A 288,358-nucleotide genomic window follows, 5' to 3' on the forward strand; every position below is an offset into this window, starting at 1 on the left:
TAACCACATGACTTCAGCATTCCAAATCATGCTGAGGTGTGGAACAGCCAATCTTTGCAGAGCTGCTGAAGAAAGGAGTGGGGGAGGGAATTTAAAAATACTGCCTGTCTCTTAGGCTAATACACGAGATATGTAAATCACCTGTCACTCACAGCAAGGGGGAGTATTTGACAAAGTTTTTCTCAGTTTGTCAAGAATCATCTCACTGGATTAACTCTGTGTGGCAAGACTGGGCTCAAATGATAGGACATCTTATACTCTACAGTATGATAAAAAAAAAAAAAAAAGTTTCGGGTTTACATGCACTTTAAGTACCCTCTCAACAGGTTTGGCCGGGTGGAGTTGATCTCTGGAACCTGCTAGCTGCTGGGAGACACCTGGTGGTGGACACTAAAACTGCAGCTTTCTGCCCAGAGCCCCACAGTGCCACCAGCAGGCGAACTCGGTCTTAACCACTTCAAGACCGCCGCACGACGATGTAGGTCCAAACTTTGAACGGGGATATCGTTGTTATGGCAGCAGCTAGCTGCCATTAACCCCGGTATCCCCGTTTTCGTGCGGCGGTCGGCTTTCAGATAAAAGTGGTCCCTGCGGCGGATTCGCCGCGAGATCACTTTTATCGGTTGCGGGAGAGGGCCCCCCCCTCCCGCGGCGATCCGGTGCCCTCCGCCGCTTACCGGAGCCGTCGGTAGCGGCGGAGGCGATCGCGTCCTGTGTGGTGTGTCTGGAGACGAGTGAGGCTAAGATGGCGCTCACTCGTCTCCAATACACTGCTGGGCGGAAGCGACGTCAATACGTCACTTCCGTCCATGCCTCTTAAAGGCACATTTTTTCAAATGTCATTTTTCTAAATGACTTATTTTTTTTATTGCATTTTAGTGTAAATATGAGATCTGAGGTCTTTTTGACCCCAGATCTCATATTTAAGAGGTCCTGCCATGCTTTTTCTATTACAAGGGATGTTTACATTCCTTGTAATAGGAATAAAAGTGACATCATTTTTTTTTTAAAAAACAGTGTAAAAATAAATAAAATATTGTAAAATAAATAATACAAATAAAAAAAAAATGTTTAAAACCCCCCTGTCCCGACGAGCTCGCACGCAGAAGCGAACGCATACACGAGTAGCACCCGCATATGAAAACGGTGGTCAAACCACACATGTGAGGTATCACCACGACCGGTAGAGCGAGAGCAATAATTCTAGCCCTAGACCTCCTCTGTACCGCAAAATATGCAACCTGTAGAATTTTTTAAACGTCGCCTATGGAGATTTTTGAGGGTAAAAGTTTGACGCCATTCCACGAGCGGGCGCAATTTTTAAGTGTGACATGTTGGGTATCAATTTACTTGGCGTAACATTATATTTCACAATATAAAAAAAAATTGGGCTAACTTTACTGTTGTCTTATTTTTTTATTCAAAAAAGTGAATTTTTTCCAAAAAAAGTGCGCTTTTAAGACCGCTGCGCAAATACGGTGCAAAAAAAAGTATTGCAATGACCGCCATTTTATTCTCTAGGGTGTTAGAAGAAAAACCATATATAATGTTTGGGGGTTCTAAGTAATTTTCTAGCAGAAAAACCTGTTTTAAACATGTAAACACCTACAATCCAAAACGAGGCTGGTCCTTAAGTGGTTAATAACATAGAAGACAAAATTAGTAGAGAGTGTTTGATACCTTTATAATAGCTTGGTGGTGGTGGGAATAGAGTGTGTTGCCTAATTTAACTAACAGTGGGAGTGGCTTCAAGGGGTATGGTGAAGTAAAACCTGAGCCTATTCACTGTAAATGCAACACATATACCACAGTCCTTCAGTACCCACAAAATATACCATTCATGTGTTGCCCTGTACACACAGCCTATAGTGGAGTAAATATTCACATTCCTGTGTCAGCAGTTGTAATTTGTGTAGAAACATGAGACATGTAGCATGGCATTGCACAGGTTAATGCATCACTTCTATCAGTAGTGTGAGAACTGAAACTTCCTGTGAAGAAACTACATATCTCACCATTCCTGAGGCTCCTAGTCTAGTGTTCTGCAGGTGAGAGCTACATTGCAATTAGATCTGACATAGACACAAGCAGACAGAGTGTTCACAGACAGTGTTCATGTAGCTAGGAGACAATATATTTCATTACATTAGCACTTCCAACACTTGTGTGCAACACAGAGAAAATGGCTAAGCATGCACTGGAAGCTGTGTGGCCCAGAACAGAAAACTGTCCTGTGCCCCTGGCAAATACAGACAGGCCAGCTGCAGCAACACATGGACATAGGGCAGTGGTTCTCAACTCCTGTCCTCTGGACCCACTAAAAAGGCCAGATTTTAAGTATAACCTTGGGGAGATGCACACTAGAATACTGCAATCACTGAGCAGCAAATGATATCACCTGTGATGTATTTGAGTTATCTTGCAAACCTGGCCTGTTTAGTGGGTCCTGAGGACAGCAGTTGAGAACCACTGACATAGGGGAATCAATCAGCCATGACAGTACAAACTGTAGCCAGAAAATGTGAGCCCATCGTTACAAGGTCAGACAAACAAAGCAACACAGGGAATATAACTACACTAATTCCTAGTTAAAACAACCAAAACATTTGAAAGTGCACAATGCTTTTAACTCAGTGGCTTTAATTGGGTTTTAGGGACTGGCTCTAGTGAAAAACATAGCTTATTCTGATTGCAAATTTACAAATGTCTATATTTAATATTATAAAAACATATAAAAGCACGTGTATAAAAATGTGAAGGTCACAGCAAAAATAAACATTGCAATAATAGCTCAAACCATACACTAGCTAAAAATACACTGTATAATAGTTCAAACCATGTCCTAGCTAAAAATACAGTGTACTTTCTCTTTAAATAAAGAAGAATTAGGTGTCATTCTGTTCTTTGAACAATAAGTTGAATGCTACAAGGAATAAGGAAGGTTTAGGTCCATCTTTCAACAAATTCAGGTGAATAAAGGATAAAGGCCATGAGACTGTAGGCCACACCCACCACAAAATACCTTACTAAATAAACCATAATTAACACACAAAACATCAGTTTTGGCAAAAAAATTGGCCATGGCACCTTTATTGGTTTAAACAAAGTATTATCCATAACTCTTTTATTATTATCACAATAACATCATAAATTCAACCAAACCGTTTTCTTTCTGCTCAGTTATCAGAACTCGACCAGTAATCCACATATTTAAATATAAATAACAGTCCCCACAAGCCGGGCTTGAGGACATCAAGACCGGCCCACCCCGACTGCCGTGGCCAACTCGATACTGTACTGCAGCCCCAGATTGAAAATATCAAGACCCACATCTAAGAGGTGAACTCCGTCAGGTATGTAAAACCCTGGAATGCCACCTTCGAGATCCATGTGCCGATATGACAAACCACCAATCCCAGGCATGAATTTTTCAATAGCCCTATTAATTCTCTTCCCTATCTTTTCCATAACTCTCCTCTGGACAAAGGAGAGCCAGGAAAGACAGTGGACAACTTCGGAAAAGACTATCGTTGTACCTGGGAAAGTAATACCAAAACGGTGGAGGTCCCACTTTATCATGAAGAGCAAGTCTAATGTTCTCAAGTTCCCTACATGATTACCCCCAAAGTGAATAACTAAAATAGTAGGTGCTGGCCAACTATGGCATAACCTGGATAAATTAAAAGAAAGCTGATACCACTGAAGGTCTCTTATCCCCTTCCAATATAACTGAAAGTATTCCGGCTGTGAGGACAAATTCAATGAATATTTTGCCGCTCTTTTTCAAGCCCAGTACACAAACGAATTTCCCAGAATCCACACTGTATGTTGCATAACTAGAAGATTCAAAACAAACAAATTAGGTCGAACATATAGCCGAAAACATTTTGACTTCCACCTCCCCAATTTCCTAATGTTTGATTCCGGTAATCCCCTACAGGCTGCCTCTGAAGCTGCGCCTATTCTAAAAGAGTGAGTGGAGAACTTAAATTTGCTTAATCCCATATGCGCTAAGCATTTGTGGAAGACTGCATCGAACTGGTACTTGGTAAGGGGGGACAAATCAGAATGGACAAGGAAGTGCCCCACCCTGGCAGGCCTAGCTCCCATAAATTGTCGAACCAAAGCTACCGGGCACAGAGAGGCGTCGCTGTTCGACTGGATGTTGACCCACCTACCCTTACCATATTGATCTGTTTTGGAACATTGTAGCCAAATATGCACTCCTGAGTGGTCAACCAACACTTGGTCATATTTAATTCCAGAACTACCCTGCTTATTTACCAGCACCAATTCTGAGATGCGGAATGCACCAAAAAAGGCTAGTACAAAGGCAGTTTGGAAAAGTAAAGCTTCATAGGCTGAGAAGCAAACAACCCGTGTAACCCTGCAAAGGCCAACAAGTATCTCAAGAGAGATCGGTCTTCTGCTATCCAAAACAAAAGTCATCCTCTTGTAACTGTTCAGTGCCTGTTTCACAGAGAAATAGGACGTACAAGGCTGCAAACCCAACAGCCTGCAGAAAAAGGAAATGCCAGCCAGTGTTTTCGTCACCTGACTGTAAGAAAGATGCTGCCGTATTAAAAGGGACAAGAAGGCCAAAACCAATTCCTCAGATGGTTTAATAGCACTGAAACCTTCAGAGGTGGTGAATTCCAACCACTTACTCCAAGCAGTCGAGTAACAGGACCAGGTCTTGGGGGCTAGCGAACCCCTAATTGCCGCTGACACCTCTGTCATATCACTTCCCACAGATGCTCCGGGCAAGGGATGCCCTCCTCGTCTGCCTCCGGAAGCAAAAACTGGAAACAGCCCATCTGAAACCGAGACAGAGAATCGGCAATATTATTCAAGACACCTGGAGTATACCTAGCTTTGAGCCAAATATTGAATTTTAAGCATCGAAAGACCACCTGCCTAAGCACTTTGATCACCAACCAGGAACTTGACGAGAGGCAGTTTACTGCATACAACATGCCTTTATTATCCATTTCCACCAGAATGCTTCTATTCGCAAAATCAGGGCCCCATAACTCCAATGTCACTAGAATTGGGAACAACTCCAACAGGACCACGTTATTGGTGGCACGTATCCTCACCCACGACTCTGGCCATGCCGCGCAGCACCAATGCGATTTCCAGATAGCACCGAAGCCTTTGGAGTCTGCAGCATCCGTAAACAAAAGGAAATCCTGGGGAAGGATAAAATCGGCCTGGAAAAAGGACTGTCCATTATAACAATCCAGAAAATTGGACCAAACCATTAAATCCTCTTTGAGAGGATGGTCAACCTAATGTGAGCCAGGGGCGATTAAAGGCATCGGGAAAAGATCCTGCCATCCAGCATAATCCTGCACGCGAATGCCAGGATGCCTAGGAGAGATTGCATCTCTCTTCAATGCTCCCGCTAGCAAAAAATTTGATTTCTTTAGTTTTGTCACAGGCAAATGAAATTCCATCCTACAGGTATCTATTTCGATGCCCAAGAATTCTAAAGACATGTTGGGCAAACACGATAGATAAAAAATCGACCAGATAATGTATTACACTATCCGAACCGGATTGCTCGCAAAGAACCCAATGAAGAAATGTGGAAAAGGTTTCAAAATACGAGCATGACAGCGAGCATCCCATCGGGAGACATTTATCAAAAAAAACAGTGACCTTCAAAATAAAAGCCTAAGGAATTGAAAGCCGCCGGGGAAATTGGCAATAAGTGAAAAGCTGCTTTAACATCGGCTTTTGCCAAAAGCGCCCCAGGGCCGAACGACCTGATTTTGCTAATTGCATTCTCAAATGTTGCATACGAAATGGAGCATGCAGCACCATCAATTTCATCATTTAACGAATCGCCTTTCGGGAAAGACAAATGGTGAATAATGCGGAAAGCGTGGGGCCTCGCTTAGGGACCACACCTAAAGGGGACATACGAAAATTATTGAAGGGCGGTTGCTGAAAAGGCCCTTCAATTCTCCCTTCCACAAGTTCTTTACGCAACTTATCCCGAACCACCTTAGGAAACCGATTCACAGATTTTAAATTACCGACCACTTTACACCCCTCTCCCAAAAAGGAAGGCAATGGAAAGCCATTAGCAAATCCCTCAATTAGAAAACATGCCTTCTCCTTGTTTGGATATCTGTCCAACCATGGGTGCATTTTTTCCAGCCTCACTGGAGTGCAGGCTTTTGGGAAAAATATCCCTTTGCGCTTGACTCAACAAACATTCACATTCCTCTTAAAGCATTTCGCCGCCGCATGCACTCCAGCACAGAATGAGCATTCGTGCTTGTATTTGCAAGAAGCATTCCAACGGCATTGGCTGTCATGGAATGCGAAGCAACAGCCTTTTTTAAAAGCCGTATTTGAAGGGTTAACCGTGGCCTGCTTGGGTGCAAATTGTCGTTGTGGCAGTATCAAATTGAGCCACAGACCCACGTCCTTCATTCCCCATCTAAGCGGGGAATGGACAATTTTTGTCTGAATGACTCATCATATTAGAACAACCCCAGTCCCCCAAAATTCTTGTAGGCTTCCAGGATGTGGTCCAAATGCTGGAAAAGGCCCCGCATAATTTGGGGTGCTCTTCCGCCGTAACGCTCGAATAAATGCAATAAGCCTGTAGCCAATTATTAAAGGACCTGGGGATTGGCCTGTGCCTATCCCCCTCACTCCATTCTTACCCTTTTTTGTCAGTTCTAGCCATGAAATCCTTATGAAAAGGCAGGAGAGAAAGGATATCTACAAATTCACCTTTCCAAATTTTTTCTTTAACCGCTAAACTTAAGTGGTAACCCAGGGGTGACATCTCGCAGGGCATAGCATCCTTCATGCATGCTTCAGGGACATTAACCCTCGCAGGAGCAGATGGGTGTAATGGCTCAGGGACTAAAAACGTGTCTGTGTGAATGCCCATATTAAAACAGCACTGTGTTGCAAAGGTAAACTGACAGGAGGATTAGTAATGACAGCAGCAGGAGGGTTAACTGAAGAAGAAACCAGAGCTGGAGAAACAGCAGGAACTGACACATGAGAGAGAGTTTGAACAAGAGAGGACAAAGAGCCTACTAAGCCAGACAATATACTTAATATATGTGATTAATCACCAGCTGCTGGAGGCTGTACCATATCCTGCTGAACCTCCTCCTCCAGCAGCAACCTGAGTTCTGGGACTTGTAGTGCCTGCCCAACCTGTACTTGCTGTGGCATCTCTGCATATTGAGAGCTGTGCTGTGGTACTGAATGCTGCAGGGCGAGCTGCTGCCCCCTTGCTAAATTAGCGGGCTGTTGAGGCTGGCCCTGTCATCCACCCCTGCCTGCAGACGACGAGAAGTCCGCCGTTTCTTGCTGACTCGGCCGCCACCATCTTCTTTGGCTCTTTCCAACGGCACCCGAACGTCTTCAGCTTCCTCTGAAGCCTGGCTGCTCCGCTCTGGAGGCACACTCCTCCTCTGTCTTCCAAGCTTGGCAGGCTCCTGTTCTCTCCGGCCCGAACTTAACAGCTGTGCCGGCTCCCCGTCCGCAGCCATGACACTTCTCCTGCTTCTTTCAGACTGCACTTCCTCTTCACACTCTGCTAGAGCCAAGCAGCGCTGCAGCAATGCTTCTCCTCCCTCCTTGCCTGCCTTCTCAAGGAGCTGACTGACTATGGACTGCTTTGGATCAGATGAATCATCTGGTGAATATTTGCCCCCATCCTGATTAAACCTATGCATGCACAGAGAAGAAACCACACTGGAGCCGTGCTCAAGGTGTGTGTTACTCCTTTATTTGCTTCCAGATGCATGGGGTTTTATAGGCGAGCTACTAAGGCGGTGAGCATATGTATCATTAGCATAATGTTTTCTAGGTATTAGTAGTTTCTGATTGGTTATGTCCATGTAAGGTGAACTTCCTCCGAGGTCTGTGCGTCATCAGATAGGGTGTCGTCCTGGGATGAGGCGCCATGTTTGTTTCACATCCTTCATGCGATGGGAGGGCTGGTGCTGGAGAGGCTATGACGCTGAAATCACCTGTTGCTGAAAGTTGGCTGATATGCAAGCTGAGCCAGGGATGTAAAAGCTAATGATAAGAGTCCGCTGCTATAATGAAACATGATACCTCACACGGGAAGTCAGAAAAGCTGCTAGCGTTCAGTTCTTAGAAGGGAATAAGAAAACACTTATATATATAGGCTATGTGGTATAAAAAGAATGCATAGAAAATGGGCATTTTACCTGATCCATCACAATCCCCCCTTAAAATGACTATTTTCAACTGTCCCTAACCCTCCTAGCTCATCTGTCCATATGTGCCTTGGAACTCTATTGTGCTGCACATTAGACGGGTGATGGCTTTTCCATCACCCCCCCTTGCCACAGACTTTGCACATAAGGAAGTCAGATGCTATCCCTAATGATATTGTACTTCACAGGAAGGGACTGCAATGGAGTGTAAGGTTTTTCATCTGCTTCGTAAAGCATCTCTTGTGTAATTCACAAACCGCTGTTAATTGTAATATATGTAATTTATCCAGTCTACATTTTTGTTGACAGTGATTATGGAAATCAGAGACTCAAAACCTGCCTTTACTTGGTCTCTGGTTTTAAACTCATCCGGGACCCCCCTTAGGACCCCTATGGCATCTAAATACACGTGGGTCAAAACTTCCCTCAGGAGCACTCCTCTTTTTTTTACGGTTGGGTGATGGTTCAAGGTGTGGGGGAGATGGGTCACATGGGAGGATGTGCAGGGGCATAAGGACCTTTGCCAGGGCACACTCTATTCCAGTTCCCTTCTAGCCTTGTCCTAATTTTCAAATCCCCACAGATTCAATACAAATCACCAAGGGACTGGACCTGGTTCTGTACCTGCCTCCTGCAAAGTCATCCTGCTTATCAGGGACTTTCCATTTTCATCTTTTTTGTCTAATGCACTCTGTGGCCGGTACCTCCAGTCTGGCCCTGTGTTCCAATCCCACTGCCCCCCGCCCCCCCCCCCCCCCAGGAACCACAACTCTGTCCCCAGTAAGTGCTGAGCTCCTGTCTTCTTTCAGTGCTACAGGAAAGAGGGAGAACCCCTCTCTTGGAACCTTTATATAACCTTTCCCAGGTGTTCCAGAACCTTCCCAGAGTTCTAAATGGGTCATCCCGAATTACCTATTTCCCTATTTACACTTCTTAAAGGGGCAGCCTCCTTGAATACAAAACCCTCCTATAGTTATACTGTGTAACACTAGCTGATTTAATTAACCCTGGGTGGGGAGGCCACAGCCTCAGGAAAGTGGGCCCATATTGTGCCCCCTTTATTCATTCTCTGCTTTAACATGTGAAATGATAGTTCCATGTTAATGTAACGCTACACATAGAGGAACATACAGTTGCATCACATCACAGGTTTTCTAAATAAATACATACATAAATAAAAGTAAACGAGTCATTGAATTCTGCTAGTCATGTAAATGTTGTGGGCTTTAATAAAAGCAAGCATTGGGAAGACACACTTTTTACCTCCAGGCGTGAAAGCATGCTTGTGCCAGAACTGCCGCTTGTTGTGAGTTTCACTATCAATGGGGTGTTGAGTCTTTTGGCTTCCTGTGTGTGTTTCAGAGGATGTTTTAAGCTAGATAAGCTTGCTTCACAGAATGCCTTTGAGAGTTTCTTTGGCAAGCTCAGCTGGCTATTGGACTTCCATATAACACTGCCAGCGAGAGTTTCTCTTTTTTTGCTTTCTTAAATTGGTGTGTGTATGTAATCAAGGTATACTTCACAAAACTCATATAAAGCAAGTTTTTCACATGTCTGTTATGTCTGCCAGGGCTGCTGCTAAAAAATCACGAGGCCCCATACAGCCTACCTGACCCACTGTCCATCCTGAAGCAATCCCCCATACCCTGCAGCAGCCAGGTAAAGAGGAGGGGCTGGAGGGGCACACAGGGGGGTGGAGGGGTGTGTGTGTGTGGGGGGGGCTGACAGAAGGTAGAAGGAGATCATCTACAGGAGGGGTGATCGGTGTGGCGGGGGACATTTACTAGAACAGATCCCCTGTAGTTCCCCCCTGCAGCAGCTGAAAGCCAATGGGAGGGAGAGGAGATAAAGCCCCCTTTCATCTGCTGCAGGGAGAGCCAAACAGGTGATCTGTTTCTGTAACCCAACCCCCCACCACCACACTGCTCAGCCCCTCCTGTCCATGATCCTATTCCTGATGTCTGCAGTGAAAAAAATAAAATAAATTTGGGTTCCATGTATTTTTTTTTTTTTTTTTTGCTTAGTTACATTTGACCATATCTGGCTGATCCTTTGGAAGCAGAGAATCACTGTAGTAGACTATTACAGTAATCTTCATTGTCTTCCAGGTCCCGTGCCTTGGCACAGGTGCCATTCAGAAAACACATTGTATTTTTCTCCATGAATGCAAAGTGTTCCCTGACTGGATTGTGACATAACCACCCCATGTCTCCATCTTGCCCAATCTGAAAACGCTTTGTATTCATTACTGAAGAACCTCAGTCCCCTTAATGCTGCCCTCCACCTTACCGGCATCATTACATTATCTTTGAAGGTCTGGCATATGCGAAGATGTGCCGAAGGACTCTATGGGACCTGGCACAGCCCTGTGGCAAATGCAGCTTCACATACACGTACAGACAGAGGTCCGGGACCTCCTCCTTAACTGTTCCATCTTCACTCCAGCTCTGCTAAATAAGGACTACAGAACCACAAAGTGATATTCAGTACCCACACTGTTTGTAATTAAAAAGTAGATTTATTGATTTATTTATGATTACAGAAATTAATCAGTTGGTGTCTTTTATATCTGCCTAAAGTTAGGCCTCATGCACACTGGGCTTAAAAAGTGCCTCTTTTACAGGCGCTTGGCTTTTTTTTTTGAGACTGTAAAAGCACCTCTATGTTAGCCTATGTGTCTACGGAGGCATATTAGAAAAGGAGTGTTTCCAGGCTGAAAAAATCCATAAGCAGTGCATTCAGGAGAGGAGCTTTTGAGCAGAAAAAATGTTTGACGCACCTAAACGTATCTAAAACATACCGTAGCACCCTCCTAGCTAGGTTGCTATAGTTGAGGCAAGGTTAGGTTTTGGCTCCCCTGTAAAAGAGGATCAGTGTTTAATTGCTTTTGGATGCTCTGGGTTCTGCTGGTGCAGGCTCAACTATTCCCCCCTGCATTCCAGTAAGTTCTGGAATATGGTGGGCAGGAGAGGCGGACCCTGAGCTGAATATTCATGCAGCCTCAGCCAACCCCTGGTAGCTAGCAAGGGGTTGAGGTGTGCATAAATAGTCTGGAGCCTAGAACAGCAGGGCATTATTCCTATGGGAGAAGACCAAGCATGAGGGCTGAGGGCCTCTGGGCTGTTACAATACAATACAAGAAAAAAATAATCTGGGTCCCAGCTCCAGCTAGAGTTTGAGGACCCACATCCAGAGTCCCTGAAGCAGTGCAGGAAGGCCACAAAGGATCTGGCTTGAAGGCATCCAGTACAGAGGCTGGCTGACACTACAAGAAAGCATTGCAATATCCGGGGCACAATGAGCACTAGCCTTAAAGATCCTAGAGACTGGCTTGTCACCCTTGTGAGAGCTTACTACAGTCTGCTGACTCAGGTTATATCTTCGCAAAGGGGTCCCCTGAGTTGTAGTTCATGAAATTCCTAATACAAGAGGGTGGCTGCACACTGAAAAGGCAATACAGTTGGAGGACATAATCTTTCCGCTAGTTTGGAGTATCCCAAGGCTCAAGTGCACCCTACCCAAGGTAAAGGATAATTTCACCTTTGTAAAAAATAAATGTCACATCTTTTTGCAGGTAAAAAAATGTGCATTTTTTTTTTTTTACTATGAGCCTGCAAAGCATTGCACCTACGATCAACAGATCGCAGGTGCAATGCAGGATTCTGGCAGACTGTCTGTGTAAGCTGTCAGCTCACACCTCGTACAAGCAGGCAGTTACATACTGACAGGCAGGGGCGTTGCTAGTTGGCAAAAGACCAAGGCCGGCACGGGGGGGGGGGGGGGTAGGCGGGCTCTAGTGGCGCTGGGTTTTTTTGGTTGGGCAGAGGGGTTGTGTGGCAGGGGGTAGGCTGACTTGCTGGTTGCTGCCTGGCTTACCAATGCGCATCAATGCTGACCACTAAACTGACCTACCTACCTGACATACACTGACCTACCTGACACACACACTGACCTACCTGATATACACACACTGACCTACCTACCTGACATACACTGACCTACCTACCTGACCCACACTGACCTACCTGACATGCACTGACCTACTTGACAAGCACTGACCTACTTGACATGCACTGACCTACTTGACATGCACTGACTTACATACACTGACCTACCTGACATACACTGACCTACATATACTGACCTACATACACTGACCTACCTGACATGCACTGACCTACCTGACATGCACTGACCTACATACACTGACCTACCTGACCCACACTGACCTACCTGACATACACTGACCTATCTGATACACACTGACCTACACACACTGACCTACGCACACTGACCCACACACACTGACCTACCTGACCCACACTGACCTACCTGACATACACTGACCTACCTGACCCACACTGACCTACATACACTGACCTACCTGACCCACCTGACCCACCTGACCCACACTGACCTACATACACTGACCTACCTGACCCACACTGACCTACCCACACTGGCCTACCTGACATACACTGACCTACATACAATAACCTACACTACCTACCTGACCCACACTGACCTACATACACTGACCTGCCTGACCCACACTGACCTACCTGACCCACACTGACCTACACTGACCTACATACACTGACCCACCCACACTGACCTACCTGACCTACACTGACCCACCTGACCCACACTGACCTACATACACTTACCTACCTGACCCACACTGACCTACCCACACTGACCTACCTGACATACACTGACCTACCTGACCCACACTGAGCTACCTGACCCACACTGACCCACACTGACCTACACTGACCTACATACACTGACCCACCCACACTGACTTACCTGACCCACACTGACCTACACACACTGACCTACCTGACATACACTGACCTACCTGACCTACATACACTGACCTACCTGACCCACACTGACCTACATACACTGACCCACCCACACTGACCTACCTGACCCACACTGACCTACATACACTGACCCACCCACACTGACCTACCTGACCCACACTGTCCTACCTGACCCACACTGACCTACCTGACATAAACTGACCTACATACACTGACCTACACTGACCTACTGACCCACACTGACCTACCTGAAATACATTGACCTACCTGACCCACACTGACCTACATACACTGACCCACACACACTGACCTACCTGACCCACACTGTCCTACCTGACATACACTGAACTACCTGACCCACACTGACCTACCTGACATACACTGACCTACCTGACCCACACTGACCTACCTGACCCACACTGACTGACCAACGCACACTGACCTACGCACACTGACCCACACACACTGACCTACCTGACCCACACTGACCTACCTGACATACACTGACCTACCTGACATACACTGACCCACACTGACCTACATACACTGACCTACCTGACCCACACTGACCTACCCACACTGACCTACCTGACATACACTGACCTACATACACTAACCTACACTACCTACCTGACCCACACTGACCTACATACACTGACCTGCCTGACCCACACTGACCTACCTGACGCACACTGACCTACACTGACCTACATACACTGACCCACCCACAATGACCTACCTGACCTACACTGACCCACCTGACCCACACTGACCTACATACACTGACCTACCTGACCCACACTGACCTACCCACACTGACCTACCTGACATACACTGACCTACATACACTGACCAACACTGACCTACATACACTGACCTACCTGACCCACACTGAGCTACCTGACCCACACTGACCTACACTGACCTACATACACTGACCCACCCACACTGACTTACCTGACCCACATTGACCTACACACACTGACCTACCTGACCTACATACACTGACCTACCTGACCCACACTTACCTACCTGACCCACCCACACTGACCTACCTGACCCACACTGACCTACCTAACATAAACTGACCTACATACACTGACCTACCTGACATACACTGACCTACCTGACATACACTGACCTACCTGACCCACACTGACCTACATACACTGACCCACACACACTGACCTACCTGACATACACTGACCTACCTGACCCACACTGACCTACCTGACATACACTGACCTACCTGACCCACACTGACCTACCTGACCCACACTGACCTACATACACTGACCCACACACACTGACCTACCTGACCCACACTGACCTACATACACTGGCCTACCTGATATACATACACTGACCTGGTACCTGCCATACACACACTGACTGACCTACCTGACCAGAAGGAGACAGACTTCATGTGTCCAGGTCCTGCAGCAGCAGCTCAGCCGTGGTACTGGTGTGTGAGGCAGCCAGAGGAGAGCCGCCCGCCTGAGCGCCGATCGATGTCGCACGGTGGCCGAATTGTAATTCCCGCCTTCCTCCTCTTCCAGTCACAGCGCGCTGGGAGAGGACTGATAGGTGGAGTGCAGGCTCTGAGAGGCGCTGGGGATGCTGCTCAGGATGGAGGTGTCTTCTCTCTCTCCCTCCTGGGCTCTTCCCTGCTGCCCAGGTATCCCCATCCCTTCTGCTCTGCACTCCACCGGAGGGACGTTCCAGTCCAGAAATGGCAGGCCCCATGAGCACTAGCGCGGAGGAGGAGGAAGTGCAATCCTCCTCCGCTTTGAATGCTAGGCGGCTATAGCAACCAGTGACCAAGAGTAGAGTCAGGCGGGGGGTGGATCTGGAGCTGGAGCCGGAGCCAGCGCTACCACGGCTCAGTCCGCCCCTGTCCCCTGCATTCTAGGACCAGGACAAGAGACTCGGGGCTATTAGCCCCAGGCTTGGGGCTGTAGCCTCAATAGCCACCTCCTGACGATGCCTCTGCTGACAGGAAGACTCAATCAATTACCTCAATCAATAGCGCCCTAGCACCAACAATAGCTGCAAAGGCTCTCAGGTACTTGTAGTTTTTACATTCACAGAAATCTGTGAATGAATTGTGACAGCGAACAGGGGGAGAAGATCTCCCACTCACTGTCAAAATAGGGGATTGGGTGGGTGTGGGGGCTGCTGCATCTGTAACATGTTACATGTTACACCCTGAATATGGTTGTAACATGCAACATGTTTTGAAAGGTGAACTTGTCCTTTAAGCCAGTGGTCTCCAAACTGTGGTCTGGGGGCTGGATGTGGCTCTTTGTTTGCTTTTCTCTGGCCCTTTGGGCATTATTTCCACACTGTCAGCCACTGTGGGACATACTTTCTGCCTCTGACACCAATAATGGGGCACTAGTCCTATCACTGACACTAATGATGGGGCACTATTCCTTCCACTGATACCAATGATGGGGCACTATTCCTCCCATTGATATCAATGTTGGGGCACTATTCCTCCTGTTGATACCAACATTGGGGCAAGTTTCCTCCCACTGACACCAATGATGGGGCACTATTCCTTCCACTGACACCAATGATGGGGTACTATTCCTTCCATTGATATCAATAAGGGGCACTATTCCTCCAATTGATACCAACATTGGGGCACTGTTCCTTCCACTGACACCAATGATGTGGCACTATTTCTCCCACTGACATCAATGAAAGGGCACTATTCCTTTTGTAACACCCTCGAGTGTGCTAGAAGTGTAGTGGTTAGCTTTTTGTTAGAGTAGGTAAATGTCCAGGCTTGGCTGGTGTGTTTTGATCTGGGTTGGGAGTGACAAGTAGAGCTGGGTGACTCACAGGCAGCATCAGCAAGACCCCCCACTTCTTTCCAGAATGTTCTGGTGTCTTCTGGAAAGGAAGGAGGAGAGGAGAGGTGGAGCTGCTTGGAGTATTCTGGGGAGCCCTGACCAATCCCCAACTTGGATTGGCAGGGAGCAGGCCTACTTAAATACCCAGCGTCAGCCCAGCTGGGGAGGAGTTGTTTGGCGAGGAAGCTGGAGTGCTAGGCTGTGGTGGCCTTTGAGGGAGCTCCTCAGTCTGGGGGGAGGTGACCTTGGAAAAACACACAATAAGTGTAGCGCTAGTAAAAGATGAGTAAACGTCCAATATGGAAAACGTCAGAATCACAGTTCCAAGTATAAATACTGCAGAGGGACCATCAATATATGTATAAAGGAAAAAAAAGTCTCCAGAAAAACGTTCCAACCAAAGCTGTATGTAATCTTGAAATAAAACAGACACACCACCACCAATTGTAAGAAGGCTTACTGGATGGAGTGGACCCAATGGGGCATACGCCGGACTGGGTCGGATGCACTTAGGTGATGGGTGGCTTGGAATGGCACCTGAAGGCGATGTTGGTAGAAGGACCCACGCGTTACTCTGTCACTCTAGGCGATGCAGGAATCCAGAGAGATGTGTGGACCAGAACGCACATTGTAGTTATGCTCAAATTAATGTTGAAGAAGGCAGGTGGAGGATGGAAGGAAAGAAAAGGCCATATAGTGTAAATCCGTTTAAGAAAAAATTTATTGAATAAAAAGGATATACACTCACTTGTAAAATGAAAAAACAGCGCTGAAGATAAAATGTGGCGACAGTGGGGTCCTACCCGACGCGTTTCTTCTTCACAGCCCCATCTGTACAGACCACCCAGGACAACTCAACCCCCTCCATCTTTACAGACCCCCTCCAGGAGTACAGACCCCCCAGGACAATTCACCCCCCAGGATTACAGACCCCCAGGACAATTCACCCCCAAGGAGTACAGACCCCCCAGGACAATTGACCCCCCCCAGGAGTACAGACCCCCCAGGACAATTGACCCCCCAGGAGTACAGACCCCTTAGGACAATTCACCCCCCAGGAGTACAGACCCCCCCAGGACAATTCACCCCCCCAGGAGTACAGACCCCCCAGGACAATTCACCCCCCAGGAGTACAGACCCCCCCAGGACAATTCACCTCCCAGGAGTACAGACCCCCAGGACAATTCACCCCCCAGGAGTACAGACCTCCCCAGGAGAGTTCACCCCCCAGGAGTACAGACCCCCCCAGGAGAATTCACCCCCCCAGGAGAATTCACCCCCCCAGGAAAATTCACCCCCCAGGTGTACAGACCCCCTCAGAACAATTCACCCCCGCAGGAGTACAGACCCCCTCCAGGAGAATTCACCCCCCCAGGAGTACAGACCCCCAGGACAATTTACCCCCCCCAGGAGTACAGACCACCCCAGGACAATTCACCCCCCCAGGAGTACAGACCCCCTCAGGACAATTCACCCCCCCAGGAGTACAGACCCCCCAGGACAATTCACCCCCCCCAGGAGTACCGCCCCCCATTCATGCATCTGGGCGTGCAGCCGCCCAGAGAGTTACTTGCTCAGACTGTCACTGACTCTCCGGGTGGCACAATGTGATAGGAGGCAGCCAGTGAGAGAGACAGCTGAGTCTCAGTCAGACAGGAATAGCGCGGCACCGGGACCCAGGACTCTCCAATGGGCCTCGGCACCGCTCAGGACTCACTGTGCTCGTCTCCACGCCTTTAACAGAACCAAGAGGCAGAGCCTGGGTGGCAAGAAAGCAGCCAACAAAAATGGAGCTCCATTTCTATTGCAGCCACTTTCATTGCCACCCGGGCTCCGCCTCTTGGTTCTTCCTTAACTGGTCTTCTGTAAAATGGCGACGGAGACAAAAATGACCAGTGCTGTGGATCTCTAGCGGAGACAAGGAAAAAAAAGTTGGCAAGTACAGTATGCATTCCTCATCCTCCCAGGGCCCCACTCGGCTGCGGGCCCCATAGTGCCCATGTGGGTCGCTATGGTAGTAGTTCCGCCACTGGGTCTTGAATAGTGCTGGTTCTGGACAGAGGAGGCATTTACAGCAGACATAGACCTGTTGAGGACACGGGTTCATCAAAAATCTATTAACCTTCTATGAGAAGGTGAGTTGCAATCTAGATAAAGGAAGGCCCATAGGCATGTTGTATCTGGATTTTTCAAAAGCATTTGACACAGTTCCCCATATACCTTTACTGTACAAAATAAGGTCAGTTGGCATGGACCATAGGTTGAGTACATGGATTGAAAACTGGCTAAAAGGGCAAGTTCAGAGGGTGGTGATAAAAAGGGAGTACTCGGAATGGTCAGAGGTGGGTAGTGGGGTCCCCCAGGGTTCTGTGCTGAGACCAATCCTATTTATTTTGTTCATAGACGACCTGGAGGATGTGGTAAACAGTTCAATCTCTGTATTTGCGAACGATACTAAGCTAAGCAGGGCAATAACTTCTTCACAGGATGTGGAAACCTTGCAAAAAGATCTGAACAAATTAATGGGGTGGGTAACTTCATGGCAAATGAGGTTTAATGTAGAAAAATGTAAAATAATGCATTTGGATGGCAAAAATATGAATGCAATCTATACACTGGGTAGAGAACCTCTGGGGGAATCTAGAATGGAAAAGGACCTGGGGGTCCTAGTAGATGATCAGGCTCAGCATGATTAGGCTCAGCAATGGCATGCAATGTCAAGCTGCTGCTAACAAAGCAAACAGAATATTGGCATGCATTAAAAAGGGGGTCAACTACAGAGATAAAAATAATTCTCCCGCTCTACAAGACTCTGGTCCGGCAGCACCTAGAGTATGCTGTCCAGTTCTGGGCACCAGTCCTGAGGAAGGATGTACTGGAAATGGAGCGAGTACAAAGAAGGGCAACAAAGCTAATAAAGGGTCTGGAGGATATTAGTTATGAGGAAAGGTTGCGAGCACAAACTTATTCTCTCTGGAGAAGAGACGCTTGAGAGGGGATATTTTTAGTTTGTTAGTTTATTTCGTTTATTTCATTTCATTTTAATTTATAAATACCGTACTGGCGACCCCACAATAGGGATAAAACTTTTTCGCGGAAGGGAGTTTAACAAAGAAAGATTTGGGGGGCACACCCTAAAAAATGCATAAAAGAGGGTGCAGCCATAAGACCATACAGACAGAAAAAAAGATTACAGCGCACACATAAAAAATTACATTTAACTCCTGCAAGGCTATTTAAAAACCCACTACTACGTCAAAGTACCCCAATATCAGTGGGTCCTACGCTATCCTTGCAGGAGTTAAATGTCATATTTGTATGTGTGCGCTGTAATCTTTTTTTCAGGGAGTTTAACAAGACAGGTGGCCACTCATTAAAATTAGAAGAAAAAAGAAGAATTTCTACACCTTTCATCTGGTGGACATCTGGAGGGTATTAAACCCGACACAGAGGGACTACACGTTCTACTCGCATCCTCATGCCTCTTACACCAGAATTGATCGCTTTATGTTGCCTCAATCTCTCCTTACAAGGGTGCGGTCTGCTTCTATGGGTTCTATTACCATCTCGGACCACGCCGCGGTCTTTGTGGATATAGGTCTATTACCTCCTGCGCCCAAACAATAGCAATGGAAGCTTAATGACTCCTTGCTCCAAACTCCCGAGGTCATGGAGGAAGTGTCCAGGGTATTGAGAAGCTTTTTCTCTTCCAACGCGGACTCAGACAGTGCTCCCCTGATAGTCTGGGAGGCCCAAAAGTGCACCATCAGAGGTCTCCTGATAAAAATTGGCACCCGTCTCAAGAAGGCAAGAGCCCAGCAAACTCTCGACCTTTTAGACAAGATCAGTGCCCTGGAAGCCACCCACAAACAATCGCTAGCCACCCGGGCGCTGGTGGACCTCACCATCCTGAGAAACCAACTGAGATCCCTGGCCTTAGTCAAGGCCAATACTGTTATCGCAAAATGTAAACATACCTTTTACGAACACAGCAACAAATGTGGTAAACTACTAGCTAGGGCTCTGAGAGCACAACGTGCGCAGGCCCTTATCCATGAACTAATGGGGGATGGTAACTCCAAGATTCATATCACCGATGAGATCGCAGACCGGTTCCGCAAATATTACACCTCACTGTACAACTTGCCGTGTCAAGAAGTCCCTAGAATGAGAGAAGAAGTCCCTAGAGCGGGAGAAGTCCCTAGAATGAGAGGCCATGTGGGACTATATTCAAAAGTCAGGCCTACCTAGGTTGTCTGACGAGGCACTGACGGCATTGGAGGCGCCTCTTTCTGGGGACGAGGTGACTCTAGCCATAGCCCGAATGCAAAATGGCAAGGCCCTGGGCCCTGACGGATACTCGCTACCATATTACAAGACCTTCGGTGATCTTCTCATACCACATTTTCTAGCAGCATATAACAAAGCCGGGGAGAGTGTGCTCCTCCCCCCGAGGATACCCTACGGGCCTTCATTACAGTGATCCCCAAGGAGGGCAAAGACCCTCTTCACTGCCAAAACTATAGACCAATCTCCCTCCTCAACGTGGACCTAAAGATCTTCACTAAGGTCCTCTCAATGCGTCTGGCGGAGTTGATCCCAACACATTCGGACCAGGTGGGTTTTGTACCTTCGAGGGAGACGAGGGGCAACACCACCAAGGTGATTAACCTTATCCATACAGCTAAAACACGGGGGACCCCGATGCTACTCCTCTCGACTGACGCCGAAAAGGCGTTTGATAGGGTGCACTGGCCTTTTCTGTATTGAGACCCTTCGTCATGTAGGACTAGGCCAGCAGATGATGAACTGGATACAAGCTATCTACTCCCTACCCACAGCTCAAGTAAAGGTGAATGGCCACCTCTCCTCCCCCCCTTGGGATAGCTTTAAACGTCTCCATATCGGCCTCTCTAGACACGCAGATTTCCCTTTCAAATGAGCAGGATCCTACATTAAATACTTGGGCATCCTTCTGCCCTGTAGAATGGAGGATATCTTCCCTCTCAACTTTCCCCCCCCGTTGACATCAAAAAAGACCTACTGACTTGGCAGAAGGGCATGTTCTCCTGGTTTGGTCGATGCAGCATAATAAAAATGAACATTATGCCCATGCTACTATATCACTTGCAAGCCCTCCCAGTTAGGATTCCGAGTGCCTTTCTTAGAGCAGCGAATCGAACGCTCATCACATTCATCTGGGCCCAGGAACCCCCACGGCTGGCCCAGTCGATTTTACGACTCCCAAAGCTGATGGGCGGAATGGCTCTTCCAGATGTGAATCTTTACCATGTGGCCTGTCATATGACGCGAATCATAGACTGGTGTTGCCACGGTGTGCTAAAACAATGGGTCCAAGTGGAACAGCTCTTGACGAGAGCAGAGTTGGAGGGGTTGCCTTGGTGTCAAAAGAATCTACTAAGCCGGGTCATAAACTATTCTACGGTGGGTGAGACATGGCGGATCGCCCAAAAAGCTTTTCACAATCACTCAGTCGCATCCATCCCCTCACCGCTTACCCCCGTAATCGGACACCGGCCTTCAGCCCGGGACTTAGCGATCCCAGACTCCAAGACCTGAAAGAGATCAGAAGATCTCAGCTCCGCCACTTCATTAACAACGGAAAGTGGATGTCCAGGGAACATATCATGGAAGACCCTCTTTTAGGGAACCTTTCCTTCTGGCAAAAGCTCCAGCTAGCCCACTTCATAGGATCACAGCCCGTCCCCCCCCCCGTCGCCACTTGGGAGGACCTTGATGCCCTTTGAGCTATTATGCTCGGAACAAGAACCAGTGCGTCATACGGTGTCGTTAGCTTACCAACTACTTATCGCACCCCCCAAGGGGTCCAAACCTCCCTATATCGCCAAGTGGGAGCAAGATCTGGGACTCCAGCTAACTGAGAGGCAAGTGGAAAGACTATTTCTCTTCACATGTAAGACCTCCATGTGTGCTAGCCATCAGGAGGCAGGGTTCAAGGTGACTCAGTGGTACTACTGGCACGAGTTCTTCTACTCGGAGGAGTATGCAAGGTTGCTGATTTAATTCACCGCGAAGGAAAAATCCGGGATGAGTACCAGAATATTGATGGAGAGACTGGAGGAAGGTTCCTTTCTCCTATCCCCTCTTACTCCCCCTTTTTTTTCTTTTTTTTTTCTCCTTCTCCCCCCTTTTTTCCTACTTTGCTTCCTTTCGTAGTTCTTCCTAGGAGTTGTTTGACCCTAGGAAGAACTTATCTCCTTTGATATCAAGAATTAATTGGTGTTAAGCATCTAAAATTATATGGGATACAGTTAGCCTCTCGACCCGAGGTCCGCTACCCAGTTTACGATTATGTGTTTATGTTACCAGTTGTACCATAATGTCTGTTTTACGTGATCGGACCCGTCGAAGTGAACTTCAAAACAAACAATGTTGTTGTGATCTCTGTACGTAGTATGCTTTTGTTTTTCAAAAGAATTTATTTTAAAAAATTAGAAGAAAAGAGGTTTAACCTTAAACTACTAAGAGCGGCAAGAATGTGTAATTCCCTTCCACAGGCGGTGGTCTCAGGGGGGGAGCATCGATAGTTTCAAAAAACTATTAGATAAGCACCTGAACAACCGCAACATACAGGGATATACAATGTAATACTATAATCACACACATAGGTTGGACTTGATGGACTTGAGTCTTTTTTCAACCTCACCTACTATGTAACTATTTAACTATGTGGCTTTTATTTATTTTTTTCCACCCAGGCTGGAACTCCACTTTAAGTTTTTTGTATATTTGTGTTTGCATGGATTTCCTCTTGATACTTTGTGTTCCCTAGCAATCCATAATGGACTAGCTTCCATCTAATACTGGCCTTACAGATTGCACATAATGCTGGCCACACACGCATTAATTTTATGTTTTATAGATTCATTCCAGATTTTCAATTGTATCTTTGCTCATTTTCCCAAATACCTCCTTTGCATTCATGTTTATGAACCTCCAGCACCTGACCATTCTAATATAAAGAAATAGCTCCCAGTTAATACAAATTAAATTCCAACCCTGAACCAGTCTTCCCAAAATGACCAGTGGAGGCATGTGTGATTTACAGTCATAACAAATGTCTAGTTTTGGTCAAATCAAGCAATGATTATCTCGCATGTATCTGTTGCCATAATGTCTTTGCAACTTGATGTCAATTAGCATGTTCGGCTGCACCAATCTCAATTTAAAATGCTAAAAAACACTCATAAAGTACAGACACAATGAAGAATGATTGAACAATAAACAGATTCAATTCTGTACCTTGGTAAGTAATCTTGCACTGTAGGAGCCTCTTCATTTTTCTAGAAAAATGGTATCCACCTGTTTTATACAATAGTATAAAAAAAATGGTTAGGTTTTGTGGCTCAGAAAAGAAAAATTGTTCTTGTTCTTGCTGTAAAGTGTTGTGTACTATACTTTGCTTTAAAGTGGTATAAACCCAAAATCAAACATTTATTATATTGCAGAGTAAAATTTTTTTTAGATGTGATGCCTGCTTTCATTTTCAGTTTTTAGGCTTTTTTTCTATTTTCTGGTGATCTGGCCAGTAAGTCTGTTGTTTTTCAAATGAACAAGCTCTCCAGCAGAATGAGACAAGCTATTTACCACTACCAGGGGTGCATACATTGATCAGCTTTTGATTATTTATGTAAAAAATTTATCCCAAAAGGAAAAAAAAGGGGTTTGCTGTAACTGCTTATAAACTGTGAGCTGAAGTTTGCCTTCAAATTTTTAAATCTAAATCTGCTAGTACATCTAACACTCCCCTCATGCTATGCTCATTCATCCAGAGTGGGGGCACTGTAATTCAGGAGGGTCGTTACTGGGCAGATCACCAGGTGAAAACAGAAGGAAAAAGGTCTAAAAAAAATAAAAAGACTGCAGCTACCACATCTAATGATTGGTAAGCTGCAAAATATTCCTTTTTTGGTTTTTAGTATAAAACTGCTTTAAATCTGTAATTTTTGTAAATCTATAAAAATATTATTTTTAAAATGTATTGCTTTTATTTTTTTGCAAATTATATTTTACATAATTAAAATAGATGCAAACCCTAACTTAACCATATTTGGTTTGCTAAGGCTCTGTTCACCAATGTATGCGAATTGGATGTATTTTGACCATGACATGTGAATCAAGCAGGCCGGTTCACATACTGTATGTGCGATACAGCGGCAGTGCAAATTCGCTGGGAATTTTAAAAGAGCCCCTTTTCATTTTTTGAGCACTGCGGTGCGGTTCAGATGCGAATTCCAGGCTCATTGTCTTCTATAGGAACACATCTGAATTGCACATTGGATCAGTTTTAAATACTAATTCGATCCAAAACAAGATTATGTCACCTGCTGGCCCCGCCCCTTAGCTATTTAAGAACTGTCACACGATGGAACAGGCAGACAGCGGGAGCCTTCGGCACAAGCAGAGATTTTTTTTTTTACATTTTCCCGGTCGGAGGTGGCGGAAGGTGTCATGATTGACAATGGATCTACACCGGGGGACATTGTTTTTTTATTTTCAGTAAAGGAATTGTCAAAAACCGTGTCTGTGTTTTTATTTCTTTTTTTTTTTTACACTTTTTTGGTCAATGAATAGGCCGTACTCATTCACATAGGGGGGCGGCATCTGACAGTCCCCTTCCTAAAGGGGGCTGCCAAATTACGATAAGCCCCCTTGCCCACAGACCCCTACAACCACTGGCCAGGGTTGTGGGGAAGAGGCCCTTATCCCCAAAGCACCCCTCCCATGTTGAGGGTATGTGGCCTGGTATGGTTGGGGGGGGGGCTCGCTCGCCTCCCCCCTTTCCTGGCTTGCCAGGCTGCATGCTCAGATAAGGGTCTGGTATGGATTTTAGGGGGGCCCCACGCCATTTCTTTATATTTTGGCGTGGGGGTTCCCCTCAAAATCCATACCAGACCTAAGGGCCATCCCAGCCTGCTCCTTAACAACCAGCTAATCTTAAAGACGCTGGCTCCAAAATCTTTCATCTGAATTGCATCTAAAATTGCAGCTGAACCGCTAAATAGCGGCTTAGGAAATTGGCAGTGAAAACGAAGGGGAAATTCACACCAGGCATATGCGGACCTGGCCTAAAGCACTGTGTTTTATAAACAGTTCCTGTTTTTAATAATAAAATACTATTTTTTTACCCTCTTTTTATCCTTTGCTGCATTTGCAGTTGTCATACAGCCCCTTTGCAGACATTTCTGTCTTCATTCATTAATTTAACCAACAGCAGCATGGCATTTCTAAGTGTAGGTCAGATGATGGTGACAACAGCTGGCAATGCCTGTATTAAAATGGTCACTTGAGAGCATGTGACAGCATGGCGATGCAGAGGAACAGCTGGAAGCCAAGAACAGAGTATTGTCCACCTATAACAGGAAGTGTCTAAACAAGGACTTTCTTGGCAAAATCACCAGGTAATGTTTCAATAAGAGCTGCAGCACGAAAAAAATATATACAAATTACATTGAAAATTACAATAATCAAAGGGTACATGCACATGGATGTATTTACAGGCATTTTGCTGTACAGCATAAAATATACCTCATTTATAGTACCCAGAAGCCTCAGACGTGGTGCATTTCTGACCATATATTTCTGTATTGCAAAATATGCTGTATGCCTGTCATCTCTTGTAAACACCGGTGCTCATGATTATGCACTCACTGACATACTTCGCCAAATGAAAATCATGCATGCTGTATGTAATTACAGCTGTATTTGGTCTCATTCATATGTGCGGCAGCCCTTGCCACCCTCTGAAAAGCAATCCTGAGTGCATCATTTTTAAGAGGCCCCATACATTTAAATTGGTTGCTTTTGGCACCTGTACCGTCTAGTGAATGCGACAAGCTGTTTATTTTTTTGCTGCAAAATAGAGCATCGTAGACAACCTTGAGCTGCTGCATACCCTTTTTTAGGTGGGCAGTCAGGAGGCAGTAAAACCACAACTCTACTGGCAATTGTTACCAGGGGCATTGCTAGGTGGCAAAAAGACCAGGGGTGGCGCGGCTTTTTTTGGGGGCTGGGTGGTGGGGTTGTGTGACTTACCAGTGCCCATCAAGAGGGCTGCTGATAGAAATGGCGGGGCCCCGTACAGACTACCTGACAGGCCCTCCCCCCAAGAAATATTAAAGCCATATTTCGCTAAAAATACAATAAAACTATTAGCAGACACAAATACAACATAACTCATAGAATTTCTGCCAAATTTAAAAGATAAAACTGAGTTAATAAATAAAAATGAAGGCGAGATGAAAAAAATATACAGGCTGCGGGATCAGAGGGAGAGAAACAAAGTTAGGCTCTATACACACTGGGTTTAAAAAAAAAACTCCAATTCACCTAGCAGAAAAAAATACTCATATAGAACATTTTTTGTACAAAGTTTAGACAAGTTTAGGAGAGTTTTACAGTTTTTTCTGCCAGTAATCTCCAATCAGAGACGCAAACCAGAAGGTTTTTTTTTTCCTGCCTCTAAACGCTGAGCTCAAAATACGCCTGTAAACATCCTAATGTGCATGGAAACATAGGATAACATTGAGCTGCTTCTACAGACAGAACACAAATCTCCTGTAGAAGCAGTGAATTTTAAATCAGTGTGAATGGAGCCTAAGTTAGAGAGATAAACTCAGGAGCTGAAATAACCTTAAAAACCAGTGCTGAGAGGAGAGGAGAGGGCCCACACAGGGAGGGGGATTAGTGAAGGACCACTGTCTCTTTCTTAGCAGATAAAAGCTGCCAGCAGGGAAAGGGGAGGAGAGCAGCTTTCATCTACTGGAGGAAAAGAAACACAATTGTCGTCTGTCACTAATCCCTCTCCCTGTGTGGGCCCCCATATGTTATCGGGGCCCCCTACACCAGGGCTGGGGGTCCCCCCTATCAGCGGCCCTGCCCATCAATGCTGACCAGTAAACACACCTGCCTGATACTGACCATTATACTGACCTGCCTGACCTACATACACTGACCTGCCTGACCTACATACACTGACCTGCCTGACCTACATACACTGACCTGCCTGACCTACATACACTGACCACTGACCTACATACACTGACCTACATACACTGACCACTGACCTGCCTGACCTACATACACTGACCTGCCTGACCTACATACACTGACCTGCCTGACCTACATACACTGACCACTGACCTACATACACTGACCTACATACACTGACCACTGACCTGCCTGACCTACATACACTGACCTGCCTGACCTACATACACTGACCACTGACCTACATACACTGACCACTGACCTACATACACTGACCTGCCTGACCTACATACACTGACCTGCCTGACCTACATGCACTGACCTGCCTGACCCACATACACTGACCTGCCTGACCTACATACTCTGACCACTGACCTACATACACTGACCTACATACACTGACCACTGACCTGCCTGACCTACATACACTGACCTGCCTGACCTACATACACTGACCACTGACCTGCCTGACCTACATACACTGACCTGCCTGACCTACATACACTGACCACTGACCTACATACACTGACCTGCCTGACCTACATACACTGACCTGCCTGACCTACATACACTGACCACTGACCTACATACACTGACCTACATACACTGACCACTGACCTGCCTGACCTACATACACTGACCTGCCTTACCTACATACACTGACCACTGACCTACATACACTGACCACTGACCTACATACACTGACCTGCCTGACCTACATACACTGACCTACATACACTGACCACTGACCTGCCTGACCTACATACACTGACCTGCCTGACCTACATACACTGACCACTGACCTACATACACTGACCACTGACCTACATACACTGACCTACATACACTGACCACTGACCTGCCTGATCTACATACACTGACCACTGATCTGCCTGACCTACATACACTGACCACTGACCTACATACACTGACCTACCTACACTGACCTACCTACATTGACCACTGACCTGCCTGACCTACATACACTGACCACTGACCTACTGACAATGACATACATACACACACTGTGTGTCTGACCTACCTCAGCTCAGCCGTGGTGTGCGGTCACAGCAGGCAGTCAGTCACTTGTCACCATTAGAGAGAAGCCAAACTGAGGAAGAGAGCTGCCCGCCCAAGCGGGGATGTAGCGTTCCCGCCTTCTGGAGCCTGCAGGCTAAGATGGACGTCACGTCACACGTCCCGCGGTCCTGGCATTGGCGCTGCAGGTTCCAGAAGGCGGGACCTGTGGCACACAGCCACTTTCGGCTGCTACGGCACTCGGCTACTTTCGGCCGCACTCGACCACTTTCGGCCACACTCGCAATCAGATGGGTCCCGGCGGCCGGTGCTGGGGGCTAACAATGGAATGCAGCATTCCATAGACTCTGGGCTTTTCGGGGTCACATTTAGGGCTTCAGCCCCCCCAGCCACCCCCTCCCTACGCCCCCGATTGTTACCATCCCTAAACATTCACGTGAGTGAGCCCTTTATTGCCATGCGCATGTAACTAAATAATGGTTTTCAATGGCATATTTTAGTACAGATAAAATTTACACACTTCAGCAGGACTGCTGGGGGCCTTTAAATCAGCATTATAGAAGGACCCACCCAACAAAGGTGTCTCATCAGGTATTGACTTTTAGTGTAATAATTACCAGATGAGCAATTACCGTTGAAATTCAATAGGCTATTGTGACCTAATGCTAACTTAGTATGACAAAGGGTGTGGAAAACTGTGGGTGATGAGGAAAACATATATTGTTCACATCAAGTATGCCAAGCTGGTTATTTTAGTTGCATTACTGTGGGAAGTGTGGCTCTGTTTGCCCAGAAATATGAAAAACACCAATTAACACAGCTGTGTATTCATTAAGAAATAAATAAATGCAGTGTAAGGATAGGCCTAGTTCCTGGAAATTAACCCATTAAATCCTGAAGGTAAAATACAGAAAAAAAAAAAAAAAAAGTTTAAAGTTTAGTTAATTTAATCAGCACAAGAGACGATACTAACATTGAATGAGTAGTGTCTGGTGTGCTGGATGCTGCTGTGAAATATTTCTTCCTATGCTCCCACACCCCTGCAGCTGTAATCTATTTGTGCTCTGGGGGTTAATAGGAGCCGCTGGACCTGTCATCAAACTCATCAAGCATGCCGACTACCTGCCCTTTCCAAGTCCCCTCCTCCATTCATCAAAGCTGTACTATCGCTTCCTGCAATGAAAAGGGCTCTATGAATTTAGGAGGTGGTCCTTTCATTCTTCCGCCTGTCCTCTCCAGCTGTAGAGCGATTTTCATTGCTGGAAGCAATAGTACAGCTTCTAGGAATGAAGGAGGGGGCAGAAAAATGGGCATAGTCAGCACTCTTGATGAGTGCCAATGACAGTGATGGCGAACCTTGGCACCTCAGATGTTTTGGAACTACATTTCCCATGATGCTCATGCACTCTGCAATGCAGTTGAGCATCATGGGAAATGTAGTTCCAAAACACTTGGGGTGCCAAGGTTCGCCATCACTGGCCTATGACTAGTCCAGGGGCTCGTATTAACCCCCACTGCACCAGAAGATTACTGCTGCAAGAGTGGTGGTGGTGGTGGTGGGGGGGGGGGGCAGGGCAGAGGACAGAAGATTTTGCCTATGAGAGCAGCCATTAGCACAAGTGACACTTCTCATTCAAAGTAAGTACCATACTTTGTGCTGATTAATAAGAATGTTAACTAAACTTATCTTTAATTGAATACATGTGTGTAAGCGCTACCACCTTCTCACATCCCAGCTCCGCCTGGTGCTCAGACTTACACGCTGCCGAAGCATCAGGTAACACAAATCACAAGAGAAGTCAGCACTCAGAATGACATCCAACAATGGTTCTGCTTTATTGCAAAAACATGTTTAACAGCTGTAAAACAGCCAATGTGTTTTGACCATCAGATCCTAGGCATGGCAGCATGGTTTCAGCTGTGACTTAGGCCTGACAGCCGAAACGCGTTTCCTGTTATACATTTTTTGCAATAAAGGACAAACATTATTGGATGCCATTCTGAGTGCTGACTTCTCCTCTTGTGAAACTTATCTTTAATGCCTTAACACAGTTTTAAAACGTTAGCATGTGTTAGTAAAACTGTCATCTATCATCCCATCTACTTAGGTAGTGTAGAAGTGGGCCACTATAAATGCTTATAAGAATATTGGCCTGGATGTAATCCATGAAGGAGTTAGGTGGAAAATAAAGCAGACAGCAAGTGCACTCAGTGGGACTTGCAACTGGAGAAATTTCCAACACCTGTAGGTAAATTATACCTTGTTTTTTTCCAACATAAATTGGGCCATAATTTGGTGGTAAATAGTAATAGATATCTCCTGATTTTTTTTTTTTTTTTTTATCAAATGAAAAACTGTTCAAAAATAGTAAAAAATGTTTTAAAGTGATACTAAAGTCTATTTTTTTTTCATTTAAAAATAACAAACATATTATACTTACCTGCTCTGTGTAGTGGTTTTGCACAGAGCAGCTCAGATCCTCCTCTCTTCACGTCCCATGCTGGTGCTCCTGGCCCCTCCCTCCTGCCGAGTGCCCCCACAGCAAACAGCTTGCTATGGGAGCACCCGAATCAAGCTGCTGCTCTGTGTGTCCATTCAGACATGAAGCCACAGCTTGGCCCCACCCCCTCTCTCTTCTCATTGGCTCGTTGTCTTTGAGGATGAGTTTTGGCTGTCTGGGACTCTCCCTCCTTATTGGCTGAGAGAGTAGTGGGGCGCCATTGGCTCCCGCTGATGTCTCAGCCAATTAGGAAGGAGAGTCCCGGACAGCCAAAACTATCGTGTAACATCGTTGGAACGAGATGGGTCTCAGGTAAGTATTAGGTTAGAATGCATTAAGATAAAAAAAAACAAACGTTTAACTTCAGAACCACTTTAAGCTTTAGCTGTATATTTTTTGCCATTGCCATGACTCACTACCTCCCCTCCAAAAAAACAAAAAAAACAAACAAACAAAAAAACCCTAAATAAATTCTCCTGATACATGTATGTGTAGCACTAACTCTCGGTGGAGCTGCTGGTTTATTGCGGGCTGTTACCGTCACCTTCGCTACCTCTATTTCACCAGAACCGGGTCTAGGGTCCCGTTGAGTTTATCACCACACGATGTAGGCACTGGACACTTGAGTATCTTTTCCAATGAAAATAATAATAAACATAAGTTGAAGGAAGTAGCAGGAAAGAGGTAGAAGGAGAGTTGCAGAGAAGTTCAAATACCCTTTCTTGGTGTAGTATTTGGAATTTAGACTTGTAGATGAATGTACTATCTCCTTAGAGTTGAATCTTTGCTCGCCTGGATAGGTTTCTCTCACTAACCTAGCAGCCAGTACGCAGCACGAACAAAAGTCTCTGCCACAGACTTGATGGAACAAAACCCGTACGATCCTCTGCCACAGGATGTAATGGTTTATGATGAATAGCAAACACAGCACTAGAACCTTTAAGCCGACCTGGCAGTACTATGCGGTAGCGTTACTTTAGGATACATCCTCCAACTGAGTCACCAGGCCCCTCTCCAGACCAGCACTCTGCATGATCCTTCCATGACGGGTCCTCCCCTGGGATCTTCTCAGTTGTCCACCTTCTTCCCTCTAGGACAGACAGCCCAGGACCATTCCTCTGCCGCTGTGGTAGGCCCCAGACAGGCTTCTGGACCCACCCACATGCTGCAGCTACGTGGGCCTCCCGGACGGAGGACCACGAGGTAGTACTCCTAGCACATACCTGTCGGCCAGGAGGGCCAGCAGGTGGAACAAAACGAACCCCAAAACATGGCGTCTGTCCCATAAATACCCTCTCCCAGAATGCAACTCGGAGGACCTCCTCCACCGAGTTATTTCCGGGACAGAGGAGCACTCATACACTTTAGCGTGTTGCCTTTCCAACACCGACCCATGGTGACAACGACACCCACAGGCACAGTGTGAAATTACATGCAACTCAGCCAAGCTGGAACAGAGGCAAATCTGACTATGTATGAACAGATAACCCACTAAATTTACCTATAAGCGGTAGATTGAAAATCTACCAGCGCTATATATGTGTACATTTTGTTTTTTTGTACCCATAGTAGGGCCCACAAACAGCTGCAGTCAGCTGCATCCACATTTGTCCCTAACTGTAGGTAACCACTTCGTGTGCAGCTCCATGCGAACATCAGCAACCACTGCCAGTCTGACAATAGTTTATACAGGCTGAGTGGCCGCCGGTATTCACATGCACCTGCCATTCCAGCAGCAAGAATTCGCTGATTCTTGTCGATTGAATCTGGTGCATGCGGCTAAATGGCCATGTGAAGGAGGCTTAATTATTTTATCTCTTGTAAATTCTTTTTCTTGTATTATGTTTCCCTATGATTTTTTTAAAAACACTGTAAAAAGTATTTAGGTCTACATGTTGTATCACTGTAAACAGGTTTGCTTTTAATTTATACATGATTGTACTGATTTAACCAAGGTACAACATACATACAATTTCAGCGATTATACAGTTTAACTTGTTACATTTTTTTCAGAGTTTAACTTGTTACACATTTAATGTGACTTTCACATTTTACATGTTTGTTTTTATATGCCTGTTGTTCTATTCTGCTTAACAACTTAGGAACAATCCATTACTGAACAAGCCTTAAAAAAGTGTTGTGTTCAATATGTTTGGACAGCCTCACATACTTATAGGATTACAAAATATACACACATAAAATGTTTTTAAAACATTAACAAGCATATAATTATTTTCAATTATCTGGTCACATTTCTTGTGTATCTTTAATTTAAAAAAATATACTTTTAAATGTATTTTGAAGGTAAGAACCACCTAAACTTGTTACTTATTTTCAAGGACATGCTTTCTTAAAATCTTTGAGCAATCCAGGGTAGACCCCTACTCCCTCAAAAACCTTGACTCTGCCCATTCACTGCAGTCATAAAATGATAGAACTCAGAATAAAAGAAGAACAATGAACTGGCAATTATGACCACGCTGTGGTCACATCAAGAAAAGGCAGGGGATGGTTCTCTCATCTTAGTCCAAGGGAGATCTGCCAGAGATTGGTGGTGTGTACATATTGGTTTTGGTTCACTCTATTTCATTTCCATGTTATATTTGTTGTTATTACCAAGCTCAGTGGGTGATTTCAGGATCTTCCTCTTAACCATAAAGCAGGGGTCCCCAAAGTTTTGAAACAAAAGAGCCAGTTTACTGTCCCTCAGACTCTCTAGGGACCTGAATGTGGCCAGTTTAAGTAGAAAATGCTTTGGCGTCAAAGTATACAGTGCTTCATCACTGGTATTAGTGGGAGGAATAGTGCCAAATGTTGGTATCAGAGGAAGGAATGGTGCCCTATCGATGGTGTCAATGGGAGGAATGGTACTCCATTGTTGGTGTCAGTCTGAGGAATAGTCCCTTGTATTAGAAGGAGGAAAGCGTCAATCCTTGATATCAGGGGAAGGAACAGTGTCTCATCTTTGGTGTCAGTAGAAAGAATGGTGTCCCATTGTTGGTGTCAAAGGACCCGATAAATGCATGCAAAGGGTCACATCTAGCCCCCAGTCCGCAGTTTGGAGACCACTGCCATAAAGACTTCCACTTACCTGTTTGCCATTCCAACCAAGTGTGGAGCTTAACAGAAATCCAGCCTGGGTAGAAGGTCAGATGCATGAAAAGTGAGCTAGCAAAAAAGCCCCTCTTTTTGCCAGCAGCAGCCTTTCAACTACTAATTGTTGTTTCTGCAGTGTGGAGCTAAAAGGGTCAGTATCAATGGTTTTGGACTGGTGTCAACAGCATGAGCTTGAAATCAGTTTGAGAGGCTTCTCAGAGAACTCACAATGTATTCGCATGTGCATTTAACCTGCAGTTGACTTCTTTTAACCACTTCAGCCCCGGAAGATTTGGCTGCTCGATGACCAGGACATTTTTTGTGATAAGGCACTGTGTCTCTTTAACTGACAATTGCGCGGTCGTGTGACGTTGTACCCAAACAAAGTTGACGTCCTTTTTTTTCCACAAATAGAGCTTTCTTTTGACAATTTTGAAAAAAAACAATATTTTGTACTTTTTGTTATAATAAATATCCCCATTTTTTAAAACAAAAGAAGCTAATTTTTTCCTCAGTTTAGGATTCTTCTACATATTTTTGGTAATAAAAATTGCAATAAGCGTATATTGATTGTTTTGCGCAAAAGTTATAGCATCTACAAAACAGGGGAAAGATTTATGGCATTTTTATTAGTATTTTTTTACTAGTAATGGCGGTGATCAGCGATTTTTATCAGGACTGCGACATTATGGCAGACAGATTGGACACTTTTGACACATTTTTGGGACCATTGGCATTTATACAGCAATTGGTGATACACCTAGGTATTTGGTGCAGCAGGTGTGTTACCGCCAGGTGTGCTACAGTTCCAAGGCAGTGGTCCACCAATGAGCAAGCCCAGTCCTTCCAGATCCCCGCCTCCCCACCCCATAAGGGTATAATGGGCCCAAGTGGGCAAAGAAACTCTTTAGGGTCTGTGGAACATCATCCCAGGGTGTTGTAGGCAGCTTGCTTAACACAGATCTGACCATTGCTGTACAGGTGCCACTCTACTATATTGCGGCTCCCAGTGTAAGAAGGCACATGCGTGGGCACTATCTTGTTAATCCTCAAGGGCATGCCAGTGCATATACAGGCGCCATTTTGCTCTCATCTCTGCAGACACAGACAATATTTTGGAAGCAATGACGCATGTGCAGGTTGCATTTTCACTCTAGGCACATTGCAGACATAAGCATCTGGCTGCACTCCTGTGCAGGATCTCCAAGCTGGACATTTTTGGAGAAATGCCAAGGAGCAGTATCCTAAAGGGGCACTGGGTTTGCCAGCAGGGGAACCTGGCACTGTGCAAACCCAATAACCAATACCAAAGGGCATGAGTACCCCATAGGGGAAAACTTGGAGGATGCTAAACACAGGGCGGAGATGAAGGGAAACTTGAATAGCATCCGGTCTCTTCCTACAATCCCAGGCATAATTCTGTTTCCTGCATGGGACCAGGGAACAGGGGCTTCCCCTCTAATCAGACACTCAGGACTCCTCCTATCTTCTGACTCAGGAACAGAGACATTGAAGGCACAACATTCTTCTTGTATGAACAAAAAAAAAATTATCTTCCAAACGTCTTCTCTGAGAAGGGAAATGGCAACATTTTTTATAAAATCAGCTATAAAGATTAGGGCCTGCAGCCCCTTGGTTGTTTCTTAATCTTCTGGCTCAGAGTCTTTTGACTGGTATGATGGGATGTAGAGGAGAATAATGTAACAAAGGGAGTCTCTTCTTCTGATTCATATGATTCTTCTGTGGAAGAAAGTGCTTCTGTCACAGTTATCTCATATTGTACTTCTGTCTATATAGATGCAAAGAATTCTTTGCTGAAATGTTGTCTGCTGAATCAGCCTGTAAGAAAAGATTGGAAAAGATGCCATTTGAAGGTGAATGCTTCTTTGGGGAGTCCTTAAATGCTTATATCAAGAATGTGATGGGTGGAAAGACTACCCTTTTGTACAGTAAGAAGAAGATGAGGTTCTCTTGGGGTAGGTCAGGCCCCTCAGCACAGAAGAAGTCGTCCTTTTGTTCCTCCCAGGTCCAAGGCCAAACCAGGAAGTTTCTTTCATCACAGGTCTTGATCTTCTGGACCCTCTAAGCCGAGCCCCAAGTTCCTTATACAATGAAGTGGTTCCCCTATTGGTATCAGTGGGGGGATGTTTGCTTGCCTTTGCAAACATCTGGTGCAAGGAGATCTCAGACTCCTGGGTACAGGAGCTAGTATCCTCTGGTTACAAACTGAAATTTCAGAACTGTTCTCAACCTGGTTTTTGTCCATCAAATGTGCCTTTGTTCACTCAGCACAGGGTGGTTTTGCAAAAAGCTGTATCCCAACTTCAGGCTCAGGGAATTGTGATACAGGTCCCTGATGAAGAGAGGTATCAGAGGTTCTACTTAAACATGTTTAAGTTTCCCAATAAGAACATGTTTAAGTTTCCCAATAAGAACAGGGAGTCCAACACATTCTGGACCACAAATAGTTTAATCCTTTTCTGAAAGCCAGAAAATTTTATTGGAAACTACGAAAACAGTTACAGTGGGCCTTCAGCCAGGGGAATTCCTAGAATCAATATCAAAGATACGTATTTACATTTTTTTCTCCACACCAAAGCCACCCCCTGTTTGCAGTGGAGGACAATCACATGCATAAAATAAAAATAAACAAATATTAAAATCATGTCCATTTAGGGAAAAAATATATATCCTCAAAACCAGCATGCAACACAACTTGACTATATAAAAATAACAATAAAAGGAAGCCACATTTCACACTATAAACCACAAATTAAACTGTATGTATGTATGTATGTATGTACAGATGATGGTTTTTCAAAGATGCTGTTGCCTTCCTTGAGAAACACAAAATAAGAGACAGTATCAAGGAACAAACACAAATATCACAATGTAACAAAATGTAACCAAAGATGACTCAGCTGGTGTGTGGCTGGATGCAGTCTGGCCAAAAGGATACAAATGTTTCCACTGCTAGAAATGCAGTTGGCTGCAGAGAGGCAAACAGACACATAAAAAATTGCTATTACTAAAAAATGGGGTTGACATAAAAAAAAAAATCCTGTTCAATTAAGTACTTATACTTCTATAGAAAGCATGAAGGGGAGTGGGGATATGTATAAAAACTTGGTAGATGAAGCAGGCGTACCTGAATGAAATGTCAGATTGTTAAAGCCATTAATCAGTCTGAAAAAGAAAAAAATTACAAATACTGTAGCTGCCGACTTTTAATAAAAGGACACTTAAATGTTTAGAGCAGGGGTTTCCAAACTATGGCCCTCCATTTGTTCAGGAACTACGATTTCCATCATGCCTAGTCATGTCTGTGAATGTCAGAGTTTTACAATGCCTCATGGGACGTGTAGTTCCGCAACAGCTGGAGGGCCATAGTTTGGAGATCTCTGGTCTAGAGGTCCAGCGCTGTCCACACCCGAACTGATTCTTCGCTGGTCTTCAGTTCCCCATCGCCAACATGTTTACTGTGGGCAGCTGGCTGTGATTCCTTGCGGCTTCACAACTGAGTGCCCACTGCGCAAATGTGAGCCGAACTGTGCTTTGTGAATGGTCCCCGAAGCCCTCTGGCACCTATATCGTGTCCCAGAAATTTGCGGGTCGGGGAAATGAGGGGGGGCGGAACGTACAATGAGTTCTCCATGGCAATCCAACCAGAAGTGGGAGCAGATACGTGAATGAGAATATGCTCAAAGGTTATATCAATGTTAACATTCAAGAAACAAATTATAAACTCCAAAGTCGGTGGTACGGTAGCGGCGGGCCTTCATACCATCTCAACTTCCTTATCAGACAGATGCTGGAGATGCCAACAAGAGAGAGGCAACACTTTTACACAAATGGTTGCCTTGCCCTAAATTCCTCCCTTACTGGACTCAAGTCCACCCCCGTTTGAAAAAAATTCAGGCCATGACATTTCTTTTTCCATCCGACCTCCCTCTTACTTCACCACATACGTGTCTCCTACCACATACAAAAGCTCTCTCCCCATGCACTTAGTGAATGCAGCCAAAATGATTATTCTAAAATTTTGGAACTCCACCACAGTTCCTGAGATCTCTGACTGGTTTAGAAGAATTGATCAGGCAGGTGAGTTGAATAAACAGGTGTACATCAGTAAGGAAACTATGTTATCCTATGTGAAAACTTGGACTGGATGGTTCCCTGAATTTTTACAAAGGTCTTGATACCTTTGCTCGCTCTGTTCTAATCACATCCTAGGACGCCTTAATGCTCTGCTTTTGTGGGTAAGGTCAGCTCTTGTTTCGAGGGAGAGCCTTCAATGGGCGATTCAGGTCTTGTAGAACTTCATTTGGATTCTCGTCCTATGGAAATTGGTTATGGAATACGCTGGATATGATCCAAAACAGGGTTTTCTAATAGCAGGAGAAACTGGCTTCACTTCAGACTGTTCAGTCCACTGCAAACCCTTGGTGAGAGCATACATGAGGGTCCTGGGCTTTGTGGTCTCCTCATTTAATTAAGTCCCATATGCTCAGTGTCATTCCAGCCCACTGCAGTACAACATTCTGTTGGCCTGGAAGAAGTCAACCCTGTTCCTGGACCATCCTATTAGATGCATCAGTCTTCCAGAGGCAAACATTCTCTGTTGTGGTGGATGTTGAGTCTATCGCTGGAACTGGGACAATCCTTTCTTCTACTAAACTTGGGAGTTCTCACCATGGATGCCAGCCTTTTGGGCTTGGGTGGAGTGCTAGGGACAGCCATGGTGCAAGCAACTTGGACCGTGAGGGAGACTTGACTTCCTATCCAAATACTGGAGCTGAGAGTGATTTATCTTTCTCTTCTGCAGTTGACAGACTTTTTCGGGGGTCTTCCAGTCAGAATAGAGTTTGCAATGCCATGCTTGTGGCTTATGTCAACTACCAAGGAGGCACAAGAAGACACGCAACTCAGCAGGAGACAGATCTCATCCTACATTGGGGGGAGATAAATGTTCCACCCATCATGCACATTCTGGGAGTGGCAGGTGGACTTTATAAGTCAATAGGAACTGATACTGGGGGAATGGTCACTACATCCAGATGTGTTCAGGGCAATCTGTCATTGATGGGTGTTTGTGTCCAGAACAAGGGATCCTCTAGAGGTGGTAACAGTTGGATTGGATATGTTTTAAAGCAGACAGTAAAAAAAAATATATATTTTTTTCAAAATAGTTTTTTTTTGTTTGTTTATAGTGCAAACAATAAAAAACTCAGTGGTGATCAAATACCACCAAAAAAAGCTCTATTTGTGGGGAAAAAAATTACATAAATTTAAATTGTGTACAGGGTTGCATGACCACGCAATTGTCAATTAAAGTAACGTAGCGCCGTATCACAAAAAATGGCCTGATCATGATGGGGGGTAAATCTTAAAGTGGTCAAGTGGTTATAGCCCATCTTTCTTGCCAGCACATATACAGTATGCATTATTCAGTTGGAAGAAAATAAAGTGGTTCTAAGGTCTATATTTTTCTACCATAATGCATTCTGTGCACTAAGGTAGAAAGACTTACCTGTCTCCTCTCACTGCTCCAACACTGTCCTGGCTAAAGCCCTGCTCTCATTTCCTTCTGGTCTCACAGGAGATGTTGAAATCAGCGGGAGCCATACGCTCTTGCTTCTGTCAGTGAAACTCCTGTGAGGAGGGAACAGGGGTATGGCTTACTGGCACTGTGTGTGTCTATGGACACACACAGCCTGGCTCAGGAAAGTGTTCATTTTGACGTCAAATTTCCTTTTAGTTTTAGTCATAGTCTTTTGACTAAAATGCCATTTTAGCTTTAGTCATATTTTAGTCATCTGAATTGTTTTAGTTTTAGTCTTAGTTTAGTTGACTAAAATCTCCAGTACATTTTAGTTTACTAAATTCTAATGGGTTTAGTTAAATTGTAATGCATTATTAAATTGTTTAGAATTTCCAAACTCACAATATACACCTGGAGTAAAAATATAATAACATTTTATTATTTATGGTATTAAAGTGATATTAAAGTCTTGGGGTTTTTTTATGTTTAAAAATAACAAATATGTTATATTTACTAGCTCTGTGTAGATGTTTTGCATGGAGTAGCCCAGATCCTCCTCTTCTCAGGTCTCTTGTCAGCACTCCTGGCCCCTCCCTCCTATCCCGTGGAAAGCAGCTTGCTACGGGGGCACCCGACCTGAGCCGCTGCTCTGTGTGTCCATTCAGACATGGAGCCATGGCTCGGCCCTGCTCCCTCTCTCTCCTTATTGGCTCATTGACTGACGGGTGCCAATGGTGCCGCTACTGTGCCTCAGCCATTGAGGAAAGAGAGTCCTGGACAGCTGAAGCTCTTGTGCAACATCGCTGGATGGAGGTGGTGCTCAGGTAAGTATTAGGGGGCTGTTGTACACAGAAGTTTTTTTAACTTAATGCCTTAAGATAAAAAAAAAAAACCTTCTGCCTTTAGAACCACTTTAAGGTTTGAACATTCACGACAAACACAGATTTAGCTGTTGTGATATATAACCAGTGTTAATTTTGACATCAAGTTTGGATTTAGTTTAAGTTGTAGTCTCTTGACTAAAATGCCATTTTAGTTTTAGTCGTATTTTAGTCATCTGAATTATTTTAGTTTTAGTCGTAATTTGGTCAACTAAAATAGTGTGAATTTCGTTGATGAAAATATTTTCATCAACTAAATTAACACTGTTTAGGAGCATACCCACATGGGTGCCCCCATAGCACCCAGCTTGCTAAAGAGGCACCTGTAGAAAGGGGAAGCAGACAGCACTAGCGGGGGGACTCCAGAAGAGGAGGTAGGAGACTGCTCTGTGTAATATCATTGCACAGAGCGGGTAAGTATAACATCTTTTTTCATTTTAATACAAAAATAAATTTTAAAAAAGCTGCATTTAATAGCACTTTAACCTATCAGCTTGTCTTTGGAGTGTGGGGGGGGGGGAAACCCACGCAAATGCAGGGAGAACTTGCAAATTTCATGCAGGTAGTGTCGTGACTGGAATTCAGACCAAAGACCCCAGTGCTACATGACTACAGTGTATGTAATGAAATTATTTAGTAAATGCACCAATATTTACAATATGTATCTTCCTTTGTTACCTTATGCTGTTACAATAAAACCACTTGCCGGTTTTCTTGGGATGATATCTTCAGCTGCAGGCATCACCCCGATACCGTTTTTTAGAGCCGACGGCAGATCTCTTGTAATAGCAATCAGAGTGGCTAACTAGCCACTTGATTGCTAACACAAGCAGCGGGAGAGGAAATCCCCCCCCTCCGGCCGCCTTCCGTGGCTCTCTTGGGCTCTCCTGTCCCACGGGGAGACTCGAGCTACCAGTCGGCATCTTCGCAGGCTGGCCGGAGACCCATACAAAGCCCGAATCAGCTTTGATCAGGTCTCCGCTATTGTAACCTGGAAGTGATGACATGACATCACTTCTGGTTTACCTGGCTGTCAGCAGCGCCATTTTTTGAAAATCGAAAGTATTAAAAAATGCCGATCTTGGCATTTGAATGATTTTAAGTGTACAGGAAGGATTTGGGTGTCTTATTGACCTCAAATTTACATTCCTTGTGACAGCAATAAAAGTGATCAATTTTTTTTTTTTTAAAGCAACAGTGTAAAAATAAATAAAATAAATAATAATAAAAAAAAATAACATTTAAAGTATCCATGTGTTAGCATGCAAAGGCAAACGCGCGCGTTGGTCCTGCACACACGCAAACAGCGGTTGTCCCACACATGTGAGGTATCGCCACAAACATCAGATTATGGGCAGTAATTCTAGCACAAGACCTCCCCTGTAGATACAAAGTGGCAACCTGTAGGCTTTTAAAGCGTCGCCTATGGATAGTAAAATTTACGTCGTTTGTCGCCGCTGTACAGGCGTGCGCAATTTTAAAGCGTGACATGTTTGTTATCTACTTACTCGGCGTGACATCATCTTGTATATTTTACAAAAAAATTGGGTTATGTATTTTTTTTTGCATTCAAATTTTAAAAAGTGTATTTATTACCAAACAAACGCTGCGCAAATACCGTGTGACAGAAAAAAAATAGTAAAACCCACCAATTTATTCTCTAGGGCAGTGGTTCTCAGCCCTGTCCTCAAGTACCCCCAACAGGCCATGTTTGCAGGTTTTATTTATCTTGCACAGGTGCTTTAAATCAGAGTCAGAGTCAATGACTTGGTATTTTGGACAGCTATTTTATCTAAGAGAAATTCCCAAAACATGGCCTGTTGGGGGTACTTGAGGGCAGGGTTGAGAACCACTGCTCAAGGCATAGCTCCCAACTGTCCCTGATTTGGAGGGAATGTCCCTGATTTGGAGCAATGTCCCTCTGTCCCTCATTCCTCCTCATTTGTCCCTCATTCTGGTCTGATCTATATAGATGTATATAAAATGCACTTTTTATCTATCAAAAAGGGTTTTCCAGCACTAAACGTTTCATCTGATTTCTAAATTGCTGCATCTGTAAATTCCAAAAGCCAATATAAATGAATAGTAGTGGTAAAAAAAGAGCACTTGTGGGTTTAACCAATCTAGTTTTTTTGTACAATTCCCTTTTAAGGGGTGTGGCAAGGGGCGTGTCCAATGCCTGCATACTTTTGCTGATAGGTGTCCCTTATTCCCATCTCAGAAAGTTGGGAGGTATGCTCTAGTCTAGGGCCTCTGCTTTTAAAAATATATATAATGTTTGGAAGAAGAAATGTTCTAGCAAAAAATACTGATTGTTACATGTAAACAAAAAGTGTCAGAAAAGGCCTGGGCTGAACAAGGTTTTTAATAAAAAAAAAAAGCTGCCTTTAATATAACTTTAACCTATTAGCTTGTCTTTGGAGTTTGGGAATAAACCCATGAAAGCACAGGAAGAACCAGGGGTGTATCTACAGCAAGGCAAACATGGCGTTTGCTGGGCAGCATTTTTGGGCGGCATTTTTGAGGGGGCAGCACCTATACTAGGATGATGCAGCTGCAGGCATCACCCCGGCATCATTTTTGGCTGTCTTGTAATAGCAATGGGAGCTGCCTACTAGCCGCCCTTTTGCTATTACAAGCAGGGACACCCCCCCCTCCCTCCTGCTGTCCTCCGTGGCATTCTCGGGGCTGTCCCGTTGTCCCACCTGGAGAAACGAGCGATCAGCTGGCGTGTCCAACGGCTGGCTGGACAGCCAAGCAAAGCCAGGATCAGCTTTGATTGGCTGTTCGTAACAGTAAACCGGAAGCGATGACATGACATCACTTCTGGTTTACTCGGAAATCATCAGCGCCATTTTTAAAAATCGAAAACATTCAAAAGCACAGATCTTTGGATCTTTTAAGGAGCCAAGGAGCTGTCACTGTGTATTGCTTGATAGCAATAAAAGTGAAAAAAAAAAATCAAAGCAAAAAAAAAAAAAAAAAGAAGAATTAAAAAAAACAATAAAATGTAAAGTGCCCTCATCCTCCCGTGCTTGTATACAAAGGTGAACGTGCGTGTCAGTCCTGCACACACGCAAACAGCGATCGTCCCAGACATGTGAGGTGTCACTGCAAACGTCAGATCATGGGCAGTCATTCTAGAACCAGACCTCCTGTGTAAATCTACAGTAAAGCGGTAACCTGTAAAGGCTTTTAAAGCGTCACCTGAGGATAGTAAAATTTAAGTCGTTTGTCACCGCTGTGCGGCCTTGCGCAATTTTAAAGCATGACATGTTTGGCATCTACTTACACTTGTACTTGTACTCGGCGTGACATCATCTTTTATATTTCACAAAAAAAAAATTGGGTTATGTATTGTGTTTTTTTAGCATTACACTTGAAAAAAAAAGTTCAAAACTGACAGTAAAACGCTGAGCGCTTTTGCGGCACTTTTGAGATGTTTGCAGTGCGGTTTTTAAAAAGACACATGACTCAAAAACTGTACCAAAAATGCTGTGGGGTGTTTTTGAGGCGCTTCCTATTCATTTCAAGGGGGAGGAGCATTTTTTCATGTGTTTTTTTTTAGCTCCCCAAACATGCTCCAAAGCTGCTGCAAGCAGGATTTTGTTCACAAGCACACTACCCCAGTGGTTGTATACCGCTGGACGTTTTTTTTTTTTCCTGCAAGGAAAATCATAATGTGCTAGTATGCATCACATACTAGCACATTATGGGAAACTTACCTAAGACGAAGCTGTTCCAGTACCGTGATGCCAGTGCTGCAGCCGCTTCCATCTTCATCTGTCTTGCTTTCGAGTTTGCAGGCTCCAGCTCTGTGACTGGCCGGAGCCATGATGACGGGAGCCGCCGGTCATGGCACAGGGCTCGGAAGAAGCCACGATGACGGGAGCCGCCGGTCATGGCACAGGGCTCTGAAGGAGCCACAATGACGGGAGCCGCCGGTCATAGCACAGGGCTCGGAAGGAGCCACGATGAAGGGAGCCGCTGGTCATGGCACAGGGCTCGGAAGGAGCCACGATGACGGGAGCCGCCGGTCATGGCACAGGGCTCGGAAGGAGCCACGATGAAGGGAGCCGCCGGTCATGGCACAGGGCTCGGAAGGAGCCACGATGAAGGGAGCCGCTGGTCATGGCACAGGGCTCGGAAGGAGCCACGATGAAGGGAGCCGCTGGTCATGGCACAGGGCTCGGAAGGAGCCACGATGACGGGAGCCGCCGGTCATGGCACAGGGCTCGGAAGGAGCCACGATGAAGGGAGCCGCCGGTCATGGCACAGGGCTCGGAAGGAGCCACGATGAAGGGAGCCGCCGGTCATGGCACAGGGCTCGGAAGGAGCCACGATGAAGGGAGCCGCCGGTCATGGCACAGGGCTCGGAAGGAGCCACGATGAAGGGAGCCGCTGGTGATGGCACAGGGCTCGGAAGGAGCCACGATGAAGGGAGCCGCCGGTCATGGCACAGGGCTCGGAAGGAGCCACGATGAAGGGAGCCGCCGGTGATGGCACAGGGCTCGGAAGGAGCCACGATGAAGGGAGCCGCCGTTCATGGCACAGGGCTCGAAAGGAGCCACGATGAAGGGAGCCGCCGGTCATGGCACAGGGCTCTGAAGGAGTCACGATGAAGGGAGCCGCCGGTCATGGCACAGGGCTCGGAAGGAGCCACGATGAAGGGAGCCGCCGGTCATGGTACAGGGCTCGGAAGGAACGACACGGGTGGCCTTTCCTTCAGAGCGCATGATGTCACTGGCTGTCACTGGCATGATGTCATTGGCTAAACGGTGTACGTTTAGGAGATATTTACACTACCTATAGGTAAGCCTTATTATTGGCTTACCTATAGGTAAAAGGCAGTAAAGAAAGTTTACTTCCTCTTTAAACCTGGGTTCACACATATGTGATTCGGAAACCAGAGCGATTACAGCGCCGGCTCCCACATCGCATCTCTCCCGCAGCCAGTTCACATTGCCCTCTGTGAACCGCTGCGGGTGTCAATACAATATTAATGACACCCCCAGATAGTTCACAGATCGCAGTGCGAACTGTGGATTCAGACAGGAATCAGATCGCATGGGTAAGAACACCCACGCGATCCGATTCCAGAGCAGGGAAAAAAAAGTCCCTGCACCTTTTTTTTCTGCGAATCCAATGCGAGTTCAGCCATACAACTGACTGCAATTGATTTTTGTTTTTTTTTTTGCTATTGGAATTCAAGCCAAGGACCCCAGTGCTACAAGGCAGAAGGGCTAACCACTAAGCCGCTGTGTACGTAATGATATGATGATTTGGTAAATGCACCAATAAAAAAGGATGTATCTTCCTTGGTTTCCTCAGACTGATACAAACATTGACTCCTAGTTAGTATTGGTCAGCTCATTGGCATCTTTGGTACATGTGCTGCTTATTCCCCATTCGGAGCAGGCTGTGTAAAATCACGAGGGAAGTGAACTTTTATTGAACGGACTGGCATTTGTTAGGAGGCCGGCCTCCCTCAGTCAGTGCCATGGCAGGCAGTATCCGTGTGTGTGTGAGAGGAATGTACTTCTCTATAAACTCCCCCTTGTTAGGAGCTGGGAATGTGTGTGCTCCAGCCCTGGTCCCTCCCAGAGCAAAGCATGATTCATTTCCCTGGATCCCCCGGCCCCGGCCCGGGTGTCATCTTACACTCCTTATATAGACTGGGAGCCGGGGAGAGCTGGCAGGACTCAGAGCTTGTCCTTCTTCCGCCTGTAGCCTTTGGGTGAGACTCCAGTGTGAGGTGTATGGAGCTGTCCTAGGCGCTGCTAGTGGGTCACCTTGTACCTTTCTATGGGAGAGGGAGTGAGGGGGGCTTTATCCTAAACTTTAGCATGGCTGCAAATCTTTAGTGCTCAGGTCACCCCCATGGAAGTGTCTGACTGTCTTTTCTTTCTTGTATGCAGATTGGTGACATGGAGGAATACAAAGTGACTCTGGATGGTCCGGCCCCATGGGGCTTCAGACTTCAGGGGGGAAAGGACTTTAACATGCCGCTCTCCATCTCCCGGGTGAGTGCCTCTTATCCTACTCTTGGCAACCGCTCAGTTATTCCATTTCTGTTGCTGTGCGACTCTCTTCCCAACTGAAAAAGCTCAAAGTCGATCGATTCCTCCATCCACTGCGTGGTTGGACGAATCACCCCGTCGCTAGCTGTCAGAATACACCGACGGTGACTGCATTTGATTGGCTGCGCTGGCTGGGGTTCATTTACTCAAAGTGGAGAGTGCAAAATCTGGTGCAGCTGTGCCTGGTAGCCAGTCGGCTTCTAAAATATTAACCACTTCAGCTCCTGAAAGTTTACCACCCCCCCACCCCCCCCCCCCCATTTTTTTTTGCGATCCGGCACGGTGTTAATTTAACTGACAATTGCACGGTCCCCAAACCTTTTCCCCCCACAAATAGAGCTTTCTTTTGGTGGTATTTGATTACCTCTGCGGTTTTTAGTTTGTTTTTTTTTTTTTTTTTTTTTTGCAACAAAAGAATGCTGACAATTTTCATAAAACATACCCAATAAAACAAAAATAATAAAAAAAAAAATATTCCTCAGTTTAGGCCAATATGTATTCTTCTGGTAAAAAAAAAATTCCAACAAATGTATATTGATTGGTTTGCACAAAAGTTTTATAGCGCCTACAAACTATGGAATAGATTTATGGATTTTAATTTTTTTTTTTTTTTTTTTTTTCTTTTTATTAGTAATGGTAGCGATCAGCGATTTTTAGCAGGACCGTGACATTGCAGCGGACAAATCTGACACTCAGACCCCATTCACACAGGGGCAACACGACTTGCAGGTCGCTTCAGCGAGGCGACCTGCAAACGACTGTCCGGGCGACTTGCAAAACGACTTCTGTATAGAAGTCTATGCAAGTCGCCCCAAGTCGCCCCCGAAGTCGTACAGGAACCTTTTTCTAAGTCGGAGCGACTTGCGTCGCTCCCCTTGGAACGGTTCCATAGCACAGAACGGGAGGCGACTAGGTCGCCTGACAAGTCGTCCCTGTGTGAATGGGCTCTAAGGGGTTGATTTATTAAAACTAGAGCGTGCAAAATCTGGTGCAGCTGTGCATGGTAGCCAATCAGCTTCTAACTTGTTTAAGCTGTGACAGAAAAACCTGGAAGCTGATTGGTTTCTTTGCAGAGCTGCACCAGATTTTTCACTCTCCAGTTTTAGTAAATCAACCCCTAAGTAAGGATGAGCTCAGGCGTGTTCGCAGCCGCACGTGCAGAGCCCGCCAGGAAGTCGGCACTGCGCTAATCACAGGCACATGCAGCCGTGGATCGGGAAAATGTCTTACTGCCTGTGATTAGCGCAGTGCCGACTTCCTGGTGGGCTCTGCACGTGCGGCTGCGAACACGCCTGAGCTCATCCTTACCCCTAAGTGACACTTCTTGGGGACTAGTGACGCTAATACAGTGATCAGTGCTTAAAAAGAAAAAATGCACTGTCACTGTACTAATGACACTGGCAGGGAAGGGGTTAACAGGGGTGATCAAAGGGTTAACTGTGTGTGTGTCATTTACTGTGGAAAGACAGAGATCGGTGTTCCTGCTTATGGCCCGTATACACGATCCAAAAATCGTCTGAAAAATAACACTATCGGATCGTTAGTACAGAGCTTTCGAGAACCAATCATGACAGTTTATCCGATCGGACAAGCACAAAAAATTTTCTCCCATGATATCAGATCGTACGATTTTCGTTTAATCAGTAAAGTTATTATCCGAAAATATAATACAAATACACCACAACACATTACGTCACTTCCGATTTTTTTTTTTTTTTTTTTTTTCTTTTCTTATTCTATTAGAAATTCTTACTCTCGTAAGCTCTTCATGTTCGATATACAACTAGCATGAAAAAAACGGACGATCGATCATCCAATTTTTGTATTGTGTGTACAGGCCATTACCAGAAATACAAGGTCTCTGTCTCCCCTTCTCAAAGAATGGCAATCTGCCATTCTGCTGATTTCCGGAAACGATCGACGAGTCCCTGTGGACTGAGTCCGCCAAACCCGCTAATTGGCTCCTGCTGTGTCCAGTCACAGTAGGAGCGGGTTGCCGGGTTGCGCGGTTAAGGCTGGCCATACATTATACAATTTTCCTTTTTGATTTACCAAAACCATATAATATGAGGTCAAACCAAAACACTTTCAATTTGTATGCAATCTGACAGGCCCATGTACTACATAGTTGAAGGTAAATCTAAAGGAAATTGAACAAGAAAATTGTATAATGTATGGCCAGAGTAATGCCCTGTACACACAGTTGGACATTCAGACAACAAAATCCATGGATTTTTTCCGACGGATGTTGGCTCAAACTTGTCTTGCATACACACGGTCACACAAATCTTGTCGGAAATTCCGATCGCCAAGAACGCGGGGACGTACAACACGTACGACAAGCCGAGAAAAATGAAGTTCAATAGCCAGTGTGGCTCTTCTGCTTGATTCCGAGCATGCGTGGAACTTTGTGCGTCGGAATTGTGTACACACGATCGATCGGAATTTATGACAACGGAAAATTTGGAGATCCAAATCTCAAATTTTGTGTGATAAAAATTCCGATGGAAAATTTCCGATGGAGCCTACACACGGTCGGAATTTCCGACAACAAGCCCCCATCAAACATTTTCCGTGGGAAAATCCGACCGTGTGTACGGGGCGTAAGTGTTGTCAATAAAACCTGGAAGCTGATTGGTTTCTATGCACAGCTGCACCAGATTTTTTTTACGCTCCAGTTTTAGTAAATTAACTCTATAATGCGCATGCTTTGATTTTTAATTCAAAGCGGGTGATTTCGCCTAAAATTCAAGCTGCGGATGGCCTGCTAAAGTCGCACCTGAGAATGACCTTGAAGGTCTCCTGGGGACAGACAACTTTAAGCCCTGGTTCACACTGACTGCGGGAATGAAATCAGCTCAACTCGCACGATTTCATCCCGCATGTCAGTCCCGACTTCGGGGGCGATTTCAGAGACATCTGTGCGGGTTTTTGCACAGATGTCAATGGAAATCACACCCTGAAATCGCCAAAAGTAGCTGCAAATGCGGCGTTGCACCGATTCAGATGCTTCAATTGCCGCTGATTTTTGGCATGCGATTTGAAATGTCAAATCGCATCGTTGTGAACCAGGACTTACAAATAGAGACACCCTCTGGCTGTAAAGTTTTCTGTCGTTAATCACGTCTGATCGATCGGTGCTCTGCATCCTGGGACACTTCAGCAAGCACTGGGTTAAACGTTGTAAAAGTTCCACTAATAGGAATGCTGCAAGAAAAATAGAATGTGTGTATCCTGTTTCATGACAGGAATTCCTTGAAGCAGAGATTCCTATTTCCATGACACACAAGGGGGGGGGGTCTGTCTGTTTTACAGGAAAGAAAAACTGTAGGCAACTTACTTTTTGATATGGAACAGCTGATGCTGCGAGTAATGTAGATTTGTGCTTCAGCAATACACTGTAGGGTCAAAGATCGGCACGCTGGGACTTGTAGTTCCACACGTGATAATGTATAGGGCTAGTCTCAGGTCTCGCAATGATGGTACAAAAGTTTTCTGTTTTCTTGTATGTAACTAAATGAACAGTAGATGAAGACAATGTGGTTGATTTAGGCTCGGTTTGCAGTCCAGTGTCCTGTGCATTTGTGTTCATCGGTTCTGGTGCGATTTGGGTGCAACTGTTCCCGCTGAACTCATACCTGAACTGGACCCAAAAAACGCACAGGACCCTTTTCAAATTGGCACCCCAGACATGTGTAAACCGGCTCTATTGAAAGCCGATCACACTCCTATGTTATGAATTTGATGCAGTGTAAAACACAGCTAACTCTCATATATGTGAACCCAGCCTGAGGCTTCATTCACACTTTTGTGATTTGTTATGCGACTTTGGACAGTAACGTCACATGACAAATCGCACCCCATTCTTTTCAATGGCACCCATTCGAATCGGTGCGTCTTAAAGTTGCAGTGACTTAGAAAAGGTGCCTGCAATACTTTGGTGCGACTTTTGATGCAACTTTGACCCATGGAATGTAAAGTTTGATCAAAATTGCAACAAAAAGTCACCCTGGAAATCGCATGACTTAGGGGACATGCTAATGTGAATGTAGCGTTACTAAAGGCAAATGGGCTATTCACATTGCAAGGGAATTTTTGCCAGAGCTTAAGCTGGTCATAGATGGTTCGAATCTCGGCCTGACTCAGCAGGGACCAGCTGAGATTCGACCCATGTATGGGCAGGCTGATTGATCGACCAACTTGGGTACAACCAGCATGTTGGATTTTGCATGTGATTATTGCCAGCGCCCCTGGCTAGGAGAACACAATAGCTTAGTGTGAGGGGTTCCCCCATTGCCACAGTAGATGAAGACCAGGTGGTTGATTTAGGCTCCATTCACACTTGTGCGATTTTTTTTTTTTTTTTTTTTTTTTTTTTTATGCGCCAGCGACGGGAGAACACCATAGCTCCGCAGTAAGGATTTTTCCACCAACACTGACTTGATGGGGGAATCAAGCAATTTTCTTTCTGCAACCCATTGCAGGAAAGAAAATCTCTCCATCTATGGCCAGCTTTAGTCATGAGTGATGGAACTTCCATCATTCAATCATATGCAAGAAAAAATCATATATATTTTTTTTGTATTCTCCTTGTGTGTGATTTGGGTATTTTCTAAAAAGTGAAACTTCACCGCCTTTACTAAGCTCTGGGGAAAATTCTCTTGCAAAGTGCAACTTCCCTTGCAAAACGAACAGCCTGTTTGCCTTTAGTAAATCATTCCCAATGTGAATGTTTGATTTAGGTCCCACTACAACGTTTGAATTCCTATTGTCAGGGCCTGCTGAGACTTGTAGTGGGGTGATGGCTGGAGAGCACAGGGTTGGCTAAGGCTGCTCTGGTGATATTCTAGCGGCTCGCTGCCTTTTTGGGAACAGGTTCCATCTTGGTATTAAAAGTGTGAACAGCCTGAAGCTCGGAGACGGACGTGTGAGGCAGTATGTGTGACTCCAGGCAGCTGGATGGGCGTCAGTGATAACTATAGAATGATGGGTGGAGGTCTGATGTTATGTTCACAGGTCACTCTAGTTTTTTTTTAGTTTGGAGTAACTTGGTGGGGGGCTGAAAAGCCTGAGTCTCTGACATTCACTTCACACCCTCCTCCCTGGGTGGGGCGGCTTTTGTTCCTAACTGTGTTGATTTTGCTTCTGTGCCATGTTCAGACAATCATTTCCCTTCACGCTAAGCATCTTGCTCTGCCCTTGTGTTTGTTTCGGGGGAGGTCCTGCCCAGACAAGAGCAGTGTGCTTGGGTTATGTATGGGGGGGGGGGGGGGGGGGCAGGAGTGAGAAATAGGGGTGCAATCATATTTAGGACTGCTGCAATTTGGTTCCATCATGCGTTTTTCCTGTTGTATTAGGATTAGTGACAGTCTGTAGTCGCATTACAGTGCTTACATGGCTAGATATGGTTTAAAGACTTAGCCCAGTCGCTGTCTACTTGCCAGGTTAGGGGGGGTCTCAAATATGGCCCCTAACGTCTGCAAAGGGCCACATGTAATACATTTTATATGTAATGCTATTGATAACTGTTAAAAACTGAAGACTTAGGCCGGTTTCACATATGTGCGGTCGTGGTCTCCAGCCTGAGGTCCGGTGCGTTCCTGTTCACTGGTTCAGTTGTGATTCAGGTCAGAATTTTTGCCTGAATTTGCACCTGAACTGGACCCAAAAACACACAGGACCCTTTTGTAATTCACACTGCGGCCTCCCTGGACAGGTGTGAACCGGCTCCATTGAGATCCACACAGTCACAGTCGCATGTCATCGCACATATGTAAACCCGGCCTTACTAGAAGAAATGGTCAGAGCTTGTTCTACTGGAGTGGTTGGAGACTGAAGTCATGCTATAGGAGATCATCAGAGACTAGGGACATGTCGCATTAAACAACTGGACTTTACTACCCTTCCATATACCCAGTGTAGTGACGGGCCTCAGGTGAGACACACAGATGGAATGATTCCTCCTACGTAAGTTCTACCTGTTTATCTGCAGTCTTCTCTTCTCTATTCAGCTATTCAAAGTCCTGAATTTATAAAGCTTGTCTGAGAGTATAGAAAAAGGGGCAGAGAGCTGAAGTTACACTGTGCAGAGCTCAGTGAGGAGAGCTCTGAGAGCTGATTGGAGGAAAAGGACACCCCCCCCCCCCCCCCACACACACACACACTTCACACAGCACACAGGCACAGAGGTGAGGCTGTCAATCACAGGCTGTGTGCTGGAGCTCCCTCCCCTGTCACCTTTTTTCTCTTGGTGTCAGTGGGACAGGTTAGAGAACCTTATCTAATGCTGTTGTATTGACTGTCAGAGTGGTCACATGATCTGGAGTTCATCCTGCTACCTCCCGATTATAAATAGAGACCAGGAACTCACTGACAGTTTGACCACTGTGCAGGGAGCATGTAGTGAGTGCGCTTTTAGCCCAGAAACTCAGCCACTATGGATGCATTTGGGTGGTGTGTGGACATTGTAGCACATCCTCCTCGCCAACGCACATGTGAATAATGTGGTTGGCAAGAGGTTAAAACATATTCAAATACAAAACATTTAATGTTGCATCTTATCAGTTCTTGGATTTATTTTTTTTTGTTTATAGCACAAAAAAATAAAATGCAGTGGTGATCTAATACCACCAAAAGAAAGCTCTGTTTGTGGGGAAACTATTTAAATTTAATTTCTGTACATTGTTGCATGACTGCACAATTGTCAATTAAAGTAACCCCGTGCCATATAGTAAAAAATGGCCTGGTCATGAAGAGGGGTAAATCTTCCAGAGGTCAAGTGGTTACACAAGAAAGATACGGATGGTTGTGTGCTCATTTTAGCTTACAAGAAATTACATGTACACTGCAATTATGACAAGCTCAACAGGTATTTCTGTACTTGCTGAAAATGTTCTTATCCTGGAAAATTAAACCTAATGCAGGAACCACATCTATGGACTGGTAAGCTGCAATATCTTACATTTTTATTTCTGGGGTTAGATAAGTTTTAACTAGGTTGTAAAACGTGAAGGTTTTCTACCTTCAATCTAGGGCATGAAGGTAAAAAACCTTCAATATGCAGCCCCCCCCCCCCCAATACTCACCTGAGCCCGATCCTGATCTAACATGAGAGTGGCAGCTCTTCTGAGTCTCTGCCTCCTCATTGGAGACACAGCAGTGGGAGCAATTGGCTCCCTCTGCTGTCAATCACAGCCAGTGAGAAGGAAGCAGGGGTGGGTCAAACCCTGTTCTGTGTGTTTTTATGGACACACAGAGCGAGGCTAGGGAGAGAGAATGCACGAGTGCCCCCATAGCAAGCGGCTTGCTATGGGGGCACTCGGTAAGGAGGAGGAGCGCCGGCGGGGCACCCGAGAAAAGGAGGATCGGGGCTGCTCTGTGCAAAACCATTACACAGAACAGGTAAGTATAACATAACATGTTTATTTTTTTTTCTAAAAAAGCTAAGCCTTTAATAGCACTTTAAGCCCTAAGACTCTGTCATTTAGGGCAATAGTCTCTAACTAGCTCTGCCATAAATACTCACCATCAATACACTATCCTGCCATGTCAGATAGTGTTTGAGCTTAATGCTTGACTCTGGTAACCAAAAAATTCATTTAAATATATTCTTTAGTAGTCACAAAGGAAATGCATTTACAAACACAGGTATTACCATGTTAAAGTCGCAGTGACATCATCACTGTGTTGCACAGAGCCTGAGCAGAGCTGTGAGAGGGGCCCAAGAGGATGACCCCCTACAGACTGCCTGTAGAAAACTACAGGAGGGGGCGGAGACAGGACTAGTCATCCCGCACAAGGAGAGAGAGCAGCAATGACCGGTCTTAATTTTGGGAAGCTCCTGCATAGAGGAAAGGTTTTACACTGGATTACTGCACAGATATGGAGAAAGTACACAAAACACTCCAAGATTCAGGTACAAATACCTTAGACCCCTTTCACACTGAGGCAGTTTTCAGGTGTTTTGGCACTAGAAATGGCGCCTGAAAACCGCTTCTCATTCATTTCAGTGTGACTTTTCACATGGGGGCGGTGCGCTTGCGGCACTTTAGGAAAAGTCCTGCAAGCAGTATCTTTGGGGTGCTTTGGAAGCGCTGGCCATTCATTTTAAAATGCCCTGCCCATTGAAATGAATGGCCAGCGCTTCCAAAGTGCCTGGAAAAAATGTTTTGGAAGCGCTACAACACAGACGCTTCTACGGCCGCTAGGGGGGTTAAAAGCACCCCCCTAGCGGCCGAAAAGTGCCACTTAAACAGCGATAAAGCGCTGCTAAAACGAGCGGCGCTTTACTGCTAATGCTCGGGGGCCCCAGTGTGAAAGGAGTCTTAGATTTAGACAATATTTGCTTATCCCAGGGTTGATGACGCTGTTTCTTCATGAGGCCCAAACACTGCATCCTATGAGGAGGTCACATTCTATTTTATTCCTGCAATCCTGGGTATTTGTGGCAATTTTGACAGAGCAACCAAGCGTCAGGGGCGCATGGGCAAAGCAAGTATAAGTGGGTAAAGGGATGAGCTAAGAAGAGATTCATTCTGCCCTGAATGAGTTTACCTTTAAAATGAATAGTTGCCCAATGCAGTGGTTAGTGTTTAGATAAAATGCTGACTGGCATGCCTGAGATGGTCAGGATCACACCTGAACATCCAACTGCCCTGTTTTCCTCCAAACATATCAGTCTACAAAGTTTTATTTAGTGCTGTACATCTTGTATATCAATTAACAAGTTGTGTATGTACTGTGGAAAATACGATCATCATTAAAAAAATGAACGCCCCTTGTTTAGTTTTTTAAATTATTTCCTGATAATATTCAATGGAAACAGCAGAGCAGTAAAATGAAGTTTGTTACAAAATCAACAGTTTGGTACAAAGAATGTAGAGAATCTATACTTCGTCACAAAACGCCACAAGCATAGTTGCATAGTCTCCTGTAGCATAAATAAATAGTTAAAGGGTAAAGGAGTAGTGACAGGTGTGTCTATAGGCACTGGCAGACACATGTACAGACTGATGATATGCATGAGTCACTACATTTACAGCCTTCCTGGGAGTAGACAGGATAACTTGTCACCTTTTTACTAGAAAGTCATTCTTTTATCTGCATCGTATGACGCCTAGAAGGCCTCTTGCACATTGGGCATCAAACACGCCCCGTTTAAGGGCGTTTGACTAGCCTAGCATTGGACTAATGCCCCGTACACACGGTCGGATTTTCCGATGGAAAATGTCCGATCGGAGCGTGTTGTCGGAAATTCCGACCGTGTGTGGGCTCCATCGGACTTTCCGACACACAAAGTTGGACAGCAGGAGATAAAATTTTCCGACAACAAAATCCGTTGTCGGAAATTCCGATCGTGTGTAGACAAATCCGACGGACAAAGTGCCACGCATGCTCAGAATAAATAAAGAGATGAAAGCTATTGGCCACTGCCCCGTTTATAGTCCCGACGTAGATGTTTTACGTCACCGCGTTTAAAACGATCGGATTTACCGACAACTTTTTGTGACTGTGTGTATGCAAGACAAGTTTGAGCCAACATCCGTTGGAAAAAATCCTAGGATTTTGTTGTCGGAATGTCCGAACAAAGTCCGACCGTGTGTACGCCCTATTAGTGTTAGCCTAGGTGTCCTAGCACATGTAGGCATTGACAGATGTTTAAAGGCAAAAAAAAAATACCCAGAGCCAGCATTCATACGTGTAGATGCGCGTTAATGCTAGGCGCTTTTAGCATTTGGGCGTCCATTAATTTCATTGGCCAAATGAAATGAACGCCCAAACTCCTGATGCGCTAAACGCTTTTAACAAAAAAAAGAGAATGGCTTTAGGTGCGTTTTTAATGCTGTTTTTCTAATGCCAGGAGAAAAGGTGTTCAGAAGAGCTGGACAGTGCTCATGGAGCCTTGAAGTGATTGTAAAGCTTTAATTTTGTTTTCATTAAAATAACAAACATATCATACTTACCTGCTCTGTGCAGTGGTTTTGCACAGAGTGGCCCGGATCCTCCTCTTCTTGGGTCCCACGCCAGCACTCTATCTGGCTCCAATTTCCTGTCGGGTGCCCCAACAGCAAGCAGCTTTCTATGGGGGCACCTGAGCCGAGCCGCGGCTCTATGTGTGCGTTCACACATAGAGCCGCGGTCCGGCTCGCCCCCTCCATCTCCATATTGGCTCACTGGCTGTGATTGACAGCAGCGGGAGCCAATGGCCAATAAGGAGTGTGAGTCCTTGGAAAGGCAAGGCTCTTGTGGACATCGCTGGATCTAGAGGGAGCTCAGGTAAGTGGGCTGCTGCACACAGAAGGTTTTTTTACCTTCATGCATGGAAAAAAACTTGTGCCTTTACAACCACTTTAAAGGGACCGGAGAGGGAGGAGCCTCAGATAGCAGTAGGGGGACCAAGAATTGACACTCCCAGGAGTTTCGGTTTCTGATGACCGCTAAAGTGGCTGTTTCTATTAGTGTTTGGACACAAACAGTATGTGGATGGTATTACCAGGACCCATCACCAAAGAACAATCCAATATAAAATCTTCTACTCCTGATGAGGATACAACATATGTGTGTGTGTGTTATTTGTACCTATATTAGGGCCCATAAACAGCAGTGCACATCTTTGCATGTGTGTGGTGTGTTTTTTTTTTTTTTTTTTTATTTACTTTTTTATCCTACCTAAAACACATTGGGGGTTATTTGCTAAAGGAAAATCCACTTTGCACTGCAAGTGCACTTGGAAGTAAAGTCGCTGTAGATCCGAGGGGGACATGCAAGGAAAATTAAAAAAAATAGCATTTTAAGCTTGCACATGATTGGATGATAAAATCAGCAGAGCTTCCACTCATTTCAGATCTACCCCTCAGATTTAGAGCGACTGCACTTCCAAGTGCACTTTCAGTGCAAAGTGGATTTGCTTTTCATATATAACCCCTACTGACTCGACGAAGGAATCTTCATTGTTGGCTATTGTATTCAGACACCCGCAAGCACCTGCTGCTGCCTAACTGGGAGTTTATATTTATTTATTATTATTTATGTTTACTGTACAGTAAAAAAAAAAAAATCCAGATTAAAACAGTTTAAAAAAGTATAAAACTAAAATTAAGAACTGAGCCACAGTCATCATAGTTCATCTTCAGTAGAGCTATAGCAATTTATGGAAAGTGAAGATAAGCAAAGCTACATACAGTATGGAAAATGAATTCATACTTCAGGTTCATCGGCTAGTTCAGTGTTTCTCAACCCTTTTTCAGTCAAGACATCCTTTAAAATTCTCGAGGCATCCCATTCTAAAATGTAAAAAACGAAAATAGCTTTACATAAAGCAGCAATTTCAACACATGTAGGACACAGAATGTTAGAGGTGATTTATTCTTTCAAAGCAAATACACCTTTGCACACTGCTACTGACTAGTATTGAAGTGTGTCTCTTCTCCCTCAGTTTCTCTCCCTCACTGTGCTTACAGAGAAGGGAAGGCGAGGGACAAACAAGAACACCGTTCATGATGTCATTGGTTGTTAGGACGCTGACAACTGGAAGGTTGTAATGGTGCTCAATGAAAAACCCGTGGCTTGCATACAGGCCTGATCCACCCGCTGGCTTGCATACAATTTTGAGGCATTTTGCCAAGGCATCCTAGAAGAAACCTTAAGACCCCTTTCACATTGGCAGCGCCGGCCGTTAGCGCTAAAGTGCCACTCTGTTTAGCAGCACTTTAACGCTGTTTTAGCTGTGCTTTCCGCCCACTAGCGTGGCGGTTTTTACCCAAAAAAAGGGGTTAAAAACTCCTGTTAGGCGGTGCTTTCAAAGCGGTGCCCATTCATTGCAATGGGCAGGGCGTTTCGGGAGCACTAAATATAGCGCTCCCAACCCGCCCCAAAGATGCTGCTTGCAGGACTTTTCGTAACGTCCCGCAAACACACCGCCCCAGTGTGAAAAGACACACTGCAATGAATAGGAGGCAGTTTTCTGGCGCTTAGGAGAGGCTATTTCTAGCACTAAAGTGACTGAAATCTGCCCCAGTGTGAAAGGGGTCGAAGGCACACCAGGGAGCCTGGCACTCCGATTGAAAAAAGGCTTGTTTAGTTATTTGATTTTCTCACAGCTTTTGGTCAGCAAGATTGCTGCTTGCCCCATCTGAAATATGGTACTTATTAGGGGTGAACCTGCAAATTTCTTTATAAAAAATATGTTAGAGAATGCGTGCTGCCATTTTTAGCATTCAATTATTGCATATTTTGGCATTTTGCAAATTGTTACAAATTATTAGATACACCTGATTAAATTGTCTGCACACGGATTTCATACAGCACTCTGTTTCAACTATTTTATATCAGACAAAAGCAGTTGTATTTTGGCCTAGGGTAACAAAGGCTGGGATGTCTGTGTTAACCCTCTGGAATGATGTGTGTTTTGGCTGAGATTACATTGCTATGCAATTAGACAACAGAAAATTTGGGGATTGAATTATAAGAAGTGAAAGAAAGCAAGATTATTTTTGTTAATGTTGTTCTAGACATGTCGGTGCCCCTTACCTCCCTGCAGACACTGAAATGAATGTTTCAGATTGATGTTTGAAAGTCGTTTTTGCATCATTTTCACTGCCTGTAAAGAATGTTTTACACTCTTCACCATATTTGTCTAGGCGGAAATGGCCTAGCAACATCTTTGTTAGATAGACTTGTTTATGAATTACCACCATTTTTTCTCCTCAAAATATTGCCTGTAATTTATGTCATCTAAAGCCAGGCCCAGTCCATTCGTTTCAATGGATGGGAGCTGGAGACTTTGTCCTTAAAAGGCATTGTTCCATCACCCAATGATTTTGGCCATTTTTTTTTTTCTATGCCATTTTGCATTTAGAACTTGCACAAATTGAACCATTAATGGTGAACATGACCACAAAAGGAGGAACTAGCATTTTCCTAACCATTATAAACTGTTCTCTTCCTCTACGATCTATGTGATTTTCATAGGATTGAGTAAAGATTGGACTTTTAGGGGTGGCAGAGATGACAGCACATGTGATTGTCCACCTTTGTTGGGGGAAAACCCTTTTGTCTGCCACGTATTTCTTAGTCAATAATATGTTGTTCCCCAGGAGACAGAAATAGTGCTGGGGTGTCTTAAGGCGCCTAGACATGCATGCTTCTATATTAGCTTGTTGTTTGTATATCTTAGACCTGAGGGCTTGTTATGGAAGGGTACTACAGTGATCACTGCAGTCTCATGGGTCTTGTGCCAATCAGCTATCGTTCTACATACTACTGACCACAGGAAGTCAATTGCTCGTCACTTCTGCCATTCCCAGAACATTTGTTAAATGAATGCAAGACGTCCGCTCACTGGACAAGGTGGAGATTGTGGCATTACCGTCCCACCTCTCCACTTCTGCCATCATTGTGCATCCACTGTTCAAGTATAGGGGTCAGCTGTCAGAATATACTAGTTAACAGTGGAAGGTTCATCCCTCCACCCTATTTAGAGTGGATGGGTGAATTGATGAGTTTACTGTATATGTTCAATGGATCGAACAAGAAATTTTTTTTTTTTTTTACATGTGGACAGTTTTTTTTTTTTTTTTGCATAGATGATTTACCAACAAATTGTAAATGTTAAATGTAGCAATGTATGTGAATATTTAATGTTAAACTGCTGTATTCTCAAAATAAACCTGTTACAAACCTGTGTAAGCCCAGGTTCACACTGTCACATGTCAAGTCGTGCCCCGTTAACGGCAACGGAACCGTTCTAATCGGTGCGACTCAAGTCACTCTGACTTAGAAAAAGGTTCCTGCACTAATTTGCTATGACTTCATCATGACTCGCATTGACTTTTGTTAAAGTTGCGCAGGGATGTCGGCTTCAAAGTCGCGCTGGTGTGAACCGGCACTTAGTCAGACGAAGCATAACACGAGAAACTCCTTACTAAAGGAATGGAGAATCTTCATTCAAGAAGTTCAGTGAAGATTCACTTTAATTATGCAATCAGCCAAACAAAATATTTTATCTGCATATGACTGGGTATTCGAAGTGAACACAGCTTCCATTTATTGAGAGAAGATTCTCAACTACTTAACACATACACAGGGATTACCTTCATTCAGAACTTCATGTCTAAAGATCTTGATTTAAGCTGGCCATAGATGGATAGAATTTTAAATGAAAATTCTTAGGAACAGTCTTAAGCCGGCCATAGACTGTTCGAATCCCGGTGAACACAATAGCTCTACGGGAGAGCTTCAACTGTCAACACTGTCTGTGTTAATGGGGGAATCGAGTGAATTTCTCATGGCCTTAGGAAATTTCATACAAAAATTCTCAAAACATTCAAAGTTTTTGTTTGCTTTTTGTTTTGGATAGAGTGGACTTTACCGAACGTAAAAAAAAACATACACTGTTAGAAATTAGTTTGTTTGAGAAAAATTAACCATCTTGCTCCTTTGAATTTTCTCATCACTGCGATCGAAAACAAACATTGATTTGACCCACTAATGATTCAAATTTTCGTTCCAAAGAATATTCATTTGAAATTCTACCTATCTATGACCAGGTTTACCTGTGTAAGGTGAACTTTGCTCCACCCCATCCCAGCTGCCAAGCCTAGCTTTTGGTAAGTGAAGCAGCCATTTATATAAAAAAGACTAACCTAACAGGGAGGTGACCATAGGGAGTAAGTCCAACTTTTACATGAAAAGCTGACATATGCATATAACTCCAATGGACTATAGCTTCGAACCTACAGATGGCGTGTGTTTTCACTAAATGTCATTTCTGCTTGAATTGCTCAGGAATCCACATGTGGTATGTTCTCAGTGCAGTGAAAATATTCTTTACCAAATTCAATGGCAGGAAAGTGTAAATGACTTCACAAACGATTAGACAACTGTGATAACTTAGCAAGGGCTGGAAGTTACACGGCTGCATTTGGCCATTGGGCACACCCAAATTTCCAGACACAACAATCTCTTTAATTGGCTTGCACAGCTGTGTGACACATGTATTTCTCATGGAGAAAGGTTATTCTAATTCCCTAAAAGGGTTAAAGACAGGAGATATCCCATTTTGATTACTCAGCTTTACTTCTTTGTTTTGTTTTTTTTTTTTGCACAAAGAATGATGAGGTTCGCAACTATTTTTTCCCAACATTTCCTAGGTGAATTTAGGGTGGCTGAACAAACTATTTGTTTATGGATGAGTAAACCTAAAATACAACCCGACTTATATAATATGGACATAGGGACATTTACAGATGAGAATGCTAAGGATTTCATTGAAAGCTCTAACCAGAAATGAGTATGGAGGGAGGTATTTCCTTGCATACTGCAGACACCCAGCAAGATATTCCAATAAAAGCCTTGAATGGAAAGTATATTTTGTTTTGGTATTTTTATTTATTATGGTCAGAAATTTAAAAAAAAAAAAAAAAAAATACATTTTTATTTTCGTTTAGAATATTTTGTACTTCCATATTAACGCAGCAGGCAGAAATCTCAGCTCCTCTTTTTTTTTTTTACTTGGTTTTTCAGGCTAATGCCGTGTACACACGGCCGGTCTTTACAACCAAACTTGTCTGACGGAACAAATCTGTCGGAGAATTTGACCGTGTGTGGGCTTCTGCAACAGACCTTTTCTGTCGAAAATGTGACGGACTTTAGATTTAGAACATGTTTCAAATCTTTCTGACGGACTCGAGTCCGGTCGAAAAATCCGTTCGTCTGTATCCTAGTCTGATGGACAAAAACCGACGCTAGGGCAGCCATTGGCTACTGGCTATGGACTTCCTTATTCTAGTCCGGTCGTACGTCATCACGGTCGAATCCGTCGGACTTTGGTGTGATTGTGTGTAAAGTCTGATTCGACGGTCCGATAAAGTCCGACGTGATTCAGTCCGTCAAAAGTATGGTTGTGTGTACACAGCATAAGGCTGAAAAAGACGATTCCCTACTGCGCATGCACGCTGCACATTGGGACTGGCCCGGAGGCGGAGGAGGGGGGCTGAATTTCTGGATGCGTTCACCCCGGCAAAGTAACCCGGAAGTGGGAACGGGTACCTGTCAAAACCAGTGTCAAATGTGGCAGCAGAGGGGGGGCTGGCGGCTGGAGGCAAGTAAGCGAAGCTTCGCCTTTTGGGTGGAACTCCGCTTTAAGTAGTTGTGTGGGCTGGCATTGAAGTGAACCTTTTGTTTTGTGGACAAAGCATATGTGAATTTCAATGTGTCATCCTTCTTCCCTCCCATCCACTGTTTTCACTTTTAGGTGATATAACACTAAAGGTTCAGTCAGAGAGCAAGAGAAAGTCTCAAGGTAAAGCGTTTCTTCAGTGCTGTCTCTTTAGAAAGCACATATTGCTCTGTGAATTCTGTGTCATGGATGTACCGCATTTTTAATGATTATTTCTAAAACAAAAAGTATAATCCCCCCCCCCCCCCCCACCACCACCACCAAAAAAAAAATAAAAAAATCAGTGTGAGGCTTATTAATCCAAAACAGTAATCAGAGAATGTTGAGACACAAAACATTTAACTTTTCCTCTAACGTATACGGTATATGTCTGTCTACCGCAGCTGGATGGGTTGGTCCCTTCTATAGCATTTGCTCTGTAATGCCGCGTACACACGATCGTTTTTCTTGTCGGAAAAAGATATTACGGCTTTTCGGATTCTGCTCAAGTTTGCCTTGCATACACACGGTCACGCAAAAGTTTGCTGAAATTACGGCCGTCAAGAAGACTGTGACGTACAACACTACGACGAGCCGAGAAAATGAAGTTCAATGCTTCTGAGCATGCGTCAAATTGTTTCCGAGCATGCGTCGGAATTGCCACAGACGATCGCATTTTCAGATAGGAACTTTTCCCGACCGAAAAATTGAAAGCATGCTCTCAATCTTTTGCTGGCTGGAATTCCGCCAGCAAAAGACCAATGGAGCATACACACAGTCGCGTTTTCTGATGAAAAGCTCTCATTGGTCTTTTTGCGGGCCGAAATTCCGACGCATTTCTCGCTCCTATTATTGTCATTGTAAATATCAGCTCAACAAAGCCATTTGTATTTCTTACAAGGGGGGTGCATGAGTGATAGTTGTTCGGAAGGTTCTGAATTTGGATGGTGCTAAAACAGAGGACCTGTGTCAATTTTAAAAAGAAAAATATCTTTAGTTCTAATTTAAACATGAAATCCTAAATTCTTTGAAGGTACTGAAACTCGTTCATTTATATCCAGAAAGGTTATTAATATCTCATTTATTTGAGGCATCGTGCATTTAAGTTTGGAGGCCCCTTAGCATCTGTTACTTACAGTACATTCCAAGTTAAGTAAGAATGTTGAAGAAGAAATAGGAGCTGGGTAATGTTGGGAGCTAGAATATCAAAAGTGAAGTCAGAATTTTTTTTTAAAGTGAACCTTTCGCCTTGTGCTACATATATTTCAGCAAGCTTTATTAAAGTAGTACTAAAGGCTTCAAGTGTGTGTATGTATGTATGTATGTATGTATGTATGTATGTATGTATTTTTTTTTTTTTTTTTACCTTAATGCAATAACAGCATTAAAGTAAAACACACCCCAGTACATGTGCCAAGTCTCACATGCTGTCCATTTTACTGCTAATGGCTCAGTGATTGATCAGCGCTATTTCCCAAACGTTCTAAATTTACAGGAGACACTGGGGGCATCAAAGGTATAGGCCATCAATCATATTGCTAGGAATAGGGGGGACAGGAGCATGACATGCCACGCGTTGTGTGTGTTGATAGACATTAGCTAAAGGAGACACCCACAAACAAGGAGGAGGGGGCAGCGGCATTGGGATCCTCAAGGACAAAGAGGAAAGGGACATTTAAAAAAAAATAAGCACTATACTTAAAGCAGAACTATAGGCAAAACCTTTTTTTTTTTTTTTTTTTTTCTTTTTTTCCATTTTGGATACAGCACGGGAGGGTTATATAACCCCTGCCAGATTTTTGCCATCTGTGTCCTATTTTGGAGATCCCCCTTCACTTCCTGTCCCATAGCCAAACGGGAAGTGAGAGGAATTCCCTGAAAAATAAGGGAATCCATTGGGGCCCTCCAGATCACTTGAATTAGTGTCCCCATTGGAAGATTTTCCCTCTATTACTTTCACTTTATATCGCCCTAATTGGGGCACAGACAGCAATAATAACCTAATAGGTGTGCTAATCCAGCTCCACTCTATCCAAAACTAAAAAAATTAAATAAAAAGTTTTGCCTTTAGTTGTACTTTACCCACTTCAATACAGGACACTTTCACTCCTTTCCTGCGCAAACCAATTTCCGGCTTTCAGGGAGGAAACGTGGAATGACAATTGTGTGGTCATGCAATGCTGTACCCAAATGAAAACTTTATAATTTTTTTTCACACAAATAGAGCTCTCATTTGGTGGTATTTAATTAATTAATCACCACTGGATTTTTTATTTTTTACAAATGAAAAAAAGACCGAAAAATTATTTTTTTACCTTTTTAGTTTCTGACAAATTTTGTAAAGTAATTTTTCTCCTTCACTGATGAGGCGGCACTGATGAGGAGGCACTAATATGCCGCACTGTTGACCACTGATAGGTGGCACTGATAGACTGCACTTATGGGCAATGATAATCAACACTGATGAGCAGGCACTGAAAGGCAGCACTGATTGGTGTCACTGATGGGCATTGATGGGCACTGCTGGGGCTGCACTGATAATCGGGGCACTGATGATCATTACCCTGATCATCTGTACAGGTCTCCCCTGCAAGGAGATGCTGCCGATCGTCTCTCCTTGCCTCACACTCTGTCAATGTGAGGCGAGGAAAGCCGATAAACAGCATTTCATTTACATGTGATTGGCTGTGATTGGACACAGGCGATCACATGGGTAAAGAGTCACATCATCTGCTCTTTATCAAGATCAGGGTCGTGCTGTGTCCTAGGGACATGGTGCGATCGATGCGCTGCATGCACCTGTGGTCACGCAAGAGCAGTGACGCTGGGGCGCCGTCATATGAACGAGAGGGGATCCTGCCCGCTGTCATTTTACTATACGGTGGGCGGAAGATAGTTAATAGGTGAGTCTGGACCTCCTCTTCTAAAATAAAAAAGTGGCTTTAGTATCGCTTTAAAGGCTAAGCACTTTTTTGATTAAAACATCAGTACTATAATTCTTTGGGGGGGATTTACCAAAACTGGTGCAATTCTGCATAGTAACAAATCCGCTTCCAGGTTTTAGCCTGGGTTCACATTGCTGTGGGCTAGAAATCGTGCGGGTTCAGCTGAACTCACACGATTTTAACCTGGAAATGCAGCCCAACTTCAAGGCGGTTTGACAGACATCTATTTGAGTTCCTGCACAGATGTCTATACAAATTTCCCCCCGAAGTCACCAAAAATAGTACAGGAACTACTTTTGGGAATCGGTGCAGCGTTGCAAAGTTGGCGCTGCACCGATTCGGACAGTGCCATTGCCGGCAACGGCCGTCGATTTGACATGTCAAATCACATCCCAAATCGTACCAAAGGCTTAGAGCCGGTTCACACTAGGACGACTTGTCAGGCGACTTAGCCGCCTGACAAGTAGCGTCCCGTTCTGTACAATGGAACCGTTCTAATCGGAGCGACGCAAGTCGCTCCGACTTAGAAAAAGGTTCCTGTACTACTTTGGGGGCGACTTGAGGTGACTTGCATAGACTTCTATATAGAAGTCGTTTTGCAAGTCGCCGCTGCAGTCGTGTTCAAGTCGTCTGAGGCAGTCGCGCTGGAAGTCGTACTGCCTCAGTGTGAACCGACTCTTATTGTCATAACTTAATTGGACAAGCTGAAGTTAGAAGCTGACTGGTTACTATCCACAGCTGCACCAGATTCTGTGTGCACCAGTTTTAGTAAAGCTCCCTCTTAGACTTTTAGCCCTCGTTCACATGGGGCCGATTTGACATATCAAATCGGAGCCTATTGCTGGCAATGAAACTGTCCAAATCGGTGTGACTCTGACTTTGCAGCGATTCCCAAAAGTAGTTTCTGCACTACTTTTGGTAACTTTGGGGGCGATTTCAATAGACATCTGTACATGAACCTGCACAGATGTCTTTCAAATCGCCCCCGAACGCGCACTAAAATGCGGTTTTGAAATCATGCAAGTTCAGCTTTTTTTTTTTTTACTGCTGCTGGCCTGCACAGGTTGGAATGATGTTTGCAAACTCTCTCAATAGAGGCAGGTATGAAGGAAGGATCTGTAGCACACTGCACTTTGTTCGCTATGAGCCAATCTGCCAACGACCCCATTCAGTTTTCTTAGAAAAGTGTATTAAGCTGAGACATTTTTCAAAATGAAACAATCTGCAGGGAGAATGAGATCATTTCTGAGCTTGTCAATCAAAGTAGCAAATCCGTCCGTTTCCCTGTCTGCTGACTCATCTGCTTAGCACAGGTGTTGGGAGGAGACCTCTCTACTGAGACTACAGAAAGCTTTGTTTTGCAGCTGAATAAATACAGGCAGTCCCAGAGTTATGAATGGGTTAGGGACTGCCGGTTTGTTCTTAAGTTGGAAATGTTCGGAAGTCAGAAGCGCATGCGCAGAACGGCAAAGACGTCGTTTTCCGATGTTCTGTCAAGTAGCCGCACATGCGCAGACATCGTTCTGCGATGTTTTTCGAGCTGCCCGCCATCAAAAAGTGGCCGCATACGCAGAACGTCACGCCGCGTCCCGTTCGTAAGTAGGAGTCGTTCGCAAGGCGGAGGTTTGTAACTCAGGGACTGCCTGTATGTAGAACTATTCATTTCTTTTACTGCTGGAAATCGCATACAAAACATTCATACCAATATACACTGGGGTTGATTTACTAAAGGCAAATAGTCTGTGCACTTTGCAAGTGCAGTTGCTCCAGAGCTTACTAAAGGAGGTGAAGCTTCACTTTGCAAAGAATGCCCAATCACATGACAGGAAAATGGAAAAAGACAGCATTTTTGCTTGCCGTGATTGGATAATGGAAGTCAGCAGAGCTTCCAATCATTTACTAAGCCCTGGAACACATTCCCTTGCAAAGTGCAACTGCTTGGGCAAAGTGCACAGTCTATTTTCCTTTAGTAAATTAGCCCCACTGTTACACATCAGAAAAGGGACTAAAAGGCTGCATTAAATGCGTAAAATGTTTTTTGGTGCAGAAATGTAAGTGAGCCCTTAGAGCTCATTCACATGGGGTTAAAAAAGTGCTGCGCTTGGATGCGTACATCAGATAGTTTTGTGTGCATCTAAATGCACCACTATAGTAATCAATGCGTCCACACACACAACTGTGCTTTCATACCAAAATGTGAGCTGTGTTTAGTCATGCATAAAAAAGTGGGACACAGCTGCAGCTTTTACCTGAGTTGAGATGCAGATTTTACCTATGTATATGCATAAACGCATATAAATGCATGTACTTTAGATGTGTATTTTACACAAAATCTTTTTTCATGCAGAAAATACATAGCTAAATGCAGTGTATTTTTTCTGCCCGTGTACATGAGTCCATAAGCACTTGGGCTTTCACATTGGGATTGCAGATAAGGCTTCTTTCAGGCACTTTTTTTAGCACTAAAGCGCCTGAAAAACACCCCATTGTGAAAGGGGTCTTACTGTGGTTCTGTCAGGTTCTGCTTTTTACTCATATTATATTATATTTCTCGTTATATACTTAAAACATTGGGGTTCAGTAAAAGGAATCCTGGACATTACCACGGCAACTCGTTTCAGACAATCTACATCCAGGGGCGATCATTTACAGGTGAATGCTGCATGAGGGTCTGTAATTAGCTGTGGGAGCCAGCAGTCTCCTATTGCTTTCAATGAGGCTGCCTCACGCAGTTAATCGCTAGGATTCTTGTCTTGTCTGAACCAGTTGAAGATGGAAGCTGATTGGTTGCCATGTACAGCTGCTTGAGATTCTCTCTGTTCCACCGTTTGATAAATTCCTACCTTTGCATTGAATGACATTGAAATAGCTTTGAAAATGCAGCATGAAGAAGTTATTTCACTTCTCATCGTAGTCAATAGTAACGCCCACAAATTACAAAATGTTTGCTAAAGGCAATTTCATGGGAAATTACATGCAAAATGCCTGTGAAAAGGTTCACACAATGAAACGCAGTGCTTTTTAACACTCATGTAACAATGACAGACATTTTCAAGTGTTAGTGTGCATGAGCCAGGAGGCACCCTGAGCAAGGCAGTGGCGTCTCCAGCTTTCATATTTAGGGGGGCAAATATAAAATGCAATCATATCCTGGGGCCCTTTACTACGACCCCACAACGGCCCTTTCACATGTTCTGCAGTGAGCTCCCTTCCTACTGTACTGGTGCCCCCCCAGGGTGGTAGAAAACAAGAGATATATGTCACCAGCATACCAAGAAAATATAAGGGTCCAAAGCAGTGGGAGAACTATCAGGGTTGCAAAGGTTGTCTTGCCTCCGGGCCCTGGTGTTCTGCCCCTGTGGTGTTTCCCAGACTCCTCTTGCTGTCCTGCCTCTGCTATTGACAGTGCTGGTCTGGCATCTCTTGGAATTTACAGGCTGGTTCTCCTGTCCTAAGGATGGGAGAAATCAGTCTGTTTTTTCAGTAACTGAGAGTCCTTGTGGAGTCCTTCCTGCAACTCGCTCTTCTCCCTGCCAATGAGGATGCAGGGGAAGGAGCGGATCGGGCGGCCGTGGTTGTGTGAGCGCTTGCATTATGTAGTGTCAGCGAGCAAAGGGAGGGGGGAGGAATCACCCGCAGGAGCTGACTGGGGACGTTCTCCCTCTCAGCGGCGGCCTGAGTAAGATGTGGCGCATCTGCTACGAATGCAAACAAAAAGACATTGCCTTTTTGTATAAAAAAATAAATAAATATTTTTTTAATAGGGGGGGGGGGGGATTCACATGGTGGGGCACAGCATAATGTTGGGGGGGGTCAGGCCCCCCCGGGATGCCATTGGAGCCAGATACTTTTGTATGCTTCTTGTGCAGTCTCCTTTGCAGCAGGGGTGCTGGTAGTATCCCCTATTCAAGTGACAGAATTTTTTTTTTTTTCCCACATTCTTTTGCACAGCCATATTAAGCAAAAAGCAGAACTACTTTGTGTAGAACGTTACTGCAGTAGTCTCTGATTTCTTTGTAGCTAGAATGCTGAAAAATGTCAACTTTGAGCATCTTCTAATTGTGGATTGTTTAGCTGCTTCAGTCCCAGTTTCTTCTGAGAGTTTGCTGTGATATGGTGGGTAGGAGTGCAGAGGATCTGGGAATGGACTGCATCTTATTGAGGCCCCTACACACAAGTGAAAGGCGAACTACATTTGTAGCCATGCAGCGTTTTTTCTTTATGAACCTGTTGACAGTGTAAAGATCCGAAATGTAGTGATGGGTAAAAAAAACCCCAGAAAATTATACAGTAATTTTATATGCATGAATACATGCAGATAAGAGTGTATAGATGGGGTCCCTATGGAACTTCGCATGTGTTTTTTTTTTTTTTTTTTTTTTTTTTTTTTTTTTTTTTTTTTCCAATTCAGGATCTTTCTGCCAGCAAGATCCAGTGTATAAACATCAGTACGTTTTTCAGTCACGTGCAAGAGGCCTAAGCCCTCATTTACTTTGAAATGACTTGTCATTTGATTTGACAGGTCAAATCGCATGACAAGTTGCACCCTATTGCTGGAAATCGCACTATTCAGATCAGTGCAACACCAACTTTGCTGAGTCGCATTGACTTGAAAAAGTAGTTCCTGCACTACTTTTGGCAATTTCGGGTGCGACTTGCATAGACATCTGTGCATGAAGCCGCACAGATGTCTTCCAAACCACACCCAAAGTCGCACTGACATGCGGCTTTGAAATCAAGCGATTTCAGGTGAAGTTACGTGACTTCAAAGCTACAGTCAATGTGAATGAGGGCTTCAAGAGGAACTTCAGTTTTTCTTTTTAAACTATTCTGATTTTTAAAAATCAGGTACTTACCAGTGCCTGGACTCTAGAGTCGTCTTCTCACAGACAGTTCTTCTTAACATTGCTGTTCCCCGGCATTGTCATCTTGGATATGGGAGCTGGTTGTGGCTTCTAGAGCAGTGGTCTCCAAACTGCGGCCTGGGGGCCAAATGCGGCCCTTTGCTTGCCCTTATCTGACCCTTGGGGTGCTATTCATCTCACTGATATGAGACACTATTGCTCCCCCTTTCACAAAAATGGGGCACTGTTCCTACCACTATGACCAGAAATGGGGCACTATTCCTCCCCCTGGTATCAAAGATGGTGCATTGTTTTTCTTACCACTGACGCAGGACAATTTCTAGCCCCACTGGCCAGAGTCTGGCGCCCCTAAAGTCTGAGGGACAGTAAACTGGCCTTTTGTTTAGAAAATTTGGAGACCCCAGTTCTGGAGGAACCACAGCATAGGTATGAGCTCGCGCAATGCCCTGTGAATAATATTCCAGCCTCCTAGGACATGTGATGTGTCCCAGGAGGCTGTGGGAGAGGGCAGGGCCTAGGTGAGAATTGCAGAAGTGGGAGCTGATGCCGATAAATATGGATACTCCCTCTCCTCCTTAAGAGGCAGAGGGTGGGGTAAGAACCTGTCTCAACACTGCTCTGGCACCAGTAGTAATGTTTTTTTATGCCTTCTGATCTCCAGTCTGTTGCTTTTGGTGCTCCCCTTTTTTTTTTTTTTCATGTATATTATTTATTAATAGCTTTTCATTTTCATGTAAAGGTTCTTTTTTTTTTCTTTTTTTTTTTTTTTTAAATGTCATAATTTTGCACAGAGCAGCCCAGATCCTCCTCTTGGGTTCCCCTCCGGCGCTCTACAAGTCCCCCCCCCCCGCTGAGTGCCCCCAGAGGGGGGAGCTGCACATTGAAGGTTTTGTACCTTCATGCAATTCTTTAGTCTTTAGAACCACTTTAGTTGTAATTTTATCATGAATCTTTCAGCTATGATCTTTCCACTATATTTAGAAGTATGATGCATAGGAAGTATTACCGGTACTTAAATATAAACTAGCATAGATGCTTGACATACAGCTGTGTTTGTCTTTCCTTTCTAGATCTATACAGTCTGCTTAAAGTCTCATTTCTGTCTCTCTCATCATAAAATCCAGTCTTCCTCACGTTCAAAGAAGAAATAATTTAGATTTTATTAAGTAGATCTTTAAAAAAATGTATTGATTTACAAATGCCACTCATATATGTGATTTTCAGAAATCGGACATTAGCATGTGCAATTCTATTTTTAGTTTCATAATCTTCATCAGCTCCTTTAAATGTTTTGCTTATTTCGAAGCAAACAGACAAAACTGTGCTGTTCTTGATATGCAGATTTTGACTTTGTCAAAAGTCAAGAGCTATGCCTTCATCTCTATCTTGAACAACATATGCGCTCTTCTGAGCATAAACAGCGATGTGTGTCATAGGAAGGGCAGAGGTCTTTGACATGCGGGCTTCGATTGACAGCCTGTATAAGAGGCCAAATTGAAGGATCCAAGCAAGGGAAGAACTGGACCTCAGTTAGCAGGATGGAGCAGAGCTATTCTTTACTGATTATGTATTGTTGAATAATGTAAGGGAATGGTTCATATTTGAACACATTTCTGTACACATTTGCATAGGAAATGGTTTCTTTAATGCTGAAGTTTTAATGTGATTCTAAATGTAATTTGTTTTCTTTATATTAACAAGCAGGCCATACTCACCTGCTCTATGCAATGGTTATGCACAGAGCAGCCCTGGTCCACCTCTTCTGGAGTTCCCTACCGGTGCTCCTGGCTCCTCCCCCTCCCCACCAAGTGCCTCCATAGCATTGAATTATATAAGAGCTATAAGAGCACTCGTGCATGCTCACTCCCGAGCCTCGCTGTCTTCATCTATTGACGCAGACATTGGACTCAATCCTGCCCCCGATACTTCCTCACTGGCTGTGATTGCCAGCCGATGGCTCCCACTGCTGTGTCTGAGCTAATGAGCAGAGCGAGAGCAGGCAGAGCCTCTACTCTTGTGCACAGGGCCAGGAAGGCCGAGGAAGAAAGAGCTAGATGATTCTGGATGTCCTTCAGCCAGGAAATGAGGCAGGCTTTATCTGACTCTTGCTGCAGCTTCTAATGCACAGTGTGAAAAGCTCACAGGGTGCAGTAAAATCAGAGTAAGCAGATTCAGTACAGGAGAGTAGCATGATGGTAAGGCTGGGCTTCATATTTAATAATACTGATCCATAAGAATGAAAAAAAAAATTTAATAATGACTAAAAAAAAAAAACAGATCTAAAAGAGACAGCCACAAGGTATTGTGGTCAAAGTTTACCTAATATAATATCTAGTTCATCTAACAGTCACCTAAGAATGCCATTATTATTTTTCACACTTTTTCAGCGCAACTTGTTGCAATGCAGCCAACTGCATCACACAGTGCTGTGGCTGATAGAACTTTGTGGCATTTAAATACAGTTCATACAAAAAAAGTAAACGTGTGATGCGACAGGATCAGGGCATTGGGACTCTCAGCTAACCCAAGCGGCCGTGTTTTCAGGATGTAAATTGTCATAACCTGAGCCTAAGAAAAATAGCAGGATCAGTCAGACTGGCATGTTTCTTGACTCCACTAACCCTCAAAGGGCACTATACACAGAAATTTCTCTAGAGGGTAAATGCTGTCGACGATGATAACGTTTTTTGGCTTGCAGACACGTTCTTTCCCGCAAGAAAAGAGCAGCACTTCAGGGTGTAAACATAATGCCCCGTACACACGATCAGAAAATCTTACGTATAATACCACTCTCGAAGCGAATGTATGATAATCGGAACGTTGGTACAGAGCTTTCGAGAGCCGATCAGGACAGTTCATCCGATATTATTAGATCAGACATGTACGAAAAATAATTTTCGTACGATGCCAGATCGGATGATTTTCGTTTAGGCCGGGTTCACACTGGTACGACAAATGCTCCGACATTGGGAGCTCATGTCGCATGACGTGTGAAAAGCAATGTTTCCCTATGAGAGCCGTCTTAACTGGTCCAACTTTGAAAATGCTCCCTGCGCTACTTTATGCAAACTTAGATCCTACATCGGCCCATTGAATATCACTAAAGTCGGATCGTGATCTTAACTGATCTGACGTTGGCAGGCGACTTGTGCTCTGATGACCTTAAGGGGAAACTCCACAGCAAATAAAAAAAAACCAAAAAAAAAACTGCATGGGTTCCCTCCAAGAGCATACCAGGCCCTTTGGTCTGGTATGGGTTTTAAGGGGAACCCCTATCCCGAAAAAATGGTGTGGGGTCCCTCCAAAATCCATACCAGACCCTTATCCGATCACGCAGCCTGGCAGGTCAGGAAAGGAGGTGGGGACAAGCGAGCCAGGCTGCAGGCCCTCAACATAGAGGGGTGGGTGCTTTGGGGCAGGGGGGGCCCTGCGCCCCCCCCCACCCCAAAGCACCTTGCGCCCATGTTGATGGGGACAAGGGCCTCTTCCCGACAACCCTGGCCGTTGGTTGTCAAGGTTACACATGTTTTTAAAGTAATTTATTAAGGCAGCTCCGGCGTCTCTTCCGATCTTTTCTCCCCTTTCTGGCTTTTCTGCCTCCTCCGCTGATGTCTTCTTTCGGTTCTTCTCCTCTCTCCGGTTCTTCTCCCTCTGTCCGCTGTCTTCTGCCTCTGCTGGGTCTTTCCTACCCCCTTTCCTGACCTACCGGGCTGCGTGCTCAGATAAGGGTCTGGTATGGATTTTTCCAATTGGATCCACAGTCCTATGACTGTCGTGTCGTACCAGTGTGAACCCGGCCTGATTCAGTACAGCTGTCATTCGAAAATGCAATACAAATGCATTACAACACATCACCTCACTTACAAATTTTTATTCTCTCGTATGAGAATTTTCGTGTCATTAGTAGACTCTTCAGATTTGATCTGAGATTAGCATTAGAAAAAATAACGGACGAACGTTCGTCTGATAAGCTCATCGTGTGTACCGGGCATTAGTATGCAAGCTTGTATCGTATATTCCAGCATTAGTGCAAGGTTCTTCAAGAGGAAAAGATCTTACAGTGGTCATATGATTTGTAAACATCCGGCCATCGTCTAGTCTCTAACTTAAGTATAAGTATAGGGAAAAACCAGTGCTGCTTGCGTGTAAAACAGTTCTGAATGTTTACTTAGCTCTGTAGCAAAATATCATTTTGTTCATGGCTTTAACTTCAGTGCGAAAGTGACAAACTGACGGCTGGTTTGCAGTACAGACGTTTCTTCCTTCAGACATTTTAAATCATGGGACTCGGCAGCTGTTTTGTATAAACGTTCTGGGTTTTGGGACTCAGGCTTTCACACAGCCCTTTCTGACATACATACATGAAAGGTCACACACAGCTGGTCTGCACAAAAAGATCCTTTTATATAAGAAAAGTCTTCCATGTTGGGGTGATAAAGCCTGATTTGGGGGCTACTAGAGTGTTTGATCAGCCGTAGGTAGGGATAAAAGAGCACTACAAGAAAAAAGAACAAAAGTACCTTTCTTTAATGGTGGCCATAAACTCTTTGATAAATTATTGATTTTTTTACCGATCAATCTCTCCCAAAGAAAGTTAAAAATGGTAAAAAAAAATCTGATTGTGTCCCATTGAAGACTGGTGCTGTGGGCCCCCAAAAAGCCCTGTTTCCCGGTCTGAACAATGACATATATTAGCCCCAGGGCCTGGGGTTGGTTGGAAGCTTGGGGCTGTTGGCCACCTGCTGCCGGTCTGCCTCTGAAGAGGGGGGGGGGGAGCGCTGCCGGTTTACAGAGCAGGGATCTCCATCTCCTGCTTACCCGGCATGTCCAGTGTCATACTAAGTCCCGCCTCCTGGACCAGCTGAGCTCCTATGATGGACGTCACTGGTCCAATGTCAGAACGTGTAACGTCCATCATAGGGGCTGCACCGGTCCAGGAGGCGGGACTTAGTGTGACACTGGATGCACTAGATAAGTGGAAGATCCCCAGGGCACTGCTGTCTGATCAGGCTGCCATGATGGGCACAGCCAGGTAAGGCTGAGCTGATGGGATGGGGCCGGGAACTGATGGACACTGATCAGGCTGCATTGATGGGCACTGGTGACTTGACCCTGCATTGATGGGCACTGGTGAGGCTGAGCTGATAGGCACCAATGAGGCTGAGCTGATGGGCACTGGTGAGGCTGCATTGATGGGCACTGGTAGGCCAGGCAGCAACCAGCAAGTGAGCCTAAACCACCCCATGATGCTGGACTTACTTTAAAATATGGGAGGGGTTATCAAATTTTCATTTTGGCTGAAGCCCCTGGTCTTTTTCCCACCTAGTAACACCCCTGGAACAGGGGCTACTACAGGTGAAGCTACTAACTAGCCAGCTATATTCTCTGACCTCTTGTACAAGAGCGAGCATTACACTTTGTCAGATTACATGTGATGAAACCAGGATATGTGTGTAGCTATCACATTTAGCTTTGTAAAAAGGGTCTGCTATGTCAATTAGTAAATAAATTTATTGGCTTATTTGATATTACATTACAGAAAGCAAATTACGACGTGCAAAGTACAGTAACAGTTTCCTTCTATAATAAGCTGGCTGTCTTGTTTTCCTTAGAAATACGATTATCTGGTGCATAGCTTTAGTAGCACAGAACACGTCTCAGCAAATTTATGAAGGCTTGATAAATAAACCAAAGAAAATCAATTAACATGTAATCAAAAAGCTTAAAAATACATAGACCTGGAAAATATGTGGAACATTTAGGGCATTTGAGTCATTCCTCTCCCAGCTTGCTGTTAAGTGAGCAATGTGAAAAGCTGAAAACTGGATTCCACAGGGATTATGCTGAGCCACCTTCAGGATAAATGCAGGGCTGGGACCAGTTTATTTTCACCATTTTCTCACTCCGGCACAATTCACACTTTCTTCTGCTGCTGCTCTCATTGTTGTTTATTGCTAAACGGTGTTTTGAAAATGTTTGGTATGTCAGCAGAAAACACAAGTTTTAACACAACCTTGGGATGACATAATTGGAATGCTGTGAATATGCCCACAGACACGGGATCTGAGCCTGCACCCTCTGTTGTTACTTAAAGGGACACAGTGGGAGTTATTTACTAAAGGCAAATCCACTTTGCACTACAAGTGCAAACTACAAGTGCAAAGTGCACTTGGAAGTGCAGTCGCTGTAGATCCGAGGGGGACATGCAAGGAAAATAAAAAAAACAGCATTTTTAGCTTGAACATGATTGGATAATAAAATCAGCAGAGCTTCCCCTCATTTCAGATCTACCCCTCAGACTTACAGCGACTGCACTTTCAGTGCAATTTCAGTGCACTTTGCACTTGTAGTTTGCACTTGTAGTGCAAAGTGGATTTGCCGTTCGTAAATAACCCCCAATAGTATAATTCCAGTCAATCAAAATTTGGAATTATTGTTATAATGTCAACATGAGTTCTAGGGTTTTACTTGTTTGATGGTGCTGGTTTTTATTGTATTTTTTTTATTTTGAGACCTATAAATGCTCCCTCCAGTGGCCATCTGTATATCTGGGAATGCAATTACTATCTGTGTAAAGGATGCAAGATTTTTTTTTTTCTGAATGTAGGTGCTGCAGAGTGAGCGACTCACTATGATCTGTGCACTCCAGCCCTAACCCTACATTCACACTTATCATTTTTTTGTGCGTTGTTTTTCTGTTTTTTTTTTTTTATAAACGCACTACAGTCCATTTAACATGTTTCCTATGGTACACTGTAAAATCTATGCGTTTTGCAGCCGGTGCGTTTTTCGGAAAGGATTGGGGACATTTTTTTTTTTTTCCACAGCAGATTGCATTTTGCGTGTAATAGACTTCAATAGAGTCGCACCAGAAATGCAAGTGTTGTGTTTTTGGTGCATTTTTTTAAATGCCTTTTATTTTTTCCCCTTTAAAACACTATATAGCTGGTTGCTAAGGAGCTAGTCGGGAAGCCGGCTGCTGAGTGCTTAACAACCAATGAGTCATCAGCTGTCAGCGGGAAGCTGACAGCTGAATGTAAAAAAAAAGAATTGCTGGCTGAAAATTGGTGGGAAAAAAAAACGGGTGTGGTATGAATTTGGAGGGGAACCCCACACCAAAATTAAAAAAAAAAAATATATATGCCCCCCCCCCCCCCCAAAAAAAAAATCTATACCGGATCCTTATCCGAGCATGAAGGTCAGGAAAGGGAGAGGACGAGCAAGCCCCCCCTGCTCCCTCCCTCCCCTCCTGAGCCATACCAGGCCACATGCCCTCAACATATGGGGGGAGGTTCTTTGGGGCAGGGGGCCTCTGAGTTTTATCAAAATGTGCATTGTATTAAGGCATAACATTCAAAAATGCACGGGCTTTCAATGGGCCAAAATGTTTAAAAAATCAGACATGCCACAGAATTTTGCTGCAATGCTCTGTAATGTACAATGATGCATTGTCATGGGCTGCAGCTCGTTGCAACACATGTGCATCGCCTTAATGCATTGGCGTGCTATTCAAAATTAATGGAACCACAGTGCATCAGTGCATGCAATATGCGTTGCAGTAACATGCATATTGCAGCAGCGTGTAGATCATCTGCTCATAGATGCTTATCTCCTGGTTTGGCTGATTTTCTCTGGATCAGATAAAAAATGTGTGTTTGAGGGTAGCAGGAAAAAGTCCTGTCTGATTACGGTTTTCCAGGAGAAAAGCCTGCTTCATAGGTGTCTGCCTCTGCTACCTCATCTCTGCTCAATAGTCATAAACCTACACAGACAGTAATTTGAATATGTGTGTTCATGACTGAAGTTGACAAAGAAGACATTCAGATTGTGTCTGCATGTCTATCCATCAGTGGAGGTCTTTGAGTAGTCCTATTGGGCCAATGTCTCATTGGAAATGGTGAGTGGTGGAATGTACTTGACTTCAAACCCACGGGAAGGAACCTCTTTCCGTTTGGACGATTGGAAATTCCTGCAAAGAGAACGGTTCTAATGTACAGACTTCTATCTTCCATGTGTGGCCACCTTTTACAGCTTCCTTTTTGTTTCTTTATAGCAGTTTTGTCATTTTCACTTATGTAGCGACTGGTGCACATGATATTTAATCATTGTAGGTATATCAAAGGGATCCTAAAAAAGTCCTTTTCAGGGTTTACGCATCTCCCAGGCTCCTCTTGTATACTTTTAGAGACCTCTGTTTCTAAATACAGTTAAGGTTTTGCACCTCTTTTTTGGAGCTCAGAGCTCTTGAGCCTGGGGGAACAGACAAGTCGTGTCTGTGAGCGCTGTAAAGCTGCATATGTGGAGACTGACAAGTATTCGCTTTGCTTAGCCTGTTAGCATGGACATGGATTTTTATAGTTAGTTCTGGGACATGACTAGGATTTTGTTTTAGAGTTTTTGCCCTGTTTATTTTTGTGGACACTTTATGGCATCTGTAAGAAGACTTGTAAATCGCAGCATTAAATAGCACCTGTGCCTGAAAGCTCCAGGGAGCTTTGTACCTGCTACCTATCCCCAGCTCACACCATCCTGTCAGATTTGTCCTATATGTATTATTTTTTTATGCAAACAAAAAAGTGACATTTCTTTAGGTTCTATTGGCTGCAGCATGGTGTGATAAACTGGGTTGCACCGTGCTGTTCCAAAACAAGTACACATAACATGGTGGTGTTAGCTGGTCTGATGGGTAACAAGGTCTTTGCCTTGTACCCAGCACAGTCCCAGTACATCTGATGTGATCAGAATCTAAAAATGTATTTAAAGCTAAAACCGCTGTCAGTTTTTTTTTTTTCTGTCCCACTGGGGAGAATTCCCTTCTTTTCTTGTCCCGCAGACAGGTGAGGGGTAATCTCTCCAAAATAAGGGAAAAGCCACCTTAGCTGTCACCAAAAAAAAAATCCCTTTTTTATTATTATACAGGATTTATATAGTGCTAGTATACTAGTACACTAGTAACCGTTTATGCAGTGCTTTAATTCCCTTGAAATAATTTTCTGTTCCTGTTCTGGTGACAAGAAATATAAGATGCAAGTACCCAACTTGCTTTTTGTTTATAGTCAGCTTACATTTTAAATGCTTATTTTGTTTTACTTACATGCAGCCATTTTCAGCCTATGTGTTCTGAGCTTCACTGAGGGTTAATTTATGGTGATTGGAGCTTTTTTTTTTTTGGATGTGAGTACAGAAGAGAGAGGAGACAGCGACATCTTGTGACCTCTCGATCTCCCCTCTTGTACTCGGGGAGAACGTTTCTAGGAATTGTCTAAAAGGCTATGTCTTTCTCTTAGAAATTGGGAGGCAAGTACAGTCTCTAAAAATAAATATAGGGGTCCTAGAGATTCATACGTATGGTTGCCAACTGCCCCTTTAGAAGACAGGTCTCCTATGTTTGTTAAAGGATTTCCCATATAACAAAACCGTGTGAAATCTGTGCACAAATCATATACAAAGCTTGCTGGTATTTAAAGGTTATTTCCCTTATTTTAAAGCTAACCTTTCCATTCCCCAAAATTATTTGGTGTCATTAAATAATGCTTGGCTTCCTTCCTAACTTGCTTTCAATGCCCTCCTGTCCTGTATGTTCTATCACCCACAGAGCTCCCTATACTGTATAACAGGGATAGGCAATTAGCGGACCTCCAGCTGTTGCAAAACTACAAGTTCCATCATGCCTCTGCCTCTGAGTGTCATGTTTGTGGCTGCCAGAGTCTTACTATGCCTCATGAAACTTGTAGTTCTACAACAGCTGGAGGTCTGCCAGTTGCATATCCCTGCTGTATAACATACAGCAAACTTGTGGTTTGGGGCTTTTGGATAGGATTAACAGCTTGGTTCTACCCTTTGAAAGCCTTGCTTAGGGTAATAGCATAATTATTGAACAATTGTAATAGATAGGTGTTGGAAACATTCCTCAGATTTTGCTCCATATTGACATGATAACATCACCCAATTGCTGAAGATTTGTCAGCAGCACATCCATGATGAAAATCTCCCGTTCCACCACATCCCAAAGGTGCTCTATTGGATTGAGATCTGGTGACTGTGGAGGACATTGGAGTACAGTGAACTCATCATTATGTTCAAGAAACCAGTGGTGAGATGATTTGAGTTTTGTGACATGGTGCATTCTCCTGCTGGAAGGAGCCATCAGAAGATGGGTACACTGTAGTCATAAAGGGATGGATATGGTCAGCAACAATACTCAGGTAGGATGTGGTGTTTAAACGATGCTCAATTGGTACTAAGGGGCCCAAAGTGTGCCAAGAAAATATCCCCCACATCATTACACCACCACCACCAGCCTGAACCATTGATACAAGACAGGACTGATCCATGCTTTCATGTTGTTTATACCAAATTCTGACCCTACCATCTGAATGTCACGGCTGAAATCGAGACTCATCAGATCAGGCAGTGTTTTTCGAATATTCTATTGTCCAATTTTGGTGAGCCTGTGTGACTTGTAGCCTCAGTTTTCTGTTCTTAGCTGACAGGATTGGCACCTGGTGTGGTCTTCTGCTGCTGTAGAGGTTTGATGTGTTGTGTGTTCAGAGATGGTATTCTGCATACCTTGGTTGTAAGGAGTGATTATTTGAGTTACTGTTGCCTTTCTATCATCTAAAACCAGTATGCCCATTCTCCTCTGACATCAGCAAGGCATTTTCCTCCACACAACTGTTTACTGGATATTTCCTCTTTTTCAGACCATTCTCTGTAAACCCTAGAGATGTGTGTGTGTGTGTGTGTGTGTGTGTGTGTGAAAATCCCAGTAGATCAGCCATTTTGTAAAATACTCAGACCGTCTGGCACCAACAACCATGCCACGTTCAAAGTCACTTAGATACCATTTTCTTACCCATTCTGATGCTTGGTTTGAACTTCAGCAAGTCATCTTCACAACGTCTAGATGCCTAAATGCATTGAGTTGCTTCCATGTGATTGGCTGATTAGCAATTTGTGTTATCAAGCAATTGAACAGGTTTTCCCTAAAGTGGACAGTGAATGGTGTGTGTCTATCTCCATCTCTCCATCTCCTCTATATCTATCTCTATATCTATCTTTATATCTCTATATCTCTATATCTATCTCTATATCTCTATCATCAGTTTTGTAAATATTTTAATATATCTTTAATGGCTGTGTGTCGAGTTATTTTGAGGGGACAGCAAATGTACACTGTTATACAAGCTGTACACTCACTACTTTACATTGTAGCAAAGTGTCATTTCTTCAGTGTTGTCACCTGAAAAGATAGAATAAAATATTTACAAAAATGTGAGGGGTGTACTCACTTCTGTGAGATACTGTACATTATAATTTTGTTCTTATTTAATTAAAACCCAATTTCAGGATTTGGGGAAAAAAAACGGGAGTGTGGCATAAGGTAAGTATTTTGCCTTATTCTAGAAATAACTACCTTTTTAACCCTTGCAGTGTAGGGGAAGAGGGGGCGCTGGGGTCAGCCTTTTAATATTTACTAGATTAAAGTGTTTTATTTTTAACACTGATTTAATTAACAATAGAAAAGTTGCCAAACTGACTCTTTGGCAGCGTATGTGTTGTTAACATTGAAGTTGTAAGAAGATAAAACATAACTGACACACTAGAGATCTGTTTGTTATTATCTTCACGTTCTCCAGGCTATAACAGTCATGGGTGACATGGGAGAATGTTTGGTTCAGAATTTAGAATACAGGCCACACATGATTTCAGATCTAAAAATGCAGACATTAATGTGCTTCTCTTACATTTATGAACCATTGGTGACTAATCTCTGCGTTTTGCCTGCTCCTTGTTCTTCAGCATTGTTTGCAGTATGTAATATTCACATACATTGAGCGTTTGTCACTATGTGTCAGTATTGCCATCTGTCATACAAGTTTAGCTGAAATGAGTCAGTTCAGTGATGCATTTCCTGTTTTTCCAGTATCTTTCCTATGTACCTATAATTACACCATGGTATAGCTTGTTTTAAAGGCTGCTTTATTTATTCAATGCTCTGCCTAATTATTCATTACACATCCATTAGTTGCCAGATTTAAATAGTGCTGAAAACACAAAAGGCTAATTCATGATGAATGCCAACAATAATACAGCAAAATGCATTCGTAGACGGTTTAAAGGGCAGCTCTTCCCAGAGCCAGTGGGTTGAGGAAGAGTAGGTCTATCATCTTTTCCCCCAATAGTAACCTTAAAGCCCAAGTCTGCGTTAGAGTTTTATTTATTTTCTATTATTGGCAGGCAGGGGGGGATGAGTTGGGCTTTAAAGTGGTTCTAAAGACAACGTTTTTTACCTTGAGGCCCCTTTCACACGATCGGACCGTTCAGGTCCGCCTGTCAGTTTTGACGGCGGGCCTGAACGGGCGCTCCATGTTAGCCTATGGAGCGACGGATGTCAGCGGAGACCTGTCCGCTGACATCCAATCTGCAAAAAGCAGACAGATGGCCCTACGTCCAGATCCGTCGCTATCGGATCGGGTGAGATCTGCTGAAAACAGACATGCTGGTCGTTTTCATCCGATCCCTCCATAGGCAGCAGCGGCGCCTGACAAGCCCCTTCCCGCTCAGTGAGCAGAGAGGGACCTGTCATCCGCCGGCTCAGCGGAGATCAACGGAGAGATCTCCTGCTGAGCCGGCGGACCGAGGCGGGCTCCGTGAAAACGGAGTCCGCCTCGTGCGAATGAGGCCTAATACATTCCCTGCAGTAAAGTAAAAAAAAATGTCTCAGTAATGCCATGTACACATGGCCGAACTTTTCGACCAAACTTGTTCGACGGAACAAATTCGTCGGACAATTCGACCATGTGTGGGCTTCATCGGACCTGCAGTGGACCTTTTCTGTCACAAATGTGATGGACTTTTAGATTTAGAACATGTTTCAAATCTTTCCGACGGACTCGAGTCCGGACAAAAAAATCAGTTCGTCTGTATGCTAGTCCCACGGACGAAAACTGACGCTAGGGCAGCTATTGGCTACTAGCTATGAACTTCCTTATCCTAGTCCGGTCGTACTTCATCACAGTCAAATCCGTCGGACTTTGGTGTGATTGTGTGCAGACAAGTCCGATTCAACGGAAGTCCGTTAAAGTCCGACGTGATTCAGTCTGTCAAAAGTCCGGTCGTGTGTACACAGCATAAGTGTGTTGCCCCCTTCCCACCCTATTACTTGGGTCCTATATCGATCCAGCACTGTGCCCGTCTGCAGCCAGTGCTGTTTTCTCTCCCTTTTCACACAGGCAGAGGCAGCAGCAGGAGCCACTGCTGCTGTCAATCAAATCCTGTAAGAGGTATCTGGGTCAAGTCAGGCTGTGTATGTCTATAGATACACACAGCCCGGCTTAGGCACTAGCCCAAAGGTGTGCCCCCATTGGAAGTGTCTTCCTGTGGTGGCGCAAGAAGAAGAAGAGGGGGAGGATTTGGGCCACTTTGTGCAATACCATTGCACAAAGCAGGTACGTATAACATGTTTTAAAAAAAGTAAGTATAACATTTCAGGTTCACTTTGATTCCCTCTTCCCCCAGAAGAATATACTCTCGCTGCTTTACTGCTCTGTTTAGCTACTATGAGTAAAAGAGAAGTCATTATAAGTTAATGAGTAATTGGAGCTTGCACATGGCTATGGACTCCCCTGATTGGCCTTTAAAGGAGTTGTAAAAACAGGAGGTTTTTTATCTTCATGCACTCTATGCATTAAGATAAAAAGCCTTTTGTATGTAGCAGCTCCCCAATTACCTGAGCCCCATCTCTCTCCAGCAATGTCCACGAATGTCTAAGCCGTCTGGGACACTCCTTCTGATTGGCCTGGACACAGCAGCAGTGCCATTGGCCCCTGCGGCTTTCAATAAAAGTCAGTCAGCCAATCTGGGGAGAGAGGGGGGTGGGGCCGGGTCGGGACCCCGTGTCTGAATGGACACACACACAGAGCTGTGACTTGGCTCCAGTGCCCCCATAGGAAGCTTCTGACTGTGGGGGGACTCGAAAGGAGGGAGGGATCAGGAGCAGCGAAGAGGGACCTGAGAAGAGGAGAATCCGGGCTGCTCTGTGCAAAACCAACTGTACAAAGAAGTTAATTATAACATGTTTGTAAAGTCTTGTTTTAAAAAAACAAAAAACAATCACTTTAATATCACTTTAACTATTAATCCAGATAAAAATCTGGAGCTGAAATCTGGACAAACAGATAAATACAAAGCTGGAAAACATATAGGGGAGCTGTTTTACCTGCAGAACCAGGTTGGTGACCTAAATTTTCTCTATTGCAGTTGTACAGTAGGACTTGGTCACCTCCTATGTCCCCTCTTTCCTACACTGGTTGCATTTCAAAATACATTTAAATAAAACTTTTATATTGCAGGGGCTGAACCATTAAGTCAGTAAACACAGCTTCTTTTTGTCTCTGATTGGACTGTATTAAATATTACCTGTTGATCCTGCCCATTCTTACAGCCAGCATGCCACTTCCTTTTTAATGGTGACAACTGCAATAGCTCTAATCAAGTAGAGTGTTTTTAACTGTCCTCAGCACTCCCACAGATTTAATACATATGTACAAGCTTAGGCACCCAGCCATCAGCACGTCCTGCTATTATCATTGCTGCACTCTTTTTCCTTCCCCTTGACTGACATCGGTTCCAGCTAAGTAAAATGATCCTTTTACATCAGCAGAAATGACGCACCACTGAAGTTTAGATCCTAACACGGCTCCAGTTCATCAGAAGAAGGAAGAGGGGGAGACTGGCTAATAAATTTAAATGACATTTTGCCCTGTACTGAATTTGACTGTTCATGAATGTGCATACAGGTTATATCTGCTTGGTGTTCAGCTATAATTTTGTGTGATATTTTTATTATTTTTTATTTTTTTTGTGATGACTGCAGCATACTGTAAATATGATGCATTTTTCACCAATTAAAGGGCTTTTATTATGTTTTCACCTTTTCTACAGTCTTGTAGATTTTTCAGTCATTCAGATTTAAGATTGTATGTCTTTTAAATATATGCAAGTTTGTGACTTGCAGTGAGGTATGTACACTATTGCTATGATCCAAATCTGTCAATATTTTGGCTCGGAAAGGAAAGGAGCATGGTGACATGAGTCCAAAAACATGGTGATTATAGGGCCAAAGAAATTCCACTTTTGTGCAGCCCTTTGCGTCAGTTGCATCTCCTCTGAGTGGAATTGCCCTTTTAACCCATAACATGCCTGTCTTGGTAAGATATGCTCTGCTCTCCTTTTTTTTCTCCAAGCAAAAATGGACAGCATACTTCCCAATGCATATTAATGACTTTTGGCATTTAATGTTTTTTTGCTTTCTGCATGGGATCAAAAAAGAAACATTTGTGTTATCGAACATTTGTATTTGTCTTGTTTTTACAGAATGCGATTATATGCAGGTGTGTGTGTGTGTGTGTGTGTGTGTGTGTGTGTGTGTGTGTGTGTGTGTGTGTGTGTGTGTGTGTGTGTATATGTGTGAGTCTGTGACATTTTGCTACAGCAAAGTTGAAGCAAAGCACCGTGCTTTTTTGTAATTACAGATTCCCTCTCCTTGCTTTGCTTCCCTGCTGGCTGTTCTTTAAAATAGATTTGGTTGCACAGAGCACAACAGGTTGCTGTTTTGAGCAGAGCTATTTCAAGACAAGCAATGCTAGAACCCAGAAGACAAGGGCACAGCTCAAGTGAAATAGGGAATTGTTGCCAGGAGACCTGTTAATAGGTCTAGTTTCCTCCACCCCCACACCCATTTGGAAGAGTTGGCCCGTGAAGTAGGAGGTCCTTATTGCAAATCAGCGTCTGCTTATGGGACTTGCGTCACCAATACCACAAATTAGATGGTAGGCACTTGTGCTCTGTAGTTGATTATAAGTATGAAGTAGAACATATTGTGGGGGTCAGTGACATAGCTACAGGGTGACTAAGCGTATAAAACAAAACCGAAAAAAGGTTGGACTGGAAGGTCATGCCAAGCTGTAAACTGGTGTGTGTGTGTGTGTGTGTACTGTACTCCTATAAAATCCTTATTCCTTTCTGTTAGGCTGTCAATTAAACTCATGCAGTACCCAGCCAGTGCCATATAAATACGCAATCGAAATGCTATATTTACATGAACTTGTCCTTGGGTGGATAATTGCAGACTGTAGTACACAAATTGCCTCTTGCATGAAGAATTGCTTGAGAACCGTAATGGTGAATTTATACAAATGCCTTCACTTATACCTGGTACACACAATGAGATTATCGGACCAATGATTCTGTTTTTTTTGTTTTTTGTTTTTTGTTTTTGTTTTTTGTTAGAGAGGTTACTAAAGTTATGAGAATTCTCTTACAACAGAATACAAAATTTGGAAGTGATGTATTGTTTTGTATTTTTGGACGAAAACTGTACTAATTAAATGGCCCTCTCCTTAAAGAAAATGGAGGAATTCTTCAAAATATCCCGAAAACAATACCTCTTCTTGCCTAACTCTGACATCACAGAGGAAATGCATTGTCATCAGATCTGTCAAAACAAACAAAAGATCAGGCACAGATAGCTACACTTCCTTTTTTTACAAATCATTCTCTGACATTCTTGTACCCAAATTAACTGCAACCTTTAATTTTCTCAAACGAGCAACCCCATTTCAGCTGTTCATCTGTCAGTTAACATTGTCATGATACCTAAACCCACAGGCAGTCCCCGGGTTACAAACATCTGTCTTACAAACGGAGGGAGACAACAGGAAGTGAGAGGAAATCTACCCCTAGGAAGGGAAATTCACTCCTGTAATGCCCTGTACACACGACCGGTTTTGCTGTCAGAATAAACTCCGAAGGTTTCTCCGGCGGAACTCCAACAGAATTCCATTCAAGCGGTCTTGCCTACACACGGTCAAACCAAAGTCCGAACGTCAAGAACGCAATGACGTACAACACGTATGATGGGACTAGAAAAAGGAAGTCCAATAGCCAGTAGCCAATAGCTTCCGTCTCGTACTTTTGCATACGTCGTCTTTGGTCCATCAGAACACCATACAGACGAGCGGTTTTCCCGATAGGAATTGGTTCCGTCGGAAATATTTAGAACATTTTCTAGGTCTGTCAGAATTTTCTAAAAAAAAGTCAGATGAGGCATACACACAATCGGAATATACGATGAAAAGCTTCCGTCTGACTTTTTTTCTGTCGGACATTCTGCTTGTGTGTACAAGGCATAAGAGTTATTATGGGAAAAGGTGTCTCCACTGAAGCTTTATCACCAATCCTTGTTTCCACAACAACCCAAAATTTTTCAAAATCCAATTAGTAACAGGGACAGAAAATGAGGTACAATCTTCTGACCAGGGACATGAACAGCAAAACAAATGTTACAGGGGTGTTAACCCTTCCTATGCTATTCAAAAAGCTTAAAGATTTTTTTTTTGGCTGGAGCAACACTTAAAAAATATACCTATTCTGACTTGCATACAAATGCAACTTATGAACAAATCTACAGACCCCATCTTGTTTGTAACCCGGGGGCTGCCTGTAGTTGGTAAGGTTGAATAAAGACACCAGTCATCCAGTTCAATCTGTGTGGGTATGCGTGTTTATATTTGTAGTCTAACTACAGACCCAATTTGCTTCTGAACAGACTTGAAAATTCTGGTAAAAGTTTTGACCACAAGAATCAGCCCTTTCCTACGCCAACTTATACACAAAGGCCAAGTACACTTTGTACTATCCATACAATCGGGAGACACACTTTGGCTACACCAGATTTCTGGAAACCATGCTGCTTTCCTTCAATGTTAGCAAAGCCCTTGACAAGACCTTCTAACCGTATATGCGCTTTGCCTCGGTAAAAGGGAACATGGAGATTACTTTATGGTGTGGAGCGAGCTCTATAGGCTCAGCCATCCACTTTGATAAAATGCACAAGATTTGTTTTCCGTGCCTTTTTCAATGCAATGGGGCACTAGACAGGGCTGCTACCTATCTCTAATATCATTTATGCTGGCTCTGGAGCGCCTTGCTGTTGTGATTTTAGCAAACCCTGCAATCCATGACCTAGAAACTCATGCTATTTGCTGGCAATTTTATATTAAATATCTTCCCCATACATCTCCTCCACCCAACTTTTTCAATGCCCTCTCAGCCTTTGCTTGAAATATCAGGACTTCACATCAAGAAAGCAAAATCGGAGGTTATCAACATTAAACCTGCAAATCCTCCTTCAACTTCAGATAAACTATAACTTTACTTGGTCCAACAATATACCATACCTTTTTTTGCTTCTGATCCCACTGCCTAATCACATTTGACCCATTAAACAAAGGAAAGTTTTGAACTTCATGTGGAACTCTAACGAAATTAAAATTAACCAGCCAAATTTTATACTGCCATGAAATAGCAGCTGAACTTACTAAGCTTACAAATATTACAAAGCTCCCTTAGTCTCTTTCCATGCCAATCACAAACCACTCTTGTGGATCTACTTAGATATGGTATATGGCTCACCAGCCCTATCTATAATTTCATCTGGTTACCCCAAAATTGTAGAACGATATTCCTTGACACCACTTTACAACAATCCCTTAACCCCAAATCCCTCAAAACGACTTAATCTCCCCCCCATCTGCCCCATAGAAAATTATCAACAACCCCTCTTTCCTCCTTGCATGTGAAAACCCTTTTGGCTTTTTGCTGGTGATCCATGAAAGGTGTAAAAATATGTGTACAGTTTCTTAATGATAGTTATTCTTGGAACTTTCCAATATCTCAGGGACTATTGGGGAAATTGCCCATACAAATACCTTTTTGATATCTGCAGATAAAACATTGCATTAGCAGTCTTCTCAATACCTGCTCTGGTAGCCCCCATGTCTATATCCATTTAAAGGTCATTGCTTACATATGATCCAAATTCCACAGCCTAATAATTACCCTTTTACATAGCACCAGAAAGTCCATATACAGTAATTCCCTTCATACGACTTGCACATTTTCAAAGATGCGAACATGTGTTTGCATGTCCAATCCTGTAAAGCGGAGTACACACACTTGTGTGTTTTTTTTTTTTTTTTTTTTTTTCATTCAACCCAGTCAGCTGAGCAAAAAAAACCTGACAAATTGCCGTACCAACACAAGTAGTGTTGGTGCAGCAATCTCCCATGCTGTTCCTTTGTGTTCTGACAGGACTGCTGGAATTACGAACAAGTCGGATTAATGAACAAGCTCCCAGAATGGAACTCGTTCGTAAGTAGGGGACTTGCTGCATCTTGAAGTGAGGAAGTTCCTTCCTGAAAGGTCCTACTTTTTCTACTACATTTTGTCTTCTCTTTCTTCTACAACCCTATAGATGTAGAAACCTCAATGTCCCCTCTACTCATACTCCTACCAAATCCCTCCAGGAACGACTTTTTTTTAAATTGGTGTGGCACCGCAAAGTTGGCGTCGCACCGATTTGAACAGTGCCATTGCTGACAATAGGGTGCGACTTGTCATGCGATTTGACCTGTCAAATTGCATAACTAGTCACTCTAATGTGTATCGGGAATTTAACTGTCACATTGGCTTGTTCTCTCAACCAAACTGTCAAACCATAAAATGGCTGCTGTCATAACTGATGACGAGCAGCATTTTGGGGCTAAGATGCCAGCTTCCTTGGCTGAAAACGATAGGAGGGTTTAGTTCTGCTTTAAAGGGTAAGTTCACCTTTACAGAAAACTCTAAGGTGAACTTACACAGGTCCCCCTCCCAGTCCCGCTGACCTGGACCGCGGTGATCTCCGCTTCTAAGCCCCGGTATATCCAAGCCAGGTGTGGGCTTAAAAATCTTCTCAGCTGAATGACCGGGGGACGTTTTGGAGCATTCTAATTGGTCAGCGCCATCACATGGGCGGTGCTGACCAATCAACAGCCGCATAGTCTGTCCCGTCGGCTATGAAGACGCCGCGTGGATGCAGAGAGGCTTTCTATGTCCTGAGCTTCTGCCGTGGATATACCATATACCAGGGCTTAGAACCGGAGATTGTGGCGGTCCAGGTTAGCCGGACCGGCGGGGGGCGAGGAGGGGGACCTGAGTAAGTTCACCTACAGATTTTACTGTAATGGTGAACTTACACTTTAAAGAAAACCTGCCTGAAAATTATTTTTGCCAGATTAATGTGCTGATCCACTGGTTTATTTACATTCTGAGTTACTGACCCAGAAAAACAGAGCAGTATAGGAGTTATTACTTCAGTTTAAATTAACTTATTAGAGAAATTCTTTTTAAGGTTCTATGTAACCAGATCTCAATGCTAATAGTGGGGTCCTAGTAACAATACCCTAAAATGAGAGGTGTAATCATCGTATGATGGGATCTTCTTGCCGGAGTACTGGCTGGGAAGATGTCATCTGCAGGAGATGTTTTTCCTCCCTGCACAGGTCAGCAGTCTAAATGGCCTGCAAATGTACTCATACACTATGGGCAGCACTACTATAGACTGTCTGTGTTGTCACAGTTGGATTAATAGTGCGCACATTCTGATTCTGTTTGTGCCAGTAATTAATACTTGTGTCGTTCTGGCCACGATGACAACATACAGAAATCTTGGTGTTCTGTTCAGTGAACAAGATTTCCAGATCTAGCACAGCAATATGATTTCTAATAATATATCTTTCTTTTGGAAGCAGCGGTGTGTACAGTTTGTTCCTATTCCCGCCACCCACTCATTGCATGCTTTAAGAATCACACGTTAAAGTCACAGTACATCTGTCCTTTCAATGTCTTGTGTTGCTGGAGCTGGTCGCCAGGCTCACTTGTTGAAAGCTTTTCAGTCATCGGGCGCCTCCCACCATCGCAGCATTTGGCTGCCATGATCAGCTTCACTGCTGTTCACATAGGGCTCTTGAGGATAATGTCTTAAAAAGAATGTATCATTTTAAATGTTTTTTTTTTTTTTTAGATACAACACATGGAAAATAGATCAGTATGATATTTACAATCTTAATACTGTGTGTTTAATGTTTTAAAAGATGGCGTTTGGATTGAATTTCTAAGTTACAAGTCTGTGAGTCAGCTTATTCATGAAAAATATGAATGTATTAGATATAGGGCTGATGTCTTAGCTCATCAGTTTTTATCCAGAGGAGGGTGAATTAGGGTGAGGAAAAGACAAAGCTCTGCCTAGCTTTTAATCTACAAATCTCTAGACTTAAAGGAGGAGGACAGCCAAAGCACGTTTGTTTGTACTGAACTCCTGTGACCCATTTTCAGCAGACAGCGGGCTGAGGTCCACTGTCTGCTGACATCAAAATCTGTCTTAAGATATTTCTTGGCCCAGTCATGACGTTTCAACTTATGTGTCTTGTTCAGTGGTGGTCGGGTTTCAGCCTCCCTTACCTTGACCATGTCTCTGAGCACTGAACATCTTGTACTTCTGGGCACTGCAGGTAGGTTGCAGTTTTGGAATATGACAGCACTGGAGGATAATGGGTTCCTGGCAGCTTCACGTTTGATTCTTCTCAAATCTTTGGCGGTTAATTTGGGTCTTTTTTTCTCAACAAGTTTCTTGCGACCTTGTTGACTATTTGCAACAAAACATTTGATGGTTCTGTGATCACACCCCCAATATCTTAAAGGGGTTGTAAAGTTGTTTTTTTTTTTTTTTTTAAAATAACAAACATGTTATACTTACCTTCACTGTGCAGCTCGTTCTGCACAGAGTGGCCCCGAACCTGGTCTTCTGGGGTCCCTCGGCGGCTGTTTCAGCTCCTCCCCGCAAGCATTTACCACCTTCATGCGAGCTCCCTCGCACGGTGGTGAGTGCTTGCGGGCGCGCTCCCGTGATACAGCCGGCGGCTATAGCCGCTCGCTGTATCACTCGGCCCCGCCCCCCGGCGCGCCGCGTCATCGGATGTGATTGACAGCAGCGCGAGCCAATGGCTGCGCTGCTTTCAATCCATCCACTGCAGCCAATCAGCGACCAGGCTGAGCTGCAATGAAGCTGACGAGGACGAGGAGCGAAGATTCGAGGCGTCAGGTAAGTAAAACGGGGGGGCTGGGGGCGGCGGTACTGTCAAAAGTTTTTTCACCTTAATGCATAGAATGCATTAAGGTGAAAAAATTTTTACCTTTACAACCCCTTTAACAATTTCAAGAGTGCTACATCCCTCTAAAAAAAACTTTTTAAAATGTTTCACTTTTCAGAGTCCGTTAAATCTCTTCTGTGACCCATTTTGCCTGGGGAAAAGAAGCTGCCTAATGATTATGCACACCTTGATATAGGGTGTTTTGATCTCCTTAAGCCACACCCTCCCTCATTACACAAATACACATCATATGATATGCTTAAATCCAATAAGCATTTGCATTTATACAGGTTGGAGTTGGACAATATGCATAAAAATTTTGGATTTGGTCAAAATACTCACTTGCCTAATAATTGTGCACACCGTGTAGTACCTTTCAAATCAATAAGTCCATAGCTGAAATGTAAAGATTGCTTTGGTTCATAAGGTGTATACAAGTATGAGAGCACATGTAGTTGAGCATTTTTGTTAAATAGGAATTATCAGGTGGGAGGGGGAGCACTACCAGCTTGTCCAGGCCAGAGGCCATGATATCTAATATGCTTAGGTTCAGTACTGGGACAGGTTTGTCATGTGCCCAGGACAAGAATGGGGAACTGCACCTCCTCCCCCACTTTTAATACATACTGTAGAATGGGTTTTTCTGACGTGTCAGTGCTCTGCCCCCTTCCTCCGCTGTGCCCAGGGCAGCTGCCCCTCCTACCCACCCTTTGTCCCGGCCCTGCTTAGTCTTTAGGATGAGGGAGCTTAGGGGCAGCAGTTCTTTGTTAAGCCCGGGTTCACATTATACCGGGCTGCGGATCACACATGTGCGCTGTGCGTCCCTGTTCCCCGTTTCAGGGACGAAACAGGGCCGATTCTATGCCTGAATTCGGCCTTGAAACGGAGCCAAATACGCACAGCGTTTTTGTGCAGTGCGCTCCGCAGCCGCCCCAGAGATATGTGAACCGGCTCCATAGGGAGCCAGTCACATTCTCCTGCTATGTGAATTAGATGTGGGGAAATGCACATCTAATTCGCATAGGTGTGAACCCGGGCTAAAGGAAATAAAGAAGTTGCTTTGTATGCACAGTAATACTGTAGTTGTTAATGCTTACTTGTACCCTAATGATTTATGGGAAGTGTGGATTGTAATGGAAGGTCCCTGTAAGGGACTTCTGTAGATACTGATGCCTTAAAGCAGTTGTCATCAACCCTGCCCTCAGGGCCCACTAACTGGCCAGGTTTGCAAGATAACTGAAATACATCACAGGTGATATAATTTGCTGCTCAGTGATTGCAGTATTCTAGTCTGTATCTCCCCAAGGTAATACATAAAACCTGGCCTGTTAGTGGGCCCTGAGGATAGGGTTGATGACCACTGCCTTAAAGGATGATATGGTATTGTGCAGTCTGTTCTTTCATGTTCTGGTGGCCTCTGGGTGGTTATAGCACTGGCTGGTATAATTCCAGGTAGACAGACCTGATGGGGAATGACAACACCAATTTATTGTGGCTCTTGGGAATTGTAGTACCCATTTGGGTTTGTCTTACATTTTCTTTGGGTTTCTCCCATGGAGTTTTGTCTTGACTGAATGCTGCAAATTGATTGTGACAGTAATTTACAAATTGTCTAGCTGACGTTACTATTTGAGTAGGATTTAGATTTTATGTGGTTGTACTCCATGCTTGAATAAGAGCCTGCTTGATGGTTTGAAACTGCGCTCTTTGATATGGAGCATTTACTTGCTGCTGCCTGTTTGCATTTTAATAAAAGAGCCACGGCACTGATCTTTGTCATACTATTTTTATTCCATCTATTTACAAATTTGTATGTTGCTGCAATTTTATTTTCTCACTAGCTATGGAGTCCTCTATATTTTCTACTGTTGCATTTTGAAATGTTTGCATTGGGTAAAAAAAAGCCTTGAATTCCCCCCCCCCTTTTCCCTGCTGGCTGGTCTGGCTGTTTATAATGAGTGACAGAGGAAAAGGATCATTGTGAATAAATGAGACAGGTGGGGAGGGTGTCCCAGTGCTGTCATGTGGCTCCTCCAGAAATGCTGAGCTTGTATAATTCTGAGTTATAAATACTATGCCCTCTTCCCAGCTCATGCACAGGTTGCTGGAACTGCTGCTTCTTTATCTTTTTCAGTCTCCCTCCAGGGGGCTTGTAGATGTACACTGTAGGTGTAGGCTTATAGATAAAAAATTTTGATTTGATTACTTGTTTTTAGAGAACACTTTTATAAAGCTGGTACTGTGAATATGCTTAAAGTGATTGTAAACCCTTACCTTGCAAAACAATCCATTCAGTTTAAAATAGAAATTGAAGGCAAAACATATGTGTATAGATATAAAAAAATATATAAATACCCCTTTTCCCTTTTTTATAAGTGATCACACTCCCTCTGTTCTCAGATGCATAAGAGATAGGGGAGGAGAAACAGCAGCACACTGAGCTTCCCAATGAATGGCTGTGCAGGGAGGTGTGTCAGCAGAAGTCTGATCATTGAAGGAGAGCACACTGAGTTCCCAGCATAGCTAAAGAACTGAGCACGCTGTGTTCTCCTGCTTAGTGTGGTCAGTTTTTAATAGAATAGCAGTGGGACTGGCAGGAACACCAGGGATTTCACACAAAGGAAGCAATACAAAGAGAACAGGACTTTTTCATACAAGTACATGGTAAAGCAGGCATATATCATATGTATGAAATGCTGGGTTTACATATTTCTTGCGTGTTGTTTGTTTGTTTTGTTTTTTTGACTAGAATTGAATTAATTTGTTTTAAGGAATCAAAAACTGTTCCAAAAATCTATTGTTGGAGGTTGACTGTTCATATTTTTACTCAACACAATATGCAATCAGCAATGAATAGTATTCCATCCGCAGGGGGCACTGTACCATTACGTTGTATGGATGGATTTCCACCAGTGCATTGTAACTGAGTGTGCTCATGTTACTACCATATGGACCTGTCATTTCGTTTTTGTATAGAATGACTGGTCAATGTCAGAGTGTGTGTGTGTGTGTTGTGTTTTTTTTTTTTTTTTTTTTGATCCTTTAAAAAAAAAAATATTGAATCTATTCTTCTCTGAGGTGTGTTTACTCTACACTTAGCTTAACCATTGATGCATATCATTGTTGGTTTTTTAGGCTTTTCATTTTCTTATGTTGGTCAGATATTGGCTGATAAGATAAGAGGGCCAAAGAGAGCTGCAGAGCTGGAGGCGTGCCTATGTGTGTCTGAGAATCCAGGAAGTGAATGGGCAGCAGCTTCAGCTGCCCACAGTTAAAATGATTGCAGCCAGACTCAGTGGAGGGAGATTTCTGCAGCATATTTGGCAAGTACAGAATCACAGTATATATAAAATAATATGCAAAGTGGTTGGAGGGACGCTTCAGAATGGCAAAGATGTGAGGAGACTGCAGTTCCTCTTTGGACTGGAAGGTTTTACCCCCTTAATGACCAGGGCGTATTTTTGCGATACGGCCCTGCGTTGTTTTAACTGACAATTGCGCGGTCGTGCGACACTGTACCCAAATAAAATTGATGTCCTTTTTCCCCCACAAATAGAGCTTTCTTTTGCTGGTATTTGATCACCTCTGCGGTTTTTATTTTTTGTGCTAGAAACAAAAAAAGACAGACAATTTTGCAAAAAATTCAATATTTTTTACTTTCTGCTATAAAACACATCCAATAAAAAAATATAAGAAATTCAATTTCTTCGTCAATTTAGGCCAATATATAGTGTGCCACATATTTTTGGTAAAAAAAATCCCAATAAGCGTATATTAATTGGTTTGCGCAAAAGTTATCTCGTTTACAAACTAGGGGATAGATTTATGGCATTTCTATTAATTAATTTTTTTTTTACTAGTAATGGCGGCGATCAGCGTTTTTTTTTTTTTTTTTTTTTTTTTTTTTTTAGCAGGACTGTCACATGGCGGCAGACAGATTGGACACCTAACTTACACTTTTTGGGATCCAGTGACATTATTACAGTGATCAGTGCTAAAAAATATGCATTGTTACTGTACTAATGACACTGGCAGGGAAGGAGTTAACACCAGGGGCGATCAAAGGGTTAAGTGTGTCCCTAGGGTGTGTTTACCAACTGTGTGGGGGACGGACTGACTGGGAGAACAGAGATCCGTGTTCCTACTTAGCAGGAACACAAGATCTCCATGTTCTTCCCTGTCAGAACAGAGATCTGCCTTGTTTACATAGATCTCTGTTCTGCCTCTCTGGGGAACGATCGGCTCCCCCTGTGGCCAATCAGCACGCATGCCCCCAGTGGCTATTGCACGAAACAACGTACAGGTACATTGTTTCGTGCAATAGAGCCGGCCTGCCACAGTATATGTACTGTGGCTGGTTGGCAAGTGGTTAAAGAGGACAATAAACAGCCACTCACCTGATCCAAGATCCAATACTGTGCTCACTTGAGCCGTTTGTTCCACCAGTCTTCGGTCCCCTGTGGCGGCATCTTAACTGTGGGCAACCTGGCTGTGACAGCTTGCTGCTTCAAAGCCCGCTACCAACTGCGCATGCGTGAGCCGAGCTACGGATTGTGAATGATTCCGCAGTCTTCTGGGTCCTCTGACGTGTCTTAGAAGACTGTGGGAAATAAGGGGGAGAAGAACTTCTGGAAGTGGAAGTGGGAGTGGGAACCTGTCAAAACTAGGTACCTGCAATCCCAGGAGGAGCGGGGAAGGAGGCCTTAAAATGGATGTAAACTCAATGTCATCTTTTCTAAACTACTGCCATAGGGGTTATCTATAAGGATATACATACCTCCTGCATGTATCTTTACCTGTCAAATGTCTCCCCTCTGTCTGTTATTAGAGCTGAAAAACTGCATATTCTGTGGGTGGGTCTGTTGTCTGGAGCTCGGTGGGTGGAGTTGTGATGTTAGTAGACTCCCCGCCCACCTCTACACTCCCCTTGTCAATATGCATTTTCTCCTGTGTATATTTCTTACACTGAACTTCTGCTATGATCTCTAACATCCAGTGAAAAGACAGGAAAGTAACCACATGACTTCAGCATGCCAAATCATGCTGAAGTGTGGAACAGCCAATCCTCGCAGAGCTGCTGAAGAAAGGAGTGGATGTCTTAGGCATGTCTTAGGCTAGTGCACGAGATAGTAAATCACCTGTCACTCACCGCAAGGGGGAGGATTTGACAAAGTTTTTCTCAGTTTGTCAAGATTTATCTCACTGAACAATAAAAGAGGATTGCTCAGAGATGGATTAACTCTGTGTGGCAAGACTGGGCTCAAATGATAGGAAATCTTATACTCTACAGTATGATATATATAAAAAAAAAATTCGGGTTTACATCCATTTTAAACCAGAATTACCCCTTTTTGGGTGAATGGAGGTCATTCTGGTGCAGGGCTTCCAACTCCAGTTCTTCAAAGCTAGGATCATCACATTTTTAAGGATTTCACTATGTAACAGCGAATGATTGCTCTTTCTCCAAAATCCTGTCCTCTATTCACCCCTTGCTGATTTGATAGCCCTGCTCTAGAATGCCTATTAATACAGTTTTTGGGAGGGTCAAAAATAGGGTTGCCACCTTATTAATTACATTCTTTGGTTCTGTGGCTGATTAAAGTGGTTGTAAACCCTAGAAAAAAAAAAACTGCAAGAAAAGGGCATAATGAGCTAGTATGCATAGCATACTGGCTCATTATGAATTACTTACTTGGGATCGAAGCCCCTGCAGCCGTCCTCGCACCCCGCTCCGGCGGCCGACATCACTCACAGAGTTACTTCCAGGTATTGCGGGCTCCGGCGCTGTGATTGGCCAGAGCCGCGATGACGTCACTCCTGCGCATGCGCAGGAGCCGCCGGTAATGGCACAGTCTAACTGAAGCAACGGCACGTACGTGTCGTTGCTTCAGTGCGCATGTGCACATGCAAATACAGGGATATCTCCTACACCGTGCAGGTTTAGGAGATATCCAGTGTAGCTACAGGTAAGACTAATTATAGGCTTACCTGTAGCAAAAAGTGGTTGTAAAGGATTTACGAACGCTTTAAGGTGGTAATTGAACTCACTTGGTGCCTTATCTGCATTATATTACCTTCAGAACCTGTGTAATTCATATGTGTTCGGGTTTAAAGGGATGAGGTGGCAACCCTAGTCAACAAAGACCAATAATTGTCTTCTGAGGGTATGATATTTGCTTTGGCACTGATATTTCTGTTTGTAAAGTGTTTGAAAACATTTAGGGCCGGTTCACACCACAAAAACGCAGTCTGGATGCGTTTTTGCATGTGCATTTATAATACGTTTCTGCTGCGTTCTGGTGCGTTTTTTATGCATTTTCAATGCATTTTTTTCCCTCAGTTTCCTGGGTTTTTTTTTTTTTTTTGCTGTAATGTGTTTTTGATTGCCACGTTCCAGTACAGTTCTGTGCAGAAAAAAAGCAGCATGTTCTACATTTTTTTTTTTTTTTTTTTTTTTTTTTTTTCCTGCACAGGAACTGACCGCACTGTTGTGAACTAGGCCATTGTCCATGCGTTTTTTATGCAGGAAAAAAAAGATGCACTGGCTGCATCTGGTGTGAACCGGCCCTAAATCTGCTCCTAGCCCCTCCTTTTGCTGAATGCCCCCATACCTAGCAGCTTGCTATGGGGGCACCTGTGCAGACTCGCTCCTGAGCCACTGCTCTGTCTGTTCATTTAGACGCAGAGCGTGGCTCGGCCCCCCCCCCCCCCCCCCCCATAGCTCTCTCCTCATTGGCTCACTGGCTGTGATTAACAGTAGCGGGAGACAATGACTGCTGTCTCAGCCAATGAGGAGGCAGAGACCCTGCTCTCGTGCACATCGCTGGATCGAGATCGGGCACAGGTAAGTATTAGGGGGGCGGGGGGGGGGGGGGGGGAGACTGTGGACACAGAAGGTTTTTTACTTTCATGCATAGAATGCATGAAGATGAAAAGCCTTGAGCCTTTACAACCACTTTAACTCTTGTCTTTGCTGCTACACTTTTAAAATATTTACATGCAAGGGATAACCAGCAAGGAAGGAGTTAATTGGCACAATATGATATTGTTTTTGTTTATATTGTCTTGTACCCTTAGGGTGGTCATACATACCTCACATTTTGGCCAGTTCCTCCTGAATCAGCTAAAATTTGAGCCATTGGTAGCACTGTTGGCCGAACAATGACTGATTCATACTGTTTACTGTGGATGGGGGAATACATCTGTTTCTCTTTATTTTTTTTTGTTTTTTTTTCATTTGTTTTGTGGCAGTTTAAAAGAAATTGTGTACAGCTTGACAATAGTCTTTAGTATACTTTGCTTTGAACATGATATGTTAACCTTTGCGTTCATGGTGCCTTATCTTCTGTGTTCTAGCTGACACCTGGGGGAAAAGCTGAAGTGACTGGAGTTAATGTGGGGGACTGGTTATTACAGATTGATGGAGAGAACACTACAAATATGACTCATATCGAGGCCCAGAATAAGATCCGAGCCTGCAGCAACAAGCTGGCTTTAGTTCTGAGCAGGTAATGAACATCTGATTGGTAATAACCATTCACAGACGGCAGCAGTCCTTTTTCATTGAAAAAGCGTTTGGATGTTAGAACTGAATAAAATGACATTTGTTTTCTCTCTGCAGGTTCTCACTGGGATTGAGTAATCAGCCAAAGGTAAGTTTCTTTCATGGTTTATACAAGTAGATGAATGGTGCGTGGGTGTTGTATGCATTACTCAAGGAGAGGGAGATAAAAGAGGAGGAATTGAGTCTGTGGTTGTCTTGGATGTGGTTATTTTTATCCATTTGTATCTGTGTATTTTTATCTGTCCTTCCTTTCTATTAGTAGAACTTCAATCTGTCTGCTTTTTCTCTATTGCTGATCTTACATGTATACACAATGACCCTTTCTCTTGTCCCCTTTACGTTATACTGTGGCCCTTTGCCTCTGGCTGTGGCTAGCCTGGCACCAAACTCCTTGCTGCCTGCTGTCAGCATGATTTGCCTTCTTTCCCTCCTCTACTGCATTCCTGGAGCTGCATGTGCCCTTCAGGGTAAACACAGGCTGGTTTAGTCTAAGCTGCTAGAATGCCTCCGGTGATCTCATGGGAACACAGCACTTGAGGAAGATGAATTCTCACTAACATATTACGTGTACTTGGTGCTAACCCAATTTCTGAAAGATATTGAACATGCAATCAGATAGTTGCTATGATACTTTAAAGCTAAGGGACTTTAGTATGGAAACTTTGACCTCCTTCATAGATTATTAAAGTAGAACTGTGGCAATGCTATAAAATCACATATTTGCTGTAGGCTGCCCATACCGGTAACATTCATACCGTACACACTCAGAACAGCCTAGTTCTGCAGTGGGTATCGCCAAGTGTGAACAGGAAGCCTGTAGAAATCATATCAAAGAATAATTACATGTGGCTAGAGACCAATGAGCTGTTATTTACGCAAGCCTGTTTGTGTCCAGGGCAGCTCATCTGTCCCTATCTGCAACAACATGTCGACAGCTGCAGAGCCTCTCAGCCTGTCATTGATTTGTATAGGCTGAGCGTCTGCAGCTGAATGTAAACCCCTGGCTGTACACGCTACAGTAATATGCTGATTGGGGTGGTATAAAGCTTTAAATGGCAATTTGAATGAGCCCCAACACTCTTTTTTTTTTTTTTTTTTTTTTTTTTTAAGTACCCATTAAACATTTTGTAAATAACGGTTCCAGCCAGTAGAACTATCACAAAGGCACTTCCTTTTAAAGGGTGACATCACTCTTCTATCTGCAATAAAATCACTAAATTGTTGTTCCCCTTGCTGCTGCTGAAGCTGCTTAAGCTTAGTGCTCACTATCAGGTTTTACTGGGTTGAACAAAACAAAAACCTGACAGCTCAGGTCGGAGCCGCTGTACTAACGATCCAACGTTCATACAGCGATCCCCCCTACTGAGCTATTTTGTACTGACAGGGGACGCACTCCACCCCCAGAACACTCCGATCAGCGCTCTCACTCTCAGCCATTGGTTGAGATTGCTGATCAGGAGCTGGTTGACTACTGGGTTTCCAGCATGTTCCTCTGACAGAAGCCAGCCAAACATCCGGCTTCTGTCAGACTGGCTGTCATACCGACGGGCCAAATGTCGGATGTTTTTTATTAAACCGGCCGGTGTTGCTCAGCAATCGGTCTGTGTGTAGTAGGCTTTAGAGGTTGGCACCATTGATAATCTTATCAATGAATAGCCATGCCTGGCTTCACCTACATCCAATTAAATTGACAGAACATTGCTCTATCTGCAGGAGCTTAGGGAAATGGTGTATAATCTCTGTGCAGTTCCTCCTATCCCCTCCCGCATGGTCTAGTAGGGTACATGAGAAATTCAGCGTCTCAGCTGATTCAACCATTATCAGTTTACATTTCTTTTATGTCGTTTACCAAAATAACTTGCATTAAAAATGCCTGTTTATCACTTGAAGAAAAAATGTGGAGGTTCAAAGTTTAATCCATAAAATAGTAGAGCAATCAATGAATATGTACAAGGTGACACATATCGTGTTGCCCATTGCACTCGCTAGATTTGGCCTTCTCTTTCACTAAGCTTTATTGGTGTAAGTAAAGATGTGAGTTTCTGACTGGAATCAGTCTTGAGACTAGTTGGTGAAAACAATCATTTCACTGTATGGATGACTGAGAGCAACACGGAGCTGAGACCTGAAATTGTGTCCAGAAAACCATTTAAGTGGATTGCTCAGTTGCCAGGAATACATCACTATGTTGATTACCCTCAGAAATCACTTGAAACATGGACACATATCAAGTCTTTCATAAAATTTAACACATTTTCAACATATGTATGACCTGCATCCACTACTCCTAATATAATGTATGTGTGTATAGACTTTTTAACCATCTCAGTACAGGGCATTTTAACCCCCTTCCTGCCCAAGCCATTTTTCAGCTTTCAGCGCTGTCACATTTTGAATGGCAATTGCGCGGTCATGCAACACTGTACCCAAATGAAATTCTTGTTACCTTTTCCCCACAAATAGAGCATTATTTTGGTGGTATTTGATCACATCTGCGGTTTTTATTTTTGCGCTATAAACAAAAGAAGAGGGACAAGTTTGAAAAAAACTATTTTTTTTTTACTTTTTGTTATAATATCCATTTTTTTTTTTTTTTTTTTTATAAACAAATTTTTTCCTCAGTTTAGGCCGATACTTATTCTTCTACATATTTTTGGTAAAAAAAAATTGCAATAAGCGTATATTGATTGGTTTGCGCAAAATTTATAGTGTCTACAAAATAGAGGATAGATTTATAGCATATATATATATATATATATATATATATATATATATATATATATATATATATATATATATATATATATATATATATATATATATATATATATATTTTTTTTTTTTTTTATTGTGGCAGACACTTTTGACACATTTTTGGGACCATTCACATTTATACAGCGATCCGTGCTATAAAAATGCACTGATTACTGTATAAATGTGACTGTCAGGGAACGGGTTAACACTAGGGGGTGATTTGAGGGGTTAACTGTGTTCCTAGGGAATGTTTCTAACTGAAGGGGGAGGGGACTCATAAGGGGAGGAGACCAATCTGTATTGCTCTGTACTGAGAACACAGATCGGTCTCCTCTCCTCTCTGACAGGACGTGGATCTGTGTGTTTACACACACAGATCCACGTCCTGCCGTGTTACTGGGCAATCGCGTGTGCCGGTGGACATCGCGGCCGCCGGGCACGTGTATCGGGTGCCCAGTGACTCGCGCTCCCTGGTGGGTAGGGAAGACGAAGGCGTCATATGACGCCCTCCCAGAAAGAGAGAGCCGCGCCACCTGGCCATCATATGACAGCCAGCGGGCAGCAAGCGGTTAAAGACCTGTCTGAAGCCAGACTGATATTAACCACTTCAGCCCCTGAAGGATTTACCCCCTTCCTGACCAGAGCACTTTTTGCAATACGGCACTGCGTCGCTTTAACTGACAATTGCGCGGTCGTGCAACGTTGCACCCAAACAAAATTGATGTCCTTTTTTTTTCCCATAAATGGAGCTTTTTTTTGGTGGTATTTGATCACCTCTGCAGTTTTTATTTTTTGTGCTATAAACAAAAAAAGAGTGACAATTTAAAAAAAAAAAAGCAATTTTTTTTTTACTTTTTGCTATAATAAATATCCCCAAAAAATATATAAAAAAAACTAATTTCTTCCTCATTTTAGGCCGATATGTATTCTTCTACATTTTTTTTGATAAAAATTGCAATAAGCGTATATTGATTGGTTTGCGCAAAATGTATATACATCCACAAAATAGAGGATAGCTTTATGGCATTTTTTATTATTAATTTTTTTTTTTTTTATTAGTAATGGTGGCGATTTTTAAAAATGTATTTTTTTTTTTTTTTTATCGTGACTGCGACATTGCGGCGGACACATCAGACACTTTTGACACTATTTTGGGACCATTGACATTTATACAGTGATCAGTGCTAAAAAAAAATGCACTGATTACTGGGTAAATGACACAGGGAAGGGGTTAAACACTAGGAGACGATCAAGGAGTTACCTGTGTTCCCTCACTGTGTTCTAACTGTAGGGGGGATGGGCTCACTATAACATGACAGAGATCACTGCTCCCGATCACTGGGAGCAGTAGATCCCTGTCATGTTGCTAGGCAGAACAGGAAAATGCCTTGTTTACATAGGCATCAGTGGCGGAATTATAGGGTCGCTGAAATCACCATGGCGACCGGGCCCCTTGCTGCAGGGGGCCCTGTACTCTTCGATAGGAGGAACGGCAGGGGCGGCTGAGACTGAGCTCCTTGATCGTCAGCCGAACTGTAATCGGCACTGACTGTGCAGGGAGCTTGTCAAAGTGAAAGCACAGTTTGTCCTGTGCTCTTTGTCTCCCCCTACAATGCAGTACCCGGCAGGAAGAGCTAAGGTAAAGAAGGTCTGCCATTTTTTTAATAAGACTATCTATCTACTGTGTGTGTGTATGCATATGTGTGTGAGTGTGCATGAGTTTATTAGTGGCAGTGTGTCCATAAGGGCGCACAGGCGCCACCCCCTCTCTCCAGCCACCCCTTCCCTCTATGACCAATGGATAGATTCATGCATAGCATGAATCTATCCATGGCCACCGCTACCACCCCCATATTTAGGTGTCCGGGCTCATTTCGGGCGCCGGGCGCCTGAATTACAGCGGCGAGGGGTGTTTTTGAAGCACCTGATTAGAGCCATAGGCTCTAATAGGCTTCAAAATAGGTGAACTGCGAGTACCATGCTTGGCGCTCACAGTCCACCCAGGTGTGTTAGAAAAGCAAATTAATATTCACTTTCCTAACACTGAACCGCCTTTCCACCAATCAGGTGTGCGGGTCTGTTACCCGTCACCTGATTGGCTGAAACAATAGGCACGGCTATTGGACGCCTATCAGGAGGAGAGGACGGGAGATGAGGACGACAGGACACGCCTGGAGGACCCCGCTCATGGTTGTCACCTGCTGCCCCACTGAGACAGGGTAAGTGCTGGGCAGACGGCGGGCGGGATTCACAGTGGCAGCATTCGATGGCACAGTTGCAGCATTTAATGGGCACAGTGGCAGCATTTGATGGCGCAGTGGCGGCGTTGGTGTATATGTGCGTGCGTGTGTATGTATGTATATGTGTGTGTGTGTGTGTGTGTGTATATATATATATATATATATATATATATATATATATATATATATATATATATATATATATATATATATATATATTATATTCAGAACCAATTTTTTTTATATTTATTTATTGCTTGTTCATAGTACCAGAAAAAAAATAATTCTGTTCCCCCGAAAAGCGATCCATGCTCATTTCGCTTTTCAGAGGCATTTGACAGCCGGTAAAGAGGCATTATGTTGCCTACTGACCGCCTGTTTTAACCCCTTAAATGCATCATCACTATCCCGCAACTGCATGCAGTGCACACAGTTGCGAGGTGGTTGCAGTGCAGCCTCATTCACCTAGGGGTATACCTCAAGGGTGCCCTGACTGGAAAAAGATTAAGAAACACCGACATAGAGGAACTGATTCCTTTATATGCAGCCACCCACTTGTGACCAACCCTGTTGTTCCGCCATCGGGCTCGGAGGAAAGGGCCCTGTCCGGGGGTCAGGGGGGCCCTTCATGGTTTCTTGCATCAGGACCCTGAAGGTTCCAGTTACGCCACTGATAGGCATCTCCCCGTTCTGCCTCTTCATGTCAGGATCGCGGTCCACCGGCAGACATCGAGTCCACGGAACCCGCGGGCACGTTCACACAGCGTACGGCGGGTGTGTGCCCACTAGCCGGGGATTTAAAGGGGACGTACAGGTATGCCCATTTGCGCAGCCTTACCATTGTGCCGGCGTACATCGTCGTGCGCTGGTCAGCAAGCGGTTAAAGAATGTTGCATGCAGTTACTTTAACATTTAGACTAGAGCACTTACCTCCATTCTCTTCATCCTTTTTAAATGGATGCTATCAAAATTAAACAAGCTTATAAAGTACAATATAAACATAGCTCAATTGTTGGTCTACTGGTTGACAGTTGCTAAAGCACTGTTTAATTATAAATTGGCATTTGTTTTTCATAAAATACTTGTTTTCTCCATTTTTTTTTGCATCTCAGTACTACTGATCTCCTCCATTACTTCTTAGGGCTGCAATAAAACTATTTATTAATTATTAATTTAAAAAAGATATAATTTTTGCAGTATCTAAAATCCTAGACCTCTCCCCACTTAATACATTGTCCTGAAGTTTGACTTTAAGCTTTTTAAAGTGAATACTGGCTATTATGAGACATAAAATTAGTAGTGTTTACAAAATAAAGAAGCAGACTCACACCATGTTTGATGCATCTGCTGAAATTTTAATGGTGGATCAAATGTATCTTTAGTTGACTGCTAAATGACAGTTGCTGTGATGAGCCCTTTGTATAGTTGTGAATTTTATATGACAATGAGAACAAAATAGAGATAACATGACAACCTGATTGCTAAATTGGCAACAATTAACAATATCAGGGAAAGTTTTGAATAGACTATCTCACTTTAGAAAGCAGTGTGAACATTTTAGGTCAGTGTATGAAAGCATCAGGAACAGGAAGGATTTTTTCTCCCTCACTGCAGTGTAACAAATATTGGGCTTCTAGTTCAAATTGTGGTTACTCAGGGCAATCAGATTTTATTTTATTTTTTTACCTCCAAAGCTATATCCAAAATCTGATTGGTCTGGATAACTACACCTTGTACTAATTTATTAAAGGGTTTCTAAAGCAAAGATTAAAAAAAAGTTATAGTTACCTGCTCTGTGCAAGGTAAGTATAACATTTTTTGCACAGAACAGCCCCAATTCTCTTCTTTTTGGGTCTCCTGCCGGTGGTCCTGGCTCCTCCCCCTGCCAAGTGCCTTCATAGCAAGCCTCCTGCAATTGCGGCACTTGAGCAGGCTTGTACCAGAGCGGCACTCTGCATGTCCATTTACACATGGAGCTTTGCTCGGCCCTGCCTCCCACTCTTTCCTCATTGGCTCAATGGCTGTGATTGACAGCAACAGGAACCAATGGCTCCTGCTGCTGTGTGAGCCAATGATGAGAGTAAGACCCAGGGGAGCCTGGATTGCTGGATCAAGATGGGGCTCAGATAAGTATAAGGAGGGGCTGGGGGGTGTAGAGCTGCATCCAGAAGTTTTTTTTTTTTTTTTTTTTTTTTAACCTTCATGCAGATGGAATAAAGAAATCTGAAGGTGGTATTAGACTGCAATAGTCACAGATATGTACCACATTGGCTAGAGCAGGATTAGGCAACCTTAAAGAGGTAGAGATCTACCTGAACAACATGTGAGGAGTCAAAGATCACCGGGCACAGTATCGCCTCCTCACACCTGATTTAAAACTCTAATTACTGTACTACCATGTCGCATAGCACGGCAATCTTGTGTTTAAATCAGGTGATAAGGAGGCAACATATCGCCTCCTCGCCACCTGCCAACACACTTGGATCACTTTTCAAAGGAGCAGCAGTGCCTGCTGCACTTGTGAATGGGGGGTGGGGTGTTAAAACCCTGCAGTTGGTTTGCGGTTTTACCTCCCCCAATCCCTACCACCTTTACCTGCTGAGGCTGCCTGCTTTAACCCCTTGTTTGCTGTACTGCACAAGGTTGCAGGGCACTTACAGAATGGCCTCATTCGCTTGAATGGATCATACTTGGCAGGCGCTACACCCACCAACCATGATGGGGGTGTATAACTCCTGGTGCGGCTGCAACATATGTACACCCCTGGCCACTGCAGCTAAAGGCAGTGTGGTTGGGGCAAGGATGATAAAAATATGTTTTTACTTTTGGGTTTTACCACCCACCAAACTGCAAATATAATCGGAAAATTACTGAGCCCCCTAATAAGGCTACATTCACACTGAGGTCCTGCAGTTTACCTGCACCGCAGTACATCTGCAACTTTCCTGGGTTAGCTGCGCTTTGCCACAGACCTCTTTTTTTATTTTCTGCAGGTGTGGTTTACTTCCTGAAAGCGCACCAAAAAAGTACACTGCACTCACGATGTGGGTAAACCTCAGCACATCAGTGTGAATGCAGCCCTATACAATTATGCCCAGTGTATTGCTTCACACTGACCTGAAGATCTCTTCTTTCCTGCTGCTGGCACCACTTTGGAGAACGCTAGCCAAGATAAGAGGTGGAGTGCAGTTAGTATCACTCTGCATGGGACGGGAACCAGCACTACAGAGGAGGCATAGGCCTATGCGGCTCTTGCTCCCTACAACAGCTCCAACTTTACAAGTAGTCTCTCTTGCACTTTTTTGTTTTGATGCTCTGGGATGGTGGGTCAGCAGGCCCAGACAGCGATTTACCGGTCACCTGTCTGCGATCTACAGGTTGCTGACCCCCCAGGCTAGAATCTGTTCTATACATACGATATATGGCAATTGTTACAGTGGATTCAAGGATATTCTTTAGATGTCTTTTGACCTATTCAATTTTTAGAGGTCTTTAACTCATTCCCATTTGTCACTCAGGGACTAAGATCCTGTGAGAATGGACGTCTCAAGTTCTGATATATAATAGAGTTAAACAGCATAAAGTCCATCCTGACATCGCCATAAACTGGTTTTCATTTTAAACTATTTTTTGGCTTTTCTCTTTATAAAAGCTAAAATGATTGAAGTATGTTGTTATGTACTTTGCATGATGGGTTTAAGGTGACTTTCCAGGATGTCACCGTGATTTTAATAGAAAAGAATATTGCAAATAGGATTTCAGTCTGTAGATATGGTATAACAGATGTGAGAGTTTGGGGAACATTCTGCATAGACATTTCAATGCAGGTTATTTGGGCTTCATGAACTGGGTCCTTAAAGTGGAGGTCCAACCTGACAAAAAAATGTAAAAGTCAGCAGCTACAAATACTGTAGATGCTAACTTTTAATATAAGGACTGTCCAGGGATCCTGCGATGTCGGCACCCCAAGCCAATTCGTCCATCGGCTTCTGGTGCAGGTCTCAGCATTGCAAGGTTTCCTACTGTGCAAGCGCAAGTTGTGTTGTGCTTTCTGAATGGTCCCGTTTTCTTCTTGGACACGCACAGGTCCCAAAAGGCAGCAGGGGGAAGGAGGAGGGGCTGGACATGACATAGATCGCTATGCGGCGATCTTACCAGGACGTGGCAGCGGGTACCTGTCAAAATTGGGTACCCCCCCCAAAAAAAAGTGTCAAATGTGGCAGTGGAGGGTGCGAACAAGCGGAGCTTCCCCTTTTGGGTGGGGCTCCGCTTTAAATTTTCATATTTATTTTATGTCCGCTCCCCCATATTTTTACCTATAAAATGTGTTGGATTTGTTGAATTTTCTGCTTTATGGTATTATCAGAAGTATGTCATTTTGTTAGGTTTAGGAGAAAGTTGGGGTTAGGTTAACACTTGTTTTCCATTATTAAAGTGATTGAAAAGGATCGTTTTTTTTGTTTTGTTTTTTTTGTTTTTTTTTTTATAAATAATAAACATGTTCCACTGTGCAGCTCGTTTTGCACAGAGTGGCCCCGAACATCCTCTTCTGAGGTCCCTGGTGGCTCTCGCTGCTCCTCCCTGCATCAGAAAACCCCCTAGGAGAAGCGCTCTCCCGAGGGGGTTACCTTGCGGGCGCGCTTCCGAGTCCAGCATTTGTGTCCACAGACACGAATGCCGGACTCAGCCCCACCCCCTGGCGCCAGCGTCATTGGATTTGATTGATGGGGAGCCAATGGCTGCACTGCTATCAATTTAGCCAGTCAGGACTTGAGACACCAGCTAGAGCTGGTGTGCTCACCCCCGGCGCGAGAAAAGGAGGGTTCAGGTAATAAAAACGGGGCCACTGGGGGGCTGCTGCACTGCTAGAGGTTTTTCACCTCAATGCATACAATGCATTGAGGTGAAAAACCACAAAGGTTTACAACCCCTTTAAGTTGCCTTAGGCTAAATGGTACATTTTATGAGTTGATGTGAGTTTTTGGGCTAGGTTTGTGTTTAGGCCCAATTTTAGGTCTAAGGGCTTAAAGGTTAACGTAACGACTTCCAGACCGCCCACCGCACATAAACTGTGGAAGGGCGGCCCGGCTGCGCAAAAATTCCTTACCTGTACGTCATTTTGTGCATGGGATACTGTTGGCGCACGAGTGGAACTCCGTTTTGAAAGGTTTAACAGTCAGTTAATTAAGTTAGTTTTTTGGGTGTGAAATGTGTCCATAATTATGAGTGTGTGCCAAAATATTACCAACAATTTTAGCCTCCAGTGTGAAATCTATGTAGTCAGTCATTAGTGCTGAAATTACTTTTTCCTAAAATTTCGGTGCCACAAGCAGCCAGACATGCCTAAAATGCGCCAAACGGCTACATAATTGATTTTAGCTTTTAAAAATAGACTTTAAAGCAAAAAATAAACCAAATATTTAAAGTTATTATATTGTAAATAAGATAATAAAAAACTGAAACTGTCTTCACACATGCTCGTCCAATTAAATGGGATGGTCAGTTATCCTTTATATTACATACAAAGGTTGTCTGTTTAAAGGTGACTCCTCTATTTACAGCTCAATCTGTGGGGTCATATTATTTCAATTGAGCCTTCTCAGGAAAAAAAAGTCAAGAGCAGTTATATTACAGGCATATTTACTCAATATAGTTATATTGTCCCACTTTTGTTCATCTTAACTAGAAAAAAAAGTTAAAGATAAAACATTGTATATTGTAGTTTAAAAGTGTTTATTTCTACTCTAATATTGCTACTGGATGTAATATAAATTGTATTTGACGTTTTGTTATGCCAAGGACTTCATTCAGTACGTAGTGTGAAAAATGGGTCTCAAGCATCAGATTAGCTGGCTGCAACAAACAAGAACAACTCTTCTTGCCAACCAATTCCTTTTCTTACTTTTCAAAAAAGTAAAAAAATTACAATTGGAATAATTTGTAGTTTATTCCTGTTTTAAGTTTATGTGCAATTTCCCTTGTTTTTTTTTTGTATTGGTTGTGTGTTCCTTTGTGTTTAACTTGCATCACTGCATGCACTAAAACCTTGTCTGTCCTCCTCTCTTTCTGATAACATTTTCACCATTCTTAAAGAATTAGTGTGAGTGATGGTGGGAGGGGTGGGGCACAGAATGCACAGTATGGCTGCATGATGCTTGGTTTGTCCCCTTGTCTTCTTCCAAAGGGTGTGCTTACTCCTGATACCCAAGCCGTGAAGTATAATTTTGCACCAAGCACAGCTCTGAACAAAACCGCCCGGCCGTTTGGTGCCGGGACACCACCCCCAGACAACTCTCGGGCAGCTCAGGTCACCAAGGCAGTGACTTACAACCCCCCTCCACCATCCTATACCAACAACCAAACATCCCGAGCCCAGCATCAGAACGGGTATGTGAATGCCTTTGGCAGTGAGTCTTTAGAACTGTATACAGCACACACTATTGTTTTTTTTGTCTGTTTTAAGATCTGTTACGAGAAACAAATTATATTGTTATTAAATAAAAAAACAAGACTAAATTGTTGTGAGCCTTAAATTTAATGGGCTAAATTATAGCTACAATGCTGTGAAAAAGTTCTTGCCCCCTTTCTGATTATTATTATTTTTTTTTTTGCATAATTGTCACACTTAAATGACTGAGATCATCAAACAAATTTTATTATTACACAAAGATAACCCAAGTAAATACAAAATGCAGTTTTTAAATGATGTTTTCATTTATTAAGGCAAAAAAGCTGTCCAAACCTGCCAGGCTTTATGTGAAAAAGTAATTGCCCCGTAAACTTAATAACTGGTTGTGCCACCCTTGGCGGCAACAACTGCAATCAAACATTTGCGATAACTGGCATTGAGTCTTTCACATTGCTGTGGAGCAATTTTGTCCCACTCTTCTTTGCAGAATTGTTTTCATTCAGCCACATTGGAGGGTTTTCCTGCATGAACGGCCTGTGTAAGGTCATAATTCAGCATCTCTATTGGATTTAAGTCCAGGCTTCGACTAGGCCACTCCAAAACCAAAATTTTGCTTTGTTTGAACCATTTGGAGGTGGACTTGCTGTTGTGTTTTGGATCATTGTCCTGCTGGATAACCCAAGTGCACTTGAGCTTGAGGTCACGAACTGATGGCCGGACATTCTTCTTTAGGATTTTCTGGTAGAGAATTCATGGTTCCATCAATTATGGTAAGTTGTCCAGGTCCTGAAGCTGAAAAGCAGCCCCAGACCATCACGCTACCACCACCTTGTCTGACTGTTGGTATGATGTTCTTGTTATGAAATGCTGTATTAGTTTTATGCCAGATGTAACGGGACGCACACCTTCCAAAAAGTTTAATTTTTGTCTCATCAGTCCACAGAATATTTGCCTAAAAGTCTTGGGGATAGTCAAGATGTTTTTTGGTAAATGTGAGATGAGCCTTTTGTGTTCTTTCTGGTCAGCAGTGGCTTTGGCCTTGGAACTCTACCATGGATGCCATTTTTGCCCAGTCTTTCTTATTGTTGAATCATGAACACTTATCTTACCCAAGGCAAGTGAGGCCTGCAGTTCTTTAGATGATGATCTGGGTTCTATTCTGACGTCCTGGATGAGTCGCCATCATGCTCTTGGAGTAATTTTTGTAGGCCGGCCACTCCTGGGAAGGTTCATTACTGTTCCAAGTTATCTCCATTTATGGATAATGGCTCTCCCCATGGTTCACTGGAGTTCCAAAGCCTTAGAAATGGCTTTGAAACCCTTCCTAGACCGATACATGTACATTACTTTGTTTCTAATCTGTTCTTGAATTTTTTTAGATTGTGGCATGATGTGTGGCTCTTTGATCTGTTAGCGTGCTTCACATTGTCAGACAGCTTCTATTTATGTGGTTTCTTGATTCAACAGGTCTGGCAGTAATCAGGCCTGGGTGTGGCAAGTGAAATTTAACTCAGCGTTCCAAAAAATTGTGGTTAATCAGTTCATTCACCATTCAGCATGGGAGGGGGCAATTACACAGGGCCAGACAGGTTTGAACAGCTTTTTTCCCTTAATAAATGAAATAATAATTTAAAAACTGCATCTTGGATTTACTCGGGTTATCTATGTGTAATATTAAAATTTGTTTGATAATCTGAATCATTTAATTGTGAGAAATATGCAAAAAGATGAAAAATCAGGAACGGGGCAAATACTTTTTCACAGCACTGTATATGTTAGTTGTATTCCATTTTGGAGTATAGGATTAAATATTGTATATAATATTGTTTTGTTTTCATCCTGTTTGAGAAAAGCTAGAATGGCCTTATTATTTATGTTGTCTGATATATTTTACCTGAAGTGTAAGTCTAGTAAAAACTTTTTTTTAGTTATGGATTAGTGGGGAGGGATTATTTTTTCTGGTCTTTGTGGCATGATGGGGAATGTAAATTTCCCCAAAGTTAGGGTAATCCCACCTCACAGCTTTCTTTGGCAATTTTGCTTCCATTGGATTTTTCCCCTCGTCTGTTCTGTTGAGGGCAGTAAAAAATTAGATTTCCCCTCACTTTTTCACCAGGAGAGGAAATATGGACACATCCCCCTACTAAGAACCCAACAACAAAAACAGAGGTTCTAACCTTTTTTCCCTCTCCATCCAAAACTAAAACAACTTCCATTTTCCTTTTTTAAATATCTCTTTTTAAAGCACGACATTGTAAAGATATTCTTTGATGTTTGATTGCTATAAGGACATATCCATAGATTGCATGTATGGTTATCATCATATTACATGGGTATGCAGACCACACCACTGTGACCGAAGTAACTTGAGCAACCTGCATGACATTCATATTTGGATTACTGCCTGTGACACCATGGTAATTGATAGTTGGATAGTAAACAACTGGCTATGCTTTGGTATTTATTATTCAGCTGAATGCATTAGCTTTTAAAATTTGATAAACATTTAAAAAATGTATGGTCCATTCCAGTTAAAGATAGGTTCCATGTGGAGGCACTGTAGGAACCCTCATATATTTTACCTTGTTTGATAGTTCTCTTGATTATAGTTATTTCTTTAACACTCTTGAAAATAGGAACACATATTTGGGTTTTTCTCAAGCAGAATTTCTCAAATTTGCCCTCATGCTTCAGCAGCAGTGTTTTGTGTTTTTCCTGATAAGAATACAAGGAAGTATGATTACTTAGTTCAAGCTGTGATAGATACATGACTTCCAAAGAGGAAATCCACAAAATATGCTAGGATACTCCATCTGATCATACCTGAGGGGGATTTCATACAGTTAGACTGATTTCTTAACGGTAATAACAGTTGCAGTAGATGACCTTGGGAACTACACTTTTGAAAAATGTACTTGGTTTGAAAGTCCACAGATCTGACAATGAACACTAACTAGCGTGGGGTATTGTATCTTTAATTTGTGGTGCCTTACTATGGGAGACATTTTTGAAAAAAATATAAAGACTGTGTAGGGGGGACACATGTCATTTTGACGAGCCATTGCTTATATCCTCCCAATGCTGCTCTGAAACTTTACTTCCAACATGACTTGCAATCTAAAGCCCGGTAAAATTTTGTACGACAAACGATCTGCTGATTTTCTTATTGTTGATCATGGACACTGATCTTACCTGAGGCAAGTGAGGCCTGCAGTTCTTTAGATGTTGTTCTGGGTCCCTTTATGACCTCCTGGATGAGTCGCCGTCATGCTCTTGGAGTAATTTTTGTGGGCCACTGTAGGCCACTTTTGTAGCCACTCCTAGGAAGGTTCACTACTGTTCCAAGTTTTCTCCATTTATGGATAATGGCTCTCCCTCCCAGACTATAACATTTTTGTCGGATGTGAACACAATGTCCTGTTTTTGTCTGAAAAAAATTGTAAGAGCAAGACTACACATGCTCAGAAATGAAACAATACATACAAAACTGTTCATCACATTACGTCACTTCTGAAGTTGAATTCTGTCGTACGAGAATTTTTGTATGGTGAGTAATCTCTTCACTTTCAACATGAGACTAGCATGCAACAAAAAACAGAGGAACGTTGGTCCGAAAATTTAATCGTGTATACGGGGCTTAAGACTTGTCTGGATTCATGTCAGTTTGCTTTCTGCTCTGACTCAGGGTAAAAGAATTTGATCAAATGTGTATGGGGTTTACTAAATCGTGTGGAATAAAGAGGAACCAGGCATTAGTGCCAGGCAGAAGTCAGTAGGACCACTTCTACTGATTTTGTATGTGCTTCCGAAGTCCAGAATAACATTTTTTTTTTTTGCCATAATGGGGCCAAAAGCTAAGAGACTTGAATTTATGAAATAACATCCCTTAGGCTATGAGATGTGAAAGCACACTTATTCAGTCCCATGTCAGTTTTCTTTCCAGCATATGTTTGTTATAGCCATTGAGTCAAAATAACAGAGACTGAAAATAGGCCATTTCTGCTTCATCTTTTGTAACATGCTACATGGTACACCCATATGCAGGGTGTAACATGTAACATATAACAAATGCTGCAGCTTTGGCTCTCCCCTGACCCCCTGTTGTGACAGTGAGCGAGAGATCTTCTCCCCGTACTTGCTGTCACAGTGCTGTTGAAAGCTCTAGGTAGTTAATTGATGCTTCCTCTCATTGTGTACTGGTACTGTGATCTGCTGATTGCGGGTGCAATGTTTTCAAGCTGCTAGTAAAAATAATGATAAATGCAAATTTTTTTACCCGCAAAAAGATATGTATTTATTATTTCTTTTACAAAGGTGAACTTATCCTTTTAATTTTATAATTCACGAAATACTAAAATGGGTGCAATAATATAATTATTGGTAAAACACAGAAAATTATTTTCAGCCTTTATAAAGTTTCTCGTATTTCTAAATTTTCCTTGATTTCACCTTTTTGAGGAAGATGAAGTACATATGTTTTACTTGCCAAAGGATTTGTATTTCTGACGTTCCAGTCCTGAGGTTCACACAGAACACTCATGTCTGGCAGGGCAACATACCTGATTTGTCTCTGTTGCACTTATGCAAAAGTTATAGAGGTTAATTTACAAAGGCAAACAGACTGTACACTTTGCAAAGGTCAGTTGCGCCAGAGCTTAGTAAATGAGGTAAAGATTCCCTTTGCAAAAGATACCCAATCACGTGCAAGGAAAAAAAAAACAGCGTATGATTGGGTTATGGAAGTCAGCAGAGCTTCTGCTCATTTACTAAGCGCTGGAGCAACTGCAGTCTATTTGCCTTTAGTGAATCAACCCCATAGTCTTGTCCCTCCTCAGTCCTGTGACTGGACAGTGGAAGGAGAATAGGCAGACTGATAAGCTCAGATTTCTATCATTCTGTTCTCCCATTCTATCAGCATGTACTGTACATTGTTAGCATGTGAGCATTGCAGCATAACCAACTGGCTCATTGTACTGGTTCTTCCTCTCCCAATCTGAGCTGTGCTGTACATGGTATAGTGTGCGACTGATACCAGGTTTAATTCAGGTACTTAAAGCGGATCTTCAGTAATTTTTTTCAACTTTCCATCTATTAAATCCTCTGCCCTTTGTTTTAACTTTGGATAGTAAAATATTTTTTTTTCTGCCAGTAAATACCTTATACAGCCCACTTCCTGTGCCCTGTCTGGTCATTTAGCCTAGGTTTATGACATCATGCACAGCTCTCTCTTACTCTTTTGAGAGTTTGCCAGGAAGGGGGGGGGGATGAGTTTAGAGGGCCAATGAAAGCTGCAGGGCTGGAGGTGTGTGTCTGTGTAAATCCAGGAAGTGAACAGCTGCCCACAGTTAAAATGGATGCAGCCAGACTTAGTGGAGGGAGATTTCTGCAGCATATTTGGCAAGTACAGAATCACAGTATATATAAAATAATATGCAAAGTGGTTGGAGGGAAGCTTCAGACTGGCAAAGATGTTTTTATTACAAATTTAGTGAGCAGATTGCGGTTCCTCTTTAAATGGCTTGCATTAAAAAAATGTAATGTAATACTGAGTACAGAGCTGCATTAATTTGTGTCTTTCAGGCTTCACGCACACTAACCTCTTCTGATCACTTTTCTCCTGACAAGATAAAAGCAGCGTTTTTCAAACACATTTAGGTGCATTCAGGAGTATCAAGCGTTTGGGTGTTTATTCACTTTATTGGACAGAATACAATTTTTTTTTTTTTTTCTGGCCATTGAAATGAATAAATGACCAAGTACTAAACGCGCCTAGGCATTTTTTCTGCCCAAATGTTCACTCCTCTAAAAACCTATGTGTGCATGGACACATAGCCTAACATAGAGGGGGCTTTAGGGGCAAAAAAAAAAAGTCAAATGTTTGTAAAATAGGCGTTTGACAGGCGCAGTGTGCACGAGGCCCTTGGCTTTAAGTAGTTACTTTCCAATAAACACATACAGATTATTTCAGCTGCGAACCTGTGACTGAAGCTAAGCTAATGGCTCTGTACAATTGTCCATTTTAACCAAAATAAAATCTCCTGAAGTCTGCTTTCTTTTAGTCAGCTTTTAATTGATTAATGATGACACATAGGATACAGCACAAATGTAATACACATGGTAGCCTGCGGGACATGCTGGCTGCAACAACTCATAAGCTACCATAATCATCTCTACAGCATGTCAATTTAAACAAAACCAGATCTACTCTAACATAAGGGAAACACAAGAGGAAATGGAATACATATCAGCATTGCAGTATTACTAAGTTCAACCAGAGTATTTATCCATTTGTGTCATATCTGGCTTGCCACACTTGTGGTGCAGCTCTTCAATCCATCTATTTCTGCTGTCCCCTGTTTACTTTATAAGGATCAGTGTGTTATAACTGAAAAGATAATCAGAACTGGGAGATCCTGTGGAATTAGGAAATCACTTCTACTTAGAGTGACCCTGTCACCACAGTGCACAGTGGGAGCTGCAGAATACCTGAGTTTTAAGACATGAATGTCAAGCGTCTTAAGGCCTCATTCACATATCTATTGGTACAGCTATGCGAAGGGCTGTCTTTGCCTACATGGGATGCACGTGTTCCATGCAGGTAGTCCCATTCATGTCTGTTGGGATGCAGTATCTGCACGGACACAGCTACAGGTCCCATTTTGATGGAGATTTGTGTGGGTGAGTGTAGCGCTGTTCTTTTACAGGGCTGGTGTGTTTTTTTTTTTTTGTTTGTTTTTTTGTTATTTTTTTGTGGCTGCTCTTGTGGTAATGCGGTCCATTAAATTGCCCTTCACTCTTGTTGCTTTCTATGTTTGATCATCTCTTAAGAACCGGTCACAGTTTTTTTCCTTTCCAGCTTTAAGGTGGCCATAAACTTACAGATTTCTTAAAGGGGTTGTAAAGGTATAAATTTTTTCACCTTAATGCATTCTATGCATTAAGGTGAAAAAACTTTTGATAATACCGCCGCCCCCAGCCCCCCCGTTTTACTTACCTGACACCTCAAAAACTCGCCTGCTCGTTCCCGACCTCCATTCAGCCGATCAGCCTGGTCGCTGATTGGCTATAGTGGGTGGATTGAAAGCAGCGCAGCCATTGGCTCGCGCTGCTGTCAATCACATCCAATGATGCGGCGTGCCGGGGGGCGGGGCCGAGTGATACAGCGAGCGGCTATAGCCGCAGGCTGTATCACGGGAGCGCGCCCGCAATAACTAACCACCATGCGAGGGAGCTCGCATTAAGGTGGTTAGTTATTGCGGGGAGGAGCTGAGACAGCCGCTGAGGGACCCCAGAAAAGCAGGTTCAGGGCCACTCTGTGCAGAACGAGCTGCACAGTGAAGGTAAGTATAACATGTTTGTTATTTTTAAAGTAAAAAAAAATTACCTTTACAACTCCTTTAACCTGCCCCTTGCAGTCTGATTGTACAGTCTCTGTACTACAATCTTTAACCACGTGTTGGTTAAAGATTGTAAACGCGTTGGAAAATCGCTACTTGATGCCATCGCATCATCATAGGTGGTGTTTGTATCTTGTAGCAAGATGCATCACGATGCAGGAGCTTTGACTCCTTGGTCACTTTACTCCATTTTCTGATGGTTTTCTAACTGTGCTATCATGGATTATGTCCTTTTTGTATTTTTTGTATTTTTGTATGTTGCTTAAATATCAATTTTTGTGTATCAATAAACTATTTTATATTTTAATACAATCCTCTGTCTACTGCATTGCCCCTAAAATCCCATATTGAGGTATACATTTGTTTACAATCTTTAACCACTTCCCCCAAATGGATGTACCCATAAGTCCTTGGGTTTCAGTGGTTCTACTAGAGTCATGGATGCAGCTGCAGTCATGACTCTGGTATCTTTTTTTTATTTTTTTGAATTGGTGATGCTTTATATTGTAAAAGTGATCTGAGCGGCTATACAGCTGCTGGATCACTTTTACATGTGGAGGAATGTGCTCCCCCCCCCTTCTGCCACCTTTCCAGGCTCTCCCATTTTATTAGGGAGGCCAGGACTGAAACTGGTGGTTGGGAAAGCATTTGATCAAGTCAATCTTGGTTTGATCAGATGCTTTTGAGGGCAGAGGAGAGACATGGGATCTAAAGCTGGCCATAGACGGATCGAAATTCAATGGGCAATTCAATATGGGTAGGATAGTTGTAATGTAGCCGATCCATTATTTGACTTCATTACAACCAGCCTGTTGGGTTCTTTTTTGCCTAATCACTCTCGATGGCTGTAGTTGCTGGCAGTGATCATTACATTTTTCCAGTGGGGAAGGCTCCCCACATTCCCTACCAGCAAAACACAATAGTGCTGCCCATCAACACAGTCAGTAAATCAAGCAATGTTCTTTCCTTCAACCTGTGGTTGATTGAAAGAAAATTGCATAATATATGGCTTGCCTAATAGAGCCCATATCTCTCAGTAAAGAGTACTCATCGCTGCCCCATGTATCACATGGGGTGTTGTTCATCCCTTGTGCCAGCAATAAAGTTGATTTAAAAAAAAAGACATTTGTAAAAAAAAAAAAAAAAAAGAATTTAAATAAAATAATAAAAATAAAAGTAACGTCATTTTGTCTCCATTCAACTGGAAAGCGCTATTTTAAAGTATGACATGTTAGGTATCTATTTACTCAGCGTAGCATAATCTTTTATATTGCAACAAACAACTGGGTATTATATTGTCTTTGTGTGCACTAAAATTCATTAAAGTGTATTTTTTCCAAAAAAATTGCATTTCAGAAACTGCTGCCCAAATATCATGTGACATGAAAAATTACAACAGCCAACTGCAGGGCCTTTGATTTAAAAAAACATATAGGGGTTGATTTACTAAAACTGGAGAGTGCAAAATCTGGTGCAGCTCTGCATAAATACAAATCGCCTTCCAGGTTTTATGTAAAAGCTTAAAGTGGTTGTTAAGCCACTCTGACCTCCCTTTTTTTTCACAAGAAAAATGTTTTATCAAATCTTTGCAATACAAGCAATGCATATACACAATCAGTCATAGTTGCATTATTGTATGGACTACCATAGAAAAACAGTTTTGTTGATCTCCACAGGAGAGAGGAGAGCAAAACCCTTACATTACAGTGAGATAGTGGTTCAGTAGTAATACATTCCAACATGGTTATCGAAGGAGGTCCGGGGGGGGGGCACTCTGACCTCCATAATAGAATCTGCGCTGTCTCCTAATGAAAGTGCCCCTGTGTGTGATTTATACAAAAAAAAAAGCCGTATACACCAGATTTCTGAGCAATTCTTGGGATCATGCGACCAGCCGGCTCTCTCCTCTCCCCATCTGACAGATGCAGCGGGCAGGGCTGAGATTCCCCCGCTGACATCAGTCGGGAGGGGAGGAGAGAGCCAGCCTGTCACAAGATCGCTGATCGTGCTCAGAAATCTCGTATATACTGCTTTATTTTTTTAAATCACACCCACAGGGGCACTTGTCATTAGGAGTCAGCAGCCATGATATACCATGTTCAGCTTACAAGGGGGAGGGCATAGCCAGGCAGGATCAGCCAGGTATTTCAGGTGATACGTGGGGCCAAATTACACAGCACAAGCACTGTGCTGTATAACATGCTTTAAAGGGCCAGGATCCATTTATGTATTTATTTATTTTTTAGGTTAACAAACTCTTTAATTGAACAAGCTGAAGTTAGAAGCTGATTGGCTACCATGCACAGCTGCACCACATTCGGAGTGCCCCAGTTTTAGTAAATCTCCCCCATAATGTTTGGGGTTTCTAAGTAATTATCTAGTAAAAATAATGCTGACTTTTACATGTATGTGAGAAGTGTCAGAATTGGCCTGGGGCTCAAGTGGTTAAATTTGCCAACATTGTGTAATATTAGAAAGTACCTGGAAATGTAATTTAGATTGTATACAATCAGACAGACACTTGCTTACATAGTGGTTAGTAGATCTAATGGCTAGCCTTACTAAGAGCAATGAACCATGGGAGATCTCATTATACTCAAACCTTCAGCAGGGGAACGTTTTCTGGTTAACCTAGGTATCTTTTGTTTAGTTTTCAGGAAGGTAAGATTTCTTCAGAATTTATATGGAGACATTATGAAGACTAATGCTGACTCAGTGGGTGCATTTAGTCAAGCAATGAGATCACTGTCTGGCTGTCAGGTTATCTGTACACTGGAATCCTGATTGCCTCACATCACATCTCATGTTTGTACTCCAGTGCTGAGGGACAGTAGGGAATGATTAGCAAACTGAAAACGGCATGTTAGCCCAGAATAAGTTATGGACACATCTGGATATGATTTTTTTTTTTTTTTTTTTTTTTTTTTTTTTTTTAAATCCCATAAGACTTATCTTTTATCTAAACCAGTTCTTTTTGGGGTGTCATTTTAAATTTTGGTAGTGGCAACGCTGTTTCCTGAGTATCACTTTAACCACCTCAATATCGGACACTTTCACCCCAGGCCAACTTTTAGTTTCCAGCTCTGTCACACTTTGAATGATAATTACTCAGGCATGCAACACTGTACCTAAAGGAAACTTATTATTTTTTTTAGACAAATTGAGCTTTCTTTTTGGAGGTATTTTAATAACTTCTGGGTTTTTTATTCTTTGCTATATAGATACAAAAATACTGAAAATTTGGGGGAAAAAAAACCCACATTTTTCTTCATTTCTGTTATAACATTTTGCAAAATAATCTTTAGCAGATAATCTTTTCTTCAAAAAAATGAAGGACAACGTGTATTCTGCTATATTTCTATGGTAAAAATAACCCAAATTAGTTTGTATTATTTAGTCTGTGTGAAAGTTGACTGCCACCAAAGCAGTGACCAGGGACACTGACTGGTGACCGTATGTAAAAAAAAAAATATAATTTTGTTTTTTATTTTTTTTTCTCCTTCTTTTTTTTTTTTTTTTTTTTTTTTTTTTTTCTTTTAATTTTATGGCTGCCTAATCTCAGTTGATTTCCAGGCAACAGTTGATACTGTTCATAGTTTTTATGGAGTGGTCTGAACTTTTTCCTGAAAAATATCTTCATAAAATCTGTGGACATCAAGGAATTATTTTTAAAGGTAAATTGTATTGTTTTAACATATATAGAAAAAAATGTGTAGTGTGAGTTCAGACCTACACAGAGCACAGAACAATTGAACATATGTCCATACAATATAGCGCCTCAGTACAATGAAAAAAAATTTACATATCTAGAGAAATCTCAATCTTTCTATCACTTTAGGCTAGGTTCACAAATGTCTGGTGCGAATTTTCCCTCAGTTTTCCCTCAGTTTTCACTGCAAATTTCCAAAGTAGCTGTTCAACGATTCAGCTGCGATTCCCTGCTGACAGCTGAATGTAAAAAAAAACATTGCCAGCAATAAAAATTGTAAAAAAAAACTTCGTGGGGGTCCCCCCAATCCATATCAGGCTCTTTCAGGTCTGGTACAGATTTTAAGGGGAACCCCACACTAAATTTTTTTTTTTAAAAATGGCGTAGGGTCTCCCCAAAATCCATTCAAGACCCTTATCCAAGCATGCACCTGGCAGGCCAGGAAAGGGGGGGGAGCGAGTGAGTGCTCCCCCCTTTAAACCATGCCAGGCCATATGCCCTCAACATGGATGGGTGCTTTGGGGCGGGGGAGCTCTGCCCCCCATGCCAAAGCACCTTGTCCCCATGTTGATGGAGACAAGGGCCTCTTCCCCACAACTCTGGCCGGTGGTTGTGGGGGTTTGCGGGCAGGGGGCTTATCGGAATCTGGAAGCCCCCTTTAACAAGGGGGCCCACAAATCCCGGCCCCTCCCTATGTGACTGAGTAGGGGGTACATTATACCCCTTCTCATTCACCAAAAAAAGTATCAAAAATAAATGAAAACTCAGAGGCAGTTTTTTAGTTTTTGAAAATTCCTTTATTTTAAAAAACAATGTCCCCCGGTGTAGATCCATCGTCAATCACAATCCCACCACCGCCCCGAAAAAAGTTTGCTTGTGTAATCTATCCGCTCCACTGTCTAACAGTTCTTAAATAGTTAAGGGGTGGGGCCACCTAGCGATATCACCTGGTGACACCGCCCCCTTGTGATATCGACCGGTGCATGCTAGGGTCCTCATGCCCCTTCTGTGGGACGGCTTCTGTTGGACGGACTACAGTACAGATGGGCCGAAGCTTGGCCTGTGTGTACTAGGCTTTAGTTTAGTTTATACATAGGAATTGCTTAAGGGATTAATGTATGACCTGGGGCCTTGTGCAAAACCTGGATTAAGAGTCCTTTCACACTTTCATGAAACAGATTTGCCATTGTGTTTAATGGTGCTAAATAACATTTAGTGCAGTGTTGTGTGCCTTTCATTTATATTTTAAACTGAATGAGTTGTTTTAGAAGGTGATCATGTACAATCACTTTAAGCTTTCGTAATAAAACCTGGAAGCTAAATGGTTTCTATGCAGAGCTGCACCAGATTTTAGTAAATGCCCCCAGTGTATGTAAAGCAAAAGCTTTTTTTTTTTTTTTTTTTTTTTTTTTTTTAATTTATTTATTTAGTTTTGGATAGGGTGGACAAGAGTTATGCCCTGTACACACGATCGGATTTTCTGACAAAATCCATGGATTTTTTTCCGAAGGATGTTGGCTCAAACTTGTCTTGCATACACACGGTCACACAAATCTTGTCGGAAATTCCGAACGTCAAGAACACGGTGACGTACAACATGTACGACGAGCCGAGAAAAATGAAGTTCAATAGCCAGTGTGGCTCTTCTGCTTGATTGCGAGCAGGGGTGGAATTTGGTGCGTCGGACTTGTGTACACACGCTCGGAATTTCCAACAACGTTTTTTTGTCAGAAAATTTGAGAACCTGCTCTCAAACATTTGGTGTCGGAAATTCCAACTGCAAATGTCCGATGGAGCCTACACATGGTCGGAATTTCTGACAACAAGCTCACATCGAACATTTCCCATCGGAAAATCCGACCATGTGTATGAGGCTTTAGAACCTCTGTTAGTATTTTTTTAAATTGTTGTCTGTGTCCCCACTAAGTAGATTCATCATCTCTAAATTTTGTTGTCACCAGAACACCAACAGAAAGGAAAACTATTCCAGTGACAACTACCTAAGAGGGGATCTCCCTAACCTTGGAGAGCTTATTCTTCTTCTCACATCCTGATATGGACAGGAAATTAAGGGAATATCCCCAGTTGGGTTGGGGGAGGAGAATTTAACAATTTTTTTACTGAAACAAAACAATTTTGGCTTTGGACATATATAAAAGCTGAACTCCTGGAATGATCTGTATTGCATATGTACATTGGGTCAGCATTGCCCTCTTCTCCATCTCATGTTTTAAAAACCACTTTGCGTTCACTGAAAAAAATACAATGTGCTAAGTGAACAACACCCTTTGTTCTGTGTGCAGAGGGGAAGCCACTTACAAAGAACTGAAGCAGGTCCTGGAAAATTGCAGCTATCCCTGTAGTAGCACCAACCACTATAAGACCCCTTTCACACTGTGCCACCGCCAGCGTCAGCGGTAAAGCGGCACTATTTTTATCGCCACTTTACAGTCGTTTTAGCGGTGCTATTCGGCCGCTAGCGGGGCGGTTCTAACCCCCTGCTAGCGGCCGAAAAGGGGTTAAATCTGCCCGCAAAATGCCGCCGGAGCGGTGTTTTGTTGGCGGTATCGCAGCGCTGCCCCATTGATTTCAATGGGGAGCAGCGCTGGAGGAGCCATGAGTTCAACGCTCCTTCACCACTCCAAAGAAGCTGCTGGCAGGACTTTTTCTGACGCCCTGCCAGTGCACCGCTCCGGTGTGAAAGCCCTCGGACTTTCACACTGGAGTGAATGGAGCAGCTGTTTCAGCTATTTTTAACGCTATAGTGCCTGCAAAACGCTCTAGTGTGAAAGGGGTCTTTTGTGGGTGGATTTAACCCCTTTTCGGCTGCTAGCGGTGGGTTAAAACTGCCCCGCTAGCGCCACTTTACAGCTGACGCCGGTGGTGGCACAGTGTGAAAGGGGTCTAATGATTCTCAGTTTCCCCAGCAGCCCATCAGGTATGAGATATGCCTACTTCCACTGTACCACTGTGGACCAATGGAAGTATGCAATACAGATAATTCCTAGAGTTCAGCTTTAATGCTTCTGTGAGCAGAGACATAGTTCCCATGGGAGCTTTGTATGAATTATGAAATGTTAGCACCAGATAATATACATGCCAGAGAGCAAAGCAGGCACTTTGCTTAACAGATGAGTTCTAATATAAAATTGGAATAGTAGCAGCAGCAGTTAGCTGAACAGCAATTTATAGAATTCCACTTATGGCCACCAGGTGGCACTGTTCACTCACTGGACTAGAACAGAGTAGTATTTGCATCTTCTGCTGATGATTAGTCCTCTCAGCTGCAGTTACAACTTTGTTGCATTGAGCATTAGACCAAAAGGCTGGAGTCATGATTTTCATTGTTTTGTTAGCGCAGATGGAAAATATTTTGTCTAACCATACATTTTAATGTTCCTTTTTAAAAACCAAGGACATGCAAATGAAAAATAAATTACAATTTCAAAGGCTCCTGATAGCTGTAGATGTATTAATATTAGCAGAAGGATATGTGTAATAAAATGGTGGATATTAACATATCTCTGTAGTTTATCTGACTGGCAATTTTTCATGTTTTTATTAACATTTTAAGATCTGTTAAAATTATCCCTTGAAATGTTGACCTTTCAGTTAGTAATAGTTTTTATGGTTTTGTTACAATTTACTTTTTGTTTGCCGTTTTGATGGTGTTCTTATCTGTTTGGTTACTATAAAAATTGTCCAAATCCATCTAGTGTACATCCTATGACTGTTTTCCTAGAATGGCATCATTTGGGAGAGAAGCTGGGGGTTTGGATGTACATCGCAGTGTAGTGTGCTGTCAGGAGGGTTGCGGACTGAATAGAAGCTGATGTTTTTAGGTAATAAGCATCCTGTATCCTAGTAACCAGGCAGAGCAGTGCTGAGTGTGACCATTGTGGGGCTGTCACAGACCAGCAGCAAGCGACTTAGAAGTACATGCTGTACAGATCCCTGCATGATACAGAGTGACTGTGTGCGTGTCAAACAGTCCTGATATTTTCACATCACGATTGCCTGTCATTTTAGAATCTGGCTGTTTTTAACTCTTTCTTTTAGTGCTCTTCTATTGGATTATTCATCTACGTCTCTTGAACCTCCTGCATTATGTGTTTTTTTTTTTTTTTTTTGTGAAAAGTATTTTGATTGACTAGTTTAAATTCAATTTAGAGCTTATTGCACCCATCAGCTTAATGTTCTGCATGCAGATTATCTATTTTCTCAGAATTTATATGTGAAAGCAAGTTCATAGAAAAAGATCCACAGGGGTGTTCCTATAAATGTTGCTAGCTTCCAGTTGATATTAATTGTAAGTTTATTGAAGAGAACAGAAGAAAGGGGCGATAATGATTTCTACAGCATATAACAATAGATCAGAAGTAAATGCTCGCTGTGGTTAAATTACTGTATAGTGTGAGAAAATGATTAGACACCTATGCAATATTTTTATACAGTATGTGAATTAAATGCCTCAATGTGGTGCCAGTGGCTGTAAAGCCTAGTACACACTGCTAGGTTTTTTTTTTTTTTTTTCGTTCAGTCCAGCGGGCTAAATGAAAAAAACTGACAGCTCAGGTATGTTAGTACAGCGATCTCCCCTGCTGTTCTATTGTGTTCGGACAGGGGTACAGCGCCCGCGTCAGAACTGTCCGGACAGATTGCTGAACAGGAGCTAGTTGGCTTTTTCAGTCATGCCCCTACGAACCAGCTGCATTATACATGGGCCGAATGTTGTCTGGTTTCTGTTGAACCGGCCGATGCCGCCCGACATTTGGCCCATGTGTACAGGGCTTAAGACTTCTGTTTTCATGTTATCACTCATCTTTACTGAGCTCTACTTCCTAGCTCAGAAAGTGTTTGATGCTGGTGGACAGGCAGCACAAGCCAAAAAGATAATGGTCTTGATTTACTAAAAGCAAAAAGGCTGTTTACTTTTTAAGGGAAGTTGCACTTTGCAAGGGAATTTTTCCCAGAGTTTAGTGAATGTGGTGAAATTTCACTTTGCAAAGAATTTCCAATCTCGAGGAAGGAGAATAAAAAAAATGGCATTTTTGCTTGCACATGATTAGATGATGGATTTAGCAGAGCTTCAACTCTCACTAAGCTTTGGGCATCCCTGAAAAGTAAATAGCCTATTTTCCTTCTGTAAATCAAACCCAATATAATAAAACACTTTATAGAATCTTGCCTTACTTTCAAAATCTTAGGATGGATGCAGCCTTGTAGACTGACAGCATATTTCCATAGCTGGCTAGCTGGGAGCAACATTTAACGATTTAGATCTCGTGTTGCTAGATGAAAGTGATCAGATGGGACCAAGCTAACGGGTTTCAGTATTAAAGAGGAACTGCAGTCTGCTCACATAATTTGTAATAAAAACATCTTTACCATTCTGAAGCTTCCCTCCAACCACTTTGCATATTATTTTATATATACTGTGATTCTGTACTTGGCAGATATGCTGCAGAAATCTCCCTCTACTAAATCTGGCTACATCCATTTGAATTGTGAGCAGCTGATGCTGCTGCCTGTTCACTTCCTGGATTTACATGGACATACAGAGGCACACCTCCTGCTCTGCAGCCCTGCAGCTCTCATTGGCTCTCCTATGACTCATCCCCCCCCTCCCTTTTTTGGCAAACTCTCACAAGAGTGAGAGAGAGAGCTGTGCATAATACCATAAGCCTAGGCTTTTTACCAGGCAAGAAACAGGAAGTGTATAAGGTATTTTCTGGCAGAAAAAAAATTGTTTTACTATCCAAAGTTAAAATAACAAGGGCAGAGGATTTAATAGATGGAAAGTTGAAAAATGACTGCAGGTCCGCTTTAAGGTAGAATAATTGCTAAAGTTACATATAGACTTTAACATTACACTCCCTTGACCTCCGTGATTCTGTTCTATCCTGGTTCTCCTACATATCTCAGTGCACTTTCAGTGTCACAACTCCATCTCCGCTCCTTTTCCTCTTTCTGTTGGGGTACCCCAAGGCTCCGGCCTTGGGCCCCCCCTATTCTTGCTCTATACCTCTTCCCTGTGCCAGTTGATAACCTCCCATGGCTTCCAATACCACCTCTACGCCAACGACACCCAGATCTATCTCTCCACTCCCCAGCTCACCCCCTCGATCTTGGATCTCAAACTTACTGAATGACATATCTGTATGGATGTCACACCACTTTCTCAAACTCAATCTTTCTAAAACGAGCTTGTTATATTTCCTCCTTCCTGACCCCCTCGCCCCCCCCCCCCCCATGACTTTACCATTAAGATCAACAGCACAACCATTGGTCCCTCCAAACACATCAGGGTGCTGGGTGTAATCCTTAGCTCTAACCTCTCCTTCAGCCCCCACATCCAATCGCTGGCTAAATAATGCCACCTTAATCTCCGCAACATCTCCAGAATTCGACCCTTCCTGACTAATGACACCACAAAGCAACTTATTCACTCCTTGATTATTTCCTGTCTTAACTACTGCAACTCTCTCCTTAATGGCCTACCCTTACGCAGGTTATCCCCCCTTCAGTCTATTATGAATGCTGCTGCTGCTAGACTAATATACCTCACTAACCGATCCGTGACTGCTGCTCCTCTCTGCCAAACCCTTCACTGGCTTCCCCTACCCCACCGTATAAAATTTAAAATGCTAACAACAACATACAAGGCCATCCACAACATCTCCCCCAGCTACATCACCAACCTCATCTGCAGATATCGTCCAAATCATCCCCTCCGTTCCTCCCAGGACCTCCTGCTCTCTAGATCCCTTGTTACCTCCTCCCATGCTCACCTTCCGTACTTTTCCAGAGCCTCTTGCTTCCTCTGGAACTTCCTACCCTGGTATGTCCAATCGGCCCCTAACCTGTCCACCTTTAGGAGATCCCTGAAAACTCACTTATTCAGGGGAAGCCTATCCCACACCCACCTAACTGTCCCCGAGCCACCCCCATAAAATCATTCCCCGCATCTATTACCTTTTGTACCACCACACCCTCCCTTTAGAATGTAAGCTCTACGAGCAGGGCCCTCCTGTCCCTTCTGTATTGAACTGTACTGTAATTGTTATGTCCCCCCTCTACATTGTAAAGTGCTGCGTAAACTGCTGGCGCTATATAAATCGTGTACAATAATAATAATTTTTATGTATTTTCAAAGGCGATTTTTAATGTTTTTTTTTCAAATCTGCAGCTTTCGTTAAAAATAATATCTGGTGATCCTGCCAGTGAGCTTCTTGTTAGTTGTTCCTGGGAAGGGTACCAACCAGGAACTGTGGCTAATTGAGGCCGCACTGAGGCTGGAATTGCTATAGTTGCACTCTGTCCTCCGTGCATGTTCAACCCTGTGTATGCTGAGCCCCTGGGTGACACAACATCATTGGTTATGGTGCAGGCAGCCGCTTGCACCATAACAACCAGTGATGCTGTGTGGCCAAGGTGCCTGCATCCTAGCAACCAGTGACATTGTGTGGCCCTGCCACCAGCATCCTAGCAACTAATGGTGGTGCTCATGGGTGTTGCAAAAATGGCCACCTCAGCTGGCATCTGCCTCTATGGATAATGCTTTCTGTTGTTTAATTGTTCTGCTGCATTTGTCAGCCTGTCATAGTGGAGACTACAAGTGGCCACACAGGTGAGCTTTGCACAAGCATGGTCCATTGTTGTCATGGGGAAATCCATTCAGCAGTTGCTAGAGTGCATGCATGTAGCAGCACTGGTGATATGCAACAAAGGAGGAAAATATAAATTCTGTACCTAGTTTTCTGAACATATATGCAAAATGTTAAACATGGTTGCGCTTTTCAATTCTGGGGTTTTTCAAAAGCAAATATAATGTTTAATGATTTTCTAATGATTTTATTCAAGGTGATGGAGAGTTCTCTTTTGCTTTACCAGAAATCATGCTGTATTAATATATGCAGCTAGGTGGCACTAATAATTGGTCCTTCTTGTTGCTGACCTCTTAGTCCAAGTCCCCCACATATCTTCATACCAGTCTGTTTACTTGTTGATGTGTTCCTTGCATTTTCATCATACTTTATTTTGTATGACATCATGTGTTCTTGAGTATGCACAGCCCAATGTGCGCCATAGAGAATGTAAGGTGAGTTGACTCCCAGAATGCCCAGAGTGTTGACGACAGGTGTCTGTTAACACATTGGAAGCTGTCTTGTTTACTGTGGGAGTTGCACTGAAATTTGAAGCAGAGGCTCCTGTACCCCCTCCTCTGTATGTTCTTAGCAGAGTATTAGGGGTGGGGTACTGCAATGCATCCTCCTGCCAGAGCCTTACTAGGGCTGGAGTAATCTGACCTGTAGCTATATTGAGGCTGACAGCATAAAGGATCAGTGACAGAAGCTCTGCACGTATTGGAGTTCTTCACATCCTTCTTCAGTTCGGACAGGTATTTCAGGACTTTTCTAATACTTTCTTGGTTTCTGTGTGTGATTATCATTGGTTAGATTCCATAGGTCCAGTGTAGCAATTATGCTATGTGAAAGACGGGGTGAGGGTAGGTTAATCTTATTGTAAAATGGATCAATGAATCACAGATTCTTCTAGTCTGAGTGGTCTGTACATGTTCTTCTGTGACCGTTGCACACATCTAATATCTGATTTAAAATTCAGTCCACTCCAAGGAGGGGTATACTACACAGCGCAATCTCCAAACAGATCTTCAGGTCTTGTAAGGAATATATGTTAGGGTGGTGTGTGCTGGTGAGGGGTGGAGATCAGCGTTTGCTTTACCAGACTGTGACCAATAGCCCTGAATTCACAGGGCTCACAAAAATGACACTTCATCTATGTACATGCGTACAACCAGGAGTAAGCACATATATTTGTGAGTGTTGCACTGAATGAAGCCACTTTGTGCACTGCAATGGTTTGCCTTTCTCCAATCAATAATTGTAAATCATCAGGTGTAGAAATTGACTGAGATTGCACTGTCTGGGGGTTATATATATTGCATTGTAAGCATTGTATGTTGTATGCTGATGTATTTCTAGTTGTGGATGCTCAAGAAGACTACTGGACAATGAGAAAGAACTGTTTTCTGCAGCAACCAGGGAGACACATAAGCACCACTTAAAAACAACGCATAAATGCTAGCACTGGTTTGGCTATATGACAAATTGCACTGATGTGGTCATTTAAAGAAAGGTTCTAGTGTATGGAAAACCTAGATCCTATCTATCTATCTATCTATCTATCTATCTATCTATCTATCTATCTATCTATCTATCTATCTATCGTCTGTCTGTCCATCTATCTTTTATCATCTATCAGCCTGGGGAAAAAGATCTAGATTGGAAAAGATGTGTATACTAGATTTTCCTCCTTTTTAACCTAATTTATTTGTCTTTTTCCTCCCTTCCTTTTCCTCTCCCTCTTTTTTTTTTTTTTTCTTGCAGGTGGAGAACATAGAAAAGTCAGTAAGCATTGCTTATTGTTGTGTTTTTACTAATATAAATGTGTGTGTTCACTTTTATGAGCCTTTTGCACCTAATACATTTGTCTGCATGTTGACAAAGAAAATTGCTGCTGGGATCAGGGATGTCATTGAAAGTAGTGGCAGTTATGTGTTTTGGTACATATGTTGTCATATCACCCAAGGGTTTCTGTGTATGTAACATTCTTCGCTCTCATAGCGTTGACGTAAACCCCAAAGAGCAGAACGTTTCCAAGGTCTTGAACGGAGTGAACCATCCCTCTTTTGACGCATTTCTTTTAGACGACAAGTAAGTGCCCCCCAAAAAGACTGGTGAAGCCTGTAGTGTTGCATAGGCTGTGTTGCCTTGTGAGTAACACTAAAATCATTTTAACGGCTACCTGTATTCTCCACCTCCTCCCACCCCTCTTCCTCCATATTCCTCCATTTGTTCCAATGACAGGCACTCTCTTAGGATGGATTACCAACCAGCCTTCCTCCCTAATGATTCAAGTAAAAAAAGGCTGATGGAGGACACCGAGGATTGGAAGCCTCGTACAGGGACTACTCAGTCCCGCTCTTTCCGAATCCTGGCACAGCTCACAGGCACAGATTTCAGTAAGTGTATCTGCATGGATGTGCCACATAAGCTTTTCAGCTATACTATATGAGCAGTGAGCCAACATAATGGCTGTTGTCCCATATATACCACTGAATTGCAGGGGAGTTTTTCCCTCTTCTACATGGCCTGATATTGCCCATGCACCAAAATATCTTTAGTGCTGTCAGAAGTATCCTGGTGGCTAATAACTGTAAATTCATATTCTTTACGAAGTGTGTTCTGTTAATGAAATGTTAAGGGGTTCACAAAATCCACTGAATTCCTGAAACCATTCCTTCACTGCTTTAGGGTGTTCAACTTTAACACAATAGATATGATTTGACATCTGACAGTACAGAAAACCATTTAATATAAAAACTAGAGCTAGAAGAAATACTTCCTACGCCTTAGCAAGTTATTGAAAAATGGTTTGTTGAACTGGCAGCTATCAAATATTATTTTTTTTTTTTCGTGGCTGTAGGCTAAATATTTAACTTTTTTTTTTTTTTTTTTTTTTTTTTTTTGTTAACAGAGTAGGACACTAAATATATTTTGTATTAGCAAAAATGTGCCTGTTCAAAAATGTCCCTACTGACATGCCTTACTGCACAAAATATTGTACATGTCTAGTAGAACCACATATTTGGAGAGGATATTTCTCCTCCAAAATAGTTTATGGGATTGGTGTGTGCAGTGACAAGTGGCTGTCATTACAGTGGAAAATTTGCACTACCCATCCCCATGGGTTTTTAAGCCCATAACCAAAGTGGCAGCCTATGGTGTGGCATTCAATAGAGATATCAGTATCCACTATCAGAGAGTGGGATGTTTGAGGAGGAGCAGAGGTTTGCTAAAGTTTGGCAGTGCATAAGTCGAGGGTTAGAGATGGGGATTCCAGTGTATGAGTCGAGGGGTAGAGATGGGGATTCCAGTGATATGCGTGAGTTGAGGGGTAGACGTGGAGATTTTGTAAAGTACTTTTTCACAGAGGGAGTGAATCTCAGGGGGTGGATTCAGCATATGGATTTCAGCGGAAGGGTGAGCAGCTAACTTCTAATGATTTTTTTTATCAATCAGTTGTACTATATAGTAACTATGGAATGTTGGCACTCTTAAACAGGACAAAACCACACAGAGCATACTAGTCTTGTGAAAGGGTGAAATGGTTACCAGGTTTTATTTGATTTGAAACAACAGTGTGCATGGAGCAAACAATATTTTGCAAAGTAAACATTTGTAATTATAGACAGTATTTTTAGTAAGTTTTTTTTTGTATTTGGAAAGTTAATGTTAGGCTCCAGCTCCAGTCCCAAATGGGTACAAGCTTCACGATCTTTTAAACTCCAAACAATTCCCTATGCTTTGTCTTTAGCTAACCCAAAATACTCAGAGGATCCTTTGTCACATCATAAATATTTATTTGTGAATGTACCCTTTAGCAGTCTTACTATGCATTAATTACCTTGACAATAATCGGACTAGTTTGACTACCTTAGTAAATTCTGTGCACAAGTTTTTATCATAATCTGACAATGGACAAAAAAAAGTTAAAAAATAATTTCTGGTTACTTTGCACTTAACCTTTTTTCTTTTACACTTAACATTTCTTAATCAAATTTAAAACGTTTGTACTTTTGTCACGCTGTGTGCACACGGGTTAAGAAAAGGCAGCTTTGTTTGTAAATAAACTTCATGTGATCATCATGATTGGAAATTATGAGATTTTGATGATCACATGGTTGAGAACTACGCTGATTGATTCCAGTTGTTAGTGTGAGAACTGCAGCTCAGCGAGAGCGCAGTCTCTGAACCACACAAAACTACAGAAGACTTTTAAAACCTTCATTATTGAAACATTCAAAAGTAATATCTACTGTATGTCCCCTAACCTACTCCATCTCAGTATTAACTTTGCCATCAATGTACTTATTGGTGTCATATGAACAAAAGACATGAGGGGTTACCCTTCTCCCAACAATTTTACCTACTGTCTCTTCCTTTATCTTCTCTGACTTTATCTCATGCTCTTCTTTTTTATGTCTATTCTTTTCCTGTCATTTCTCACTAATTGCAGTGCAAGACCCCGATGATGAGCAAATGAAAAGAATGAGGTAAGTATCAGCTGAAAGTACAGCTGATGGCAGAGGATTTTTTCCTCAGTTAATATTAAAAGACCAGTAAATCTAAAATAGTATATTAACTTCACTATATTTATTATGTTAAGTTTGTATAATACTAGGTTTTTGTATTCACATAGAAGCACAGAAACTCCAAGGAAAAAAATGGGGTGCTACCAGTGGCAACCTGGTTAGGTTCCAGTCGTCATTTTGCTTTTTCATGATAGACTATGGCAGCCGCCTGTGGGACATACATTTTTCTTTTCACTTCTAAAGCCGCTGGCCCTATTGTATTTGTTGCTCAGGGACACCTACAAGGATTTTAGGTACAAAGTCTTGCAAAAAATAAAATTACCTCCCCACCATTTCAATTTTCGAACCGAAAATGGGTACAAAAAGCTTTGTTATTTTTAATAATATCATCAGATACTTCATAAAATGTAGTGGTAGTTTACTAGCCATATTATTACACTGTTCCATATGCAAATTAATTTTCAATCCAAATTAGGTTTTCAAATCCATATTAGAGTTTTATTTTATATTATCTTCATTAAGAAAAATCAACTGTACTGTTATTTACCTATAAACACCCAAATTCTAGGTTGACCAGAAATCGCCTATGTAGCTTTGCCCTGTATTACAAAAATGAAGGTGGGGGGTTATGATTGGGGATGAGCAAGCCAACAGGTTTTCCACTTTCCAAATGAAAGGTAACCTGCCCTGGCCTAAAACTTTGCAGTGCATTCAAGTATCTGTTTTTCAGACTTCCGGTCAATCCCTTTGTCTTTGTGGAGCCTCCTTGGAACATAGGTCACAACTGATATTAAACCACACTGTTGTCATTCAACTGCTAAATGCCCATTAAGGTTCCGTAATTTGACAGTTGCATGGTAAGAACTGGGCTTAACACCTAATTTTGACTAGACGTCGAGGCCCCAAGTATAGCTTGCGCCTAATGCCACGTACACATGAGCGGACTTTTCAACCGGACTGGTCCAACGGTCTATCTGACGGACTTTCGATGGACTTTCCGAACAAACGGACTTGCCTACACACAATCACACCAAAGTCCGACGGATTCGTACGTGATGACGTACGACCGGACTAAAATAAGGAAGTTGATAGCCAGTAGCCAATAGCTGCCCTAGCTTCGGTTTTCGTCCGTCAGACTAGCATACAGACGAGCAGACTTTTCGACCGGACTCAAGTCCGTCGGAAAGATTTAAAACATATTCCAAATCTAAAGTCCGGCAGATTTTCGACCGAAAAAGTCAGCTGCGGGTCCGATGAAGCCCACACACGGTCGAATTGTCCGCCGGACTCAGTCCTTCGGACCAGTCCTGCCGAAAAGTCTGCTCGTGTGTACGCGGCATTAGAGCCAAAGCTCTTCGAAATAGACATTGATTTGATGACTGTCACAAGTGCTGATAACTTTAAGGACATTTTAGGCCAAGTCAGGTTCACTTTAAATAGATTCATGGGTGAACATGCCTTTTTCAAAAATGAATTCTGTTTTCTGATTCCCAAGTCGTATACTAGTTTTAGGACAGTGAAGTAGGATCAGCTTTACTAATCAAGAAGTAGTATGTAACCCGAAAGTTGGAGAATGGCTAACTCCATCCAATATGGATATATACTTTTGATGTCTTCTTATTTATAACAGATTCCCAATGGTCCGGATTTATTAAAACTGAGTGGGGAACACAGAAACACAAATTCTTCCATGCATATCAACAATAACTTTTTTTTAGAATACATTTTAACAATGTGGAATGCTAACTGAACATTTTGTAATAAAGCAAACTTATAAAGTCTCCAAAGACATATGTTTCTTGTTGCTAGTTTATTTTTAAAATATAAAATATAGTTTAACTTAAGTGTATTAATTACAAACTAGTTTCCTTTTTAAGTGGTTCAGCCCCTGTATTCTATAAATATATTTTGCAGAGCAGACACTTAAAGCTGCAGATGCAGTTTAACGCAGTTACAGTGCTAGCCTATCTACTCTTAAAAGCCAAAAGCTTTATACTAAAAATGTCTTAACAGCTGGATCCTAAGCAGAATGTAAAAGGACAGAAAAATCTAATGTTTGTATTGGCACATAAACTAATACTGCTCTCCATCAGCAGTCCTGTAAATATTGGCTAAATCGAAGTAAACTAGTCAAATACTTTATTTTAAATCCTATGCTCAAATAGATCTCAATTTGGATTGATTTGGTTTTCAAACTGTATTAATGTAATTTGTCATTATACTTGACCAAACATAATAAGTTAGAGATTATGTCTTACAAATTCAGCTGCATAAATAAATAAGTGGATAAAAAATGTAAATTAACAGGCTTATTATGAAGGATTAAAGTAGGCCTAAATAATTTATTGTAAAGATTTAGAACACTTCACCTTCATTAAACCTACTGGCCTATTCACACTTATGTATTTTATTTGCCTATTCACACTTATGTTTTTATTTGCCCTCCTAAAACTGCACCTATCACATAATGAGAGTTCTGTTACTATTTGTATTACACTACAATATATTAGGGTAAATTAACACCTTCCCCCACCCCCCCATTCATGCTGCACTTGCCTCCATGGGTGATTTAACTCACGGTAAATCCAGGGATTTGAAACCCCCTACTCTCCTCCCCCTTTTTTTCCTTAGGGCTTCTGGGGGGTCCCGAGCAATTCTGATTGGTCAAAGTCCAACAAAACAGAATAGCTAATCTGTCCCAGAAGCCCTTGGAAAAGAAGGGAAAGAAGATCAGGGCTTTCAAATCCCTGGACCACTGCACTGGGTGCATAGGCAGCGACCGCTAATCACCCACAGAGATAAGTGCCATGGGAAACAAGGTTGGAAAGGGTGTAGGTTGTTATTTCAACTTTTCATTTGTTTTTGAAAAGGTGAACTTGCACTTGAAATCATATCTAAACGCAAGGAAAGAAAGTGTGATACTGGCCGGATCATCTGGTATAAGTAAAGAAAAATGCCTAACAAAAGAAAACGAATGCAGCCACCACATATAGGCATTCGGACTAATAAACTGAAATATATTACATTTCAATTTTTATATTTATACACTTTAAGGCCAGTGCAATTGTGCATGTTTACACCTTGATTGCTCTGTACAAATATCATGTAGTGGTCAGATTTCCCAAATGATGTCTGATATACATATGGTTACCTTTTAGTTGTTCATCTTAGTCAGCTAGACAAAATTAAAATCTATGATGAAAACATTTGTTGGCAAGAGACTTTTCAAGAGATACTTCTGCCAGAGAAAGCTGCAGTTTAGTTGATTTCAAAATACATCCATAGGTGATCATTTCCCATCGTGATAAAGGGTTCTGAAATTACTTCTACAGTAAAACCTTGGATTGCGAGAATAATTCATTCCAGAAACATACTTGTAATCCAAAGCACTTGTATATCAAAGTGAATTTCCCCATAAGAAATAATGGAAACTCAAATGATTTGTTCCACAACCATTTATTTATAGGTCCTTCAGTTTATAGTCCATATAAGAAGATTATAGCAATGTGACCAGGTTGTGTAACCATGAAATGTCCATCCACAAATGGCAGCCTCCACAAGGGGATTAGAAGCAAAAATTCAGCAGGAGCTACAGAGTATAAAAGAGAAGAGAGGCGCCTCTATGTGTAGCAATATGTTTCTAAATGTTGTACCTTCATTAAATGTCACCATATTGCTACACTTGGAGGCACCTCTCTTCTCTTTTATACCCAGTTGTGACATGACGCTAATTGTATATCAAGACATCGCATGTATATCAAGTCAAAATGTATTTAAAAATTTTGCTTGTCTTGCAAAACGCTCTTAAACCAAGTTACAAGGTTTTACTGTATTATCTATTCTCCTTTTAGTTATTTCTTCTGTTCTTATTCTGTTCTTTTTCTTGTTCTGTCTTATCTCCCTTATATTTTCACTTTCCAATCCCATCCCTCCCCGTGACACAGGGAAAAGTTCATCACAGAGCTTCAGAGCCCCCGGTATACTCGCTTGCGTGACTGGCACCATGACAGATCAGCCACCTCCCTAAATGTGAAGCCTTGAGCAGAGAAACGAGGGGCGGGACCAGGTGGGGAAGAATATTTCCGAACAGGACAAGGAAGCTGACATGCTTCTATTATCTCATGAATGTTCTTTGTCACATTAACTACTCCTGATGTGCCAAATCCAAGGGCCATTTCTTTACCAGTGGTGTGATGTCCACAACTTTCAGTGTTACTAGCAGTTGTAAATATATCATGTATTTCCCTATCTGCTTATTGTTCTCTCTACAGGCGTATTCTGGTAATATGAATAATGTGATAAATGTGTCATAACTTTCCAGGAATCTTTACCCTCACCATTCGCTACAAATTTGTTGGAGAATAGAACAAGAACTTTCATCATTGTTTATTGTGTTTAGCAGCAAAAAAGAGATAATACATCTTAATACAAGTGTGTACATTACTGTAACTTTTGAAGGACATGTAGTTCTAATGACGTTTCTTGTCATTACAACCAATTCTATACTTGTCTGCTATTTATATTTTCTTAAGTGTTATATTTACACGTAAAGACAAAGTCCTGCATGGATTAAATAATATAGTTTGCCATACTGCACTGCCCCATCTCACATATAGGTCAACTTTGTGCATTCTCTCTTTTGTGTGCAGTTGTGGTGAACACAGCATCTGTGTTTAGCAATAAAAAAGACAAAAAAACTTACTTATTAGATTCTTTAATATAAGGAATTCTGGATGATGTATCTATCAGTACTGTGCTAATACTTTGACAAAAGATGGGAAAGCATGGATACAATAAAACCATATTGAATGTATCTTTTTTGTTTTAAAGTGCTTTCTTGTTTCTGCTCCTAGGCAAACCGTAATACATACCCTTTAACCCAGTTATTGATTAATAATGAACCCTTTATATATTAACTGCTTTTAATTGTGATCAGGCTGTCTTGTGATTTTAGGTATGCTTACCACACAGCACAGCAGGTCCTGAACCTCCCTGTAGATTACACTCCCAAACTCTAATGCCGCGTACACACGGGCGAACTTTTCGACTGACTTTCCGAATGAACGGACTTGCTACACATGATCAACCAAAGTCCGACGGATTCGTACGTGATGACGTACGACCGGACTAAAACAAGGAAGTTCATAGCCAGTAGCCAATAGCTGCCCTAGCGTTGGTTTTTGTCCATCGGACTAGCATACAGACGAGCGGACTTTTCGACCGGACTCGAGTCCGTCGGAAAGATTTGAAACATGTTTCATTTCTAGGTCCGTTGAACTTTTGGGGAAAAAAAAGTCAGCTGGAGCCCACACACGATCAAATTATCTGACGGACTCTGGTCCGCCGGACCAAGTCTGCCGTAAAGTCCGCTCGTGTGTACGCGGCATAACAATTAGCTTCTCTAATTTGTTCCCTTTTTGTTTATTAAATCTACCATCAATAGCATTTTCTTTTATTTGTTTGATAAGTGCAGAAACTAAACTACCTTTTGATCCTGCCAGAAATCTAGTAAACTTATAGATTCCTGTGTTCTCTGCCTCTGCTGCACTATAATTGGTTAGCGTCATTATTCCCAATTCTTTCTGTGTGCTACCAAACCCCTTCCGTCTATGTTATTGCAATGAGGAGAGGAGGAGGTACTCTGTCATCCTAAGACTCTCCTAATCCCAGGTTGACAACACATTTTAATCCTAGGACAGAAAAGGGTAAATTTACAAAGTTTTGCACTCAGAATCTGGTGCAGCTGTGCATGGAAACTGATTTCTAACCTCAGCTTGTTCAATTAAAGTGGATGTAAACCCTCTCCTATACCCAGTGAAGTGAACAGCCTCAAATGATACACAGATGGAGCAATTCCTCCTACAAGTTTTATTTGTCTATCAGCTGTCTTCAGCTTTATATATTCTTAAGAAAGTGAACATTGAGTTCGAATTTTTACTTTCTCTTTCAGCTGTGGGAGGGGAATCTTGGCATACACTGTGTGACAGCTGATTGGAGGAAAAGCACACACCTCCACTCCAGATAGACAGAGGAAGAAAGAAACATGCAGAGCTGTGCTGTGGATAGACCAGCTCACTGCTAATCTATTTATAGCAACCTCCCCGACACAAATTTTCAGCTGCTTTTATCTCCTGTGTCCGAGAACTTGTCAGAAGTTATCATGCTGATAACAGAGGAACAAAGCAGCAGAAAGACTTGAGACTCGGGGCTTTGGAGAAAGATGTGTAAACACTACAGAGACGTGCTCAGGTCAAATTTTATGAATCCGGTTTACATCCACTTTAAGCTTTGGCAATAAAACCTGAAAGCTGATTGGTTTCTATGCAGAAATGAGCCTGATTTTGCACTCTCCAGCTTTAGTAAATAAACCCCTAAGTGTTTTACTGCATGGATCACCAGGTCAAAATAAAGGAAACCATATTGAAGGACTGATGAACTTCAATATTAAACATTTTTGTTTTTCATGATTTAGATACACTCTACCATGTTAATGTCATTCAAAAAGCAGTTTTTAATATGTTTCAATATGTACAGGTAGCTCTTATTGAAATATTATGCGATTGAAATACCATGAATATTCAGGCACTTTAAGTTATGAGATGACAACTGTCTCCCAATTGTGCGTCTGCATTGTTACCCTGCTACCTGCATTTCTGCTGGAGGCTCCAAATCATTAAAGCTGTTTCAAAATTGTGATGTACAGCAAACACATGAGCAAAATGTAAACAGGAAAATGGCTGAAAGAAGCTGCTTTTACACAGTGTCGTACAAAAACTATGGAGTTGATTTACTAAAATTGGAGCGTGCAAAATCAGGTGCAACTCTGCATAGAAGCCAATCAATTTCTATTTCTTTTTGTCAAAGCCTAATGGAAAAAGCTGAAGTTAGTAGCTGGCTACCATGCACAGCTGCACCAGATTTTGCACTCTCCACTTCTAGTAATTCAACCCCTATATCTTCCAGTTAGGAGTTAAATCTACTTAAAACATTTTAGTCCAATCAGCACCTACGCTAGCTAGCCTGTAACTGGAAAAGGAAGGACCAGCAGCACACTGCTGAGGTCAACTCCGTGCTTTATCCTCCTGTAAGGTATGTTCATAGATTTATACTGACAGGTCTATGCAAAGCATATCAGATCACTGATTGGTTTACTGTACTAATATTTCCTTTGACTGTAAGAGAGTTGCTCAACACTATGGTCAAAAGGAAAAGCAGCCCAAGGCTCACCATACCCTGGGGGGGGCACCATAGGACAGGAACATGGATACCAAACCGGTGAAGCTTGTTTCTGATTATATAAAAAAAGAGAACCTTTTCTCAGTTTGAGAGCCCACCGGGGAGTGAACAAATGAAAACCATCCCCTTTTCCCTTGTGTTCCAGTCATGAAATTGTCCTGCTAGAAGTCAGGAGAATCTCCACAACAGGGACGCAGGCCTCAATGAAGGGCTGACAGAAGCTCCAACCTTTGGCTGTAGTACAACTTCTTTTTTGCATAGCACTGAACACTTCTCAAAGTGCTGGACCCAACATGCCACTTAAACCATCTACTTACTGCATCTTTGAAACAGACTCCTCACAGGCTGGATTCATTGTTGGAAGTCTATGAAGAGCGTTCCCTGGTGTTTCTTGGTCCAGCTCCCTTTGTGGACCACATTGCAATGAAGTAACATAAGTTTTTCTTATTTAAAAGTTCTGAGCAAGAGCTTCTAAAACGAGATTCTTTCTCTTACTTTTATTATTGGCCAAAAAAAGCTTCAGGTGTCCCTTTCTGATTTAGTTTTACTTTGTTGAAGGACCAGACATCTTTCTAGAGTTGCAAGATGACACAAAAAGGGCTTCTAAAAAAAACTTTTATGGAGGGAGGAACTAGCAAATTCAGAATGATAAGATGAATACAATCAATAAAAGACTGTAAGTGCCAGTTCTATGGTGCAGTCAAGATATTCTTGGTGTAACAAGCCTTAAAGAGTGTAGCATCAAAGAAAGAACATAGTTACCTATGCTATTGTTATTGGAGATAAAGATTAGTATTATTCTGTAATGAGTTCTGTTTTCACAGCATACAATTTCATTTTATAACATCAGCATTGTACGAGGGAGTGCTGATAAGTATTGAGCCTTACCCAGAAAAAATTGAGCGAGGAAGCTGTAAATTGCAGGGTAACATTTCCTCATGGATCTGCTTCGTACCTTTCCCTTGGAGAAACAGGAACTTGATTATGGGCCTATGCTCTTCCACATTGAATTTTTCGGGAGGTGCTGCCATGTTCACTTTGGACCTGAAAAAGAAAGATACATTAAAATCATAGGTAGCTGATTATTGCACCATTGAATATAGACAAATTGGCCAGTGCCCCCTGCAATTTACAGCTTCCTCCCTCCATTTTTTTTTCTGGGTAAGACTCAGTACTTATCAGCACCCCTTGTAATAAAAATACAAATGGTTATTGACAATTTTTGACAATCCAATATAAGCTTACTTGAAAATCTCCTTTCGTGTTGTGAGTGCTGCCTGTGTGCTGGTCATCTCTTTCCACAACCTTCTGAATTCCCTGCATGCTTTGCAGCTTCTCTTCTACTTACGTTAAGTTTCTAAGACTACATATCCTATGGTACCTTGCTGCCTGTACTGACTCCACCTCCTGAAACTGATCCTCTCCTCAGCAGTGCCTACTCACAGGGCATTGTGAATAAGTGTCACAGGATGCAAGAAAGTAAATGTGTGGGGATCTTCGCAAAGTAAATTTACAAACTTCAAGATAGCTCTGAGTAATAGCAATAGGCAAGAAATAATTGAAATACAATGTGTAAATTGATCTATCATTTTACATTTTGACCATAGATGCACTTTAACAATAAAATGGCATTAGTGGATAGTACTGCTGCTTGGGTTTTATGTGGGGTTTACAGATTACAAGCTCTTGAATCTGAATACTCCGAGTTTCGTGAATGCAATTTCACTTTGCAAAAAATATCCAATCACATGGAAGAAGAAAAAAAACATTTTTGCTTGTACATGACTGGATGATAGTAGTCAGAAAAGCTTCACCTCATTCACTCAGCTCTACAAATTGCAACTTCCTTTTTAAAGTGAACAGTCTATTTGCCTTCAGTAAATTGACCCCACTGCTTATCATATACAAAGCCTGTAGTTCACTTGAGTTTTTCAATATAAAACCATATTACAAATTGTGGGAACTTGTGCTTTTCAGAGCTTGCCAATATTTGGTCACTATTGAGGTCAGCGGAAGGTAAGGTAAGGGCAACTCTTAGTATACAATATATAAAGAATGGTGTAGAGCCTAATGAAAGATTCTTTTGATACAGTAACAGAGGGGGAATGGAGCGCTGACAGGTGCTGCTAGTGGGTAGATAAGGGGCAGTAGCGTGGGGGATAGGATATTTCCAGGGGTAATAAACAGTTCAAAACAGTTAAAGATGGTTAAGGCTTCTATGATGAGCGGCAGCCGGCGTGTCAGAGTAGAAGGGACTCTGTGGTATGAAAAAAGCAAAAAAAAAAGCAGCGCTGCTCTAAGGGTAGTAAGTACTTAAAAACACTATTTTATTACAAATTGTACACTCACATTTGTGTGATAAGAAATAGGCATAGGTAGGTTCTCCTGGGCAACGCAGAGTTACATCCTGAAACGGCGGGGCCCGGCCTTGGCCGCTTGTTGTGGAGTCCGTAGCTTCCGATGGCTTGGGGTTCCCTCAGACAGCGCGTCAGCAGGTTCCTAGGAAGATGATGTCAGGTGGAGGTGAGCGGAGGGCGTGGCCGTAGCTCGCTTGCGTTCAGAGCATGTGTGCTCCTTCCTCAGGCTGCATGCTCCGATCGCGCTACGGCCACGCCCCCCGCTCTCCTCCACATGACGTCATCTTCCTAGGAACCTGCTGACACGCTGTCTGAGGGAACCCCAAGCCATCGGAAGCTACGAGTAGCTCGCATTCTGAGCATGCGTTCTCCTTCCTCAGGCATGCTCTGAACGCGAGCGTGCTACGGCCACGCCCCCTGCTCTCCACCTGATGTCATCTTCCTAGGAACCTGCTGACACGCTGTCTGAGGGAACCCCAAGCCATCGGAAGCTACGGACTCCACCGCAAGCGGCCCAGCTGTTTCGTGATGTGACTCTGCGTTGCCCGGGAGAACCTACCTATGCTTATTTCTTATCACACAAATGTGAGTGTACAATTTGTAATAAAATAGTGTTTTTAAGTACTTACTACACTAAGAGCAGCGCTGCTTTTCTTTTTGCTGAAAGATTCTTTTAAAGGCCAAAGCTTTAAGAGCTTAAACAGTTTTACATGCTGGAAAGAAAGGTAACATGACATCTTTCCCCTTGAAACTGAAAAAGGAGAATCAATTTGATTTGGTGCCTGGGGGTCTGTCAATGTATAAACCAAAGTGTAAGTAATGCCGATAGGGAAGGTATATGTCTCTGTCTGCCTCCCTGTGCTCTTTTCAGGCACATTGTTTCCCAATAAAAAAGGAATATGACGTGTACCTAATTTGCAGCTTTTGTGACTAAGCCTTCCTGTCTCCTGGAGCACAAAACTCTGAGTCAGTACATTGGAGACGCAAGTAGGGGGTTACTTTACATCTCACTGCATCACATCGGCATTGTTAGCTTATATACAGCACTGTTGCTGGGTAATCATACGCAAATGTACTTGTAGAATAAATAAGTCCTTTCTTTCCTATAAATGTATAGTCATCCATAGCTTCGTTAGTTCATATGTGACAGGTACTGCGGAAACATTGGTTCCACTTTTGTTATCTTTCCAGTTCAATGTCTGTGAATCATAGCAGCCTATACTGTGGGATTTGTGGGCAAGGTGTCCCTACCCTTTGCTTAATCAGTGCCCTTCAATTTCTTCTTGCTAGATGTGCTCTGTGTAGCTAGAGATTTCAGAGATCAAAGAGCATGAAAGAAAGGTGCATATCTTTAGTTGTAGAGTAGCTGTATGTAGAGGAGTAATTGGATGACATAGGTCCCTAGTGCTAAATCTGAACAGCAGTCCTCTGATGTGCAGTATAAAGAGTTTGTTAATTTTGTTAAAGTGTATTTAAACCCAAGAATAACATTTTTAAGTGGTATAAAAGTGTATCTGTGGTAAAAACTAGTCCTATATTGATTTCCAAATTGAATTTCAATTTTTTTGTAGCCTACTCCTATTCATCTGAACGATCTTAAAGTTTGAAAGTTTTCTTTTTGAAAAATACCACATATTTACTTCCTTGATACATATTTACTGTGCCCTGTGAATATGTACTGCTGAGTCACAAATTTCATAAAGCCTGCCTTCTGAACTACAGAAGGCACAATCTGTACAGATAACACTTCATACCATATCTGCTTTCAGGTAGCAAGTTACCATGGAATATATAGCCCTTTAGACATCAAAAGTAAACCAACGGACTGATCAGAAAAGAAGCTGCAAAGCATGCCGGGAATACATTAATGTGTTAAATCGGTAGTAAACCACAGCTGTTTAAAAGAAAAGAAAAAAACACCTGTAAGGCAATTGCATAATGTGCCAGTATTAGGGGTGCAACGGATCAAAAAACTCACGGTTCGGATCGTACCTCAGATCAGGAGTCACGGTTCGGTCATTTGATGGAGCGATCACGTGGTAAATGGTCGCCGGGTGTACCAAGGTGGCCGCCGCTCCGGAGCTAGGCCGAAGCCGCGGCCTTTCCTATGGCTGAGGCCACAGAGCGCTCCGCGGATCGCGGGTGTCCCGATCCGCGGAGGTTGATCCGTACGGATCACGGATCAATGACGATCCGTTGCACCCCTAGCTAGTATGCATGAAATACTTACCTTGGAATGAAGCATTCCAGTAGCGTGCTGTCACCGCTGATAGGGCTGACATCTTCCCCGCGGTCTTTCTTCTGGGTTTGCACGCTTCGGCTATGTGGAGCTCTCAGTTCTGATACAAAGCTCTGAAGGTCCAGCAAGGTATGCCGGACCTTCAGAGTGCAATCACCAGTGACCCAACTGGCTGCATCCAGCGTGTATATCTCCTAAATAATGCACATTTAGGAGATATGCATTGTATCTACATGTACAGTGCCTTGAAAAAGTATTCATACCCCTTAAAATTTTCCACATTTTGTCATGTTACAACCAAAAACGTAAATGTGTTTTATTGGGATTTTGTGATAGACCAACACAAAGTGGCACATAATTGTGAAGTGGAAGGAAAATGATAAATGGTTTACAACATTTTTTACAAATATGTGAAAAATGTGGCGTGCTTTTGTATTCAACCCCCTGAGTAAATACTTTGTAGAACCACCTGTCGCTGCAATTACAGCTGCGAGTCTTCTTGGGGATGTCTCTATCAACTTTGCACATCTAGAGTGACATTTTAGCCCATTCTTCTTTGAAAAATAGCTCAAGCTCTGTCAAATTGGATGGAGAGCATCTGAGAACAGCAATTTTCAAGTCTTACTACAGATTCTTAATTGGTTTTAGGTCTGGGCCATTCTAACACATGAATATGCTTTGAGCTAAACCATTCCATTGTAGCTCTGGCTGTATGTTTAGAGTCGTTGACCTACTGGAAGGTGAACCTCCGCCCCAGTCTCAAGTCTTTTGCAGACTCTAACAGGTTTTCTTCTAAGATTGCCCTGTGTTTGACTCCATCCATCTTCCCATCAACTCTGACCAGCTTTCCTGTCCCTGCTGAAGAAAAGCATCCCCATAACATGATGCTGCCACCACCATGTTTCATGGGGGGGATGATGTGTTTAGGGTGATGTGCAGTGTTGGTTTTCTGCCACACATAATGTTTTTTCTTTTAGGCCAAAAATTGAAATTTTGGTCTCATCTGACCATCTTCCACATGTTTGCTGTGGCTTCTCGCAAACTGAAAATGTATATATGTGCTGTCTTCAACTTTCTAGACTCTTTAGAATTCTAACCTAGTGTTAGAATTTTTACTTCCTAATTCAGGAGGAGTGTAGTCTTGGCATACACTGTGTGACAGCTGATTGGAGGAAAGGCACACATCCCCTCTCCACATAGGCAGAGGAAGGAAGGAATGTGCAGAGCTGTGCTGTGAATAGACCAGCACAGTGCTAATCTGTTTATAGCACCCGCCCCGACACAAATTTCAGGCTGGTTTTTATCTCTGTTGTCGGAGAACTTGTTAGAAGTTATCATACTGATAACAGGAATGAAACGGCAGAAAGACTTTGGAGAGAGATAAGCAAACACTATTGATATATGTGCCCAGGTCAAATGTCATGAACTGGGTTTACATCCACTTTAAGGTTCTCTAACAAACCTCTGAGGGCTTTACAGAACAGCTGTATTTATACTGAGATTAAATTACACACAGGTGGAGCCTATTTACTAATTATGTGACTTCTGAAGGCAATTGATTGTACTAGATTTTAGTTAGGGGTATCAGAGTAAAGGGGGCTGAGTACAAATGCACGCCACACTTTTCGCATATTTATTTGTAAAATATGATTTAAACCATTTATCATTTTCCTTCCACTTCAAAATTATGTGCCACTTTGTGTTGGTCTATCACATAAAATCCCAATAAAATACATTTACGTTTTTGGTTGTAACATGACAAAATGTGGAAAATTTCAAGGGGTGTGAATACTTTTTCAAGGCACTGTAAGCCTTATTATAGGCTTACTAGTAGGTAAAAATCACCAAGCGGGCTTTACTACCGCTGTAAAGAGATGGTTAACAGACAGGAAGCACTCACAACATAAATGATTTCAAGTAAGCTTATATTGGATTGTTAAAAAATGATCATTTGTACTGCGATTACAAACAAACAAAAGATTTTCCAGCACACTAAAGCTGCATACACACTATACAATTTTCTGTAGTATTTTTCTTTCAGATTTACCAAAACCATGTACAGGCATACCCCACTTTTAAGTACACAATAAGGTTTATTTACTAAAGCTGGAAAGTGCAAAATCAGGCTCACTTCTGCATAGAAACCAATGAGCTTGCAGGTCTTATTACCAAAGCTTAATTGAACAATCTGGGGCTCATTGGTGTCTCTGCAGAAGGGAGCCTGATTTTGCACTTTCCAGCTTTAGTAAATAAATCCCATTGTGTACTTAAAAGTGGGGTATGCCTGTAATATGAGGTCAAACTTTAAGAGTTTCAAATTGTATGCAATTAGGCAGGCCCTTGCACTACATGGTTTTGGTAAATCTAAAGGAAATCTGACAACAAAAGTTGTATAGTGTGTATGGGGTCTTGGAGACCAGCCTGCAAAACAACCAAATTGGCCCTGTCTTTACAGTTTACATTAAAAACGGAGGGCTTTGTTTGCACACATTTGCAAATCTATGCATAAGCCAAAATGCCTATGCCAAGGGACCTCTCTATATACAGCCGTGGCCAAAAGTTTTGAGACTGACAAAAATATTAATTTTCACAAAGACTGTTGCTTCGGTATTTTTAGATCTTTTTTGTTAGATGTTACTATGGTATACTGAAGTATAATTACAAGCATGTCATAAGTGTCAAAGGCTTTTATTGACAATTACATTACGTTTATGCAAAGAGTCAATATTTGCAGTGTTGACCCTTCTTTTTCAAACCCTCTGCAATTCACCCTGGCATGCTGTCAATCAACTTCTGGGCCACATCCTGACTGATGGCAGCCCATTCTTGCATAATCAATGCTTGTGGTTTGTCAGAATTTGTGGGGTTTTTTTTTATTCACCCGCGTCTTTAGAGGATTGACCACAAGTTTTCAATGGGATTAGGGTCTGGGGAGATTCCTGGCCATGGACCCAAAATTTCCATGTTTTGTTCCCTAAGCCACTTAGTTATCACTTTTTGCCTTATGGCAAGGAGCTCCATCATGCTGGAAAAGGCATTGTTCCTCACCAAACTGTTCTTGGATGGTTGGGAGAAGTTGCTCTCAGAGGATGTTTGTGTACCATGTTTTATTCATGGCTGTGTTCTTATGCCAAATTGTGAGTGAGCTCACTCCCTTAGCTGAGCAGTAACCCCACACATGAATGGTCTCAGGATGCTTTACTGTTGGTATGACACAAGGCTGATGGTAGTGCTCACCTTTCCATCTCTGGACAAGGTTTTTTCCAGATGCCCCAAACAATCCGAAAGGGGATTCAAAAGAGAAAATTACTTTACCCCAGTCCTCAGCAGTCCAATCCCTGTACCTTTTGCAGAATATTAGTCTGTCTCTGATGTTTTTCCTGGAGAGAAGCGGCTTCTTTGCTGCCCTGCTTGACACCAGGCCATCCTCAAAGTCTTCGCCTCACTGTGCATGTAGATGTGCTCACACCTGCCTGCTGCCATTCCTGAGCAAGCTCTGCACTGGTGGTGCCCCGATCCTGCAGCTGAATCAACTGTAGGAGAATAGTCCTGGCGCTTGCTGAACTTTCTTGGGCGCCCTGAAGCCTTCTTCAAAAATGCAGTGGAAATGTTTTTTATGGGATTAAGTTCATTTTCATGGCAAAGAGGTACTTTGCAATTATTTGCATTTCATCTGATCACTCTTCATAACATTCCGGAGTATATGCAAATTGTCATCATAAAAACTAAGCCAGCAGACTTTGTGAAAATTATTATTTGTGTCATTCTCAAAACTTTTGGCCATGGCTGTAAATTGTGGTCCTAACTCTAAATTTCCAGAGCCTCCATAGTAGGAGCACATATAAGAATGGATAGATTAACCACTTAAAGACCGAGCCTCTTTTTGAGATTTGTTATTTACAAGTTAAAAATGTAGTTTTTTTTTTTGCTAGCAAATTACTTAGAACCCCCAAACATTATACTTTTTTTTTTTTTTTCTAACACCCTAGAGAATAAAATGGCGGTCATTGCAATACTTTCTGTCACACCGTATTCGTGCAGCGGTCTTACAAGCACACTTTTTTTGGAAAAAAATACACTTTTTTGAATTAAAAAATAAGACAACAGTAAAGTTGGCCCAATTTTTTTTATATTGTGAAAGATAATGTTATGCCGAGTAAATTGATACCCAACATGTCACACTTCAAAATTCACCCGCTTGTGGAATGGCAACAAACTTTTACCCTTAAAAATCTCCATAGGCGACGTTTAAAAAATTCTACAGGTTGCATTTTTTGAGTTACAGAGGAGGTCTATAGCTAGAATTATTGCTCTCGCTCTACTGACCACAGCGATCCCTCACATGTGTGGTTTGGACACTGTTTTCATATGCGAGCGCTACTCACGTATGCGTTCGCTTCTGTATGCGGCGGGACGGGGCGTGTTTAAAAAAAAGTATTTATTTTTTCTTATTTATTTGACCTTTTTATTTTTACACTGTTCTTTAAAAAAAAAAAAAAAATGGTGTCACTTTTATTCTTATTACAAGGAATGTAAACCTTGTAATAGAAAAAAAGCATGACAGGACCTCTTAAATATGAGATCTGGGGTCAAAAAGACCTCAGATCTCATATTTACACTACAATGCAATAAAAAAAATGTAAAAATTGTCATTAAAAAAAAAAAAAAAAAAAAAAAGGCCCTTTAAGAGCTATGGGAGGAAGTGATGTTTTGATGCTGCTTCCGCCCTGCAATGGTATGGAGACGGGTGGGGGCCATCTTCCCCTCACTTGTCTCCATGCCAAAGAAGGAGCAACATCCGATCGCCTCCGCCCCTCCCGATGGCTCTGGTAAGCAGCGGAGGGCACCGGAGCGCGGCAGGAGGGGGGCCTTCTCCCGCCGCTGATAAAAGTGATCTCGCAGCAGACTCGCAGAGTCCACTTTTATCTGAAAGCGGACCGCTTGCCGAAGAAGAGGATACCGGGGTTATGACAGCTAGCTGCTGCCATAACAACGATATTCCCCTTCATAATTAGGATGTACATCGGCGTGCGGTGGTCCATAAGTGCTTAAGGACACGTATGCCTGCAGGGAGCCCATCCCTCCTTAAAGGCACAGGGACGCACGTGATGCCCAGCAAGAGCATAGTGACAGCAAAGGCACCCCATGCCTATTACAGTGCTGTTGTTATAAAATGAAAGTGTATACCCTGTACCTTTTGCAGAATATTAGTCTGTCTCTGATGTTTTTCCTGGGGAGAAGCGGCTTCTTTGCTGCCCTGCTTGACACCAGGCCATCCTCAAAGTCTTCGCCTCACTGTGCATGTAGATGTACTCACACCTGCCTGCTGCCATTCCTGAGCAAGCTCTGCACTGGTGGTGCCCCGATCCTGCAGCTGAATCAACTGTAGGAGAATAGTCCTGGTGCTTGCTGAACTTACTTGGGCGCCCTGAAGCCTTCTTTTTTTGTTTTTTGTTTTTAGGATTATTACCACATTAATATATTGCAGCTTACCAGTCCTTACATGTGGTGGCTGCATTCATTTTCTTTTTCAGGCTTTTTTCCCCTCTGTGTTCACCTGGTGATCCTGTCCTAGTGGGGGAAATTGACTAAAACTGGAGCACACAGAATATGGTGCAGCTATGCATAGTAACCAATAAGCTTCTAGGTATCATTTTCAAAGCTTAATAGAACAAGCGGAAGTTTGAAGCTGATTGGTTACTATGCACAGCTGCATCAGATTCTGTGTGCATCAGTTTTAGTAAATCTCCCCCCAGTGTGACAATTCTCACTCATTGTACTGTATCTATAAGGCTACTTTCACACTGAGGCGCTTTACAGGCGTTTTAGCGCTAAAAATAGCACCTGTAACGTGACTCTCCTGTCACTCCATTGTGAAAGCCCAAGTGCTTTCACAATGGAGCGGTAAGCAGCATCTTTGGGGCGCTTTAGGAGCGGTGTATACACCGCTCCTAAAGCGCCCCTGCCCATTGAAATCAGTGGGCAGCTCCTGCAAAGCGCTTCGGGAGCGGCGCTTTGTGGGCGCTATTAACCACTTCATTAGCTGAAAAGCGCCACTAAAAATAGCAGCGCTTTACCACCGACTCTCCCCTGCCCCAGTGTGAAAGTGCCCTAAAGGCACAGTGTTAGTACCCTGGGTCAGGGAAAGTGTTAGGACTACTGAACATATCCTCTTCTCCTCTTCTTCCTAACACAGGGTGGAGGTGTTTTGTAGTGCTGTCATCCAACAAAAAGAATAAGAAACTCACTAGATTTGGGGCGGGGTCAACAGTTATTTTTCTGCATTTATCAAACAGATTTAACAAATCCACTAAATATTTAACAGACTAAAAGAGAGCGAATAAGAGTGTCACTGATAAGATCTACATACACTTTAAAATACATTATATTATCTTATTTTTACATAGAGGTGTTGGTGAAAGCAAAATAAAATGTCATGTATCTCTGAAATACATGCATATTTCCCCATATATTATCCCTTTTATCCCTTTTAAATATGTAAGTACGGAAAAATGACTGTTTATGTGCCAGAAATATAGTGTGCTCTTACCTTCTGGTTTGAGCTGATAACAGCATTTTAAAATCCTATGCATGTGGTGTCAGCCCTGCCTACTTAATTTTTGATGAATTACAAAGAACACAGACCTTAACTACTCCTCCCTCCTCATCTCCATAACCTTGTGTGAAAGCATAAGGCACATGAAGTTCACATGATTTCTGACAAAATGAAAAGTAATTTTTTTACTTATCGAGTAGATGTATTAAAAAACTTTAATACAAATATATACATTTAGTATATCAAATACAAGCAAATAGGATACATTCATTGTTATGCCCCGTACACACGATCGGACTTTCCAACAACAAAACCGTGGATTTTTGTTCGAAGGTTGCTGGCTCCAACTTGTCTTGCATACACACGGTCACACAAATGTTGGCCAACATTTACAAACGTAGTGACGTACAAGATGGTATCTCCATTATGAACGCTAGTTTTACAAGACCGAGCGCTTCCGGGTCGTACTTGATTTCAAGCATGCTTTGACTTTTGTGCGACGGTCTTGTGTACACACGATTGGAAAGTCCGACAACAAAGTTTTGTTGGTGGAAAATTTGAGAACCTGCTAGCCAACATTTGTTGGCGGAAAGTCCGACAACAAATTTTCGATGGAGCGTACTCCCGGTCGGACTTTCCGCCAACAAGCTCACATCCAACATTTGTTGTCGGAAAATCCGATCATGTGTACAGGGCATAAGGGGTTACATATGCTTTACAGCAGATAATAGAGCAAAAAGCAAACAAAGGTTTGGTTTTATCCTACAGAGATTATAATTTGATCATGCAGCTGGTAATTACGAGGGATAAGCTGTGCTTGGATCTGTTGACTGGGGGGGGAGCATGTGTCTATTCTCCCTGTACGCCGGGTACACACAGGCCAAAAGCCGGCTGAAAACAGTTGGTTCCGGCTGACTTTCGGCCTTGTGTACATCTCCCTGTCCGACAGAAGCCAATCTCACAACCGATTTCTGTTAAATGTGCATGCTGGAAAACCAGCATCAGATCCGCCTCCAATCAGCGCTGGCAGCCAATGGAGATTGCGGTACTAACATTGCTTGTGTTAGTAAAGTGATCTGTCCTTTTTTTTTTTTTTTTTTTTTTTTTTTTTACCTTCAGGCTGCAAGTTTGAGCAAAAAATAGACTTATAGGGGGTTATTTACTAAAGGCAACTCCACTTTGCACTACAAGTGCACTTGGAAGTGCAGTCGCTCTAGATCCGAGGGGGACTTGCAAGGAAAATAAAATACATTTTAGCTTGCACATGATTGGATAATAAAATCAGCAGAGCTTCCCCTCATTTCAGATCTTCCCCTCAGATCTACAGCGACTGCACTTCCAAGCGCACTTGCAGTGCAAAGTGGATTTGCCTTTCGTAAATAACCCCCATTGTGTCAGGCTTAAGCTCCATGGCATTCTTCTGTGTGTGAACTGCTCTGTCTAAAGTGTTGGCCTAATGCAAATTTAAAACAGACATTAATGTTTCTGTAGACTGGAGATAATTGCCACCATTCTGGCTGGTCCCTCTTGGCAGAACTAGCTGCAGTGAATTGTTTAGCTGATTGCTGTTGTTTCCCCAGGGATTAGGCGAGCAACCGCAAGTGTCTGGCTGTTCTCTGTCTTCCATAGATATTAACATTCAGGCTAGCTAATTGAACATGCAAGTATATTCATAAAAAAGACAATTCGTTCATGCCTTCATTTCCAGCCGCCATCTTATGTTTACATCCAGCTTTTAGATGTGTACATTTTCCCGCTTACGAATGCGGTTACCTGGGAATTCAAGCTTAAAGAGAATTTGTGATTAAAAGCAAAAAAGAGTTTGTGATCAAAAAAAAAAAAAGAACTGCTGTGAGTATAAGGTGCAGCATCCTCCTAAGCTCTCCTGCCATGATCGAATCCTGGGCGGTTCAGAAAGGAAAAGTTTGGGCATGTTTTGACTTTACCATTTACTACTTCCTGCCTCCTGCAAATTTCAATTTATCAATCCAGCTGGGGTGGAGCTTAGTGGCACACTACCTGGAAGTATTGGAGCATTGCCTGTCAGAATTGGCCAGGATTCAGCTATAATAGAGGGGGTTTGAAGTGTGCTTTAGGTATGTGCAGGTGCCTCTTGGTTACTATACTTTATACATATAGCACTTTTTTTTTTTATGAGAGATTAAGGTTGATTTACTAAAGGCAAATCAACTGTTCACTCTGTAAGGGAAAATGTTCTTTGCAAGGAAATGTACCCATAGGTTAGAAAATGAAGTCTGCCGACTTTCATTATCCAATCATGTGCAAGCAAAAATGCTGTTTTTTTCCTCCTTGCATGTAATTGGGTTTTATTTGGAAAGTGACATTTCACCATATATACTAAGCTCTGGGGAAGATTCCCTTGCAAAGTGCAACTTCCCTTGGAAGGTAAACAGCCTCTGTGGCTTTAGTAAGTCAACCACATTCTCTTAATGTCTCCACAGTATCTGTTACAAATAGATGACTACATCCCCCTCCCTTTCCACCTTCATCTTTCTATAAGCTATTTGTGGCCATCCATCATAATCTGTTTACAGTGTACACATCCAATCCAAAATGTATACTAATTAATAAATTAGTAGTGGAGAGCCATATTTGGAAGCCTGTAGGAATATTTAGAATTTTAGAAAACTTCTAAAAGTTTACATACAGTAGGTACCCATAGAAAAGCACTGGATTAAACAATTTGTCACAAGTCAATGAAAAATCTGCAAACGTAGCTTGCTAGGTTTTTTGAAGTGAAATATCACGTCTTTTTGTTGGCTATTTATTGTTCGATATTTGTTTGCCTCCCTTGTCCATCTCTATATTGTAGTGTCTTAAATTTTTACTAAACCCACAACAGTAAGACCCCTTTCACACTGAGGACTTTTTCAGGCGCTTTTGGGCTTAAAATTGCTCCTGTAAAGCGCCTGAAAAACGCCTCCCCTGCAGTCCCAGTGTGAAAGCCCGAGTGCTTTCACACTGGGGCGGTGCGCTGGCAGGACGTCCTGCAAAAAAAGTCCTGCAAGCAGCATCTTTGGGGTGGGCAAGGAGCGATGTATAAATGAAATGAATGGGTGCCTCTGCCAAAGCCCCTGCAAAGCTCTTCGGCAGCAGCGTTGCACGGGCGCATTTAACCCTTTATTCGGCGATGCCCCGATAGCCAAATAGCGCCGCTAAAACGAGTGGCATTTTACCATCAACGTCCGTCCCAGTGTGAAAGCAGCCTAAAATGAGTCTGTATATGCAGTAAAGCATGCATGTTATACTCTCTGTGGAACCTAAGGGGTTAATGCTGCGCATTGTGTTAAAAAAAAAAAAAAAAAAAGCCTGTTTAATCCTGTCTTATCTGATCCTCCCCTACTGCCACTGTTTCCATCTCCTGATAGTAAAGAGTCTTGGGGGCATTCTGCACATGCTCAGTTTGGTGTCTATTGCTAGATAGTTTTTTTTTGGGGGGGGAGAGTGCATGTGATTGACACAAGGCAAATCTGCACTGTCCAGACAGAGGGTCAGGGGTCATGCAACCTTATAGTACCGTCAGAGAAGAATGAAATCCCCTCCTACAAGATTTAACCAGTGCTCGGCAGGACACTAATAGAAGTCACAGCACTGCTATATACTGCTAATGAGAAAATGTATTTATCCATTTATATTTACTAAAATAATTGCATTTCCATGGTCTGTGTAATGTGGAAGACCAGATATAGTGAATGCAGGGTCCTGGGTTTAAAAAAAAATGTAAGGTTCTGACACATCACTGTGATCCACTGCATAGTGCCATGAATCCATGAAATCCAGGTCATCATAAGATGCAGCAAGCTTCCTGGTTTTCAGCACTGCCTGTCTGTTCCTGCCTTCATTGCATCTCTATTGGTTAGGGGGGCTGGCCATTACACTGTAGGACCAATAGGGAGAGTGGGGTGAAGAAAGTTGGCAATATTTGCATTCAAGAACATCCCAGTTTCCAGATGTGCCTGCGCTACAGCCTAAGTGGCTTTTTGTTATGTTTTGCTGCTACAGATGCACTTGGAGGTGTCCAAAGAACATTTGATGTCACCTGCAACATTTACAATGGCATGAGATTTTTAAGTATTTATGGCTTGGAAAGTGAACACCAGTGTGAATTTGAGTTATGTGACTGCATCTGTCACCAAATGAAAGCAACTCCTACTTAAAGAGGAGCTCCAGCCCCCCCCCCCCCCCCGCCCCTCCAAAAAAAAAAAATTAATAGTTAACAGCTACAAATACTGTAGCTACTGACTTTTAATATTCGGGCACTAGTCCGAGCATTCAGTGTTGTCCTCACCGAAGCCGATTCTTCAATTGGCCATCGGGTGCTGGTGCCGCCATCTTGACGAAGGAAAACCAGCAGTGAATCCTTGCGACTTCACAGCCGGTTTCCTACTGTGCATGTGCAAAGCGTGCTGCGCTTTGTGAATGGTCCGCAGTCTTCTGGGACCTGTGAAGGGTCCCAGAAAGGCTGCAGGGGGGGGGGGGTGAACTTCAGTTGTCAAAACCAGTTACCTGCCCCCCCCCCCTCCAAATGGTGCTAAATCAAATGTGGCAGGGGGGGGGGATTTAGACAAGCAGAGTTTGCCCTTTTGGGTGGAGTGCCGCTTTAATAGCATATCTGTTAAAATGTGTGAATGGTATGCACCAGAGTTACCTGTAAAATCTGTTCACTGAACTTGGCTAGAGAAGGGTTTTTTTCCCACTCCGTGTATAGATGCCACCCACCTCTGATGTTATTCTTAGTTAAATATAAGGTATGCTTTGTTATTTTTCACACAGTTTTTGGTTTATTAATCTTTGTTTTCCAGAATTACCATAGACCTTGTTATTTTCAGTTGACCCTATTGATTAAAGCAGACCTGACCTGCTTATTCAGGACGGTGCAAGTTAATAGTGTTGTGTGACAATACAGTAACTCAAGTAATTTAGATATTTGCTAAAAAAAAAGTCAAAAATTAAGTTTGGTTGTTGTGTTACTGTACTTTTATATTGTCCTTTGTCTTACCTTAAAGTGGAAGTACACGACATCTAAGGCCCCTTTCACACGGGCACCATCAGTTTAGCCACGTTAAAAACGTATCGGTTCTTATCCGTTGCTTCATCCATCTTCATCCGTCATCCGTTCCGTTCATCTCCGTTTTCATCCGTCTTCCGTTCTGTTAATATCCGTCTTCATCCGTTAATGTACACGTTTACATCCGTTTTTTCATCCGTTTTTGTATCCGTTTTCATCCATTTACAGCAGTTTCTTTGCATTTAAGGAAATTACCTAGAAAGCCTTGCTCCACCCATCCTACACTGCCATGCGTGAACAATTTGCCGACTACTTTCTATCTCCATCAGGAGAAGTTTCATGGCAGTACATATATATATATATATATATATATATATAATATATATATATATATATATATATATATATATATATATATATATATATATATATATAATGCAGTGCAAATTTTAATTTATTAATTCATTAATTTGGGTATTTCATTGTGTTTTGATAGCATAAAAAGACACAAAAGCACATGATATGTTCAAAACAGTTTTAGTTTTATTATTCTGCATAACCCTTTTAAAATAAAGGTTTTTTCACTTTGTTTTTTTATTTGTCAAATTATGAACTTTGAATTATTTCTTCAAAACGGATCTTAACTGATCGGACGTTGACGGACATTGTCAGTTAACGTCAGTTAATATCCGTTTTGACGGATCTGGACGTAGCTTTGTACGTTAAAAAAAACGGATAAAAACGGAAGCGGAGGTTAACTGATGGTAACGGATGGTCATCCGTTTGCCCATAGGAATGCATTGTCGTCCGTCGACGGATGGAAGAAAAACGGATAGACGGTCCGTCCGTGTGAAAGGGGCCTAAGAACCACAAACCAAAAAAAAAATATTCATTTTTAATATTCAAATTAAACTCACACATTCATCTATGTCTCCATGCTTTTATTTGCTGAGAAATCAGGTTGAAAAAGACCCCCCTAGCATTTCTAGCTGTGGCCATCTTGAGTTAGCTCAGGGATGCAGGCAGGGGAGGGTGTGCATAGCCCCTCCTCCCCACCTGAGGACGCCTGGGTTTATGACATCATTTGCCTAGGCCTGGAAACCAAAAAATAACTGAAGAAACGTTTTCTTGATTGAGCTGTTATGGGCCACAATGGTTGACAGTTTCACATCTGAAGTACTCAGACACTACCAGCTGACATTCTTTTAAGAAAATAACTGATATTTCCTGGGTGAGAGTTTAGCTGGATAGAAAGGGCCCAATCCATGTGACAGGCAAATTAACTTGAGAATGAGCAAGATATGATCAGCAAGCTAACAATGTGTTTAATAAATATGCCCTAAGAGTTTAACTGCTTTAAACCATAAAGCGGACCATAAGCAATGGTGTCTAGTTATCCATAACAACTCATCTCTTGTCTGCTTATTCCAGGCAGCTAAATTCTGAACTCCAATTGGCTGACACTAGCATGCATACCATTATTCTTTTCATTGTAATATGACAGATGTTCACTAATATTTTGCATATCCATCCTACAGTTTGGTTGCAAAGAGTACTGTCTATCTATACTTTGCATATTATATCTGTACTGTTATAGTGAGTTTTTATTGAAAATGATATAGTCTCAGCTCCTAATCAATGAACCCCTTCACTGCCTGTATGAGAAATACAATTATTGGGTCTGCAATTTCTACAGTAACATTTATTAATTTTTAAGCACGTGTGTCACATAGGATGTTTAATATTTGGCTCAGCACTAGTTCCAACAGTGTCAAAGAATTCTCCTTTCTCTGTACAACCCAGGGCAGCTGGTACAAAGGGAAGGCAGAGAGCAGAAACCTTTGTGCTCAAATTCTCCTGCTAGGAAGTAATTCTGTGTCTGCCCCCGCTCTCTGCCTGACCAAGAGCCCAACAGATGTTGCACAGATGTTGGCTGATTAGAATGCAGGCTGGTGGTCAATTAACCCACACCCTTCCAAAAAAAGGACAAAATATCTGACAGCTTCAGCAGTTTACTGACTTGGTGCCACAAAAAAGGACAACTTGAAATGTAACATAAGAAAAAGTAAAGATGGCAGAATTTAAAGTGACTCGATTTTGTAAGAGGATAAAACAATGTGTGTACTATATTTAAATGTGTACGTTGTAGGGCATCATCATTGCTATCTAAACACATGGAATGCTAACATTTTTATTTAGTGCTAGAGAATTAATTCAATAAAGAGCTCACTACTACACAGCATAATGACGAAACACAGATAGCATTAATGGAACATCATGAATAGTTTCTTTGAATCCTGTTTGCTCAGAAGATGCATCTAATTCCAAGCTCATTTTAAAATCAATTTAACATTGTCCCCTTAAAATGCTTTGACCACCAACGGGCAAAACCACTGTCATAGTAGCATAATTGATTTCTATAATGGTTGGAGTCATTCAGTGATTATCAGTACCTAAAACTTTTATGAACTGCTTGGGTGCTCAGTAAGAATGTGATATCCATTGGGGGGTGATCCCCATATTTTTCATTGAACTTGTTTCATACTAGGTCCTACCCCAGAAATACTACTTGCGCTAGTAGCCTAAATCAATTATGGTTTTCCTTTGCCCCCCCTTTCCTTCAGGGCTAACTTACAATCATCTACCCATGCACATCTTATTTTTCATGTCTAGTTTCCTGCCAATTTGTTTACCTTATTTGCCACCCTACCTTCAATTCCATCCATGGTCTCGCTGTATGGTGCTTATAGGGTTTTATAATGTTTCAATATTTATCTGTGTTTTACTGTTGTTGCGATGCACCATACATGGCAGCAAAGCACCCTTTACCATGGAGGCCCCCCAGGCCTCTCGGCCTCCCTCTATCCCGCTGCCTAGTTGGGGCAAGGCGAGACCTGAGAGGATTGAGGGGTACTATTTCAGTATGTTTCTTGATTTAATGAGCCCTCCTTTTGCACCACACATTAGGGTACAGAAAGGGCTACCTATGTTTCTATGTTTCTTACCTTCACCGGAGTTCGATTTGCCTTTTGGTTTTTGGTATAACTTCTTATGTGTAACCAGGGCAAGGTTACATTATACTTTTGTACTGTGGTATTTTCATGCTATTTTCCTGTTATTTGATGAAAAATTCCAATAAAAATTACATTCAAAGAAACCATAAAAAAAGTCATATCCAAGTTGTTTACAGGTACAAAAATGGCTAAGGGTCATACATGCACTCACGAATGTTCCCTAGCTTTAGAAATTGGAGGAATGCTGATAGCAGCTAGCATCCCTGGAAACGCTGGTTCTCTGTATATGGGAATGTTCTAAAGCCACACAAGACTCTATGCACCCCTAGAACCACACCATCCTTCTAGAATATATGCAGAAGGTATTCTGCCAAAAGGACTGATTTTTACCTCTACCCATAATATGACAATTTAGTTACATTGAGTTTCCCAGGCTTATAGCAGGTTTAATTTAGGGTCACAAATTCAAACTGAGTATATGCTGAAAAAACGTATAAGCAGAAATGTTAGGATGATCAGTAGATTCATCTGAAGCTATATGCAAACTTAAGCTTTTCATTTCATTTATGCCAATGCCCCCTCCATATTTCCAGTTCTCCCTGTTGTTTACTGAGGCCACCCATCACATTGAAGGACCAATAGAGAAGCTCAGGAAGAAAAAGTGGTCTTGGCCAAACTCAGACTTTAGGCCTTGTTCACATGGAAGTACAACAGGCGTTTGCTTCATGTTCGTTAGGCTTTCCCAACACTTCGCAAAGCAAATGCCTGTTCTTTACATAAATCGCAAATGGTCTCATACACACTACACTTTTGTGTTGCTTCTCATTTATTTTGATTTTGCCTACAATGTTTAGCAGGTATTACCACTTGCAAAGTCTACCAAAAGCCTCTGTTCAAATCAATGAAAGCACATTGTAGTCGCATTTTCAATGTTCCTAAGGTGTCTGGCACATGTTTGAGCACTACAAGGCTCTTTTCCTTGTATGCCCCACCATCCAAAAAAAAACGACATTTGGAGAGCTGCAGAAATCATGTGGACATCTCGAAAATGCATCTAAAATGCATCTAAAACGCATCTGAAATGCAAACTAATGCTATGAGCATTTAAGTATTACCATCCATGTAAACTTAGCCTCACAGGCAGAAGTCGAAATTCACAAAACTTCAGGTTCATGTAAATCTTGATCTACTGGTTGTTTTGATATGCGGTCCTCACTCTGGTTTTAATTACCCAGACTTTTTAACCATTCACTTTAGGCAATTATGCAGACCAAAAGAGGACGGTATTAATAAACTGAGTAAATCTGTCAGGTCCTAAAAATATAAACTGGTTACACTGCTAAACAGCATGCACAGAATAAACAGATATTTCAGTTTCACATAGATAATTCAATTTTACATAGATGTTGAGGCACCACCAGCTATTCCATTGTTCAAGGGTTTTGATGCCAATATCCCTTCAGCTGTATTACCAGATTTGCCCATTTGCCACTTTACATAATAAAAACAGTCTCGTAAGTGAAATTCCCCTATCGCAGTAGAACTACAACTCTCAGGGGAATTCATAAGAGTGTCTTGACTCTGCATGACAAATGGTGCGGGCAACAGATTCAGGGACCTGTGGGAAACAAGTCCATGAATTTGGGGTATAGACACTCTGGGGGTTATTTAAGAAAGGCAAATCCACTTTGCAATGCAAGTGCACTTGAATGTGCGCTGAAAGTGCACTTGGAAGTTCAGTCGCTCTAAATCTAAGGGGTAGATCTGAAATGAGTGGAAGCTCTGCTGATTTTATCATCCAATCATGTGGAAGCTAAAATGCTGTTTTTTATTTTCCTTGCATGTCCCCCTCGGATCTACAGCGTCTTTATTTCCAAGTGCAATTTTAGTGCACTTGCAGTGCAAAGTGGATTTTCCTTTAGTAAATAACCCCCTCTGTCTTCATTGCAGCTAAGCTCCCTTCTCACTGCTGCAGCTATCAGACAGTGCAACAGCCAAGCATATTTGAAGCTGAGTGGACAAAACCTGATGGGGATTCAGAGATACTAGTCCCCTCTCAGGTCTTCTCTCGTTGGGATTGACAGCAGGCAGTGGATGGATCCATAGCCAGTAAACAGCCTGCTACGTTTATAGAATCCACCTTCTCCGTGTTGTCAATCACAAGGGAAATCCCTATCAGGCTGTGCCCACTGTCAGCATCACTGATCGCTAGAAGACTACCAGCGGTGAATTCAACAGCGTCCTTCAGAACCAGTGACAGGTGGGAAACAAACATGGTGTTTTCTACACCGCATACAGAGACAGGCAGCGTATGCCATATTACAGTTGATCTTAATTGCCTCCAGTTTTGTTAACCATGAACTGAAAGTAATTATTTTTACATTCAGTGCAGTAATGGCTCTACTTTCACTCTGACTCTGCCGCACATTTGGGTAAAGCCACCACAAATTATGGCAGGGCTGTTTAAATCTAGTGCAGGACCTTTTTAAAAGGATCTACAGTCTACCATCACAAAACTGTTGTAAATGATTTATTTAATTCCCCTGTCTGCAGCTTTAAAGTTGGGATCAACAGAATAAGCATGTTTTGGGCTATGGAGGAGGAGAAGGAATACTGGTGCCAGCTTTATTTATGGGATGAGACGGAATGGTTATTGTCTGGACAGAGAATGTTTATCCACTGGATATCTGGTAAGGTCAAGGGGTTCTTACAATCATAGGATCAATACCCGATCTTGGGTAACCATACAAATCGGGCAAAGTAAGCCTTAGGTTTGTTGGCACCTTTACTTAGTGTTGTGGATATAATTGGAATTGGAATTAGCAAGAAGGTTTTTGACATACTTTTTCAGAGCATAAAGGCACCAAAATATCATCATTCATGTTTAGGCCTCATGCACACATGTTATCCTATATGGCCATGTACATGTAGGTGGTTTACAGGGAGAACAAAACTCCCCCAAAGGTGCTTTCTGAGAGGAGCTTTTGAGCAGAAAAAACATGTCTAAAAGCACGTATGCACTTAAATGTATTCCAATTGTCAGAATAAATTATTATTCTGGCCAGTAGAATGCATTTGCATTTAGACACCATATGCACTTAAACATTAGAAGCGTTTTTTTTTTCCTGCCAAATTTTTAAAAAGCCTGTGTGCATGAGGCCTATATTTAGCCGGTATAACTTTTTTTTTTTTTTTTCTTTTGTTTCTGTTGTAAAATAATGAGCGATGGATGAAGCATAAGTATATAGGTCACAGCGCTCCTAAGAGTCTTTTGCTCACACTGGCCTACATATAGCCTTGGGCATATGTATTACATTGCTGTTTTCTGCCAATAACAATGAGTGTTAAGGTGTATGAGCAGTCTTCTGTCTACATTATCTCCTTTCACTCTTTGAATGGCTGCATCTATTTTAATCTCCAGTGTGGCAGGTCATTGCCATATATTTTTAAGTCAGATGAATGTACAAAATCCTATACAAATCAGATTCTGTCAATGCTATGTGAGAAAGGCTGGACATACATCGCAATGGCTAGTAATCCACTGACCACATGCGGCAACCTGTATGATCATTTTGCGAATAGTTTTAGACGTAATATTACCAGGTGCCTTATAGATGCAATCCTGGGCTAGTTGCCTAGTGCCTGCCAGTAAAATACAGTAAGAAAACAAAACAATACAATAATATTTCCTGCCAATGACAGCACATCTTGGAAGTAAATATGGAACTTCATTAATATGTTTGAAGAAGAGTATATTTAGGCTGTGTGAATACCAATTGCATAAAATGTCAGCCAGCTCAAGTGATAACTGAAGAATGTATGGAAGAATAGCAGCACTTTAGTGCAGAGCTGCACAAAACCCCGATAAGAATCAATTGTTGTACAACACCTCATTTGCATGTGTGTTAGGATGCATCAGCCTTAGCAATTGCTTGCATGAGAGCCAATGTGGCTTTAAAGTGGTACTAAACAGAGAAGTGACGTTTGCCATAATTTATTCACATAAATCATATACACTGCTCAAAAAAATTAAATGAACACTTTAATCTGACTATAGCATCAAGTCAAACTCCTGGGATATTGATCGGGTCAGTTAAGTAGCAGAGGGGGTTGTTAATCAGTTTCAGCTGCTTTGGTGTTAATGAAATTAACAACAGGTGCATTAGATGGGCAACAATGACATGACCTCCAAAGCAGGAATGGTTTTACAGGGAGAGGCCACTGACACTTTTTTCCCTACTCCTCTTTTCTGACTGTTTTTCACTAGTTTTGCATTTGGCTAGGGTCAGTGCCACTACTGGTAGCATGAGGCGATACCTGGACCCTATAGAGGTTGCACAGGCAGTTCAACACCTCCAGGATGACAAATCAATAAGTGCCATTGCCAGAAGGTTTGCTGTGTCTCCCAGCACAGTCTCAAGAGCATGGAGGAGATTCCAGGAGGCAGCCTCTAGGAGAGCTGGACAGGTCCATAGAATGTCCTTAGCCCATCAGCAGGACCGCCATCTGCTCCTTTGTGTAAGGAGGAACAGGATGAGCATTGCCAAAGCCCTAAAAAATGACCTCCAGCAGGCCACTGGTGTGAAGGTCTCTGACCAAACAATCAGAAACCGACTTCATAAGGGTGGCCTGAGGGTCTGACGTTTGCTCAGTGGAGCTCAATGGGCATTTGCCATTGAACACCAGAATTGGAAGGTCCACCACTGGGGCCCTGTGCTTTTCACAAATGAGAGCAGGTTCACCCTGAGCACGTGACAGACGTGAAGGGTCTGGAGAAGCCGCAGAGAATGTTATGCTGCCTATAACATCGTTCAAAATGACCGATTTGGAAGGTGGTCAGTGATGGTCAGGGGAGGCATATCCATGGGAGGGAGGGAGACACAAACCTCTGACACCCTGACTGCCATTAGGTATCGGGATGAAATCGTTGGACCCATTGTCAGACCCTATGGGTGCAGTGGTTCCTGGGTTCCTCCTGGTGCACGACAATGCCCGACCTCATGTGGGGAGAGTATGCAGCCAGTTCCAGGAGGGTGAAGGAATTGATACCATTAAATGCCCCCCATGCTCATCTGGGACATTATGTTTTGGTCCATTCGACACCGCCAGGTTTCACCACAGTCTGTTCAGGAGCTCATGATCCCCTGGTCCAGATCTGGGAGGAAATACCTCAGGACACCAACCTGTCATCTCATTAGCAGCATGCCCCGACATTGTCAGGCATGCATACAAGCACTTGGGGGCCATCCAATTACAGTGTCCTGCAAAGGCTAGCAGGAAGAACCACAGTTCCCAGTGTGGAACACTCTATCAACACACCTATCTTTGCAAGATAGCAAATATTGGACTCAATGCCCACTGATCGGTAAGTATTCAACATACTCTTTAACAAGGTGGCTCATTTCATTATTTTTTTTTTTTTTGCTTACAAATGATTTTTACTATTGCAAAAGGTCATAGTTTAGTACAAATGTACAACAGAAAAATAGGTACATTCAATCTATATCAAGTATGTGCTTAATATGAGATGAATGGTATATTTAAAAAAGAACATAGCAATACAACATAACAATAGTGATGACGTCTAAGGATTAGTTTTTATCCCAAGGGGACCATTTTTTTTTTTTTTTTTTTTTTTTTTTTTGTGCATGGTGTCAAGAAGAGTATGGTGAATACGTTCTGAGAGTTTTATTTGTTCCATTCTGCTCAATACTTGGGACCAATGGACTATTGGTGAGTGCCAGTTAAGTGCTATCATCCAGTGGATTGAGTTGAAGAGTGTGTGAATTAATCTAATATGCTGTATGGGTATATTTGGTATAGGTGCAAACAATAAACACATCTTAGGAGTGAGGGGAATATTTTTTCCTATGATGTGTTCAATCTTAGCAGCTGCTTGTAACCATATGGGATTCAAAATTTTGCAGTTCCAGAATGTATGTAAGATGGTGCCTTGATCTGGGCATCCCCTAAAACAGGTGGGGGATACTGAGGGATAAAATGAATTTATTTTAAAGGGAGTTAGGTACCATCTGGTGTGCATTTTGATGGCTGCTTCTCTCGCCGAAATTGAGCGAGTACATTTCAGTAAGTTTTGGATCATAGTGGTCCATTCTGGTAGTGTAAAAGATTGGTCCAAGTCAATTTCCCATTGCAGCATCGATTTTTGATTTTTCTGAAAGAGAAAATTTGTTTAAACAGTAAATACGAGAGATCAAGCCCTTATCTCTTGGCAAGGAGATAAGGGCTTCTTATTCAAATTGGGAATAAGGGGTATACAATGTTAGAGAGAAGTATTTTTGGTAGAATGTTTCGACTTGAGTATGGTGGGGTAATTCTGAAAATGGGAGATTATATACCTCACATAAATTTGAAAAAGTGCGAAATTTGTTATTTATGGATAGTTATTTCAAAGTAGTGAGGTTGCTTACTTTCCATATACCAAACGTACTACTGTTGCTAAAGGCCGGAGGGAAGCGGGGGTCTCCTATAAGGGATGCTGGGGGGGGGGGGGGGTGGAAATTTAACTTTGTAATGGTGCCATAACTGATATGAGTGGGCCACCACCTTATTTAAGGGAAAGATCTCTCTAGGTTGAATCGACTTGGACCATAATATTGGCTCATTTAATTTTTTAAATGCAATAAATGGTAGAACCCATCTAAAGAGGTTCTTGTAGGTTACTATACTTAGATATTTGCATTTACTCTATAGTGAATGAGGCTTTATGTGTTTAATGAGACTTAATAGAACATGAGGCCACAAATCCTCTTTTCTTCAAGATTAATTGCTTTTAACAAGTTCAGTGTAGGTTCAGTGTAGGTTCAGTTTCTTTTGTAGTGTCAATGAAACCATGATTTCACTAGTCAAATGAATTTGCAAAGAGAGGTGCATGTTTTGATGGTATTGTAGTGGAAGCATTTAAGTATATACCGTATATTCAATAGTAATAAAGATAGTCCCAAGTCTAGACCAGAAGGTTTTATGGAAACTGCGTAAATGGTAATAATATTGAAGCAGTAGCTGTAAAGTGCTTATGAGCTGGTAATATTTTTTTTATTCTTTTAGCCACATCCATTTCCATCTGGTTCTACAATTTTGTGGATAATTGCACATTGGATTAGAACATTTTTAAGAGTGTTCCTTTGGCATTAGATTCTGTAAACGCCTGATGTAAAAACAAAATAATTTATATAGATATTGAATTTAGGTCTTCATTGATGTTATGTCTATCTTAAAGGAAGTGCAGTTTGAAAAAATAGGATGTTAATAACTAATGCAACTCAGCATGTATATTATACCCATGAGCATTATAGAAACACCCTGCTCTCTGCTTCTAAATAAATGTCACATTTTAGTGTTCAATATTCTCCATGAAGGTAGAACTTTGTATTCTGATAAAACATGCTGATACCAGCACTGCAGCTGCCTCAGTCTACAGCTATTCTGGAAAGCTTTGAGTGCAACAGACAGAGGTGTCTGGGTAGTGGGCATGCTTGTCTGTGACATGACATGCATTCACAAAATATAGTCATCATGTTCCCATATGAACATGTTTAAAAGCAAGATGCCATATGTATAAATATTTCAGATAGAATTAAATGCTTGGCCTCAACAGAGCAATAATAAGGGTTCATTGAACATGTGTAATGACTAAGCTCCAAGACATAGCACCTTTTAATGGGATCCCCATCCGATGACAGATGTCTGCTGGTGCTGGGAGGGGTGTTATCCTGCTTATTTAAGATGTGCACTGTTTGCCATTTTGTTTCTAGGCATGGCTAGAATAAGTGATTTTAGAAAAAACAATAAACCATAAATTCAGTGAGTGTTAAAAGTGCTGCTTTTAGGGGCATCTGCCGTTTTTTTCTCCTCCTCTAAACACCCGTCCATGTTAGCCTATGTGTCCATGCACACATAGTCATTTAGAAGCGGAGGAAAAAACACTGCCAACATGTCCAGGAGCAGCAGCGTTTTGGCAGAAAAAACACTTGACACGTGTAAGCTCGTCTAAATGCGCGTTAATGCTATTCGTATTAAGTGCTTAAGCGTTAAGCCAATTCAGTGGCCAGATTAAATCATTATTCTGGCCAATGAAATGAATTAACGCCCAAGCGCATGGGGCACCTAAACTCATCTAGACATGTCTACACATCAAACATTTTTTCTGCCAAAACGCTGCTGCCAGGAGGAAAGACACATCAGAGAGCTGGGCAAACACTCTATGTGCATGGGGCCTTTATCAGCTAAATACTTTTCAGGTTCACTACCACAAGACTTACATTTCCTGCCATCTTAATGAAGAGAACTTTTTGCTTTCTGTGTTCAAGCAATGAACCCTCTGTCCTTGCCAAGTATGAGAAGTAGCGCTACTGTAGGTAGGCCCACTCAATCCAAAACCCCACACACCTCCAGCGTGTGTGCTGGCTCAACTTGGACACCTGTGTAGTGATCAGAAGAAAGTCCGGATGGCCACACTGAAACACTAAAATCCACTTTATTTATTCATAACACAAGAGCTAGTGTTCCCTAATTTGCAGGTAGCATGAGCTTTGCTGATTGTAGGTTTAAGCTGATTTAAAGGACTATTTCATGCCTAGTGAAGTTGATCACTGCAGCCCACCTGGAATAATATCTACCTTATTCCCTGATCCATTGATCTTTCTTCCGACGTGGTCCTGGCCAGGTCCTTTTCGTACTGTGTATGTGTTCTATGGCCCAATTTATTACTTTGAATAAGCTGAAGGACCACTGGAGGCCACTAGGATTATGGCTACCAAACCAGCTTACTATGGGGGCACTTGCAAAGGAGGAGGAGCCAGGAGTGCCAACGGGGAACCAAAGAGGAGGTTCAGGCCAGCTCTGTGGAATTCTATAGCACAGTGCAGGCAACTATAACATGTTTGTAAAGTTTTTTTTTTTTTTTTGTTTTTTTTTAAAATAACAATCACTATAAATTGTGTTTTAAAATGGAACTCCACAGCACACAGTGTCAGTAATAAATATGTTATATCAACAGCCATTTAACTAAGTCTTTTTTTGTTGTTATGGCCCACAAAAGTTTCTGAAGTAAAGCTGCAAGAAAAGCTAATAAAGCATGCTGCTGGGAGTACACACCTTCCTTAACATGACTCTATCGAGCTTTCCCTTCTTTCACGTTCATTTGTCCTGTTCAAGCTTGTCCTGAAAAATTGTATGTTAGTGCAAATAAAAAAAGTATCACGGACAGTACTCAATTTTCTCTGTTCACGTTCATTAAAATACTGTGATTTGAATTCTCAAAAGACACTGATACAACTCACGATTCCAAAAGCAAATAAACCGTGCACACATATGATTCAGTAATGGTATTTTTTCTGATAACAGCATAATACGATTAGGTTTTTTTACTATAAGGTCTAACATTTAAAATTAACAGTAGCTGACAATGATGAATTACTGAACATATATATTCATTTGTATGTTATGTTGTTGCTGTATATCTTATGTGTTTAAATAGCTGCCAGAGGTGAGGCCCTAAATTGCTGTGAAGGGTTTATCACTTGTGTATGTTCTGATGGCTCTTCCACTCTGCAGTAATGTAAGCAGTTGTAATAGGATAATGACACAAATGATTTGTATAGGCTGTAATGCAGGCTGAAGCATCATTTTATGTCCATATGGAAAAGGGAAGCAATAAAGAAAATAGACTTCTAACAGTACTTGTTAAAGCAAGAGTAGATGATACTCCTAGCTACCAAAGCTTCAATGGTCTCATTGCATTGCTCTTGAGTAGATTGCACTTAGTATATTAAAAGATGCCATAGGACAAATCTAGACACATTTCTGTGAACTTAATAACCCAAGCCAAATAGTTACGCATCAGAGGTTTTGTAAGGATGAATCTGAAGAGAACGCAGCGTACAGAAAAGTGATTGGGTTATCATTCAAGATATACAGCTAAAAGGACCTACACAGTATATGCAAGGTCAATTAGCTGATCACAGGCCACCAGTATATATTACAGAAATGTCTTTCACATCATTACCACCAGTAGTGCCACAACAGTCTGTGCCACTGTTATACTTTAATTTCTCTATTCTATTGCCACGCTTCTATAATACTTAAATTTCTTATCATATTTACACTGCAGTTTGCTCACAATAATCAACTACACCTAATAAATATATAACATACTTCATTCATTGAACAGCATACATCAGGAAAAATGAACCAAATATCCCACAATATAGAAATATATCATATGATACTAGAAGGCAGGGGTGGACAAATTAATATGGAATTCCGGAGTCACTCTGTCCAATCCAGCAGGATTTTTTTTTTTAGAAGCCATGTCCATTGACAACAACTAGAGAAAACCTCAAAGTTAGGCACCAACTCTAATTTTTAAGGAGCATTGGCTACCTGGCTCCTGGGATTTGTCCAGCTATGCTTTAAATAATTTATCAGGCCTTTAAGTATAACTAAAGGGAAAACTCTTAGTTTTAGAAAACGTGGAGAGGGATTAGACTCCTTGTTGGGCTTCTACTACTGTATCCCTGCTTAAGGGATATTTGCTCTATTTGTCCTAGTGTCCGTTACTAACTTGGTCACTACACAGGAATGAAGGAGAAATCTCTTCCATTGTGGAGACTTGTGACTACCAGGGATTTCCCTCACTTTGGAGAGATTTCTTCTCACTTCCTGTTGTGGCTATTGGATATGAAGCAAAAGGAAATCTCCCCAATGGGACACAGATGGCAAAAAAACAAAACACTTGACAGGGTTTATAACCATCCCTTGCACTGTCCAAAAAAATAAAATAAAATGGGTTTGCCTTGAGTTTGACTTAAAGTGATATTAAAGTTTTACCTAAAATGAAAAAAAAAGAGGTTTATGCTTACCTACTCTGTGCAAGAAATTGGACAGAGTGGCCCCTTTAACTTCTGGGGTCCCCTGCAGGCTCTGTCCGCTCTGTCCTCTTCTGTGTGTACCCCCATAGCAAATCTTGTGCTTTGGGGGCACACGTGCCAGCGTGCTCTTGAGATGGACTGTGTGCAGCTCGGCTCCACACCCTGCTCCCTCCTCAATGGCTCCCGCTGCTATCAATCTGTCCTGAGAGACCAGCGCTACTGCAGACAGGCACATCACTGGATCAAGAGAGGACTCGAGTAAGTAATGCATTAAAGTAAAAAACCTTTAGAAATTAGCACCACTTTAAATACAAGCAGCAGATGTATTTAAAATGTTGGTAAAGCTACCGAGTGGCCCCAGACCTCCTCTTCCAGGGCCCCCCACTGGCATTTTCCACTTGTCCTCTTCTCAGATTGCCTCCACAGTGTGGCTAGGCCCTGCCTTTGCTCCCTGGCTCTCGCTGCTCTCACGAAAGCCCATGAATGCAGGAAGAGATCAGAGCAGGACTGCAGAAGGGGACAACCCTGGTAAGTGTTTTTGGGGATGGGGGTTGGGGTGACACATATATTGGAAGGTTTCTTACCTTGACGCAGAGAATGGAGTAAGGTAAAAAAAAAAACTTTTGTTTTTTAGAACCACTTGAACCCTAAATCTTTATTATAACTACTTCTGAGTAAAAAATGCATACATTACAGTATGTTACATGGTTAGACAGGTTGAAAAAGACACTAGTCCATAGAGTTCAACCAATAAAAGAAAAAGATAATATAAAACTTCCATTTACATAATCTTCTACCCACAGTTGATCCAGAGAACATGAGTATAATCTTTTAAACAAGCCCTTGCTGACCACTGTAGCAGCAAGCACTGAGGAACAATAACGCCTCAAAGTTCCCAGCAGAAGCACTAAAGAAGCACTGAGTCTTCAACGATGCAGCACCCCCAGACCCCTACCTGTGATTACATTAGAAATTAGAAGGCTGCTGCTGATGGAGTCAGGGTGAGGGCACGGTGAGCTTAGACAAGAATTTCAGAGCTTCTGCTGTGAAATTTGAGGATTCATTGCTACCTGGTTTCTGTATCTTTAGAGATCACTAAAGGGGTCATTTTAAAGTTTAAATCCTGTTTAGGAATATGTCAGTATTTGAACATCCATTGCCTGGCCACAGTTACACTTTACATCGGACAATGATCCTAGAGTGCATTATGTGGTGTGCACCCAAACACTAGCATTCAGCAATTTAAGCAGGCCATTGATGGTTGAAATCTTGGCCGGTTCAGCAGGGACCGACCGAAATTCAGACTATCTATGGGCAGGCTGAATATACCTAAGTCGATCCAACGGTCGACTTGGGTACAACCAGCAGGTCGGATTTTGGGCATGGGATTATTGGCAGTGGCTATAGTCGCTAGCAGTAAACAATAGCTCCGCAAAAGGCCTTCCCCCATGAACACAGACTGTGGTTGCAGGAAAGAAAATTGCACCATCAATGGCCTGCTTTAGATGTGCTTTACATTAATTTAAGTGATAGGCATCCTTTTAGCACCCCTTATCACTGCACAAAAACTAGTTGTTTTATCGTCCTAGCAATAAGGCAGGACATGGGGATTGCTGACCGGGAGTTTTTTCAGCTAGGCTTTCTGGGGGGGGGGGGGGTGCTGGCAAATGGCCTACAGGTATGATAATAACATTTTACAAAATTGTACAGTTTTTAATACACCCCTTGACTTCATAGATTATTTTTTATGGAAAAGTTGAACTTCATCTTTAAGGCACCAGATTTTCTGTGCCTATATGCACCCAGGATGTAAATCCAGCACTGCATTATCTATATATCTTAAAGATTATATACAGGACTATAGGTTTTATTAAATGTTATTCAGAAAGACAAAGTTTCCCTACCAGCAGGTGCTATAAATAAATACTTACTGAATTTATCAGTATTATCTGTGGATACCAGTATAAAAGTAATTTATTCAGCTCTGTATACCTTTCAATATGTTGATATTGGTGACATTGGTGTTGTAAATGGATTAAGTAAAAACCGATTCCCTGGAAGGACCTTTGCCATCATTTGATTCACAGATCTGATAGCCAGAATACAATTTTAGCATTCCTAGTGACCAGGATGGTTATAGTTTTCTCTGTGTTTTATAAGGTCATTGCTGGTGTTTTCCTGAATTGCCATCTGGCTGTGAATTTATAAGCAGGCCATAAATAACCAAAGGCTAATTAAGGATGTTACTAATGTCAGTGAAAAAAAATGCATGACTATAAAAAAGCATTGATTTTTTTTTTCTGTGCTTGAATGTTAGCCAGTCATTGTTATGGTCCCAATTATGCAGATATCTTTTGTGTGTGTGTAGTGTAATATGGTGCAGAATGTTTCTACTGACCCACACCCATCCAAGCCCACCAGACTTTGCTCAAAGACATACCCATCTCTCACTTATAGATCTGTTTGTATCCTAAACCTTGCCCACAAAGTCTGTACCTTCAGTACTACCCAAATTCTGCTTTTACCACCATCACTTTAAAGACAAAGCTTTGCCATGTTACATGGGATTGCAGAGAGATTGCAGATTACAGAGAGACTGTTCTTTTACAAAGGGACTGACAGATACTACTATGTGTTTGTTTTCGTAAGATTTAGTCATGAATACCAGCCAACAGATCCTAGATAGCTGTAGTACTCAGTATACCAGAGTCATGCCATGTGACAAAGGGCAGGGGAGCACATGCGTGACCCTGCAAGAAGATAACACTTCATCAATATGCTGTCTAATGCTCGCTAAAATCATCAGATCTGGGTTGTCTACACATTCCTCTGAGACAAAAACAATTCCATAGCTAATCCACATGTTATAGTGAAGCGGGGCTAAATCGGGAAGAAATTCTGCGCTTCCATGAACTGCTGCTATCTGTATTTGGGATGTCGATCATGAATATGCAATGATAGTAGTATGTACAGATACAGAATAGCTCTCACTGGCTACCAATGATCTTACCAGCCGTCCAGAGTCAAGTTTGTTAATGATGTCTATACAGAGACTGGTTTCAATGTTATATAATGCGTATGTGCAATTATAGACTGCCTTTGTGTTCCACCCTCCCAGACCATTATCATCACTCTAGAAATTATAATTTTACAAAGTACCTGACCTGTCCAGAGCCAGACAGTGTTTATATGCCCCAGCTCATGTGCATCCTCTAGTGCATATTCTGTGTGCAGAGTACACTCTACAGTTTAGTAGCAGCCAGGTACCAGGGAACATGTGGGCAGGACTGAATTTACCATAATGGCATTTGAGGCCAGTAAAAATGTATGGATTGTGAAAATGATATTCTTATTTTGTTTACTTGTTCCTTAACTTTGGATATTAGTGGCTAAAATCAGCCTAAAACCTGTAGAAGGTACAGGTAGGTAGAAGTGGTACAGAGGATTAAAGTTTTAGGTATAGCTTTGTTTGCATAGTTACATCAGTCCAGCTTGGATCAATGTAGTAAGTAATCTAAGTATATATGTTCCATACCTATGTGACCAATGTGAAAACACTGCAAGAGGTACCACTACTACAGAGACCACCGCTAGTTCAGAGGTCCTGTGCTGAGAAGCTGCCCTGCTGCTTAGTAAACACGGGTGCCGTTTAGAGAAAATTTTGCAGCTTGACGTCACCACCTCACCTATCCATCTTGTCCCATCAGACAACACTTTGTATTTGAGAAAATGCAATGTTTTCTCTGAATGGCACCTGTGCCAAACAAACGACCCTCTGTGTTCACTAAGCAGCAAGGCAGCCACTGGCCCAGAAGCTGGCAGCGATCAGTGTAGTAGCAGCGAATACTACAGTGATTTCCAACTTCCACAGAGCCAGGTATGGCACATGCATAGTTACATGCTAGGGGCAGCAGGGGCTGTTATCACTCAAATGTGGCCAGGACAGCATGAGGTCTAAATACAGTCCTGCGTATGGGAATTAGATTAATGATTTCTATTGCAAACTGTAATGATGAGGTTGGGAGACTACATTAAACAACAAGTATTGTGTGGTTCTACAGAAGTTATTGGGCGCAGGATATGCTTTTTATATCTAACATACTCTGAGTTGGTGTCACAAGCAGAACTGTTTGGTGAAAAATGTATTAGAATGGTCACTCTTTGTTGATTTGTGATATATTAGTCTGTATACTACAGAATGTATTAATTTATGTTATCAGTGTTGCGTTTACCACCCATAGCAAATCCTGAACCTTTTTCTCTTTCTCAGGCAAAACTCAAGGAATGCATCTATACATGCTGGACAAGGTGAGTGACCGATCTGATAAATTTGGGTTTGATTTTAACCTGCAACTCTGGTACTAAAGTTTTACTTTGTTTGTTTCCAACTCCATACATATTCTATATGCTTTATTCCTTTCTCAGTAAAAGAAAAATTCAATCAACACTAAGCTAAATGATGTAACATGCTTAAAAGAGCAGTATGGGAATCGGATTTATTTCAGAATCATACTTGCCTAGGTGGATGCAGCATCAGTCCAATGCTGCATCTGTCCCCCGCCGTCTCTGTATCTGTTCCCCACCGTCTCTGCTCTGAGAACTGAGCGATTGAACACCGCCAATCGCTCAGTTCAGTCAGTCATAGCTCTCTGCTCTTCTCCCTCCTCGCTCACTGGAGTGCTGGGATGTGTTTTTCAGGCGCTTTACAAGCGTTTTTTTAACGCAAAAGCGTCTTAAAAACTTCTCAGTGTGAAAGGGGTCTTAGCGTGAACCCAGCCTAAAGGAGTTCAGATTTCTGCCTGCCAATGACTTTTGGCTAACCATTCTTGCTTAATTATTTTACATGAGATGTAAATAAAACTTAACTTCTAATAAAACATGGAAATGCCTGGTACACACATTCAGTTAATTTTGGTTCAATCCAGTGGCTGAACGAAAAGAAAAAAAAAACGAAGAGATCACTGAACTAACTAAGCAATGTTAGTGCAGTGCTCTCCCCCACTGTGCCTTTGTGTTCTGTTCAGAGGAGAATGAAAACTCCTCCTACAAGCTTTAACCAGACACTGATAGAAGTCACAAGACTGCTATATGCTGCTGATGAGAAAAGGTATTTAGCAGTTTATATTTACTAAAATAATTGCATTTCCATGTTCGGTGTACCGTGGGAGACCAGATATAGTGAATGCAGGGTCCTGGGATTAGTAATGCCGCGTACACATGGGCGGACTTTTCGAACGGACTGGTCCAACGGTCTTTCCGACGGACTTTCAAACGAACGGACTTGCCTGCACACGATCAACCAAAGTCCGACGGATTCGTACATGGTGACATACGACCGGACTAAAATAAGGAAGTTCATAGCCAGTAGCCAATAGCTGCCCTAGCGTTGGTTTTTGTCCGTTGGACTAGCATACAGACGAGCGGATTTTTTTCGACCGGACTCAAGTCCGTCGGAAAGATTTGAAACATGTTTTATTTCTAGGTCCGTCGGACTTTTGGGAAAAAAAAGTCAGCTGGAGCCCACACACGATCGAATTGTCCGACGGAGTCCGGTCTGCCAGACCAAGTCTGCCGGAAAATCCGCTCGTGTGTACCATAACACTTTAAGGTACTTACACTGCTTGCATTAAAGGAGATGTATAAGGTATATAAAAAAACAAACCTACATACTCGCCTCCATGCTGCAGCATCAGTGTGATTCTGCAGCTGTCCGTCGCTGGCTTAAGCCTGAGAACTTGCTACTGATGTTATATACAGGTAAAATCATTTAGGCTTCATGTACACAGGACGTTTGAAAACCTCTTCTGAACGCTGGAACTTGACAGCTAGTAACTCACGGTTAAAAATGGCAGTTTTGCAACTTTTACATGCTGCGTTTGTGTTTTTTGCAGCGTCATGAGCGTTTGTGTTTCAAAGTGTTTTTTACAGATAACAGATTTTACACATCAGTGGACTCTCCTAAATGCCTACAATGCAGGAAAAAAACAGGGTCTCTCTCTCTCTCTCCCGTCTCTCTCTCTCTCTCCCCACAATATACAAGGGTTCTGAAAAGTCTCTTTTGCTTTTTTTTTTTTTTTTAACATTGTAAATGGTCAGAAATGCTTCCCCATTTAAAATGCCTATAAACAAAAATGCTTGTATACGTGCATTACTGCGTTTAGACATGTTTACACGCTATTTGGCATTTCAAATGCCCCTGAACTACCGTCCTAAACGCAAATTTTTGCTTTCCAAAAAAATGCTTCTAACCTCAACTGCCTTCTAATCTACTAGAAACACCTGAGTGTACATGTACCCATAAGATAACATTGAGGAGAATTCAGGGGCTGCTGAAAAAAACGCCCAAATGCTCCTAAATGTCCGTTTACCAGTTACAGTGTACATGAGGCCTTACAGTACACATATACTGTATAATAGTCATTGGCAGCCATAGAGAATTTTAAGTGTACAAAATAGTTATAGTTAGTAAGGTTGAATAAAGACACCAGTTCAACCTGAGTGAGTGTGTGTCTACAATTGTCCCTATACCTGTACATTGTGTCTCATTAAGATGCTCATCTATTATATATTTAAGGTACCCATATAGTGCCATCAGTTTACGCAGCACTCCACACATACATCGCACACTCACATCGGTCCCTACCCTCAAGGAGCCCACAATCCAAGGTCCACAACTCACATTTGTATACTAGGGCCAATTTTGGACAGAAGCCAATTAACTTACCAGAATGTCTTTGGAATGTGGGAGGAAACCACGCAGGCACAGGGAGAGCATGCAAACTCCAGGCAGGTAGTGTCATGGTTGGTATTTGAACCAGCGACCCATTTTACTGCTAGGCGAGAGTGCTATCCACTACACCACTGTGCTGACCATATTATAGACATTATAGGAACTCTCAGTGATACAACAGATAACTTCTGATTTACTCTGCGTACTAAAATGAAGCTAAGTGATATTGTTCAAGGCGTTAAATTGCATAAACCCCCGAAAAAAAGATTTGTTACAGCAGAAATTTTTTTTATAAAACCTATATATATGACAGTAACTACAGTGCCATTCAAAAGTATTCACTCCCCTTGGCTTTTTACCTATTTTGTTACATTACAGCCTTTAGTTCAATGTTTTTTTAATCTGAATTATATGTGATGGATCAGAACACAATCGTCTAAGTTGGTGAAGTAAAATTAGAAAAATATATACATAAAACTATTATTCAGAAATAAAAAATCATAATTGGCATGTGCGTATGTATTTGCGCTTTGTTATGAAGCCCATAAAAAGCTCTGGTGCAACCAATTACCTTCAGAAGTCACATAATTTGTGAAATTATGTCCACCTGTGTGCAATCTAATGCCCCGTACACACAATCGGATTTTCCGACAACAAATGTATGTGAGCTTGTTGGCGGAAAGTCCGACCGTGTGTACGCTCCATCAAACATTTGTTGTTGGATTTTCTGCCAACAAATTTTGTTGTCGAACTTTCTGATCGTGTGTGCACAAGTCCGTCACACAAAAGTTCACGCATGCTCGAAATCAAGCAGAAGGAGCCCAAAGGGTGGCGCACTGGCTATTGAACTTCCTTTTTATCGGCTCATCGTATGTCTTGTACGTTCCCACGTTCGTAATTGTTGGCCAACATTTGTGTGACCGTGTGTATGCAAGACAAGTTGGAGCCAACAACCTTCGAACAAAAATCCACGGTTTTGTTGTCGGAAAGTCTGATCGTGTGTACGGGGCATTTGTGTCACACGATCTGTCATTACATATACAGACCCTTTTGAAAGGCCCCAGAGGCTGCAACACCTAAGCAAGAGGCACCACTAACTAAACACTGCCATGAAGACCAAGGAACTCTCCAAACAAGTAAGGGACAATGTTGTTGAGAAGTACAAGTCAGGGTTAGGTTATAAAAAATATCCAAATTTTTGATGATCCATCCCTAGGAGCACCATCAAATCCATCATAACCAAATGGAAAGAACATGGCACAACAGCAAACCTGCCAAGAGACGGCCGCACACCAAAACTCACGGACTGGGCAAGGAGGGCATTAATCAGAGAGGCAGCACAGAGACCTACGGTAACCCTGGAGGAGCTGCGGAGTTCCACAGCAGAGACTGGAGTGCCTGTACATAGGACGACAATAAGCCGTATGCTCCATAGAGTTGGGCTTTATGGCAGAGTGGCCAGAAGAAATTACTTTAAGCAAAAAACAAAATGGCTCGTTTTGAGTTTGCGGAAAGGCATGTGGGAGACTCCCAAAATGTATGGAGGAAGGTGCTCTGTTCTGCTGAGACTGAAATTGAACTTATTGGCCATCAAAGAAAACGCTATGACTGGCGCAAACCCAACACATCACATCACCCAAAGAACACCATCCAGTGAAAAAACATGGTGGTGGCAGCATCATGCTGTAGGGATGTTTTTCAGCAGTCGGGAATGGGAAACTGGTCAGAGTTGAAGGAAAGATTTATGGTGCTAAATACAGGGATATTCTTGAGCAAAACCTGTACCACTCTGTGTGTGATTTGCGGCTAGGACGGAGGTTCACCTTCCAGCAGGACAATGACCCCAAACACACTGCTAAAGCAACACTTGAGTGGTTTAAGGGGAAACGCGTAAATGTGTTTGGAATGGCCTAGTCCAAGCCCAGACCTCAATCCAATAGAAAATCTGTGGTCAGACTTAAAGATTGCTGTTCACAAGCGCAAACCATCCAACTTGAAGCTGGAGCAGTTTTGCAAGGAGGAATGGCCAAAAATCCGAGTGGTAAGATGTGGCAAGCTCATAGAGACTTATCCAAAGCAACTTGGAGCAGTGATAGCCGCAAAAGGTGGCTCTACAAAGTATTGACTTTAGGGGGGTGAATAGTTATGCACATTGACTTTTTCTGTTATTTTGTCCTATTTGTTTGCTTCACAATAAAAAAAAAAAATCTTCAAAGTTGTGGGCACGTTCTATAAATTAAATGATGCAAATCTTCAAACAATCCAGGTTGTGAGGCAACAAAACACGAAAAACGCGAAGGTGGTGAATACTTTTGCAAGGCACTGTATATACTTTGTCACCCTTTAGAAAGCCAGTAATTGTCATTTTGTTTGATTTGTTCACATATGGTTATATCAGCTCATGATCTTCCCTGTAGCTGGAACTGTTTCATTCTAGATACTTAGAGTTTTAAACTTTGGCCTTTAATCAAGTCTAATGACTGATCACTTCACTGGCTACAGTTTCTGTAAAATGCACATTAATTATGATGTCTCCTTCCTCTAAACACATTCATTGTGTTCGGTCTCCTGCAAATGCTCCCACACATGATATTTACTGCTTATAGTCACTTCTCCTCATTCCCCAACAGCTGAAGGACCAACATCTGCCCATTTTTGGCTATGATCTTAAAGCAGGGGTCCACCTATCTATCGTGTTTTTTTTTTTTTTTTTTGAGTTCATTCACAAACTTTTCTTCTCAGCATTACATACTCACATATTGTGTGTAATATGTCCGCCTGTGTCAGATTTCGTCGGAAATAATAACTTATATTAATCACTGCAGGCGGTTCCCATCTTCATTGTGGGCATTTGACGCCCACAAGCATTTATTTCCTGGATGTGGTGAATGCTGTGCTCCCAGCATTCACTGCTCGTTCCCGCACATGCTCAGTGGCATCCTGGGAAGCCTGAGACTAGCTCCCAGGAGTCTGGGAGAGGCTAGAAACACGCCTACTCCCACGGGAGGAGAACCAGGAAGTGCAAAGAAGAATAGAAAAATAAAAGGTAATTACGGCGATTTACATTTTTTTAAACGGCATGTCAGCATCTAGGCAAGGAAGAGAATATATACAGATATTGTTCAAAATTTGGGTGGAACTCCGCTTTAAGGTTTTGTACATTTAGATATTGGCAATTACCTTTTGGCCCATTTAGTTAAAACATTGCATGCTCAAAAACCTGTGCAACAGCACTAAGGACTCTTGTCACATACAAGATTGCTTGTTAATTCGTACACTATTCCTTTATCCAAAGGTATATTTGCCACAAGGTTTTATGTTGCAGAAGCTTTACAGCTTCCCTGACATATCACAAATAACTTTTAACAGTTCTGTTTAGCTGTTCATATGAAAAGTGGTATATTTTTTAATTGAACTAGAATGGCAAGTAACATGGAAAAAAGGAAGCATTGAAGATAATTGCTGATTTTATTTTGTATAAAATGTAATGTGGTCACACAGCTTGTAGATAAAGGAAGAAGTATGCTTGGACCTTATGACCTAATTAGCCCAAAAGCACATTCAACCTCCGAACCCTGGCTAGTATGTCCTATTGTTTGCTGTCATGAGATTATATGACCAGTAAGAATTTTAACAATGAACATGTCATATTTGCTCTTTTTTTGTCTGGTGTATATATACTGTATTATTGAAAGTGTCCTTTTCAGGATCCTTTTAGGTGATGTCATAAAACAGCATTACCTCATAGTAGATATGCTACTTTAACTGAAGAAAGTTTTAATTCCGCCTAACACAAACTATACACCAGTGATGGCGAACCTTGGCACCCCAGATGTTTTGGAACTACATTTCCCATGATTCTTATGCACTCTGCAGTGTAGTTGAGCATCATGGGAAATGTAGTTCCAAAACATCTGGGGTGCCAAGGTTCGCCATCACTGCTATACACCAATCCCTAACTTTATGACCACCCACCTAATATTGAGTAGGTTCCCCTTTTGCCACCAAAACAGCTTTGACCCATCAAGGCATGGACTCCACTATATCTCTGAAGGTATGCTGTGGTATCTGGCACCATCCATCAGTAACAGATCCTTTAAGTCCTGTAATTTGTGAGGTGGAGCCTCCATGGATCAGGCTTGTTTTTCTAGCACATCCCACAGATGCTCACTTGGATTGAGATCTGGAGAAATTGGAAACCAAGTCAACACCTCAAAGATACCTTCTTCCGCTGTCCCATGGTCCAGTTCTGATGCTCACAGGTAGGCGCTTTTGGCTGTGGACACGGGTCAACATAGACACCCTGACTGGTCTGGGGTGATGCAACCCCATAAGCAACAAAAAACTGCAATGCTTTGTGTGTGCTGACACCTTTCTATCGGAACCAGAGTTAACTTTTACAGTTGTACATTTGAGCTACAGCTGCTCTTCTATTGGATCCAACCACACGGGCCATTCTTCACTCCCCACATGCATCAATAAGCCTTGGCTACCCATGACCCTGTCACTGGTTTGCCAGTTTTGATCCCTTGGACCACTTTTGGTAGGTCCTGACCACTGCCAACTGGGAACATCCCACAAGAGCTGCAGTTTTGAAGATGCTCTGACCCAGTCATCTAGCCATTACAATTTGGCCCTTGTCAGGGTCGCTATGCTTGCCCATTTTTTCTGCTTTCAACACATCAACCTCAGAGAGAACATATTTACTTACTGCCTAATATATCCCAATCACTTTCATGTGCCATTGTAACAAGATAATCAATGTTATTAACTTTACCAACAGTGGTCATAATGTTATTAGTGATCAGTGTATGTCTTAGAGTAAAATGCTACAATGTGCAAAAAATGTATAACTTTTTGTACTTGAAGAAACAATTTGGTTAGTGTGTAGCAATATATCCATGATTGCTCCTCTTGCTCAAGAAGGGTTCAGGGTTATCAAGGCCGCCTTCCTTTTTTTTCAGATAGGTCTACAATACACTGCTAAATATTTTTCTGTAGCCAGTAGATTTGCCTTTTGTCACCTTAAGGTCCAGTTCACACAGTTCAAGTCGCATGATATGTCAAAATGAATGGTTACCTATGAGAGAGCCGTCTTAACTGGTCCGACTTGTGTCGGTCTGACTTTGAAAATGCTCCCTGCACTACTTTGGTCTGGCTTGGGCACGATTTCAGCAAATTGATTTCAATGTAAGTCGCATCCAAGTTGGATCATCATCTTAACTGATCTGACATGTGCCAATGCGAGTTGTGCTCTGAGGATCTTGAAGGGGAGCCCCACGCCAAAATCCCCCCTCCCTTTTGACCTGGTATGGATTTCAAGGGGAACCCCACAGCAAAATAAAAAAAAAGACGTGGGGTCCCACTCAGATTCTATAGCAGACCTTTATCTGAGCATGCAGGTCGGGAAAGGGGGGATGGAGCGTACACCCCCCAGGACCATACCTAGCCACTTGCTCTCAACATTGAGTGGGTGGGTGCTTTGGGGTGGCTCTGCGCCCCCCCCACCCCAGAGCACCTTGTCTCCGTGTTGATGGGGACAAGGGCCTCTTCCCCACAACCCTGGGTGGTGATTGTGGGGGGCTTATCGGAATCTGGAAGCCCCCTTTAAAAAGGGGGCCCCCAGATCCCAGGCCCCCACTGTATTTGAATGAGTATGGCGTACCCCTACCCTTTTTACCAAAAAAGTGTCAAAAATAAATAAAAACAGTTCACAGGTTTTTGAGAAAGTCCTTTATTAAAAATGGCTCCAACATGTCTTCTTTCTCCGGTGGTCTTCTCCCTCCTCTGGTTCTTCTCCCTCTGCTGCTGATATCTGCTGCTTATGTTTTCTTCCTCCGGTTCTTCTCCCGACACTAGCTTCTGCAGTTGTGCCAGCTCTGCTTTCTGCTGCTTCTTTTATAGACATGGGGCGTGGCCATCCGGTAATATCACCCGGAGACCCCGCCCCCTTATGTCACCGCCAAGGGCATGATTGGGGTCATGTCATGAGGGGGCGCGGTCTCTAGATGACGTCACGTATGGTCACACCCCATGTCTATAAAAGAACCGGCAGAGAGCATAGGTCTCACAACTGCAGGAGCTAACGTGAGGAGAAGAACTGGAGAAAGAAGACATTAGCAGCAGAGGGAGAAGAACTGGAGGAGGAAGAAGACATCGGCAGCGGAGGGAGAAGAACTGGAGGAGGGAGAAGACCACCGGAGAAAGAAGACACAGAGCTATTTTTAATAAAGGACTATGTCAAAAACCTGTGTAATGTTTTTTTTTTTTTATTTTTTTTTACACTTTTTTTGGTGAATGGGTAGGCTATGCCCCATACTCATTCACATGGGGGGGGGGGGATTTGGGGGGATTCCATATTCTGATAAGCCCGTCGCCCGCAGACCCCTACAACCACCACCCAGGGTTGTTGGGAAGAGACCCTTCTCTCTATCAACATGGGGACAAGGTACTTTGAGGCGAGGGGCACAGAGCCCCCCCACCCCAAAGCACCCACCGCCCCTGGTATGGTCCTGAAGGGGGGGGGGGCGCTCGCTTGTTCCCCCCCTTTCCCGGGCTGAATGCTCGGATAAAGGTCTGGTATGGATTTTGGGGGGCCCCCACGCAATTTTTTTTATAATTTTGGCCATGGGGTTCCACTTCCATACCAGACTCCAAGTCGGATCCCGTTCAAGGAAGTCGGACATGAAGTCGCAGGGCAAAGTTGGATCAGAAGTCGTGCAAAAAGTCGTGTTGGAATAGTGTAAACATAGTCTCATCAGCAAATACAGGAAAAGCTACTACCAAGTTCACTTGACTGCTTTAACAGTTCTAAGCATTTAGGTTAAAAAACTCTTAGTGGTTTCTCAGTATACTACTTTTTTAATGCCTAATGTTACCTTTATAGAACCCCTAAAATACATTGACCATTTAAAGGTGTTTTCTGACACAAACTTTGACAGGACATTGCAATATATACATATTTTTTTTCAGTCCTAATTCTCTACAGCAGTAACATACAGTATAGCAACCAATCAGAATTCAGCTTGTCATAATTTTTTTTTTTAAATACTCTTTATTAAGTATTTTGAGGATCAGCTTGTCATAATTGACTTCAGCAGAGTGAATTCTGATTGGTTCTTTGTAACTGCACTGAACAATTTGTACTCCACATTAGATATGGTCTAATGAGGAGTACAAATAGTCAGGGCCGGTGCTACCACTAGGCAAACTAGGCAGCCGCCTAGGACGTACTGCTGCCTAGGGCGCCCAGCCACTGGTGTTCCTACTCTCTTCTCTCTGCAGCAAGTAACTAAGCAGGCAGTCCATTCGCACATAGTGTCAGAGGCGACAGAGGTCTGTGTCTGTGTCCCGACTCCTGAATGAATGGAAGCAAGGAAACATTCATTGATGGGCGCAGGTAGGCTGCATTGATGGGCGCAGGTAGGCTGCATTGATGGGCGCAGGTAGGCTGCATTGATGGGCGCAGGTAGGCTGCATTGATGGGCGCTGGTAGGCCATATTGATGGGTGGTGGTGAGGCTGCATTTGATGGGCGCTGGTGAGGCTGCATTTGAAGGGTGCTTCAAAAAAAGTTGGGGTATACATGAGCAGGGCAAAGGGGGTGGAGTCAGGGGTGGAGTCAAGGGGGGCGGCAAAATGAGGTTTCGCCTAGGATGTCAAAAATCCCTGCATCAACCCTGCAAAAGACATGAATGGCCAAGTATCCAGGGCAAAGGGGGTGGAGTCAGGGGTGGAGCCAAGGGGGCGGCAAAATGAGGTTTCGCCTAGGGTGTCAAAAATCCTTGCATCAACCCTGCAAATAGTTCAGTGCAGTTACTAAGATGAACCAATTTGTACTCCTCATTAGACCATATCTAATGAGGAGTACAAATTGTTCAGTGCAGTTACTAAGATGAACCAATCAGAATTCACTCTGCTGAAGTCAATTATCAGCTTGTCAGAATTGACTTCACCAGAGTGGTGATAGTCTCCTTTGATGCTGGTGTTTTTAAGAGATTTACTCAGAATTTTTCCCCAAAAAATTCAAAGGGTTATTCACACAACCAGCATTCGTAGAGTTGTGCAATGCTGAAAGAGCATTAACAATAGCTTGTAATTAGTTTGCAGAGCCCTATGGAACAGTTATTATGGGAGAAACACAGGGTTTACAAAGCAATGTGATTTAGTTTTGTTGATTTGAATTGTCCTTTTTGTCTTTTATAGATGCCACTGATTTTCCAGCCCCTCCTCCACTCTCTACTGGACCGGCAGTCCGCCCTCCTTGGACCACTGATCCCTCCTTTGCTGAGCGCTATGCTCCAGACAAAACTACCACTGTAATGACTAAACACAGTCAGCCAGCGACCCTCACTCCAGCTCAGAACCGCAGTTCCATCTTGCAAGCTGCACAGCCTGCTCCATCTGGGGAAAAGACTCCTATTTGCTCCCAGTGTAACAAGGTTATTCGGTGAGTACCTTCTCAGGAATATAAAAGATTGCACACTAACTGTAAGATAATTGTTGTGTAAAGCAGGTCTTTATTATACAGTATAGCCACAAGAAGCAATGGCTTAACTTTCCACATAAAGGTGAAACTATTGTATTACTGTATTTTGTCTGCACAGAGGGAGATACCTACTAGCACTGGGTCGTTACTATCACCCTGAGGAGTTTACCTGCTCACAGTGCCACAAAATAGTAGAGGAAGGAGGATTCTTTGAAGAAAAGGGATCCATATTCTGTCCAAGATGCTATGATGTCCGGTTTGCTCCCAATTGCGCTAAGTGCAAAAAGAAGATTACAGGGGTGAGAGAGCTTTGTTTTAACTTTCCATTATTAAGCAGAGAATTATTAATCATTTTGTAGAGATGTTTAATATGCCTTGTGTATAAGCTGGCCTGTAATATCCCAGTTGTGTCATTGTTCCAATGTCTAAGTTATGAGTTGAGACTCTGTTTTTCATTTTAATTATTTTTCCTGTCCTCTGTGTACTGTGCATCAAGACGTACCTCATTTATTCAGAGTAGCACGGTAATTTCTGGTTTCATAGGATGCCAGGTACAAGCTGTTTATTTGATGGTTCTGCTGTTTAAATCACTTAGCATTAATCTGATCTGTTTTGTCTTAAGGTAAAGCAAGAACTTTATTTCTTGCTTGAAACAATTAACAGTCATTGCATTTCATTGTGTCAGAATGTTTGTCCCAAAACCAAAATCTCTATTTTGGAGCTATTATATTCCCAGATATCACTTTCATTTTCTTATTTAAATTGTTACTTTGTCTTGTTATGGCTATTTATCGGCATTTATGGGTTTAGTGGTACGTTAAAATATAACCAAATGCAAAACCTTTTTTTTTTTTTTTTTTTTTTTTTTTTCCTCTTTTCAGCTTGGAATAGAGTGCAGAGGGTTTATTGTTGTCTGTGTCTCTGTTAGAGAGAGTTACCCTCTCTATTGTCCTGGTTACCAATATCATTGAAAGTGAGGAAAAAGCTTAAATTTTGGGTTGTCCCTAGAGCATTAATAGAGGAGAAATCTTCCTATGGGGACACTGGTTCTGGCGACCCAGGGGGCCACAGGGGATTCCCTTAATTTGCAGGGATTTCATCTCACTTTCTGTTTTGGCAATGGGATAGGAAGTGAATGTAAATTTCTCCAATGGGACACAGATGGCATAAAAAACTGTCAGGGGTTATAACAGTCCCTTACTATATCCAAAATGAAAAAAATAAGTTTTTCCTATAGTTCTACTTTAAGTTTTAGGGTTAGGTTAAACTGGGCCTTGCAGTAAAATGCATGGTCTGCTTATACTGTCATGGTTTCCTCCCCCTTTAAAAACCACCTAATGTTAGTAGTCCCAAAATGTTCCTATGAAGAAAAAAGTTAGATTTACACTTCCCTTTCCCCCATCTTCAGCTTGTGGCATCTAGGCGAGGATGATGTCAAATTTCTTCTGGCTAGATTCTGTGCAGTACAGAGTAGCGCGGATGCTCCTGCAATGTACTAGAGTATCTTCTCAGGGATATCGCCTGTTCTGCATTTCCCAAAACGCTACCTGGGAGGATGATGACATTCAGCGGTGTGGAAAATGAGAATAAGGTAAGTATAAAGCTAACTTTTTTTTTTTTTCCAAGATACTTGGTGTTACTAACCATAGAAGAATGTTAAAGGAGGAGGGGGCTTGGATATTATATGCAGACCTTGCAAGGTGCATTTTAAGGTTAAGGTTTTTTACCCCTGCACCAAGAGTTGCCAGGGGAAGTGTTCCAGGTGTCAAAAACGAATGTGCCAAACATGTACATACAAATAGATGGGTAGATCGATAAATCCTTTTTTTTTTTTTTTTCTCTGCCAAAAATTGTGTGAAGTAGAACACAATGGGTTTATTTCACAAAACGTTAACACAAGGATAAGAACCTGTATTTTGGACCATGTCCCTGTAATATTCAAATGTCATTGGAGACAATAGAATATGACTGTCATTTTCTTTAAATAAGTATAATTTTCCTGGTGTATTAACTTTGTGATCAAAGCCTATATTTGTGACATCTATGCGCTTCAGCTGTGCTATATTGACTATATAACATAGTGAGTGTGGCAACACTTTTCAGAGACCCAGTTCTGAAGGCTCAGAGCCACTGCACTGGGTCCTACCTGCTTTTTTAACTGTTAGTGAATATCACTCCATCACCAAAACCCATAATGAGCTCTCTCCCTCCCATCAGCCTAAGTACCTTTCAAGTGGCATGACAACTCTGTATACAGGTATATGTATACATACCATGCCTATAGTTCTTTATTGTATTTATTTCCACAGCTGTCAAGAGCTGCCATTATATTCTTTCAACAACAACAATATGCATTGCTATATTTTATGTATAATGATACAGTATAACAAATTGTATAATGTTGTGTGGCCTTTTCAAGGTTCTAGTTTTAGCTATTCAAAATTATATTTTGTTAAATATTTTATGTGAATGTCAAGTGACTTACAATAGTAACAGAATGTATGGTGTATACATCTTGCTTATATGCTTATGTCTATGTCACGCTGTTCTGTGTGTGGTACTGGTTGTTGACCTTTTATTATATTTTTCAGGAGATCATGCATGCTTTGAAAATGACTTGGCATGTTCAGTGCTTCACATGTGCCTTCTGTAAGGCCCCCATTCGCAACCGAGCTTTTTACATGGAGGAAGGACAGCCATACTGTGAAAAAGGTGAGCTGTATGAGTTTGTCACATGGACACATGGGGATAATATTGGTAATATTTTTAACTTATCAAGTGCTGTGCTCCATTCATATAATCTTAATCATCTGTTTTTACAAGAACAAATAAATTAATATCATAAATCATGATTGCAATGTTTCATCAAAATGCAAATATAAAAACACAATTGAACATATGCAATATATGAGTACAAAATATAAGTTTAAAAGTCCAATGTTCCACCACCACTTTAATACTTTAAATGTAATACACGGTTTCTGAAATCCAGACCAGGGCCTTGATTAGCAGTATATAAGATGTTCCATATTCACCTATGTGACCACTGTTCAGTGAATCCCAACACCAATCACTCTCCACACTCACATTAATGCCCAGATCTAATACATGTCACCATGCGCATTCCCCTTTAAGGGGCCTCTATAGCTTAACACAGTTTTCAAATACTTCTTCCAACTTCTTCCTTTTAGGATTTCCAATGTTATCAAATCATCCCAGGAATCTCTCCACCATCAATATCGCGCAAAAGGAATAGAAACTGTACATAGTGTTTTACTGATTTCAAATACCATTAAACATTTATTAAAACATCAAAAAAACACTCGCAATGTAAGTGCACTAATTCTCAGTAGTGTACCACCTTCAAAACATGTTGCTATATATGCAGGTACATGTCCCCTTAAGGGTAAGATCACAGCATCACCAGACTCTTGTATATAGGCAGCTCCTTCCTGGTGGTGTGATGACATCACTAAGCTCCGCCTGACACATTTCTTCCCTTCCTGTGACTTTTCCTTTGGTCTTGATTTCAGAAACCGTGTATTACATTTACAGTATTACAGTGGTGGTGGAACCCTCTCACCTGCACATTGGACTTTTGAACTTTATATAGTGTACCCATATATTGCATATATTCAATTGTGTTTTTAGATTTGCATTTTGGTGAAATATTGCAATCGCGATTGGTTTATTATATTCATTTATTTGTTCTTGTTATACTGATGATTAAGATTATATGAATGTAGGGCAGCACTTGATAAGTTATTGATTTTTGGGTTTAATGTAGGAATCCATTTTAGTGCTTTGCTGCAACATTTAGAGAATTTGGAAATTTTGTTGCACTCATTTTGTTTATTAGGAGAAGTGGTTACATAGTAATTACATAGTAGGTAAGTTTGAATAAAGACAATAGTCCATCAGGTTCAACCAGTGAAGGTGTACATGTGTCAGTGTTGATAATAATTTCCCATATCCCTGTATGTTATGTTCTTTAAGATGCATGTCCAAGAGTCTTTTAAAAATGTCAATACTCCCTGCTGACACCACCAATTGTGGAAGAGATCTCCACATCATTTTCGCTCTGACAGTGAAAAACCCCCTGCACAGCTTAAAGTGATTGTAAAGTCTTGTTTAGAAAAAAATTTTAAAAATAACAAATATGTTATACTTTACCTCCTCTGTGCAGTTGGTTTTGCATAGAGCACCTCGGATCCTCCTCTTCTCGGGTCCCACTTTTCTACTCCTGGCCCCTCCCTCCTATCGATTGCCCCCTCAGCCAGCAAGCTTTCTACGGGGGTACCCAAGCTGAGTCAGAGCTCCGTGTATCCATTCAGACACGGAGCCCCGACATGGCCCCCTTACTCCCCTAATTGGCTGACTGACTTTGACAGCCACGGGAGCCAATGGCGCCACTGCTGTGTCTGAGCCAATCAGGAGGAGTGTCCCAGACAGCTTAGAAACTCGCAGATATCTCTGGAGAGAGAAGGGGCTCAGTAAGTAATTAGGGGTTGCTGGAGAGGCTGCTACACACAGAAGGTTTTGTTATCTTAATGCAAAGAATGCATTAGGATAACTAACCTTCTGCCTTTACAACTCCTTTAAGGTTAAACCGCTTCTCTTCCAATCTCATTGTGTGGCCCTGTGTCCTCTTACACTTCCTAAGACTGAATAGTTTTTTCCTATGTTGGGATCACCATTGAGGTATTTGTAAATCGCCATCATGTCCCCTCTCAAGCGTCTCTTCTCCAGCAAAAATAAATTTAGTGCTTGTAGTCATTCGTCGTAATTGAGGTCCTCCAGTCCCCTTATTAATTTCGTTGCCCTTCTGTGAACTCTCTCCAGCTCCAGCACAACCCTTCTGAGGACTGGTGACCAGAACTAGACGGAATACTCCAGATGGCCTAACCAGAGTTTTATAAAGTGGCAGGATTATAGTTTTATCTCTGGAGTATATCCCCTTTTTGTTTGCATGCTATTCTGCTGGCTTTAGTAGCTGCACCTTGACATTGCATGCTATTACTCAGTCTGTCTTCTACTAGGATCCCCAGATCTTTCTCCATCCTTCTTCCTTTTTTTTTTTTTTTTTTTTTTTAATCAGATCATTCTTTATTATTACTTTTTCATACAATATACAAAAACATCACAGCCAACATACACCTAACATACAACCCCGGCACGAAATAAGATAGGGTGGAAAAAAAACCCTCATAAAAGCGCACCCCCCCCCCCCCCCCCTCTCTTCTGCCACATTATATATCCAAAATGTCCGTCCATAGTCTCCATATCTTTTCAAAGTTCCCTGGGCAGCCTCTGTGTAAAAATATATACTTTTCCTTAACTAATGTTTCCCTTATTTGTATCTTCCATTCCGCTATTGTAGGTGGGCTTGATGAAATCCTCTCTTGCGCTATAAGCTTACGATTATTTCAATTCCGTTAGTCGGGCCTGTGCTTGTAATGCATGCCTAAACTGTAGGTATTGAAAAAATCTTTTGTTTGAGATATTATATTCATTTCTCAGTTCAATAAAGGTTTTTATCACTTCGTCCTGGAAAACCTGTGTCAAATATCTTAGTTCTCCATCCTTGATTACCCCAGAGGTTCTCCCCATAGTGAGATGTTTATGTTTTTAGCCCCCAAGTGCATTACCTTACATTTCTCCTCATTAAACCTCATTTGCCATGTAGTAGCCCACCCCATTATTTTGTTCAGGTCTTTCTGTAAAATTTCTATATGCCAAGGTGAAGTTATTGCCTTGTTTATTTTTATGTCATCCACACTGAGAGTGATCTATTTATCCCATTCTCTATATAATTTACGAATAAATTAAACAGTTTGGTGTAAACAATTGGTCCCAAGACATAGCCTTGGGGTACCTCACTTACCACTCCAGACCAGTCTGAGTACACATCATTTTTTCTATCCAAGAACAAACCTTATGGTCGATGCCTGATACGGGGAACTGTATCGAATGCTTTTGCAAAATCCAGATACATCACATCCACAGGCCTCCCCTTATCTAGATGGCAGCTCACTTTCTCATAGAATGTTATAAGATTGGTCTGAGAGGAACGAACCTTCATAAACCCATGCTGATTACTACTAATGATACTGTTTTCTTCAGTAAATTCTTGGATATAGTCCTTTATCATCCCCTCCAATAATTTTACCTACTATTGAAGTTAGGTTGACTGGCCTGTAGTTTTCAAGAATATGTCTCTGCCCTTTTTAAAATATTGATACCACATTGGCTTTTCTCCAATCAGCTGGTACAATTCCTGTCAGTATGCTGTCCAAAAGATGAGGAATAATGGTCTTGCTATAACCTGATTGAGTTCTTTAAGGACTCTTGGGTGTAAGCCATCTGGTCCTGGTGATTTATTTGTGTTAAGCTTATCTAATCTTTTCTTGACTCTGGGCTCTGTTAGCCACAAGGTTACGTCCTGTGATGTGTTACTAACAATACTGTCATGGTCACTATACCCCTCCTTTTCCTGTGTAAAAACTGAGGAGAAGAAAGCATTTGGTACAGTTGCCTTCCCTGTGTCATCTGTAACCATCCTCCCATCATCACCTTTTATGTGGGCAATGTGCTCTGATCTTGCTTTTTTACTGTGAATATATCTAAAACATTCCTTGGGATATTTTTTACTCTCTGCTATGTGTCTCTGGTAGTCTTTTTTTTTTTTTTTTTTTTTTTTTAACCACCCCGATTTCGTTCTTACACTTCTTATTGCATTCCTTGTAGTGTTGAAATGCTAAAGGCCATTTTTTCTCTTTAATAAGACTTTTTACATTATGGTTTAGCCACCCAGGTTTAGTCTTCACTCTTTTATATTTATTGCCCATTGCAATGCACTGTGTGATACCTTTGTTTTAATATGTTCCTAAAGCATTCCCATTTTTTTTCTGTGTTCAATCTAGGATTTGGTCCCAAGTGATGTCTTGTAGTATTGAGCACAGTTCAGAAAAGTTTGCTTGTTTGAAATTTTGTGTTTTTGTGCTACCCTCATGCCTCCTTTTACTATGATTTACGCTAAATGTGATCATCCTGTGATTGCTGGATCCCAAGTTGTCCTGTATTGCCACATCTGAGATCAGACTTGGATCGTTCGTAATTAATAGATCTAGCAGTGCATTCTATCTAGTCAGTGAATCCACCAATTGAGGCATGAAGTTGTCCTGTAAGACATACATGAGTGCGCTGTCCCCTCTGCCCATTCAATATCAGAATAATTGAAGTCCCCCATTATGATGAAATTTTCCTGCCTCCCTGCCATTTCTAACTGTGATCAAGCTCCTCCTCCTCCTTCAGGTTGGGGGGGCTTGTAACATACCCCCACTATTCATTTCCCACTTCTTCTCTTTGAAGTTCTACCCACACGGATTCCACCTCCCCCTTTGTCCTATTCACAATGTCACTCCTCTCTACCACCCTTACATCATTTTTGATATATAGACACACTCATCCCCTTCTTCTACCTTCCTTGTCTTTCCGATACAAGGAATACCCCTGAATGTTTGCCAGCCAGTCGTGTGAGCTGTCAAGCCAAGTTTCTGTTATTCCTACAAAGTCTAAGTCCTCCTTGTGTAACAGCAGCTCCATTTCATCCATTTTGTTAGCTAGGCTCCTGGCATTTGTGTATACCACGTTGGGGGTTGCGCAGAGTTCTTTTATTTATTGATTTATTGTTAATATTTGTACTTGGGTCTATCTTTAAAGTGTTTCAGTAGGACTAACAGGTGTGTTATTGTACAGATTATGAAAAGATGTTTGGTACCAAGTGCCGGGGCTGTGACTTTAAGATTGATGCCGGTGACCGTTTCTTGGAAGCTCTTGGATTCAGCTGGCATGACACCTGTTTTGTGTGTGCGGTAAGCACTGCTTTGTTTCTCTTCTGTAAGAACTTATGTATGCTGAACTTAGTATTGTAGAAAAATATATTCATGGAATACAGAAATACAAACAAAGGAAGGTGATGGCCCTGAATTGGAAGTTATTTTGTTATTTTTTGTAAATAACAAACACGTTTTACTTACCTGCTCTTCGTTTTGGGTCCCTCACCAGCAGTCCTGGCTCCTCCCTCCTGCCGAGTGCTCCCGTAGTCCATTCACACACAGAGCATTGCTTGGCCCCGCCCCCGCTCTCTCCTTATTAGCTCACTTGCTGTGATTGACAGCCAATGGCTCCTGCTGCTGTGTGAGCCAATGAGGAGAGCCATTGCTCTCATGCACATCGATGGATAGAGATGGGGCTTAAGTAAGTATGGGGGGGGGCTGCACCCAGAAGGTTTTTTTTACCTTAATGCATAGAATGCATTAAGGTAAAAAAAAAAACTCCTGCCTTTTAGAATCACTTTAAAGCTCATATTATGTATGTACTGTATATCCTCCTTCATATTTAGCAATAAAGTGTTGAAAAGAGTCCAAAATACAGTATGTGCAGTAGAGGAGGGGCTTTGAATCATCAGTCTTTGGACTGCTTCTGTGGCACATGTTGCCAGTCCACATCACGTAGTTGGGCACACATCAAAATGATTTAGAAAAGGATTTGATAGACATTTTGTGCCTTAAGTTTAATGCTCAGAATCCCATTTCGTTCTATCCAAAATAAAATTCTACTTAAGTACTTAAAGTTAAAGTTTTTAATCTGTTTATTTTTTTGCCATCCCTTCATTCCCTATTCATCAATGAGATAATAACATTTTTAAACAAGACATTTTCCTTTTCAGTGCTCGCCTTATTTTAGGCTCTGTGCTTCTTCACGCAACGCAGGCAAATTGTGGATGGTGGAAGGAGCCAGCAGGGTGCTGTAGATAGCTTCCTGAAAAAAATCACAGCAACCTGTCTCGGTACTCTTCTCAAAAGCCCTCAGCCCTGATGCAAGCATTGGGTTGGCTCTTGGGTGGCGTTATGCCCTAATGGTGCCTGACTGGTGCATTTAAAAATATCATGCTTCAGGACCAAGGGGGAGCCCCTAGAACCCAGGGGGGGCTGCAGTATAACAATTGCCAGCTTTAAAACAATCCCACAGACTGCACCTCACAATGCAGTGTAGGTCCTTATCAATCAGCTGAGAGCTATACCACACTATGTTGTGAGATGTGATGTGGAATTTCCTCAGCATGGATTTTTTCCACTGTGAACGTCCTTCAGCTTTTCTTCAGTAAGCAAAAGCCATTAGTCTTCCCTCACAAGGTTTAAGGTATTACAGTGACAGGTATGTAATAAATTTTGCAGATTTGCATCCAACACTTACAGGTTATCATGATGGAAACTGACTTTCGTTTGTTCCCTTTTTAGATCTGTCAAGCTAATTTGGAAGGCAAGACGTTTTACTCAAAGAAGGACAAGCCTCTCTGCAAGACTCATGCCTTCTCCAATGTCTGAATATCTGGCTTAACTGCACATTGGCACACTTACACTCTCACAGACACGCACACATCATACACAGTATAGCTACCTGCATGATGTATGGGATCCATAAGAGCCTTGATGGGTTTGACACCCAAATGCACATTCATTTATGTTAGGAACCTGCAGTGAATGAAGAACGGGCTGGATTACAGTCACATTTCAGCTTTCAATCGAAGGCTTAGTCCATCATAACCGTAGGTGCTAATCCTTATTAAGTGATAGTCTCTGCATTTTCTTTTGATTACTTATATTTGGTAAGTGGCAGAGGAAAGAATGTTAGAATAAACATATAGCAAACCTCCAGAGAGCTGAAAAATTCCTTGCTTAATAATTATGTTAACCATTTCAAAAAACATATAACACAAGGTTACTATGAGCACCGACACTTCAAAGCTACATAGGCATCAACATTTGCAGGTTGCAAAACTTTTACTTTTGACATTCAGTATTCCAAAGTAAGAGACCTCAGCATGAACATTTTTAATGAAAATAGAAATTTACACTCCGTAAAGTACCTCAGATGAGGTTGGTGACAGAGGAAAGAATACAGGAGGCACATGGTTGAGAGCTTGCACGTTTACAAAGAGAAAATGGAGAACTATAGCTAGTTTACAATTTAAAAGGGTAGAAAATTGATACAGAAGGGGGGATACTAGAGAGGGGAAGTTTACATAGGGCACAGTTTACAGATTTTGCACACACATTGGCTTATTTATGAACAGTATGAAATGCAATAACTGTTATCAAGTGCAGTAACCCATAGGATCCAGATTCCAGTTTGCCTTAATCAGATGAATTTGAGGTGCATTCTGATTATTGTGGCATGCTGTGCTTTACAGTTAAAGTATTTTGTCCTATTTAATAAACCTGACTGTTCTATTTTGATTTTACTTGTGTATATAGATATATAATGCAGCTACATTATATATAGCGGATCCCTGTTACATTTTTCATTTGCCAAGCAGATTTATGAATTTAGCGTAGTGAATATTGATATTAAATGTACAACATGTTAGCGTCCAATTGGAGTATAGAATAACTAATTCAGTCTTGCTCTTTATATTGTTCAATATAGTATAGATATATGATAGTGTGTGAGCTGTTTTGTATGCACTGATCCATTAGCTTAAAATCCTTGGGAAATCCTTAAGGCATGACATTGGAACTGCAACTCTGGCCACAATATGATGTAACCTTCCATGTGGAATAGAAGTCACAAATAAAATCAGGGACAGGTAGGTACAGGTCATATGATGTTCTGTCCCTGAGCTATAAAAGAATTAGGCCTCCTGGCTCCCCAGTGTTAGTCTTAAAGTTGGCAACACAACAGGAACAACACCATTGTAAAATACCATTGCAAGTGCAACATCCAATAAAGAATCCTGAACTCACTACTTCCCCCATTCTATCTAATTTAATTGGATTTAAAGTAATATTATTGCAGATAGGAAATACATTCTAGTGTTTGGATTAAATTATACATTGGAGTCTTCAAATCAAATGTGAATAGGAGGGTGTGGCTTCGGTGTATTTATTTAATTGGATTTTTTTTAAAGGCACTGAAGAATTTCTTAAAAAGAAATGTGGTGCACCCCTAATAGACATGACACTGAATCTTTTTTTGGTTTGGTCAGTGGAATAGAAGTTGTTGAGCTTCTTCTGGCTTATAAAGGAAGTAAAGCAGCTCTTACATAAAAAACAGTGTACACAAGCCAAGGTATGCTCAAGCTTCCTTAGAACACAGATATCATAATTGTTTTCTATGGTTGTAAGGTGGTGTGTACATCTGCTGTCAAAAGTCAGCATTGATTTGATTAATCACTTGTTGGTGACCAAAGACGGTACTGTATGTGTAGATCAACCTTCTTTAACAAGGCAGTTAAGAGAGCAATGAAGATTTGGAAAGTGTTGTCACCAATTGTAGTCAGTCAGGTTTCATTAAGCCATAGCAACAATGAAATATACTCGGGTGTTGGATAGTATTGCACATTGCTTTTTGTCTTATTTAGTAAGCATGGTTGTCTATAGGGAGCAGGGTTGACTATCCACAAACCCAATTCTAGCCACATACCTCTTTAGTTTTGGATGGTATATAGAGGGGTTACATTTTTTTGTAGGGTAAACTGCTGTATATGTCCTTATTGAACAGATTTTTATATTAGATTTTAATACTGTCTGGAAAAGAGATTTTTTTTTCTGTTTTGACACGTCACCTGGACATTAGGAAGTGAGCAGACATTTTTCAAATAGAGGGATCATTATAAGGTTGACAGTGGTTTTAACCCTATTACACTCTAGTCAAAATGAAAGTCTAGTACACACCACTTTTTTTTTTTTTTTTCATCCAACCCAGCGGAAAAAAAACTGACAGCTCCAATCCCAGCTGCTGTACTAACAATCCAATGTTAGTACAGAGATCTCACCTGCTGTTCTATTGTGTTCTGACACTCCGGTCATTGCTCTCAGCCATTGGCTGAAAACACTGATCGAAAGCCAGTTGGCTGCTGGTTTCCCAGCATGCTTGTCTGACAGAAGCCGGTCATAAAGACGACTTTTGTCACACCGGCAGCCATACACACGGCTGAATGTCGGCCGGATTTTATTGAACTGGCCGATGTCGCCTGCCACTCGGCCCATGTGTACTAGGCTTAAAAAAGTTTTGGCTGTGTTGGACTTTAATGTTAATTCTTGATAGACTTTGACTTTAAACAAGCTTACCATTTTAAGAGGTCTCAAACTCTACTTAATGCTAGTTTATTGTCCTGTTTGCCAGCTGTACCTATTTGCACACGTGCAGCTATTTGTAAAGTGCTGTAACATACAACATCCAATCAAATTTCAGTTATCTGTGGCCATAACAGTGAAACATAATTGCTGATTGGCATTGACATAGCCTATTGCACTTTTCACACAGTTCATAGCTTTATTAAATTAGCCAAACTAACGATATCTGTCTGCGCTAAATTGATGATATTCATGTCACTTTAGTGATAATGCCAAATTGATATGACTGATGTACTGTGACATACGTAGTTTCTTCTGAGATCTCACTGTTTTCACTTTGCTGTAATGTTATACACATTAATAAATGCTTCTTCATTGATGTTCAACAGATAAGGGTGTTTGTAGCTTTATTGTGCTTGGTCATTTTGCAGCAGGGCGATTTAATGAAAGAAGAGATGTGGGGCTTCTGTTATGAATCTGGCTATTCTGTACTGCTGAAGATGCTATTGGTTCAATATCCGCAGTTGTAGCAATTTATCTTACAGAGTTGCATAGATATATTTTGCTCCATAATATGTTTGCCTTTTTGATAAGATGGTTATTTCTTTTAACGGGTAAATATATCATATTGTTAGTATATAAGTATATTTTTATGAATGTTTAATTTTTAATGTGACTTTCACATTTTGAAATGCTGGTTTTTCCCTACTTTTGTTATTGCATTAAACCTAGATAATTGTAGAATTGCCACTAAAGAAGGGCTAGAATAGCTACTGAAATTACTCATAATTGCTTACAAATTTTAGAGGGAAGGTATCAGCCACATAGGGAAGGTATTGTTTTCAATGTATTGGTGAGAGCATAGACTTGCATTGTGAAAAGAAGCAGTGAAGCACTGCAAAGCGCGAAGCAGAACCTGCATGTGGAATGAGCAAATATGACTGCTATTATGTACAGTTATAATTACAAACTGTACACAGGATTTAACATGCATGACTAGAACCTTAAATCAGTTAATTTTGCAAGCCCTTCACAGCAGGAGCATCTGCTAATCTAGGAAAAAGAATGAAGAACAATTTAATATCAGATCCAACAACAGCGAGTGTAATGGCTTAATGTCACCTGAAACTTGCAAACTCCCGAAAGGCTTCACTTTCTGCTCCAAAGCCATACTGTAAAACAAAGCACATTTGCACAAATAGTTTATCACTTTACATTTCATTAGTTTTGTTCTTTGCTTGGATGTCTTTTAAGTATGCTAGATCCAGGAATAATGTGGCCTGGATTTAATAATTTGCAAAGCTCAATTTTTATAGCAGAAGAGATTTGGCAATGTACATGTTACAAATCTTTGCGACAAAGAAAAAAGGATGACAGGATTGGCAACACATAATCACATAAAGTGTCAAAGGGTAAAAATGTTTATTTTCTCTAGGTCTACCAACAAAAGCAGCTAACAGACTTGCTACTAGTGGAAACTGGATTGCTGGGCTTCTTGGCAGAGTATGATGGATAAGGGGATATTATTCTTGTCTTACAGCTTATGCTGGCCTTCAGGGCCGGCACAAGGCAGGGGCGGATGCCCTGGGTGGTACGATTTGCTGAAGGAGGGGGGGCGCACTTGCAGGTGTCACTCTATACACACTAGCAAGCGCCGCTGCCTGTGCCCGAAAATCTGTCTGTAAGTGTGCCGAGTGCGCTCCTGCACCTGGCACAAGTCTTTCACCTCCCTTCCCTGTCAGCGCACTGTGCTTCACTGTACCCTTCCCCCTACGGAGGAGCCTCGTTAGTCCCGGCTCAGTGGCGTGACATCACTCATGGCCGGAGGCAGGTGGGAGGACGCAGGGGAGTGCAGAGAGCTGTGCTGGCAAGTGGTGGCGGCGCTGTGACCTAGAGGAGCCGTGGAGCCTAGCTGTAAGGAAGCAGTGAGTGACAGTGTGCTACAGACAGTGCTTGTTGTGTATTAAAGTAAGAAAAATAGATATTACTGATTGCATCTGCAGGCTGCAAGCAGTAGATTAATAAATGAGCTGTCATTTAATTTGTGTAATTTGCAGCATGGACAGGGATCGGCAAGGTGTCCACACACGGACACTGGTGTCTGTGAGCGGTCCTTGCAATGTCCGTGGCATCAGTTACTTCGTTTTGTTGAGGCTGCTTTTACACTGGGGCGGCAGGTCCGTTAGCAGTAAAGCGCTGCTAGTTTTAGCAATGCTTTATCATAGTTTTAGCGGTGATTTTCAGCCGCTAGCAGGGGCACTTTTAACCCCCACAAGCGGCCAAAGAAAGGGTTAAAGGCGCCCGTGTTGCGGTGCTTCAGAATCGCTTTTCAGGCACTTCAGAATCGCTGCCAATGCATTCCAATGGGCAGGGCGGTGTAGGAGCGCTGTATACAGCGCTCCTACACTGCCCCAAAGATGCTGCTTGCATGACTTTTTTTTCCCCTCCCGCAAGCGCACCGACCTGGTGTAAAAGCACTTGGGCTTTCACACTGGGGAGGTGTGAGAGGCAGTTTTCAGGTGCTATCTTTAGCGCTAAAACGCCTGAAATCTGCCTCAGTGTGAAAGTGGCCTTATAATAACCTGATTCTTCATGACTCGCTGCTCTCCTAATGTACGTGTGTACTGTCTGTGTTGTAGATCCAGCCAGGGCAGGTGGGACATCCCACTGGTCCTGCTGCGTGCAGAGTAATCTCTCTGTTCGAGGGAGGGACTGGGACTCTGTGCAGCAATCGCCCAGGCAGCGTGGGAGAACCCGCGCTGCCTGAGTGAGGCAGCCCGAGGAGCCTCACTCAGCCGAGTGTGACTGATTGAGAGGAGTAGACACTGACAGAGTAAGTTTACATGCACAGTGTGGACTCCATTGTGTGTTCTTCTGACTAAATCTGAGAGAGCAGGGACAGGAGGGAGGGACTGGGAGCAAGTGCAGCGGCCACCCCAGTGCGGGAGAAGAAGAACAGAGCCGAGGAGGAAGGAAGGTGCTGCTGGCCTGGGTACCTACCTAGGTGTTTAGCTTTAGCATGTGAGATAATAATGATTGCATCTGCAATCATATCAGTACAGGCCAGGGCTCTGCTAGTTGAATCAAAATGTGTGAGTAAACTCTGTTCTTATAAAATTAAACCTAATTGAATCGGTATTGTTTTAAGTATTTTCTTGTTTTGAAATGATACTGACTTTTTCTTTACACCCGGTGGGGGGCGCAGTTTGCTATCTTCGCACCGAATGACCTTGTTCCGGCACTGCTGGCCTTACAGGGCTCAAATTCAAGCCATGGGTGGCCCTGTCAGCATCACCCAGTCCAACAAACTTCAATCTAATGAGCTAAAGACAGTAAATTGTCAGCCAAACAGTGACTGCAAACAAATCGATGCAGTGTCAGAAACCCTTAATCAGACTGAGACAGATGTACAGTTGAATCTCACTTATTTATTAATAATAAAAAAGGTAAAGGAGAGTAAACGTAGTCAAAACATAGCCAGAGTTCAGGAACCGGAAGGAATAGTCAGAAAAGCCAAAATGTCAGGGAAACATAGATGAGTGTAGTAGAACAGTGAGCAGGATCTGGAGCCAGAAGGAATGTCAGCCAAGCAAGTCTTTAACAGGAACACAGGAGAGCGTCTCTAGAGATGTGACCAAGGTGAAGGCAGAGATCATCTGGGCTGGACCGCTTAAGTAGGCAGGACTGACGAGCAGAATATCAACAGGTGAGTCACTGTGGAGAGATAGGAGCTGGCAATTAGTCGACAGCTGAGTGGCCAGCTCAAAGAAGGAAGGGCTGAGCCCAGCCCTGACAGTACCCCCTCCTCAATGACCTCTCCCCCTTGGAGGACCACCAGGCTTGAGGGGAAAATGTCTATGGAAATCAGGGAGGGGGAAGGGGCATGTACGTCTGAGGATGAGACCCAAGAGCGTTCTGGACCGTACTCTTTCTAATGCACCAGGTACAGCAGGGTGAGGACGAGACACAGAGGTGGTAAAGCGGTTGCAGACCAAAGGTTTTAATAAGGAGACATGAAATATATTTGAGATACGCATATTAGAAGGAAGGTCAAATGCGTAAGGCTCTGGGTTAATCCTGTGAAGAATACAGAAAGGCCCAATAAACTGAGGTGCGAACTTCAGAGAGGGAACACAAAGTCGGAGGTTGTGAGATGACAGCCAGACCCTGTCCCCAACCTGGTAGGAAGGTGCAGGCGTCTGCGGTCAGGATGGAGTCTGTACTTATGATTAGCATGTCGCAAAGCCCCATGGACTTGTGCCCAAGTGGAACGAAGACTAAGGCGATGCTCCTCTAACACTGGAATACTCTGCGGAACAAACAAGTTAGGCAACGTGGAAGGTTGGAAACCATAGTTAGCCATAAAGGGAACAATCAGGAAGCAGAATTCAAGGCACTATTGTGAGCAAACTCCGCCACGGTAAGGAAGGAAGGGCTGAGCCCAGCCCTGACATGCAGTCACTGTTGAGGTGTTCTGACAGCTGGCTGTCAAAATACAAAAGCTGCCAGAGAAGGCCCATGGGGCTAAACAAGAGAAATCCTAACGAGTATGGCTAGCCTTAGTTGCCCTTGGTTGTGTTCTCACTAGAGGCTCTATGTGCATAGAGTTTTCACCCATTACCCAAGAATGTACTGGTAGGTCAATTGATTTCTACCCAGACTGGACAAGAAACAACTTCCCAGCACAAACATTACCAACATAGATAGAGGACCTGGCCATTCTGTCTTTAGTTAAAAAAAGAGGCGTTAAAAGAGAAGTGTATTTTTTTTTTGTTTTTTTTTTTTTGCATAATTATACTTGCCTAGGTGCATGCAGCATCGCTCAGATCCTCTAAGACTGAGAACTGAACACCGCCAATCACTCAGTTCTCAGGGCTCCCTGAGCAGAGTGCTGGTGACTGTCAGTCACCCCAGTCTGCTCTGCCCCCTTCACTCAGTGGCGCATTGGGCTGTGGAGGGCCTGGGAGTGGCCAGCTCAGGCTCTCAGCGGCTCGCTAAGAGGCTGAGCCGAGTGCTAGTCCAGGGATGTGGGCAGATCCTGACTTCATTGTCGCGATCTTGCTCGAGCCTGGACTGGCTCTGTGACGTCAGCCGACAGCGGGTTTCAGCCTGTTCTCTGCTGAAAATAGGTCATAGGAGTGCAGAACGAACTGCACTCCTGTGATCCACATGAGAAATACAGCTAAACGAGCTTTGGCTATACTTCTCTCTTAATTTCTTACATAAGCAGATACATTTGGAAGCTACACAACTGCAATGAAATGCCTTTGTATGATGCAAACCTTGTTAATTTAATTGTATATTAGCATTGACTGAATTGAGAGCAAGTTCCTTCCCCCTATAATGAAACTAGTTAGGACCTGAATAAATGTGCACAGGTGCATCCTAACCTATAAAATTGCCCTGTTTGAAAAGTTTGTGCAGGGGAGCATGCAAATAATTTTTTTTTTTTTTCAAAAAAGTTTTTATTTGGCACAACAAAAAACACCGGGTAAGTAATGTATACCATGGACAATAATTTTCACAGTGATCCAGTCAAGGATGTCATCTGTGGATACATAGTCCTAAATCTCAATCATACCCCGTATTATATTTTATGCTCCTTCTTTTTTTTTTTTTTTTTTTTTTTTTTTTTAAATGAACCCAAAACCATGAACAAAAAACGAACAATGCCTTCGGGAGAGAGAGAGGTGACCCATCCCCTCCCCACCCCAGAAGGATCCATCCCCCCCCAGCTCAGGCGGTTTACCTTTGAAACTCAAAACCATAGATAGTGGGATAAAGTGCAAGCACCCTAGATCCCCATCAATCTCCATAATGTCAGTGTAGTGCACTCATACTCTCACTCAACCAACTCCCGCTTTTAACTTTGTTCACTGCTCTGATCCCCGCCCTCCTCCGGTGTATTCTGTGAGTCAACCCACCTGAACCATACCTTCCTGAACTTCTTGGGAGCCCCCCGGGCCTCATATGCCATCCAATATAGAAGCACTTCCGCATTCACTATCTTTACCCACATCCCTATCGTCAATTGTCCGTCGTAAATCCATCTCCGGGCTATAAGTTTTTTTGCAAAGTATAGAATCCTGAGGAACAACTTAGTATATACATCTACCTCCTCTTGTCAAAGACACCCAGGAGGCAGTTTAAGGGAGAGCATATGTTAGAGAGAGCAAAGTTATCAGAGATGAATTCAGTCACCCTGGACCACAGGGTTCCCTCTGCCCCTTTACACTTTTGACACTCTGCAGAATCTCTTTTGCGCATTCAAAACAGTCTGGCTGGTGTGTAGTACATCTGGTGAAGGTATCTAAGCTTGATCATTCTATCCGTGGAAGATATAACGGAGACAAGGTATATATGCAGAACCTCCTGCCACAGCTCCTCAGACAACTCTGGTACAACGGCCATCCAGCGAGACCTGGTCCTGGCAGTCAATCCAGGGTCCCAAGGCCCCACTTCCCTATAGTATCTGGAAAAGCATTTGAGTTGTATCAGGATCAAGCAAGACCTTTTCCAAAGCCGTATTTTGGACCCTAACCTCTCCCCCACAAACTGTGCCACCGCTGCATGATGCAGCTGAGCTGATCTAAAATGCCAAGTCCTGGGTATGCCAAACTGCTCCCTCAGTTGCGTGAAGGAGGACAACCTATCATCCTGATATATATGATGCAAATACTTAACACCATACCTAGCCCATACATATCCATCCTCCAATTTAGAGAACTCTTGCATTGATTGCACCACAAAGTAAATTTTAATCCTTTGTGGTGCAGCCGTAAAGGCTCATCTCCCACTCCCATCCTTTGGGCACATTGATGAAATACCCTTTCAGGGAGTACGTTCACCTTCCTACCTGTGACCCCATTCCTGTATATCATGTTCAATAGAGTTTCAAGAGAAGTAGCTACCACCACTTCCAGTAAAGTAGTGGCATTAGGAATCTGGGGAAAAAAATCACCAGTGTAGAAAAGTTAGTTGAGACGCAAAAAAATAGGATCTCAAATCAGGAAGAGCCAGTCCCCCCATCGCGACAGGTAACTTAAGTACAGCCAGAAAGACTCTGGGGGCATGGGACCCCCACAAAAATCCCACGACAATGGAGTCTATGCTCTTAAAGATTTTAAGCGACACGAAAACAGGAGAATTCGAGAGAACATACAGAAATTTAGGAAGAAAAATCATCTTAAACAGATTTATTCATCCCATCACTGTAAGAGGCAGATAAGAGACGCCCCTATAAGCTGCATCAAATTAGGATCCAGGTACTTAGAAATGGGGAGCTGTACCACCACCCAAAGTATTTAAAGAATATGGACAGAGGAATGGGGCAATCTGAGGGGACCGCCACTGCATCATCAATGGGAAATAGGGATGATTTAGGCCAGTTGATTCGGAAACCAGAATAGTCTCCAAACTCCTGGATCAGCCTAAAAGCCACTGAGAGTGAGGGGTCCGGATCCTGCAGATACAGGAGCATGTCATCGGCATAGAGAAAGACATGCTCCTCCAGTTGCCCCACCCGAAAACCAAATAAGCTAGCACTAGTTCTCAGTCTGGCCGCCAGGGGGGTTCTATGGCCAGGGCGAACAGAAGGGGAGACAGTGGGTATCCCTGTCTAGTCCCATGGGAAATAGGAAAGGACTCTGAAATAATTCCATTAACTTGCAATCTAACTATTGGCTCTGTATACAAAAATCTCACCCATGAGATAAAAACCCAAAGGTTTCCAGAAGATTGAACAGGTAATTCCACTAAAAAGCCTTCTTGGTATCTAAAGAGGCCACCACTCTTGTCCCGGAGTTGTCATGAGCAGTTTGTAGGTTCACAAAAAGTCTCCAGATATTCATCTGAGCACATCTCCCCTAAATAAATCCCGTCTGATCCGCATTAACTAACTTTAGCTAGAATTTGTGTCCACATTCATTAGCGAGATCAGTCGGTTGGCGTCACACTCCCGAGGATCTTTTCCACCTTTTAGGAATCAAAACCACCAGAGCTTCTCTCATAGAGGATGGCAGTCTACTGTGCGACCTGTCCTCCGTGAACACTCGCAGCATGCAAGGGCATACAAATAATCTATCTGCTCTGTAAAGTATTGTGGAATTTGTCGCCACTATATAAATGAATATAAGTGGAAATCAAGGGAATATAATATACTGTTCAGCATTAAAATGTTGTAAGAAACCAGGAATTTTGACCATTTAAATTTCAACAAATGCAGTTTTCTTTTTAATTGAGAATGCTTAAAGGCTATGATTAGAAATGTACATGCACTGTCATTAGTGACCCCCTTCTAAAGATACTGGTTGCTGGCTGTTATGCTGATCTGGCTTGGTTATTTAGTGAGTCATGGCCTCAAAACAAGAAGGTAAACTCCCCTCTTCTCAGGAGAGTGTTACATCAAAAGGCAGTCACATGCTCCTGGCCAATCACAGCGCTTAACACGGCACAAGGGATGGTAGCGAGAGATAAAATACATGGAGATTTAGGATATGCTATGTACATATTTTAATCGCTGTGGAAATTGAATTCTGTTTCAGATGACATTTTCTTGGAAGCAGCTGAGCTCCTATTTTTTAAAACAGGTTTTGCATTTTAGAAAGCTCAGTTAAGTTCACCACACACACACATTCAATATATTACAATCTCCCTTTAAACCACCAACATCTATGTAGTGCAAAGGCTTGCCTGACTGGATACAAATGTAATGGATATTTTAAAGTGACACTAAACCTTTGTTTTTACAAAGTGTGGCCCCGATCATCTTCTTCTGGGGTCCCCCAGTGGCGCTCGTGGATCCTCCTCGCATCTGTTAACCCCCTGGGAGAAACACTCTCCTGTGGGGTTAACTTGCGGGTGCGCTTCCGAGTCCAGCATTTGTGTCTATAGACACAGAATTCCGGACTCGGCCCTGCCCTCTGCAGCAACAGCCAATTTTCGTGCGGCCATCGAATTTGAGTAATTGGACATGTTGGAAATTTTTTGAAAAACAAACAATTTTCTAATCAATAATGGGAGAATCGTGTGAGGAGTGTAATTGAAAAAGAAATGCGCATGTGCAAGAAAAGTAAATTCCCGGAAAGAAAAGAAGATTCCCTGCCACGAAAATTCTTTTCTGTAGCAACACGAGGTGAAATTGAAGGCTTGGTTGGTCAATTTCCAAATCAATGGTGGCACCATCACAAAATGCACACATTTTCTGATTTTCAAAAGAAAATTCTTTCAAAATTCGACCATATATGGCCAGCCTAAGTGGTTAGCACTGCTGCCTGGCAGCACTAGGGTCTTTGATATGAATCCCAACCACAGCACTTACGTTCGATTTGAACATTGAGCTCATCCTTAGTTGTAACGAGTGGTTATTTGAGTTACTGTTGCCTTTATATCATCTTGAACCAGTCTGCCTATTCTCTGACATCAACAAGGCATTTTTGTCCACACAACTACCGCTCACTGGATATTTTCTCTTTTTCAGACCATTCTCTAAACCCTAGTAGACCAGCCCGCCTGGCACCAATAACCATGCCATGTTCAAAGTCATTTAAATCCCCTTTCTTCCCCATTCTCCTGCTCGGTTTGGACTTCAGCAAGTCCTCTTCACTATGTCTAGATGCCTAAATGCATTGAGTTGCTGCCATGTGATTGGCTAATTAGCAGTTTGTGTTACCAAGCAATTGAACAGGTGTACCTAATAAAGCAGCCGGTGAGTGTATACTTATACACAGTGGGTATAGAAAAGATTCACTCCTGTTTAAAATAATCACATTTTGTTGCTTTGCAGCCTGAAATGAAGACAGACACAGTTTTTGTTTTAACCAACTGTATTTACTAGTGCAATATCCAAGTGAAAGATATAACACCAACATGTCAGGAAAAAAACATAAAAAAAATCAAAAACAGAATCACTGAAAAAGTATCACCCCCTCTTGTGTCAGTATTTTGTTGAACCACCTTTTGCTTTAATTACAGCCTTTAGTCTGCTAGGATATGTCTCTACTAACTTTGAACATCTAGACTTTGCAATATTTGCACACACTTTCTTTTTTGCAGAACTGCTCAAGTTCAGTTAAATTTGATAGTGACCGTTTGTGGACTGCAGTCTTCAAGTCATTCCACAGATTTTCAATGGGGTTTAAGTCTGGGCTCTGATCAGGTCATGCAAGGACATTCACCTTTTCCTTCTTCAACCACTGTGTGGTCATTTTTGTTGTGTGCTTTGGGTTATTGTCATGTTGGAAGGCATACCTTCTTCCCATTGACAACTTTCTGGCAGAGGGCAGCAAGATCCTCAAGATTTTGATGGTATTTTGCCCCATCCATTTTTCTTCTAACCTGACAAGTGCTCCAGTCCCTGCTGCAGAGAAACACCCCCATAACAGGATATTACCACCTCCATGCTTTACTGTAGGAATGGTGTTATTTGGATGGTGAGCTGTACTGGATTTCCGCCAGACATTTTGTTTGGTGTTGAGGCCAGATATTTAAATTTTAGTCTCATCTGACCATATCGCCCTTTTCCATGTGGCCTAACCTTAAATGTGCTATTGACCACATGTCAGTAACAACCCCTGCAATCCATACATACATACAAAGAAACCAAAACATACGTTCAGAAATTAAGTTCTATGTAATGAAAATGTGTGTGTGTGTGTGTGTGTGTGTGTGTGTGTGTGTGTGTGTGTATGTATATATACACACAGTGGGGACGGAAAGTATTCAGACCCCCTTAAATTTTTCACTCTTTGTTATATTGCAGCCATTTGCTAAAATCATTTAGGTTCATTTTTTTTTTCTCATTAATGTACACACAGCACCCCATATTGACAGAAAAACACAGAATTGTTGACATTTTTGCAGATTTATTAAAAAAAGAAAAACTGAAATATCGCAAGGTCCTAAGTATTCAGACCCTTTGCTCAGTATTTAGTAGAAGCACCCTTTGATCTAATACAGCCATGAGTCTTTTTGGGAAAGATGCAACAAGTTTTTCACACCTGGATTTGGGGATCCTCTGCCATTCCTCCTTGCAGATCCTCTCCAGTTCTGTGAGGTTGGATGGTAAACGTTGGTGGACAGTCATTTTAGGTCTCTCCAGAGATGCTCAATTGGGTTTAAGTCAGGTCTCTGGCTGGGCCATTCAAGAACAGTCACGGAGTTGTTGTGAAACCACTCCTTCATTATTTTAGCTGTGTGCTTAGGGTCATCGTCTTGTTGGAAGGTAAACCTTCGACCCAGTCTGAGGTCCTGAGCACTCTGGAGAAGGTTTTTGTCCAGGCTATCCCTGTACTTGGCCGCATTCATCTTTCTCTCGATTGCAAACAGTTGTCCTGTCCCTGCAGCTGAAAAACACCCCTACAGCATGATGCTGCCACCACCATGCTTCACTGTTGGGGACTGTATTGGACAGGTGATGAGCAGTGCCTGGTTTTCTCCACACATACCGCTTAGAATTAAGGCCAAAAAGTTCTATCTTGGTCTCATCAGACCAAAGAATCTTATTTCTCACCATCTTGGAGTCCTTCAGGTGTTTTTTGACCCCACGGGGTGAGATCTTGCGTGGAGCCCCAGATCGAGGGAGATTATCAGTGGTCTTGTATGTCTTCCATTTTCTAATTATTGCTAATTATCCCACAGTTGATTTCTTCACATCAAGCTGCTTGCCTATTGCAGATTCAGTCTTCCCAGCCTGGTGCAGGTCTACAATTTTGTTTCTGTGTCCTTCAACAGCTCTTTGGTCTTCACCATAGTGGAGTTTGGAGAGTGACTGTTTGAGGTTGTGGACAGATGTCTTTTATACTGATAACAAGTTCAAACAGGTGCCATTAATACAGGTAATGAGTGGAGGACAGAGGAGCCTCTTAGGCTCCATTCACACTAGCGCGTTTTTTGATGCATTTTGCATTTTGCAGAAATGCACGGGAATTTTTTAACATGGGTTCCTATGGAACATGTTCACATCAATGCTTTTTTGTATCTCCGCGTTTTTGGAAAGGGTCGGGGACTTTTTCTCATGCAAAATGCAGCGTTTTGCATGTAATGGTTTTCAATGGACAAGCATCAAAAACGCAAGTGCACCTTTTTTGCAGCGTTTTTGATGCGTTTTTGGTGCGTTTTTGGTGCGTTTTTGCCGTTTTTTTATTTATTTTTTTTTTTTGTAATTTTTTTGTAAGACTGTAAAAAAAAATGAAAAAAAAAAAAAAAAAAAAACGCAAAACGCAAATCGCGGCAAAAACGCGGCAAAAACGCCGCTAAAACGCGGCAAAAACGCGGCTCAAAAACGCGGCAAGCATGAAAAAAAAACCTCCAAAAACGCTCAAAAGCAACATGCATAGGTGTGAATCGAGCCTAAAAGAAGAAGATACAGGTCTGTGAGAGCCAGAAATCTTGCTTGTTTGTAGGTGACCAAATACTTATTTTCCACCATAATTTGCAAATAAATTCTTTCAAAAATCAGACAATGTGATTGTCTGGATTTGTTTCCACATTTGTCTCTCATAGTTGAGGTATACCTATGATGACAATTACAGGCCTCTCTCATCTTTTTAAGTGGAAGAACGTGCACAATTGGTGACTGACTAAATACTTTTTTGCCCCACTGTGTGTATGTATGTATGTATATATATAATACATAGTGCTGCGTAAATTGATGGCACTATATAAATACCTGTAATAAATCATATGGTAACCTTTTAGGGTTAATGTGTAACTCACCTTTCAATGAGGTGAAAACAACCCCTTCCTGGTCAGTTATACAGTATATATTACATGATCTTTAGAACACCTTATTAGAGTTTACCTGCTGCTATTCTATTGAAAATAACACATCTATTCCTGAGGCCTATGTGGGGGAGTCTGCTTGCTATAATCACATGATCAGCCCGGTTTGTAAAAATAAACTACTAGGAAAAGCAGTAAACCAGTCAAGCGAGCAGGATTTGTTTTATTTTTTTTTTTTCAGAAACCACAGATTAGAAAATGTAAGATTGATTAGCACTGACCAATATGTTATGGTATTTTAGAAGGTTATTTGGCAGAATTCCAGAAACAAGGTATGACACTGTTGCAGAATGTGTGTCTAGTATAGATATCAGAGATCAATGCACATATTTGCCAACACACTAAAGATCATCAAGTGTCTTCGGAAGCTTTTATTGAAGAATGATCACATCACAAAGGACCAAGTGCAATGTTTAGATTGTTTAGATATCAGGTTGGTACAAAGCAGCTAGCTTGTGATATAAGTATTCATACAGCAGAATAGAAAAGCTGCTAGATTTGATCTTACCTGTATTATAGTGACTGCCATAGTGTAAGGGATTTCCATATTACCAGGGGCAGATTTTAAAAAGATCATGTAAGCCGAGGCTGAGGTGGGAACATTTCAGGGGTGTATGTCAGTCACCAAAACTGCAGGGTAAGTCCATGTCCATCAAGATGCTGCAAACATACAGATTTGTCAGTACTAATACAATTTTGTCAATAAATCAGAATATGCCATAATACAGTGTGCATCATCTGGAATGTGTATAGTTCTACATAGTGTCCCTGGGCACCAATACTAATGTGCTAAAAGTGGTACTAAAGGCATAAAAATAAGATGCAGACTGTCATTAGCATTACCAAAGCAGTCTTTGCTTTTTTGAATCCTGTAACCTATGCCCCGTACACACGATCAGACTTTCCGACAACAAAACCGTGGAATTTTGTTCGAAAGTTGTTGGCTCCAACTTGTCTTGCATACACACGGTCACACAAATGTTGGCCAACAATTACGAACATGGTGACATACAAGACGTACGATGAGCCGAGAAAAAGGAAGTTCAATAGCCAGTGTGGCTCCTTCTGCTTGATTCCAAGCATGCGTGAACTTTTGTTCATCGGACTTTTTCTTTCTAAAATTCTGACGGACCTAGAAATAGAACATGTTTCAAATCTTTCCAACGGACTCAATTCCTATCGGGAAAACCGTTCGTCTGTATGCTAGTCCGACAGACCAAAAATGACGCAAGGGCAGCTATTGACTACTGGCTATTGAACTTCCTTTTTCTAGTCCTGTCGTGCGTCATTGCGTTCTAAACTAACAGACTTTGGTGTGATCATGTGTAGGCAAGTCCGTTTCAGTGGAACTCCGTCGGGACACCGTCGGAAAGACCGTCAGAGTCTACTCTGACAGAAAGCCCGGTCGTGTGTATGCGGCATAACGCATGAATCTGCTTTGATCTAAGACACCTTTCACACTGAGCCGCCCCGGGCGTCGGCGGTAAAGCGGCACTATTTTTAGCATTAAAACCTCCCCGCTAGCGTCCGAAAAAGGTTAAATCCACCCGCAAAATGCAGCTGCAGCGGTATGGCTGCGCTGCCCCATTGTTTTAAATGGGCAGGAGCGGTGTATTCACCACTCCTCCACCACTGCAAAGAAGCTGCTGGCAGGACTTTTTTGTGACGCCCTGCCAGGGCAGCGCCCCAGTGTGAAAGCACTCGGGCTTTCACACTGGGTTTGCAGCTTAGGCTTTTTTCAGGCGCTATGCAGGCGCTATTTTTAGCGCTGTAGCGCCTGAAAAACGCCTCTAGTGTGAAAGGGGTCTTAATCATTACATTGTAGCTCTGACTGTATGTTTAGGGTTGTTGTCCTGCTGGAAGGTGAACCTCCACCCCAGTCTCAAGTCTTTTGCAGACTCTCTAACGGGTTTTCTTCCAAGATTGCCCTGTATTTGGCCCCATCCATCTTCCCATCAACTCTGACTAGCTTCCCTGTCCCTGCTAAAGGAAAGCATCCCCACAACATGATGCTGCCGCCACCATGTTTCACGGTAGGAATGGTGTGTTCAGGGTGATGTGCAGTGTGCATTTTGCTTTTAGGCCAAACGGTCTCATCTTGGTCTGTTCTGACCAGAGCACCTTCTTCCACATGTTTGCTGTGTCCCCCAGATGGCTTCATGCAAACTGCAAACGGAACTTCTTATGGCTTTCTTTCAACAATGGCTTTCTTCTTGCCACTCTTCCATAAAGGCCAGATTTGTGGAGTGCACAACTAATAGTTGTCCTGTGGACAGATTCTCCCACATGAGCTGTGGATCTCTGCAGCTCCTTCAGAGTTACCATGGGCCTCTTGGCTGCTTCTCTGATTAATGCTCTCCTGGCCCGGCCTGTCAGTTTAGGTGGACGATCATGTCTTGGTAGGTTTGCAGTTCTGCCATATTTTTTCAATTTTTGGATGATGGATTGAACAGCGCTCTGTGAGATGTTCAAAGCTTGGGATATTTTATATAACCTAACCCTGCTTTAAACTTCTCCACAGCTTTATCCCTGACCTGTCTGTTATGTTCCTTGGCCTTAATGATGCTGTTTGTTCACTAACAAACCTCTGAGTGCTTCACAGAACAGCTTTATTTATACTGAGATTAAATTACACACAGGTTGCCTCTATTTACTAATTAGGTGACTTCTAAAAGGGAATTGGTTTCCCTAGATTTTAGTTAGGGGTATCATAATAAGGGGGCTGAATACAAATGCACGCCACACTTTTCAGATATTTATTTCTAAAAAAAAAATGAAAACCATTTATAATTTTTCTCCCACTTCACAATTATATGTGACTTTGTGTTTATCTATCACATAAAATACATTTTATGTTTTTGGTTGTAACATGAGAAAATTTGGAAAGTTTTTCAAGGGGTATGAATACTTTTTCAAGCACTGTATCCAGCAATAGTGGAAGTTAGGGAGTTGAAATATGATTCTGTAACATGTTAATTATGTGAAGTTCAGCTGACCATAGATGGTGCAATTTTCTTTCCTGCGACCATGGGTTGCAGGAAAGAAAACCACTCAATTCCCCCATCAACACAGTCAGTGTTGATGGGGGAATCCATCCCATGGAGCCATTGTGTTCTCCCAGCAGGGGAAGCTGGGAGAAAACTGTGATTATTGCTAGCAGCTATAACAGCTGCTAGCAATAATCCCATGTAAAATCTGGCAGCCTGGTTGTACCCAAGTTGATCAATCAATCAACTTGGGTACATTCAGCCTGCCCATACATGGTTCGAATCTCGTCCGGTTCCCGCTAAACCAGCTGAGTTTCGACCCGTCTATGGCCAGCTTAACACTACCCTCTTTAGACAATGCTGCTGCCAAGGGTGTCTCTGTTGCTCCTTAGATAAAGGAACCTCCCTAAAACAGGAAGTGTGTTACTGACCTGATCACCAAGTGAAGATTAACGGAAACACATAAAACGAATGCAGCTACTGTATCTAAGAATACATAAGCTGCAATATATAAAATGTTTGTTTTTGAGATTGGATACGTTGTAAGGCTGGGTTCATAATGCCTTATGGAGCAGCTCACAGCAGGGATCCGGTGCATCACTGTTCACTGTTTCAAGTCTGATTTCTGATTTTTGTCTGAATTCGAAACCTGAAACGGACCAGAAGACGCACATTACTCCTGTGCAATTCGCTCACGGAGCAACTCTAGAGATGTGTGAACCGGCTCCATTGAGAGCCAGTCACAATCTCCTGACATTCGAATTGGATGTGGAGAAACCTGCATCCAATTCGTAATAGTGTGAACCCAGCCTAAATGTCTCTGGGAACACTGTCAGGACTCCTTGCATACGGCAACCGCCCCCCCCCCCCCCCCCCCCCCCGGGGTTTCAAGGATTTCTTCAGACCTTCACTGCCTGAGACCGCACCTACAGTTAACACGAAGACATAGCTATGTTTTCAATGCCACCACTTTTATCAGCTTATACTTTTAACAGTTTGTCTGTTATTTTCAATGAAATCATTAACATGAACATTGTTTTCTAATATTTAAGAAGGCACCAAAAGCTATCATCTCTTAGCTAGTTGTATTATGTCTTCCTAATTTGCTAACATTACTGCCAAGGTTCCTAGCAAGGTTACAGGGCTGAAAGGGCAACTTACTGAATAGATGACTCAGAAAATGGAATCTCAGGAATTTCTGGTGTAAATGGAAGACTGGCACATAGAAGTAAGCATTTAAAATCAAATTTCACTAACTGGGCCCCTTTCTCAGCTTTTGTCAAAGCAAACCATCTCCTTGAAGGAGCAAGCATCCTTTTGAAGCGTTGTAGATTCATGTGTGAATCGATGTTGCTCCTGCCCCTCAGTAGGGATAACTTATTTTTCTTTTTGAATAGATTTACAATCTTGTTTTAAATATTATCCTTTCAAACAGATCTTGTTTGGCTTCTCCTGATTTGCGTGCCTTTGGGGACATAACATGCAAGACAGGCAGGAGAGCAAATGTCCTTTGAATCTTTAGTGTTTTACAGATAATGGCTATCGCAATAATGGGTGTTCCCTAAAGGCATCCAACAGCACTTCGTGTCTGAGTTGCATATAAGATTGCATAAAGCCCATAGTCATAATAAATCCCAAAATGCTGAACTTGCAAGTACCGGATGATACTCAGTGTATGGAGGAGGATGAAATAATTTTTGAACCATATATCAATTGGCCAGTTTGTAATGGCAGGAGCACTTTCACATTACAGGATGTTGATTATGGACTCTGTTTATAATCAAGAAAATGCTAATACTCATGTTTGAAGCCGAACGATATCAACCTGAATATCAAACTGCAAGAAAGGAGGATGCTGGTATACCATCTATAATACTACACTGTGCTGTTCACCTTTACTGCACTATTCAGAACTGTAGAGGCCCATCTGCCATCTCCAAACTGTACTTAAGTGCCTTCTGTACCTTATTTAGTCATTATTATAGCCTAGGGCACTCCTTAACAATTGCAACCATCTATGTTGTGATTCACATACAGTACATTTTTCACACTGCACAGGCAGGCAGCTGACACAATTATTTTCTGGTTCAGCAATTCATCTTCATATGTCACCTCTTTGCTTTTGGCCTGCTTACTGGACAATACATTGACCTTTTCATCTCTATCCAATGACAATACTTATATGGGGTGCAGCACCAAATTCCAATATAAAACAAACCAACAAGTGAAAAGGAAGGAATCATAAAATAAAAAAAAAGTTTTTACCATAAATAGTGAATAGATAAGAACAAATATCATATGATGTAATATAATAAAGTTCACTGATTCTATTCACATGTCCATGTATTTCATCCACCAAATAGAGGACAACAGTATGCAGAGTAAAAGTCAGTGCCAGAGTGAATAACGCTGGCAGCCAGCAATGCAGGTCAATATACATAATATCACAAAAATTTTCATCATTTAGGCCCCTTTCACACTGGGGCGGTGGGGGCGTCGGCTGTACAACAGCGCTATTTTTAGTGCTGCTGTACCGTCGTTCTTGCAGCTGTATTCAGCCGCTAGCGGTGCGGTTTTAACCCCCGCTGGCGGCTGAAAAAGGGTTAAAATCCCTCGTACAGTGCGGCTATAGCCGCGGTATAGCCGCGCTGTCCCATTGATTTCAATGGGCAGGAGCGGTGAAGGAGCGGTGAATACACCGCTCCTTCACCGCTCCAAAGAAGCGGTTTGCAGGACTTTTTTCACCGTCCTGCCAGCGGAGGCTGTTTAGGGGCGGTTTGCAGGCGGTATTTTTAGCGCAATACCGCCTGCAAACCGCCCCAGTGTGAAAGGGGTCTAATACAAGTGAATATATAAGGCCTGGCATACGCAGTTTGAATCCTGTTTTAACAGGAACCAGCTGAGATTCGAACTGTTAATTGTTAAATAAAAATTGAGCATTGCAAATTATTATGTCCCGGCCACATTAATCCTAGAACCCAATGTCTCCCCTGCCCTTCACACATCTAATCAAGCACAGATTGGCTTGGTTAGATGTGTCCCCTGGCTGTGCTGGTAAAGAAATGGTGGATCTGAAAATGGAAGTGACATCACTTCCAGTTTCATTGTTTGCATGTGAGACTGAGGCATGGATTTGCCTCGGTCTCACAGCAATCTCTCTTCCCTAGCCAGTGGTTGTGTTCTTGGACTCCGGTAAGAGTGGGAGAGCCCGGGAACCACGGGAAGAGAAGAGCCACCATCAGGATGAAGGGAAGCACCGCGCTCCCGGCTTTGTGAAAGTGATCAGCAGCTTTGGAGCTGCCGTATCACTTTTACTTTCAAGTCAGGAGCCGGGTAAACAAAACCGGCACAAGCTGATGGTTGCTACTGCAGCCATCAGCTTGTGATTAAGGGTCCACTCTTTGGACGTACGTAGTATGTCCAAAGAGCTGAACTGGTTAATGCAGAAGGATTGTATACAAAAAATCCAAAGCATAAAATAACCAATCACCTGAGGAACTAATGGAAACCTGGATCAGTCCCTGACTAACAGGGTGCCCCCTTATGGTTTTCTTAAAACAGACAGGCAGCACATGTACCTTTTTAGTGTTATGTCAGCATTCACCCAGCAGCAGGTTCTCACAGAAGAAAGATCGGGGAGAGATCCTTGAGCATCAGTCAGCTCAGATACATAAATGCCTGTGCACAGATGATACCAGTAACAAAGTCTGGCTGCCAAATAAGGTGGACCCAGAATGGAGACTTATTCTTACCCTAAGCTCTACAAAGAATCCCGACTCTAAGACTCAGAATGGAACTTACTAAGAATTTGAGAAAACAGCAAGTTTGTTTTCTCCGTATCAGTCCTCAACCCTGGAGCCCCTTACCATGTATAGGTGAGAAACCTAAGTGAGGCATCCAGTGCCTTACATACCCTCCTCTGCCCAAACCTGTGGGTAGGAGCACATTTTGCCAGCATACAGTGGATGTATAACAGCCTATAAGCATTCTCTTTCTGGGTCCCTTGAATGTGTTCTACATAAAATGTAAAGTCTTGCAGAGCCAGAAAATATAGCTACACTACTGTAAAATAGTTTAAGGCAGCTGTGAAAAATGCTGTAAATTAGGAATACCTTCAGAAATAGAAGTGTTAATAGTTTATTTTTATCAATTAACAAAATGGAGAGTATATGAACAGAAGAGAAATGCAAATCAAATCAGTAATTGGTGTGACCACCCTTTGCCTTTAAAACAGCATCAATTTTTCTGGGTACACTTGCACACAGTTTTTCAAGGAACGCGGCAGGTAGGTTGTTCCAAACAACTTGGAGAACTAACCAAAGATCTTCTGTGGATGCGTGCTGCCTCAAATCCTTCTGACTCTTCATGTGATCCCAGAAAGGCATAGTTGAGTCGCTTAGCCTTGTTTCCATGTTGAAGGTATGGCTTTTTTGCTACAATTCGTCTATGAAGAGCACTTCTGTCCAGACTTTTCCACACAGTAGATGGGTGTACCTGGGTCCCACTGGTTTTCGCCAGTTCTGTGATGATGGCACAGCTGGACATCTTCCAATGTCGAAGGGAAGTAAGCATCTTTCATCTGCTGCATTAACTTTCCTTGGCCGACCACTGCATCTATGGTCCTCAACATTGCCCGTTTCCTTGTATTTTTTCAATAGAGCTTGAACAGCACATTTTGATGCCCCAGTCTGCTTTAAAATATTTGCCTGGGACAGAACTATCCAATCAAGTATAACTACCTTGTGTTTTGTTGCTGTGCTCAGTCTTGCCATGGTGTATGATCTGCGACATGAAACTGTCTTCTACAATCTCACCTTAGTAGCAGGGTTCGGCCATTCTTAACTCAATTTGAAGTCAACTACATAGCTATTTCTGTTTCAGTTAATGACTGTTTCAACATACATATGCAATTGATGATCATTAGCACCTGCTTGATATAATTGGTTAATCATACACCCGTGTGTAAGAATTGATTGGTTTAAAGCTTGGAGTTCGGGAATAGCTGGTGCACAGTCATCTGATTCTTCATATAAAAGCAGTATTCTTCATATAAAACCAATGAAAATGTTTATGTTGCCCACATACTACTCTTCCACACTGGGAAAAGGAAGGAAACCAGTTAAGTTGCCACAGTATAACACTAATAATTCACGGCTAGATGTACTAAAATGGCACTCAAGGGCCAGTGCCTAGGTCATAACTTTTCCTTATTTCTTTCATCGTACATCACGTGACACAGAGCCATAGTCATTACTATGTGGGTAATAGTTCACCTTCAGGTGCTGGACACTGGCACACCCTAAACAGGAAGTTGCCTCCCTATATAACCCCTCCCACTACTGGGAGTATCTCAGTTTTTTTGCTAGTGTCTAAGGTGTTAGTCACGAGTGAAGATGTGCTGTTCTGAGCTCCACTGGAGCAATCCTTGCTGGAGCTAGCTATGCAGATCCATTCAAAGTGTCTTTTAGGCCGAATTGAATAGTACCAGGGCCTCGTATCCAAAGAAACAAGGTTTTGCCTGAAAGCTTCTCTTTTTAGAGAGCTGGGCCCCGGGATCCAGCACTTTTGGTATTAAGGCCAAAAAGTTTTCCTGGCAGAGTGCTTTTTACAGGTCCAGGATTGTGGGCTCCCCGAGGGTCCCCGCTTCCTGAAGGTTTGTTAATGGAACCCACCGTGAAGGGTGAAGATTGGGTCTGTTGGTTTTACCCCAGAAAACCCTGCGGCGGGAAAGGTATGTGGAGTTTTTCTAAGGATTTTTTAAATTTTCTTATGAAATGTCTCCTTTAAAGTAAATGTTGTCATGCCTAAGTGTCACCACTGGGCGCTGTATGGAGCACATACCTTCTCATGTTTTGCTCAGAGTCACGCTGTGTCAAAGAAGCAACAGACGTTTTTCCTCCGGCTACCAGGCAGACCCCTGGTAAGTTTGGGGGGTTTTGCTTCCTCCAGACACCCCCACCTGAGCTTAACTCTTCCTCTCTTCAAGAGGCTGAGTATAAGGGAGAACTAAAAACGATTGGAAATGCCGTTTTCTTTCACCGCCCCTACACAGCGGCAGCTTCCAGGTCTCCTCCACGCCATCCCTCCCTCACTCAGCTGATCATGTCAATTCGGAGGCCCGTGCTTGAGCGGGAAAACTCTTTTTTTGAAAAAGTAAGGAGGGGGGCACGATGCGATTGTGGGGGCGGGGCTTAGCGCGGCGTTGGCATCCCCCAACACGGGAGTGTGTTTTTTAAAAAAAAGAAAAACTCCATTTGTGCTGGCTGCAAAATTGTCAGAGAGACATAAGAGCAAAGAAGACCATTAAAGAGGTTTTGGTGATACAGGCATTTCCCATTTGACACATTTACTATTTGCATCAGGCTGAGCATTAATAGCAGTGGCAGTAGCATGACTATTGTTCAAGCAGTGGATGTGATTTCTTCTGGTAGTACCTCTGCTTTGTGCATCGGGCTATGGTCAGAAAGGGGGTTGAAACACCCCCAAAAAAGAGCTAAAAGGGTCTCCCTCAAGCTCTGGAAAGCCTACGCATCTCTACAAATGGCATCCTCCCCTGAGAAGGGGTGGCTGGTCAGAGTGAACGTCAGGGCCATGAAATGTCTGCAACTGTTTTTAACACTGCAGCCCCTGTTTATTTTATGATAGCAACTTTAATCGCATTCCAGTGTGGGTCAAAATGCGACAGGTTCTCTTCCATTACCCAGGACCCTCAAACTGAGAAACTAGGGGCAGGAGAAGACGAATTCCCTCAGGGGACCGTGGTGAGGCTGATGACTCCTCTTCTGAGGTGTGAAATGCGGGAGAATCAGCCGTTTCAATCTTAAGATTGATGGTACAATTTCTTGCTGAATGATCGCTCCACATTTATGTACCCTTAACTGAATGTTTGGGTTCGCTAAAGCCTCCTCAAGCTGTGCATGCCTTTTCTTGTCCATTCATTGCTGGAAAAGCTTTTTTGTATCTGAGAGGATCACCTAGATAAGCATTATTTTCCCTCCTAAAAAGTTTTCACACTTTAGCCTATGGTGGAGGAAATTCACTAAGTAGGGTATACCAGCAATTAACGTTGCTATATCCTCTGTGACAAAGTTTGACTTGTCCGGCAGACAATGCTCAAATACTTAGGCATCCAACGGATAAAAAGGTGGAATTTCTATTGAGATTGAGTTTCTCAGCCTGCGCTGACAGTAATTGCTTAATTATTGAAAGACCAGTTTAAACAGGTGTTCAAGGTTATCCTGCTCAGTAGGCCCAGGAGGCAGCTTTTTTTGTAATAGTTGCTATGAGAGATTCTATCCTTCAGGCCTTGCGCCCTTCGCTAAGCGCCTTGTAAGAAGCTGCTGGCTAGTTTTCCTTTTTGCGGTGAAACAGCTATTTTGGGATGTTTTGGATGATACATCCAAAGAAATTCTAGTGGAAAGCACCCCTTTTGCCATTTAAGAAAAGGAGTAAATGTATTTTCGTTTTAAAGCTTCTTCTGCTGTGCCAGAGGCATCAGCCTCCAGGAAGTCACGGCGGCTTCCACCGTCAGGTTCAATCAAATAGGGGGAATTCTTCTGCAGTTCTCAAGGTTCTGGCAGGAAGAGTGTCGAGACGAATGGGGGATGTCCTCAATAGCTCCAGGGTACAAACTGGAGTTCAAAAAGTTCCTGTCTCCTTGTTTTCTCAGATCAAACGTTTCTAAGGAACCAGAGAAAAAGAAAAAAGTGATCATGGGGGTCCCCATGTAAGAACAGAGGTTGGAGTTTGATTCAAACCTCTTTTTTTCATGGTGCCAAATCCGAATGGACAATCTGGATCTCAAAAATCTAAATTCAATTCCTGAATATAACCACTCTTTTTTCGTATGTAGTCAATACAAATCAGTTATCTCCATCCTACAAGGAGGAGAACTCTGGCATCAATCGACATCAAAGATGCATACCTCCATATGCCTATTTCCTCGCTCACTATTAATATCTATTTTTCAAGGTGGAAAATCTTCATTTTCAGTGTGTAGCTCTGCTTTCCGGTCCAGCTACTGCACCTTGAGTGTTTACAAAGGTTCTGGCCCCTCTTCTAGCCAGATTAAGGGCCCAAGGTATAACGATTATGGTTTACCTAGTCGATCTATTCTTGATAGGCCAGTCGGCAGCCCGCTTAGACCAAAGTTTGGTCACCACATTCAACTGCCTGGAATATCTAGGTCTGATTCTCAACCTAGGAGAAATATTCTTTAAAACCATGAAGAAGGCTAAAATACTTGGGTCCGATCATAAGTACACCCAGAAAAGGGTATTCTTACCCCAGGCAAAGATCAGCTCCATAAAGGAACTGATTTAGGTGGTCGAAGCAAGATGAATTTATTCTATTCAACTTTGCATGAGGTTGTTGGGAAAGATAGTGGCTTCATTCAAGGCCGTTCCTTATGCTCAGTTTCATTCGAGGCTGCAAAACAGTATGCTATCAGCTTGGAACAAAGAGTTCAAGCTCTACATTCCCAATGTGTCTGACTCCAAAGCCTACGGCCACGTCACCCTAATAGCACCCGATCTCGTCTGATCTTGGAGGCTAAGCAGGGTCGGGCCTGGTTAGTACCCGGATGCGAGACCACCTGGAAATACCAGGTGCTGTAGGCTGGGTACACCGGAACCTCAGTTTATGGTTAATATCCAAAAATCTACTAAGGGGAAAATACTTCCTTCAGTTACCTGGGAAGTGGTAACAACATATGCCAACCTTTTTTGTTTAGGTTGGGGAACAGTCCTGGAAGAGGCAACTGTCCAAGAGAAGTGGCCCAGATCAGAAATGGCCTTGCCCGTTAACATTTTAGAAATTCAGGCTGAGCTCTTGGTCCTGAGGGCCTGAATGTTCAGTTTACGGTATTGTCCTGCCAGGATTCAATCCGACAATGCCACAGCAATGGCCTATATTAATCATCAAGGGGGCACAAGAAGTTTTGCGGGCCAGAGAAAGGTGAATCATATCCTATCTGGGGCAGAAAACAATGTACTTTGCCTATCGGCAGTCTTCATTCTAGGAATAGAAAATTGGCAAGCGGACTACTTGAGTTGCCAGCAGTTATTTCCAGGAGAATGGTTCCTTCACCCTGATATCTTCCTGTCAATATGTCAAAAATGGGGGATCCCAGACATAGATCTGTTTACGTCCAGGTTCAACAAAGGAATCATCAACTTTGTGTCAAGAACAAAGGATCCGCTAGCATACGGAACAGATGCCTTACTATTCCTGTGGAATCGGTTCTCACTGATTTATGCATTCCCTCCTATTCTGCCTGCGTCCACGACTTCTTCAAAGGATCAAGCAGGAAGGGAAGTCATTGATTCCTGTGGCTCCCAGGGTCCGGTGTTCCATCCTACTTTACAAACGCTAAATTTAACGGTCTGGCTATTGAGAACCACACTCTGAAGAAGCGTGGGCTGTCAGGTTCAGTAGTTTCTACCTTGGTTAATGCAAGGGAGCCAGCCTCCATAATAATATATTATGGAGTCTGGGAAACATATGTCTCCTGGTGTGAAACCAGGAGTTGCACCCCAGGAACTAGGTCAAAGGTAGAATCCTTGCCTTATCTGTATTATTTCAACAACCACTTGCTTTGCATTCTTTGGTTCATAATTTTATTCAGGGGGTGACACGGCTTATTCTCCGGTTAGGTAACCCCTGAACCCTTGGGACTTGAATTTAGTTTTATCAGCATTACAAAACAGACTTTTTATGGGCCGATACAACATATTTCCTTGGTCCTTTTTTGACAAGGAAACAATTTTTTCTGGTAACCATATCTGCTGCAAGAAGGGTATCACAATTGGCTGCTCTTTCTTGTAAAGAGCCATATTTTTATTGTTCACAAGGATAAGATAGTATTGCGTCCTCATCCTAACTTTTTACCGAAGGTAATATCAGGTTTTTATCTAAACCAGGATATTGTTCTACCTTCATTTTTCCAGAACCCTGTTCTATGGAAGAAAATCACTACATTCTCTTGATGTGGTGAGAGCAGTCAAAGTCTACTTAAAAGCGACTGCTCAGATTCGGAAAATGGATGTTTTGTTCGTGTTGCCTGAAGGTCCTAAAAGAGGACAGGCAGCATCAAAATCTACTATTTCTAAATGGATTTGACAAGTAATCGTTCAAGCTTATGGTTTAAAGAGGTAGTTCTACCCTCTCAAATCAAAGCGCACTTCTCTAGGGCTGTTAGTGCTTCGCAGGCAGTGCATCACCAAGCCTTCATGACTCAATTTTGCAAGGCCGCAACTTGGTCTTCAGTCCATACATTTAGCAGATTTTATCAGGTGGATGTAAAAAGGCATGAGCATATCGCGTTTGGGCGCAGTGTACTGCAGGCAGCAGTATAAATCCTCTGATCTCATAGTGCCCTACTTTGGTTGTGTCTCCCTCCCCTCAGTTGGCATTGCTCTGGGACATCCCACATAGTAATTACTATGGCTCTGTGTCCCGTGATGTACGATTAAAGAAAATAGGATTTTTATCTTTTTTTAATTTATTTATTTTTTAACAGCTTACCTGTAAAATCCTTTTCTTTTGAAGTACATCACGGGACACAGAGGTCCCGCCCCTCTTTTTAGTATACACGTGTATTGCTTTGCTACAAAACTGAGATACTCCTAGTAGTGGGAGGGATTATATAGGTAGGCAACTTCCTGTTTAGGGTGTGGTGTGCCAGTTTCAGAAACCATGAACCAGACCGAGACAGAAGTACAGTAAAATCACACTTGTTAATAAAAATAAAAAGGTAAATAGAGTAAGTGTAGTCAAAGCATAGCCAGAGTCCAGTAACCAGATCGGGTAGTCAGCCAAGCCAGAGTTCAGTAACCAGATCGGGTAATCAGCCAAGCCAGAGTTCAGTAACCAGATCGGATAATCAGCCAAGTCAGAGTTCAGTAACCAGATCGGGTAATCAGCCAGGCCAGAAGTCAGGGATCCAAGTAGAGGAACAGCAAGCAGGATAAGGAGCCAGAAGGGATGTCAGCCAAGCCAGTCTTTAAACAGGAACGCAGGAGATGGTTTCTTGTGATGTGACCAAGGCGAAGGCAGGAATGAAGTGAGCTGGAGATCTTTAAGTAGGCGGGACTGACGAGCAGATCCACAACAGCTGGTTAACTGTGGAGAGAGATGAGAGCTGGCAGTTAGCCAACAGCTGAACGGCCAGCTCAGAGAAGGAAGGGCTGAGCCAGCCCTGACAGCCGGTGTCCAGCACCTGAAGGTGGACTATAACCCACATAGTAATTACTATGGCTCTGTGTCCCGTGATGTACTTCGAAAGAAAAGGATTTTACAGGTAAGCTGTTATAAAAATCCTATTTTTCTTTCCTTCTTTTGTCCACCTCGTGACATTTGTGCATAAAGAGAACTGTAGATGAAAGAGGGTGCAGAGGAGTCTGAGAGGAGTCAGAAGACCCTCTATAGTTCAAAAAAATTAAGCTGTATCTTTTTTCTCTTGTTTAGGGGTTTGTACAGTTGAAGATTAGTTCAGAATATGTTCAGATTTCATGCTTCCTCCAGTAGCACATTCTGACTGTAGTTTTGAGAAGTTTCACTTAGACAATCATGTCACATGGGGCGAACTAGTACAAAAGGGCATCATCATTCAAGTGTTCCTAGGACAGCATGATGTCTAAATTCAGCCCTGTGTTGAACTTGTGTAGCTTTTTGCTAACTGAGCATAATAGATGCAATTTGCAAGAAATGTTTATGTGCAAAGTAAAGCTATTATTTAAAAAATGATCTTAAAAGTCTGTTTATAAAACTGTAAAACTCAACCAAAATCCTTCATAATGTATGATTTAGGGTACTTGCACACATTACTGATGTTTAAATATCCGTCTTTCTGGCCAAAATTTCAGGCATTTATTTTGCGCCTATTTGTACGTACCTGCATACATGCGCAAAATAAATTCTACCTCCCAGAAAGAAATATTTTATTAAGGAATGTATTGTACACATATGCATACGTGCGTATGTAAAATACTGAGCAGCAACTCAGATTTCTGTATTTTTTTTTTCTAATCTATATGCAGTGCATGTTGACTTGCCTGTGTGTGCAGGCACCTTGAAACCAATGGTCTGCATTTACATTAGTAAAAAAAAAAAAAATGTACTCAGCATTTTTAGGCAGCAGTGTACAATAGATTTAGGTTATGCATGATGTATCTTCGAACAGTTCTTTGGCTAGGGGGCGGATCTGCTGTCAAATCCACTTTTCCTCTGGTTTTTGCAAACACAAATCAATATTTTCAATTGCATAAATGTTTTAAAGTTCATTAACATCTTCTTTGTATTTAATTATGTATCTGTCACTACTCGTACTTTAAAGCAATTCAACATTGTGCTTTTATAATAGAGCCATTATGGCTTGATAAATAAGAGATATGAAAAAGATGGATCAAAATCAGTAGGCGAAAGCTCTCTGCAGCTACCAACAATGTTCCTTCTATTTTGCTGGCTTGATCGTAAAGAAGTTTTCAAATGTGCAATTACAGATGACCTGAAATAATAAAGGAAACCTGTAGTAAGAGAAACACAGTGCCTTGCAAAAGTATTCACCCCCTTGACTTTTTACCTATTTTGTTACATTACAGCCTTTAGTTCAATGTTTTTTTTAATCTGAATTATATGAGATGGATCAGAACACAATAGTCTAAGTCGGTGAAGTAAAATTAGAAAAATATATACATAAAACTATTTTTCAGAAATATAAAACTGATAATTGGCACGTGCGTATGTATTCAGCCCCTTTGTTATGAAGCCCATAAAAAGCTCTGGTGCAACCAATTACCTTCAGAAGTCACATAATTAGTAAAATGATGTCCACCTGTGTGCACTCTAAGTGTCACATGATCTGTCATTACATATACACACCTTTTTGAAAGGCTCCAGAGGATGCAACACCTAAGCAAGAGGCATCACTAACCAAACACTGCCACGAAGACCAAGGAACTCTCCAAACAAGTAAGGGACAATGTTGTTGAGAAGTGCAAGTCAGGGTTAGGTTATAAAAAATATCCAAATCTTTGATGATCCCTAGGAGCACCATCAAATCTATCATAACCAAATGGAAAGAACATGGCACAACAGCAAACCTGCCAAGAGACGGCCGCACACCTAAACTCACAGACCGGGCAAGGAGGGCATTAATCAGAGAGGCAGCACAGAGACCTAAGGTAACCCTGGAGGAGCTGCAGAGTTCCACAGCAGAGACTGGAGTATCTGTACATAGGATGACAATAAGCCATACGCTCCATAGAGTTGGGCTTTATGGCAGAGTGGCCAGAAGAAAGCCATTGCTTTCAGCAAAAAACAAAATGGCACGTTTTGAGTTTGCGAAAAGACATGTGGGAGACTCCCAAAATGTGTGGAGGAAGGTGCTCTGGTCTGATGAGACTAAAATGTAACTTTTTGGCCATCAAAGAAAACGCTATGTCTGACGCAAACCCAACACTTTACACCACCCAAAAAAACACCATTGTTTAGCAGTCTGAAAAACACAGTCGGGACTGGGAAACTGGTCAGGGTTGAGGGAAAGATGGATGGTGCTAAATACAGGGATATTCTTGAGCAAAACCTGTACCATTCTGTGTGTGATTTGAGGCTAGGACGGAGGTTCACCGTCCAGCAGGACAATGACCCCAAACACACTGCTAAAGCAACACCTGAATGGTTTTAATGGGAAACATGTAAATGTGTTGGAATGGCCTAGTCAAAGCCCAGACCTCAATCCAAAAGAAAATCTGTGGTCAGACTTAAAGATTGCTGTTCACAAGCGCAAACCATCCAACTTGAAGGAGCTGGAGCAGTTTTGCAAGGAGAAATGGGCAAAAATCCCCGTGGTAAGATGTGGCAAGCTCATAGAGACTTATCCAAAGTGAAAGCCACACAAGGTGGCTCTACAAAATATTGACTTTAGGGGGATGAATAGTTATGCACATTTACGTTTTCTGTTACTTTGTCCTATTTGTTGTTTGCTTCACAATAATAAAAAAAATCTTCAAAGTTGTGGGCATGTTCTGTAAATTAAATGATGCATATCCTCAAACAATCCATGTTAATTCCAGGTTGTGAGGCAACAAAACACGAAAAATGCCAATGAATGGATGGATACTTTTGCAAGGCACTGTATATAAGTTGCCATTGCTGATATATCAGTATCCGTTAGACCATAGAGCAGGGTTCTCCAATTTTTAATTACAAGGACCACATTGTATATTTTGTTGTATATTTTACAAATATATTGTTTGGAGACAGCTAACTATATTGGGTAGGTACCTATATTTTTTTAAATGCCTGGTTTACGTCAGTGTACTTGCTTGGGACCTTACAAGGTCAGGATATTTTCATGGACAGTTGATGTGGGCAGTCTTGTAGCAGGCCAGATGTGACCCATGAGCCATAGTTTGGAGACCCCTGTCATAGAGCATCATGATTGTCCTGAACACATGCACTGTACTAGAGACAGACACAACAACTATTAATAGCCCATGGGACCTAAATGAGAAACACCTCAAAAAAAAGAAATGGAAGAAAAATTATTGTTTACATAAGTCTTTTACATACATTTAAAACAAAAGGTTGATATACATATACATACCAACAATAGAAGTGCATTTTCAAATACATAGCGTTAGAACATAAAAATTGGAAACCTTGCATTGAATAAGGATGGTCTATACTAGTATCTACCGTCAGCTTAAAGAATCTGTGCTGACATTCTCGATGTGTTTCATGAAATAGGAAACTCACTTCCACAGGAGAAGCACATAAATATCTGCAGATAAAAAACATACATAAATATAACAAAAAGAAAAAAAAAGGAGGGGGGGAGAGAGGGGAGGGAAAAAAGGTGAAAGGGAAAGGGAGGGGAAGGAGAGGGGGAAGGAAAGGAGAGGAAAGGAAAAAACAGCTCAGCGAAGCTTGCCCCCCTACAATTAGCACAAATGAAAACTCAAGTGTGTTGCTACGTTTGTGCTGTTTTGTGCCATAAAAATGTACATTTGTGCTGGTTTTATTTTTAAGATCTTAGCAATTGTTTTTTCCAGACTATGACATCACCTAACCTAATGAATGGGATGGGCACGCCGCACGCTACAGGTAAGGCTGAGCTGCAGCCTGCAGGAGTGTCAAGAGGTCACCTTAGGTCTGACGTGGAAAAGTCAGGTAGGTCAGTGTATGTGTCAGGTAGGGTAGTGTAGGTGTCAGGGGGGTTAGTGTAGGAGTCTGGTAGGTTAGTGTAGGGGCAGGTAGGACAGTGTAATGGTCGGGTAGGTCAGTGTATGTGTCAGGTCAGTTTAGTGGTCAGCATCGATGGGCACTGGTGAGCCAGGAAGCAACCATCAAGTGAGCCTTCCCCTCCCCCCAGGCCAGGCCCCCCCCCCCCCCCCCGATGCCAGGCTTGGACTTCGGATTGAGTAGTAAAATTCCAAGTTGCTATAAAAGTAAGACAATGCATAGATAAAATCAATAGAATTTCCAAATGTGTTCAATGTGGGAATCCAGATGGAGCCACCCAAAGGTCCACAAAAATTCTACCCGGTAGTTGTGGAAAAGTGGGGGATAAAAAGGCCAGACGCTCATGGTGCAAGCCCCCAGGCGTCACTGCAAAGCCCAGTGATGCGAAAGTGCACAGGTTCTAAAAACTAAATAAAAAGGAACCTGTTAAGTTTGCACACAAGAGAGAAAACAGGTGAAAAAACAGATAAGAAAACATAAGAAATGACACATGAATATAAGTGTGCAACAATAAACAAGTGCGAGGTGAATGAATGTAAAGGATGTGTGTATGAACAAACCCATCTATGTATGGGTGCAATATATACGGTGTCAAATACTAAATATGCACAATGTAAAATGTGTGTGTGATGACCAATACTACTAATAGATAAAGTGAAAATAAATCAGTTAAATAAAAAACATTAATAAAAATAACTGAGTCAGCTGATAGCCAAATTGTGATTGTTATGATAACCAAAACTAATGTCCAATATACCAATAATAGTGATAATAGTAAAGGTGCAAAGAAGGGATAAAAACAGTGGTGAAGCAATAGTAAATGTGAAGTGACAAATGATGGGAAAAAATCCCGGGCATTGCAACAATTCAAAAACAAAAACACATGAGAAAAAACATGAAACTATCACCCATAAATCACTAGCAGGATGATGCATCCAACCCCCATATCGTGAATAAAAGTGAATCCTTGACCACCAGAGCCAACACAGTGTAAACCATAAACATTCAGCAAATGATGACCAGTTACCTGAGCTGCAAATGATGCATCCACCGACCTGATCCTATCCACAGACAGAGAACCACTGAGAGGCAAGCCCTGGGCTGTATATAGCCTGAGCATCAGACATACCCCACCCTTCCAGCATCACCATGGCGGGAAATCGCAATTAGGCTCAAGTCAAATAAGGGGGGGCGGCAACAAACCACCACCCACAAGACCTGGCCAATGGTAAAAACACACTGGAGGCCAGGGTGGAACACAGCTGTGTATGCTGCGTTCACCCAGGAGATCCAGACCGTAACATGCATGTGTAGAATGGTGGCAACATCGTGTATGCGTGAATGACGTAAACCGTGTGGCTGTTGCATCACAGATCCGGAAATGTTCTGGCACGGTGTGTGAGAACTATGGAAACCAGGGAGATAACATGAAGCCAGGCCGCACGTCTGAGGACACCCAGGTATTCACCAGGTGGCACCAATGGGGACACAATGATGAATCCCCAATGGTAACCGAATGTGACAACGACGGCAGGATGGACAGATGGGATTGCAACTCCCGGAAAAGAAAATTAGACCTAAGGGAAGGGAGGAAAAAAAAAAACAAACAACACACAAAATATATATGGGAAAGGAGAAGGGGGATTGTCGCGGTGCTTACAGATAATAATGGAAACCATATATTTTTTTTAAAAGAATATAATTTTAATGAGAATAAAGTTAAAACAAAGCAAGGCCAATTCTTTCAAGAGTATTCAACATTTCATGATGAAGGTGGTCATATGGCAGATGTTCAGCTTAAACAGAAGTTTCATATTCGTGTATAGGCCCGACATGTTTCGCCTACTAGCTTCATCAGGGGATATACAAAGCAGTCAGGAAATGCATAAGACTGTACAAAAATACAAAAAGAAATGAAATAAGTACAAGATATCAAAAACATATATGTATCATTAGATATACAATTATACATCACACCGTCCCTAAGGGAGGAGAACCTACCACGCCAAACTTCCCGAGAGTAAACACTGGCAAGGGGACCAACTGACCCAGAGAAGAGGAGCCATGCGCGGCCACAGAAGACACACAGTGACCAGGCTGTGGAGTGATCAAGAAGGGGGGAAATAATTATGTAGGACATATATAATATTTAAAACGTTTACCATACAGAGGAATTTTGCACCGGAATCGTAGTAAGGTGCCAAGGTAATAAAACAGAGATAAGGAAAAATTTGGGATGGAAACTGAATACTCACTTAAAATAAATAAGTTCAGAGCATGGGGTGGAGGGCGTCTGGGGTATAAGAAAAATTTAAATCTGGTAAGGATGTTCTAGGCAACTCTAGAAAAAAAAGAATAATAAGAAGAAGTTGGTAAAGAAAAAAAGGAAGACACGGAGTACCAAATCTCACCACAGGATGGACTGTGGAGATTTCATAAGTAAGGCAGTTCCAACGTCCTAGATCTACAAATTTCTCAAAAAAGCAAAGGAAGTGGAAAAATGGACTTTGTAGGCACCAATCATAAAATTGAATATAAATATTTATTATACAAAAAGTACAAAAAAACCAAAACACAGACATATTAAAACATTGCAATAAATTGCACAGCAAAAGCTGGTACAGAGGGGTTTCCCTTTAAAAAGGGGGAGACATGACCCTCTGTTCAGCATATGAGACATCAAACTAATACAACTCTACATGTTTCGCAATTGAATGCTTCTTCAGGAGCCCGTTTGAGTCGCCTGTAATAGGAAAAGAGAGAGAGAAGACAGACAACAAAATAATGCATATTGTTAATATTCACTTTAGACCTTGTTAGTGACACGTCTCAATTAGTGTCAGTGAGCACCATGAAGAACGAACCAGTGGACCTACCAGCCAACAAGCATAAGGTGACAAACACTCACATGCGGGGACGTGTCTGGTAAAAAAGCCGTAAAAAGTGTGAGAACCTGGAAGGCGGCAGAACGAACAATCCCGGCTATCAAAGAAAAGTTATATGAAGCCATATCAAGCTTACAAGGTGGTAGTATTATGGAAACACTCCGAGTATGGGGGAAAAATAGAAAAAGAAAAAGAGAAAAGGGGGGGGGGAGAGGGGGGGGCAGGGAAAGGAAAAGAAGGGGGGAAAAAGGGGGGGGAGAAAAAGGAGAGATAAAAATAAAGAAACTAATGATGATGCACAGGCAGGTGCAATAAAGCCTACCTCAGAAAGAAACGCTGATTCTAAAGAGTATAGACACTGGCAAGGGGACCAACTGACCCAGAGAAGAGGAGCCATGCGTGGCCACAGAAGACACACAGTGACCAGGCTGTGGAGTGATCAAGAAGGGGGGAAATAATTATGTAGGATATATATAATATTTAAAATGTTTACCATACAGAGGAATTTTGCACCGGAATCATAGTAAGGTGCCAAGGTAATAAAACAGAGATAAGGAAAAATTTGGGATAGAAACTGAACACTCACTTAAAATAAATAAGTTCAGAGCATGGGATGGAGGGCGTCTGGGGTATAAGAAAAATTTTAATCTGGTAAGGATGTTCTAGGCAACTCTAGAAAAAAAAAGAATAATAAGAAGAAGTTGGTAAAGAAAAAAAGGAGAAAAAGAAAAGATTTAGCACCTGGTCAGATATACTGGTTGATAAGATTGTAAGTAAAGGGATTAGGTAAAGGGATCAAGCAAATACTAAGGTTTTAAAGGGATATTTGTATAAAGAAAGATGTAAAAATTATAAATAGTTGAAAAACAATTGAAGTCAAGATTAATATCTAAAAAATGTATATATCAGTAGCAAAATCAACGATGCATCCAAAAATAAAGGGATGCACTGAACAATTGTCTCAAAATGATCAACATATAAAAATAGTTATTTGGGAATGATAAGAAACAGAAAAAAGAGGAGCCAAAATATATTTGAGAGAGAGGAGTGTACTACCGAAATGATAAGACAAACAAGAGGGGTATCTAATGTCTATTAATGAGAGTTAGCATAGTGGAATAAGAAATAACCAGTACTGAATGAAAAGCATAAATGGAATTAATAAAGTGGTGAGATGGTGAACCAAATAGAGAAGACACCGGTATTAAAACAGGATTTGGTTCAGCAGAATTTAAAGTATCTAAACAGGGAGGTAAGTATGTAGTGTATAATGGTGTTATCTTCAACAAGGAGAGATAGTGCAGCAGTCGCCCTCCGTCTCTGGCGTTGGTGCTGCCTGAGAGGCCAAGGAGGACCAAACAAGTACCGCTCCTACCAGAAAGCCCTCCCCCGCCATGCCCGAGGCAGAGGGGCAGACGAAGGAGGAGAGATAAGCCCCACACAAGACTAAAAAAAGTGAAGGGGAGAGATAAATGCCAAGAGTGGCAAATCACACGCGCAGGACAATGGCGTGAAACGGGCACCGATAGGGGAAGACACCCCTTGGTGCCCTGGGCGTCCATATGACCGCAGGGACGGCAGATTCCACTCGACAGGCAGGAACGGGCCTGATGCAGCAGGAGCCCCAACCAATAATTTGGGGCCAATTACCACAAATCGGTAACCCACAAATGAGTAAGCGAGAATGGCAAATGAGTATACATTCACAAAAATAGAATCAAATAAAAATTAGGAATAAAGAATAAGAACACATTTATTCAAAATTTCGCACATTGTGTATACTATCACAAAAGAGACAAATATAAGTAAATAACATAGCAACACATATATACAATGTGTAGTACAAAAAACAAATAACATGATATATATAGGGGAAAGGGAGGGGAACCACCGGGAAGGAGGGAAAGGGAGGGGGAGGGAGAAAAAAATATATAGGGGGAGGGGAAAGAGGGGAAAAAAGGGGAGGAATAGGGGGGGCAAATTGGGAGGGAAAAAAGGGGAGTTGCTAGACTATGGCACCCCATATATGGGGAAGTGGAGGGGAATGAGTAAATAGGTCATCAAAGAAAAGGCTTAAAACTCAGTTTTTTATTAAAGCCAGGGAATTCAGTGGCCTTCAATGTAAAAATCCACCGAGCCTAAAGTTGCAGCAATGTTTTGTCTACACTGCCCCCTCTTGCATGCACATGGAATGTGCTGCAAGGCCATGAATTTTATCATATTAGGGTTAAAGTGATGGTAAGTTCCTACACACCTACTGATGGCTGTTTCCATCTTGCATTTCAAAATGGGTTTAATATGATCTCTGATACATTTGAAAAATGGGTGTTTTGTTTTCCCTATATAGAATCCCCCACACAAACATTTGGCCAGGTAGGATACCCCTGGTGTTTGACAGCCAACTCTGTATTTGACAGAGTGGATACGACCATCAGGGAGCATAACCTTGGTGCTATTAAGTACAAATGAGCAAATATCACAGTGTCCACATGAAAATGTACCAGGATTTTAATCTCAACTGGGTTAGAGATGTCAAAATGACTGTGGACAAGGCAATCTTTCAGGGATGGTGCTCGTCTATAGGTAATTTCAGGGTAATCTTTTACATATTTCCTGATTGTAGGTTTAGCAGATAGGAGAGGCCAGAATTTTCCAAAGATTTGTCTGACCTGTAGATGTTGATAAGAGTAACGAGTAATAACTGACCGTTTCATATTCTTTATGGCATTTGGATGAAAATATTAAGGAGTTTCTGTCCTTTTGAGTTACCCTATTATATGCTTTTTTTTTAGGCAAGCATGACTGTATCCTCGATTTTTAAGTCTAAGGTATAGATTTTTAGCAGCTTTTTTAAAATCTTCTTTCTTGCTACAGTTACGTTTTATTCATAAGTATTGACTGTAGTGGTTCAGGATGAGAGCTCCCATTGTGCAAAATTGTGTTGCTAGCTGAGGGCTTCCTATAAAGGGAAGAATTTATCCTGCCATCTTCATCCAAAGATATTTCTAAGTCTAATAAATTGATTTTTGTTTGACTACAGTTCATTGTGAAGTTGAGGTTGAAATCATTTATGGAGATTACTTGTAAAAATTGCTCAAGTTCAGCCTCAGTACCAGACCAAAAAATGAGTACATCATCGATATAGCGGTGATGGTCCACATTGCAACCCCCTGCACCTGGAGGTAATGGGAAGAGCCAAACATAAATACGTTATGTTTAAGAATGAAGCTAGGCAGTTCAATGACAGATCGATTGTACTTGTGGGAGGAAGGTCCTCTTTCTCGTAGGTAACTTTCAACAACATCCACTCCCTTATCATGAAGGATGGCATTATATAAACTTTCTATGTCCAAGGCGACAAGCCATGTATTATTGGGGAGGCAAATACCTTCAATTGTTTTCAACAAGTCTATAGTGTCTTTGATGTATGGGGGTACAAATAATTGTCAACTAAGGAACTCGCATTTTCAGTTAAACTGGCACAGCCAGATATTATGGGGCAGCCAGGTGGCTGAGTTGCAGACTTGTGTATTTTCGGTAGGGCATAAAACGTTGGTATTTTAAGATCTTTAGTGTTTAGAAAACTCCAGGTATTTTAGTCGATAGTCCCTTGTTGGTATACTTTAAAGATAATAGTGCGGTATTCAGTACAAAAGTTCTCTAATACTGTTTTGGAGATGGGTCGATACCATTTTTTCTTTGTTAGAATATTCTTTTACATAGTTTCATATTGTGTAGTGTTCATAATCACCAAATTTCCTCCTTTATCAGCGGGTTTAATGATTATTTCAGGGTTGGTCTGTAATGATTTAATGGCCTGTTTTTGTGTCTGTGAAAGATTAGAATGTCCTTGAGATTTCAAATTTAAATCTTCAATGGCTTTAGTAGTTTGCTGGACAAAGGCCCAGATATTGGGGTTAGTATTTAGTAAGATTCTAGATTTAGGCCTGAAGAATAGAGGGGGGAGGACACGCCGGCGGCAGACAACCCTGGTGAAGAGGCCAACCAGGAAGCATCATCGTCATCAGTGTGTCCTTCCTCCCAGAGATCCATCAGATCCTCCAAGGCCTGACACTCATCCATATTTTCTTGAATATTTAGGGAGTCATACTGAAATGTTAATGAGTCTACATTGGGTTTGTCATATAGTACCTTATACATCAGCCTTCGAGTGAAGAGATGTAGGTCCTTTATTAAATTAAATGTATCCATTTGTGAATTGCTAAAAGGTTAAGCCAAGCTTTAATACTTGTGTCTCCTCATCAGACAATAGATAGGAAGATAAGTTAATAATTTCTAACTCTGTGTTGTCATTGTCACATTTAGAGACTGATTTTCTGAACTCTGGATTTGGGTCAAGTCTTGATCTTTCCCTAAAAATATAGGAGCCAGCCTTATATCTGCTGGTAGAGAAGCACCTACGGAGGAAACAGTGGTTTCCAAGTTACTCATCTTAGTTATGGTGTCTGGGTGCATAGAGAAAAAGATCTCCAATTTCAATCGCATATACATGGTCATGTATGCATCTCCAAAATTCTCTAAAAGTTTTGCCCACATAGAGGGCACCGCACTCACAAGTCATGATATACACTACCCACTGAGTCTGACAGCTGGAAAATCAATATTTTCTTTTTCATACCTCATGGGACACAGAGTCAGGCTAATATTCATTACCTGCTGGGTTATACTTCATCATCAGGTGAATGGACACTGGTAGACCAAAGGTCTTCAGACAGGAAGTGATCCCCTATATAACCCCTCCCATACAGGAAGTACTTTAGTTTTTTATCAGTGTCTCCAAGGTGGATGGCACGGTTTATTTGAGCTCTCTGAGCTCCAGGTCTCTAGTCCCACAAATGGTTCCAAAATGAATCAAGGGATTGACCGATCGGATCCATTTGACACAGGCTTTTATACATAGATAAATGGTACCCGAGCCTCACAAAGAAGACTCAGGACCCTGCGAGGTTTTGCCTGTAATGTGGCCTCCGGGCGCTGGACCCTGCGGAGTAGAAATCCTGGACACTACAGCGTTAAGGCATTTCCTGCAGGGTGCTGTACATGTCCAAGGGAGTGGACCCTAAACATGAAAAGGGTACCCAGTAATTGTAACAATCAGCTAAGCTAGCTAAAAGCTGGATAACCTGTGTGCGGTGACCATACAGGGGAGTTTGGGCTAGCTGTGGGTGTTTGCAAAGTGTACCTTTTTTGTTTGTGTCTGGCTGTTTTCTACCTGTATGACCTGTACTACGGTGCGCCATTTCGCTTTGGTTCACCATGATGCACATGCGCCGCTGTAGTCAGCAGTTTGTTTGGCGGCCATGACGTAAGCGGCTTCGCCGCACATGTGCAGTGGCCTTTATCTGGGCGCACGATACAGTCACGCCCGTTCCGGCACACATCCAGCTTATTTTAGCTGTGTAAGCTAAGCATTTGGTGCTTCCAGAAGGCAGCTGTGGGACACAGAGCAGGCTCTGAACAGACACTTGCAGTGGTTCATTTTTCCTTACCCGGGTCACATGAGTCACCAGTTGTTGCTTGGCAGGCTAAAGGTGCTTAGCAGGATTGTTGCATAGGGGCTTGGTGAGCCCTATTAAAGGGTCTCCCTTCTGAGGTGTTTTAATAGTGTAGTGTAACGGTCACAGCCAAATAATCAGACCAGTGGTGATGTGCAATCTTTACTTTACTTAACAGTGAACTTCAACATAAATTGTACCGGAAATCGCGCGAAACTTAGTATACAGTACAGAACATTATTATGAACCGGAAAGGAAGAGGATATAACTATTACACTGACGTTCAACTAATGTCCAGCAGCAGCGTGTTCTGAGTCCAATCTACAGATAGAAATGAAAACTTAAGAATCTCACGTGTCCCAAAATAGTATTCGTTCGTTCCACAGACTGAGCTGAGTGGACCTCCTGCTGACACAAACTTCACGCTGGCACTGCTTTCTACTTGCTTTGGTCAGGGGGTTCTGGTGGCTAGAGCTAGGGCCAACTCACTTCATGGATAGCTTCCACCAATGGACTGTAACAGAGTCCTCTCCAGTGACTGGGGCTTGGAAAGATACTGCGTGCTCTTATGCTCACTGCTGGTGGCCCGCACACCAGACTTAACAGGGGAGGACCCAGCACCTGGGAACAGCTCACTTGCCCAGTCACTGCTGTTTCATCAGGCAGGATCTCTCTGAGCACAGGAAGCTGGGTGGAGCTGACTTTTATATCCCCTGGGTGTGTCCAGGAGCTCAGAGGATTGTTGGGAGTTGAGTTAAAGGGACCTGCACCAGAATCTTGATAAAAGTGCATCCCACTACACTGCGGGCCACCAGCGCTAACAGTTCCAATATGAAGGAGCTGTAGTTTGCAGGGTTTCTCTCGGTTGGATGAAGGCTGCGGCTGGCATAAGCAATAACCCATTCCTTACCATCTTGCATTTGTGAGAGCACGGCCCCCAGACCCTGGTTACTGGCATCAGTTTGTAACCGAAAGGGAAGGGAGAAATCAGCAAAGGCCAATACAGGCGCTGACACCAACCATTGCGTATTGAAAAAAAACGTAAAACCATGATTGATTGAAGAAAAATGTTCTAAATTGCTGGTAGAGTGTGAGCATGTATCTGCGTGACAAAAATTCCCGATGCGTTTCATGTAAACCACTCATCAGGGGCAAGATGCTCAACAGTATCTGTAAAGTGTATTGAAAATATAAATTAATATATGTGCTATATGCGACTATTTGTGGCAAGGAAAGGTAAATGAGTCCCCCCTGAGTACTTACATGAGGTCAGTACACAGGGGTGTGGCGATGATGGAACCAAGGCCAAGGTGGTGGTCCTTACCGGGAGCTGAGGTGGGAAAGCCGTGCTCCGGCGGAGCGCGTGCAAGAAATGCCCCCACACACACAGAAATTGGGTGACTTGGTCTTGAAATGAATCATATATGGTACTATGCCAAAATGACTGCCAAAAAGGATCTGGGAACAAAAAGCGGGGGAGTGCATAAATAAATATGTCATGATATGCAAAAATCTATAGATTGCATCAGGTTAAAGAAAAAGTAAACAATCAAAAAGAGGGAGAAAGGTGAACCATATCCACTGCCCAAAGAGGATGGTGTGACAAGAGGCAGTGGAGACAGTGCCTGATGAATCAGGACTGAATGGATAAAAGAAAAAGAAAAAAACGAGCAGTGATAGGGTATAAAGGGGGGTAACCTGATATAAGCTTACATGTATCCCAAAGAGGTGGACGAGTGCTGTGATGAGGTCTGTCATCGTCAATTTTAAACACCCAAACTGTGTGATCGGCGGCCATATATACATGCACCCGCCCCCACCACGTGCACGCTGACACCACCAGCGTCACGCCAGGCACGGCATGTGCAGGGAGGGGCCCTGACGTGGACGGGAGGACACCGCCCAAGGGAGACGCCCACATGACCCAGCTAGCCGGCTTGCGATGGAAAACCTAATGCCTGCATGTTCGCGACCTCAGTGGTGACATCACACGTGCGGCAGGAGGCGTGGCTCCAATGCGCTGTGGGCACCCGATCACCCCCCCTAAGCATGTACACATCCCTCCCCGCCCCGAATACAGGGCGGGAGGGGAGGGAGAAAGAGGGGGGACACGTAGAGCGCATCGCAACTCCTGGATAGCGGATGACAAGCCGGCCTGGGTACTCCAAGAGCCACATCTATCCAAAATAATAATGTGTCACAGCTAGGCTGCAAGAACTCATGGACACATAGTGGTTGTGTCCATTGAGTGTACAGGATCCAGGTAAGGTACACTGCCATTCAGACCCTGAAAATCTCACACATGGGTGGCAGGGGGACACTACCGACCCTGTCCATGGACCTCCATCCCTAATGCAAAGAAGAAAGGAGGGGGAAGTTGGGACTTTAATGTGAGGCACATGTGTGGTGTGCCTCTATCCCTGGTTCAGAAGGAGAAATAGGGAGTGGGTCCGTCAATTGGTCATTCAGGCTACAGTCTGAAACATAAAGCTCCTCCCTTTAGGGTGAGAGCTCATTCTAACAGGGGTGTAGGAACCTCCTGGGCTTTTTGCCATCAGGTATCTGTGGCTCAGATTTGTAAGGCTGCTACCTGGTCTTCAGTGCAGATGTTCACAAAATTTTATCAAGTAGATGTTCGAGCAGCCGAGGATTCAGCTTTCGTCCGCAGTGTACTGCGGGCTGCCGTATAAGTTCTGATGGCTATTGTTTGGCAGGGGTCTCCCTCCCCTCAAGGCTGTTGCTCTGGGACATCCCAGCAGGTAATGAACATTAGCCTGACTCTGTGTCCCATGATGTATGAAAAAGAAAATAGTATTTTTTCATTGTACTGTAAAATCCTTTTCTTTGAGTACATGATGGGACACAGAGATCCCTCCCCTCTTTTTTGAGAATTTAGTGCTTGCTACAAAACTAAAGTTCTTCCTGTATGGGAGGGGTTATATAAGTGATCACTTCCTGTCTGAAGACCTTTGGTCTGCCAGTGTCCATTCAGCTGATGATGAAGTATAACCCAGCAGGTAATGAATATTAGCCTAACTCTGTGTCCCATGATGTACTCAAAGAAAAGGATTTTACAGGTAAGTATGACGAAAAAATCCTATTTTTTCCTGTATTGATATATTTACAATAGGAGAACCTTCCACATTTAAAAGTGCCTTTTAAGAGGGTTTGGTTTTAAAGCAGAGTTCCACCCAAAAATGGACCTTCCGCTTTAAGTGATGGTGACCCCCTGACATGCCACATTTGGCATGTAATTGTTTTGGGGGGAGCGGATACCTTCTTTTTGGAGGTATCAGCTCCCACTTCCTCCCGGGGCTCCGCGACGCTGGGGGTTCACCTCTCCCCCTCCCTTCCTGCAATCGTCTGGGACACGTCACTGGTCCCAGAAGATTGCCCGGCCATTCACAGCGAGACTCACTCATGCGCAGTGCGTGCCCGGCTGTGAAGCCACAGCTGGACGCACACAGTTACAATTCTGGAGCTGCAGAGAGGAGGGGGAGAGGAGCAGGGCTTCGTTCACCCACATTGCTGCACCGTGGGACAGGTGAGTGTCCGATTATTAAATCAGCAGCTACATTAGAAGAAGCTACATTAAGTCAGCAGCTACACTTTTTGTATCTGCTGACTTTTAAATGGGTGGAACTGCGCTTTAATTCTTGGTCCTGAAAAATGAATATGCGCTAGTTTATCTTTCAATGAGGAAGCTCATCTATAAGCAATAGTCGGTTGGGGAGGGACAAATTTAGAAGTGGCCGGATCCTGGGTCAAAAGATACCAATGTCTCTGTAAGATGGCTTGCAACTGATCGAAGCAGGTGATAACTCTAACTGTATTGTTGGACTTAACAGTCTTTTTATGAAACAGTAGTGAGTCTCTGGATTGGCTTTTTGGACGGGTATAGGCTTTGGTTAAACATTTTTTGCTTTACCCTCTGAGCCATAGTCTATCTCTCAGAAAACTGGCCTCTCTCTCAAAGGTTTCAACACGGCTACAATTGCGTTTTAACCAAAAATATCGTCTATGCGGAATGGAACGTAAAGGCGGAGTAGGATGTGCACTAGTCGCGTGTAGAATGATATTGCCAGCAGTAGGCTTTCAATATAGTGCACTAGAAATATAACCTTCCTCATCCTTTTCAACCATAATATCCAAGAATGGAATTTTTTCACAATCGTATGTCATTCTAAACTGCAAATTCCAATCATTGGATATCAATTTGGTCAGAAATTTAAGCAAGAGTGTTTCCTCTCCATCCCCTATGATGAAAATGTCATCGATGTACCTGTGCCATGAGTTAACATGGTACAGGTACATTGAGAGTTCATCGCTGGAAAAGATGTGTCGCTCCCACCCCCCCAGGTACAAGTTGGCATAAGAAGGGGCACAGCATATACCCATAACACCACCTTGCATCTGGAGGCAGACAAACGGCAAAACAAAAAACATTGTTGGATAAGATGAAATAAAGTAGATCCACCACAAAATAATTAAATCATTCCTCTCTCCGATCTTGTTGAGCTAAAAATAATTTAACAAGCTCAATACCTAATTTATGTGGGATGCTGCAATACAGCGCCTCAACATCTATGGTGACCAACCATGATGAGGCAGAAATCTGAATGCTGTCTAAAAGTTGTAAGAAATGCAAAGTAACTTGTAAATATGAGGGGAAAGCTAGGGCATTGTGGTGTAAAATCGAGTTGACATAACGGCTAGTGTTTTCAGTGATGCAGCCATTGCCCGAGATAATAGGACGACCAGGGGGTCCAAAAGGTTTTTATGCGTCTTTCGGAGGGTGTAAAAACAGGCCTCTTGAGGAAAAGGTGTTTGAATAAATTCCCAAATTTTTTGGGAAATAATAATTCCTTGATGTGCCAAATCTGCAAATTGAAAAAAGTCCACATTCATCTTGGGAATCCTATCAGCCCCAACTGGCCTATACCATCTCTTGTTGGATAAAACCTTCAAACACATATTTTGATATTTATCCGTGTCCAAAACTACGATGTTGCCCCCCTTTTTTAGAGGGCTTAATAACCAAGTTCTTATTATCCATCAAATGTGTGAGGACTCTTTGTTAACTGGAAGTTAGATTAGATTTACCATGTTCTTGAATTTAGATTTTTTTCTATTTCTGAAGTAACTTGTTTAACCGCTTAAGGACCAACCGCCGCAGTTGTACTGCAGCAATGTGGATGCTTCCCGCAAATTGCTGTCATTGTACGTCGGCTCGTCCATGGCGATTTGTGGGCAAAAGCACACACCCACTGGCTAGCGGGGGAAACCAATCAGCGGGTGAGGCGGGTGTGATGCCCATCGGCCACCTGCAATCGTTCCCCGCGGTGACAAAACAGGGATCTTACATTTGTAAACAAGGCAAATTTCTGTTCTAACAGGGGAGATCACACAGATGCTGTCTGCTTGTTATGCAGGAAGACGGATCTGTGTATTTCCCCAGTCACACAGTTCCCCATACAGTTATTAAGCACACTGAGGGAACACATTTAACCTCTTGATCACCCCTAGTGTTAATCCCTTCACTGCCAGTGTCATTACTACAATAACCGTGCAGGTGTCTAATATGTCCGCCACAATGTCACAGTCCTGCTAAAAAACACTGATCTCTGCCATTACTAGTAAATAAAAAAATAATTAAAATGCCATAAATCTATCTCCTATTTTGTAGATAGTATAACTTTTGCACAAACCAATCAATATACGCGTATTGCGTTTTTTTTTTACAAAAATATGTAAAGGAATACATATTGGCCTAAACTGATGAAGAAAGCTGTTTTTTTTTATTTTTTTGGGATATTTATTATAGCAAAAAGTAAAAAATATTGTTTTTTTCAAAAGTGTCACTCTTTTTTTGTTTATAGTGCAAAAAATAAAAAACGCAGAGGTGATCAAATACCACCAAAAGAAAGCTATTTGTGGGAAAAAAATTACATCAATTTCGTTTGGATACATTGTTGCACGACTGCACAATTGTCAGTTAAAGCTACGCAGTGCCGTATCGCAAAAAATGGCTTAGTCATTAAGGGGAAAAATCATTCGGTCAATAAGTGGTTAAGAAAGATGGTCAAGTTGGGAATTTCTTATAGGTCAATAGTATCGAGTAGGTCAGGTGGACCACTTTCAGCCAATAGCTCATCGAGCATTTATAACATTCTAAAATTCTTTTTACTGTAATTGTCTGCAAGCGACACTGTATCTTCACAGACATTGGGTTTAGAATACATAACTTTCAGCAATATATTACGTACACAAAGATTCACATCTTTGATTGTTTCAAAGTGGTCAATACTGACCCGAGGGCAAAAACTGAGACCTTAGATAGTAATTGCTTATCAGAAACAGTAAGCTCATGGAAAGAAAGATTTATAATTTTCAATTCAGGTTTGTCCCCATCATCAGTGATTATGGGGCTCTCATCTAATTGGGTCTGAATGCATATTGGTTTAGAATCCCTGTAGCACGTGTTCGATTAGAATTGGCACTGTCCTTGTCGGGTAAAAAAATAGTAGGGTCAGTGTCAACAAGTGTCAAATTGGGAGTCATAGGAATTAGACTAGGGGGGGTTTTCTTGTGCTGATTTGGTAGCTAACCTATTTCCCTTGAAATTGACAGTAGTCAATGAAGCCGAGGTGCCCTGCTCCCCTCTAGGACCAGGACGCCTTTTTGAGTCGTCTAGTCTGCTAATGATATCTTCTAAATTAGGGCGCTTATAACCTTGTCTTCTAACAAAGGGATCAGAGTTTCTATGCATGGAGGAGGTGAATTGTATAGAGGTGTCTGAAATCACATCGCTATCAGATACATCCCCCCCTGATTGTTCTCTACCAGGGTGCTGTCTAGAGACAGACTTGGCCATTGTTCCCGATAGCTGGCCATTTTTTCTTCCTGTTGACCACAGACACCAGCCATCTTTTCCTCCTCCTGGCCAGCAATTTAAGGGTCACAAAGACACATACTTTACTTACCATTGCACTCTATACATTGTGATGTACATAACAAAGAGCTTACCGCTGTACATTACATAGTCCTGACCAAATTGTTTATTGTCCCAAGAGTCGATGGTTGCTAAGTAGTTTCTGAGTTTTAACAAACCCAACACTAGGGTGCAACCTATCTACCTCTATAGTACAAGGTAATGGATCAACAATGGTTAATGGTAATTCTCTCTCACATAATTCACAAGTCGGGGAATCTACCTCACAACTCAACACTCTATCTTTAGCTCAATTCAATGGAGCTCACACTGACCCAACTTTTTTGGAATTGATTTTAGCCAGCACCAAGGCAGCACCTCTCAATCCTAAGACAAACATATAGAGGACACGATAGTTTCACAGAAAACACTGATTCAACATGATAATGATTTAAATATAATCAATCTCTCCTCCCATACACTGTCAGAGGATGAAATTGTAGTTCTGAAAAAAGGAACTACTGTTCTGTTCGAGCAATGATATAAACAAATTTGAAGTATTCAAAGATATTCAACTTTTTGTTCGGAAACTTATTCTGAAAAGCTTATACCAAAAGCAACACGGTAGTATTGATAAGACTCCACAAGAAAATAAGGCCCTAGATCATTTAATTTCCCTTTTAGAGGAAAATGACACAGCCGATCTTATTGATCGTATAGATCTACCACGAATACTCAAACTCATGGAGGTGCAATCACAACCAACTCAAACAAGTTCCAACAAATCAATTCTTAAAAAAAGTCAAACATATGTCCTGCTCCCAGCACCAACCTAAATGCAACAGCCTTTCTCAAGCTGGTAAATAAAGATCTGGAGAAAGTGAAAATACAAACTAAAACTGATTCTAACATTAATGCACAAGAAACTAAAGCCCTAAAACAACTATCTGATAATAATCTCATCACAATAAAACCTGCAGACAAAGGAGGTAACATTGTCCTGTTGGACAATGATAAATATACCCTCGTGCAATAAGATTCCTAAAAATCAGGACTGGTATCGATGTATCACGGCAGATATTGTTGAAAAATACAATAAGGAATTTTACACTCTAGTCGACACAGCATATCTCAATGGAACTATTACCAAGGTCACATGGGACTTCATTAGAACAAACTTTCCCAAAGTCCCAACATTCTATGCACTCCCGAAAATCCATAAAGATGCATATAACCCACCAGGTAGGCCCATAATTTCAGGGAGAGGGTGCAATTAGTGAAAACGCCAGTAAATTAGTCGATGAGGTCTTGAGACCTCATGTGACCTCCTTGCCATCACATGTCAAAGATATAATTAATATTATACAAATCATAGCCTCCGTATTCCAGAACATTCAACTTTGGTTACAATAGATGTCGAAGCATTATACAGCTCAATCCCCCATGACAAAGGCCTTGCGGCAATTAGACATATTGTGCACAAAGGGGCTACACACGAGTGAGCTTATAATGAATTTATTGTCTCTCTTATGCCCTGAACACACGATAGGATTTTCCAAAACAAATGTTGGATGTGAGCTTGTTGTCGGAAAGTCAGACTGTGTGTATCCTCCATAGAACATTTGTTGTCGTAATTTCCGCCAACAAATATTTGAGAGCAAGTTCTCAAATTTTCCGACAACAAAACTTGTGTGTACACAATTCCGACGCACAAAAGTCCACGCATGCTCGGAATCAAGCAGAAGAGATGCACTGGCTTTTGAACTTCATTTTTCATACGTGTTGTATGTCATTGTGTTCTTGACGTTCGGATTTTCCGACAACATTTGTGTGACTGTTTGTATGCAAGACAAGTTTGAGCCAACATCCTTAGGAAAAAAATCCACAGTTTTGTTGTCGTAAAATCCTATCGTGTGTACAGGGCATTAGAGTTCATTCTTGAACATAATGTTTTTACAATAAATGGATCCCACTACCTCCAGATGCAGGGGGGAGTGATGGGGACATGTTGTGCCCCATCGTATGCCAACCTGTATCTGGGGGAGTGGGAGAAAATGCTTTTCACGGACGAACTTATGTCAATGTATACGGACCATATTTTGGCTTGGTAACGATACATCGATGATATATTTATTGTCTGGAATGGACCCATTGAGACACGTCAACAATTTGTTACCAGATTAAACAAAAATTAATTTAATCTTAAATTTACTATGTCCTATGACAAAGACCGTATTGCTTTTTTGGATGTTGAAAGATACAGAGGGGGGGGGTGGAACCCTCTGTAGTGGCCTGTACAGAAAACCCACAACAGGCAATACAATACTGCACGCCTCATGTTTGTCTGCTGTTGAAAGCGATGTGTGTCGGTGAGATGTGCGCACATCGCATCTTTCCGCTGTGCTGACGCTTTGCGCATGTGCGGTTGGGACAGGGTGGGTCCGCGCGCAGCTCGGGAGGCCAGATGGAAAGGGAATGCCCTTCTGCCTCCGTCCCAACACAGTTGTCAGCTTTCAGCTGTGATGGGTGACTGGAGGGGTAATCAAATATATACCACATGACATGACACTTTTTGATTTAGCCCTATTGTGTTATATATGCATTGTGATAAATTGCGGGTGACAGCTGATTTCTCTCTCCCCCTGGGTGGACATCTAATCACCCAACACACCAAGCCACCCAGGCTAGGTAACCCGTGGTGGACTTCTGGGGTTCAGGCACGCAATCAGCTCGCCTGACCTCCACTTTGCTGCTCCAGCGGACATGCACAGTCTGCTGTTGAAAGCAGAGATGTGCGCACATTGCATCTTTCCGCTGTGCTGACGCTTCGCGCATATGCGGTTGGGACAGGGTGGTGCGCGCGCAGCTCGGGAGGCCAGATGGAAAGGGAATGCCCTTCTGCCTCCGTCCCAACACAGTTGTCAGCTTTCAGCTGTGATGGGTGACTGGAGGGGTAATCAAATATATACCACATGACAGCACACTTCTGGCATCCGCTCTGAGGAAGCTGGATGTCAAGATGCTGTGTTCCTGTGGCTGAACAAATTCCCCAAGGTACTTACTAAAAGTCTAATCACTGTGAATTAAAACCTCTGTCTTTCTATTTGTTAAACATAATATGAAAGTGCGTACCCAGTGGGACTTGGCTCCCCATGACCTCTGCTTTTCTATTATAGCCATTAATTTTCTTAAAACAAATTTAGGCTTTGGTCTTGCAATGCCGATTTGATGGATTGAATTTGATGGCTGGGTGGCTGTCTCATCCTGTCTATCGGATAGACAAAGTCTGTGTATGCAATACTTTTTTACATTGCTGATAATACTCTCATGTATCTCTTTGGGGATACACAATCCCTCTTAGGGACATATGAAATAAATCTAATCTTACTTAATTATTGTTTAAATTTCTTGCACTCCTAGATGGCTATATAGATCACTTGTTGTTTGTTACATAGGTCACCTTGCAGCCTCAAAAGACCTCTATATACACTATAAGAGCCTTTATGCCCCTGTCTTGGATGACTACATGACTCATGTAGTACGTCCTCATGTTTAACACCTTGGTATATTTTTTACCTGAAATGGCAGGATATATATTATCATTATATTCTTTATTTTTAGGTCATCTTTCCCATTCTTTGGCCTCAGTGCTGTTATTTGTCCAACATCTCATGGTTGGGGGAGCTCGGTATCACTGGCTTTTGATCCACTTTTGATAGGAAAAAACTTCTAATGGGCTACTGTGATACAAATTTGAGACACAGTCTTTTTTATGTTCTCTTTGATTTTAAAGATATTTCAATGGAATGTTCACCAGTGACACCACCATAGTATAAGTCTGCCAGATATTGCATACTGTACATACCATAATCATTCTATTACAAAAAAACCTCTGTTATTGATACTTAAATATTTTTATATAATTATTTTATAGACATATAAACAAACACCCCTAATAAACTGAAACGCGTCTGGTGAAGGACAACACTGGGGGTTATGCTTTGATCATGGTGTTTCTGGACACATATTTGTATACATTCCATGTTCCATGTGCACTATGAAAAATGTTTTTTCAAAATTTTTGGTCTTTTTTTGTTTCTTTAGCAAAAAATAAAAAACCCAGCGGTGATTAAATACCACCAAAAGGCCTGGGGGCATGGCTCAAGATACAGTCAATCGGCTAGATGCTTCCAAAGCAGATAGGAAACAGTTTTTCAATAAAATGGCCTTTTATGAGGAGGGGGAACAGATGGGAAAGCTGCTGGCAAAAATAATACACTCACAACAGCTATCCCCTTCTATCGGGGCCCAACATAATGAAATAGGAAAGGTGGTAAATACCCCGGACTTGATTATGCAGGAACTAGTAGATTTCTACTCAGACCTCAATCAATCCAAACAGACGCATTCACCAGGGGAGGTGCAGGATTTCCTACAGGGGATTGAGCTACTGTGCTTAACGGAGTCCCAGAACGATTTGCTAGAAACCCCCATCATTATTGAGGAGATGCAAATAGCAACTAACTCCTTTCCCAACTCTAAGGCACCCGGGGATGATGGCATCCCCATTGAGGTATAAAAACAATATCATATTACCACAACTGCTTAGGACCCTCAACTCAGCTAGGGACTCCCAGCACCTCCCGGACTCTATGACACAGGCCAGCAGAGTTTTATTGCTTAAACCAGGGAACGACCCACTGTACCCGGGCTCATATAGGCTGATCCCACGCCTGCAGAATTACATAAAAATCCTTGCAAAAGTACTGGCCCTGAGACTCAATAAGGTAATCTCTTCCATTATACACCCAGACCAGTCCGGCTTTATACCAGAAAGGTCCACGGCCATTAAGCTACGCTGGCTATTCCTTAACATACAATCCCAAGTGGACAACATGGGAGATAGGGCATTGCTATCATTAGATGCCCACAAGGCATTTGACAGCATCGAGTGGCAATATCTTTTGGCCACTCTGACAAAATTTGGTTTCTGACCTGTGTTCCTCTCCTGGGTGCAACTGCTCCCCTTCCACAGTGATTAGAGAAGCAGATCGGGTGTCTATACCTTTCCCACTACATAGAGGGACTCGACAGGGCTGCCCCCTGTCCACCTTACTCTTTGCCATTGCATAGAGCCTATGGCTGCCCTGATCTGCTCCAACCCTTTAATAACTGGCTTTAAATACGGACAGATACACGAAAAAATTATGCTCTACGCTGACAACGCTATGTTGCTATTGGGAGATACATCGGAGTCCCTGGGGGAACCATGTAGGTTATTAAGCAATTTGGGTCATTCTCGGGACTGGTGATCAAGTGGAGCAAATCCGCGATCATGATGTTGGACTCTGCTCCTACGCAGGGCCCCACACTTCATGATATCCCGGTATCATCAAAATTTAAATACTTGGGAGTTTGGGTCACGCCACAGCCTCGCGATTATATATCTCTTAACCTTTCCCCATTATTAGGCCGGATCAGAGATAAAACTAAAATATGGTCCAAACTAAAAATGTCATTGATAGGCAGATTAAACCTCACCAAGATGATTTTCATGCTGCAACTTTTATACATTCTGCATACCACCCCTATGGTAGTCCCACTTAAAATATTCAGGGTCATTAATTCCCTATTTTGGGCCTTTCTCTGGCTTAATAAACCCCAAAGAATCAGAAACCTAAAGACGCAGGGGGATTGGCCCTTCTCTTCCATGGTTATATTACTTGGCCGCCCAGCTACAACATATTGCCTGAGCTACACCTAGTGGGCCTGGTACAGAGGGAGGATATGAAGATTCAACTACAGCCCTTTTACAGCATACCACGGGCTCACACAGTGTAGTCATGGGGCTTGAGCCTCTATCCTTTGCCAAGTCGAACAGGCTCTTCCCCACCTAAAGTGGGGTAAAAGTATTTAGTCAGCCACCGATTGTGCAAGTTCTCCCACTTAAAAAGATGAGAGAGGCCTATAATTGTCATCATAGGTATACCTCATGAGAGACAAAATGTGGAAACAAATCCAGACAATCACATTGTCTGCTTTTTGAAAGAATTTATTTACAACTTATGGTGGAAAATAAGTATTTTGTCAATATCAAAAGTTCATCTCAATACTTTGTTATATATCCTTTGTTGGCAATGACAGAGGTCAAACGTTTTCTGTAAGTCTTCACAAGGTTATCACACACTGTTGCTGGTATGTTGGCCCATTCCTCCATGCAGATCTCCTCTAGAGCAGTGATGTTTTGGGGCTGTCGCTGGGCCTTTCTCATCTTTTTAAGTGGGAGAACTTGCACAATTGGTGGCTGACTAAATACTTTTACTGTATGCGTTGATCCAAAAGATTTGTAATAAAACCCGACAGTTACAGGACATCATTGGCTTTACAGGGCATATCCCTATATGGAACAATAAGTATTATGGGGAATTGCTTCTTATGACTTGCGCAGAGCGATGGAAATTGCATGGTTTTACACATCTGGTTCACATTTTTTCTAATGGCAGGCTGCTCCCTTTCGCAGAGCTACAGGAAAAATTCGGGTTGCCCCAATCAATGTACTTCCCTTATTTATAGTTACGACATGCAGTCAAGGCACAAGCAGGAAATAATCTTTGGACACTACCCCCTGCCCCTGTCTTCCATTATATGACTGAGGTGTACCACTTTAAGGGTTTCATATCTAGGTCATATGCTATGCTACTATCAATATTCATTACTGGCTTTCCTTTCCCCATGGGAGAGAGACATGAGTACTTTCAAGGAGGACCAATGGGCAGAGGCTCTACAGGCAATACAGGGGTGCTCGCTTAACGCAGCACAACAACTGTCACAGATATACATTGTGTTAAGGATTCACCTCACACCTGCCAGGCTGCATAGGATGGGCATAAGTGAAAGCGCTGACTGTACAAGGTGTGCTAGAGACCACAGGGACCTCATTCATCTATTGTGGCATTGCCCCAAACTACACCTGTATTGGAAGGGAGTTCTCACAACCATTAATAAAGTATTCCTGGTCAATGTCCCACAAGACCCCAAAGTATGTATTCTTGGTATTCTTGACGATCTTCCAATTGCAGACAGCCCAAAAAAAGCTATTGGTAGTGCTCTGAAAGGCAACCGATCCTCCTAAGCTACAAGATTGGATGGCCTAGATGGGAGCCACCCTAAGATTAGAGAAGTGTATATATATATATATATATATATATATATATATATTCCGACCAGGAAAATTCGACCTGTTGTGGGCTCCTTGGTTAAATACCCCAGGATTATCCCAGCTAGAATTAGTAATGGACAGATTGCTTCTTTAAAATCATATGGTAATGGGTTAAGAGAGAACCGTATTCTTGTAAAGGGACAGTTAACTGTACATGATTTGTATAGACGAAAGCTGTCGAGGCCTGTCTGGCATTATATCTATTAAATGTCATGATGTTGAATGTAAGAAAACTTTATTCTTTAACGTTATTCTGGAATGAATAGTTCTTTGAACTTGTATGTTACCATTTATGCTAATAAAAATTATTTTTGAGAAAAAAAAAATACCACCAAAAGAAAGCTCTATTGGTGTGAAAAAAAATTATAAAAATTTTGTTCGGGTACAGTGTTGCATGGCCGCGCAATTGTCATTCAAATTGCAACAGCACTGAAAGCTGAAAATGGGCCTGGGCAGGAAGGGGGTTTAAGTGCCCAGTAAGCAAGTGGTTAAGCATGATCCTTTAAGTTTATATGTGTGACAAGAAAGAAAAAGGGGGATTCTAGAAATCCCTTCTACCTGCGCACCCTGGAGTGTAAACAAATTAATATACAGTGCAATAACAAAATGTGAAAATGTTAATAAATATGTGTAAACAAAGCAGCAGGTAGTAAGGCTCAAAGCCTCAATTTGTAAAGGAAAACAAATGTGATTTCATACCGCGCTGAAACAAACTGTATAATCAAATACAGTAACTATCACGTGAAAGTAATATAAACAGAATAGTCCAATAATCCACCACCGATTAGTTAGACCCACATAAAGTACTGGTAATTCTTCTATGCATCACAGTGACGGTGTGGAAAACATATATGGCTAATGTTTCCAGTGCATCTCCTTCCACCAACCTCTAGGTAGATGTCCTCCTCACCAGACAAAATTGACACCCATGACAGGTAGTCAAAAACAGTAAGACAAATGGATGTCCAAGGAAGCAGTAGCTCAGAGTTAGACACAATCACCGAATGGAAATGGCATCAAAAAGACAAGAACAAAAAGCTCCTGATAGTGCAGTACCATTTAGAAAATGTATTAAAAATGTACAGATTGCGCTTACATAAGCAGAAGATAAAATCGCGTTTTTGTAAATGGCAGGGACGCCGACATCGTTCCACCTGCGTTCCAAAGAGTAGCAGAAGTGACATAGCATGTATCACGGGACACATATATGTGTGTCTGTGAAACTCTATCTTGTGGTTCAATAGTTAAGGAGTATTTTGTGGGTACAAGGAATGCAACATACCGTATGTATGCAGTGGGTGTTTCGAGTAGACTTATGCTGGCCATAAACCTGTAAAAATTTGTTAGAAATGTGTATATTTGTAATGTATGCTCAGTTAATTTGCCAATTAATAGGTGTACATCAATAATCGATTTCAACTTTAGAGGGCTGAAAAATTGAAGGAGAAGGTTGGCAGTTTTTTTTGAATAAACTAATTTTGAAAGGTCAATGTCATTCCATAAACTATAATTTACCATGTTCCTTTAGGCCAGGCATGTCCAAAGTTCGGCCCGCGGGACAATTGCGGACCGCGTTCTGGTTTAATACGCTCCCCCTGGTGATTTGGATATAAGCAAAGGTTGTGCCAGAGATCTAGAGAGTAGGAATTGCTGCCCACATCCCTAAATGATAAAGTACAAAAAGGATTTCTCTATGGGACTTTGAAAGACAGAAACTCCTTAGTAATTACACAGTATTGAAAATCTATTCATATTTTATTTGTAAAGTTAAAATCATGAAAAGTAACAAATCCAATCAAAATTGGATGCATATACAGATGCGGTGCAATATCAAAATTTTATACAAACAACCACTGGAATCTGTGAATATGTAGATGAGACAGAGAATGCCCAACGAGTTTCAAGTTTGTAATAATGAACCTCTTTTTCAGGGGCTAGTGGTTTCAGTAATAAATATAAGTTGTCTATAACTGATAGAAAAGAAAAAACAGTAAGCATCCATTATTGTACATAATTGAAAAAAAACATACAACAGTATTGTATGTGGACACTGACCACATGTTTTAAATAATAAATAACCTGTATTGCATCCTAATTAAAAGCACAGGGAAATGTTTTGCTGCCAAATATCACCCACATCCAGCCACACATGGAAGAAAGAAAATGACAGATCTACAGGCAGGACCAGCCACAGAGGTTACTCTGCGTCCACCCCAATTCTGGACGCACCACAGGCACACCAAGAGTGAGGCCTAAGTTTCTAAAACACAAAGAGTGGGCAAAACGAATTACCACACTTAAGCCAATAAATTATATATGTATTTGTCTTTATGATAAAGATTAGTAATAATCACTCAAAAAGGTGCACAAACCTTGTAGATAGCTGGTATAGCAGTAACAAGGAGACAGGGATAGAAGATGGTATGCAAAAGACCAGGCAAGTCACACCAGATGTCAGGAAAGGACACTCCAAGAATGCTCACACCAGGCTTATGGTCTGATGTATACTGGCACTCCATACTGGCAGACAGAAAAGGGAAAAGAGAAACCACCAGAAATAATAAAGTTAATATGTGCTATATATAGGAAACCGATGCATATAATATATACACAGGTGCACAGGATAGAATACCCAAAATACGGATTATATCCAGCTCATGTGAGCTCTTGAGTGTTTTAACAAAAAAAAAATCTAAGGATTACCTGTAGTCTAGTGGAGGTTTCTCGGTCTGCATGGCAGCATGAGACTGAGCTATCTGTTTAAAAATGTTCCTTGTATTGTTAGCTTTACCAGTTTCAGCTGTGGTTTGGGAAGGGGATATATGTAAACATGGGGGAGTGCCCTCCAAGTCCCCGGCGCACAGACCCGGCCCCCATTAGTATTGTCCCGGCCAGGGAGGCCATGTGGGTGGTATTGTGACGTCAGCCACTCAATGGTAAGGGGTCAGATATGACATCAGGGCGATGGAGGTCCGCGTCGGCGGCCCACGGCGCACAAAAGCACCATAGCAACAGGGAAAACCTCCCCAGTCAATGGTGTCCCCAGGGCCACAAAAGATATATACTGTATTTATCGGCGCTGCCTCGAGGGGACAGAGAGGGGGGCGGGACAAGATAATGTGGACATTCTTCGTCTGATTATTGGGCAGATCTGGCCTATTGTTTTTCATGTAAGTGTCTTTTCACGTGGTCATCTGTTTCTCATCCATTTGTTTTGTAATGCAAAACAAACAGCCAGAGGCGTTGTCAGGGGGTGGCTATTGGGGCTACAGTACCGAGTCTGGGGCCAATAGCCCCGAGTCTCTTGTCCCGGTCCAACATTCAGGGGACAGGGGCGGACTGAGCTGTGGTAGCGTTTGCTCTGGCTTTAGCTCTGCCCCCGCCTCCACCTGACTCTACTCTTGGCCACTGGTTGCTATAGCTGCCTATTGGCTAGCAACCAGTGACATCACTGCCCAGCATTCAAAGCGGAGGAGGATTGCACTTCCTCCTCCTCCGCATTAGTGCTCATGGGGCCTGGCCTGCGAGTTCTGGACTGGAGTGTCCCGCTGCTGATCCGGTGGCGGCGTGCAGAGCAGCAGGGAGGGGGATACCTGGGCAGCCGGGAAGAGCCCAGGAGGGAGGGAGAGAGAGTCACTGCCACCCTGAGCAGCATCCCCAGCACCTCCCAGAGCCTGCACTCCACCTATCAGTCCTCTCCCAGCTCGCTGTGACTGGAACAGGAAGAAGGCGGGAATTACAATGCGGTCGCCGTGTCACATCGATCCCCGTCCGGGCGGGCGGCTCTCCTCCTGTCCTCTGGCTGCCTTGCACACCAGCACCACGGCTGAGCTGCTGCTGCTGCAGGACCTGCCTGGACACATGAAGTCTGTCTCCTCCTTGTCTCTCAGGTAGGTCAGTCAGTGTGTGTGTGTGTGTGTGTGTGTGTGTGTCAGGTACCAGGTCAGTGTGTGTCAGGTCAGTGTATGTAGGTCAGTGTGTGTCAGGTCAGTGTATGTCAGGTAGGTCAGTGTATATCAGGTACCAGGTCAGTGTGTGTCAGGTAGGTCAGTGTGTGCCAGTGTAGGTCAGGTAGGTCAGTGTGGGTCAGGTAGGTCACTTATGTAGGTCAGTGTGTTTTTAGGTAGGTCAGTGTAGGTCAGGTAGGTCAGTGTGTGTCAGGTAGGTCAGTGTGTGTCAGGTAGGTCAGTGTGGATCAGGTAGGTCACTTATGTAGGTCAGTGTGTGTCAGGTAGGTCAGTGTGGGTCAGGTCAGTGTGTCAGGTAGGTCAGTGTGTGTCAGGTAGGTCAGTGTAGTAGGTCAGTGTGTGTCAGGTAGGTCAGTGTAGTAGGTCAGTGTGTGTCAGGTAGGTCAGTGTATGTCAGGTACGAAGTCAGTGTATATCAGGTAGGTCAGTGTGTGTCAGATAGTTCAGTGTGTGTCAGGTAGGTCAGTGTATGTAGGTTAGTGTATGTCAGGTAGGTCAGTGTTTGTCAGGTAGGTCAGTGTATGTAGGTCAGTGTGTGTCAGGTAGGTCAGTGTATGTAGGTCAGGTAGGTCAGTGTATGTAGGTCAGTGTGGGTCAGGTAGGTCACTTATGTAGGTCAGTGTGTTTTAGGTAGGTCAGTGTAGGTCAGGTAGGTCAGTGTGTGTCAGGTAGGTCAGTGTGTGTCAGGTAGGTCAGTGTGGATCAGGTAGGTCACTTATGTAGGTCAGTGTGTGTCAGGTAGGTCAGTGTGTGTCAGGTCAGTGTGTCAGGTAGGTCAGTGTGTGTCAGGTAGGTCAGTGTAGTAGGTCAGTGTGTGTCAGGTAGGTCAGTGTATGTCAGGTACGAAGTCAGTGTATATCAGGTAGGTCAGTGTGTGTCAGATAGTTCAGTGTGTGTCAGGTAGGTCAGTGTATGTAGGTCAGTGTATGTCAGGTAGGTCAGTGTGTGTCAGGTAGGTCAGTGTATGTAGGTCAGTGTGTGTCAGGTAGGTCAGTGTATGTAGGTCAGGTAGGTCAGTGTATGTAGATCAGTGTGGGTCAGGTAGGTCAGTGTATGTCAGGTAGGTCAGTGTGTGTCAGGTAGGTCAGTGTATGTAGGTCAGTGTGTGTCAGGTAGGTCAGTGTATGTAGGTCAGTGTGTGTCAGGTAGGTCAGTGTAGATCAGTGTGTGTCAGGTAGGTCAGTGTATGTAGGTCAGTGTGTGTCAGGTAGGTCAGTGTATGTCAGGTAGGTCAGTGTGTGTCAGGTAGGTCAGTGTATGTAGGTAAGTGTGTGTCAGGTAGGTCAGTGTATGTAGGTCAGTGTGTGTCAGGTAGGTCAGTGTATGTATGTATGTATGTATGTCAGGTAGGTCAGTGTATGTATGTATGTATGTATGTCAGGTAGGTCAGTGTATGTAGGTCAGTGTAGCTCAGTGTGTGTCAGGTAGGTAGGTCAGTTAAGTGGTCAGCATTGATGGGCACTGGTAAGCCAGGCAGCAACCAGCAAGTGAGCCTACCCCACAACCACACAACCCCTCCCCCCAACCAAAACACTTAGCACCACTAGAGCCCCCCACCGTGCCAGCCTTGGACATTCGAGCTGAAGCCCCTGATCTTTTTGCCACATAGCAACGCCCCTGCAAACAGCTATTAATTCTTATGGACGTGTGGAAGTGAAAGGATGATCATCTATTTACATGCGATTACATCTATGCCTGTTCTGGTCCATTCTTTTTACATTGATCAAGGCTTTTTCTCAATTTATGTATATTCTTTTGTCAACAATGATCAGTTTCCTCAACAGTTAAAAAAAAATGGATGCAAAAATAGATGTAAACTGAGCAGAACTGAAGACGGATGTGCAAGCTGATATATATAACCTAAATCAGTATTCATCAGTTTTCATCAGCAAAAAACGTGACTGCACTGATAACGCCCATAAGAAAGGACTACAAGGCTAGGTTCACAGAGAAACAAATTTGTAAGAGAAAGCCTAAGCTGCCTCTATAGAAATGGGATTTTAAAGGAGACCATCGCATCTGTATCGTAAGGTAAGCACAAAATTGTTGAAATTTGGTTTAAAACTTGGATTTATTAATACAAAAATATAATATATAATTTCATGTTGTTTTTTTTAAGCCTCAACTCTCCTCCTAGGAATATTCTTAGTCACTCAAAAGTAGTAGTTGTTGTCACACATTTTTAAAAATGCACAGCCATCAAATTGTGTCAACATCGCAAAAAAGTCACACTACATATTTGCATCTCCAACTGGATCGCATCACACAAGTGTGAACCTAGCCTTATATATGGAAATGGGTAATGTTGGAATTTTTTCCAGATACAGATATGTGTCGCCAATCCCTGATAATATATAGAGAAACAAATTTGTAAGAGAAAGCCTAAGCTGCCTCTATAGAAATTGGATGTTAAAGGAGACCATCGCATCTGTATCGTAAGGTAAGCACAAAATTGTTGAAATTTGGTTTAAAACTTGGATTTATTAATACAAAAATATAATATCATATAAAAAATGCAAGATTCACATAATGCATAGTTTGTGATTGATACAGGGATATACTGTTACATAAGATGCTTGGATATGCAGAAGGCCAATATGTTTCGCAGTTTCCTGCTTCTTCAAGGGCGTCGCATGCGTCTGTAGATTCATCTAGGTTGCATAAAACAACATTAGAGCCATAATTTATTCAATACATAGTCAATATATAATTCCCTAAAACCATATAAGTGCTTAACCACTCAAGAATTGTCGGTGCTTAATACAACACATGCATAGCAGAGATTCACACCTGTGGCACAGCTAGCCACAATAGCCAACCGAGATCATTACCCCATGGAAGCCAGATCCGTAAGGGTTGGATAGTGGAGTGTTGTTGGACCACACACTGACCAGAATATCAGAGAGGTATTGCCTATACCATTGATCTAAAAACAAAAAGATATTTTTGGAATATAACCATCCATTAGCTATGGATACGTCATTAGTAGATTACTTTTACTACTGACAACTTGGGCAATTGTATCATTAATTGCACCGTGGTCATAGGTGGTTATTAGTGTGGGTGAAAGATGACACCGTATGAGCCAAATTTAATACTTAATAAGACCATGGTTACTAGGTGGAGTTTGATTATATCTATTATGGTGTTAATCAAATAGAGCACAGTGAAAATCTGTGTCCACAGGTAAATATTGTATACAATACTGATAATGGGTCAGGGTTATAACCAAGCTGACAAAGCGCCCAAGCTTTAACAGAGTAGCCTATATATAACATGGGGGTGCATAGAGTATATTGCAATGTGCAGCTATAATGAATAAATAAATAAACCGACCATGCTATATCACAAACATTACTAATGGAGACAATAGGTCTGAGGTAGCAGTAGCTGCCCTGCCTTGCCAGGCAGAGAAATAGCCAGGCAGGATATCCACCATAATGTATAGTGGCACTTGGTTCTATAGAGAAAAAAGTTTTACCAGTTAGCTGTACAGGATTCTGGAAGGTCGCGGCTTAACAGCGGGGGAGCTCCCACCCGCTGTGTGATGCGCTTGCTGTCAGAGGTGGATGACGGTAAGGGCACTTACAACGTCTCCCTAAATAGGCGTGATCCCTCTGGAAGTACAGGGTCCGTAATGACCCCTGACTTTACTTCCGGAGCGGGAGCCCCTGCATAGCGCATGCGCGAGGAGGCCTAGAGTGGCTCACATCGCGTTCACGCCCACAACGCACGGAGAGACGTGCAAAGGGAACGAGGGAGGGAAAAACAATTTCCCTACCCTCCAGCAGGGGCGCCCGAACAACGCCACTAATATCCTGATCCCGGGAGGCTAAGTAACTAAGTTTAGAGTGTGACGTGCCATACCTGTCATTGCAGCACCGACAATTACAACAAACGAAAAGATTTATTATATGCACAAAAATACTACAAACATAAACTTCCAGGATCCCGTACAGCTAACCGGTAAAACTTTTTTCTCTGTAGAACCAAGCACCACTATACATTTTGGTGGATATCCTGCCTGGCTATTTCTCTGCCTGGCAGGGCAGGGCAGCTACTGCTACCTCAGACCTATTGTCTCCATTAGTAATGTTTGTGATATAGCATGGTCGGTTTATTTATTTATTCATTATAGCTGCACATTGCAATATACTCTATGCACCCCCATGTTATATATAGGCTACTCTGTTAAAGCTTGGGCGCTTTGTCAGCTTGGTTATAACCCTGACCCATTATCAGTATTGTATACAATATTTAACTGTGGACACAGATTTTCACTGTGCTTTATTTGATTAACACCATAATAGATATAATCAAACTCCACCTAGTAACCATGGTCTTATTAAGTATTAAATTTGGCTCATACGGTGTCATCTTTCACCCACACTAATAACCTCCTATGACCACGGTGCAATTAATGATACAATTGCCCAAGTTGTTAGTAGTAAAAGTAATCTACTAATGACGTATCCATAGCTAATAGATGGTTATATTCCAAAAATATCTTTTTGTTTTTAGATCAATGGTATAGGCAATACCTCTCTGATATTCTGGTCAGTGTGTGGTCCAACAACACTCCACTATCCAACCCTTACGGATCTGACTTCCATGGGGTAATGATCTCGGTTGGCTATTGTGGCTAGCTGTGCCACAGGTGTGAATCTCTGCTATGCATGTGTTGTATTAAGCACCGACAATTCTTGAGAGGGTAAGCACTTATATGGTTTTAGGGAATTATATATTGACTATGTATTGAATAAATCATGGCTCTAATGTTGTTTTATGCAACCTAGATGAATCTACAGATGCATGTGACGCCCTTGAAGAAGCAGGAAACTGCGAAACATGTTGGCCTTCTGCATATCCAAGCATCTTATGTAACAGTTTATCCCTGTATCAATCACAAACTATGTATTATGTGAATCTTGCATTTTTTATATGATATTATATTTTTGTATTAATAAATCCAAGTTTTAAACCAAATTTCAACAATTTTGTGCTTACCTTACGATACAGATGCGATGGTCTCCTTTAACATCCAATTTCTATAGAGGCAGCTTAGGCTTTCTCTTACAAATTTGTTTCTCTATATATTATCAGGGATTGGCGACACATATCTGTATCTGGAAAAAATTCCAACATTACCCATTTCCACATATAAGGCTAGGTTCACACTTGTGTGATGCGATCCAGTTGGAGATGCAAATATGTAGTGTGACTTTTTTGCGATGTTGACACAATTTGATGGCTGTGCATTTTTAAAAATGTGTGACAACAACTACTACTTTTGAGTGACTAAGAATATTCCTAGGAGGAGAGTTGAGGCTTAAAAAAAACAACATGAAATTGCTTTCCAAATCACATTACAATTGCATGTACAGTACATGCAAATTATGTGTGTTTTCATTGAAGTCTATGAGGCCAAAATCACATTGGAACACCAAAGAAGTATGGGGAACCTTTTCCAAAATCGATCCATGCCAAGTCTCATTGATGTAAATGTCAACCATTGAAAACAATGTGATTTCCATTGTCATTTGATTCTTTGCAAATTAAGTCATATCTGAAATCGCACTAGTGTGAACCAGGCCTAAGGTTCGGCTTACACGGCTGCGACCTGAAAGTCCCACGACTGTGCCAGGCGACTTTGGCATGACTTTGAAGCAACGTCAGGGAATGCCTGTGTAATCTTCCTGTAATGTCGGATCCAAATCACATCAATTAGAATTAGGGATCCGACTTCCATTCAATCCTATGGCCTGAAATCGGACAGAAGTTGGACCAAAGTAGTGCAGGAACCTTTTCCAAAGTTGGACCGATGCAAGTCGGACCAGTTAAGACAGCTCTCATAGGGAAACATTGATTTTTACATGTCAGACGATATGTGCTCTCAAAGTTGGAGCGATTGTCGCATCAGTGTGAACCGGGCCTAAGTGATAATGAAAGTTACAAGCTAAACTGCATTTTCATGTGCACTTTTATTATGGTCAACTTTGGTGTCTGTAAACAATATCAGCTAACGAGACCTACTACACAGGAGGCTGAAGCTGAGATTTTTTGCTAATGACTGTTGTCTTTTAAAGCGTGGGGAAAAAAATAGTAAATAATAATATAGTGTATACAATTGCAATTCAAGTCCTATTGAAATTCAATATTATTAAAAATTACCTTTCCTTTTCAATCTGCAGCTCTGTAATTTTCAGTAAAATGCAATGCAATATGGCTACCTGGAGTTGTTCTGTACACAATGTCGCACAGATATGAATGGTACTCATTGGAAATCATGGGGTACGACTTGTCATGCGACTTTGCAGTCCCTAATCGCAGGACAAGTCGCACAAGTGTGAAAGGGGTCGTAGGCTGGTTTCACACTGGTACGACATGACAGTCGTACCATTTTGGATCTGACTTTGCCCTGCGACTTGAAGTCCGACTTCAATGAAGAGGGATCCGACTTTTATCCCCGACAATACCAGGCACTGTGCCTGATAGGAATCTTTAGGGGGAAGTCCACGCACAATGTAAAAAAAATCCGGCATGGGTTCCCTCTCGAGGAGCATACCAGGCCCTTCGGTCTGGTATGGATTTTCAGGGGAACCCAATGGCCAGAGCTTTCAGAAAGAGGCCCTTGTCCTCATCAACATGGGACATCAAAGCACCCACCCCCCCATGTTGAGGGCATGCGGCCTGGTACGGTTCAGGAGGGGGGGGCGCTTGCTCGTCCCCACCCCTTTTCCTGACCTGCCGGGCTGCGTGCTTGGATAAGGGTCTAGTATGGATTCGGGGGGAACCCCACGCCGTTTTTTCGGCGTGGGGTTCCCCCCGAATCCATACTAGACCCTTATCCAAGCACGCAGCCCGGCAGGTCAGGAAAAGGGGTGGGGACGAGCAAGCGCCCCCCCCCCTCCTGAACCGTACCAGGCCACATGCCCTCAACATGGGGGGGTGGGTGCTTTGATGTCCCATGTTGATGAGGACAAGGGCCTCTTTCTGAAAGCCCTGGCCATTGGTTGTCGGGGTCTGTGGGAATCTGGAAGCCCCCTTTAACAAGGGGTCCCCCATCCCCCCACCCTCCCCGGGTCTTCTACGCTCTCCGCTGATGTCTTCTAGCCCTCTTCGGTTCTTCTTCCTCTGTCCGCTGTCTTCTGCCTCCGCTGAGTCTTCTCTGCTATCTTCTCGCTCTTTTGCTGGGTCTTCCCCATTGTCTTCTGCCTCTGTTATTTTTCTGATGTTGACTCGACGCTCTCTCCAGCTCTAATGCTAGGTGCGCGGTGTGCCACTACTTATATTAGCATGGGGCGGGGTCACCGGAGGCCCACCCCTTATGACATCACCACCCATCAAGCCCCGGACGGTGATGTAATAAGGGGCAGGGCCTCCGGATGACATCACCCGGTGACCCCACCCTATGTCAATATAAGTAGTGGCACACCACGCACCCAGCAATAGAGTGGGCGAGAGATCATTGAGTCAACATCGGAAGAAGAACAGAGGGAGTAGACAGCAGAGAAGACCCAGCAAAAGAGTGAGAAGATAGTGGAGAAGACCCAGCAGAGGCAGAAGACAGCGGACAGAGGGAGAAGAACCGGAGAGGGCTAGAAGACATCAGCGGCATCGTAGAAGACCCGTAGAGGGGAGAAGAACCGGCAGAGGCAGAAGACGTCAGCGGAGGAAGCAGAAGAGCCGGAGAGAGGAGAAGAGATCAGAAGAGACGACAGAGCTGCCTTAACCAGTTGCCGACCGCCGCATGCCGATGTACGTCGGGACAATGGCACGGGCAGGCATAAGGGCTTACCTGTACGTCCCTGCCTGCCCGTGGGCGGGGGGTCCGATTGGACTCCCTCCCGGTGCCTGCGGCGGTCGGATTCTAGTTAGGGGCGATCAGAGGTGAGGGGGAGGCCACTCATTCATGGCCACCCCCTCGCGATCGCTCCTGCCGAATGAAATGCTTCCTCGGCTTCTGTAATGTAAACAGAAGCGGAGGAAGTGATGTCATCTCTCCTCGAGCCGGTGTTTTCGTTCCGGCGCCGAGGAGAGAAGACATCAATGTGAGTTTGCACCAGCACTACACTAACAGTAGAACACGCAGGCACACTTTTCACCCCCCCATCACCCCCCAGTCACCGCCCGATCACCCCCCTGTACCCCCTGTCACAGTGACACCAATAGCAGTTTTTTTTTTTCTGATTATTGCATTGGTGTCAGTTTGTGACAGTTATAAGTGGTAGGGCAGTTAGTGGTAGGCCCCTTTAGGTCTAGGGTACCCCCCTAACACTCCCAATAAAGTTTCAACCCCGTGATCACCCCCTGTCACCAGTGTCACTAAGCGATCGTTTTTCTGATCGCTGTATTAGTGTCACAGGTGACGCTAGTTAGGGAGGTAAGTATATAGGTTCACCGTCAGCGTTTTATAGCGTCAGGGACCCTTATATACTACCTAGTAATCCCCTGATTGCCCCCTAGTTAACCCTTTCACCAGTGATCACCGTATAAGTGTTACGGGTGACGCTGGTTAGTTTGTTTATTATAGTTTCAGGGCACCCGCTGTTTATTACCTAATAAAGGTTTAACCCCCTATTCGCCCGGTGGTGATATAAGTTACGTTTTTAGGGTCAGATAGGGTCTGCGTTGCCCCAGGCAGCGTCAGGTTAGTTCCAGTACTGCTAACACCCACGCACGCAGCATACACCTCCCTTAGTGGTATAGTATCTGAACGGATCAATATCTGATCAGATCTATACTAGTGTTCCCAGTAGTTTAGGGTCCCCAAAAATGCAGTGTTAGCGGGATCAGCCCAGATACCTGCTAGCACCTGCGTTTTGCCCCTCGGACCAGCCCTGCCCAGCCCACCCAAGTGCAGTATTGATCGATCACTGTCACTTACAAAACACTAAACACATAACTGCAGTGTTTGCAGAGTCAGGCCTGATCCCTGCGATCGGCAACAGTTTTTTGGTAGCATTCTGAAGTGAAGTGAAGAGGCCTACACGTTTCTGAGCATGACAGATAGTGAAGAGGAAGTCACTCATCTGTCAAATTCAAGCTCAGAATACGAACCTGTAGACAGCAGTGGCTCCATGACAGATAGCTCTGACGACGGAGTTGTGGTCCCTGCCAAGGTCAGGCGTACCAGACCCCGAACTTCTTCTTCTGCTGTTGAGGTGGAAGAACCGCAGGGCTCTCGTATGGAGCAGAGAAGTACTAGCGCCGCTATTCCTTCTGGTGAACTGGCAAGCACCAGCGGCCTAGTACACCCTGGTCGTATATCCAGCACTGCAGTAACACTTGGTGACGTGGCGAGTCCCATAAGTGCAGTTGAAGCTGGTGAGGTGGCAAGCACAAGTAGTGTCCCGCTGCCACCAAGAAGACAAACACAGGCCCGTCGTGCCCATAGTGCCCTTCCTGCTGTATTCGCCAATCCGAATTGGGAACACACCACTTCTGCAGCACCCGTACTTCCCCCATTCACTGGCCAACCCAGAATTCATGTGGAAACAGTTGATTTTACGCCACTTGATTTTTATTTGCGGTTTTTCACTCTATAGATCTATTGTGGACCAAAGCAATTTGTACGCTGGTCAACACATCGCCACTATTCCCCACTCCTCCCTTGCCAGAGATTGGAAACCAATTACGGTTTCCAAATTTAAGATCTTTCTGGGTCTTTCCCTCCTCATGGGCATAACCAAAAACAGTGAGTTGCGGTCATATTGGTCCACTGACCCATTTCACCATATGCCCGTGTTCTCTGCTTCCATGGCCAGGGCACGATACAAGCAGATTTTGCGGTTCATGCACTTCAACAACAATGAACTCTGGAGACTCGTGGAGACCCTGGATATGATCGGCTCTACAAAATTCGGCCCCTCGTAAACCACTTCAACCAACGTTTTGCAGACTTGTTTACTCCCCATCAAGTTGTCTGCTTTGATGAGTCCCTGATTAAGTTTTCTGGCCGCTTGTCATTCATACAGTACCTTCCCAGCAAGCGTGCCAGATACGGGGTCATGATGTATAAGCTCTGTGACAGGGCCACAGGCTATACATGTAGTTTTATGGTTTACGAGGGAAAAGATAGTCACGTAGAGCCGACAAACTGCCCTGACTACATAGGAAGCGCTGGCAAGATTGTGTGGGACTTATTCGGAAAGGGGTACCACTTATATGTGGACAATTATTACACGAGCGTGCCACTTTTTAGTCAACTTTTTGATCATCAGATTGGAGCATGTGGCACAGTGCGACCTAATCGCCGGGGCTTTCCCCAGCGGCTTGTAGATTCCCATCTTAGGCTGGGGGAGAGAGCCTGCTTGCAGTGTAATAATTTTCTCGCTATGAAGTGGAGGGATAATAAGAATGTTTTCCTTCTTACCTCCCTTCATGCAGATACGACGGTCCAAATTACTACGGCGACTGGTGTTGTGGAGAAACCCCTCTCTGTCCACAAATATAACCTCAATATGGGAGGAGTGGACCTTAACGACCAGTTGTTGGCACCATACCTAGTTGCCAGTAAGGCCAGACGCTGGTATAAAAAAGTGTCTGTATACTTATTTCAATTGGCTTTGCTGAATGCTCATGTGCTATACAGAGCTTCAGGACGGACTGGATCCTTCCTTAAATTCCAGGAAGAGATCGTCAGAGCCCTTCTGTTTCCAGACGGTGCTCCACCTCACCTTCCCAATCCAAATGCAGTAAGCCGGCTGCATGAGAGGCATTTTCCTTATGTCCTCCCGCGTACCCCTACCCAACGAACCCCCCGAAGAAAATGTTGTGTCTGCAGAAAGCGCGGATATAGGCGTGACACCCGCTATTATTGTCCCTCCTGTCCTGACAATCCTGGTCTTTACATTGGTGAATGTTTTGAACGCTACCATACACTAGTTGAGTATTAGCGTAGGGTACTGCACAGACTAGGACACGCTTTCAGTTGCCATCGCATTTTGAGAGACCCGAACCTGGTACCAGTTACAAAAGTTAAAGTTACAAAAAAAGTGTAAAAAAAAAAAAAAAAACACAAAAAAACATAAAAAACAAAAAACAAAAATAGTTGTCGTTTTATTGTTCTCTATTTCTCTATTCTCTCTCTATTGTTCTGCTCTTTTTCTATTCTGCAATGTGTTATTGTTATTATTTTTTATCACGTTTGCTTTTCAGATATGCAATTTTTTTATACTTTACTGTTTACTGTGTTTTATTGTTAACCATTTTTTTTGTTTTCAGGTACGCAATTCAGCTGCAACGCGGATTTATTTATCTTGACAGCAACAGCGTTTTCTCCCACGATACATAAAGCCGTGACTCCAGCGCTGTCAGAGGTGATTTCACCACCACAGTTACATACTTCAGCATATATGCCGAAGCATGGGGGCAGAAGGGGCGGAGGAGCGATTTGCTCCTACCTTTTGCGGGAGGATGCCTCCATGCTTCGACATATATATATTTTAAGCACAGGTTGCCTTAAAAAATGTTTTATTTTTTACTATTTTTTTTTGTATTTGCTTTGCAGGTATGGTAAGTCTTATAGGGCGTACACACGGTCGGACTTTGTTCGGACATTCCGACAACAAAATCCTAGGATTTTTTCCGACGGATGTTGGCTCAAACTTGTTTTGTCTACACACGGTCGCACAAAGTTGTCGGAAAATCCGATCGTTGTAAACGCGGTGACGTAAAACACGTACGTCGGGACTATAAACGGGGCAGTGGCCAATAGCTTTCATCTCTTTATTTATTCTGAGCATGCGTGGCACTTTGTCCGTCGGATTTGTGTACACACGATCGGAATTTCCGACAACGGATTTTGTTGTCGGAAAATTTTATCTCCTGCTCTCCACTGTGTGTCGGAAAATCCGATGGAAAATGTCCGATGGAGCCCACACACGGTCGGAATTTCCGACAACACGCTCCGATCGGACATTTTCCATCGGAAAATCCGACCGTGTGTACGGGGCATTACTGTTATACTGTATTGTTATTTTGTTTTATTGTTAACCATCATTTGCTTAGCAGGTACGCCATTCAGTTGCAGCGCAGATTTATTTATCTTGACAGCTCCCACGATACATAAAGCCGTGACTCCAGGGCTGTCGGAGGTGATTTCACCATCACAGTTAAAGAAAAGAGCATATATGCCGAAGCATGGGGGGCAGCAGGGGCGGAGGAGCGATTTGCTCCTAACTTTTGGGGCGGATGCCCCCATGCTTCGGCATATATAAATGGTGCATATATGCCCATCATTAGAAGTGGGTGGATGAAGGAAGGTATTCTAATGGTGGGCATACCCACCGATCAATCATGCACAGGCTGCATGAAAAAAAAGATTACAATATATGCCCAACAAGGACCAGCAACGAACTGGTATGTTGCTGAAATTTGAGTGGTTATACCAGAATGATGCCTGCAGGTTTAGGTATCATCTTGGTATCATTCTTTTCAGCCAGCGGTCAGCTTTCATGTAAAAGCAATCCTAGTGGCTAATTAGCCTCTAGACTGCTTTTACAAGCAGTGGGAGGGAATGTCCCCCCCCCCCCACCATCTTCCATGGTTTTCTCTGGCTCTCCTGTCCCAACAGGGAACCCGAGAATGCAGCCGGTGATTCGGCCAGCTGACCATAGAGCTGATCAGAGACCAGAATGGCTCCAATCATCTCTATGGCCTAAGAAACCAGAAGCTACAAGCATTTCATGACTTTCACCAGATGTAAACAGTGCCATTGGGAAATTGGGAAAGCATTTTATCACACCAATCTTAGTGTGGTCAGATGCTCTGAGGGCAGAGGAGAGATCTAGGGTCTAATAGACCCCAATTTTTTCAAAAAAGAGTACTTGTCACTACCTATCATAGGGGATATTTACATTCCCTGAGATAAAAATAAAAATGATAAAAAAAAAAAAAAAAAATGAAAGGAACAGTTTAAAAATAAGATAAAAAAGCAAAAAAAAAAAAGCAAAAAAAAAGCACCCCTGATCCCCCCTGCTCCCGCGCAAAGGTGAACACAAACGTTGCTCTGGCGTCAAATGTAAACAGCAATTGCACCATGCATGTCGAGGGAAGTCATTTTAATTCCCTCCCCCAATATTTTTTCATGTAAACAAAAAGTGTCAGAAAGGGCTTTGTCTTCAAGTGGTTAGAAGAGTGAGTGATGTGTGACATAAGCTTCTAAATGTTGTGCATAAAATGCCAGGACAGTTCAAAACCCTCCCAAATGACCCCATTTTGGAAAGTAGACACCCTAAGCTATTTCCTGAGAGGCATGTCAAGTCCATGGAATATTTTATATTGTGACACAAGTTGCGGGAAAAAGACAATTTTTTTTTTTTATTGCACAAAGTTGTCACTAAATGATATATTGCTCAAACATGCCATGGGAATATGTGAAATTACACCCCAAAATACATTCTGTTGCTTCTCCTGAGTACAAGGATACCACATGTGTGAGACTTTTTGGGAGCCTAGCCGCGTACGGGACCCCGAAAACCAAGCACCGCCTTCAGGCTTTCTAAGGGCGTAAATTTCACTCCTCACTGCCTATCACAGTTTTGGAGGCCATGGAATGCCTAGGTGGCATAACCCCCCCCCCCCCCCAATGACCCCATTTTGGAAAGTAGACACCTCAAGCTATTTGCTAAGAAGTATAGTGAGTATTTTGCAGACCTCACTTTTTGTCACAAAGTTTTGAAAATTGAAGAAAGAAAAAAAAATTTCTTGTCTTTCTTCATTTTCAAAAACAAATGAGAGCTGCAAAATACTCACCATGCATGTCAAGCAAATAGCTTGGGGTGTCTACTTTCCAAAATGGGGTAATTTGGGGGGTTTGTGCTACCTGGGCATTTCATGGCCTCTGAAACTGTGATAGGCAGTGAAGACTGAAATCAAAAATTTACACCCTTAGAAATCCTGAAGGCGGTGCTCGGTTTTCGGGGCCCTGTACGCGGCTAGGCTCCCAAAAAGTCCCACACGTGTGGTATCCTCGTACTCAGGAGAAGCAGCTGAATGTATTTTGGGGTGTAATTCCACATATGCCCATGGCATGTTTGAGCAATATATCATTTAGTGACAACTTTGTGCAAAAAAAAAAAAGTTTGTAATTTTCCCGCAACTTGTGTCAAAATATAAAATATTCCATGGACTCAACATGCCTCTCAGCAAATAGCTTGGGGTGTCTACTTTCCAAAATGGGGTCATATGAGGGGGGGGTTTGTGCCATCTTGGCATTTTATGGCCTTCAAACCTGTGATAGGTAGTGAGGAGTGAAATAAAAAATTTACGCCCTTAGAAATCCTGAAGGCGGTGCTTGGTTTTCGGGGCCCCGTACGCGGGTAGGCTCCCAAAAAGTCCCACACATGTGGTATCCCCATACTCAGAAGAAGCAGCTAAATGTATTTTGGGGCGCAATTTCACATATAACCATGGCATGTGTGAGCAATATATCATTTAGTGACAACTTTTGGTAAATTTTTTTTTTTTATCATTATTCAATCACTTGGGACAAAAAAAATGTTATATTTTATGGGCTCAACATGCCTCTCAGCAATTTCCTTGGGGTGTCTACTTTCCAAAATGGGGTCATTTGGGGGGGGGGGGGTGTACTGCCCTGCCATTTTAGCACCTCAAGAAATGACATAGGCAGTCATAAACTAAAAGCTGTGTAAATTCCAGAAAATGTACCCTAGTTTGTAGACGCTATAACTTTTGCGCAAACCAATAAATATACGCTTATTGACATTTTTTTTACCAAAGACATGTGGCCGAATACATGTTGGCGTAAATGTATGACTAAAATTGAGTTTATTGGATTTTTTTTTTAGAACAAAAAGTAGAAAATATCATGTTTTTTTCAAAATTTTTGGTCTTTTTTCGTTTATAGCGCAAAAAATAAAAACCGCAGAGGTGATCAAATACCATCAAAAGAAAGCTCTATTTGTGGGAAGAAAAGGACACAAATTTAGTTTGGCTACAGCATTGCATGACCGCGCAATTAGCAGTTAAAGCGACACAGTGCCAAATTGTATGGTCAGGAAGGGGGTAAATACTTCCGGGGCTGAAGTGGTTAATAAATTACTTTAAAAATATGTGTAATGTGTTTTATTTTTGACATTTTTTTTAAGGTGAATGGGTAGGGGTACAATGTACCCCTACTCATTCACATAGGGTGGGGGACCCTTGTTAAAGGGGGCTTCCAGATTCCGATAAGCCCCCCCGCCCGCAGACCCTGACAACCAACGGCCAGGGTTGTCGGGAAGAGAGCCTTTTCCTCATCAACATGGGGACAAGGTGCTTTGGGGCAGGGCATGTGGCCTGGTACGGTTCAGGAGGGGGGGGCGCTCGCTTGTCCCCACCCCCTTTCCTGACCTGCCGGGCTGTGTGCTCGGATAAGGGTCTAGTATGGATTCGGGGGGGGAACCCCCACGCTGTTTTTTCTGTGTGAGGGTTCCCCTTAAAACCCATGCCAGACTGAAGGGCCTGGTATGCTCTTGGAGGGGGAACCCATGCCGTTGTTTTTTTACATTGTGTGTGGAGCTCCCCCTAAAGATTCATACCACACAGTTCCTTGGATTGTCGGGGACCAAAGTCGGATCCCTGTTCATTGAAGACTTCAAGTCGCAGGGCAAAGTCGAATCTACAGTCGTACAACTGTTTTGTCAAAATCGCAGCTGCAAAATCGCGTGACTTTCAAGTCGCACAAGTGTGAAAGGGGCTTAAGTCAGAGTTCAGGCATCCCCTGCAACAAAAATGTCATTTTTGGTGAGGTACTTTCAAAGGAAAATCACATATAAAGGAATGCAGACCCTGCAAATTTCCTCATTAGAACCCTGCAAGTGCAGCAGCTGATTGATAATTATGAAACCACTGCCATTAGATTCACTTTCCCACATGGATACAGACAAACACACAGGGATTTCTTCAGAATAACAAAAGGTAGGAATCTGCAACAAAGTTTGTTAAAATCCATGCAATGTACATAGATCACCCAGAGGGGAATGTTTTTTTTCCTCAACAAAAGTGAAGTTATTCTTTAGGGAATGTTTTATCCTCAACAAAAGTGACGTTACTCTTTAAAATTTGTAAATGGAAGCACACTGCATTCATTGATGTTTTATGTAACCCCCCTGAAATTCAACTTTAAGGAATGTGTGGTTAGCAACATGCAGTTTCTGTTTTTAATTTTAGACTGAATATTTAATAGATTAATTAAATACAAAACAATATATCTGTGGTCTCAATGTCCTGAACATGGAATAAAGAATGCACTAGATCCTACAGTCTGCCAGACCACATAGATCGCTCTTTGAATTTACATAACAATAAACCAATAAAACAAACATGTTCTTTACAGTTTTCATAAATGTCTGCATATGGCAGAATGACTTCATTTAGATGTGATTTATATTTAAGTGCAATCGTGGGCAGGCAACAGTGGCGGCAGCTGGTGCTCAACATTTTTTTTTGGGGGGGGGGGGGGCGCAAACAAACTGAAAAATACTGAAAAAAAAAAAACCATCAATTGAAGCCACTGTGCCATCAAATGCAGCCACTGTGCCATCAAACACAGCCACTGTGCCCATCAATTGCAGCCACTGTGCCATCAAATGCAGCCACTGTGCCATCAAACGCTGCCACTGTGCCCATCAATTGCAGCCACTGTGCCCATCAAATGCCGCCACTGTGCCCATCAATTGCAGCCACTGTGCCCATTAAACGCTGCCACTGTGCCCATCAAATGCAGCCACTGTGCCCACCAAATGCTGCTACTGTGCCATCAAATGCAACCACTGTGCCCATCAAACGCTGCAACTGTGCCCATCAAACGCAGCCACTGTGCCATCAAACGCTGCCACTGTGCCCATCGCATGCTGCCACTGTGCCCATCGAATGCTGCCACTGCCCCCATCAAATGCTGCCACTGTGCCATCAAATGCTGCCACTGTGCCCATTGAATGCTGCCACTGTGCCCATTCAATCATTTTTAATGGATCCCCAACACGCTGTTACAATAGTGGGCACTGCAGCATACCACAACACACATATCATGCACTGTTTAAAAAAAAAGGTCATTTACATTTTTAAAACTAGTGAAAATGAAATTTATATCAAAGTGTATAGCAAAATGGAGGGGTGTGACTGAGCGGCAATTGGAATCATTGCATTACCATTGTGAGAGCGATTGGCGTTTCCCTGAATAGTCGTCGGCCAGCGTGGAGAAGGTGAGGCTAAAGGAGATTGCTTGATTATGTCATGAGCTATACAATGTTTGATACAAGATGTTTTACATGTGAGTGGACTGGGTATTGTTTTTAGATTAAAGATAGAGCTTTACAATATTACACTAGTGGAGTCTTTCTTTTTTCATGTACCCATGGATATGCACCTTTTCTACAAGGAACTGTGGAGAAGTGGATTGGCTTATTAAGGAATAGGGATGAGCCGAACACCCAGAACCTACGAACGGACCGAAAATTTGCGCGAACTTTAGAACCCCGTTGAAGTCTATGGGACTAGAATGTTCGAAATCAAAAGTGTTAAATTTAAAGGCTATTTTGCATGGTATTGTCCTAAAAAGGATTTGGGGACCTGGGTCCTGCCCCAGGGGACATATATCAATGCAAAAAAAAGTTTTAAAAATGGCCATTTGTTCGGGAGCAATGATTTTAATGATGCTTAAAGTGAAAAAAAAAAGTGAAATATTCCTTTAAATATCGTACCTGGGGGGTGTCTATAGTATGCCTGTAAAGTGGCGCGTGTTTCCCGTGCTTAGAACAGTCCCTGCACAAAATGACATTTTTAAAGGAATAAAAGTCATTTAAAACTGCTTGCGGCTTTAATGTAATGTCGGTTCCCGGCAAAATGGATGAAAATCAGTGAGACAAAGGGCTTGGTTACCCCCCCCCAGTCCATTACCAGGCCCTTTGGGTCTTGTATGGATATTGAGGGGAACCCCGCACCCAAATTAAAAAAAGGAAAGGCGTGGGGCCCCTAGGCCCTATATACTCTGAACAGCAGTATACAGGCGGTGCAAACAAGACAGGGACTGTAGGTTTGTTGTTAAGTAGAATCTGTTTGTAATTTTGAACTGGTACATTTTTAAAGTGTGGCTTCAGCCAAAAAATCTATTTTTAAGCTTTTTGGAAAACATAGGGAAGGGTTATCACCCCTGTAACATTTGTTTTGCTGTCTGTGCACCTCTTCAGAAGATTTCACCTCACTTTTTGTCCCAATGACAAATGTTTTTTTGAAAATTTGGGGTTTTTAGTGAAACAAGGATTGGTGATAAAGCATCAGTGAAGAGGAGACACGTTTTTCCCATATTAACTCTTACAGGAGAGAATTTCCCTTCCTAGGGGTAGATTTAATCTCACTTCCTGTTGTTTCCTTCCGTTTGCAAGTATGAGTCGTTTGTAAGTTGGATGTTTGAAAATAGGGGCCTGCCCTATATACTCTGCAGAAATTGGGGCCTTAGGTGTTGGTGTTGCCACAACACTGTAAGCCCTCACAGTTACTCTTGGTGGGCGCAGGAACGGGCCCTGCTGTGAAATATTAGATCAAGAATTGTAATTACATACCATTGTTGAACAGTGGTGGAAAAATTGGGCCTTTGGTGGTGGTGGTGGTGGTGGTACTGGTACCACAACACAGTAAGTCATCACAGTTACTCTTGGTGGGCCCTGGAACGGGCCCTGCTGTGAAATATTATATCGAGAATTGTAATTACATGCACCTGTTGAACAGGGGCAGAAAAGTTGGGCCTTTGGTGGTGGTAGTGGTAGTGGTGGTGTTGCCACAACACTGTAAGCTCTCACAGTTACTCTTTGTGGGCGCAGGAATGGGGCCTGCTGTGAAATATTAGATCAAGAATTGTAATTACATGTCCCTGTTGAACAGGGGCAGAAAAATTGGGTCTTAGGCACTGGTGCCACAACACTGCAACCCCTCACAGATACTCTAGTTGGAGCACAGGAATGAGCCCTGCTCCAAAGTATTGCATCAAAAATTGTAATTACACGCCCCAGTTAAACAGGGGCAGAAAAATTGTCACAACACTGCAACCCCTCACAGATACTATAGTTGGAGCGCAGGAATGAGCCCTGCTGCAAAGTATTGCATCAAAAATTGTATTTACACGCCCCTGTTAAACAGGGGCAGAAAAATTGGGCCTTGGCCACTGGTGGCGGTGCCCAGAACCAAAAATGTTCTTACAAGCTTTCAGCATGAAAATTGAGGAGGAAGAGGATTGTGACTCAGCATAACAGGATAATCACTCAGCATCAGCATAGGCAGTCTTGAAGGGATCTCACATTAAAAAAAAATCAATTGGTTACATCATCATCAGGTGCTTGGTAGCTGGTGATCCAAGACTGATTCATTTTTATGAAGGTCAGCTGATCGACCGATTCAGTGGACAGGCGCACCCTGTGATCGGTTACAAAGCCTCCAGCAGCACTGAATGTGCTTTCCGAAAGAACGCTGGATGCAGGACAGGCCAGTAGCTCAATTGCATACTGTGCAAGCTCTGGCCAGTGATCCATCCTCAAGACCCAGTAACCCAGAGGATTTTCGGTGGGAAAGGTGTCCAAGTCTGATCTTGCCCCTAGGTAATCCTGCACCATGTGAATCGGACACTGGCGATGGTTGCTGGAACTGATCAGACCTTGGGGCTGCGGACTAAAAATTAGTCTGAACGCATCGGTCAGACGGCCACCTTCTCCACCGCTCCTTTGACTGACTGAAGCCTCAGCAACCTCCCAGTCTCTGGGAACGTGTTGCACAGACCTTTCTGCAAGGCCTCCCGAAAATGTTTCATCCTCTGCTCCCTCTGTGACGGCAAGATAAGGTCCGCAACCTTACCCTTGTAATGTGGATCAAGGATTGTTGCCAACCAGTATTGATCCCTCTCCTTGATACCACGAATACGTGGATCCTGCCGCAGGCTTTGCAGGATCAGGGAGGCCATTCACAGTAGGTTTGCTGAGGCATTCAGTCCGGAGTCCTCTGGGTCACTAAGGATGACATGATCCGCAGCCACCTCCTCCCAGCCACGTACAAGTCCATGGGTTTCTTGGGACTGTAAATGATCCCTTAAAGACTTCTGCTGATGCTGAGTGCCAGGCTCCACCTCCATGCTATCACAATCCTCCTCCTCCTTTTCTTCCTGTGTGATCGGCGGGCAGGCAGGAACACTGTCTGGATAAAGGGGGCCTTGAGAGCTAAGGAAGTCCTCCTCTTCCTGCCTCTGTTCTGCCTCAAGTGCCCTGTCCATTATTCCACGCAGCGTGTGCTCCAACAGGTGGACAAGGGGGACAGTGTCACTGATGCATGCACTGTCACTGCTCACCACTCTCGTGGCCTCCTCAAATAGTGACAGGACAGTGCATGCATCCCTGATCATGGCCCGCTGGCGTGGGGAAAAACAACCAAGCTCCCCTGACGTTGTCCTGGTGCCACAGTCGCACAGGTACTCATTGATGGCCCTCTGCTGCATGTGCAGCCGCTGCAGCATGGTCAATGTTGAGTTCCACCTGGTGGGCATGTCACAGATTAGGCTGTTCTTGGGCAGATTAAATTTCTTTTGGAGGTCAGCCATCCGAGCACTGGCATTATATGACCTGCAGAAATGCACACAGACTTTCCTGGCCTGCCTCAGGACATCCTGTAAGCCCAGGTACCTGCCCATGAACCGCTACACCACCAAGTTAAGGACGTGAGCCAAACAGGGCCCTGTCGTAGGGCACAGAAGAGGTTGGTGCCATTGTCGCAAATCACCATACCTGCCTTAAGCTGGCGTGGCGTCAACCACCTCTGAACCTGCCCCTTCAGAGCTGACAGAATCTCTGCCCCAGTGTTGCTCCTGTCCCCCCAGCACACCAGCTCAAGCATCGCATGGCATCTTTTGGCCTATGTGCTTGCGTAGCCCCTTGAATGCCTACGGAGCTCCGCTGGTTCTGAAGACAAATCAGCACAGGAAGAGGCCATGGAGGAAGAAGAAGAGGAGGGGGTGGAGGAGAGAGGTGTGGCAGAATCACCACTAGTAGTATTTTGGAAGCGTGGTGGCGGAACAACCTCCAACACTACTGCACCCTGTCCTGCATCCTTGCCAGCTGCCAGAAGAGTCACCCAGTGCGCGGTGAAAGATAGGTAATGTCCCTGTCCATGCCTGCTGGACCATGAGTCAGCGGTAATATGCACCTTGCCACTGACCGCCCTGTCCAGCGAGGTCAAGACATTGCCTTCCACATGCCGGTAGAGAGCTGGAATCGCCTTCCGTGAGAAAAAGTGGCGTTTGGGAACCTGCCATTGAGGAACCACACATTCCACAAACTCACGGAAGGGGGCAGAGTCTACCAACTGAAAAGGCAGCAGTTGAAGTGCTAGCAATTTAGCCAAGCTAGCATTCAACCGCTGGGCATGTGGATGGCTGGGAGCGAACTTCTTTCGGCAGTGAAGCAGCTGGGGCAGGGAAATTTGCCTGGTACAATCTGACGTTGGTGTACCGATAGTAGATTGTCCCCAAGTACTTGGCTGTGACACACCTAATTCTACACCTTCATTCCTCTCAGTGTAGGTCTCAGAGAGGACTGAAGGTATAGTGGGGTTGGAGATCCCAGCTGATGAGGAGCAAGGAGAGGTCCTCTTTGTTCTTTGGTGTGGGTCTTTTAGGTATGCTTGCCAATGAACTGCATGGCAGGTCAACATATGTCTGGTCAAGCATGTGGTGCCCAAGCGGGAGATGTTTTGGCCACGCGAGATACGCTTGAGACATATGTTGCAAATAGCAGTGGTGGGATCTGATGCACTCGTCTCAAAAAAGGCCCACACCAAAGTACTTTTGGAATAACGTGCAGAGACAGCAGCGCCCTGCACATGCGGAGCTCTGCGGTGTGATGCGGTCGGTGTGCTGCCCTTAAGCTGGCCCCTGGAGGGCATCCTGCCTCACTGGTGATGTGCCTTCTCCTCCTCCTCTCTCCTTTCAGGCACCCAAGTGGAGTCAGTGACCTCATCATCCCCTCCTTCCTCATCACTGGAGCAAAGCTGGCAGCATGCTGCAGCTGGGGGAACATGACTGCCAGTCTGCTGTCCTTCTTGGGCACCCCCTCTCTCTGGGCTCATGTTACTGCCTTCCTCTAGCTGGGTACCATCATCGGAGTCTTCAAAACACTGGGCATCCTCCTGGAGCATGTACCCAACACTGTGATCAAACAGTTCAGAGAACGCCTCAGGAGGACATGATGGGGCTAGGGAAGGAGTGACTGATGCCATTGAGCCCAGGGAAGAGGCCGCGTTGGCAGCTGCTTTACAAGACAAAGTACCCTGAGCCTGGGTGAGTGAGGATGAGGACAGCTTGGTCATCCACTCTACCAAATCTTCCTCATGTTGCAGCTCAACACTGCCAGCTGCTGAAAAAAAGGACAAGCATGTCCCACGGCCACATGCTGATGAGGATGCACCGTCTCTATGACCAGCATTGTTGCCTCTAGACACAGAGCCTGCTTACCCTCTTTTATTGGCCTGTGACTGTCTGCCTCTCCTTGTTGGCCTTCCAGACATACTAATGGCCTGCAGTGAGATGTAGCTGCACAAAGCTGGGATGTATATATAAACTGATACTGCAGCTAGCAGAATCAACTGCCTGCCTGTAGTATTATTAGTATGAGAACACCAGCAATTGTCTTCAGGTAGCTTTAGGTGCACACTGTGCAGAGGACGCACTACATTAATTTGTAAATACTGTAGCTGCCTGCCTGTGGTATAAATTAAGGATCAGAAGAACACCACCAATTTTATTCAGGTAGCTTTAGGTGCACACTGTGCAGAGGACGCAGTACACTAACTGTAAATACTATAGCTGCCTGCCTGTGGTATTAATATAGGATCAGAAGAACACCACCAATTTTATTCAGGTAGCTTTAGGTGCACACTGTGCAGAGGACACAGTACACTAACTGTAAATACTGTAGCTGCCTGCCTGTGGTATTAATAGGATCAGAAGAACACCACCAATTTAATTCAGGTAGCTTTAGGTGCACACTGTGCAGAGGACACAGTACACTACCTGTAAATACTGTGGCTGCCTGCCTGTGGTATTAATATAGGATCAGAAGAACACCACCAATTTTATTCAGGTAGCTTTAGGTGCATAATGTGCAGAGGACGCAGTACCCTAACTGTAAATACTGTAGCTGTCTGCCTGTGGTATTAATATAGGATCAGAAGGACACCACCAATGTTATTCAGGTAGCTTTAGGTGCACACTGTGCAGAGGACACAGTACACTAACTGTAAATACTGTAGCTGCCTGCCTGTGGTATTAATAGGAGCAGAACAACAGCAATTTTCTTCAGGTAGCTTTAGGTGCACACTGTGCAGAGGACGCAGTACACTAACTGTAAATACTGTAGCTGCCTGCCTGTGGTATTAATATAGGATCAGAAAAACACCACCAATTTAATTCAGGTAGCTTTAGATGCACACTGTGCAGAGGACGCCCTACACTAACTGTAAATACTGTAGCTGCCTGCCTGTGGTATTAATATAGGATCAGAAGAACACCACCAATTTTATTCAGGTAGCTTTAGGTGCACACTGTGCAGAGGACACAGTACACTAACTGTAAATACTGTAGCTGCCTGCCTGTGGTATTAATAGGAGCAGAACAACAGCAATTTTCTTCAGGTAGCTTTAGGTGCACACTGTGCAGAGGACGCAGTACACTAACTGTAAATACTGTAGCTGCCTGCCTGTGGTATTAATAGGATCAGAAGAACACCACCAATTTTATTCAGGTAGCTTTAGGTGCACACTGTGCAGAGGACACAGTACACTAACTGTAAATACTGTGGCTGCCTGCCTGTGGTATTAATATAGGATCAGAAGGACACCACCAATGTTATTCAGGTAGCTTTAGGTGCACACTGTGCAGAGGACACAGTACACTAACTGTAAATACTGTAGCTGCCTGCCTGTGGTATTAATAGGAGCAGAACAACAACAATTTTCTTCAGGTAGCTTTAGGTGCACACTGTGCAGAGGACGCAGTACACTAACTGTAAATACTGTAGCTGCCTGCCTGTGGTATTAATATAGGATCAGAAAAACACCACCAATTTAATTCAGATAGCTTTAGATGCACACTGTGCAGAGGACGCCCTACACTAACTGTAAATACTGTAGCTGCCTGCCTGTTGTATTAATAGGATCAGAAGAACACCACTAATTTCTTCAGGTAGCTTTAGGTGCACACTGTGCAGAGGACGCACTACACTAACTTGTAAATACTGCAGCTGCCTGTGGTACTAATAGGATCAGAAGAACACCGCCAATTTTCTTCAGGTAGCTTTAGGTGCGCACTCTGCAGAGGACGCACTACACTAACTTGTAAATACTGCAGCTGCCTGCGGTACTGTACTAATAGGATCAGAAGAACACCACTAATTTTCTTCAGGTAGCTTTAGGTGCACACTATGCAGAGGACGCACTACACTAACTTGTAAATACTGCAGCTGCCTGCGGTACTGTACTAATAGGATCAGAAGAACACCACTAATTTTCTTCAGGTAGCTTTAGGTGCACACTGTGCAGAGGACGCACTATACTAACTTGTAAATACTGCAGCTGCCTTTGGTACTGTACTAATAGGATCAGAAGAACACCACTGATTTTCTTCAGGTAGCTTTAGGTGCACACTGTGCAGAGGACGCACTACACTAAGTTGTAAATACTGCAGCTGCCTGCGGTACTGCACTAATAGGATCAGAAGAAGACCACTAATTTTCTTCAGATAGCTTTGGTTGCACACTGTGCAGAGGACGCACTACACTAACTTGTAAATGCTACAGCTGCCTGCGATACTCATAGGATCAGAAGAACACCACCAATTTTCTTCAGGTAGCTTTAGGTGCACACTGTGCAGAGGACGCACTACACTAACTTGTAAATACTGCAGCTGCCTGCGGTACTGTACTAATAGGATCAGAAGAACACCACTAATTTTCTTCAGGTAGCTTTAGGTGCACACTGTGCAGAAGACGCACTACACTAACTTGTAAATACTACAGCTGCCCGCGATACTATTAGGATCAGAAGAACACCACCAATTTTCTTCAGGTAGCCTTAGGTGCACACTGTGCAGAGGACGCACTACACTAACTTGTAAATACTGCAGCTGTCTGCGGTACTATACTAAAAGGATCAGAAGAACACCACCAATTTTCTTCAGGTAGCTTTAGGTGCACACTGTGCAGAGGACGCACTACACTAACTTGTAAATACTGCAGCTGCCTGCGGTACTGTACTAATAGGATCAGAAGAACACCACTAATTTTCTTCAGGTAGCTTTAGGGGCACACTGTGCAGAGGACGCACTACACTAACTTGTAAATACTGCAGCTGCCTGCAGTACTGTACTAATAGGATCATAAAAACACCACTAATTTTCTTCAGGTAGCTTTAGGTGCACACTGTGCAGAGGACGCACTACACTAACTTGTAAGTACTGCAGCTGCCTGCGGTACTGTACTAATAGGATCAGAAGAACACCACTAATTTTCTTCAGGTAGCTTTAGGTGCACACTGTGCAGAGGACGCAGTACACTAACTGTAAATACTGTAGCTGCCTGCCTGTGGTATTAATATAGGATCAGAAAAACAACACCAATTTAATTCAGGTAGCTTTAGATGCACACTGTGCAGAGGACGCCCTACACTAACTGTAAATACTGTAGCTGCCTGCCTGTGGTATTAATATAGGATCAGAAGAACACCACCAATTTTATTCAGGTAGCTTTAGGTGCACACTGTGCAGAGGACACAGCACACTAACTGTAAATACTGTAGCTGCCTGCCTGTGGTATTAATAGGAGCAGAACAACAGCAATTTTCTTCAGGTAGCTTTAGGTGCACACTGTGCAGAGGACGCAGTACACTAACTGTAAATACTGTAGCTGCCTGCCTGTGGTATTAATAGGATCAGAAGAACACCACCAATTTTATTCAGGTAGCTTTAGGTGCACACTGTGCAGAGGACACAGTACACTAACTGTAAATACTGTGGCTGCCTGCCTGTGGTATTAATATAGGATCAGAAGAATACCACCAATTTTATTCAGGTAACTTTAGGTGCACAATGTGCAGAGGACGCAGTACCCTAACTGTAAATACTGTAGCTGCCTGCCTGTGGTATTAATATAGGATCAGAAGGACACCACAAATTCAGGTAGCTTTAGGTGCACACTGTGCAGAGGACGCAGTACACTAACTGTAAATACTGTAGCTGCCTGCCTGTGGTATTAATATAGGATCAGAAAAACACCACCAATTTAATTCAGGTAGCTTTAGATGCACACTGTGCAGAGGACGCCCTACACTAACTGTAAATACTGTAGCTGCCTGCCTGTGGTATTAATAGGATCAGAAGAACACCACTAATTTCTTCAGGTAGCTTTAGGTGCACACTGTGCAGAGGACGCACTACACTAACTTGTAAATACTGCAGCTGCCTGTGGTACTAATAGGATCAGAAGAACACCGCCAATTTTCTTCAGGTAGCTTTAGGTGCGCACTCTGCAGAGGACGCACTACACTAACTTGTAAATACTGCAGCTGCCTGCGGTACTGTACTAATAGGATCAGAAGAACACCACTAATTTTCTTCAGGTAGCTTTAGGTGCACACTATGCAGAGGACGCACTACACTAACTTGTAAATACTGCAGCTGCCTGCGGTACTGTACTAATAGGATCAGAAGAACACCACTAATTTTCTTCAGGTAGCTTTAGGTGCACACTGTGCAGAGGACGCACTATACTAAATTGTAAATACTGCAGCTGCCTTTGGTACTGTACTAATAGGATCAGAAGAACACCACTGATTTTCTTCAGGTAGCTTAAGGTGCACACTGTGCAGAGGACGCACTACACTAAGTTGTAAATACTGCAGCTGCCTGCGGTACTGCACTAATAGGATCAGAAGAAGACCACTAATTTTCTTCAGATAGCTTTGGTTGCACACTGTGCAGAGGACGCACTACACTAACTTGTAAATGCTACAGCTGCCTGCGATACTAATAGGATCAGAAGAACACCACCAATTTTCTTCAGGTAGCTTTAGGTGCACACTGTGCAGAGGACGCACTACACTAACTTGTAAATACTGCAGCTGCCTGCGGTACTGTACTAATAGGATCAGAAGAACACCACTAATTTTCTTCAGGTAGATTTAGGTGCACAGTGTGCAGAGGATGCACTACACTAACTTGTAAATACTGCAGCTGCCTGCGGTACTGTACTAATAGGATCAGAAGAACACCACTAATTTTCTTCAGGTAGCTTTAGGTGCATACTGTGCAGAGGACGCGCTGCACTAATTTGTAAATACTGCAGCTGCCTGCGGTACTGTACTAATAGGATCAGAAGAACACCACTAATTATCTTCAGGTAGCTTTAGGTGCACACTGTGCAGAAGACGCACTACACTAACTTGTAAATACTACAGCTGCCTGCGATACTATTAGGATCAGAAGAACACCACCAATTTTCTTCAGGTAGCTTTAGGTGCACACTGTGCAGAGGACGCACTACACTAACTTGTAAATACTGCAGCTGTCTGCGGTACTATACTAAAAGGATCAGAAGAACACCACCAATTTTCTTCAGGTAGCTGTAGGTGCACACTGTGCAGAGGACGCACTACACTAACTTGTAAATACTGCAGCTGCCTGCGGTACTGTACTAATAGGATCAGAAGAACACCACTAATTTTCTTCAGGTAGCTTTAGGGGCACACTGTGCAGAGGACGCACTACACTAACTTGTAAATACTGCAGCTGCCTGCGGTACTGTACTAATAGGATCAGAAGAACACCACAAATTTTCTTCAGATAGCTTTGGTTGCACAATGTGCAGAGGATGCACTACACTAACTTGTAAATGCTACAGCTGCCTGCAATACTAACAGGATCAAAAGAACACCACCAATTTTCTTCAGGTAGCTTTAGGTGCACACTGTGCAGAGAACGCACTACACTAACTTGTAAATACTGCAGCTGCCTGCGGTACTATACTAATAGGATCAGAAGAACACCACTAATTTTCTTCAGGTAGCTTTAGGTGCACACTATGCAGAGGACGCACTACACTAACTTGTAAATACTGCAGCTGCCTTTGGTACTGTACTAATAGGATCAGAAGAACACCACTAATTTTCTTCAGGTAGCTTTAGGTGCACACTGTGCAGAGGACGCACTACACTAACTTGTAAATACTGCAGCTGCCTTTGGTACTGTACTAATAGGATCAGAAGAACACCACTGATTTTCTTCAGGTAGCTTTAGGTGCACACTGTGCAGAGGACGCACTACACTAACTTGTAAATACTGCAGCTGCCTGCGGTACTGTACTAATAGGATCAGAAGAACACCACTGATTTTCTTCAGATAGCTTTGGTTGCACAATGTGCAGAGGATGCACTACACTAACTTGTAAATGCTACAGCTGCCTGCAATACTAACAGGATCAGAAGAACACCACCAATTTTCTTCAGGTAGCTTTAGGTGCACACTGTGCAGAGAACGCACTACACTAACTTGTAAATACTGCAGCTGCGGGGGCGTGGCCAAGATGGCGCTGTGAGCGGTTGGTACTTTTGAGAGCTCCGCCGCTCCGTCGGTTAAATCCGGATCCATCGGCCTTTATACTTCAGTAATCGCATCCCTGCTAGCTGGGGGAGACCCAGGGAATCCCTATCTACTGGAGAGTGAGGGAATTTTTTTGTTTCCTGGCCCGAAATCGGCTCCCGGCCTACCACGGGCGACTAGGCCGAAGCCGCGGCCTTTCCTGCCTGCCCGAGCGGCGGACCGGAGGCCTCTTGCGCGGTCCGACCCGCTCCCGGGCTTCATCGGACGCCGCAGACTCTGGATGGAAGGGGGTGAGCTGCTTCTACAAGGTCGAGACCCAGTGATCAGGCCCTGCTGCCTCTCCCTTTCCCCACGTTCTGCTAGGCCGCGGCCGCGGCCTCTCCTGGAGCTCCGGCCTGTCAGTGTGACCTATTCTGAGGACACCCTGGGACAGCTGGGGAGGACTGCCTGATAGCAGCAGGAGAGCACAGAGCACCCACATCCTTCCCACCCAGGCTGTGTAGAGAGGTGGATGGGCTGAAAATCCTTGTGGCTCAGTGTGGCCCTGAACTAATCTGCTCCTGCATCACACATTTGCAGGTGAGGGGGAGTACTATTAAAGGGGACACTCACTTTGCCCTATTTGCTGCCTGAACACCCCTCACTCTGCGGACAGGTTCCCACACACAGCTGCTGATAATCGCCCAGATCTGGGCCACTGTTATCTGAATGAGGCGCAGGAACTCCAGCGCAAAATATAACAAAGGGGGTAAAAAGTTAACCTTCCCACCACAACCGGACTCCCCTCCGGCGCTCAGCTGTCCCCCCCAGAGGTCCTCCATACACGTAGCACCCAAAGGGCTCCACAGACAATTACTATGGAGTCGGATGACTCTCGGCCCCCCTGGCTGGCGGATGTTATGGCGGCCATTGCTACTTGCCAATCCACGCTAACAACTAAGATTGAAGCAGTCCAGCTGGATATGGGTCTAATTCGCCAAGATATTGATAAAATCCGATCGCGAGTCACTGAGGAGGAGCAGAGACTGAGTACCACTGAAGATACCATTGCGGAACATGGAGCATCACTCCGTACGCTCCAAACCAAAGTGAAGGCCCTTGAATACAGAGCCGAGGATGCGGAGAACAGAAACCGGCTAATAATCTTCGCATTGTCGGATTACCGGAGGGGGTGGAGGGAGGCGACCCTACCTCCTTTATAGAAGGTCTGCTTCGTGATCTCTTACCCGAGGCCCGCTGGTCACCTTACTTCACGGTGGAGAGGGCTCACCGCATCCCGCCTAAGCCGGGGCCTCCTGGATCCCCCCCTCGCACCTTCATCCTCCGTCTCCTTAATTTCAGAGACAGAGACGAAGTCCTCCGTGCAACGTAGGGGAACTCAGATTCCAGAACACGAAGTTGATGATCTTCCCCGACTATTCTGTGGAGACCCAGAAGCTCAGGAAATCTTTTGACCAAGTCAAAGCGGCTCTACGATCACGCAGCATTCGCTACAGTGTGCTCTTCCCTGCCCGTCTGAGAGTCCAGGACGGCGAGACAACCCGCTTCTTTACCAACCCGAGAGAGGCTTCTGCCTGGCTGGACTCGCTACCATGGATTCGCTGATGATCCACCTGGAATATGCTGTGTGGCCCCCTTTTGTTGTTTATTCACCATAACCTGGGCTCAGGTCTCCGTTACCACACGAACTTCCACATGGATGACTTATTATGTTGCATAAGTTATGCCCAGTTCGTTCCATGGTGTGTACGGACTGGTGGGGGGATGATCCCTACCAGGGAAATTCTAAGATAGTGCCCCTGCCAAAGAACTTGGTCAGGAGATCGTTGAAGTATAAATCTTCTTCTACATATGCTTGTTTCCTTGAGGAATGCTGGACTTCCGGTTCGGTATCTCCACCCAAAAGATGGATCGAATTTACTGTGGGGTCGCATTATGGCTACTTCCCTTTGTTTGGGTTTTTTTTTTTTTTTTACGCCCCCACAGCCTGCTGAATCACAAGCGGAGCTTTCACATACACAAGACGCTTGAACTACTACTTCCCCCCCCGTGTGAAGTCTCGGGGGGGTGAGTTGCCTCTTCCACGGACCCCCTGTTGCAGCCGGCGAGCTGTATAAGTTAGGGATCGAAACCTGCCTCAGTTCTGGGAGGTTGGGTGGGGTGGGGGGTGGAGTAAGTTCCCCTAATGTGGCTAATTTCATCTACTTTAAATTTTGGTATCAGTTACCTGTTGTTAATTTGGTTTTGTTTTTGTTTGATATTTGTACAAAAAAACTTGACTCATCAGCATTGCACTGTTTACAGATGTGTCCGCTTCGGGGGGTGGGGTCCGGTCCGAGAGCCGTGAATTCTACTGACCCTAATACTCTCCATATTTCCAGTGGTCATGTCCTCCCTTAACATCATCTCCTGGAACACCAGGGGACTGAACTCTCCGGTCAAGCGTTCCCTGGTGTTCCAATTCATTAAAACCTATAACCCACATATATGTGTACTCCAGGAGACACACCTAACAGGACGCAGGGTTCTGGCCCTTAAAAAACCATGGGTGGGACACCACTACCACTCCACGCACTCCTCATTTTCTAGAGGTGTTACTATACTGGTATTGAAGACACTTCCATTCCGGCTCTTGGACTTGGCCCTGGACCCTGATGGTCGGTATGTAATTATTCACGCTAAAATATACACTCTAACGTGGACCATTGTGGGCTTATATCTGCCTCCTCCAGCCTCCTTGCTGGTGCTCAATCAGATCGCTAGCAGGATGGCCGACTTCGCATCGGACAATAATGTTATATTGGGTGATTTTAACCTGGTCCCTAACCCGGACTTGGATAGACTAACTCCTGCGGGACATCACTGTCCTGGGTTGGCTGAGTGGGCGGATACGTTTGGCCTGACTGATGTCTGGAGGTGGCGTCACCCCCAGACCAGGGCATACACATGCCACTCAGCCTCTCATAGAACGTTCTCCCGCATAGACTTGGTCTTCGCAGGGGCTCAGGTCCTTCCACGGGTCACAGATATACAAATATTGCCTAGGGGAATTTCCGACCACGCACCCTTGTTGTTGTCATTGGACCTTTCCCTTGGCTCAGTAGAAAGGATATGGAGGCTCTCCAGATTTTGGATTTCAGACACTGCAGTAGACTCCCAGTTTAGAACGGAAATGCTAGATTTTTGG

The 288,358-nt window shown here is 42.9% G+C and overlaps 1 protein-coding gene and 1 pseudogene across 5 annotated transcripts; both read left to right on the top strand.

Annotated features, from left to right (window-relative positions):
- The first annotated feature begins 7,557 nt into the window (after nucleotides 1-7,557).
- On the top strand, nucleotides 7,558-199,408 carry PDLIM7 (PDZ and LIM domain 7). Of its 5 annotated transcripts, none has more exons than XM_073620500.1 (11): nucleotides 7,558-7,751; nucleotides 45,923-46,027; nucleotides 99,441-99,592; nucleotides 99,706-99,736; nucleotides 110,827-111,029; nucleotides 175,929-175,966; nucleotides 186,593-186,836; nucleotides 186,994-187,174; nucleotides 189,467-189,587; nucleotides 194,634-194,749; nucleotides 196,178-199,408. In XM_073620500.1, the coding sequence occupies exons 1-11, from the start codon at nucleotides 7,710-7,712 to the stop codon at nucleotides 196,262-196,264; spliced, it is 1,320 nt and encodes a 439-aa protein (XP_073476601.1). In that variant the 5' UTR covers nucleotides 7,558-7,709; the 3' UTR covers nucleotides 196,265-199,408. The 5 variants fall into 5 exon arrangements, with proteins under 5 accessions (XP_073476601.1, XP_073476606.1, XP_073476604.1 ...); XM_073620505.1 differs by lacking the exon at nucleotides 110,827-111,029 and adding an exon at nucleotides 131,568-131,584 and having other exon boundaries at nucleotides 7,561-7,751; XM_073620503.1 differs by lacking the exon at nucleotides 7,558-7,751 and adding an exon at nucleotides 45,572-45,783.
- Nucleotides 199,409-223,281: 23,873 nt separating this feature from the next.
- Nucleotides 223,282-223,400, top strand: LOC141135838 (5S ribosomal RNA; annotated as a pseudogene).
- Nucleotides 223,401-288,358: the final 64,958 nt, after the last annotated feature.

This window comes from Aquarana catesbeiana, linkage group LG03, assembly GCF_042186555.1.
Source record: "Aquarana catesbeiana isolate 2022-GZ linkage group LG03, ASM4218655v1, whole genome shotgun sequence".
NCBI classification, from domain to species: Eukaryota; Metazoa; Chordata; class Amphibia; order Anura; family Ranidae; genus Aquarana; species Aquarana catesbeiana.

Bases quoted from the DNA above. Each gene is read 5' to 3' on its own strand.
- PDLIM7 (XM_073620500.1), top strand. From the start codon at position 7,710: ATGCATGCACAGAGAAGAAACCACACTGGAGCCGTGCTCAAG. The intron at 99,737-110,826 runs GTAAGTTTCTTT...CTTCTTCCAAAG, and splicing joins GATTGAGTAATCAGCCAAAG to GGTGTGCTTACTCCTGATAC. The intron at 187,175-189,466 runs GTGAGAGAGCTT...TATATTTTTCAG, and splicing joins GCAAAAAGAAGATTACAGGG to GAGATCATGCATGCTTTGAA.